The 288,358-nt window shown below is 39.8% G+C and overlaps 1 protein-coding gene across 5 annotated transcripts; it reads right to left on the reverse strand.

Annotated features, from left to right (window-relative positions):
* Positions 1-813: 813 nt before the first annotated feature.
* TMCC2 (transmembrane and coiled-coil domain family 2) lies at positions 814-237,039 on the reverse strand. Of its 5 annotated transcripts, XM_053706619.1 has the most exons (6): positions 236,476-237,039; positions 190,637-191,221; positions 60,944-61,207; positions 31,310-32,001; positions 8,154-8,289; positions 814-2,707 (listed from the first exon to the last, which is right to left on the reverse strand). In XM_053706619.1, the coding sequence occupies exons 1-6, from the start codon at positions 236,659-236,661 to the stop codon at positions 2,396-2,398; spliced, it is 2,175 nt and encodes a 724-aa protein (XP_053562594.1). In that variant the 5' UTR covers positions 236,662-237,039; the 3' UTR covers positions 814-2,395. The 5 variants fall into 5 exon arrangements, with proteins under 5 accessions (XP_053562594.1, XP_053562596.1, XP_053562595.1 ...); XM_053706621.1 differs by lacking the exons at positions 190,637-191,221; positions 236,476-237,039 and adding an exon at positions 65,097-65,287 and having other exon boundaries at positions 60,944-61,204; XM_053706620.1 differs by lacking the exons at positions 190,637-191,221; positions 236,476-237,039 and adding an exon at positions 65,097-65,287.
* Between the last annotated feature and the right edge of the window lie 51,319 nt (positions 237,040-288,358).

A 288,358-nucleotide genomic window follows, 5' to 3' on the forward strand; every position in this document is an offset into this window, starting at 1 on the left:
TAGTGGAGATGTTTGCATTTAATTCCTCTAATTCTCTTATCTATAAGGGTAGTCAGTTGAGCATTAGACAAGAATGTATGTAATAGTGATTTGATCCTTAGAGATGTCCTAGTTTCTTTTAACAGACCCTGAGTTTGGCCTAGCATGGTGATGTCTTACCATCAAACTTGACTTGCGAGAGACCACCCTACTCCTCCCCTCACTACTGCTAAGCAACCTAGTCTTTCCTTGAAAACCAAAAATGTTCAATATGGTTTTTAATCATCTTCACCCTTCCTTGCTAGCCATTTACTCATGCTGGTCTCAAAATCTTTCCCCTGTGTTACCATTCCTTAGTCAACCAACCATCATCTAAAATTAACATTCTTATGATTTTTTTTATTTTAGAACATTTCCTTGTTTAAAAAATGTGTTTTATTTGGCTATGTTAGCAGGTTTGTTGCAATGTGAAGTGAGCTTGTGTAAATCTTAAATAAAAAACTAAACTAACCATAACTATATGAAAAACAGATGCACTTTCAACAGGTAAGAAGTGTTGAGAAAAAAAAATCATAAGCTCCAAAAGCTTTTTTTTATATATTTATTTTAAGGATTTGTAAGGTGTCACAAAATTTTAAAATTCTAAAAATGTAATGTGAATGGTGTCAAAAGTGGCCAAAACTAAGATGTTTCCATTTCTGAAAACAGCTTACCAGGTAATTCTAGAGCAACAGTGGTTTGTCCTCACTGGTAATATACCTGCACTTTGCTACAACATTATGTTCTACTGTCTATAGGGTGTTTTCTTCCATGTCCCAACAACAGAAAGTAACATTTTATTGATTTTTTTGAAGTTGTAAAGTTTATTTCTGAACAGAAGCAAGAAAATCTGTAACATAAACTGTTTTGTGACACTAATCATAAACCGGCAACCCAGGAAGAGAGGGTAGGCTGTCCTTCCAAACAATATACCCACAACATATAGGTTAATTTGTCTCCCAGTATATTGTGCAAAATGTCCCGTCTAGAGACAATATCAAGTGATATGTATCCATCATGTATAGTGATAGTCCTCAATTTGTACATACCCAGGTAAAATGGTTAAAAATACAAACTAAAACTTAGTGGATAAAATGTGTTATACAGGCCAAAGATGTAAAATGATTTCATCTGTGTTCTTCACCGCTATTGCTATAGGAGTGTTAAAAAGAATTGTAGAAAATGGTACATAATACTTGTTATATTGTTGGTTGAGTGTTTTCACTTGTTTATGAAGCACAACGTGCTTTGAAGAGCATATTTGCCATTAATATAGCTAAACATCACAAACTGAAAAGTAAGGGTTCTTAAACTTTCAGAATTCATTAAAAACTTTTAAATGTCAACTCTTAAAAAAAAGAAAAATAAATAAAAATATATATTTTAGATAAACACAAATGTGTGCAAAGTTAAAACAAACAAAACAGATAAAACTGTCAGAGGCTTATGATAACTTGAATCATATTTGAAGCCCAATAACTTCTATTCACTGTATGACAACTTAGCATCATAAGCAGTTTCTCTACCCTACCTCGTCGACCAGTAAACTATGAAGGTCATGTTAGAGTGCAAGCTTACATCAGATCTTGCAGAACATATTATAATAATTATTGCATTTTTTTTAAATTACAATAAATTAACCTCTTTTAGCTAGCCCCTTCCTGTCCCTTCTTCACTGTGTGCATATAACCTTGACATGCATAGCCCCATGTTAGTAATAAATTAATGACTCTTTGAGAGTTGATAAAAAGTAAAATAGTTGACCCTATTTTAAAGCCCTACAGAGCTTAACAACAAGTCTAACAATGTTCTCTCGCCATGCAAGACTGTAGGGTTAGGTCATGGACATTATTTTTTTTAATGTCTGCATAGGGTCCATATAAAGGACAGAGGTGAGAATTTTGGAATGACTATCTCTGATATAACCCTCATTATAGCCTCACACTCTACATTAATTCATTTTCAATGATGTGGAGGTATGTAATCTATCGTGTACACACTTTCATAGATATTACTTCCCATAATGCAGAGCAGTGCAAATTATTCACACTGCAGAACATTTCAATCCCATGATACATCACTTCAACTCTGTTTTGTACAGTGGCTCTTCTATTCTCTCCATTAGCATATTCTCTTTAACAGATTTTCATATTCCTCTGTACGTCTCCTCTACCTCTTGAGCTGAAGACAAGAGGACAATTAGCTGCCCTGTTTAAATAAGAATAAGATCTATTTTTGTGTATCAATATATGCATAACAGATCCAGAAATATATATATAGAGAGGGAGCTAGATAGCAGCAGCAGCTCCCCCACGTCTTTCGTCCACACTGGTAGGGCAGAAATAAGTTGAAGGTCCGAAGGATAAGGGAGACAGGATCAACTGGGCAGGAGAACATGTTCGAGGCAGTAAGTAACATTGTCCCAATGCCTCCATAGCGTGAGGAGAGAAAGCAGGAATAAAATAGAGGAAAGTAGACGTAGCCGAGTCTTGACTAGAGGGGTGATGAAGCTAGCAGTCGTAGATACGAAAACCAGCAACACAGCCATTAGGGCCAGCAGCACATTGATGAACTTTCCCAAAAGAGCCCGCGCATTGGCATTTTCTACTCCCTCAAGTTGTACAACTTGCTGCTGCTGTTGCTGCAACTCGAGCTTAGTGATCCTGGTGAGGCAGGACTCCACCGCTTCCTGAGGGGCAACAGAAACAATAAGATATGGAGTTTAGAGGATAGGAAGGAGACAGAGAAATGAGTTTGTGAGTAGTAGCTAAAAAGTTATGGAAAAGTTTTGTTAAAGGGACATTAAACACTTTGAGATCTTAAAATTATAAATCGTATATATATATATATATAGAACCAAGAGAAGGTAAAATATAGAGGCGCTTAGTGTGAGGAGCTAGTTACAGTATCTATAATAAGACACATAAAGTACAAAGAGTTACAATAATTCCCTGCTGATTGATATTAGGGGCAAAAACCCAGATACATATATAAAGCTATCACAATGTTTGCAGTTATATTGTTTACAATTATGTTGCTAATATCAAATACCTGCAGCTATCTGTATAATATATAGAGATACTAGTCTAGCAAATAATGTTGATATTACTAGAACACCACAGATGACAAAAAGTTTCGCAGTACATACAGTTAGTACAGGCAATTTTCCAAAGAAAAACCACAAGAATGTGCATGCAGTTAGAGTCCATATGTGAAACTGTTGTGCAAAAAAAGGAAAAAAGGTGGAAATCCCAAGGTGGCAGATCACACTGTCCCCTCAAGGGGTTCTACTTACTCTCCTTTACCTCAATCTGTATGAGGTAAGTGTCGCGTGGGGTAAGTAGAAAGTCCTTCCTTGTAGTGGCAAGTGTCCGATGGCTTGTTTCCTGTCTTCCAACGCTTTCACTCACATAGATGAGATGGGAAAAAGCAGAAAAGTAGTAATAGTGCAACCCCGTTAATAAGGATATATATGCACAATTCTGTATAGAATAGCACTCACACTAGACAACCTCAAATGGATATGAGGTATTTTATTAGCATAATAGGATAAAACCAGGTATTGGCATGAACAGTAATCGTATTTTAAAAACAGTTCAGTGCAAGACAAATATAGCATATGAAAGTCCTAACGCGTTTCGAAGGTCTACACACATACACAACCTTCTTCTTCAGAGGAAAAGTGGTCGTGTATGTGTGTAGACCTTCGAAACGCGTTAGGACTTTCATATGCTATATTTGTCTTGCACTGAACTGTTTTTAAAATACGAATACTGTTCATGCCAATACCTGGTTTTATCCTATTATGCTAATAAAATACCTCATATCCATTTGAGATTGTCTAGTGTGAGTGCTATTCTATACAGAATTGTGCATATATATCCTTATTAACGGGGTTGCACTATTACTACTTTTCTGCTTTTTCCCATCTCATCTATGTGAGTGAAAGCGTTGGAAGACAGGAAACAAGCCATAGGACACTTGCCACTACAAGGAAGGACTTTCTACTTACCCCACGCGACACTTACCTCATACAGATTGAGGTAAAGGAGAGTAAGTAGAACCCCTTGAGGGGACAGTGTGATCTGCCACCTTGGGATTTCCACCTTTTTTCCTTTTTTTGCACAACAGTTTCACATATGGACTCTAACTGCATGCACATTCTTGTGGTTTTTCTTTGGAAAATTGCCTGTACTAACTGTATGTACTGCGAAACTTTTTGTCCTCTGTGGTGTTCTAGTAATATCAACATTATTTGCTAGACTAGTATCTCTATATATTATACAGATAGCTGCAGGTATTTGATATTAGCAACATAATTGTAAACAATATAACTGCAAACATTGTGATAGCTTTATATATGTATCTGGGTTTTTGCCCCTAATATCAATCAGCAGGGAATTATTGTAACTCTTTGTACTTTATGTGTCTTATTATAGATACTGTAACTAGCTCCTCACACTAAGCGCCTCTATATTTTACCTTCTCTTGGTTCTATATTTTTTGGGCTCTATTAGTCTTGTGGGGTTTGGGGATCCCACTTTTCTAATAAGTAATTTTGGGGCTGCATAGTGAGCTAACTACACTTCATTTATAATTATAATATTACAATATAATAATATTTATTTTCAGGAATTTTTACTAGCATTACCTATACTTGCGCCGGTGTCACAATCTTTCTCTTTGTCCACATATATATATATAAAAAAGAAAACTATGTGATACCCTTTCATTATTTATTTTCCCCTTTTTCCTGTAATTCAATTCTAAAATTGTGAGCTTTTCAGTTCCTGTTAGAAATGGAAGTGCAGAACTCTGTTATATTGCACACAGCCATTGGTTGCACACTCTAGTGACCTATTTATATCTGTCCCTAACTGGCCACAGCAGAGTAAATAACATACATAGTATTATTTTATAGACATTAAAACTTTTACACTTATTTTGTCAATATTCAAACAGCTAATGAAACTTTAAGAAAAACATCTACATGGTATTCTCAGACTAATCTTTTCTTTGAACGCAACATTCTATCTAGCATTTATTTAGTGTTTAATGTCCCTTTAAGGGCTTGAAAGAATTAAGAGTTTGTATGTTTGTAGAGTGAAAAATGGGACAAAAATTAAGACAGATAAATATTTATATACTGTAGGTATAGGTATTAAAGGGACAGTCTACACCAAAGTTGTTATGGTTTAAAAAGATAGATAACACCTATACTACCAATTCCCCAGCTTTGCACAAGTTACATTGTTATATTAATATACTTTATAACATTTAAATCCCTAAATTACTGCCTGTTTCTAAGCCACTACAGACAGCCTCTTATAAAAATGTGTTTTTTTTAGCTTTTCACAATAAGACACTGCTAATTCATCTGGGCCATATAGAGGACATTGTGCTCATTCCTGTGGAGCTGAGCAGGACACAGCACTAATTGGCTAAAATGTAAGTCAATAGATAAAGAAATAGCCCTGAGATAAGGGGCAGTCTGTGATTACCTTGTATCTAAGCCTCTGCAGAGGTACAAATTATATTAATATAAACGTGTTGGTTATGCAAAACAGTAGTGTGTGTGTGTGTTTTCTAACCGTTATAGTTATAGGGAATAAAGGGGTTACCCTCATACAAATAAGCTATAGTTATGTAACTTTGATCTGAGCATAGGGCTCCCATGAGCCTCTGCAAATAAATGGACATTTATTCACACCAGGTGATCACTATTACCACTGTGATAACCTGGCTATTAAAACTTATATAGGGGCTTTATTTTAAAGAGGCGCTTCTGGGCTTTAAAATAAGTGAAGATGGGTTGTCTATGGGCCTGTTATAACGTGATAATTTGCCTAAACATGTTTATTATTTTATATTTTACTTATACTTTATACCCCACAGACACACACTGTTTGAAACAGCAGGCAATTACCTTTCAAATGGTGGGTCTTGGGGGTCTCTAGGACTTAAGGGAGCTCAGATTAAGGGGTTTAAACACTTACCCCCATCCAGCTCCTTTTTTTACTCATTCCCCAGTTTTGCATAACCAACGCAGTTATATTAATACACTTTTTACCTATGTGATTACCTTGTATCTAAGCCTCTTCTGACAGTCCCCTGATCACATGGCTATTTATTTAGTATCTATTGACTAGCATTTTAGCCAATTAGTGCTGTGTCATGCACAACTCCACGGGAGTGAGCACAATGTTATCTATATGCCACACATGAATTAGCAGTCTCTTGTTGTGAAAAGCAAATAAAAAAGGATGTGATAAGAGGCTGGCTGTAGTAGCTTAGAAACAGGCAGAAATTTAGAGGTTTAAATGTTATAAAGTATATTAATAAAACAATGTTGGTTGTGCAGAGCTGGGGAATGGGTAGTAAAGGCGTTATCTATCTTTTTAAACAATAACAATTTCGGTGTAGACTGTCCCTTTAAGTCTTGCGCAGATACTGTGCACTTCTCGGTATCCAGGGCTTGGTGACCCCCAGTGATGCAGGGACACTTGTCTACTTCATAGTCCCGTAAGAGCGTGGGACGTTGAGTGACAACACGTGATTGTTATCTGTGCTGAAAGCATTACGTTGATGACGAACACGTGTTGTCACATGGCGTAAAGGGGTTAAACAACTTTACAAATTACATCTATTATCCTATTTGCTTCATTCTCTTGGTACCAATTGTTGAATGGGCAGCAATGCACTAGTGGAAGCTAGCTGAACACATCAGTGATCCAATAACAATACATTATATGTGTAGCCACCAATCAGCAGCTGGCTCCCAGCAGTGCATTGCTGCACCTGAGTCAATTTATGGAAAGCTTTTCAGCAAAGGATACAAAGAGTACAAAACACATTAAATAATAGAAGTGAATTTGGAAAGTTGTGTAAAATGACTTGCTCTATATGAATCATGAAAGTTTAATTTTGACTTTACTGTCCCTTTAAACCAGAAACATTTTTGCTTTTCTAGAAAATTGCAGTATTACAGGGATGCAAAATACATTTCAAACAAACAATGGTGGTAAAGTTTAAATACATAGGGCCAGATTACGAGTGGAGCATTATTTAGCACTTTCGCTAGAGCGGTAATTGTGCTAGAAGTAAACTGTTTGTGCGTCGGTTGAGCTAGTATTATGAGTTGAAATTAAAAAGAGCAATTAGAATATTATGCACGCAATAACCTATTCCCTCATAGAAGTCAATGGAGGAAAAAAAGTGGAAAAAACCCCTAACATCCTACTGTGCGCTAACCTGACATGAAAATATTAATATTTCACATTCCAATGTTCTGCACGTAGAAGAATATGTTCTATTTATTCATAAATACACATTTCTATATATCTGATGGTATTTTGGTACTATATATATATATATACAGTATATATATATATATATATATATATATATATATATACACACATGATTATATATAGGTATAGATAGATACAGATATATATATTTATTAATATATATTTAAAAATACTTAGAACATATTCCCCTATGTGAAGAACATTGGAATGTCAAATATTTGCAGTAAATACCCAGTATAACACTTTATTAAATATGATTATTGCATAAATATGCTTTTACAAGGGATCCAATGCACTTATATATATGTCTATATACAGTATGTGTACATATGTATTTATATGTGTATATATGTCTATAAATACATCTGTGTGTGTATGTATATATATATATATATATATATCCAATTAAGCAAAAGTGCACTCTCACCTTCCAAATCTCTGTGCCAGAGTGCCAGCAGTTAAATAAACAAAGAATAAAGAAGGCACTCACTGGTCTTTCAAACAAAATGTGGTTTAATTCCTTGTGAAGTTTCAGGGAAACACTCCCCTATATATATATATATATAGGGTTTGACTTTTATGGGAGAATAGTTAATCGTGCGTGCGATATTCTAAGGATGGCTTCTTGCGCTCCTCGGGTTAGCGCGTGAACGAAAACGGATTACTTTCAACTCATAATACGAGCGCAACCCAATGCGCCAAAAAAGCTTACTTCTAGCGCAGTTAACGCTCGAGCGGGAGTGTTAATTAGCGCTCCATTTGTAATCTGGCGCTAAGGAAGAATGTGCAATTAAACGAAAGAGGTGATCGGCACCACTAATATACCTGGATATCCCTGGCTCGCTCATATGATTGATAAGCCACCTTCTCTTCCATGCTGGCCAGCTCCTGCTTCAGGAGAGTCATCTCATTCTGGTGGAGCTCTGTCAAATCATTAAGCTGCTCTTCCAACCGCTCATACCTGCATATAAGGAGGGTAAAATGATCACATCCAGTCCCTACTTTGACAATAACATATTGCACAATACCATGAAACTTGATAATAGTCATAACAGTTTTTAAAAGTGACACTAGCTTTAATGTATATATTTGTTAAATCTATTGTTAAGACATGTCCCAATGTTTTAAAACCCCCAAAACATTTGTATCACAAGGTCAGTTGCAAACACATTTTTCATTATCACTGTTTATCACAATTTTGTTTTACAAAGCGTCAACATCATCCATCAAAGTCATTTGTGAAGATTCAGAGGCACTAGCTGGTATATCATATTCTAAAACATATTTTCTTCACTGTTTACAAAATGTTAGCATAAGCCCCCATCAAGTATTGGCCACCACCTTTCTTAGAAGACAAAGTGATTGATGATCTAAAGTTCTCTCGGCTGGCAAGATTATAAAAGAATGTTCGCCAGTCCTTCTATTTCACTGGTAGAATGATCTAAAGCCACTTTTTACTCTGAAAACAGGGTGTCTCGCTAAGGGGCGTACGCTGCATTTTCGTATGAAAAGTGCACAATAAAATTTGTATTTTAAACATCACACAAAACAAATAATTGAATTATTCACACAAAAATAAGGAGGAAAAAATTGTATTGTTAAGGTGCATCAAAAATCGTAACAAAATTCTTATTTTACCAAAAACATAAAATTTGTTTGTAAATTACATAGGAATAAATCAAATTAAATATGCACAGCATAAATCATAATTTATGCACACTGAATGTGCAAAAACACACAGAAATTCGAAGTTATAAGTACAAAATGTAAAGCACAATTGTTGTTTTTTCGGAGAATGGGTTGAACATAGGCTTTCCATGGGTGTATATGAAAATGTTTCTCTAATCCAAGTGTAATTCTGTAAAGATTTTCGCACTACAGATCTCACATTTTTTTCGCGCCAACTAAAAGGTGGCAAGCTTTTCTCAAAACACTACAAAAATATATAACCCTAATAGAAAAACTCATGCATGCATACGAAAATATAGGCGAATGTAAGATGCTATACGCAGAAAGAAGAGTAATGTAATTTATATTGGCTGTAGGATTTCATTTTGGAAGTGTACCCCCCTGCTCACTGTAACTTTGCTCTAAGGAGAGAAGTGTACCTCTCTAGCGAGCTCCATTACTTTAAATAGGAGCCATCTCGCCACTCGCAGGGACTGCCCCTCTTTTACGATCATTCCACCAGGGCAGCCCCCGCGAGAGTCGGCGAGAAAGATCTGGTGAGGTTTAGATAACCAAGCCTAAAATGTTACTATTATTTTAATAGCAAGGGCACTACAAAAAAGTTGTACTTGCCTTGAAAATCATCACCCATAACAATAGTAAAGTTAGCACAAATGAAACAGACATTCTTTGCATATCTAGGAGTGCCTCAGGTACAAAGGATGGGTGACTGCTTTTCATACCTCATCCTATCAGCTCTGTGATGATGTCAACACAGCTTAAGAAGTGGGTTCTGAGAGTTTAAGGCTCTGAAGTCCTGTCATTGTTACTGCCGGCAATATACTTTGCAGAGAAATTATGCAAAAGAAATTCAATAAAAAAAGTAATTCTTGTCATATTGTTTTCTTCTGGAGCAACTGTTCTTTCACCTCAGGGGACTATCTGCCAGACAACAGCTCAAGGATACAGACACTGACTGATAAGGAATGTGAATAACTTAAAAAGACCTACTTGTTATACCCATAAAACAGTATAGCGGGAGATTAATGGCTTCATGGATTTATGACTCATGTAGTTTACACAAAACATAAATAAATATGGATTTTGTTTTTCTATTTGTAGCTACAATATATAATTCATTTTTTTACAACATGTAAATGTGATTCTGGTGACTATAAGTGTAACTTATCTCCTAAAATGACATCTATCACCGAGTTCTACATACTCCTGATGTATTTGGATGCTAACATACTGTGATAGAAATAGTGACAATATATTTGTATCTATGTGTAAAAATATCTCTAGTGGAGGAACCAACTAAAATTGAGGGAGCTACACTGAAAGATTAAAAATGTAACGAGTAATGTTTCTTAAAGGTGCATTAAACACTAAGGGCCAGATTACAAGTGGGGCGCTAAATATCTCTTTCATGAAAGTGATATTTGCGCTCCACTGTGTAATACCAGCGCACGATAATGTGAGCTGGTATTACAAGTTGTTAGCAATGCGAACGCGACCTCGCATTCACATTGCTGGGAAGTATTGCGCTCATGACAGCGCGCTTCCATAGGCATCAGAACCTAAGTGCAACGAAGGGGGTATGTAGCGCAGTGATGGCAGCAAATTTAAATATATATGTGTATATGATTATATACATATATATGTATGTGTTAATATGTGTATATACACATATTCACAAATAAATACAGGTGGCCCTCGTTTTACAACGGTTCAATTTACACCGTTTCAGAATAACAACCTTTTTTTCCAGTCATGTGACTGCTATTGAAAAGCATTGAAAAGCAGTGCATTTATTAAAATAGCCAGTAGGTGGAGCTGTCCCGTTGTATTGCAGCAAAGCCAAGCAAGCTGAATTTAATCAGTTTAACCAGACCTGAGCTATTGAGCAGATTTCAAAGGAACAAGATCTTACTGTCTATAAATCAGTCCAGATTGGAATGCATAGAAAGAACTGTTTGCAGAATAATGCAAGTGAAGTTTGTGTTGTGTGATTATTTTATTAGGTTTATAATGCTGTTTAGCAAATGTTTTTGTTCATTTATTTTAGTTTAATTATATATTCTGTGTTGTGTGATTATTTTATTAGGTTTATAATGCTGTTTAGCATTTAAAGTCTTCATTTCAAAGCTTTAAAAATAATGTATTAGGTGTTACTTATGACAATTTTGAGAGGGGCCTGGAACCTATCTCCCTCACTTCCCATTGACTTACATTATAAACTGGGTTTCAATTTACAACGGTTTCGATTTACAACCATTCCTTCTGGAACCTAACCCTGGCGTAAACTGAGGGCTACCTGTATATATTTATATAACCATATACATTTACTGGGAACACACAGTTTCCATAGACCGCAATGTAAAGGCACTTTTCAGTGGCATTTTTTCTAACACCCCACTCCCACCAACTTTTGACCCAAAAACATAAATTATGCTTACCTGATAATTTAATTTCCATCTGTATGGGAAGAGTCCACAGCTGCATTCCTTACTTTTGGGAAATACTGAACCTGGCCACCAGGAGGAGGCAAAGACACCCAGCCAAAGGCTTAAATACCGCCCCCACTTCCTCATAACCCCAGTCATTCTGCCGAGGGAACAAGGAACAGTAGGAGAAATATCAGGGTGAAAAAGGTGCCAGAAGAAAAAAAAATTTTTTAGGACCGCCCACCGTAGAACACAGGCGGGAGCTGTGGACTCTTCCCATATAGATGGAAATTAAATTATCAGGTAAGCATAATTTATGTTTTCCATCTTAATATGGGAAGAGCCCACAGCTGCATTTCGTACTTTTGGGAAACATATACTCAAGCTCTAGAGTACACGGAATGCTAACGGGAGGGAAAAAAGAGAGGCGGACCCAATCTGAGGGCACCACAGCCTGCAAAACCTTTCTCCCGAAGGCTGCTTCAGCAGAAGAAAAAACATAAAACTTGTAAAATTTTGAAAAAGTATGTAAGGAAAACCAGGTAGCCGCCTTACAAATCAGATCCATAGAGGCCTCATCCTAGAAGGCCCAAAAGGAAACCGCTGCTCTCATAGAATGAGCCGTAATCCACAGAGGAGGCTTATGTCCCGCCGTCTCTATGCAAAACGGATGACACTCCTCAATCAAAAAGGTAAGGTAGTCGAAGAGGCCCTCTGACCTCTACGCTTCCCGGATAGAGAGCAAACAGAAGAATAGGTTTGTCCAAATTCCTTTGTGGCCTGAAGATAGAACTTCAAGGCACAAACCACATCCAAAAATACATTGTAAACGTTCCTTCGACGAAGGAGGATTAGGACATAAAAAAGAAACCACAATCTCTTGATTGATGTTGCGAACTGACACAACCTTAGGAAGAAACCTAACATGGTTCGTAAAACAGTCTTATCGGCATGAATAGCCAGATAAGGAGGGGCACATTGCAAAGCAGCAATTACAGATACTCTGCATGCATAAGCAATAGCCAGTAGAAAAGGAACCTTCCCAGACCACAATTTTGTGTCTACTTCATGCATAGGCTCCAACGGAGCCCAATGCAACACTTTAAGAGCAAGATTTAAACTCCAAGGAGGAGCCTAGATCTAAACACAGGTCTGATCCCAGCAGAGCCTTAACAAAAGGCTGCACATCTGGAAGCTCAACGAACCTCTTCTGCATTAACACAGACAGGGCCGAAAACTGTCCCATCAGGGGACTTGCAGAAAGGCCCTTCTCCAGGTCATCCTGGAGAACAGAATAAGTAGGTCCTCCACACCTATGATAGATGCGACCGCTGCTCTCATAGAATGAGCCGTAATGAACAGAGGAAGCTTATGTCCCGACGTCTCTATGCGAAACGGATGACACTCCTCAATCAAAAAGGTAAGAAAGTCGAAGAGGCCCTCTGACCTCTACGCTTCCCGGAGAGAGAGCAAACAGAAAAAGAGGTTTGGCCAAATTCCTTTGTGGCCGAAGATAGAACTTCAAGGCACAAACCACATCCAAAAATACATTGTAAATGTTCCTTCGATGAAGGAGGATTAAAAAAAGGAACCACAATCTCTTGATTGATGTTGCGAATTGACACAACCTTAGGAAGAAACCTAACATGGTTAATAAAACAGTCTTATCGGCAGGTCTGATCCCGGCAGAGCCTTAACAAATGGCTGCACATCTGGAAGCTCTGCGAACCTCTTGTGCAGTAACACAGACAGGGCCGAAAACTGTCCCATCAGGGGACTTGCAGAAAGGCCCTTCTCCAGTTCATCCTTGCGAACAGAATAAGTAGGTCCTCCACACCTTATGATAGATGTGATGAGCAACCAGCTTACAAGCTTGATAAGAATAAAAATAAGTCTCTCAGAAACCCCTCTCTTGGCTAGGACTAAGCGTTCAATATCCACGCAGTCAGCCTCAGATAATCTAGACAATGATGAACAAAGAAACCTTGGTCAGCAGATCCCTGCAACAAGGTAACTTCCATGGAGGAGATGATGACATCCCCACTATATCTGTGAACCATATCCTTTGCGGCCAAGACGGAGCAATCAGTATCACTGACGCCTTTTTGACTCGAGACACTACACTAGGAAGTAGTGGAAACGGCCAGAAAGGATAAATTGGATTGAACCTCCAAGGCACCGCTAATGCATCTGTTAGCTCCACCTGAGGATCCCTGTACCACGACCCATATCTGGGTAGCTTGGTATTGAGACGTCATAAGATCTTCCTCTAGCAAATCTCTGCTAACACTCGGAATGGAGAGACCATTCACCCAGATGAAAGGATTGTCTGCTGAGGAAATCCGCTTCCCAGTTGTCCACACCCGGAATTTGGATCTCTGACAGCGAACAAATGTGTATCTCCCCCACACTAGAATCCGAGATACTTCCCTCATAACTAGGGAGCTTCTCGTTCCCCCCTGATGGTTGATGTAAGCCACCGAGGATATATTGTCTGATTGGAAACTGAATAACTGGGACGAACCCAGCAGAGGCCAAGCCTTCAGAGCATTGTATATTGCCCGAAGATCCAAAATGAGGTCAGGAGGGAGCTTTACCTCCTGAGACCATAGGCCCTGTGCCTTCCTGGCAGCCCAAACAGCTCCCCATCCTGACAGACTCGCAACCGTAGTCACAATCACCCAGGATGGTCTTAAGACGGACGTCCCTCAGGACAAGTGATCCGGATAGAACCACCAAGAGAGCGATTCTCTCGATCGGTTGTCCAGAGATATCTGTTAAGACAGATCCGAATGATCATCGTTCCACTCCTTCAGCATTCACAGTTGCAACAGTCTGAGGTGAAACCTGGCAAGGGAAATTATGTCCATGCCGGACACCATGAGACCAAGCACCTCCATACACCGAGCCACAGATGGACTTAAGGAGATCTGGGGGGCAAGATGTGTTGAAGCTAGCTTGCAACGTCTCTGGTCTGATAGAAATATTCTCATGTCTATGGAGACTATTATAGTACCCGTGATTCGACCCTGGTAATTGACACAAGAGAACTCTCTCTAGATTATCTTCCATTCATGGGAACGAAGAAGACAGAGGAAAGATTCCGAATGGTCCACTCTTTGAAAAATTTCTTGAAGCTGTAGCTAGACCAAACGGAAGGGCAATAAACTGGACATGCTGGTCCAGGAATGCAACCTTAGGGGTTGGAAGTGGTCCTAGAGGATTGGTACGTGAAGGGAGCATCATTCAGATCTATCGTGGTCATGAACTGTCCCTCTCGAACTAGGGGAAGAATGGCCCTTATTGTCTCCATCTTGAACGAGGGTACATATAAAAACTTGCTTAAGCACTTTAGGTCCAGAATCGGACGGAAAGTTCCCTCCTTTTTAGGGACCATGAAAAGGTTTGAATAGTATCCCAAACCTCTCACTGTGATAGGCACTGGGACAATAACTCCTAAGAGGACAAATCCCGTGCATGCCCCAGAAAGGCTTCCCTCCTTACTGTGTCAGAAAGAAAGAAGGAATCTGCCCTTGGGTGGCTGAGACTTAATACCTATCTAAAAACCTTGAGCTATGACCTCTAGGACCAATGGATCCTGCATGTCCCTACACCAAGCGACTGAAAAGAGTGACATACTGCCCCCTAAACGATCCAAAAGAGGACAGGGGACAGCCCATTCGTGCCGACTTAGACTTGGCAGGCTTTTGCTCTGCTTGGATTTATCCAGGACTGAGCCAGTTTCCAAGACTTCTTGGATTGCTCTAGCTTAGCAGAGAACAGCTGACATGGGCTTTATCAGAACGAAAGGAACGACAATCGTCCCTTATACTAGTTCATATACTCTTGTGGTAGGAGGGCACCCTTGCCCCCTGTGACCGTGCGGATAATTGAGTCCAGGCCTGGACCAAACAAAATCATTCCCTTCAAGGGGAGGAAGAAGTCTAGACTTAGAAGTCCAATCCACAGACCATGACTTCAGCCAGAGCCCAACGGGCCTGAACAGAAAAAGCTGAAGCCATAGCATAGCGAATAATCTGACACAGATAAAAGAATTAGCAACCCTCAAGGTCGTAAATATTTCCTGAGGAACATGAAGGGACCCATCACCTCGATCAAATCCTATAAGGAGTCACACCAAAAGGTAGTTTCTCTAGCAACTGTGGCAACAGCCGCCACCGGTTGAAACAAATATCCTGTATGTTGAAACATCTTCCTTAACAGAGTTTCCAGCTCTTATCCATGGGCTCTTCAAACAAAGAACTATCCTCAAGTGGGATAGTAGTACGTTTTAGCAAAGGTGAAGATAACGCCACTCCATTTAGGGACGGAACCTTACAACTCCATTGAGAGACCAGGACCGGGAACAATTTGTTATAGGGAGAAGAGGGAAAAAAGGAATTCAATCCTGTCCCCTTCATTCCTAATAATGTTCGCCATCTAATAGGAGCAGAGAAGGAAAGGCACCACCTCTATTCAATTTAGGAATTAAAGGTTCATCAGGCAATATGACCTCTGGAACCTCTGAATTCGCCAAAAACTTCCTTTAGAAGAAAGCGCAAATTCCAAAAAAACTAAAGTCTGGTTCCTCCGCAGCTGGAGGTTTAGAGGCAGTAGACTCCAACCCAGAAAGTTCTTACTCTGAAGTCTCAGAAATAACTTCATCCTCGGATAACCCTATCAGTTAAATCCAAAAAAAGAAAATTTATGTTAAATTTGTTTCTTTTTAGACAAGATGAGTCCACGGATTTCATCCTTACTTGTGGGATTACGCCTCCTGGTCAGCAGGAGGAGGCAAAGAGCACCACAGCAGAGCTGTATATATAGCTCCTCCCTTCCCTCCCACTCCAGTCATTCGACTGAAGTTAGGAAGAGAAAGGAAAAGCCAAGGTGCAGAGGTGCCTGAAGTTTGCAAAATTAATAACCTGTCTCATAGAACAGGGAGGGCAGTGGACTCATCCAGTCTAAAAAGAAACAAATTTATCAGGTAAGCATAAATTTTCTTTTCTTTTTAAAGACACGATGAGTCCACGGATTTCATCCTTACTTGTGGGATACAATACCAAAGCTAGAGTACACAGATGATAAGGGAGGGACAAGACAGGGAACCTAAACAGAAGGCACCACTGCTTGAAGAACCTTTCTCCCAAAAACAGCCTTAGTCGAAGCAAAGGTATCAAATTTGTAAAATTTAGAAAAAGTGAGAAGAGAGGACCAAGTTGCAGCCTTGCAAATCTGTTCAACAGAAGCATCATTTTTGAATGCCCATAAGGAAGCAACAGTCCTGGTGGAATGAGCCGTAACTCTTTCAGGAGGCTGCTGTCCAGCAGTCTCATATGCAAAACGGATGATACTCTTCAGCCAAAAGGAAAGAGAAGTAGCCGTAGCTTTCTGACCCTTATGTTTTCTAGAAAAAATTACAAATAGAGAAGACGACTAACGAAAATCCTTAGTCGCTTGCAAATAAAATTTTAAAGCATGGACTACGTCCAAATTGTGTAGAAGACGTTCCTACTGAGAAGAAGGATTAGGACACAAGGAAGGAACAACAATCTCCTGATTAATGTTCTTGTCTGAAACAACCTTAGGAAGAAAACCAAGTTTAGTACGGAAAACCACCTTATCCGAATGAAAAATAAGGTAAGGTGAATTATATTGTAATCCTGGGAATCCTAACTCTAATCCATGAGTAGCCCTTGGATGCACACCACTAAAGATATTAAAGCCATATCATATGGTAAATCTTCCTAGTTACAGGTTTACGTGTCTGAATTAAGGTATCTATGACCGAATCAGAGAAACCCCGCTTGGGTAGAATTAAGCGTTCAATCTCCAAGCAGACAGTTGCAGAGAAAACTAGATTCGGGTGAAGGAAGGGTCCCTGAATGAGAAGGCCCTTCCTCAACGGAAGTTTCCAAGGCGGCAGGGATGACATGTCCACCAGATCGGCATACCAAAACCTGCGAGGCCACGCAGAATCGATGAGGATCACTGATCCCTTCTCCCGTTTGATTCGAGCAATAACCCGGGGAAGAAGTGCAAACGGGGGGAATAGATATGCTAGGCTGAAGGACCAAGGAACTGCCAAGGCATCTATCAGCTCGGCCTAAGGGTCCCTGGACCTGGACCCGGACCCGTATCTCGGAAGCTTGGCATTCTGACGAGATGCCATGAGATCCAACTCCGGCCGACCCCATTTGAGAATTAGGTTGGAGAATATTTCCGGATGAAGCCCGACTCTCACTAACGTAGGCAAAGAGAATGACTGGAGTGGGAGGGAAGGGAGGAGCTATATATACAGCTCTGCTGTGGTGCTCTTTGCCTCCTCCTGCTGACCAGGAGGCGTAATCCCACAAGGATGAAATCCGTGGACTCATCGTGTCTTTAAAAAGAAATTATTTGATGTACTCTGGGAATGAGTGCAATATGTAACAGCAGGGCGAATCAAAGCATTAAAGGTTGCAGACACCGGCGACTGAACTGCGCAGTAACGTCTGGTGAAAAAAAGCCCCCCTCCAGATGGAGGATCAGCAATGCTACGGGAAAACTGCATGTGTAAAGAGATAACAATGTAGGGTACGCACCTCACCGGACAACAGCTCCTCAGAGGTGGACGGCTCCATGATATCAAACATGTTTGATATTATCACATTATCAAGGCATATGGAACATAATTGAGAGGGGGAACTAGGGCCTCCTCACCATATAAACAGGAATTACTCTTTGGGAATAGAGGGAGTGGCCTCTAAAGTAACAGAATCCTCCATCGCTAGTGCAATAACCGGAGAACTAGAGAAATAAAACATCTTATTTTAATAGAAAAACGGCACCCTTATACCCCAATGGCTGGGGCACTCTCCACCTCCTATGACCCAGACAGTACAGAGATTTATGACTCCTCTCTGATAGAGGAAAAGTAAGCAAAAGTGAGAAACTTGGGGGTATACTATAAAAATATATATTTATTTTTATTTTCGCAGTCCACAATAAAAGATTGGATATGTAGATAACCTAGGTGAAGCAATTGACCCAGTTCATAAATATATAACTTCGTACCAGGACGGTATGTAAAGATATAGTAGTGGCGTCTGTGAGGTGTACTTGAGGCCCAAATTCTGCAGAAGTGGCTACACAGACAAATATAACATGTCATACACTGGCTATATGGCTCGGTAACATAAGACGTTTAACAAAGTACACTTGCAATAAAAGTTGATGCCACGGCGGGCCCACCTCACATACCTTCTCACAATGCGTGGATCCTTAGCGCTGCGGAATCTGTTGGTGCTCTACAAATAACCGATAATAATAATAATCCTTACTGGGCGGTTCCTCCCTTGCGGACAAGGGGAGCACCGTGGTTGTCATGGACAAATCGAGGTATGTAGAAGAGGCTTTAAGACAATTAACCAATACAGAGAATTATACAATACTTGCCAGATATCCCACTAATCAATTTGCAGAGGAATTCAGTCACCTATTGGATGATGGAGTGGAGCAGGGGTGTATTGATACAACCACAGCCCAATGTCTTTATGTAGAACACCCTAGAACACCCCTGTTCCACCACCTTCCAAAGGTGCATAAGTCTCTGGACCAAGTCCAGGGCCACCCCATTGTTAGTGGGATAGGTTCCATTTTTGAACGCCTGTCAGAATGGCTGGACTCGATACTCTACCCTTTTGTTAAGTCCTTGCCATCTTATATCAAAGATACCAAGTCGGTACTTAACCTAATGAAAGAAATTACCTGGCAGAAGGAGTTTTGTTGGGTCACTGTGGATGCAGTGGCCCTATACTCCTCTATACCGCACGAAGAAGGTATTAAGGCTATTGAGTATTATCTGAAATTCCATTCAGAATTCTCTATGTGTTTTCAGGAATATGTGATCAGGGTAACTAGGTTCCTATTAACCCATAATTTTTTCCAATTCCAAGATACTTTCTATCTCCAGAGGTGTGGAACCGCTATGGGGGCCAAATTTGCACACTCCTATGCCAACCTATTTTTAGGTTGGTGGGAGCAGCTCCACATCTTTGGAGATAGAAATGTCTACCAAAACGATATTTTCCTATATGGAAGATACATCGATGACCTTCTCTTCATTTGGAGGGGGAGGGTGGAAGACATCCTTGAATTTGTAAAACTTTTGAACAAGAATAAAGTGGGACTAAGTTTCACTTATGAAACAAATCCTGATACTATACATTTTTTGGATATCACCCTTAAAGGGATACTAGCCCCAATTTTTTCTTTCATGATTCAGATAGAGCATGCAATTTTAAGCAACTTTCTAATTTACTCCTATTATCAATTTTTCTTTGTTCTCATGTTACCCTGATTTGAAAAAGCAGTAATAAAAGGTTAGGGGCTGGCCCATTTTTAGTTCAGCACCTTGGTAGAGCTTGCTGATTGGTTTGCTACATTTAGCCACAAATCAGCAAGTGCTACCCATGTGCTGAACAAAAAATGGTCCGGCTCTAAAGCTTACAGTACTGCTTTTTCAAATCAAGATAGCATGATAACAAAAAAAATTGATAATAGGAGTAAATTATAAAGGTGCTTAAAATCTCATGCTCTATCTGAATCATGAAAGAAAAAAATTGGGTTTAGTATCCCTTTAAGGGTGACAGTGGTAGAACAGTGATTACCAAAATTTATAGGAAGCCAATATCGGGAAATTCATTGCTTCATGGGAGAAGTTGCCACCCCAAACATACAGTGGGAGCAGTTGCCAAAGGAGAATTTATACACCTTAAAAGGAACTGCACACTAGAAAGCGACTTCTCACATGAGGCAAGGGAATTGGAACATAGATTAAAAGAGAGAGGCTATACCAACAAAGTCATAAAGACAGCTAAAAGAAAGGTTGATGGTTTGCAGAGATCTTCTCTACTGATGGAAAAAAGTAAGAGCAATGAACAATATCAAGGGGTCAATTTCATCACCAATTATAGCAAGCAATTTCCAGAGAATGTGAAAATAATAAAAAAACATTTTCACATCTTAGAGGCGGATGATAAACTAGTAGACCTTGTGAATGCAGGGGTCAGATGTAGTTCCAAAAAATGTCCGACTTTGGGAGCGAAGCTGTCTCCCACTCTTTTGAAAACTGAACCAGACAGACCCTCATCATGGTTAACCAGCTTGGGTATGTACCCTTGTGGTCACCACAAATGCAAGCCGTGTGAATACTTAATGAAAACCAAGCAGTTTACTTCACACATAACAGGGGAAACGTTCAAAATACTATCCTGTTTAAATTGCATATCTACAGAGGACATTTAACTATTATATTGCCACGTATGTGGATTGCAATATATAGGTCTCACCTCTAGAGACATAAAGTCAAGAATCAGAGAACACTTATACACAATTACTAGGGGAAAATCTAACATCCCACTGGTGTGGCACTTTAAAAACAAACATAAAGGTGATATCAACACACTGCGATGGTGTGCCATTGAGAAGGTTAAAACACCAAAAAGAGGGGGTGATGTGGAAAAACTACTTGCCAAAAGGGAGGCCTTCTGGATGTTCAGATTAAGAACAAGACATCCAGAGGGCCTGAACTCAAGATATGACTTGATCAATTACTGGGAGTAGATACATGCCAGATGATCTCGTCATATCTGTCCTCCCTATTGCATAAGCACATATTACATGAAATGTCTTATCAGTTAGCCTTACAGGTCAAACATGGAGTTGGAGCTACATAGTAATCATAAATATCACACAACCTAATTTTTTATCACAGTTGAGGATATCAGTATTTATATATGGCAATTTTAGATTGAGGTCGAACTATATTGATTACATAAGACATATTGTGACTGCATTGGCTCAGTAAGATGCTTTACACATTAATTCATAAGTACTGGATTAAGCTATTGTCTTTATCCTAGATTTGTCAGAGGGATATATCCCGGCGAATAGGAAGAATTTAGTGTTGCACCGTAAGAATTTGGTTAGACTTTGTCTATAGATATGCTGATTATAATCCAAAAAGTTATTTCCCCAATATTCTGTGAATTTTTTTTTTTTTTTTTAGGATATGATATAACGTTAAAACTACCTGCAAATTGTATTTAGATTGTCTATACTAACTAAATGCATTCTATATATCTTTTCGCATACCAATTAGAATAATATTGCTGAGATTCTATAAAATTTGACATATCGAGGTATAAAGGTATTGTAAGGTGTCAATATATTCCCTCTATATTGGTCTTAAATGAATAATATTTACAATAGAAAGTAAAGGGTAAAGTATCCCTAATAAAATGTTCAGCAGTTTTATAAACTACACTAGTGTATCCATTATCACACAGTTTCTGGAATGTTAACAAAGAGTTAAAAGAGGAGTTACTCTGATAACCAATTAGCTTACAGAGTGTGCTTTTAAACTTGAGGGTGTCAGCAAAATGTTAAGCTATGACTACGGCTTCATGCTGAAATGCGTAAGCCCTATTTTGCTCTGCTCTTTTTAACCATTTTTTCACTGGATACTGCTGACCTTCACCATTTTAAAGTTGTCTGGAATAAATTGTTGTTTTATTACAGCTGTGGTGCTTGTCCTTCATTTTTTGCTATCCTCTCTGATAGACACCCGGTCAGGAAAGAGGGAATGAATAAGTGCACAATGCAGGACTGTCCCTGCTATGAGAGAAAGCGCGCCAAGCTTGTAAGCTGCATGGCTCTCAAAGTGAAAGTGAAACCTGTATATTCCATAACAGCCTATGAGTCCATAACATCTCACACACAAAGCAGCATAAAATCATTATTCCCCCCCCCTGTTCAATAATCCCCCTAAGGAGATAGTAACCCTTGATTCTATACAGATAAAAGGAGTCACACTGTGACCCTGTCTTCTTGTGTTATCATACATGTATAAAATATGAAACGATCTTACCAGAATCTACGCCGTGGAACAGGAACACGGCCCTTCAAGTGTGTCAGATAGTAGCATCGCTTCTGACATGGACTTGAGTGAAGAAAACAGGCAGCGAAACTCGTCAACGCTGATTGCCTATGGAGCTGTTAATATGAGACAGGATGGTTTCCCAGAAAGACTCTCCCTGCATCTCTGGACTCCTACTTTCATCCATGCTCTCACTGAGAGGCTGACAGGACTACTTAAAACTCCAGTGCTATCTCGAAGAGTACTACCCTCCATAACAGACTACTCTGAAATCTTCTAACACTTATCTGCCAACCTCCTGAGACAAAAGGCAAAGAATGACTGGGGTTATGAGGAAGTGTGGGCGGTATTTAAGCCTTTTGTTGTGTGTCTTTGCCTCCTCCTGGTGGCCAGGTTCAGTATTTCCCAAAAGTAAGGAATGCAGCTGTGGACTCTTCCTATATTAAGATGGAAACAGATGCTGCTATCTTTATTTTTTAATAAAATACACTACACTGAGATCTGTGGTTAATTTTACAAGCGCTAATTGCTAGTGCGAGCTTGCGGTAGCAATAACCAGCCACTTGTAATGGCTGATTAATTAACGCGCACCCGCAAATGGGCAAATTTGCCCATTTATGGGCGTGCGATAATTTGTGCTCCACTTTTAATCTAGCCCTAAATACATTTTATACGTAGAGTATTGAGGTCATTCCCTGCCTCCCTCTAGTAATGGGTGCTGGCTGCCATGTTGAAATCTAGCTTTTACTACATTCCAGTGATGATCTGTTTGTACATGTGCAGTAAGTCTCCTTCAGATACCTGCAGTGTAACTTAGGTTCCAAAATGGCAGCACCCATGATTGGAGGGAGGTGAATTAAGTATTTAGTGTTTAGTGTGCCTTTAAGATCTTATGTGGTCTATGCTGCAGTCTCTATAAGAATATAAAAGTTTGATTGTGTAACGTAACTTTTTCATTTGTCTGTTTCTTTAGTCATTAAAAAGAGACATAACAAAGGATAGACAAATCAAAATTAAATGTGCATGATTCAGATAGAGCATGTTATTTTAAGATACCTTTAAATTCACTTCTATTTTCAAATGTGCTTCATTCTCTTGGTATCCCTTGTAGAAAACACAATTTATGCTTACCTGATAAATTTATTTCTCTTGTGGTGTATCCAGTCCACGGATCATCCATTACTTGTGGGATATTCTCATTCCCAACAGGAAGTTGCAAGAGGACACCCACAGCAGAGCTGTAATATAGCTCCTCCCCTAACTGTCATAGCCAGTCATTCGACCGAAAACAAGCCGAGAAAGGAGGAACCATAGGGTGTAGTGGTTACTGTAGTTTAAATTTAAAAATTACCTGCCTTAAAATGACAGGGCGGGCCGTGGACTGGATACACCACAAGAGAAATAAATTTATCAGGTAAGCATAAATTGTGTTTTCTCTTGTAAGGTGTATCCAGTCCACGGATCATCCATTACTTGTGGGATACCAATACCAAAGCTAAAGTACACGGATGAAGGGAGGGACAAGGCAGGAACTTAAATGGAAGGAACCACTGCCTGTAAAACCTTTCTCCCAAATATAGCCTCCGAAGAAGCAAAAGTATAAAATTTGTAAAATTTTGAAAAAGTATGAAGCGAAGACCAAGTCGCCGCCTTGCAAATCTGTTCAACAGAAGCCTTATTTTTAAAGGCCCAAGTGGAAGCCACAGCTCTAGTGGAATGAGCTGTAATCCTTTCAGGAGGCTGCTGTCCAGCAGTCTCATAGGCTAAGCGGATTAAGCTTCTTAGCCAAAAAGAAAAAGAGGTTGCCAAAGCCTTTTGACCTCTCCTCTGTCCAGAGTAGACAATAAACAAAGCAAATGTTTGACGAAAATATTTAGTAGCTTGTAAGTAAAACTTTAAAGCACAGACCACGTCCAGATTGTGTAACACAAGGATGGAACCACAATCTCTTGATTGATATTCTTGTTAGATACCACCTTAGGTAAGAACCCAGGTTTGGTACGCAGGACTACCTTATCCGTATGAAAAATCAGATAAGGAGAATCACATTGTAAGGCAGATAGCTCAGAGACTCTACGAGCCGAGGAAATAGCTACCAAAAAAAAAAAAAAAAGAACTTTCCAAGATAAAAGTTTGATATCTATGGAATGAAGAGGTTCAAACGGAACTCCTTGAAGAACCTTAAGAACCAAGTTTAAGCTCCATGGTGGAGCAACAGGTTTAAACACAGGCTTGATTCAAACTAAAGCCTGACAAAATGCCTGAACGTCTGGAACATCTGCCAGACGCTAGTGCAAAAGAATAGACAGAGCAAAAATCTGTCCCTTTAAGAAACTAGCTGACAATCCTTTTTCCAAACCTTCTTGGAGAAAAGATAAAATCCTAGGAATCCTGACCTTACTCCATGAGTAACCCTTGGATTCACACCAATAAAGATATCTACGCCATACCTTATGGTAAATTTTCCTGGTGACAGGCTTTCGTGCCTGTATTAAGGTATCAATAACTGACTCGGAGAAGCCACGCTTTGATAAAGTCAAGCATTCAATCTCCAGGCAGTCAGCCTCAGAGAAATTAGATTTGGATGGTTGAAAGGACCCTGAAGTAAAAGGTCCTGTCTCAGAGGCAGAGACCATGGTGGAAAGGATGACATGTCCACTAGATCTGCATACCAGGTCCTGCGTGGCCACGCAGGTGCTATCAGAATCACTGATGCTCTCTCCTGCTTGATCTTGGCAATCAGTCGAGGGAGCAGAGGAAACGGTGGAAACACATAAGCCAGGTTGAAAGACCAGGGCGCTGCTAGAGTATCTATCAGTGTCGCCTTGGGATCCCTGGACCTGGATCCGTAACACGGTAGCTTGGCGTTCTGGCGAGACGCCATGAGATCCAGTTCTGGTTTGCCCCAACGGAGATTCAGTTGTGCAAATACCTCCGGATGGAGTTCCCACTCTCCCGGATGAAAAGTCTGACGACTTAGAAAATCCGCCTCCCAGTGCTCTACACCTGGGATATGGATAGCTGATAGGTGGCAAGAGTGAATCTCTGCCCAGTGAATTATTTTTGAAAACTTCTAACATCTCTAGGGAACTTCTTGTTCCCCCTCGATGGTTGATGTAAGCTACAGTCGTGATGTTGACCGACTGAAATCTGATGTACCTCAGAGTTGCTAACTGAGGCCAAACCTGAAGAGCCTTGAATATCGCTCTTAGTTCCAGAATATTTATTGGAAGGAGAGACTCCTCCTGAGTCCACGATCCCTGAGCCTTCAGGGAGTTCCAGACTGCACCCCAACCTAGAAGGCTGGCATTTGTTGTTACAATAGTCCAATCTGGCCTGCGAAGGTCATACCTTTGGACAGATGGACCCGAGATAGCCACCAGGGAAGAGGATCCCTGGTCTCTTGGTCCAGATTCAGTTGAGGGGCCAAATCTGTGTAATACCCGCTCCACTGACTGAGCCTGCATAGTTGCAGCGGTCTGAGATGTAAGCGTGCAAACGGCACTATGTCCATTGCCGCTACCATTAAGCCGATTACTTCCATACACTGAGCCACCAAAGGGCGCGGAATGGAATGAAGAACCCGACAGGAATTTAGAAGCTTGGATAACCTGGACTCCGTCAAGGTAAATTTTCATTTCTACAGAATCTATCAGAGTCCCTAGAAAGGAAACTCTTGTGAGTGGGGATAGAGAACACTTTTCCTCGTTCACTTTCCACCCATGTGACCTCAGAAATGCCAGTATTACGTCCGTATGAGACTTGGCAATTTGGAAGTTTGACGCCTGTATCAGGATGTCGTCTAAATAAGGGGCTACTGCTATGCCCCGCGGCCTTAGGACCACCAAAAGCGACCCTAGAACCTTTGTAAAGATTCTTGGGGCTGTAGCTAATCCAAAGGGAAGAGCTACAACTGGTAATACCTGAGAAACCGATGATGATCTTTGTGTATCGGATTGTGAAGATAAGCATCCTTTAGATCCACTGTAGTCATATATTGACCCTCCTGGATCAGTGGTAGGATGGTACGAATAGTTTCCATCTTGAACGACGGAACTTTGAGGAATTTGTTTAAGATCTTTAGATCCAAAATCGGTCTGAAGGTTCCCTCTTTTTTGGGAACCACAAACAGATTTGAGTAAAAACCCTGTTCCTGTTCCTCCTTTGGAACTGGATGGATCACTCCCATAACTAGGAGGTCTCGTACACAGTGTAAGAATGCCTCACTCTTTATCTGGTTTGCAGATAATTGTGAAAGGTGAAATCTCCCTTTTGGGGGGAAGCTTTGAAGTCCAGAAGATATCCCTGGGATATAATTTCCAACGCCCAGGGATCCTGAACATCTCTTGCCCACGCCTGGGCGAAGAGTGAAAGTCTGCCCCCTACTAGATCCGTTACCGGATAGGGGGTCATTCCTTCATGCTGTCTTAGAGGCAGCAGCAGGCTTTTTGACCTGCTTACCTTTTTTCCAGGTCTGGTTTGGTCTCCAGACCGTCTTGGATTGAGCAAAAGTTCCCTCTTGTTTATTATTAGAGGAAGTTGATGCCGGACCTGCCTTGAAGTTTCGAAAGGCACGAAAATTAGACTGTTTGGCCCTAGATTTGGACCTGTCCTGAGGAAGGGCACAACCTTTTCCTCCCGTGATATCAGCAATAATCTCCTTCAAACCAGGCCCGAATAGGGTCTGCCCCTTGAAGGGAATGTTAAGTAGCTTAGATTTTAAAGTCACGTCAGCTGACCATGATTTAAGCCATAGCGCTCTGCGCGCCTGTATAGCAAAACCAGAATTCTTAGCCGTTAGTTTATTCAAATGAACAATGGCATCAGAAATAAAATAATTGGCTATCTTAAGTGCTCTAAGTTTGCCAAGTATGTCATCCAATGGAGTCTCTACCTGTAAAGCCTCTTCCAGAGACTCAAACCAGTACGCCGCAGCAGCAGTGACAGGGGCAATGCATGCAATGGGCTGTAGGATAAAACCTTGTTGAATAAATATTTTCTTAAGGTAACCTTCTAATTTTTTTATCCATTGGCTCTAAAAAAGCACAACTGTCCTCGACAGGGATAGTAGTACGCTTTGCTAGAGTAGAAACTGCTCCCTCCACCTTAGGGACTGTCTGCCATAAGTCCCGTGTGGTGGCGTCTATTGGAAAACATTTTTCTAAAAATAGGAGGGGAAGAGAACGGCACACCTGGTCTATCCCATTCCTTATTAATAATTTCTGTAAACCTTTTAAGTATTGGAAAAACATCAGTACACACCGGCACTGCAAAGCATTTATCCAGTCTACAAAATTTCTCTGGCACTGCAATGGTATCACAGTCATTCAGAGCAGCTAAAACCTCCCTAAGTAACACGCGGAGGTGTTCAAGCTTAAATTTAAATGTAGAAATATTAGAATCAGGTATCTTTCCTGAGTCATTAACATCACCCACTGACTGAAGCTCTCCTTCCTCAGCTTCTGCATATTGTGAGGCAGTATCAGACATGGTTCTTAAAGCGTCAGTATGCTCTGCATTTTGTCTCACCCCAGAGCTATCTCGCTAACCTCTAAGTTCAGGTAGTCTGGCTAATACCGCTGACAGTGTATTATCCATGACTGCCGCCATGTCTTGTAAAGTAAACGCTATGGGCGCCCTAGATGTACTTGGCGCCATTTGAGCGTGAGTCCTTTGGGCGGGAGTCAAAGGGTCTGACACGTGGGGAGAGTTAGTCGGCATAACTTTCCCCTCGTCAGATTCCTCTGGTGATAATTTTTTTAAAAACAGAATATGATCTTTATTGCGTAAAATGAAATCAGTACATTTGGTACACATTCTAAGAGGGGGTTCCACCATGGCTTTTAAACATAATGAACAAGGAGTTTCTTCTATGTCAGACATGTTTATACAGACTAGCAATGAGACTAGCAAGCTTGGAAAACACTTTAAATCAAGTTAACAAGCAAATATAAAAAACGGTACTGTGCCTTTAAGAGAAACAAATTTTGTCAGAATTTGAAAAAACGGATCAAAAAAACGAAATAGACGTTTTTTTTTTTTTTTTTTTTTTTAACAGTCACAACCAACTGCCACAGCAAGCTGTGGTCCTACCTTCCCCAATAAACGACTTTGGAAAGCCTTTGAGCCCTTTAGACATGTCCTATAGCATACAGGGGACTCCTGAGGGAAGCTGGATGTCACAGTTTGTAATTTTAACTGCACCAACTGTAACTTTTATACTATAACAGTGGAAAGCCTCAGTAAAACTGTTTCTAGTCAAAATTTAAGCCAGCCATGTGGAAAAAACTAGGCCCCAATAAAGTTTTATCACCAATGCATATATAAAAACGATTAAACATGCCAGCAAACGTTTATATTGCAATATCATTACCCCTGGGAGTAAGCATGATACCAGTCGTTATTAAATCACTGTATTCAGGCTTAACTTACATTAATCCGGTATCAGCAGCATTTTCTAGTGTTTTCCATCTCTAGAAAAAATTATAACTGCACATACCTGATAGCAGAATAAACTGCACGCCATTCTCTCGCTGAAGTTACCTCATCTGTGTAATCCCCTCAGACATATGTGAGAATAGCAATGGATCTTAGTTACAACCTGCTAAGATCATAGAAACCTCAGGCAGATTCTTCTTCTATTTACTTCCTGAGATAAAATAGCACAACTCCGGTACTATTTAAAAATAACAAACTTTTGATTGAAGAAAATAAACTAACTATATTTAACCACTCTCTCCTACAACATCCTAGCTTGTTGAGGGTTGCAAGAGAATGACTGGCTATGACAGTTAGGGGAGGAGCTATATTACAGCTCTGCTGTGGGTGTCCTCTTGCAACTTCCTGTTGGGAATGAGAATATCCCACAAGTAATGGATGATCCGTGGACTGGATACACCTTACAAGAGAAAAATAATCTGCACATATTCTACACTAGTGGGAACTATCTACTGATCAGTGCCCGCACACATTTGTCTCTTGTGATTGGCTAACTAGATGGGGCCAGCTAGCTGCCAGTAGTGCAATGTTGTTCCTTCAGCAAAGGATAACAAGAGAATGAAGAAAGCTTTCATGATAGAAGTAAATTGAAAAGTTTGGTTAAAATTGTATTTTCTATCCAAATCTTGAAAGTTCCTGTCCCTTTAATTTACTAGCTACAAATACAGTATCATGGTTACTTCTAACTGTACTATTGTTTTTTCCTCCTATGTCTGCAGCTGTCTTCAAAGATATTCTCCCATTTTAAACCCTTACATGTGCTGGCTGGTGAAGTTTCCCATCTTCATACTGGGTGCCGCTATCTTGGAGCTTACATATTCTTACAGCCTGTGATAGAAGAGGTGCTCATTCACAGGTCAGTGTTATTCTTGGCTTTTTGACAACTATATTGTGTGTTTCAGTATAGAGGGTACAATAGAGAGCAAGAGCCTTATGATTTTGTAGAGTCTGGCGGCTGCATTGCTTTACATTATTCTGAATGGTACTTTAATACACATTTAATGTAACTTATAAACTCTGCAAAAAATGTGAAACTCTTGCTCTTTATGTATGCTAACCCAAAGCACATAGAATACAGATATCAAAAAGCCGCTAATGTCACCAATCTCTGAATGTGAGCAGCTTCTGTAACAGGGTGTGAAAACACCTAATTTCCAAGATGGTGGCACACTCTATCAAGATGTGGAGTTTAACCACTCAGCACCTGTAAGGGGTTAAAATGGAAGAACCGCATAGAAGAGCGCTGCAGACACAGAATGATAATGTGTCTGCAAAGCGTGCTATTTGGTTATGCAAAACTAGGGAATGGGTAAAAAAGGATTGTCTTTTTAAACAATAAAAATTCTGAAGTAGACTGTCCCTTTAAGTTTTAGGTTCTGTTATATTTTTCCCATTTTATTTTAAATACACTCTTGCTTTTGTATGTAATTGTGTTTAACTCCTTTTTTAATATAAATGCACTGTGACTCTTTTTTGTTCATAATAAATGTCCCTTAATTATGTTTTTGTCTTTGTCAAATATTTGAACTACGCTAGAGAAGAGACTGGTAATAATAGTATTGTGATTTTTAGACTGATTTTTGCTTAATTGTGTTTTGGGATTTTTAGTATGGATTTTTCCTTAGGATTTCCGATATAATAATCTGAAGGTGTTGGCAGCAGAGATAGTTTAGTGGAGGTGGCATTATTGGGGAGTTTGGGCATTTTTCTAGGTCTAGTACAGACTAGAGAGTGTTGTCAACCCTTGCACCCACTGAACTAAGTCACAGGCTTGCCAGGCGTGGCTAGACGGTGACAAACTGGTTAAGGTGGAAAGGGTCAGTTAACCCTTTCTGTGCCAAACTGGTGACTGTGGTAGGGTTAGTTAACCCTGTATGTCACAAAAGGATATAAATGAAACAGAACATACTGACCTTATCATAAGGAAGAATAAAAGATATCCCCTATGCATAAGGGGAGAGTTATTGTTAATTGTGTGATATTCTTAATCCTGAATCTACACGTTTGGGAATGGTATGTGGCCTAAGCATGACCCTTGCGGGCACAGATAGTGTTGAGCTTTCTACAAAACAAAGGAGACACAATAGGACCCTAACACTTTCTGGAATGTATCGCAGACAAGGAAGAAAAGTTGATTCAGTGGTCATAGAAATAGAGGAATTGAAAACTAAAAAAATGGAGGTAGAAGAAAATGGATGATAGAAGAAGAGGTCTACAATTTACATTTTTGTATAAATTACCTTTTTTAAAGTTATCACTTGATATTATCTCAGTGCTAATAAATCATGTCACTTTAGGTGCTGTCCATATGAATGTGATGAAACACATTTAAACAATCAAATTAAAAAATATTTTATATCTCTGCATCCTGCAAGGTGTACAATACAAAATGTTTAATTGTTCTGTATACCTTTTTTGAGAATCTGTGTTCACAATTTTGTACCCACCTGTAACGCTCCTCCTGGAGACATTGTGTCATATAACTGTAATCTCGCTGCAGTTGTGATTTCAAGTCTTCTATCGAGTCCTCCAAGTGGCTTTGCCCATCTTTGATCTCACAAAGCTCCTCAAGTATAGCTTCAAACCCCCCATGGTGTACATGGTGATGCCCATCCAAAGTGTTAGACCTGGGGCTTCCAGGTCCTCCCTGACCTGCTCCAGAATTACTCCCTGCACCAGCAGACCCAGAGGTGGCACTAGAGCACTCATCATCACTTCCATATTTAGGGCTGGGGGCCAAAGTGGCACTGCCACTCAGTGCCCGAGAACTACCTTGTCCTTCCCCATCTTCTTCCAGTTGATCCTTTAGGTGTGGAATGTTGTCAGCACTGCCAAATTTGTTACGGATGAGGCTGGCAAACTCACGAGGCTTTGATACCACTGCAGTGTGAGTAACCTGGGATAGGCCAGAGAGTCCCCCTTTAACACCCTCTACCACACCTCCGCCAAAGCCACTGATTCCAGCACGCACATTAGCTCCAACATCTTTCAGCCCTTGCTGCATGTCTCGCAGGACATCTTTAGGTTGCCGAGATATTCCATTCTGTTCGATCTCTTTCAGCTTCTTGTGATAATGCTCCAGTTTCTTGTGCAGCTGAGCAATGGTCTGGGCAGACTTCTGGTTCTTCTTTTCAAATACCTGAGGGAAAGGTTCACAGAGTCACGTTCAAAGCATACAAGACATTAAAATACATGTGTACATCAAACATATGCCAGAAGTCGCAATAGGGTCACATATTGCAGTATGGTTTAATTTATACTGCAGTCACTGTTAGTTACAGGTTAATTAGGAACATTCTGGCTAGTGCCCAACATGTAAACAACATCCCAAGATATAAGAGGGGTGGTTTAAGTCCCTTAAAAAAAGAAAATAACTAAGTGAAACCTATGGTGCAGAATACTATTTAATTTTGTAATTATATAAGCAGAGAAACCATAAGAATCTGTAAAACCATTAATTTACAGCTCCAAATAATAGCAATAATCAAATAAAAAGTTGCAGACTAGTCTGTTATATATTTAAAGGGATTTAGACACAGAATACAATTTAAAAAAAAGGGTCCAATTTACTTCTGTTATCAAATTGGCTAATTTTCTCATGATATTCTTTGTTGAAGAGATACATGGGTATGTGTCTGAACCACTACAATGCAAGAAATAGGGCTGTCATCTATAGATCTTGCAAATGCATAACATTCTTTCAAAACTGCTGCCATATAGTGCGCCAGACATGTGTATGCTCCTGAGCTTATTCCCTGCTTTTCAACAAAAGATGCTACGTGAAAAAAAATAAAATTTTATAATAGAAGTAAATTAGAAAGTTGTTTAAAATTGCATGCTCTATCCGAATCATCAAAGAAAAATTTGGGGTTTCATGTCCCTTTTAAATATCAGATTTTAAAATAGAATCTTGCATACAGACAAAAAAGGAAATTTATGCTTACCTGATAAATTTATTTCTTTTACGATATGACGAGTCCACGGATTTCATCCTTACTTATGGGATATCGCCTCCTGGTCAGCAGGAGGAGGCAAAGAGCTCCACAGCAGAGCTACATAAATAGCTCCTCCCTTCCCCCCCAACTCAGTCATTCGACCGAAGTTAGGAAGAGAAAGGAAAAGCCAAGGAGCAGAGGTGACTGAAGCTTAACAAAAATAAAAACCTGTCTCAGAAAAATGACAGGGTGGGCCGTGGACTCGTCATATCGTAAAAGAAATACATTTATCAGGTAAGCATAAATTTCCTTTTCTTTTACAAGATATGACGAGTCAACGGATTTCATCCTTACTTATGGGATACAATACCAAAGCTATAGGACACGGATGAAAGGGAGGGACAAGACAGGAACCTAAATGGAAGGCACCACTGCTTGAAGAACCTTTCTCCCAAAAACAGCCTCAGACGAGGCAAAAGTATCAAATTTGTAAAATTTGGAAAAAGTATGAAGAGACGACCAAGTTGCAGCCTTGCAAATCTGTTCAACAGAAGCATCATTTTTAAATGCCCATGAGGAAGCCAGAGCCCTAGTAGAATGAGCCATAATTCTTTCAGGAGGCTGCAGTCTCATATGCAACACGGATGATACTTCTCAGCCAAAGAGAAAGAGAGGTAGCCGTAGCTTTCTGACCACTACGTTTCCCAGCAAAAACAACAAATAATGAAGATGTTTGCCGAAAATCCTTAGTCGCCTGCAAGTAGAACTTCAAAGCACGGACTACGTCCAAATTATGTAACAGGCACTCCTTAGAAGAAGGGTTAGGACACAAGGAAGGAACAACAATTTCCTGATTAATATTTTTGCTAGAAACCACCATAGGAAGAAAACCAGGTTTGGTACGTAACACCACCTTATCAGCATGGAAAATAAGATAAGGAGAATCACATTGTAATGCCGAAAGTTCAGAAACTCTGCGAGCAGAAGAAATAGCAACCAAAAATAAAACTTTCCAAGATAATAACTTAATATCTATGGAATGCATAGGTTCAAACGGAACCCCTTGAATAACATTAAGAACTAAATTCAAACTCCAAGGAGGAGCAATTGGTCTAAACACAGGCCTGATTCTAGTCAGGGCCTGACAAAAAGATTGAACATCTGGAACATCTGCCAGACGCTTGTGTAGCAAAATAGATAAAGCAGAAATCTGTCCCTTTAAGGAACTTGCTGACAACCCCTTCTCCAATCCTTCTTGGAGAAAAGATAAGATCCTGGGAATCCTAACCCTACTCCATGAGTAGCCCTTGGATTCACACCAATAAAGATATTTTCGCCATATCTTATGGTAAATTTTTCTAGTAACAGGCTTGCGCGCCTGAATCAAGGTATCAATAACCGCATCAGAGAACCCTCGCTTAGATAAAATCAAGAGTTCAATCTCCAAGCAGTCAGCTGCAGAGAAATTAGATTCGGATGATGGAAGGGTCCCTGAATGAGAAGGTCCTGCCTCAATGGAAGCTTCCACGGCGGCAGAGAGGACATGTCCACCAGATCGGCATACCAAGTCCTGCGAGGCCATGCAGGAGCGATTAGAATTACTGAAGCCCTCTCCTATTTGATCCGTGCAATCACTCGGGGAAGGAGAGCAAACAGTGGAAACACATAAGCTAGGTTGAACGACCAAGGCACTGCCAAGGCATCTATCAGTTCAGCCTGAGGATCCCTGGACCTGGATCCGTATCTTGGGAGCTTGGCATTCTGACGAGACACCATCAGGTCCAATTCCGGTCTGCCCCATCTGAGAATCAAGGTGGCAAAGACCTCCGGATGGAGTTCCCATTCCCCCGGATGAAACGTCTGTCTGCTCAAAAAATCCGCCTCCAAGTTGTCCACTCCTGGGATGTAGATTGCCGACAGATAACAAGAATGAGCCTCCGCCCACCTAATTATCTTGGATACTTCTGTCATCGCTAAGGAACTCCTTGTTCCTCCCTGATGATTGATGTAAGCCACAGTCGTGATGTTGTCCGACTGAAAACGGATGAATTTGGCTGAAGCCAACTGAGGCCAAGCCTGAAGAGCATTGAATATTGCCCTCAATTCCAGAATATTGATTGGAAGTAGATACTCCGACCGAGTCCACACACCCTGAGCCTTCAGGGAATTCCAGACTGCACCCCATCCTAGTAGACTGGCGTCCGTTGTCACTATCACCCATGAGGGTCTGCGCAAGCACGTCCCTTGGGACAGATGATCCAGCGACAACCACCAAAGAAGAGAGCCTCTTGTCTCCTGATCCAGATCTATCTGAGGAGACAAATTTGCATAATCTCCATTCCACTGTCTGAGCATGCTCAGTTGTAGAGGTCTGAGATGAAAACGAGCAAACGGAATGATGTCCATTGCCGCCACCATCAATCCAATTACCTCCATGCACTGAGCCACTGATGGCAGAGGACTGGACTGAAAGGCTCGGCATGTATTCAGAATCTTTAACTTTCTGACCTCCGTCAAAAAGATTTTCATGGATACAGAGTCTATTAGAGTTCCCAGGAAAGGAACCCTTGTCTGAGGAATTAATGAACTCTTTTCTAGATTCACCTTCCACCTGTGAGTCCTTAGAAAGGATAGAACAATGTCGGTATGAGACTTTGTCAGCTGATAAGACGACGCCTGGATCAGAATATCGTCCAGATAAGGCGCCACTGCAATGCCCCACGGCCTGAGAACCGCCAGCAGAGACCCTAGAACCTTTGTGAAGATCCTGGGTGCCGTGGCCAACCCAAAAGGAAGGGCCACATACTGAAAATGTTTGTCAAGAAAGGCAAACCTCAGGAACTGGTGATGATCTCTGTGGATAGGAATATTTATTTATTTATTTATTTATTTATAAAATATTTTACCAGGAAGGATACATTGAGATTTCTCTCGTTTTCAAGTATGTCCTGGGATCACAAAACATTGCATTGATACAATAGGGTACAATAAAATACAAAAACAATAATAAAAATACACATTATATGCAAACATTTAACATAGAGCAGGTATGAAATATTTATCCATGACAGGAGCATTCTGTTTTGAGATATGTATAGAGGGATCTCTTAAAGGATTTTAGGCTTGGGGAAGTTTTTAAAGTGTGAGGGAGGTCATTCCATAATTGTGGCGCTCTGTAGGAAAAGGAGGATCGAGCTGCTTTTTTTTTGTATTGAGGCAAGCTAAATAATGTGCTGTTATTGGATCGGAGGTTATAGGAGGTGGGAATAGCAGGGGAGAGCATTCTGCTCAGGTAGGGTGGGAGCTTCCCAGAAAGGCTCTTAAAGACAAGGCAGGAAAGATGGAGGGTGCGTCTGGATTCTAGCGACAGCCAGTTTAGTTCTTTTAGCATGTCACAATGGTGGGTCCTGTAGTTACATTGTAGCACAAAGCGGCAGAGCGAGTTATATAACGTATTTAGTTTATTAAGGTGAGTTTGCGGAGCAGGTGCATATACTATGTCCCCATAATCCAAGATAGGCATCAGCATTTGCTGTACAATCTTTTCCTTTACTGTAGGGCTGAGGCAAGATTTGTTTCTGTACAGGGCACCTAGTTTTGGATAAAGTTTAGAGGCAATTTTTTCTATGTGGAGTCCAAAAGATAGATTGGGGTCTAACAACATACCTAAGTATTTAAAAGAGTGGACTGCGGTCAGCGTGCAATTGGATTTTGTTTTGATGCGAAGATGGGAATTTTGTAATTTATGTATTTTAGGTCCCATTCCAAAGATCATTGTGACCGTTTTGTCAGTGTTTAGGAAGAGTTTGTTTTTCGAGATCCACTTTTCTACCTCTGTGAACTGGTCTTGGAGCACTGTTTCAAGCTGCAGCAGATCAGATTTGTTTGCATAGATTACCGTGTCGTCTGCGTACATGTGTACAGTTGAGGATTTGCAGACATTAGGCAAATCATTTATAAATAATGTGAATAGTAGGGGGCCGAGAATGGAACCTTGGGGAACACCACACGTGACTGGGAGAGGGAGGGAGTCAATGTTAGAGACAGAGACATATTGTGATCGATCCGATACATATGATTTAAACCAGGTTAACGGGTGATCAGCAATACCAGAGTTTTTTAGTTTGAGAAGTAGTAGGTCATGGTCCACTGTGTCAAAAGCCTTTGCAAAATCAAGGAAAATAGCTCCAGTTAGGTCTCCTTGTTCCATGGCAGTTTGGATGTCGTTGCAAACTTTTAGGAGGGCAGTTGTAGTGGAGTGATTCGGTCTGAAACCTGATTGATCAGGGGTCAGATAGTTAGAAAGTTGGTAATACTCGCATAATTGCGTATGGACGCATTTTTCTAGGATTTTTGACAATACAGGGAGCAGTGATATAGGACGATAGTTAGAAACCAAGGTTAACTCCCCACTTTTATGAATAGGCACTACTCTTGCAGTTTTCCAGAGTTTGGGTATGTATCCAGACACCAAGGATTCGTTAATTAGGGTTGCAACAGGCTTAGCAATTGCCGGCGCACTGAGCTTCAACAGCATTGCTGGGATTTGATCAGGTCCTGACTGGTTTTTCATTTTTAGATTATCGAGGTGTTTCTTAATGACATTGAAGGGTACAGGTCTAAAATTGAACTTTTCTATATTGGGTCTTTGCTGTTTTAGTGGGGCCTGATCCACATTTGTAGCTTCAGGATGCGTGCCATTTATTAGTTTGTCAATCAGGGTGGTGGAGCATCCTACAAAATAATTGTTAAAGGCATTTGCTACTTCTAAGGGGAGTTGCAGGTTTTGGTTATCCACATTGACAGTAGAGGGTTGGGAGTGGATTGGTGGATTTTGTAAGTTATTTATGAGTTTCCAAAACTTTCTAGGGTTACATATATTATTGTTCAGATTTTCACAGAAATATTGCGCCTTAGCCAATTTTGTTTGTTTAGTACATATATTTCGCCATTTTCTATATACACAGTGATCATTCATAGAGCCAGTATGCTTGAACTTTGACCACAATGAATCCCGAAATTGGTACATTTGAATGAGGTCAGCTGTGATCCAATTCAAGTGTGCTCCTTTTACTCTCACCTTACGCAGCGGTGCATGTAAATTCCAAACTTGTAGGAGTTCAGACTGAAAGAATTCAACTGCAGAGTCTAGATCTGGGATTAGGTTTAATCTGTGCCAGGGGAGGTTCTTGATGTCATTTAGAAATGATTGAAGATTAAATTTTTTGAAGGACCTGGTGATTGTAACCTTGGGAGAGGATTTAGTTGCCTTTATTTTGCGCACGCAGTACACTAAGCAGTGGTCACTGAAATTGTTAGGGAGAACACCTGCCTCCTGGATTCGGTTGGGAGAAGTGGAGAGAATCCAGTCGAGCAGGGTATGATTATGGCTTTTGATGTTTATGCGAGTTGGGGAGGAGATTAATTGCGTTAGATGCAAAGATTTAAACAGCGAGCGACAACTGTTATTTTTTGGATTCAGCCAATTGATGTTAAAATCTCCAAAAACCAAAATTTCACTTTTTGGGTTTTGAGTTATGGATTCACTAAGGAGCTGTGCTATGTCCGAAATGGAATGCACAGGGGAGCTTGGTGGGCGGTAGATTCCTGCAACAATGATTGATTTACTGCACGGGATCTCATATGAAGATATGCATCCTTTAAGTCCACGGTAGTCATATATTGACCCTCCTGGATCAATGGAAGAATTGTTCGAATAGTCTCCATCTTGAAGGATGGGACTCTGAGAAACTTGTTTAGACTCTTGAGATCTAAAATGGGTCTGAACGTTCCTTCTTTTTTGGGAACCACAAAAAGATTTGAGTAAAACCCCCGCCCCTGTTCCTGTATTGGAACGGGACAAATTACTCCCATAGTGGAGAGGTCTTTTACACAACATAAGAACACCTCTCTTTTTATCTGGTCTACAGACAATCGTGAAAGAAGAAACCTTCCCCTTGGAAAGGAATTTTTGAACTCCACCTGATACCCTTGAGACATGATCTCCAGTGTCCAGGGATCCTGAATGTCTCTTATCAAAGCCTGGACAAAGAGAGAAAGTCTGCCCCCTAATAGATCCAGTCCCGGATCGGGGGCCGCCCCTTCATGCTGTCTTGGTAGCAGCGGCAGGCTTCTTGGGTTGTTTACCCTTGTTCCAACCCTGATTAGGTTTCCAGGTGGGTTTGGCTTGAGAGAAATTCCCTTCCTGTTTAACAGAAGAGGAAGAGGGAATTCCCTTGAAGTTTCGAAAGGAACGAAAATTATTTTGTCATCCCCTTTGTTTAGCTGTCTTATCCTGAGGAAGGAGGTGACCCTTACCTTCCGTAATGTCAGAAATGATCTCCTTCAAGTCAGGCCCCAACGGGGTCTTACCCTTGAAAGGAATCCCTAAGAGCTTTGACTTAGAGGATACGTCCGTAGACCAGGATTTTAACCATAAGGCTCTGCGCGCTAAAATGGAAAATCCTGAATTCTTAGCCACCAATTTAGCGATCTGAAAGGCGGGATCTGTAATAAAAGAATTAGCCAGCTTAAGGGCCTTAATTCTATCCATTATTTCTTCTAAAGGAGTCTCAGTCTTAAGGGACTCTTCTAGAGCGTCAAACCAAAAGGCAGCCGCAGTTGTGACTTTTACAATGCAGGCTGTCGGTTGTAAAAGAAACCCTTGATGAATATAAAGCTTCTTTAGAAGACCCTCCAACTTTTTATTCATAGGGTCCTTGAAAGCACAAGTGTCCTCAATAGGAATAGTCGTATGCTTAGCCAGGGTAGAGATAGCTCCCTCCACCTTAGGGCCCGTCTGCCAAGTGTCCCGAATGGTGTCAGCTATAGGGTACATTTTCCTAAACCTAGGGGAAGGGGAGAAGGGATACCCGGTCTCTCCCATTCCCTTGTAATAATTTCCGAAATTCTCTTAGGAACCGGAAACACATCGGAATAAGAAGGAACCTCTAAGTATTTGTCCATCTTACTCAATTTCTGTGGAGGGACCACAATAGAGTCACAGTCGTCCAGAGTCACCAAAACCTCTCGTAGCAAAAGGCGGAGGTGTTCAAGCTTAAACCTGAAGGACATGACGTCCGAGTCTGTCTGGGGTAATACACTTCCTGAGTCAGACAGTTCTCCCTCAGACAGGGCCTCCCTACCCCCCAAATCAGAGCCCTGGGAAGGTATATTGGAGATAGCTATTAAAGCATCAGAAGTTGCAGGAACCACGTGTAACACTGGCAACTTAGGTAAAACTTCTGTAAGAGTGGATGACATAACTGCAGCCATATCCTGCAGAGTAAATGAAGCAGACGCCGTTGAAGAACATGGCGTCACCTGTGCGGGCGTTAAAATCTGTGACGCTTGGGGAAAAAGATGCGGCATACCCTGATTTTCATAAGTCTGAGGACATTCATTAGATATATCTTTATTAAAGAAAATGTGTTCTTTACACTGTAAAGCCCTTTCAATACATGGGGGACAAAGTGTAACTGGGGGTTCCACAATGGCATCCAAACACATAGGGCATGTATTTTGTTCAAGGTCATCCATGATAACCTAAACAAAAGCAATCTTGGTCAAATCACTGCAATAAATTTGTTGTACTGTATCTTTAAGAAAATCAATCTGAAGCTTAATATCGTATTAAGGAAAGCGAACCAAAATAAAACTTAATAACTAAGGCAGAGGGCCAATTTCACATTCCCTGCATGATGGCCCTAAAAATATTGTACTGGTTTACTTTTGCAAAATCACACAGTCACCCCGCCGCAGCTCCGTAGCAAGCTTAACTCCGCAACACGGTGCACCTAAGTCGCTTGTAAATTCTCCCACAAGCGGACTTAGGGGCCGTGAGTAGATGCTACCACCGGAATAGAAAAGAGCTGCGCTGTCAAAGCGCACTAAACAGGAAGCCCCGCCCTTCGTGGGCGTAACAGTCAAACACCTCAGAATACCGCCAAGAACCAGAGCCTCATAAATAAATATATTCTCTCCATAAAACCGTCCCCAGCGTCAGCCAGCCCGTTTTAATGTACACACAAACATTTCCCAGCGCTTCTAGGTCCCACATACATGCTAGTGTCTGCTTATAGCGTATACCCATATAACAATATTCCAGCGCTTCTAAGTCAATTCCAGTCTGCCCCTTAGAATGTATGGATACTTACAATATGTCGGCTATATACACATACCCCAGCGCTTCTAGGCTATGAAAACTGCCCGAATGTCTGGGGAAAAAAATAAAGGGAAGCCCATCTACTCCCCAGTGAATTATTGCCAGTACAGTTAATCTGAGATATGCTGTGTCCCAGAATAAAAACTGCACTTACCTCCATGCTGAGGAACAGCATGACAACTTCACAGTGTCAAGAGGTCCACTCTTCCTCCTGAGGTCCTGTGAAATAGAAGGGTCTTGGTTACAACCTCAAAGACCATATACAGACAATGCAGCACAAATATGGGAGGCGCAGTGGATACAAAAATCCACCAGTTCCCATAGTTTAAAAAGCTATTCAGAAGCTGCACTGTAATAAAACAGCACACCTCGGTACCGTTTAAAAATAAAAAACTCTTGATTGAAGAATCTAAAACTAACACCTCACTTTACCTCTTCCTATCACTAACACAGGCAAAGAGAATGACTGGGTTGGGGGGGAAGGGAGGAGCTATTTATGCAGCTCTGCTGTGGAGCTCTTTGCCTCCTCCTGCTGACCAGGAGGCAATATCCCAAAAGTAAGGATGAAATCTGTGGACTCGTCATATCTTGTAAAATAAATATATGTTAGGAGCTGATTGATTCTGAGGCAAACTGAGAGCTTTCCAGAAACCTGCAACACCCCAACCTGACATCAGACCACACATGGGAAGTGTCGTAGTAACATTCAGATGTGGCTCTACCATTAGGCCAAATAGGCGATCGCCTAAGGCCTCATTAATGATGGGGCCTCGCACAGGGGCATAGGAAATAAGCCCCTTTTTCTTAGATCAAAGCCCATTGGCTTTCTCCAAGCACAGTCATATAGTCTAATATTGATAGACGCGAGTAGGGGGTGGAACAGAAGTGTCCAGGCAAATTATAATGTAGGGATTCCTGCTGCAATAAGCCCTGTGTTCAATTAAAGCCTGGTGCTCCGCCTCTGTGCCGTTGTGGTGTGTTATGAAGGAACTGCAGACAGCAGCAGAGCTATTTGGGCTCTCGCTTCAGCTTGTGTGCACAGATGATTGGTAGAAAAGCTCAGCACTTATTTTTGCCATACCTTTCTCTCCCTTGCAGCAAAATAGCACTGAACTAGAGGGCAGTGTGACAGTTACTCCTTCCTCAAATGTATTTCACTTTTAGGAGCCAGTAAGAATATTGAGATTGCCATATACTTCTTAGGACCCAGATAACTGTGTTTGTGTATAGATATAAGTAGAATTATGCAAAAAATTATTAGCCAGAAGTACAATTCCAGGCTTGGATTTGGTGACCCTAGCATAAAACATATTCAGTTTATACAAATTTATATATTGGATTAAGTTTTGCATTTTTTTCTTTTGTGTGTTAAAGAGATATGAAACGAAAAATGATCTAGTTTGCTTTGTTCTGTTGTTATCCTTTGTTGAAAGCATACCTAGGTCGCCTCAGGAGTAGCAATGCACTACTGAGAGCTAGCTGCTGATTTGCAGTTGTACATACATGAATCTTGTTATTGCCTCACCAGTTGTGTTCAGCTAACTCCCAGTTGTGCATTGCTGCTCCTTCAACTTAACATGCCAAGAGAATGAAGCAAATGTAATAATAGAAGTACATTTTCAAGTTGTTTAAAATTGTCTGCTCTATCTGAATCACGACAGGAAAATTTAAAGTTGCATGTCCCTTTAAAAGGGGGCTCATCATTTAGTTTTGCCTAAGGCCTTCCTTAGTCTACAGCCACCTACAAAAAAACTTCTATAATGCATATGAAAGAGCAAACAATAAAGCGACACTGAACTCCAATTTTTTCTTTCATGATTCAGATAGAGCATGACATTTTAATCAACTTTCTAATTTACTCCTATTATCAATTTTTCTTCATTCTCTAGCTATCTTTATTTTAAAAGCAGGAATGTAAATCTTGGCAGCCAGCACATTTTAGGTTCAGCACCATGGATAGCGCTTGCTTATTTCAGGCTTACAGTTACCCACCAATAAGCAAGCATAACCCAGGTTCTCAACCAAAAATGGGCCGGCTCCTATGCATCACATTCCTGCTTCTTAAATAAAGATAGCAAGAGAACGAAGAAAAATTGATAATAGGAGTAAATTAGAAAGTTGCTTAAAATTGCATGCTCTATCTGAATCATGAAAGAAAAAAAATTGGGTTTAGTGTCCCTTTAAACATGATATTTTTGCATTATTGGGGTGAAGCCGAGGGTTTTCATATATACATAGCAACAGGAAATGGATGTTTCTGCACAAATTCAGTAGGGAGATTGCTCTCTTACTGATAAAGACAACCCCACAGCTGTATGATCGTGGAAAAAGATATGCCTTAACCAACATGTAAAAAAGCAATGGTATGCAAGATAGGAACGTGTTTTAAATAAATAAATAAATAATATCGATGTCAGTTTAAGATTACAAATATTTTCATTTTTATTTTTAAATAGCATTGCGTTGTTTAAAGCTAGCAAAATGACTGTATACCCTGTGGAACTAGTTGGGGATAACACCTGCATACATTTCAAATATTCTTAGCAAACATAGGGTAACATCGAGACCAAAGCTGTAAGTGTTCTTGGGAAGTCAAGTCCCCTCCAAAAGAACTGCTAGAATGGAAAATGTAGAACAGGGGTGCCCAGACATATAGTGACACACAGTCTAGTTTTAGTGACGTTTATTAGTGTGATCAACGAGTTCTTGTGCCGTACATAAGGAAATCTAAGATACCAAGTATTGCATACAGAATATCTTAATATCCTTATGCTGAATTGCAATCTGCTCTTGCAAAATAACTTTTTGTTAGGTCACAGGAGTGGTGCAGAATATGTTTGTGCATTTACACTATTTTTTTTAATAATGATCACCTTATTATAACTGTTTAGATGAAATAAATAAATAAAAATAAATAAAAACGTTGGAAATTGAGAGCTGCAGATATATTGAAACTTCTTCAAATTAAGAAAACATATCTGCGCCTCAGAATAACATGTACAATTACTAGATTTTAGATGTCATACACAAAGCATGATAATGTGAGCTGTGCCTCCCAGTCTTTCCAGGTTAATGTGACAAATATATTAAAGGGACATTGTTTATTCATTTTTTATTTGTTCCGGCTACAAGTTGGTATTTTTTTACTACATTCAATGCACACTACTTTGCTAAATATATATATATATAGTAACATAGTAACATAGTAGATGAGGTTGAAAAAAGACCGAAGTCCATCGAGATCAACCTATACAAATCTAAAATACTTACAAAAAGCTCCAGTTAAGCTTAAATAATCCCACTAAAAGGTAACCCATTTAATACTAGCAATCATATCCATGAATTTTGTTTAAAGACAGAAATGTATCCAAATAATTTTTAAATGTATCTAGGGTATTGGCATTCACTACCTCCTTTGGTAATGAGTTCCAAAATTGTATTGCTCTTACAGTGAAAAAAACGTTTCCGTTGCAGGAGATTAAATCTCCTTCCCTCCAACCTTAAATTGTGACCTCTGGTCACAAACAATTTTCTTGGAATAAACAGCGCTTCTGCCATCTCTGTATATGGGCCTTGAATATATTTATATAAAGTAAAGTAATCATGTCACCTCTTAAGCGCCTTTTTTCTAAAGAAAACAGACCCAGTTTGGCTAGCTCATAGGTTAAATTCTCCAATCCCCTTATTAGCTTTGTGGCCCTTCTCTGAACTTTTTCTAGTTCTGCAATATCTTTTTTTGCGATCGGTCCCCAGAACTGCACTCCATACTCAAGGTGAGGTCTTACCAGCGCTTTATATAGTGACAGAATTATGCTTTCCTCCCTTGAGTCAATATATACACTAGTCCTACACTAGTCCTAAAGCCTGTGTACATGGGCCAAAATCCCCATCCCTCCCTCCTTCCCCTCCGCTCTCAATTTTTTTATGTAGTGCAGCGTTCCCACTTGCTCCCGCCCCCCACCAGCAATGGGCCGCCAACCTGCCTCCCTCCTAACCCTCCATCCGTAATTTCAGCGTTAAAACAGCACCGCAGCCATTAAAAGTCTAGTCGGTATAGCTATACCGTAAGCCTTTTAGCGTGTAATGCAACGTCAGTCCCGCACACATAAAAATTACGTTTTTTTCATGGGACTTCCATAGCGCAGCCATTACGAGTTTTGTAGTGAGGCTAAAAAGCTTGCGTTACACCCTTTAACCGCAAGTTCGGTACCACCATCTGAGAGCAGTAGTTATGAGTTTTACGCTACAAAACTGTTACATAAAACTCATAACTAAACTGTCACAAAGTACACTAAACACCCATAAACTACCTATTAACCCCTAAACCGAGGCCCTCCCACATCGCAAACACTATATTAAACCTATTAACCCCGAATCTGCCGCTCCCGACATCGCCGCCACTAATAAAATTTATTAACCCCTATTCCGCCGCTCCCCAACATCGTCACCACTATAATAGTTATTAACCCCTAAACCACCGCCCTCCCACATAGCAAACACTATTTAAATATTATTAACCCCTAATCTGCTGTACGCCCACTATACTAAAATTATTAAGCCCTACACTGCCACCACTATAATAAACCTATTAACCCCTAGACCGCAAGCCCCCCACAACAAAATATACTAAATTAAACTATTAACCCCTAAACCGAAAGCCCCCACATCACAATAAACTAATTTAAACTAGTAAACCCTATACCTAACGCCCCCCTAACTTTATATTAAAATTACAATTTCCCTATCTTAAATTAAAACTTACCTGTCAAATTAAAAAACTAAGTTTAAACTAACAATTAAACTAATATAACTATTAAACTAAAATTAAACTAAATACCAATTAAATTAAACTAAAATACACATTAAAAAAATCCTAACACTACTCTAAAAATTACAAACTATCTAATTACAAAAAATAAAAAATACTAAATTACAAAAAATAGCAAACACTAAATTACGAGAAATAACAAACAAAATTATCCAAAATAAAAAAGAATTACACCTAATCTAATAGCCCTAGGAAAAAAAAAACCCCGACCCCTAAATAAAAAAAACCCTAGCCTACAATAAACTACCAATAGCCCTTAAAAGGGCCTTTTGTAGGGCATTGCCCTAAGTTAAACAGCTCTTTTACTTGTAAAAAAAAATACAAAGACCCCCCCCAACAGTAAAACCCACCACCCAACCAACCAACCCTCCAAAATAAAAAACACTAACAAAAACCTAATCTACCCATTGCCCTGAAAAGGGCATTTGTATGGGCATTGCCCTTAAAAGGGCATTTAGTTCTTTTACGAAAAGCCCAAACCCTAAACTAAAAAAAAAAAAAACACCCAAAAAAACCCTTAAAAAAAAAAAACTATCACTAACCCCCGAAGATCCACTTACAGTTTGTGAAGTCCCGCTTGAACGATCTTCATCCAGGCGGCAAAGTCCTCATCCAGGCGGCGAGAAGTCTTCATTCAGGCGGCCTCTTTTATCTTCATCCAGACGGCGAAGTCCTCATCCAGGCGGCGAGAAGTCTTCATCCAGACGGCCTCTTCTATCTTCATCCAGGCTGCTTCTTCTATCTTCATCCAGGCGGCGCGGAACGGGTCCATCCTGAAGACATCCGGTGCGGAGCATTCCTATTAGCTGATTTGATTTTGGAAATTCAAATCAGCCAATAGGATGAGAGCTACTGAAATTCTACTGGCTGATTTAACCAGCCAATAGAATTTCAGAAGCTCTCATCCTATTGGCTGTTTTGAACAGCCAAAAGGATTTCAGTAGCTCTCATCCTATTGGCTGATTTGAATTTCCCAAATCAAATCAGCCAATAGGAATGCAAGGGACGCCATCTTGAATCACGTACCTTGCATTGAAGATTCAGTGTACGGCGGCGACCGTATGAAGAGGATGCTCCGCGCCGGGTTGAAGATAGAAGATGCCGCCTGTATGAAGATAGAAGAGGCCGTCTGGATGAAGACTTCTCGCCGCCTGGATGAAGATCGCTCAAGCGGGACTTCAAAAACTGTAAGTGGATCTTCGGGGGGGTTTTTTGGCTGTTTTTTTTTTTAGTTTAGGGTTTGGGCTTTTCGTAAAAGAGCTAAATGCCCTTTTAAGGGCAATGCCCATACAAATGCCTTTTCAGGGCAATGGATAGCTTAGTTTTTTTTAGATAGTTTTCTTTATTTTGTGGGTTTGGGGGGGTGGGAGTTTGTAATGTTAGTGGGTGTTTGTATGCAATGCCCTACAAAAGGCCCTTTTAAGGGCTATTGGTAGTTTATTCTAGATTAGGTTTTTTATTTTGGGGTGTTTTTTTTTTTTTAAAATGGATATTAGAATAGGAATAATGTTTATTATTTTTGATAATTTGTTTATTTTGTGTAATGTATTTTTTTTTTTCATTTTGGGGTGGGTTTTTATTTTTAGATTAGGGCTTGGGCTTCATAAAAAGAGCTGAATGCCCATTTAAGGGCATACAAATGCCCTTTTCAAGGCAATGGGTAGATTAGGTTTTACTTTATTTTTATTCTGTGGGTTTGGGGGGTTGGGGTTTGTATACTGTTAGGGGAAGTTTGTTTTGTAGCAAAAGAGCGGTTAATTTTAGGGCAATGCCGTACAAAAGGCCCTTTTAAGGGCCCACAAAAGGCCCTTTTAAGGAACCTTGGTAGTTTATTTTAGATTAGGGTTTTTTATTTTGGGTTGTTTTTTTATTTTTAAAGGGTATTAGAATAGGAATCATTTTTATTGTTTTAGATAATTTCGTTTGTTATTTTTTGTAATGGTAGTTTTTTTTATTTTTAGTAATTTTTTATTTTTTGTAATGTTAGGTTTTAGTGTAAGGCAGGTTAGGTTTTATTTCACATTTAAGTTTGTATTTATTTTAACTAGGTAGTTAGTAAATAGTTAATTAATATTTACTAACTAGTCTACCTAGTTAAAATAAATACAAATTTATCTGTGAAATAAAAATAAAACCTAAGCTAGCTACAATATAACTATTAGTTATTAGTATGTCTATTAGTTTTATTAGTATGTATTTAGTTTTAAATAGGTATTATTTAGTTAATAATTGTAACTTTAATTTAGCTCTAGTTTACGTTAGGGTTAGGTTTAGGGGTTAATATAGTTTAATTAAGGTTGTTGCGATGTGGGGGGCTGGCGGTTTAGGGGTTAATAGGTTTATTTAGTGTTAGTGACGTGGGAGGCCAGAGGTTTAGGGGTTAATAACTATTTAGTGGTGGCGATGTCGGTGAGCGGCGGAATAGGGGTTAAATATATTTATTATAGTGTGGATGATGTTGGGGTGCAGGGGAATAGGGGTTAATAACTTTAGTATAGAGGCGATATCGGGAGCGGCAGATTAGGGGTTAATAGCTTTATTTAGGTGGCGGCAATATCGGGAGCGGCAGATTAGTGGTGTTTAGATATGGGGTTTATGGTAGGGTGTTAGGTTTGAAAGTATCTCCCCCCCCTCCCCATAGACATCAATGGGGTTGCGTTACGGAGCTTTTCATTCCGCGCTTCAGATGTTACTTTTTTTTCTAACCCACTCTCCCAATTGATGTCTATGGGGGTAGCGTGCACGAGCACGTCAAAACAGCGCTTGTATTTTGTGTGGTATGGAGCTCAAGCAATAATATTGCACGCACCAGCCGGCTGTTTCAAAACTTGTAATGGCTGAGTTATAGGGGGTTAAATAATGTAACTTTTGTTGCAATCGTTAATTTCTCTATAGTGCACATAACTCGTAATCTAGGTGATTATAAAGTATGTGCATTGTTTCTTAATAGTTTATCTACTTTACACGATAAGTCTATCTATTTTGTCTTTCAATCTATTTATCTATCTATCTGTCTGTTCTGTCTATCTATCTATCTATATCTATCTACCTGTCCTATCTATCTATCTCTATCTATCTGTCTGTCTGTTCTATCTGTCTATCTATCTATCTATCTATCTATCTATCTATCTGTCTGTTCTATCAGTCTGGCTGTCTCTATCTATCTATCAATCTATCTATCTATCTACAGTATCTATCTATCAATCTATCTATCTATCTATCTATCTATCTATCTATCTATCTATCTATCTATCTATCTATCAACACTACGGAATTTTGCGGTGCTATATAAAGCAATAATAAAAATAATAGATTGAATTCATAACATATAATATAATTACAAGTCATCTTTAGATATCTTTTTTAGATGTCCCAGAAATATAAATCTTGGTGTCCTAAATAGGTATACAGACTTGTGTAGGATGATTTATCAAAGAGTATTAAAAAGTGTATAAGAAATAACTGGAACTTTTAAAGCTGTATGAAGAAACTTTAAAATCAACAGCGCCACCAACTGGTAAAGATGAGGAATTAATTTAAAAGTTTAATGCTGGATGATGTATATCAGGGATGGCCAATTGACGGCCCGAGGGCACTAGTTTTTGTGGCCCTTCAGGTGAAGCAGAACTAGCAATGGCCCAGATTACAAATGGAGTGCTAATTATAGCACCGGACGTGATATCAATTTTACTGGACCAGGCTAAAATGAGTGCGAAAATTGAGTCCATGGTAAAACAGATTTACCAGAGATGGTTTCACACGGCCGACACTTTCAATAGAGATGGCGACCATGCTAAATATCACTCATATTACAAGTTAAAAGTTATGGGTTACGCTCAAGCCAAAGTAGTACTAGAATTACCACTACCTGAGAACTAAATTAATGTGTTTGGGTTAAAAAAAAGTTACACAAATCACATGCAAAATTATTACACTCATAAAAAAACTAAATGTAATAAAAAATATCAATTTAATATTGAAATAAATGTTTTAAAAAGGTTAAAATGGATATGGTATACTGTATGTCAAGGTTTTTGACTGGGAAGGGCTCTAAAGTATATATATATACATGTCTAAATATTTGTATGTGTAATATTTTGTATGTGTGTATGTATATATGTGCATATGTGCATTTATATGTGTAAATATGTATAAACACATACATATATATATAACAAAATAAAAATAAAATTTTTATTAATTGAAGAGCATATGTATTTGAAGTATTCCTAGTGTACCTTTAGCTTTAGAGCAGTTGGTCTAGCACACTTTCAGATTAGTGCTCGAGCGGAAAAAAAAAGGAAAGGCTTTTTAGGGAGCCCCATAGAAGTCTAAGGGGAAAAGGGAGTTGCGATATCCGACCGCCAGATGTTGGCACACCTCAGTCTTTCACTTGCGCCTTAAATTTTTACTTTTAACTTGTAATACCAGCACTAACATGGAAGTGCTATTGATTTGCCTTGAGCACAGATTGGGGTCAATTTATCAAATCTCGGGCAAACATGATTCGCTGTAACGCATCATGTCCGACTGACATCGCTAAATGCCGACAGCATACGCTGTTGGCATTTATCACTGCACAAGCATTTCTTGTGAAATGTTTGTGAAATGCCACCCCGTGCACATTCGCGGCCAATCTGCAGCTAGCAGGGGGTGTCAATCATCCTGATCAGATCAGGATGATTGCTGTCTATGACCGCTGCTTCTTAACTTATGTTTCTGGCGGGCCAAAAACATCAGCCGGAGAAAGCAGCATCCGCTGCTTATTAAATCTTCCCCATAGTGTTTAAGATGGATAAAAATAAAATATCGATCCACTTGTAATCTAGGCCAACGTGTTCCATAGTTTTTGTGGCCCTCGGAAAAAAAACAGAAATAAAAATGAGTCACTTCCGGTTGGGCGGAGCTAGTGAAGGGCGCGCTAGCACTGGGCTCTGTGGAGAAGGGCAAGTTTCCACCACACCATAGCGTTTAGATTCCTTGGCCGCAACTGAATATTGGCTTGGAATCGTCAGGTGGATTTGGGGTTCGCTTGAAAGTCAGGTTTATGCCATTAGGCTCGGTCGGTTAGAGCCCAACACAAAGACAAGAAATGTTGGAACCTTAGACCTCCCCCCCCTGTCCTATCTATCTATCTCTATCTATCTGTCTGTCTGTTCTATCTGTCTATCTATCTATCTATCTATCTATCTATCTATCTATCTATCTATCTATCTATCTGTCTGTTCTATCAGTCTGGCTGTCTCTATCTATCTATCAATCTATCTATCTACAGTATCTATCTATCAATCTATCTATCTATCTATCTATCTATCAACACTACGGAATTTTGCGGTGCTATATAAAGCAATAATAAAAATAATAGATTGAATTCATAACATATAATATAATTACAAGTCATCTTTAGATATCTTTTTTAGATGTCCCAGAAATATAAATCTTGGTGTCCTAAATAGGTATACAGACTTGTGTAGGATGATTTATCAAAGAGTATTAAAAATTGTATGAGAAATAACTGGAACTTTTAAAGCTGTATGAAGAAACTTTAAAATCAACAGCGCCACCAACTGGTAAAGATGAGGAATTAATTTAAAAGTTTAATGCTGGATGATGTATATCAGGGATGGCCAATTGACGGCCCGAGGGCACTAGTTTTTGTGGCCCTTCAGGTGAAGCAGAACTAGCAATGGCCCAGATTACAAATGGAGTGCTAATTATAGCACCGGACGTGATATCAATTTTACTGGACCAGGCTAAAATGAGTGCGAAAATTGAGTCCATGGTAAAACAGATTTACCAGAGATGGTTTCACACGGCCGACACTTTCAATAGAGATGGCGACCATGCTAAATATCACTCATATTACAAGTTAAAAGTTATGGGTTACGCTCAAGCCAAAGTAGTACTAGAATTACCACTACCTGAGAACTAAATTAATGTGTTTGGGTTAAAAAAAAAGTTACACAAATCACATGCAAAATTATTACACTCATAAAAAAACTAAATGTAATAAAAAATATCAATTTAATATTGAAATAAATGTTTTAAAAAGGTTAAAATGGATATGGTATACTGTATGTCAAGGTTTTTGACTGGGAAGGGCTCTAAAGTGTATATATATATACATGTCTAAATATTTGTATGTGTAATATTTTGTATGTGTGTATGTATATATGTGCATATGTGCATTTATATGTGTAAATATGTATAAACACATACATATATATATAACAAAATAAAAATAAAATTTTTATTAATTGAAGAGCATATGTATTTGAAGTATTCCTAGTGTACCTTTAGCTTTAGAGCAGTTGGTCTAGCACACTTTCAGATTAGTGCTCGAGCGGAAAAAAAAGGAAAGGCTTTTTAGGGAGCCCCATAGAAGTCTAAGGGGAAAAGGTAGTTGCGATATCCGACCGCCAGATGTTGGCACACCTCAGTCTTTCACTTGCGCCTTAAATTTTTACTTTTAACTTGTAATACCAGCACTAACATGGAAGTGCTATTGATTTGCCTTGAGCACAGATTGGGGTCAATTTATCAAATCTCGGGCAAACATGATTCGCTGTAACGCATCATGTCCGACTGACATCGCTAAATGCCGACAGCATACGCTGTTGGCATTTATCACTGCACAAGCATTTCTTGTGAAATGTTTGTGAAATGCCACCCCGTGCACATTCGCGGCCAATCTGCAGCTAGCAGGGGGTGTCAATCATCCTGATCAGATCAGGATGATTGCTGTCTATGACCGCTGCTTCTTAACTTATGTTTCTGGCGGCCCAAAAACATCAGCCGGAGAAAGCAGCATCCGCTGCTTATTAAATCTTCCCCATAGTGTTTAAGATGGATAAAAATAAAATATCGATCCACTTGTAATCTAGGCCAACGTGTTCCATAGTTTTTGTGGCCCTCGGAAAAAAAACAGAAATAAAAATGAGTCACTTCCGGTTGGGCGGAGCTAGTGAAGGGCGCGCTAGCACTGGGCTCTGTGGAGAAGGGCAAGTTTCCACCACACCATAGCGTTTAGATTCCTTGGCCGCAACTGAATATTGGCTTGGAATCGTCAGGTGGATTTGGGGTTCGCTTGAAAGTCAGGTTTATGCCATTAGGCTCGGTCGGTTAGAGCCCAACACAAAGACAAGAAATGTTGGAACCTTAGACCCCCCCCCCCCCCGGACTAACGGAGGATTGGGGCTTAAGTAAGAAATAAGCAAGGATGCTGCCTGCTGAGTTACGGAGGTGTCTGGGAGGTGTAGCCCTGTGTAAAGAAGGTGAGCGGTAGAGCCTCTTAAACGATCTCCACGGCCCCTGGGTGGAAGCGGAGGACAAGGAAGCTGTCAGCAAAATTATTGAAGTATAAGTATTCCGGCGCTGAAGTAAAAGAGTGAGTTTTATCTGGGGCTACCCTCCTCTTTCTGCCTGCTATTGTCTGGGAACTGCTTTTCTGCTGGGTGCTTTGGCTGGGGACTGGCTGAGAGTTCTCAATGCAATACTGGACTGCTAATAACAGCTATGTCTGCTTATGCTATTAACCTAACCTTTAAAAGCTGACTGCAAAATGGGTTATATTAACGTGAGAAAATAGGTGAAGTTTTCCACTAACAAAGGTTTTAAGAAGCTGATGTGAAGTAAGCCTGCCTAAAAAAATCTGTCACACTTGCCAAAGAGATTAGCCCTACATTCCTTCTGACATAAAGGCTCAATTTTGCTACTCTGACACAGGTTAAGCCGGTATTTATAGTTATTTATAGTTAGTAACTACCCAGAAAGCCTGTAGGAGGAGTAAGGGAACTTTACCTACTTTATATACATTCTGTGGCTGGGTGTGTGCTTTGGAATCGGGACTTGATCCTGTTATATTAAGCAGCTGTCGGAAGCCCTGCTCTGCCAATAAATCTGTTGGTGGAGTCAATACGCCATCCAGCGTCTCTACCTATATCCAGGACTAAAGGTTAATTGGATGCTGGAGGGTTTTTTTTTTCTGCTCTCTGATGCCAGTAAGAAGTTGAGGTTGGAGGATCCTGAGGAGTTGGGCACATTGTTATCACTGCAGGAAGGTTGAAGGCTGTTGATACCGGAGGTGTCCGGCGCTGGCAATTTCCTCCCTCAGTCTAAGAAAGGATCTGCTGACTCCCTGGAAGGGATCTCCAAATTTTAGCAGAAGCAGCTCTCTCCAAGCGCAAGTTCACTTCTTTAAACACTAGTGGCCCTGTGCAGGTTGATCGCATACCTGACTGAGTACTTTAACGTAACTATAAATTTTCTTTGGGTCTCACGAACCAAGATTGACTGGAACTGTCCCCAGCCTGGGATGGCTCGTGCATAAGCGAACAGGGAAACCTTCACTCCAATCATCCCCAAAATATTGGAGGTGTTTTGCCAGGCCAAGGCAGCATCTCTATTTTGTTATAAACTTGGAGACTTGGCAACACAGCATTACGTTTCCTCCCTTAGGAGCCTCCTTGAATGCACTGTGAATTTTCAATCAGTACCCTAGGGGCTTTAAAATCTATCGGATTTGGGGCTCATAAATCCTATAGTTGTGGTTTGTGACTTTTTAACCCTATTTCCTTTCCTAGGACATAAGGAACATATAATAACTATTTGGATAATAGAGGTTTTCTCAATAGTCATTTTGAAATACATGGGTATTTTTTTTGTTTATTTTTTTTTGTTCATGCTCTTAATAATGGCTGTTTAGATACCTGGGATTGGCTAGGGCAGTTCTTATGTTTTGTTATAGGCACTATGATGTTACATTGTGATCTAACGCTTGTTTAAGGTCACAAAGCTTGCATAAGAATTCGCTACTATTCTTTAACAGTCCACTAAAGTCTCCCTCTTCTACAGCTAAATATAACAGCTAATTGTGTGTAGCATCAATCTCAAGTACCTTGGTAGTCCTGCTTAGCTAGGACTCCATTATAGAGCAGGTAATATAACACATATACACTTCCACTCACTGTCTGAATTAGTCTTGTTTCTTTTCACATAGTCACTCACATTTTGTTTCCCTTTTTTCTTTCCCTTCTTCTTCCTCTTTTTTTTGTTTCCTTTCTTTCCTGAACCCGGTGAGAAGTATACGTAAAGTTCAGCTCGTGTTAGATTATTTCTGGAACAAGACCTTTAGACAATCCCACTCTAAACCAAATTTAGCAATTCTCACGGTCGATGCCGAGAAGGCATTCAACTTGATCGGCTGGGACCATCTGTTCACCTCCCTGGAAGGATTTGGGATGATAGGGCCCTTTCAACAGTTTGTACGTATGCTTTATCAGAATCCACTATCAGCTATCACAGTGAATGGAGATATTTCAGACAGATTTCCTTTGAAGAGAGGTACGCGACCGGGTTGCCCGCTATCGCCACTACTATTTAACCTTTCTCTAGAACCCCTCGCAATTTATCTGAGACAGGAATTGAGGGGGATTAGATTAGAAGGACAAGAAGTGGTCTTATTTTTATTTGCAGATGACCTCTTATTATTCTTGAGTCACACATCACAGTCTATACCACAGGTTTTGCAAATGTTCAGGATGTTTAGTTCTTTCTCCGGATATAAGATTAACAATGAAAAATCTGAGTTACTATGGATATATAAACCGCTCCGCAGAGTGCCTCATCCTTTTCATGAAACCAACCATATCCGGTAATTGGGAATAACTTTAAGTAATGACTCGGGACAATGGTATGAGTTAAACTTTCCCAAATGTATTATGGACTTGCAGGATAAGTTGCAGATCTGGGCTAATCTTCCCTTGAGTATTTCAGCTCGAATAATGTTCATCAAGGCTATTCTCTTTCCTAAACTTCTATATTTTCTTCAAAATATCCTTTTTATATAACAATAATGGGACATTTCTCTACTCCACAGGATCTTTCATAATTTCATATGGCGAGGTAAGAAGCCACGTATATCATTACTTACCCTAACACTTTCGAAAGTTTTTGGGGGTTTAGCCTGTCCAAATATTAGATTTTATAATTACGCTGCCTTATGTAAATTTGCACTTGACTGGATCACTGAAAAAGAGCGGGTTACTTTGTACGAATTAGAGTTGAATCTGATAGCCCCTTTTGCCTTAAAAGCGATCTTACATTGCCCAGTTGCAAAATTGCCTTCCAGTATAATACAGCTTTCTACCTTCAAAGACATAGTAGGTGCTTGGCAGAAGATGTGTTTGGAAATTAAGAATGACTTCCGTAAATCCGAGTTTCTACCTATACTTGGCAACTCAAGTTTTCCGCCAGGACTGATTAAGTCTGTCTTCTCGACATGGGCACATAAAGGTCTCTACTCAATAGGACAGGTCTGTGAGAAGAAGAAACCTGTAATGAAAGCTTTTGACGATTTAAGAGATAAATATAATTTATGAAAAACATCTTTCTATGCCTATTTGCAAGTAAGACATTGGGTAGGGAACTTGAGGGCAGAAGCGGGCCCAGAGCTAGATATGGGGAATCTAGGTAAAATACACAAATTATATTATGAAGGGATTAATAACATCTCACAGATATACAAACTGCTGATCAATTTTCATGGGGAATCCCATATCAAAAAATGAATTAGGAAATGGAGCAAGGCGATGCTGCAAGTGGAAAGGTGATTGTTAATAGTGTTTCCCTAACAGCCAAGGCAACAGTCTCCATTAGTTGGAGAGAATCACATACTAAACTATTGAACATGGTCTATTTATCTCCGGCTAGACTAGCTATATGGGTCAGCGGCCAAGGAAATGCCCCAAATGTAGGCAGGATATGGCAGATCTAATAACAGGTAGCCCTCAGTTTACGCTGGGGTTAGGTTCCAGAAGGAATGGTTGTAAATCGAAACCGTTGTAAATTGAAACCCAGTTTATAATGTAAGTCAATGGGAAGTGAGGGAGTTAGGTTCCAGGCCCCTCTCAAAATAGTCATAAGTAACACTTACATTATACATTATTTTTAAAGCTTTGAAATGAAGACTTTAAATGCTAAACAGCATTATAAACCTAATACAATAATCACACAACACAGAATATATAATTAAACTAAGTTAAATGAACAAAAACATTTGCTAAACAGCATTATAAACCTAATAAAATAATCACACAACACAGACTTTACTTGCATTTTCTGCAAACAGTTCTTTCTATGCATTACAATCTGGACTGATTTATATACAGGAAGATCTAGTTCCTTTGAAATCTGCTCTATAGCTCAGGTCTGGTTAAACTGATTAATTTCAGCTTGCTTGGCTTTGCTGCAACACAAGCAGACAGCTCCACCTACTGGCTATTTTCATCAATGCACTGCTTCTCAATGCTTTTCAATAGCAGTCACATGACTAGGAAAAAAGGTTGTTATTCTGAAACGGTGTAAATTGAACCGTTGTAAACCGAGGGCCACCTGGTGTACATTGTTTCTGGGCATGCCCTAAAGTGATGCAATTTTGGCACAAAGTCAATTTCTGGTGCAGTAAGGTACTGGGAACCCAGATCAAACTTGCGCAAATTGAGTTATTTTTCCTCTCTAGATATACTGCTGACAAGCCCAATTTTAGATTTTTGAATACAATGGTACTTGTAGGTAGGAATGTGATATTAATGAATTGGAAAGGTAGGGTAGGTCCCAGTGCCCAGTATCAGATAATACTGGAACAGTATAATATTAGGATTTATAATAACAGACAAATACCTCGCTTTTTTGTTAAGTGGAAATTAATGATTATGTCCCTCCCCTTAGAGGCACAACTTCAAATAGAGTTCTGAATGGTTCAAACAGCAGGTAGAAAAGGCCCAGCTTCCAAGGCCCTGGTTAGCCGGAGATATTGGGCAGTGAGGGAGAGGCACCCCTTCTTCCTTGTCTCTCTCTTCCCCTTTTTCTCTCTTTTTCTCCCTCCTCTCCCCCCTTCCACCCCCCTTTTTTTATTATATGGTGAGAGTTTATCTTCATATGCCCTCGGATATGGAGGGTTGGTAATTTAATCTCAAAGAGATATTGCTTATAATCATTAGATGGAAGCTAGTGATAAATATAACTAGCTAACTGATGTATCTTTAGTATCTGTTTTATGACAGTTTATTTTCTGAGAATTAACACCCGAATAGTTAAGTTAAATTTTATTATGAAGGGAAAATTGAAAAAGGGAAGCAAGGGAAGAGAAAGGTATAAATAAGGTACACCTGGGACTTCACAATAGATTTCTGAAGTTATTTTTGGAGAAGGGATTCATTTCTTAATATTTTTTTTTTTAATTTCCTGTTCGGTTGTAATGTTAAAGGGATACTAAACCCAAATTCTTTTTCATGATTCAGATAGAGCATGCAATTTTAAGCAACTTTCTAATTTACTCCTGTTATCAATTTCTCTTCATTCTCTTGCTATCTTTATTTGAAAATGCAAGACTGTATGGTTAGGAGTCGACCCATTTTTGGTTCAGCACCTGGGTAGAGCTTGCTGATTGGTTTGCTACATTTAGCCACCAATCAGCAAGCGCGACCCAGAATCTGAACCAAAAATGGTACGGCTCCTAATCTTACATTACTGCTTTTTCAAATAAAGATAGCAAGAGAACAAAGAAGAATTGATAATAGGAGTAAATTGGAAGTTGCTTAAAATTGCATGCTCTATCTGAACCATGAAATAAAAAAGCTGTGTTTAGCATTCCTTTAATAGAATGTAAAGTCAGAATATTTTGATATCAATTTAAAAAATACCAACAGCATGTTTATAGGGAGTGTAGTGGCTGACCGTCTCTCCGATGAATCTTTTTGCTGTTTCTGTTCAACTATTTGTGATTTATTAAGCATAGATTTAATCTTCACGTCCTGAAGATTAAATTTTTCTGATATGCTTTATTCAATGATTGTTGGGTTTAATAAAAATGAGTGTGTTTTGGTGGCCACAAAGTGCAGACAGAGGATACCCTACAACCTTACCTAAATTTGGCACTGTGCCACTGAATATTTTTAGGAACTTTTTTCTTCCCATTTTTCTTCTATTATCTAATTTGCTTTGTTATCTTGGTCTCCTTTGTTAAAAAGTATAGCTAGGTAGGCTTAAAGGGACATTAAACACTTTGAGATGGTAATATAAAATGATAAATTGTATATAATAAAACAACTCTGCAATATACTTTCATTATTTATTTTGTCCTTTTTGCCTGTAATTCCATTCTGAAATTGTGAGCTGTTCAGTTCCTGTTAGAAATGGAAGTGCAGAACACTGTTAAATCCAGCACAACCATTGGCTGCACACTCTAGTGACCTATTTATAACTGACACTAATTGGCCACAGCAGAGAAGGTAACACAAGTTACAACATGGCAGCCCCCAGTGTTTTATAGACACTAAAACTTTACACTTATTTTGTCACTTTTTAAACAACTAATGAAACTTTAAAAAATACATCTACATGTTAGTCATGGACTAATCTTTTCTTTAAATGCATCATTCTATCTAGCATGTATTTAGTGTTTAATGTCCCTTTAAGAGCTTCATATTGGTGGCTGCATATATATCATTATAGTGGCTCACCAGATGTGTTCAGATAGCTCCCAGTAGTACATTGCTGCTCCTTCAACAAAGAATACTTAGAGAATGAAACAAATTAGATAATAGAAGTAAATTATTGTTTAAAATTGTATGCTCTACCTGAATCATAAAAGAAAAATGGTGGGTTTCATGTCCCTTTAAGGCTTCTAAAATATTGACCTGTTGCCCTTGAGACTTCGACAATATTGATACGTAGCCCCCATGTGCTAGGGAGTTGGCCATAACTGATGCGTAACAAAGCAGTGACTTCAGGGTGCCGTGACAAACCAGGATTTGAGGATATCCAAACTAGAGCGCAAGTGTTAACATCACTGTAACAGCTATGCTCAGCTGGGGATATCCACAAGTTAGAGTCTATTATAGTTCCTTTAAGACAAAACCACAACAACAAATATTATTTTTACTTATTAGCAAATTGTTTTTTTCTCCGGTGCTTTTAGCTCTCTTCAAAGCAGTTCTCCTATTTAAACGGCTTATCACTGATCTGTAAATGCATCAGTTCTGTCACACGGTTGTGACAATGGGGCATATTTATCAAGCTCTGTATGGAGTTTGATGCCCGTTTCCGTGTGAGCCTTCAGGCTCGCTGGAAACAGAACTTATGAAGCAGCCGCTGCTCCATAACTTGTCCCCCTGCTTGTAGGCGGCGGACAGAAATCAACCCGATCGAATATGATCGGGTTGATTGACACCCCCTGCTAGCGGCCTATTGGCCGTGAATCTGCAGGGGGCGGCATTGCACCAGCAGTTCACAAGAACTGCTGGTGCAATGATAAATGCCGACAGCGTATGATACATGATACGTTACTTCGCTCGCACATTGTTAAATATGGCCCAATATGTGTTGTCCAAAATGGCAGCCCCCAGTACAAAGAGGCCAAGCTTCAGCAGCTCTCACCTTTTTGGTGTTAAAATAGAAGAAATAACATGGTGAGTAGCCTTCTACTGTAGTTGTGTTAAATAGTTAATTAGCCCTTTAAAGGGACAGTTTACTCAAAAATGTTCTCCCCTTTAATTTGTTCCAAATTAACCACTTTACCTGCTGGAGTGTATTAAATTGTTTACAAGCATTTCCATAACCATTATATTGGCATTTGAAATAGTTTATTTAGCCTGAGGTATCCCCACCCATCCTGAAAGTTTTTGGCCTTAAGGCCAAGTTGTGTAAACACAGACAGCAGAATAAATTACACTCCCAGTGGGGTATAGAAGAGATAAGGTAATAAAATGTTAATTTTCCATTGATCTCTCCAAGTATTGGTGATTGTTTTATGGACAGATATAAAATAAAGAAGCAGGTATATGTACACAATGTGATAAAGTAATGAGATCTGATTATACTTACAAGCTCAACCTATTTTATTAGGTTGTGGCCTTAAAACACAAAATCAGCTAATTCATATACACAAATAAGCCTTATAAGCAAATCTCATACATTTTTTACTCTGCAGCTGGTAAAAAAAGCAAATGGAAACAATGTAAGGGAGAAACAATTTTATACTATACTGTACCTTTAAGATACTTTTTGATAAATACCAGCCACCCAGTTTTACAAAACATTCTGACTTTTCCAGACTTTTTTTGGTCTCAGTGTAACTGTGCTGTTCCCACGTTACCTGTTTAATGCGGAGGGCCTGTTGGCGGTCTGCATTATTTGCCAGTTTAAGGTATTCGGCCACGTTATCATCCCTTGCCTCTTGCTCGATCTTAATCTGTTCAGTAATTTTGAGGATTTTTTGGTGTAGATGATCCATAGCTGCCTTTGTGCGCTGAGGGTCTGGGGCCCCCTCTGGGACTTCCAGGCTGATGTTTCCCTCTGAGCCGCCATGTGCAGTACTAGGGGGGAGGCTCAAGGTGCTTAGATCTCCTTTATCGACCTGCTGAGAACAGAAAAGATGGCGTTTTAAGAGAAGTATACACATAATCTATACAGAGGTATATAATTACAGTGAAGCACACAGATTCTGTCAGCTTTATTTTGCAAAAAGTAGCAGTGCTTATCACTATAGCCAGATACATAGATCATGCAGTTTGTGACTGAAGATGAAGAATTTGTAACCAAGATTGTGATTCAGATAGGGAATACAGTTTTTAAAAAGTTTCCAATTTATCTATTAGCAAATTTGCTACATTCCCAAATAGAACTGCTATCTAGTGCTCTTGAAAATGGATCACACTCTTGCAAAACTGTTGCAAAAAGTGCTGCAGATACTTGCACGCTCCTGAACTTACAGCCTTGCTTTTCAACAAAAGATATCAAAAGAACAAGGAACATTTGATAATAGAAGGAAATTAGAAAGTTGTTTAAAATTGCATGCTCTACCTGAATTATGAAATAAAATGTTTGGGTTTTATGTCCCTTTAAGGCCCACAAGTTTGTATTACTATAGCCAGATGCAGAGCCTGCTTCTGTAACATTCCACAAAACCTGTCACTTTGTTACAACTGATAACAAAGAACCTGTCACTGCTAGTGTTAGGCAAAGATCCTGCAATCCCAAAAACAGAGTCATAGCATGTAATACATACAGCAGTCAAAAAACGTTCACCCCCTACATCTAAACATAGAAAAGCTACAATAAGAGGATGCATAATTAATTTAACAGGACAACTATACCAACCATAGAAATAGACACAGAATATTCCACTTCTAATACAAAAAACACCAAATGTGTCTTCTACAAATAAATAAAAACTGCCACCCCTATGTACATACACTGACCCAGCCAATCCTAGACTCAGAACAGGCTAATGAGAGGATTAGACAACAAATATGAAAAAAAAAAATCTAAACCAAGAAATTGCCATTGCGAACAAAAAACATAAAACCATTCCGTCAGTTTTATACCCAGACATTTTCATCTCTAGAGACTCATACAATTTTTTTTTCTTTCAAGATTCAGATAGAACATACAATTTTAAACAACTGTTCAATTTACTTCTATTATCATTTACATTTGCTTCATTCTCTTGGTATCCTTTGTTGAAGGAGCAGCAATGCCCTACTGGGAGCTAGCTGGTGAGCGAATGACAAGAGGCATATATGTGCGGCCAGCAATCAGCAGCTTTCTCCCAGTAGTGCCTTGCTGCTAAACCTACCTAGGTATGATTTTCAACAAAAAATACCAAGAGAATGAAGTAAATTCAATAATAGAAGTAATTTAACTCTCTTAAAAATTGAATGTGATATTCAACAACAAAAGTTATCTTTGAGTTTCATGTACAGACATGGTTGCCACCAAAATCTGCCACTTACCAAGAGACTGTCACTATGTAAACCAAACACACTATGCTAACGGGTGAGCTAGCTAAGAAGCCCATCACTCTTAAACCAAGATACAGAGCTTGCAACTCTAGGTACAGTCTGTCTCACCTACAGTATAATATAGAGTCTGTCCCCTAGTGCTAAACAAAAAAACTGCAACTCCTGGAGCTAAACTGAGCCTTTTATCTTTCAGTCCCTAGAGTCAGACACTGAGCCTGTCACCCCTAATATTAGCGAAAGACCTTACCCACACTAAAAGCATACAAAGTACTTCCCCTAGTGCCTAGAGGTATTGAACTTGCTATTGCTAGTCTTAGAGCCAGACCAACTCTACCCTCATAAAGTCCAGCACATAAAGTCCAGATGCTGTTAGAACCAGATTGATAGCCTGCTATAAGATACAGATACAGCAAAACTAACCAGACAATTATTTATAAACTAACCTTGTATCAGCTAATTGCTTTCCAAATTAAAAATTTACTATGTACAAATCAGATTTTATAGAGATAGATATACAGATAGCTAGACATACAGAAAGACAGAGTCAGACAGGTAGAAATGTAGATCGATCGATCGATAGACAGACAGACATACAGAAAGACAGACAGGCAGAAAGGTAGACAGATAGATAGATAGATAGATAGATAGATAGATAGATAGATAGATAGGCAGACATACAGAAAGACAGACAGACAGATAGAAAGCTAGACAGATAGATAGACATACAGAAAGACAGACAGATAGGCAGACATACAGACAGAGACTGACAGACAGACAGGTAGAAAGCTAGATAGACAGATAGATAGACATACAGAAAGAAAGACAGAGACAGACAGACAGGTAGAAAGCTAGACAGATAGATAGAGATACATAAAGACTGAGACAGATAGACAGGTAGACAGATATATAGATATATAGAAAATACAAGACAAAACACACAATGATCCAATGTTAAATTGAATCACTATCTGACCTTCATGTCCCAAGTATCCTATATTCCAGTAATGTAGTTTACATGGGGTCTGTGCTAAGGAAAACAGCAGGGACATGTCTGAAGTTTGTCATGAGAATACATATCTGATGCACAAATGGGGAATGGATGACGAGGAAGGAGGAAGAACTGAGGAAGTTACAGAAACACTAGCTGAGAGTCAGATGTACAGTAACTAAAGCTGAGGCTTATTTACTTCCCAATTTTGCAAAAAAGTCAAATTCAGGGCAAATTAGAAAGAAACACAACAGCAAATATATTACCAGTCAGAAATGAAACCTTTAACAAGTAGGCCAAACCTATTGCAACAGATCCTTTTGTAGTGGATATAATATACAGCTATGTGCATGTGTTTTTAAGACACATTAATTTACCTCCAGTGCACTGCATCCTGATGTCAAGCATGTAGCTAACTCCATAAGTGTCTCTCGAAAAAGGATTTCAAAGTCCCTTAAACCCATATCTAAAGTTTATCCTATTCTGAACACAATACTTCATAGTCTCTATTATAAGTGTCTCTAATTAATCCAAACACAATGTTGGAAGATCCCTACTTCCAGTTGTAATGTTTTCATCAACATGGCAAGCTGCTCCCCAGCTATAGAAGAGCAGTCACATCAGAATCTATTCACACACTCAGTTACCCTGCCCTGTTAGTTCAGCTACAGTCACCTCTCTCACATTTATATATTGTGACCACACACATCTATTAAACACGTCAATAAACAATGACACACACAAATCTATTTTCTATTGGTCATAAAAATATTCCATAAAAATAACATTTAAGAAATACCATTTTCAGCTATTTGCTTTTATTTATGCACTATTATATGTTTATTCCATTAAAAGGCACAGACTGAGGTTTTCAAATTTGACAAAATATAAAAATACTTTAAAAATATTTCTTTAGGGTGTAAAATAATGTTTAATCATTTATTACAATCTTACTTAATTTGTAAGTATTCTAAATTTAGTGCAGGAATATGTCAAACTTTTAAGTTCCATTTCTCAGCATTAGCACTTCAGTACAAGGAATTAGTGTTTTTTTCCCATGTTCTGAGCTTGCAGAATTCTCTTCCACATTTTAGTGAGACATTAAATTATTTCCTTGACCTTATTCTATACAAATAAAGCTTTATGTTGCAATAATAAAAAGTGACAAAAAAAAAACCCCATCAGCAAAACAACTCTCATAGGGGCACTCTGAAAGTGTAACCTCTGCATTTCCTAATATGTCTTCTCACCTTTGTGAACAGACTTTAGAGAATAACATTTTGTTTTGTTTCTGGACATAAAACTTGCTTTGTGTATCTAAATCATTGCTTTAAGCACACATTTTAAAACCAAATATTTAATAAAAGTGAGTTATGAAATAATTGCATTTTTTTAAATAACAACCAGCTCAAAAGAATAAACAAATGTGAATCTCTAAGGAAATTAAGTAAGTTTTAAGATCATTATTTCCCCAGAGAGCAATTTATCTTTGTGTCCCCACACGTTACTCTACTTACATTGGCTCCCAGCAGAGGGTTTACAAGCTGCATTCTTCCAGGCCCAGCTTCTGCAGGAAATATTTCAGGTAACAATAGACCCAAAGGGCTGGTGCACAAGGCTTGTCCGAGGACCCCTACAAAAGGCAGTTCCTCCTCCCCCTCCCTCATAATGGATACCAAGTTAAGGAATGACCACAGAATAGATAGGGGGGGGGGGAGGATAAAGAGGGTGTGAGAGACTGAGAAGATGAGGAGACAGAATTATGTGGGTAAAGAAATATACCAAAATGAGATGAGTCAAAAGGAGGAAAGAAAATAGGGAGAAAAGGAAAATCTAAAGGAGATCAGATAGTAGGAGGTAAGACAGGGACACGACATGTGACTAGTGAAGATAATGTAGATGTTACAATATGAAAAATAAACAGACAATCAGGAGGCAGATAATGTAGGTGAGAAAGGAAAAATGGGGAGGTCAGGGGAAATGGGTCAGAGAATGACAAGAACAACAATAGGGAAGAAATGGGAATAGGAATGGAATACAGAGAGCCCTGGTAATAGTGGAGGCAAATGAAATATGGCAAATTGAGATAGGACTAAGGGAGACCAGACATATATGGGAAAAGATGGAATGTAATGGAGGAGAGAAGGAAAATAAAATGAGACAGAAAAAAAGATAAAGGAGAGAGATTTTTAAGGAGGTGGAAGAGGAGAACGGGGAAAAAGAAGGTAACATGAAAATACAGAAAAGGCAATAGGGTCACAGGATATGAAGGTGATAGCTTCACGCTGCATCAACTGGAATAAATGCTGTGAAAATGCAAAATAGATTAAACAGAAACAGAAGAATGCACAGCACAGGTTTTCCAGTGAGACCAGACACCAGAATGCTTTCCCCATACACAGTGGCCAGGGGATGGTTCTGTCCCAGCATGCATTGCCAATCAATGCTGAGCACAGTGATCCATCAGCCCTCAGGGGGACAAAGGGACACTAGGACACAACTGTAAAGATTGATTTGGGGATGTTTACATCACATATTTAATAAGGAAGAGGCCAGGCTTGCAGCATGTAAAGCCAAGCACAAACACAGATGTGTCAGGGAACACAAGTTTATGGGATATGCTTCCAAATTGGAGGTGCACACACTGATGAACAATTTGTTTGCTTTGTACAGCACTTCATTGTATCTATAGCCATAAGTGGACAGCACTGCTAAGAAATACAGCTACATCTAGCTGACACAAAGTGGAAACTTGTTCTCCCCCTAATTACCATTTTTTTGAAAGAAACAAAACGGCTAACATATTCCAGTTATTGATCTAACCATACTTATTTAAAAAAGATATTTTTGGCATATAATGTATTATTTTTTTTGCTGTGTTCAAATTTTTTAACAGTTACCCAGTTAACAGGCACACAGATTATTTACTGACTTTAATAGCTGACGATATCCACTGCACATAAGCTGTACAATTATTGTTTATTGTATTACAATAATAATCATTTCAGGTACAGGATAATTTATCTATACATTTTACACTAACAATGTATTGAGGTAGATAGACTCTAGCAGGCAGGCCCTAAGCAAAATATAACTTAGCCCCCCCCCCCCCCCCATTAGTTCAATAAGCTAACTGCAATATGTTATAATGCTGCTGTATTACCACTGAGTAACACTACACTACATGCACACAATAACAAATACATAGGTGGCAGGAGCACATATTAGTGTCCTAGCTTGGAAATAATGTTAGCAGAGCAATAATGCAAATTGATTTTAAATTTCCATGTAAATGGACACTAAAGTCAAAATTAAGTTCTAATGATTCAGACTGAGCAAAAATAATTTCAAATTCACTTTGGTTATCAAATTGTGCACAGTCTTTTTATGCACACATTTTCAGAGGCAGCAGCTCCTACTGAGTGTATGCAAGAATTCCCAGTGTATATGTATCTGAATCTGTGATTGGTTGATGGCTGTCACATGATACAAGAGACAGGGTAATGGAAGAAAACTCTGAAATACATCAGAAAAAAATCTACTGCTCATTTGACACTCCGTGTTATTGGATTGTCTTTTTATTGTGCATTTTGGTAATTTAGCAATTCTGCCGTGTTTAATGTTCCATTAAAGGGATCTTTATTTTGATAAAATGTAGGCAGTTGCAACATTATGGCTTACAGAATGCTTATATCTATATCACACACATTTATGTGCAAATAATATTGTTTTACATATTACTCTACTGTGTTCCTGTGTTATACAATAAATGTAACATTTCTTGTGTAAGTAAGGGGTGCTTTGGGTCAGACCTTGTTTCTATTACAACTTTATTTACAAGTATACAAAAGGGGATGGGGAGGGTGCACAATGTATGTGTACTGGAATGGAAGTAAAGCTCTCCTGGGCAGCCTAAACAATGTGTAAGGAATAATGACTGTGACTCAGCTTGTTCTGGTGCTAAGGGGCTGACAAACTTTACACAGTATTTTTCATATAACCTTATTTTACTGTGAAAACTCACTGAATTTCAAAATATTACCTTCTGAATGGACTATGAACCCATTGTGTCATTTTATATTTTTAAGGCAGTTGTGAACGATGGAATAAAATATTTATGGTCATAATATGCATAAGTAACTAAATATATCAATAAATAAATAAAACAGTGTAAATGAAACTCTCAAATCTCAAACTCAGAGGAGGATAAGGTCATATAAAACTTTGTTTTCACATGTCTAGGAGTCACAATTATAATTTCAGAAACCTTGACTAACAAGCTTACTGGATTTCTAATCAAATGAATTAAAAAATATATTGTTATGGTAAAGTGACATAAATGTGTGTAGTGATGTTTTATAGCACCTCTTATAATGTTGTCATATTTGCAATCCAGCTATGTAATAGACTTAGCATAGAATATCTTCTCGCTGATACTGTTCAGCTATGCGCTTTTGCCACCCAGTGTAGCACAAGCTCCCTGTGATTGTCCATTCATGTCAGTATCTAAAGTGTAGAAATCTGCAAAGCTGAGACTGCATCAGTGGCAGAGGGTTAGCTAGTGGTCAGGCTGATCAGGCTATTAAATCTATAAACAATCAATGGCAACAAGGCGAGAAGGGCAATTATAAGGGTAAGCATCTGAATTTGTGTCTCTACAAATTTACCACCATCTCTAGAAATCTCTAGACAACCCCCTCAACAGTTCACAAACTGAGCAATGTATTCCCCTTTCCCTGTTCTAGTGCTGCTCAAAACAAATCAGTGGGTACTCCACACCTGGGCTACCACCATACTGATTGGTTTAATTTGCTGCAATGTTATTGCTTAATTATATTTTCTTGAATCCATTTTATATATCAGCAATTAATATTTATATAGTGAATTATAGTTTTAAAAATGCAATTGATGTTAAGGTTTCTTTAATGTCATGGGCAACTGAGATCATTTTTAGAAGACTATTGCAACCAGTTTGGGTCATCAATTAATTACTATATATCTGCCTTTACTTGCCTATATAATTAGTTTATGATGAAGAAATACTACATTGAACCAGGAAAAGTTCTCTCTTTATCCCATTAACTTATGACATCTTATTACCACTGCTTTGAGTATCCTATTCTTTGTTGTTGTCCCAAAACAGAACAAATTGATAAGATTTTTTTTTTCTTTTCAAACAAATAAATGAGAATGTTACTAACTGGTTATCAGTACTTCCTGGCAACTAGAACTGGGACCCTCTTGTACAGCTCCGCCCTAATCCATGTTTCTTCCGTCTTCTAAGCCCGACTCAAACAGTAATCTCTCTATTTTCACAATGTCAGATTGCTCAGACTCCGTCCTCTATGTTCTGTCCACTAGCCACCCCTCAATACACCAATATTCAACCATGGTTTAACCATATCCGCCCACCTTACAGAAATGCAAATGCATCTAACATTACTTATATATTCTCATCATTAGTCATTCCAACAACACTAACACTTTTTCTCTATTTATATACATATATAATGCAAAATAGACATATCTGTCTTGTCTATAATCACACACAGAAAAATTGTAGATTCGCTCTGCAGGCTCATTTATCCATTCAAATACAACTTAATATAATTACAGGATGAGTAACAAAAACAAACTGTCATGATGTCAAATTATGAATAAAAGTATTATGGTAAAGTCAAATACAGCATTATTTAGTAGAAAGAAGAACAATATCAACTATAAATCTATGAATCAACACAGTAACTACAATTTTCAAGTCGGTAAATGTGTTTTGTAATTGCTAAAGCTATTTGAGACTTGAGTGTTATACATCAGTTACCAGGAAGATCGGCATAAACTATGCTAATTAATTCCAGTAACAAACCTGGCAGATATCTTGCATTTGACGCTTTAGCATCTTGTGTAATGACAAACCACATATATTCAGTAGAAAGGCAAAATCTTAAATCAATCTTCCAGTTAAACTGCTTAAACTACCACTTTGAGGAGAACTGGACATATATTATAGAGACAGCAAAAAGCTTTGTTTGGTTGATTTGCTTTAGAATAACATATCAGCCAAGTCTAAACATCTTTAAAACAAATTAACATCTTGCTTGATGCAAGAGTTTTTCAATAGCCACCCACCACTTGCTTATTCAGAGGCAGCTGACAAGACTAACCACAGTCATTGTGTTAGCATAAAGTGAATTGTTTTGCAGTTGCCATTTGTTTAAGTCAATTAGAGAAATATGTGTAGCAGGGTTAGTCTTGAGAAATCTGCAGTGTGTATTTCTAGCTCTGAGAATTAAAATTGTTTTTGAGCTAAATTACATGAAAAGGGGCAAAATAAATGATGAAATTATATTGCGAAGTTGTTGTTTTTTTACGGTGCATAAGTAAACCATTTATATAAACATCTCAAGGTGTTTATTGCCCCTTTAAACCATCTTCATGGGACAACAACCCTCAAAGAAGCAAAAAGCTCTGAATTTACCACAGTCCTTTTTAAGTACTCTCTAAAACCCCAATACTAAGCATAATGCTGCTCAGGCCATGTGATAAAAAAAACAGGAGCAACCTGGAGTCTCAGAGCAATTTAGCGCAACTTTAAAACCAAAATTTTTCTTTCACGATTCAGATAGAGCATAAAATTGTAAATAACTTTCAAATGTACTTTTATTATTTAATTTGCTTTGTTCTCTTGAAAATGTATTGAAAATAGTACCTAGGTCGTCTAAGGAGCAGCAATGCACTACTGGGAGCTAGCTGCTGATTGGTGGCTGCACATATATGCCTCTTGTCATTGGCTCACACAATGTGTTAAAGCTAGCTCCTGTAGTGCAATGCTGCTCCTTTCACAAAGGATACCAAAGGAATGTAGCAAATTTGCTCATTGAAGTAAATTGGAAAGTTGTTTAAAATTGTATGCTCTATCTGAATTATGAAAGAAAAATTTGGGGTTTCATATCACTTTAGAGAGATGAAAAGGGTTAAACAATTTAACTGGTGTTAAGTTTTATCAGATTCTGTTTTTCACCTGTATTAAAAAGGGTGAGTGGAATAGTGCGCTAGTGTCAGGGGAGGAGATCAAACACCTTACTGGGTATGCTTAGATCCTTCAATCTAAGCAACAATGATGTACTTAAAAAAGTGTGGATAGTAAGGGCGCTATAAGCTAAAGATCTTAAGGGGTAGTGTTTTACGTTAATCTGCTATAATTGCATTAATATTAGTGGTGCATTGGGTGTAAGAAATTATTTTACATATACACTCTAAACATGCTGGATAAATGTTGAATATTTTTAATAAAGGTTAAAATTTCCCATTTATACATAGACACTTATATGAAATAATTATTAGAGACGTCTCTCTATTATATTGGGGATCCAACCAACAATATCACAAATTAGCAAAGTTATGCAATCTTAAAAAAACCGTATGATATAAGAAATGTATCAGTTTTATGACAATCTATACAATGTTAAAAAATAAAAATTAAAAAATTGTAGCAGCCTTGTATCTAAAAACAATATTGAATGAACGCTGTTGTGTTCTTATATAAGAAAGTTCCTCTCCATTTGGAGAGATATAATGGCTGGAGTTCTTTTACAGCGGTGCTATGAGAAACTTGATTAGTGCGTCTAAGTCCAGAGAGTATTTAGTTAAAAGTTTTTTTATATGTATAAGCGTCCCACATATATTTGTTATCTTCTAGTGGTAACGTACCTCTCTTTTCTGGTATCCTAAGGCCGTGCGGTGAGCTGCGTTTCTTCCACGGCTTGTCTTTGCCTTGTGAAACCGGCGTCTGACGTCACACCCGGTTATCCACAGGAGCAGCCCCACAGGTGTCAATCACTTTCCCGGAGATACTTTTAGGTAGTTACCACTTGTAGCAGTTAGTTCCAAATAGAGTGTATTTTGATGTCGCCAGTATTGGCGATCCTTAGGACAAGTCCCTTGTCTTGTGGTAGCCTTGCACCAGAGTTCTACTACAATTTGACAACCCGGGTTGACCCTTTAAAGTTGGAACTGTTCCTGGTAACAGAACACCTGTCTGAACAAAAATAACCTGCGTGCCCAAAGCACTAAGAGCAGGCTACCACAAGACAAGGGACTTGTCCTAAGGACCGCCAATACTGGCGACATCAAAATACACTCTATTTGGAACTAACTGCTACAAGTGGTAACTACCTAAGAGTATCTCCGGGAAAGTGATTGACACCTGTGGGGCTGCTCCTGTGGATAAACGGGTGTGACGTCAGACGCCGGTTTCACAAGGCAAAGACAAGCCGTGGAAGAAACACAGCTCACCGCACGGCCTTAGGATACCAGAAAAGAGAGGTACGTTACCACTAGAAGATAACAAATATATGTGGGACGCTTATACATATAAAAAAACTTTTAACTAAATACTCTCTGGACTTAGACGCACTAAACAAGTTTCTCATAGCACCGCTGTAAAAGAACTCCAGCCATTATATCTCTCCAAATGGAGAGGAACTTTCTTATATAAGAACACAACAGCGTTCATTCAATATTGTTTTTAGATACAAGGCTGCTACAATTTTTTAATTTTTATTTTTTAACATTGTATAGATTGTCATAAAACTGATACATTTCTTATATCATACGGTTTTTAAAGATTGCATAACTTTGCTAATTTGTGATATTGTTGGTTGGATCCCCAATATAATAGAGAGACGTCTCTAATAATTATTTCATATAAGTGTCTATGTATAAATGGGAAATTTTAACCTTTATTAAAATATTCAACATTTATCCAGCATGTTTAGAGTGTATATGTAAAATAATTTCTTACACCCAATGCACCACTAATATTAATGCAATTATAGCAGATTAACGTAAAACACTACCCCTTAAGATCTTTAGCTTATAGCGCCCTTACTATCCACACTTTTTCTGTTTTTCACCTGGTTGACATGCAGCAATTTAAAGTGTTAATTCTAACTTTTTTGTTAAATAAAGGTTTAGCCATGGGAGTCTAATAGCCCCCCAAAAATAAATTATATACAAAACTCACTTAAAGGGACAGTCTAGTCAAAATTAAACTTTCATGATTCAGATAGGGCATGGAATTTTAAACAACTTTCCAAATTAATTTTAAAATCAAATTTGCTTTGTTCTCTTGGTATTCTTTGTTGCAAGCTAAACCTAGGTAGACTCATATGATAATTTCTAAGCCCTTGAAGGCCGCCTCTTATCTCAGGCTATTTTGACAGTTTTCACAGCTAGAGAGCGTTAGTTCATGTGTGTCATATAGATAACATTGTGCTCACGCACGTGGAGTTACCTAGGAGTCAGCACTGATTGGCTAAAATGCATGTCTGTCAAAAGAACTAAAATAAAGGGGCAGTCTGCAGAGGCTTAGATACAAGGTTATCACAGAGGTAAAAAGTTTATTAATATAATCATATTGGTTATGCAAAACTGGGGAATGGGTAATAAAGAGATTATCTATCTTTTTAAACAATAACAATTCTGGAGTAGACTGTCCCTTTAAAAGAGTTTGGCTCCAGAGAGTCAAAACCACCAGCTTTTACATAAACAGGATATATAATTCTATTGGGTAAATACAAATTTACCGGTGTTGGAAATAAATACAGGTGGCCCTCGGTTTACAACGGTTCAATTTGCACCGTTTCAGAATAACAACCTTTTTTTCAGTCATGTGACTGCTATTGAAAAGCATTGAGAAGCAGTGCATTGATTAAAATAGCCAGTAGGTGGAGCTGTCTGCTTGTGTTGCAGCAAAGATATGCAAGCCAAGCACAGAAGCAGGCTGAAATTAATCAGTGTAGCTAGCTAGACCTAAGCTTTGGAGAAGCTTTCAAAGGAAAAAGATCTTCCTGTCTATAAATCAGTCCAGATTGGAATGCATAGAAAGAACTGTTTGCAAAAAAATGCAAGTAAAGTCTGTGTTGTGTGATTATTTTATTAGGTTTATAATGCTGTTTAGCAAATGTTTTTGTTCATTTAACTTAGTTTAATTATATATTCTGTGTTGTGTGATTATTTTATTAGGTTTATAATGTTGTTTAGCATTTAAAGTCTTCATTTCAAAGCTTTAAAAATAATGTATTAGGTGTTACTTATGACAATTTTGAGAGGGGCCTGGAACCTAACTCCCTGACTTCCCATTGACTTATATTATAAACTGGGTTTCAATTTACAACGGTTTCGATTTACAAACATTCATTCTGGAACCTAACCCCGGCGTAAACTGAGGGCTACCTGTATACAAATGCATGTATACAACAATGTAAGATGAAGCTGAACTTTCCTGCTAAAATCACTGTATATACACAGTGAAAGGGCAAATAATCCCCAAGCTTATAGACAGTGACCCCCATTTTAAGAGAAAATTAAAATTTATTTCAGGTGAACTCTCTAGGATCTAGATATTAATACAAATTTAAATTATTAAACAAATTTTCAGGGACACTTTGCAGCACAGCCACTCCCATTTATGGTTTGCTTAGCACTACCCACTCAGATTGACCCCCAAAACAAGTACATTAAATACTAGTAGTATAATTTAGCCATACTAATTGCTTAAAGTGATATGAGAGTCAAATTTAATAATGGTTCAGATAGAGAATGTAATATGTAAAGGGATAGGAGAGTCAAATTTAATAATGGTTCAGATAGAGAATGTAATATGTAAAGGGATAGGAGAGTCAAATTTAATAATGGTTCAGATAGAGAATGTAATATGTAAAGGGATAGGAGAGTCAAAGTTAATAATGGTTCAGATAGAGAATGTAATATGTAAAGGGATAGGAGAGTCAAATTTAATAATGGTTCAGATAGAGAATGTAATATGTAAAGGGATAGGAGAGTCAAATTTAATAATGGTTCAGATAGAGAATGTAATATGTAAAGGGATAGGAGAGTCAAAGTTAATAATGGTTCAGATAGAGAATGTAATATGTAAAGGGATAGGAAGTCAAAGTTAATAATGGTTCAGATAGAGAATGTAATATGTAAAGGGATAGGAGAGTCAAAGTTAATAATGGTTCAGATAGAGAATGTAATATGTAAAGGGATAGGAGAGTCAAATTTAATAATGGTTCAGATAGAGAATGTAATATGTAAAGGGATAGGAGAGTCAAATTTAATAATGGTTCAGATAGAGAATGTAATATGTAAAGGGATAGGAGAGTCAAATTTAATAATGGTTCAGATAGAGAATGTAATATGTAAAGGGATAGGAGAGTCAAAGTTAATAATGGTTCAGATAGAGAATGTAATATGTAAAGGGATAGGAGAGTCAAATTTAATAATGGTTCAGATAGAGAATGTAATATGTAAAGGGATAGGAGAGTCAAATTTAATAATGGTTCAGATAGAGAATGTAATATGTAAAGGGATAGGAGAGTCAAAGTTAATAATGGTTCAGATAGAGAATGTAATATGTAAAGGGATAGGAGAGTCAAATTTAATAATGGTTCAGATAGAGAATGTAATATGTAAAGGGATAGGAGAGTCAAAGTTAATAATGGTTCAGATAGAGAATGTAATATGTAAAGGGATAGGAAGTCAAAGTTAATAATGGTTCAGATAGAGAATGTAATATGTAAAGGGATAGGAGAGTCAAAGTTAATAATGGTTCAGATAGAGAATGTAATATGTAAAGGGATAGGAGAGTCAAAGTTAATAATGGTTCAGATAGAGAATGTAATATGTAAAGGGATAGGAGAGTCAAATTTAATAATGGCTCAGATAGAGAATGTAATATGTAAAGGGATAGGAGAGTCAAATTTAATAATGGCTCAGATAGAGAATGTAATATGTAAAGGGATAGGAGAGTCCAAGTTAAACTTGCAAGAATCAGATAGAGCATGCCATTTTAAGACACTTTTGAAGCATATGTGATAATAAAAGTAAATTGGAAAGTTATTTAAAAATATATGTTCTATCCAAATCATGAATTACATTTTTGGGTTTCCTGTCCCTTTAAATCCACTTCTGCTAAGAAATTTAGTTTGTTCTCTTGGGTACCTTTGTTGAAAATAATATGTACAGATCCTCAGCAGCAGCACCAATGCAAAATAGCGCTAGCGTGCAATGGTAAATTCCGGCAGTGATTTGCTGCCCGCCAGAGGTGAGCTGGGGCAGACAGGGGCGAATATGTACGCCCCTGTCTGCCCTCGCTTGATAAATCGAGCCCATTATGTAGATATACGGAGGATTTGTTTTTAGGTTTTACTTGTGCTAAAACACTATTGAAAGTTTCACAAGCAGGTGACATTTTGGGCCATAATATAAATTGAGTGCAAAATATTGCTTGTGCTCAACTTAGTAATACCAGCGCACACAAATGTACGCTGGTATTACAAGTGAGGTGCAATGCGAACGTGACCTCCTGTTTGCATTGCACGAAAGCATTGCGTTTACAAGAGTTTGCTTCCATGGGCTCCAATGGGAGTCTCATTCTCATGATGTAATACACAGCATGAGAACTAGCACACTGAAGGGGGTATATGTGGCGCAGCGATGGGCAGCAAATATAAATATATAAATATACATGTATATTTATGAAGGGAAGAAAAAAGGAGAGGAATCCAGGCATCTAAAGCATCGAGTGATTTATTCAAGCTTATGAGTGCACACACACACACACACACAGTGGAAGGGTATCTCTGATGAAGCGCATCTGAGCATGCGCGAAACACGTCAGGTCTTCAGCAGCTGCCCTTCCTCTCTGTGTGTGTACACTCATAAGCTTGAATAAATCACTAGATGCTTTAGATGCCTGGATTCCTCTCTTATTTTTTTCCCTTTGTATTTATGGCACAGATAGCCAACTGAGAACCGGCATCCCCACTCTGTACGTACAGATTTTCCCAGCATCATCTCATAGCGCAGCCTTACCTGCTCAACCTGCCATCCTTTCCATACCTCCTACGCCACCCAGAAGGAAGAGCTCCCTCACGGCGTACTTTCCTGTGGCTACACAGTGGGACTACCCAGTACAGCCTGACTTGAACAGTCAACCAGGAACCACAGTGACACAGACGACTATGGAGTACCACTATACTGGAACAGTCAACTAAAACTCACAGTGACACGGACGACCTGGAGATGTGAGACACTCACCAACACGTTACCGATTGGCACTCGACCATCCCTCAGCAGCTCTGGAGGTACGTTACACACTAAAGCATAACAGGCCGACAGGCATTATACTGGCAGCACTGAGCAAGTTACTGATATAGCCAGGTGAGCATATACGGACTATAAAAGGTTATAAACCCATTCGATTAAGCCTGATATGGCAGAAGGGCTTTTTGTAGGGCATGGCCCTAAAGAAATCAGCTCTTTTACATTACAAATAAACAAACTTCCCCCTAACAGTAAAACCCCCCACCCACAAAAACCCACAAAATAAAAAAAAAACTAACACTAATAAACCTAAACTACCCATTGCCCCTAAAGGGGCATTTGTATGGGCATTGCCCTTAAAAGGGCATTCAGCTCTTTTTCCACTGACCTTAAAAGGGCATTCAGCTCTTTTGCAATTTGCCCCCAAAAAAACCTAATCTAAAACAACAAACCACCCCCAAAAACCCCCCACTAAAGCCCCAAATAGGTACTCACGGTTTCAGAAGTCCGGCGCAGAAGGTCTTCTTCCAAGCGGGTCTATCATCTTCATCCATTAGGGTAGATTAGGACATTTTTATTTTTGTTTTTGTTTTTTATTTTCATAGGGATTAGGTTTAATTTTTTTATTTTGGATAGTGTTATTATTTTTTGTAATCTTGATAAAGGCTCCTAACCGAGCCGAAACGCGTAGATCTGACCCCTGCAAACCTGAAAAACCATTGGATTACAAATACTTTTACTATCTGGTAAAGCCTGCAAAGAAAAATACGACAAGCGGTTTTCGAATTCTAGTAGCCGGCTTTCAAATTTCAGCGCTCTCAGGAAGCTTGCGATCTGATAGGTTACTTTGGAGACCAATGGAGAACGTGAAAAAACGGAAGGCATGTGAGTTATGCATACAGCTAATGGACAATATCGTGCAGCTCCCTGAAGGTCGGTAACCCAGCATTCAGAAAGTAAGACCATTGCATTCTTAAGACATTATCATTTTGTGTGCACACTATTAAACAAGACATCCAATACTGTGTTCAAGATCTTTGGGATCAATATAACATTATATTGCAAACACCAACTTTTGAATATCAAGATTTTCACTATACAAACAAAAGAGGACAGTGAATTGATACATTTTTTAATGAACAGATACATTGTTCTACATATTCTCTTAGATACATTGCTCCTATTTGTTAATATTTACCCATTTGAGTTGTTTTTGAAAAAAGTGACATAACTTTAGGTTTCTATATATCAAAATAATAGATAATATCTACTGTGTTTTAGTTTTATAAAATTGTGATCACAATTAACTAATTTTATTTGTTTTGTTGCATTTTATTATATGTATTAAATGTACTTGTAAATCAGTTGATAGCGTTTTTTACTGGATATTTCTTTCTTAACCCCTGCTTATACCTTTAAGTGCCGCTCTCACCACCTTTTAGGCCACCACCTTTTAGGTAATACATTTATTATTTTTTGTAATGTTAGCGTTTTTTTATTTTCTGTAATTAGATTAATGTAATGTATTTTTTTTTCTATTGTAATTTAGTATTTTTTTTATTGTAATTAAGGGGTTAATTTAGGGGGTGTTAAGTTAGGGGGCTTAGTCATTAAATTAGTTTTTTTGCGTTGTGGGGGTTGGCGGTGTAGGAGTAAATAGTTAAATTAGGTTTAATGCATTGTGGGGGGTTGGAGGATTAGGTAGTTTGCGATGTTGGGGATTGCGGATTTAGGGGTTAATAATTTTATTAGGTAGTTGGTTTTTTTTTCTTAAAGGGACAGTCTACACCAGAATTTGTATTGTTTTAAAAGATAGATCATCCCTTTATTACCCATTCCCCAGTTTTGCATAACCAACACAGTTATAATAATATACTTTTAACCTCTATGATTATCTTGTATCTAAGCCTCTGCAAACTGCCCCTTTATTTCAGTTCTTTTGACAGACTTGCAGTTTAGCCAATCAGTGCCTGCTCCCAGATAACTTCACGTGCACGAGCACAATGTTATCTATATGAAATACGTGAACTAACACCCTCTAGTGGTGAAAAACTGTTAAAATGCATTCTGAAAAGAGGTGGCCTTGAAGGTCTAAGAAATTAGCATATGAACCTCCTAGGTTAAGCTTTCAACTAAGAATACCAAGAGAAGAAAGAAAAATTGGTGATAAAAGTAAATAGGAAAATTGTTTAAAATTACATGCTCTATCTGAATCATGAAAGTTTATTTTGGCCTACACTGTCCCTTTAATACTTTGTGCGGGTGGTTAGTTTATTTTTTTCTTAATACTTCGTGCGGGCGGTTATTTTTTTTTTTTTAAATACTTATTGCGAGTGTTTTTTTTGTTTTTTTTTAATACTTATTACGTGCAGTTAGTTTTTTTTTTAATACTAATTGCAGGCATTTTTTTTGTTTTTTTGTAATGCTCCGTTTGCCTTCGATGCATCCCAGTGGATTCCGAAAATGGCAGGGTGGTGAATGAATACACCTTTGGTGGATTATTTCACCACCCTCCCATTTTCGGAATCCACCGGGATGCAGCGCGGTGGATTCCGAAAATGGCAGGGTGATGAAAGAATCCACCTGCGTGGATTGTTTCACCACTCTGCCATTTTCGGAATCCACCTGGATGCAGCAATTATTTTGGATGCGCGTGCAGCCAACATTCTTTTGGCTGCCTCGCGCTGCCAACATACCTTTGAGGATGCATGCGCAACTGGCGACAACGACGGACGCGTTACAAACACGATTATAGTATAGATAGCTCACAGTTAACTGACACTGCAAAACTTCATCATTCATAACTAAAGATCACAGATAAAGTTTCCGGAAAAAAAACTAACATACAGTAAGCATTGAGTAATAACAGAGTAAAAGCAAAAGCCACAGCGACCTCTCTGGTGGGAGTGCTGCACTGCACACAACATTATAAAACAACACAAGCTGAACATTTAGCCACCAATCAGCAAGCGCTACCCAGGTGCTGGACCAAAAATGCTCCTAAGCTTACATTCCTGCTTTTCACATAAAGATACCAAGAGAACGAAGAAAAAATGATAATAGGAGAAAATTAGAAAGTTGTTTAAAATAGCATGCTTTATTTGATTCTTGAAAGAAAACAAATGGGTTTCATATCCATTTAATAGACAGGAACAGGAAGCTATAAAAAGGGATTGTGATGAGATAAAAGTAATTTATAAGTAAGTGAAAGAGTGCCTTTCATAAAGGAGCTATTGTGACACAGAGACCCAAAGGCTGTAAGGGGTCTGTAGATATTATTTTTATCTGCATGATTGCTGATAAAGTGTATTAGTTGTATCTAAACCAATAATGGAATAATCCATCATGGATATCTTGGAGGTCTATTTTGGGTTTTATTCTGCCATTCTGCAAAACACCATGAAAAGGAACGACTGATTGAATAGTGGGGGTAGATATGGGTCTTATGGTAAGTTCGGGTTGTTGAAGGGGTCAATGGTGAGGGGATTTTGGAAATGGTCAGTGTTTTTGAAAAGTGTTTATCCCATAGTCCTTATGTTTTAGCAATCAGCTTAGTGAGGTGGGAACCAAATTGTCTTTGCAAGGGGGAAGCCAGCGGTAGCCCCCCAGTTGTGCAGTGCCTGCCAAAGCATGTTCTAGGTCCACCTATTCCTTGTGTTTGGAATTTTTTAACCAGTCAGTAATTCTTACTAGAAAGACAGCCCATTTACAGTATAATATTGTAAGTTTGGAACTCCTTAATTTCCATTATCTTTTGTGCGTTTCAATGTGGCCTTCGCTATTCTTGGTCTTTTATTCTGCCATATCTATGTATGTATTTTGTTGGTTTTGTAACATATGTAGATACGTATCAGGGAGTGTAATCAGAAACCATTTAAAAAAAATAATTTTTTGGGGGGTAGAATAGACATTTTAACAGCATTTATCCTCCCCTTTCATGACAATGTTTTACTTTGCCAGAAGTGTAATTCCATATATAATATACTTTATAACATTTAAACCTCTAAATTTCTGCCTGTTTCTAATCCTCTACAGACCTCCTCTTATCTCATGCATTTTTATTACCTTTTCACAGCAAAACACTGCTATTTCATGTGTGCCATATAGATAACATTGTGCTCACTCTCGTGGAGTTGTGCAGGAACCAGCACAAATTGGCTAAAATGCAAGTCTGTAAATAGTCCTGAGATAAGGAGGCAGTCTGCAGAGGTTTAGATACAAGGTAATCACAGAGGTAAAAATGATATTAATAAAACCATGTTGGTTATGTAAAACTGGGGAATGGGTATTAAAGGGACTATCTATCTTTTTAAACAATAAAAAGTTTGGAGTAGACTGTCCCTTTAATGTATCTGTTCCTTCTTTATCTGTCTAAAGGGCTACTTTATGCATTTACAACACGTTCCACTTTTCCAACGTCAAAGCCTTTTGCTTTAGTAATTCAAATGTAAAAAAAAAGGTTTGCCCTGTAGATTTAAGATTTGAAAACACTGTGTGAGATTATGAGATATGACTACAATGGGCTGTGTAGGGGACATGTTTCAGAGCATGGAAACCCCCACAGCTCACTCATCAATGTACTAAAAAAAAAAGATTGAAAATATGCTCTAAAACGGAAAATAAAATAGAAAAAAAAGCAGAACATGAAACCATAACATAGCATTACATTCATATGCCCTGTGCACACCTGTTAAAGTGAATGTAAAGTTACCACTAGTGCTAAACGTAATATTATTAATCAAATCAAATTAGGGGGACTTTAATTCATGGTTTTTCCCAATGTTATAAATGAAGCATAAATTATACCTTTTCATGTTTGATTTCGTTCCGTGCTTCCTCCGCCCGCCGTATTGTCCCTCAATATGACAATGACTGACAGCTAGTCTTACGAATCCACTCAACCCCCCCCCCCCCGGAGCGTTCAACCCCTTTTTAGATACGTCATGTGCTTCTTCTGCGCATGCGTTGGAAAATGTTCTCCCCATTCTGAAGCAATGCACGTTCACGGGACGTGCATACTCAATGTCACCCAATTGTCAATTGAGCAATAAAACAGAATGCCGGGTTTAAACGCATGTGCATACTAATGCGAGGGTTTAAACGCATGCGCATACTAAGTGTGACTGATTTTAATGCATGCGCAGAAGAAAATAGCTCCACGGGTGCGCGCATCACACATACGTAAAGAGCGGGTGGGACCGCTCTATACGTCACAATGCGAATAAGACGGAAGTGCCGGAGGAACATCGAAATCGCCAACAAGTTAGTTAGTAAAATATATAATTAATGCTAAAAAATGTTTTTTTTTAAAAACATAGAGATTTTAAACCCTAAGTGTAAAAGAAGCATTAGGAGGAGGCAGCAAAGCTAACAAAATTGGCATTGACTTTAAGCTACAGTTTCAGAAACTGAGACACACTGTTTAAGATCTGTAAAACACAACCCACAAAATAAAAAAAATGTCAGAATCCATTTATAATGCCTAATATGGTTCAGTCACATTACAAACTCTAAACTGCAAAGGAAACCGTTAAATCATAAACTGTATTCAGTTTCTCTTTACAGAACTGCAACATTTTCTAAAATCAGATAGTTTGAATATGCAAAAGCTTCTGGATCAAATATATTGAGAGAAACATTAGAAAATGTGTTTAAGAAAAATATAAATGAAATATAAATGAAACAAAGGATTTTGTATAATACGGTAGATTTCTTTCTGTGACATTACCAGGGATACAAATTTTCTCACACTATCAAATATAAAGGTTGGCAGCTATGCTTGTGAGATGAATACATTAAATATATCCATTGCATAACTAAACGGTTGGCAAAAAAACATAATTTGTATCATAATCCTAAAAATATTTCTTTTCTGTCATAACAGTATCTACTATACAGTGATTTGTAGCCAACAATATTAATGTACAGTATGTCCTAAAGAGCTGACAACCTATGAAGTTTGAGTACAAAATTAAAGCTAAAAAGAAACTTGCTTAAAATTATATTGCTATCCTGTAAAGTAGGAATGAATTATTTGACTCATTTAATAAAAGTCCTTAAAGTGAATGACAACTTTCATGATAAAGTGCCCGGTTTTTAAAAAAACTATTAAAAACAGGGGCACTTTCATTCATGAAAGTTTACATTGCACCGGATTTTACAAATACTTACCTTCTTCTCCTGAAACGCCGGATCGCTGATTCCCGCCTGCAGGTCCTCTGAACTTCACCAGCAATGACGAAACCGGTTTCCTTTAATCACGGCTCCCCCCCCATCTGGTGAGGCCACGCCGTGATTGGAGGAAGCCGTTTTCGTCATTGCTGTGTAAGTACAGCAGGAAGAAACAAGCGGGGGGATCAGCGTTTCAGGAGAAGGTATTTGTAAAATCCGGTGGAATGTAAACTTCCATGAATGAAAGTGCCCGTTTTTAATAGGTTTTTTTTTTTTTTTTTTTAAACTGGGCAGTTTATCATGGAAGTTGACATTCACTTTAAAGGTACAGAAAGGTCAAAAATTAAATGTGCATAGATGCATTTCAGTTTGAAATATAAGCATTTTTGCAAGATACTTCCATTAAGAAAAATGTTTCTAATAAAAGTTATTAGTTCTTCTGCAGCATACGCACATATGCTGTGAGGGCCCGTGCACCAGTATTCAAACAGAACACCTTCCCAGACAGTCAGCAGTGGCTTGTATGACACAAATTACGTTTTCAAAAGCAATACACACCACTGCCAGCTCTCTGAGAAGGTGTTCTCTTTGAATACTGGTGCACGAACTTTCACAGCATATGTGCGTATGCTGCAGAAAGAACTGCAATAACTTTTGCTAGAAGCATTTTTTTGCTAATGGAAGTATATTACAAATTGAAATGCATCCATGCACATTTCATGATTTTTGACCTTCCTATCCCTTTAATAGCCACAAGATACGATAACGCTATAATGCCAGCAGATTGAGCCGAAGAGAAAAGTGAAACAGTAAATCTGAAACAACTTAACCCGAGTACCAAGGCTGTAAAATGAGCACAGAATTCCCCCGTATGTCTCTCCACAAGAAAGGATACTGATTGTTTCTTACTGCAGCCTCACAAACAAGCCGGGGAAAAACAGCCCGTGTAGCTAGTTTACCTGCAGCGTCTGCAGCACAAACCTCTGAGTCTCACCCTGACTGAGGAAACAAGGCACCAGCTGGTGAAATAGTGACAAATACTAGTAATATGATCCCGTGTCCCACATGCGTTCCCATGCTGCCTTCTCTCCCATTCATACTAGTCATACACTGTCACTGTCTGTAAAAATAAGGAGCCGGCGGGGGGGGGGGCTTATGCCCACCAATACATATGACCTATAACCTCAATCTATAGAAACCTCTGGTACAGCCCAGAGAAGACACATCCCAATAAAATAAATAAAACCCATTGCTAATAGTAATAAGTGTAAATCAAATTTATTACAAGAAAAAAAAAATGTAATATAGGTCCAAATAAGATTGAACAGTTTTGTGGCTAGTGGTATTTTGTTGTAATGAGCTCACATTAACAGTTGCTCTAGCAACAGAGATCAGCTGTCTGAAAAATGTAGCATAGATCTGTGAAAGCCTTATCTAACAACTTAGTGGCATTAAATGCTTGTACACATTTTGAATCAGCAAGTCACAAGTACAAAGCAATTTTCAGGTAGGTATCATAAAAAAACAAAACAGGAAGGTGCTATCACAAACATCAGTAATTCCCTCTCTATTGCTACTAAACAGCATTATGCATCTGTGAGTGTTTGTTACAGCCCCATGAGGTAGAATATGTGCGTCAGCATCTTAGTTTGTCAGTGTCCAGGGAGAAAATAAATAAATACATAAACCAGAAGAAACTGTTTTGCTGAAAATGAAGGCAGGGAGAGGGCACTTTTTTATAGACAGGACAAGTGTAGTGACTGTGATCGATTAAGTTTTTCAAGTTATTATGTTTAAATGTGTGTAGTATGTTATTATTGAGTGTAGCACTGTATCTGGATATAACACTATGCATGTGTATGACAGTGTGTGTGTCTAAAGATTCTCTAAAGCTCTCTGATCAGATGAAATGATCTTAAATAATTCTCCAGCACTGCACGATACCTCACACGATTCTAGAAAGGTACATTTTCCTCTGTCTTGACAAGCAGAATTCCCTCCGTTTATGAATGTAATTGAAAGGCAAGCAGAGAACAATATAGCAATGCATGAAAGTTTTGTTGCATTTACACTTTGTGCTTTGTATTTTAACCCTTTAAAGGGATAGAAAGATCACAATTTAAATATGCATGGGTGCAATTTAGTTTTAAATAGAAGCATTTTTGCACTATACTTTCATTGGCAAAACCTATGTCTTTAAGGGGTTAATTTACTTTTTTTCTTTGTCCATAAATATATATTATATTTAATCTTTGTACCTTCTATTTTGTATTTTAATGCATTTAGATTTTGTATACAGCAGTGTATTTAGGATTGTGATTTTGCAAATTCTGATTGAACTTTGAATGTTTCAAAGCGCTATGGAATTTGGCGGCGCTTTACAAATAAATGATAATAATAATAATATGTAACTTTAACAAGTTAGGATTAAACCTTGTATATTTCAGTGTATATTTTACACATTGCAAAGCACTCTGTATTCTTCCTATGTCAAATAAGCCTGACAGTTCCAGAAAGTGGGAAAGAAAGGGGAGTTCCCTGTGTGTGTTTCATTAATAAGGGTTACTGTCTCAAAGCCTAACTATAAAAGCTTTAAGAATGTAATTAAAACAATGGTCCCTTTGTAAAGAATGTAGAGATAAAAGAAATGAAAACTGGCACTATGACAAGTTAGTTACTGAGGAAATGGATCTATAAAGTCCGGTGCTAGCCCACTGTTTTAGTCACCACAACCCTCCCACAGACAGGAGAGAACAAAAGGTAGGGGCTTATAGCACTCACCCTCAACATAATAGAATATTATTCTAAAACATAACCTCTAATAAATTTCACACATTTAAAACCGCAGGTGTACCTGCTTATCACAGCCCACCACCATAAATTAAAGTCATCTAACACCCCCCCCCCCCGTTTCCTGGCCGATAACTGGATATATCAACTTTGAGAAAGGCCGGTGTTACGGCCGAAATGCGTTTCTTTCAAAGTAATTTATTATTGCGAAACCCCTGGCGCCTGAAGCCGACGTATCCAGTTATTGGACAGGAAACAGGGGGGTGTTAGACAACTTTCATTTATTGTGTTGGACTGTTGAGGGTGAGTGCTATAAGCCCCTACCTTTTGTTCTCTCTTGTCTGTGGGAGGGTTGTGGTGAAAGAATGTAGAGATCACAGCCACAAAGGAGCTATTTTAAAAAATCAATAAATAATTACAACACTCAAAAACATCATGAGTTTTTTGTGTAAATATTTTTCTCATTGCTGGGGGCATAATTCACTCCATAGATATCTGTCAGCGTTTGGGTGAGGGGCATATTTTGTTGATGATACAGTGAATATCACTCTATATAAATCCTACTGACCCTATGCTTGGCACATGGTACAGAGAGTGATGTGGCACGCTGACTCAGGATGGCATCATATTACCCCTTCCAACTCCCACTGTATGCACCTAACATAATTACAGTCAAATTCTCATGGTGAGGGTACCATAGTGCAATGCATTCTGTGACACGAGAAAGAGAGCACTGGCTATAGCGTTTTATGAAGTCATCACACTACACATATCTTGCTCTGTATTAGGGTAAAAAACACAACAGTCCTCATGCTACATAAAGCTTTGTACTCTGTATAAAGAGCTAATCTAGCAACAGGAGCCAAATTGTAATATGTTATTGCAGATCTAAATCATTCCAATGTGTGCTGTGGGTAAAGAAAGTTATTGATTTACATAGAACTACTTTGGATATTTAATACATCTCTTAAGTACAGCTGTAGCTGTCAGTTAAATATAGCACTGTCTTAAAGGCATACGCTTAAGGCATGAGCTTACAGCTAACCTAAATTATTTACTAACCATCCTAATAATTAATGTAAATGAATAAAATATTAGTGTGTTTCTTTTTTTTTTTAACAATTAGGGCCAATGAGAGGTATTTTGGCTAAATGATCAAAATAACTGTTAGCTTAGAATGTTGTTGGCATCTTAAAAAGTAGGCCAATGTTCCTTCCCCCTTTTACATAAAAACAGAATTTATGTTTACCTGATAAATTACTTTCTCCAACGGTGTGTCCGGTCCACGGCGTCATCCTTACTTGTGGGATATTCTCCTCCCCAACAGGAAATGGCAAAGAGCCCAGCAAAGCTGGTCACATGATCCCTCCTAGGCTCCGCCTACCCCAGTCATTCGACCGACGTTAAGGAGGAATATTTGCATAGGAGAAACCATATGGTACCGTGGTGACTGTAGTTAAAGAAAATAAATTATCAGACCTGATTAAAAAAAAACCAGGGCGGGCCGTGGACCGGACACACCGTTGGAGAAAGTAATTTATCAGGTAAACATAAATTCTGTTTTCTCCAACATAGGTGTGTCCGGTCCACGGCGTCATCCTTACTTGTGGGAACCAATACCAAAGCTTTAGGACACGGATGAAGGGAGGGAGCAAATCAGGTCACCTAAATGGAAGGCACCACGGCTTGCAAAACCTTTCTCCCAAAAATAGCCTCAGAAGAAGCAAAAGTATCAAACTTGTAAAATTTGGTAAAAGTGTGCAGTGAAGACCAAGTCGCTGCCCTACATATCTGATCAACAGAAGCCTCGTTCTTGAAGGCCCATGTGGAAGCCACAGCCCTAGTGGAATGAGTTGTGATTCTTTCGGGAGGCTGCCGTCCGGCAGTCTCGTAAGCCAATCTGATGATGCTTTTAATCCAAAAAGAGAGAGAGGTAGAAGTTGCTTTTTGACCTCTCCTTTTACCAGAATAAACAACAAACAAGGAAGATGTTTGTCTAAAATCCTTTGTAGCATCTAAATAGAATTTTAGAGCGCGAACAACATCCAAATTGTGCAACAAACGTTCCTTCTTTGAAACTGGTTTCGGACACAGAGAAGGTACGATAATCTCCTGGTTAATGTTTTTGTTAGAAACAACTTTTGGAAGAAAACCAGGTTTAGTACGTAAAACCACCTTATCTGCATGGAACACCAGATAAGGAGGAGAACACTGCAGAGCAGATAATTCTGAAACTCTTCTAGCAGAAGAAATTGCAACTAAAAACAAAACTTTCCAAGATAATAACTTAATATCAACGGAATGCAAGGGTTCAAACGGAACCCCCTGAAGAACTGAAAGAACTAAATTGAGACTCCAAGGAGGAGTCAAAGGTTTGTAAACAGGCTTAATTCTAACCAGAGCCTGAACAAAGGCTTGAACATCTGGCACAGCAGCCAGTTTTTTGTGAAGTAACACCGACAAGGCAGAAATCTGTCCCTTCAGGGAACTTGCAGATAATCCTTTTTCCAATCCTTCTTGAAGGAAGGATAGAATCCTAGGAATCTTAACCTTGTCCCAAGAGAATCCTTTAGATTCACACCAACAGATATATTTTTTCCAAATTTTGTGGTAAATCTTTCTAGTTACAGGCTTTCTGGCCTGAACAAGAGTATCAATAACAGAATCTGAGAACCCTCGCTTCGATAAAATCAAGCGTTCAATCTCCAAGCAGTCAGCTGGAGTGAAACCAGATTCGGATGTTCGAACGGACCCTGAACAAGAAGGTCTCGTCTCAAAGGTAGCTTCCAAGGTGGAGCCGATGACATATTCACCAGATCTGCATACCAAGTCCTGCGTGGCCACGCAGGAGCTATCAAGATCACCGACGCCCTCTCCTGATTGATCCTGGCTACCAGCCTGGGGATGAGAGGAAACGGCGGGAACACATAAGCTAGTTTGAAGGTCCAAGGTGCTACTAGTGCATCCACTAGAGCCGCCTTGGGATCCCTGGATCTGGACCCGTAGCAAGGAACTTTGAAGTTCTGACGAGAGGCCATCAGATCCATGTCTGGAATGCCCCACAGCTGAGTGACTTGGGCAAAGATTTCCGGATGGAGTTCCCACTCCCCCGGATGCAATGTCTGACGACTCAGAAAATCCGCTTCCCAATTTTCCACTCCTGGGATGTGGATAGCAGACAGGTGGCAGGAGTGAGACTCCGCCCATAGAATGATTTTGGTCACTTCTTCCATCGCTAGGGAACTCCTTGTTCCCCCCTGATGGTTGATGTACGCAACAGTTGTCATGTTGTCTGATTGAAACCGTATGAACTTGGCCCTCGCTAGCTGAGGCCAAGCCTTGAGAGCATTGAATATCGCTCTCAGTTCCAGAATATTTATCGGTAGAAGAGATTCTTCCCGAGACCAAAGACCCTGAGCTTTCAGGGATCCCCAGACCGCGCCCCAGCCCATCAGACTGGCGTCGGTCGTGACAATGACCCACTCTGGTCTGCGGAATGTCATCCCTTGTGACAGGTTGTCCAGGGACAGCCACCAACGGAGTGAGTCTCTGGTCCTCTGATTTACTTGTATCTTCGGAGACAAGTCTGTATAGTCCCCATTCCACTGACTGAGCATGCACAGTTGTAATGGTCTTAGATGAATGCGCGCAAAAGGAACTATGTCCATTGCCGCTACCATCAACCCGATCACTTCCATGCACTGAGCTATGGAAGGAAGAGGAACGGAATGAAGTATCCGACAAGAGTCTAGAAGCTTTGTTTTTCTGGCCTCTGTCAGAAAAATCCTCATTTCTAAGGAGTCTATTATTGTTCCCAAGAAGGGAACCCTTGTTGACGGGGATAGAGAACTCTTTTCCACGTTCACTTTCCATCCGTGAGATCTGAGAAAGGCCAGGACAATGTCCGTGTGAGCCTTTGCTTGAGGAAGGGACGACGCTTGAATCAGAATGTCGTCCAAGTAAGGTACTACAGCAATGCCCCTTGGTCTTAGCACAGCTAGAAGGGACCCTAGTACCTTTGTGAAAATCCTTGGAGCAGTGGCTAATCCGAAAGGAAGCGCCACGAACTGGTAATGTTTGTCCAGGAATGCGAACCTTAGGAACCGATGATGTTCCTTGTGGATAGGAATATGTAGATACGCATCCTTTAAATCCACCGTGGTCATGAATTGACCTTCCTGGATGGAAGGAAGAATAGTTCGAATGGTTTCCATCTTGAACGATGGAACCTTGAGAAACTTGTTTAAGATCTTGAGATCTAAGATTGGTCTGAACGTTCCCTCTTTTTTGGGAACTATGAACAGATTGGAGTAGAACCCCATCCCTTGTTCTCTTAATGGAACAGGATGAATCACTCCCATTTTTAACAGGTCTTCTACACAATGTAAGAATGCCTGTCTTTTTATGTGGTCTGAAGACAACTGAGACCTGTGGAACCTCCCCCTTGGGGGAAGTCCCTTGAATTCCAGAAGATAACCTTGGGAGACTATTTCTAGCGCCCAAGGATCCAGAACATCTCTTGCCCGAGCCTGAGCGAAGAGAGAGAGTCTGCCCCCCACCAGATCCGGTCCCGGATCGGGGGCCAACATTTCATGCTGTCTTGGTAGCAGTGGCAGGTTTCTTGGCCTGCTTTCCCTTGTTCCAGCCTTGCATTGGTCTCCAAGCTGGCTTGGCTTGAGAAGTATTACCCTCTTGCTTAGAGGACGTAGCACCTTGGGCTGGTCCGTTTCTACGAAAGGGACGAAAATTAGGTTTATTTTTTGCCTTGAAAGGCCGATCCTGAGGAAGGGCGTGGCCCTTACCCCCAGTGATATCAGAGATAATCTCTTTCAAGTCAGGGCCAAACAGCGTTTTCCCCTTGAAAGGAATGTTAAGTAGCTTGTTCTTGGAAGACGCATCAGCTGACCAAGATTTCAACCAAAGCGCTCTGCGCGCCACAATAGCAAACCCAGAATTCTTAGCCGCTAACCTAGCCAATTGCAAAGTGGCGTCTAGGGTGAAAGAATTAGCCAATTTGAGAGCATTGATTCTGTCCATAATCTCCTCCAAAGGAGGAGAATCACTATCGACCGCTCTTATCAGATCATCGAACCAGAAACATGCGGCTGTAGCGACAGGGACAATGCATGAAATTGGTTGTAGAAGGTAACCTTGCTGAACAAACATTTTTTTAAGCAAACCTTCTAATTTTTTATCCATAGGATCTTTGAAAGCACAACTATCCTCTATGGGTATAGTGGTGCGTTTGTTTAAAGTGGAAACCGCTCCCTCGACCTTGGGGACTGTCTGCCATAAGTCCTTTCTGGGGTCGACCATAGGAAACAATTTTTTAAATATGGGGGGAGGGACGAAAGGAATACCGGGCCTTTCCCATTCTTTATTAACAATGTCCGCCACCCGCTTGGGTATAGGAAAAGCTTCTGGGAGCCCCGGCACCTCTAGGAACTTGTCCATTTTACAAAGTTTCTCTGGGATGACCAACTTGTCACAATCATCCAGAGTGGATAATACCTCCTTAAGCAGAATGCGGAGATGTTCCAACTTAAATTTAAATGCAATCACATCAGGTTCAGCCTGTTGAGAAATGTTCCCTGAATCAGTAATTTCTCCCTCAGACAAAACCTCCCTGGCCCCATCAGACTGGGTTAGGGGCCCTTCAGAAATATTATTATCAGCGTCGTCATGCTCTTCAGTATCTAAAACAGAGCAGCCGCGCTTACGCTGATAAGTGTTCATTTTGGCTAAAATGTTTTTGACAGAATTATCCATTACAGCCGTTAATTGTTGCATAGTAAGGAGTATTGGCGGCCGATATTATTATATCAAAATACCCAGATAAAATGATTCCTCAAGGCTAAATATGTGTTAATAATGAATCGATTTAGCCCAGAAAAAGTCTACAGTTTTAATAAGCCCTTGTGAAGCCCTTATTTACGATCGTAATAAACATGGCTTACCGGATCCCATAGGGAAAATGACAGCTTCCAGCATTACATCGTCTTGTTAGAATGTGTCATACCTCAAGCAGCAAGAGACTGCACACTGTTCCCCCAACTGAAGTTAATTGCTCTCAACAGTCCTGTGTGGAACAGCCATGGATTTTAGTGACGGTTGCTAAAATCATTTTCCTCATACAAACAGAAATCTTCATCTCTTTTCTGTTTCTGAGTAAATAGTACATACCAGCACTATTTCAAAATAACAAACTCTTGATTGAATAATAAAAACTACAGTTAAACACTAAAAAACTCTAAGCCATCTCCGTGGAGATGTTGCCTGTACAACGGCAAAGAGAATGACTGGGGTAGGCGGAGCCTAGGAGGGATCATGTGACCAGCTTTGCTGGGCTCTTTGCCATTTCCTGTTGGGGAGGAGAATATCCCACAAGTAAGGATGACGCCGTGGACCGGACACACCTATGTTGGAGAAATAATGTTAATTATTAACTGAACAATGTTGGAACAACTTTGTAATTTTTAATAATTTTTTTTTAATGATCAGATGTTAAAGGGACATTAAACACAGAATGTAAACCAGCATGATAATGTACCTATTTGATAAGAATTTTGCAATTAATAATTCAGATTTAAGGGACATAAAACCCAACATTTTTCTTTCACGATTCAGACACAACATACAAATTTAAACAACTTTCCAATTTACTTCTATTATCAAATTTTCTTTGTTTTTTTGTTATCTTTTATTGAAAAGCAGAAAGGTAAATTCAGGAGTGTGCACGTGTCTGCAACACTATATGGCAGCTGTTTTGCAACAATGTTAGACCTCAGCAAGATCACGAGATGGCAGCGCTATTTCCTGTCATGTAGTGCTCCAGACATGTGCACGATACCTACCTAGATACCTAGAACGATGCAAATATGACCGCTGCTCATTAACTCGTCTGAGGCGGCGGACAGCAGTCATCACGATCAGATGATTGACACCCCCTGCTAGAGGCATGTACGCTGTCGGCATTTAGCGATGTCGGGTGGACATGAGCCGCTACAGATCATGTCCGTCTGCATCATAATAAATCGGCCCTATTCGGTGAACCAATAAAAAGACACATATATGCGCAGCTATCAATTAGGAAGTAAAATGCTGCAGTTGAGGATATGTGTATATGCTTTTTCAACAAAGGATAACAAAAGAATGAAACACATCAGATAACTGAAGAACATTGCAAAGCTGTTTAAAATGACTCTATCTGAATCATGAATGTTTCATTTTGACTTTACTGTCATTTAAACAAACACATATATTTCCTTATACATTCCATCTAATAGCTAAATATAAATATACACGCTAGTATTCACACCTAAACTACTTAATATACCCACTGCAATTGCAAAGAATTATATTCCATCTTAAAGGGACACTTGTAATCTAGCCCAATAATCCACCTTATGAAAGTAAATGACACGAGCAAAAACGTGAAGGAGAGGGGGGACTACTGTTCACAGAAAAGTATTATCCCAAGCCTACCCAGGAGAAAGCGAAACAAGCACTATGTTTAAATGAATTTACAGCAAAAGGAAGCAAAATAAATAATGAATGTATGTTGCAATAATGTTAGAGTTTCAATAAAGTCAAACATAACATTTAGGGGCCTATTTAAGAAGGCGCGAGCAGACATGATCCGATATTGCGGATCATGTCGGCTGCACATCGATAAATGCCGACAGCATACGCTCTCAGCATTTATCATTGCACCAGGAGTTCTGGTGAACTGCTGGTGCAATATCGCCCACTGCAGATTCGCGGCCAATCGGCTGCTAGCAGGGGGTGTCAATCAACCCGATCGTATTTGATCAGGTTGATTTCTGGCGATGTCTGTCCGCCTCCACAGAGCAGGCGGACAGGTTATGGAGCAGCGGTCTTTAGACTGCTGCTTCATAACTTGTGTTTCCGGCGAACCTGAAGGCTCGCAAGAAACACGGGACATCAAGCTCCGTTAGTAGCTTGATAATTCGGCCCCTTAGACTTTATTCATTTTCAGTTTTATGTCCTTTTAATAGAGTAGAGTTGTGCATTATGCTTTTATAGCTTATTAATGAACGTGGTATAGCCTTATGCATATTTCAAGGACTATGCAGTTTGATTGGCTTCATTTATTATGCAATTCCAAACTGGTAGAATAGCCACCTTCACTGAATTAAATAATAACCAGCCAGTGGGAAATTACTGCATCATCAAAAAAATGATACTCTATGTAACCACATACTAATAAAATGACATTTAGCTGTTAAATTTCACTACACCAAGATGTAGAAGAAAAAAATACTTTTAAAAATATATTTCTTTTAAACTCACACAGACGCACAACTAGCATACATAAAATACTATGACAAAAGGGTAAGAGAGAGGAGTAAATCAAGTCACAAGTCAAGGATTTATCACAAGCTCCCTTACAAGAACAGGGGCTCTAGATTTAATCATTATGAAAATGTACGCCTAGTAGAAAGTGTTATAAAACACTGTAAAATGTGATTTGCTAATTAGAAAACAGAATTTATGCTTACCTGATAAATTACTTTCTCCAACGGTGTGTCCGGTCCACGGCGTCATCCTTACTTGTGGGATATCTCTTCCCCAACAGGAAATGGCAAAGAGTCCCAGCAAAGCTGGCCATATAGTCCCTCCTAGGCTCCGCCCACCCCAGTCATTCGACCGACGGACAGGAGGAAATATATAGGAGAAACCATATGGTACCGTGGTGACTGTAGTTAGAGAAAATAATTCATCAGACCTGATTAAAAAACCAGGGCGGGCCGTGGACCGGACACACCGTTGGAGAAAGTAATTTATCAGGTAAGCATAAATTCTGTTTTCTCCAACATTGGTGTGTCCAGTCCACGGCGTCATCCTTACTTGTGGGAACCAATACCAAAGCTTTAGGACACGGATGAAGGGAGGGAGCAAATCAGGTTACCTAAACGGAAGGCACCACGGCTTGCAAAACCTTTCTCCCAAAAATAGCCTCCGAAGAAGCAAAAGTATCAAATTTGTAAAATTTGGCAAAAGTGTGCAGTGAAGACCAAGTCGCTGCCTTACATATCTGGTCAACAGAAGCCTCTTTCTTGAAGGCCCATGTGGAAGCCACAGCCCTAGTGGAGTGAGCTGTGATTCTTTCAGGGGGCTGCCGTCCGGCAGTCTCATAAGCCAATCGGATGATGCTTTTAAGCCAAAAGGAAAGAGAGGTAGAAGTCGCTTTTTGACCTCTCCTTTTACCAGAATAAACAACAAACAAAGAAGATGTTTGTCTGAAATCTTTTGTAGCCTCTAAATAGAATTTTAGAGCACGGACTACGTCCAAATTGTGTAACAAACGTTCCTTCTTTGAAACTGGATTCGGACATAAAGAAGGTACAACTATCTCCTGGTTAATATTTTTGTTAGAAACAACCTTTAGAAGAAAACCAGGCTTAGTACGCAAAACCACCTTATCTGCATGGAACACCAGATAGGGCGGAGAACACTGCAGAGCAGATAACTCTGAAACTCTTCTAGCAGAAGAAATTGCAACCAAAAACAAAACTTTCCAAGATAGTAACTTAATATCTATGGAATGTAAAGGTTCAAACGGAACCCCTTGAAGAACTGAAAGAACTAGATTTAGACTCCAGGGAGGAGTCAAAGGTCTGTAAACAGGCTTGATCCTAACCAGAGCCTGAACAAATGCTTGAACATCTGGCACAGCTGCCAGTCTTTTGTGTAGTAAGACAGATAAAGCAGAGATCTGTCCCTTTAGAGAACTTGCAGATAATCCTTTCTCCAAACCTTCTTGTAGAAAGGAGAGAATCTTAGGAATTTTTATCTTATTCCATGGGAATCCTTTGGATTCACACCAACAGATATATCTTTTCCATATTTTATGGCAAATCTTTCTAGTTACCGGTTTTCTGGCCTGAACCAGAGTATCTATCACAGAATCTGAAAACCCACGCTTCGATAGAATCAAGCGTTCAATCTCCAAACCGTCAGCTGGAGGGAGACCAGATTTGGATGTTCGAATGGACCCTGAACAAGAAGGTCCTGTCTCAAAGGTAGCTTCCATGGTGGAACCGATGACATATTCACCAGGTCTGCATACCAAGTCCTGCGTGGCCACGCAGGAGCTATCAAGATCACTGAGGCCCTCTCCTGATTGATCCTGGCTACCAGCCTGGGAATGAGAGGAAACAGTGGAAATACATAAGCTAAGTTGAAGGTCCAAGGTGCTACTAGTGCATCTACTAGAGTCGCCTTGGGATCCCTGGATCTGGAACCGTAGCAAGGAACCTTGAAGTTCTGACGAGACGCCATCAGATCCATGTCTGGAATGCCCCATAATTGAGTTATTTGGGCAAAGATCTCCGGATGGATTTCCCACTCCCCCGGATGGAATGTCTGACGACTCAAAAAATCCGCCTCCCAGTTTTCCACACCTGGGATGTGGATCGCAGACAGGTGGCAGGAGTGATCCTCTGCCCATTGAATTATTTTGGTCACTTCTTTCATCGCCAGGGAACTCCTTGTTCCCCCCTGATGATTGATATACGCAACGGTCGTCATGTTGTCTGATTGGAACCTTATGAATCTGGCCTTTGCTAGTTGAGGCCAAGCCCTGAGAGCATTGAATATCGCTCTCAGTTCCAGAATGTTTATGGGGAGAAGAGACTCTTCCCGAGACCATAGACCCTGAGCTTTCAGGGATTCCCAGACCGCGCCCCAGCCCACTAGACTGGCATCGGTCGTGACAATGACCCACTCTGGTCTGCGGAAGCTCATTCCCTGGGACAGATGGTCCAGGGTCAGCCACCAACGGAGTTAATCTCTGGTCTTCTGATCTACTTGAATCATTGGAGACAAGTCTGTATAGTCCCCATTCCACTGTTTGAGCATGCACAGTTGTAATGGTCTTAGATTAATTCGTGCAAAAGGAACTATGTCCATTGCTGCAACCATCAACCCTACTACTTCCATGCACTGCGCTATGGAAGGACGTGGAACAGAATGAAGAACTTGACAAGTGCTTAGAAGTTTTGACTTTCTGACCTCTGTCAGAAAAATCCTCATTTCTAAGGAATCTATTATTGTTCCCAAGAAGGGAACTCTTGTTGACGGAGACAGAGAACTCTTTTCTATGTTCACCTTCCATCCGTGTGATCTGAGAAAGGCCAGAACGATGTCTGTATGAGCCTTTGCCTTTGATAGGGCCGACGCTTGTATTAGAATGTCGTCCAAGTAAGGTACTACTGCAATTCCCCTCGGTCTTAGAACCGCTAGAAGGGAACCTAGTACCTTTGTGAAAATCCTTGGAGCAGTGGCTAACCCGAATGGGAGGGCCACAAACTGGTAATGTTTGTCCAGAAAGGCGAACCTTAGGAACTGATGATGTTCTTTGTGGATAGGAATATGTAGGTACGCATCCTTTAGATCCACGGTAGTCATAAATTGACCTTCCTGGATAGTGGGTAGAATCGTTCGAATGGTTTCCATCTTGAACGATGGTACCATGAGAAATTTGTTTAGGATCTTCAAATCCAAAATTGGTCTGAAAGTTCCCTCTTTTTTGGGAACTACGAACAGATTGGAATAAAATCCCATTCCCTGTTCCTTTATTGGAACTGGGTGTATCACTCCCATCTTTAACAGGTCTTCTACACAATGTAAGAACGCCTGTCTCTTTATTTGGTTTGAGGATAAGTGAGATATGTGGAACCCTCCCCTTGTGGGTAGTTCCCTGAATTCCAGGAGATAACCCTGAGAAACTATTTCTAGCGCCCAGGGATCCTGAACATCTCTTGCCCAAGCCTGAGCAAAGAGCGAGAGTCTGCCCCCTACTAGATCCGGTCCCGGATCGGGGGCTACTCCTTCATGCTGTTTTGTTAGCAGCAGCAGGCTTCTTGGCCTGCTTACCCTTGTTCCAGCCTTGCATCGGTTTCCAGGCTGGTTTGGGTTGTGAGGCATTACCCTCTTGCTTAGAGGATGCAGAATTAGAGGCCGGTCCGTTCCTGAAATTGCGAAAGGAACGAAAAACAGAATTTATGTTTACCTGATAAATTACTTTCTCCAACGGTGTGTCCGGTCCACGGCGTCATCCTTACTTGTGGGATATTCTCTTCCCCAACAGGAAATGGCAAAGAGCCCAGCAAAGCTGGTCACATGATCCCTCCTAGGCTCCGCCTACCCCAGTCATTCGACCGACGTTAAGGAGGAATATTTGCATAGGAGAAACCATATGTTACCGTGGTGACTGTAGTTAAAGAAAATAAATTATCAGACCTGATTAAAAAAACCAGGGCGGGCCGTGGACCGGACACACCGTTGGAGAAAGTAATTTATCAGGTAAACATAAATTCTGTTTTCTCCAACATAGGTGTGTCCGGTCCACGGCGTCATCCTTACTTGTGGGAACCAATACCAAAGCTTTAGGACACGGATGAAGGGAGGGAGCAAATCAGGTCACCTAAATGGAAGGCACCACGGCTTGCAAAACCTTTCTCCCAAAAAATAGCCTCAGAAGAAGCAAAAGTATCAAATTTGTAAAATTTAGAAAAAGTGTGCAGTGAAGACCAAGTCGCTGCCTTACATATCTGATCAACAGAAGCCTCGTTCTTGAAGGCCCATGTGGAAGCCACAGCCCTAGTGGAGTGAGCTGTGATTCTTTCAGGAGGCTGCCGTCCGGCAGTCTCATAAGCCAATCGGATAATGCTTTTAATCCAGAAGGAGAGAGAGGTAGAAGTTGCTTTTTTGACCTCTCCGTTTACCAGAATAAACAACAAACAAAGACGAAGTTTGTCTGAAATCCTTAGTAGCTGCTAAGTAAAATTTGAGAGCACGAACTACATCCAAGTTGTGCAACAAACGTTCCTTCTTTGAAACTGGATTAGGACACAAAGAAGGCACAACTATCTCCTGGTTAATGTTTTTGTTAGAAACAACTTTTGGAAGAAAACCAGGTTTAGTACGCAAAACCACCTTATCTGCATGGAACACCAGATAAGGAGAAGAACACTGCAGAGCAGATAATTCTGAAACTCTTCTAGCAGAAGAAATTGCAACCCAAAACAAAACTTTCCAAGATAATAACTTAATATCAACGGAATGTAAGGGTTCAAACGGAACCCCCTGAAGAACTGAAAGAACTAGGTTGAGACTCCAAGGAGGAGTCAAAATTTTGTAAACAGGCTTGATTCTAACCAGAGCCTGAACAAAGGCTAGAACATCTGGCACAGCTGCCAGCTTTTTGTGAAGTAACACAGACAAGGCAGAAATCTGTCCCATCAAGGAACTTGCAGATAATCCTTTTTCCAATCCTTCTCGAAGGAAGGATAGACTCTTAGGAATCTTAACCTTGTCCCAAGGGAATCCTGCAGATTCACACCAACAGATATACCAAATTATGTGGTAATTTTTCTGGTTACAGGCTTTCAGGCCTGAACAAGAGTATTAATAACAGAATCTGAGAACCCTCGCTTTGATAAGATCAAGCGTTCAATCTCCAAGCAGTCAGCTGGAGTGGGTCGAACGGACCTAGAACAAGAAGGTCTCGTCTCAAAGGTAGCTTCCATGGTGGAGCCGATGACATATTCACCAGATCTGCATACCAACTCCTGCGTGGCCACGCAGGAGCTATCAAAATCACCGACGCCCTCTCCTGATTGATCCTGGCTACCAGCCTGGGGATGAGAGGAAACGGCGGGAACACATAAGCTAGTTTGAAGGTCCAAGGTGCTACTAGTGCATCCACTAGAGCCGCCTTGGGATCCCTGGATCTGTACCCGTAGTAAGGAACTCTGAAGTTCTGACGAGAGGCCATCAGATCCATGTCTGGAATGCCCCACGGTTGAGTGACTTGGGCAAAGATTTCCGGATGGAGTTCCCACTCCCCCGGATGCAATGTCTGACGACTCAGAAAATCCGCTTCCCAATTTTCCACTCCTGGGATGTGGATAGCAGACAGGTGGCAGGAGTGAGACTCCGCCCATAGAATGATTTTGGTCACTTCTTCCATCGCTAGGGAACTCCTTGTTCCCCCCTGATGGTTGATGTATGAACTTGGCCCTCGCTAGCTGAGGCCAAGCTTTGAGAGCATTGAATATCGCTCTCAGTTCCAGAATATTTATCGGTAGAAGAGATTCTACCCGAGACCAAAGACCCTGAGCTTTCAGGGATCCCCAGACCGCGCCCCAGCCCATCAGACTGGCGTCGGTCGTGACAATGACCCACTCTGGTCTGCGGAAGGTCATCCCTTGTGACAGGTTGTCCAGGGACAGCCACCAACGGAATGAGTCTCTGGTCCTCTGATTTACTTGTATCTTCGGAGACAAGTCTGAATAGTCCCCATTCCACTGACTGAGCATGAACAGTTGTAATGGTCTTAGATGAATGCGCACAAAAGGAACTATGTCCATTGCCGTTACCATCAAACCTATCACTTCCATGCACTGCGCTATGGAAGGAAGAGGAACGGAATGAAGTATCCGACAAGAGTCTAGAAGTTTTGTTTTTCTGGCTTCTGTCAGAAAAATCCTCATTTCTAAGGAGTCTATTATAGTTCCCAAGAAGGGAACCCTCGTTGACGGAGATAGAGAACTCTTTTCCACGTTCACTTTCCATCCGTGAGATCGGAGAAAGGCCAGGACAATGTCCGTGTGAGCCTTTACTTGAGGAAGGGACGACGCTCGAATCAGAATGTCGTCCAAGTAAGGTACTACAGCAATGCCCCTTGGTCTTAGCACCGCCAGAAGGGACCCTAGTACCTATGAGAAAATCCTAGGAGCAGTGGCTAATCCGAAAGAAAACGCCACGAACTGGAAATGCTTGTCCAGGAATGCAAACCTTAGGAACCGATGATGTTCCTTGTGGATAGGAATATGTAGATACGCATCCTTGAAATCCACCTTGGTCATGAATTGACCTTCCTGGATGGAAGGAAGAAGTGTTCGAATGGTTTCCATCTTGAACGATGGAACCTAGAGAAACTTGTTCAAGATCTTGAGATCTAAGATTGGTCTGAACGTTCCCTCTTTTTTGGGAACTATGAACAGATTGGAGTAGAACCCCATCCCTTGTTCTCCTAATGGAACAGGATGAATCACTCCAATTTTTAGCAGGTCTTCTACCCAATGTAAGAATGCCTGTCTTCTTATGTGGTCTGAAGACAACTGAGACCTGTGGAACCTCCCCCTTGGAGGAAGCCCCTTGAACTCCAGAGAATAACCTTGGGAGACTATTTCTAGCGCCCAAGGATCCAGAACATCTCTTGCCCAAGCCTGAGCGAAGAGAGAGAGTCTGCCCCCCACCAGATCCGGTCCCGGATCGGGGGCCCGCATTTCATGCTGTCTTGGTAGCAGTGGCAGGTTTCCTGGCCTGCTTTCCTTTGTTCCAGCCTTGCATAGGTCTCCAGGCTGGATTGGCTTGAGAAGTATTACCTTCCTGCTTAGAGGACGTAGCCCTTGGGGCTGATCCGTTTCTGCGAAAGGGACGAAACTTAGGTTTATTTTTGGTCTTGAAAAGACCTATCCTGAGGAAGGGCGTGGCCCTTGCCCCCAGTGATATCAGAGATAATCTCTTTCAAGTCAGGGCCAAAGAGTGTTTTCCCCTTGAAAGGAATGTCAAGCAATTTGTTCTTGGAAGACGCATCCGCTGCCCAAGATTTTAACCAAAGCGCTCTGCGCCACAATAGCAAACCCAGAATTTTTTCGCCGCTAACCTAGCCAATTGCAAGGTGGCGTCTAGGGTGAAAGAATTAGCCAATTTAAGAGCACGAATTCTGTCCATAATCTCCTCATAAGAAGAAGAATTACTAATAATCGCCTTTCCTAGCTCATCAAACTAGAAACACGCGGCTGCAGTGACAGGGACAATGCATGCAATTGGTTGTAGAAGGGAACCTTGCTGAACAAACATCTTTTTTTAGCAGACCTTCTCATTTTTTATCCATAGGATCTTGGAAAGCACAACTATCTTCTATGGGTATAGTGGCGCGCTTGTGTAGAGTAGAAACCGCCCCCTCGACCTTGGGGACTGTCTGCCATCAGTCCTTTCTGGGGTCGACTATAGGAAAACAATTTTTTAAATATGGGGGGAGGTAATAAAGGTATACCGGGCCTGTCCCATTCTTTACTAACAATGTACGCCACCCGCTTGGATATAGGAAAAGCTTCGGGGGGCCCCGGGGCCTCTAAGAACTTTTCCATTTTACATAGTGGTTCTGGAATGACCAGATAATCACAATCATCCAAATTGGATAACACCTCCTTAAGCAGAGCGCGGAGATGTTCCAACTTAAATTTAAAAGTAATCACATCAGGTTCAGCTTGTTGAGAAATGTTTCCTGAATCTGAAATTTCTCCCTCAGACAAAACCTCCCTGGCCCCCTCAGACTGGTGTAGGGGCCCTTCAGAAACCATATCATCAGCGTTCTCATGCTCTACAGAATTTACTAAAACAGAGCAGTCGCGCTTTCGCTGATAAGTGGGCATATTGGCTAAAATGTTTTTGATAGAATTATCCATTACAGCCGTTAAATGTTGCATAGTAAGGAGTATTGGCGCACTAGATGTACTAGGGGCCTCCTGTATGGGCAAGACTGGTGTAGACGAAGGAGGGGATGATGCAGTACCATGCTTACTCCCCTCACTTGAGGAATCATCTTGGGCATCATTTTTACTAAATTTTTTTATGACATAAAATACATATAGTTAAATGAGAAGGAACCTTGGTTTCCCCACAGTCAGAACACAATCTATCTGGTAGTTCAGACATGTTAAACAGGCATAAACTTGATAACAAAGCACAAAAAACGTTTTAAAATAAAACCGTTACTGTCACTTTAAATTTTAAACTAAACACACTTTATTACTGCAATTGCGAAAAAGTATGAAGGAATTGTTCAAAATTCACCAAAATTTCACCACAGTGTCTTAAAGCCTTAAAAGTATTGCACACCAAATTTGGAAGCTTTAACCCTTAAAATAACGGAACCGGAGCCGTTTTTATATTTAACCCCTTTACAGTCCCTGGAATCTGCTTTGCTGAGACCCAACCAAGCCCAAAGGGGAATACGATACCAAATGATGCCTTCAGAAAGACTTTTCTATGTATCAGAGCTCCACACACATGCAGCTGCATGCCATGCTGTCCTCAAAAACAAGTGCGCCATACCGGCGCGAAAATGAGGCTCTGACTATGATTAGGGAAAGCCCCTAAAGAATAAGGTGTCTAAAACAGTGCCTGCCGATATAATCATATCAAAATACCCAGAATAAATGATTCCTCAAGGCTAAATATGTGTTAATAATGAATCGATTTAGCCCAGAAAAAGTCTACAGTCTTAATAAGCCCTTGTGAAGCCCTTATTTACTATCTTAATAAACATGGCTTACCGGATCCCATAGGGAAAATGACAGCTTCCAGCATTACATCGTCTTGTTAGAATGTGTCATACCTCAAGCAGTAAGAGACTGCACACTGTTCCCCCAACTGAAGTTAATTGCTCTCAACAGTCCTGTGTGGAACAGCCATGGATTTTAGTTACGGTGCTAAAATCATTTTCCTCATACAAACAGAAATCTTCATCTCTTTTCTGTTTCTGAGTAAATAGTACATACCAGCACTATTTTAAAATAACAAACTCTTGATTGAATAATAAAAACTACAGTTAAACACTAAAAAACTCTAAGCCATCTCCGTGGAGATGTTGCCTGTACAACGGCAAAGAGAATGACTGGGGTAGGCGGAGCCTAGGAGGGATCATGTGACCAGCTTTGCTGGGCTCTTTGCCATTTCCTGTTGGGGAAGAGAATATCCCACAAGTAAGGATGACGCCGTGGACCGGACACACCTATGTTGGAGAAATTAGACTTATTCTTGGCCTTGAAAGGCCTATCTTGTGGAAGGGCGTGGTTACCAAAATTTCACCACAGTGTCTTAAAGCATTAAGAGTATTGCACACCAAATTTCAGAGCTTTAACCCTTAAAATAACGGAACCGGAGCCGTTTACAAATTTAACCCCTATACAGTCCCAGCTATAGCCTTTGCTGAGACCCAACCAAGCCCAGAGGGGAATACGATACCAAGTGACGCCTTCTAGAAACTTTTCCAGCAACTTTCAGATCCTCACACATGCATCTGCATGTCCTGCTCTCAAAAAACAACTGCGCAGTAATGGCGTGAAAATGAGGCTCTGCCTACAACTAGGAAGGCCCCCTGACTGGAAAAGGTGTCTAACATAGTGCCTGCCGTTTAATAAACGTTCCCCAAGTTTATAAATGTGAAATATCAGCCTAAACATGAATAAAATGCCCAAATAAAGCAATCGATTTAGCCCATAAAAGTGTCTACCAGTTTTATAGCCCATATTAAGCCCTTTATTCTGTTTGTTTGACTAAGAAAATGGCTTACCGGTCCCCATGAGGGGAAATGACAGCCTTCCAGCATTACATGGTCTTGTTAGAAATATGGCTAGTCATACCTTAAGCAGAAAAGTCTGCTAACTGTTTCCCCCAACTGAAGTTACTTCATCTCAACAGTCCTATGTGGAAACAGCAATCGATTTTAGTTACTGTCTGCTAAAATCATCTTCCTCTCACAAACAGAAATCTCTTAACCATCTCCGTGGAGATGTTGCCTGTGCAACGGCAAAGAGAATGACTGGGGTGGGCGGAGCCTAGGAGGGACTATATGGCCAGCTTTGCTGGGACTCTTTGCCATTTCCTGTTGGGGAAGAGATATCCCACAAGTAAGGATGACGCCGTGGACCGGACACACCAATGTTGGAGAAATGAAAGTTATAATCATCAAGAGAAAAAAACATTATATGATAAATATGACAACGCGTATGTGTTATCAGCTCATAAAAGGTCCATAGTCCAAGTCAAACATTGGGGCCTATTTAACAAAGGTCTGTCGGACCTGATCTGACAGTGTGGATCAGGTCCGACAGACCTCGCTGAATGCGGAGAGCAATACGCTCTCCATATTCAGCATTGCACCAGCAGCTCTTGGGAGCTGCTGGTGGAACGCCGCCCCCTGCAGATTCGCGGCCAATCGCCGCTAGCAGGGGGTGTCAATTAACCCGATCGTACTTGATCAGGTTGAATTTGCGGTGATGTCTGTACACCTGCTGTACACCTGCTCAGAGCAGGCGGACAGGTTATGGTTATGGAGCAGCAATCTTGCAGGCTCGCCAGAAACACGGGCCCTCATGCTCCATCCGGCGCTTGATAAATAGGCCCTATAGGCTTGAAGCTCTTGTTGAAAACAAAATTGGCCTTGAAGCCAAATTAGTAAAATAAAGTGGGCGGTGGTTCTCCTCTAGAATTTTTCAATGAGTGAAATGTTAAAAAATTCAGCTATGAAAGATAGCTATTGCAAGACTTCCAGGAGGTGTGGATAAAGAGGTTGTATCATCAGGAAGACTGGTGAGTGAAGCTCAGAAATAAAATAAGTATACAATATTGCCTTTTGTTTAAACCTTCCTTTCTCAACTACAAACTACAGATATTGAAATGTTACTTAACTTATGTCCTTACACATTGCAGATAAAGTACATCCAATCCAAGTAGTCTGTAAGTAGGAAACAGCAGAGCTCTGTAAGTACATCATAAAAAAAGTCCTATACCAGAATCATTACAGGTGAAATGAATTTTTGTTTGTGTTTACAGATTCTGCAGCTGTTAGACAGCTGCTGCTATATACATAAATAAATCAGCGCTCTATGAATTGACGGAATTATTATAAACCATGGAACGAGGAATTAACCATACATCGTTGCATCTCAGTCTATGCAGTCAGTAAAACCCTACACAAAACAATTCATTTTTATTGCTAGGAAATGGCACATGAGCTAAAGATAGTAACACAAAAAAAAAAAGACTGTAACTTATTTAACAACCATCCTTTGGGAAATTCACCAAGAATTCACCAAGAAAGCACCTCTATCCATGGTTCCCTGGTCATTGCTTCCTGTGCATAAAAGCCCATTTTCACAAGGTGCCATCCATTAGAGGTTGAAGGAAAGGGGAATGAAGGACCACTAAACACAAAAAATAGCATAATCAATAAGTGCATAAAAAAACCCAAAAGCACTTAGTTTGAATTCCATATGAGTAGTACATTTTTTTTTCCTGACCAATTTTCAGAGTTAGTTTCTTCTCAAACATCCACAGCCATGTTCAACACACATGCAGTTCCTGGGGATCCGGTCCGGTAAGCTTTTTAAGAATAAATCTGCAGCAATAGAAATGTATTAGGATGCTACATAGTGGGATATCTTAATGTCAAAACATAAATCAAAAGGTAAGTGAAAGAAACAGTTACACACAAACAGCACCTCCACTTATGAAGTGGACTAGGATTTCACAGAGGCCTAGCTTGACTGTTACCTCCGGTTATGCTGCTCCCTCTGGGGAAAAACCTCCCATGATTCATCAGTGAACCCCTCATAGCCTCTCCAGCCATCCACTCCAGGTACAAGGTCCTTCACAGGGGCCTCTCGAGCTGTCCAGCACAGGTGCTAAATCTGTCTTAACTGAATATAGATTTCCGCAGGGGTACAAGTAGGTTTCTCAGTAGAAAAAACTTTATTAAATCCACATAAAGTCATTTACAAAAAAGCTACACATATCAGGCTGTTTTATCAGCCTTATACTAAAACATATGAACGCCTACTCAATATATATAACCCTTCTGGAATCAAATTAAAATATGCCTAAACATCTGTGTGGCATTCACAATACTTGTTTAAGCAATTGTTGTGTCTATGTGGACCAATGCAAAGGAAGGGGAATGCCCTTTACACAATGTGTAACACTCTCCAAAACCAAACCACCCCACCAATGTCAGAAAGCGTTCCCAGAAAACCATAAAAATAAAAGCAATCCAAATACTCAAAATAGAGGAGGATGCAACTGGAACAGCAAACATACTACACTCCACACTAGAAACCACCAGAACACCAGAACTGTCCCACCTCGAAGTAGCCAACCCATTGTGGAGACATCAATACATACGTCACACTAGTATAAACACCTCTGGCACATAAATGCTGGTGTATATCCCAAAAATCTAACACAGTAAATATGAAAGTAACTGTAGCTCCCTATGCAATACTTACACGTAAAATGGTTACTATGGTGGGCCACATGCCTGTTCAATGTATATCTTCCGTAATAAAGGTGCACATAAAAAATGTGTATATAATAGAACCTAAATGAAACCATAACTGTGTTTACTACCTCCATATAAGATACCCAACATCTAGAATAGAACAAAAAAACGCTATACAGAGAAAAGTGCAAATAATAGAAATGACAAGTATAGGCAAAAGCTACACTAATCATTATGTGCTACCTAATTAGATATAGGTGAAAACTATAAGTCTATGGGGTCAATTTATTATAGTGCGAGCGGACATAAATACAATGTAGCGTATCATGTCCGCTTCTTGTGAACTGCTGGTGCAATACCGCCCCATGCATATTCGCGGCCAATCGGCCGCTAGTAGGGGGTGTCAATCAACCCGATCGTATTCGATCAGGTTGATTTCTGTCCGCCGCCTCAGAGCAGGCGGACAAGTTATGGAGCAGCGGTCTTTAGACCACTGAAGGCTCGCCAGAAACATGGGGCATCAAACTCCGTACAGAGCTTGATAAATTGACCCCTATAACAGGTATGTGATATAGAAAATGGCCTCTAAAAGTATAAATACAAGTAATGGTAATTAAACATATGATAGTTATAATAGACCACCAATAAAATTCTAATGAGGTGCAGATGATTTAGAGGTGGAGCAACCTATTGCTTGTTGCTATGATAAACACTGTTATTTTTGCCAGCTGATTTGATTGAAAGAAGGATGCAAATTTCCATATCAAGTTTTTTTTTATGCTCCTCTAAATGCAATTAGGAATTAATATGCTCAGTCACATAGTTTATAGCATTCTCCACTACTTTAAATGGAGATTATACTGAAACATAATTCTAAATTAATTAATCAAGTAATTAAAATGAAATAACACTGCAACAGAGAATTTATTTGTTTATTTTGCTTGTTTTGCTGTTAAATACCTTGACTTTATGTAGAAATTGTGCTGCCCCCCCTCTAGAAAGGCTTGACGTAAAATTCTGTAACTGCTATATGCTGCAAAGAGGCAAATCCAGCTATATACTACATAGTGATTGTTTACAGCAGTGCAAAGCTAATTTACAGCTATCATCAATTTGCCATACTCAAGGGAGATAAAATAAACACAACGCATGATTAATATGATTGTTATACAAGGTAGGGATGGGCGAATGTTTTGCAACATTCGAAAAATTTAATAAATGTTAACACGTTCATTCATTCGAATTTCGAATGTTTGTACAACATTCTAACATTCGTTTAATGCAGGGATGGGGAACCTTGGCCCCCCTGATGTTTCAGAACTACATTTCCCATGATGCTCAACTGGACTTCAGAGTGCCTAAGCATCATGGGTAATGTAGTTCTGAAACATCAGGAGTGCCAAGGTTCCCACTCCCTGGTTTAATGTAATAGTTTGTCTAATGCTTTCTTTAAATGTAATAGTTAATTTGATTTTTTCTAATAATTAAATTCGAATTATACAATATTCAAAAATTGAATCTATATATTTGTAATAGTATTTCTAATGCTTTTTTTAAATGTAATATTCAAATTATGCCCTATTCGAAACAGAAAAATGTATGTATCTTTATGTATTCATTTACTAAATTCGCTACCACATGGACTATTCCGAATAGTATTTGTTAAATTGAATGTTACATTCAAAATTTCGAATGTGGATATTTGATCTAATTATGAACATTCGAAAATGAAAGTAACATTTGATTACCGAATTGAAATGTTTTTTCATTCATTCCACAGGACTATTCGTTCTACCAAGCGAATTGCACTTTCACCACATTCGCTCATCCATAAAGGGACATAGTACTTTACATTAGAACAGCTTTTATTGAAGAAATAATGCACTCAAAAATGTTATTATGTAAATGTAGAGGAGCATGATTAGTTTTGTACTGGCTACTAATCCTCAATGTCTGATAAGAACAACTGTCTCTGCTTTAATAGTGAATAGGGACACACATTTGCAAGTATGACAAGGAAACACTGATTTGTTTAGGATAGTAAGAAATAGTAAAATAAATTCTGAATCACCTTCTTTAAGATACAAGAAAAAATAGCTAGATTACAATGTCTCTTTAACCCGTTGAGTACTGAGCCATAACACAACCCTGTGTTGTATGACTCTAATTGCATTTATACATATTTTTTTAACTTTTTTTTTTCCTGCAAGGCACCATCACAAATGGTCAATAACAATTAATAATTAAAAATCAGGGAAAAAAAATTACTCCATTGCAGTTTGCTATTTATGCAGAACAAATAAATAGGTTTAAAAAAAATCTAACCATAAATTATTAGAAACATTTTAAAATAACACAAAATCCGTTTATGTGATCAGTACATTTAATAGGGTTTATATTTATTTTATTATAATTTAGCTTCTTGCAATGACAGTTAACAGAGATTTCTAACCCTTAAAAAAAAGTAGTGTACAATAACATCATTGCACATTGTGTCATTAAAATGCTGAAAATGTAATATTTAGCATTGGAACATCTCAGTAGCAAAGTAAAAATTATACATATACACACACACACACACACATATATATATATATATATATATATATATATATATATATATATATATCAAAATAACAAGAGTATTGCATTGAGCAATGATACTTTTTATTGGACTAACTATACATTTATAAGATAACAAGCTTTCGGAAGAATGTCCTCCTTTTTAAAGCCTGAAGCAATACTGACCAATTTGATGGAATTTACAGATTACGAGGCCGAAGTATCAAGCTCCGAATGGAGCTTGATGCCCCTGTTTCTGCACGAGCCTTCAGGCTCGCGGGAAACAGTAGTTATGAAGCAGCGGTCTAAAGACCACTGCTCCATAACTGGTCCGCTGCCTCTGAGGCTGCGGTCTTCAATCAGCCCGATCCTATATGATCGGGCTGATTGACACCCCCTGCTAGCGGCCAGGGGGCGGCATTGTTAACCAGAACTGCTTGTGCAATGATAAATTTAGCGATGTGCAGCGGACATGATACGCTACATTGTATCATGTCCGCTCACACTTTGGTAAATTGGCCCCTATATCTTAAAACATAGGCTATAAAAAGACAGAAAGTGTTACAGAGGTCTGAGTGCAGGGGGAGTAGGAGGTGTCGTAAAAACACACATTTATACACACACATACACATTCTTCTACAAAAAAAGCTTCATAATACATGGATATTATTTTGCAAAAATAAGGAATCTATTTAAACCACATTTCTCTTGTTAAGTGTAGTCAGTCCACGGGTCATCCATTACTTATGGGATTATATCTCTTCCCCAACAGGAAGTTGCAAGAGGATCACCCAAGCAGAGCTGCTATATAGCTCCTCCCCTCACATGTCATATCCAGTCATTCTCTTGCAACCTAACTAAAGATAGGTCGTTGTGAGAGGTCTGTGGTGTTTTTAAACTTAGTTTATTTCTTCAATCAAAAGTTTGTTATTTTAAATGGCACCGGAGTTTGCTGTTTGTTTCTCAGGCAGCATTAGAAGAAGAATCTGCCTGCGTTTTCTATGATCTTAGCAGACGTAAGATCCACTGGCTGTTCTCGCACATTCTGAGGAGTGAGGTAACTTCAGAAAAGGGGAATAGCATGCAGGGCCCCCCTGCAAAGAGGTATGTGCAGTAAATTATTTTTCTAAGCAATGGAATTGACTGAGAAATTACTGCTGATACCAATGTAATGTAAGTTCAGCCTTAAATGCAGTGGTAGCGACTGGTATTAGGCTGAGGAGTGTGTGTACACTGAAGTATTTTTCTAGGGAATGGAATTTGACTCAGAAAATACTGTTAATACTGAAGTAATGTGTGAGCCTTAACTGCAGTAAAAGCGACTGGTAGCAGGCTTATTAATAACACTTCATAACTTTTAAAATGTATGTTCAAAACGTTTACTGGCATGTTAATCGTTTTTTGTGAGGTACTTGGTGATAAAACTTATTGGGGCATGATTTTTACCACATGGCTAACTTTTGTTTCTGCATAGAAACAGTTAACTGAGCTTCCCCACTGTTGTAATATTAGTGGGAGGGGCCTATTTTAGCGCTTTTTTGCGCAGTAAAAATTCAGTCACAATCTTCCTACTTCATCCTCCATGATCCAGGACGTCTCTAGAGAGCTCAGGGGTCTTGAAAATTCATTTTGAGGGAGGTAATCAGTCACAGCAGACCTGTGACAGTGTGTTTGACTGTGATAAAAACGTTAATTTAAATTGTTATCCGTTTTTGGGTATTAAGGGGTTAATCAATCCGTTTGCTGGTGGGTGCAATCCTTTGCTAACTTAATACATTTACTGTGAAAATTTGGTTGCTATAACTAATTTGGTTCATTGTTATTTCAACTGTGACAGCTTTTTTGTGCTTCTTAAAGGCACAGTAGCGTTTTTTATATTGCTTGTAAATTTATTTGAAAAGTATTTTCCAAGCTTGCTAGTCTCATTGCTAGTCTGTTTAAACATGTCTGACACAGAGGAATCTGTTTGTTCACTATGTATGAAGGCCAATGTGGAGCCCCATAGAAGGCTGTGTACTAAATGCATTGATGTAACTTTAAATAAAAGTCAGTCTTTACATGCAAAGAAATTATCACCAGACAACGAGGGGGAAGTTATGCCGACTAACTCTCCTCACGTGTCAGTACCTTCGCCTCCCGCTCAGGAGGTGCGTGATTTTGTGGCGCCAAGTACATCAAGGAGGCCCTTACAAATCACTTTGCAAGACATGGCTACTGTTATGACAGAAGTATTATCTAAATTGCCAGAATTAAGAGGCAAGCGTGATAGCTCTGGGTTAAGGACAGAGCGCGCTGATGATGTGAGAGCCATGTCCGATACTGCGTCAAAATTTGCAGAACATGAAGACGGAGAGCTTCATTCTGTGGGTGACGGATCTGATCCAGGGAGACTGGATTCAGAGATTTCTAATTTTAAATTTAAGCTTGAGAACCTCCGCATATTGCTAGGGGAGGTATTAGCGGCTCTGAATGATTGTAACACGGTTGCAATTCCAGAAAAATTATGTAGGTTGGATAGATACTATGCGGTACCGGTGTGTACTGACGTGTTTCCTATACCTAAAAGGCTTGCAGAGATTATTAGCAAGGAGTGGGATAGACCCGGTGTGCCTTTTTCCCCTCCTCCCATATTTAGGAAAATGTTTCCTATAGACCCCACCACACGAGACTTATGGCAGACGGTCCCTAAGGTGGAGGGAGCGGTTTCTACTTTAGCTAAGCGTACCACTATCCCGGTGGAGGATAGTTGTGCCTTTTCAGATCCAATGGATAAAAAATTAGAAGGTTACCTTAAGAAAATGTTTGTTCAACAAGGTTTTATCTTACAGCCCCTTGCATGCATTGCGCCTGTCACTGCTGCGGCGGCATTCTGGTTTGAGTCTCTGGAAGAGGCCATTCGCACAGATCCATTGGATGAAATTATGAACAAGCTTAAAGCACTTAAGCTAGCTAACGCATTTGTTTCTGATGCCGTCGTACATTTAACCAAACTTACGGCTAAGAACTCCGGATTCGCCATCCAAGCGCGCAGAGCGCTTTGGCTTAAATCCTGGTCAGCTGATGTGACTTCTAAATCTAAATTGCTTAATATTCCATTCAAAGGGCAGACCTTATTCGGGCCCGGCTTGAAAGAAATTATCGCTGACATTACGGGAGGTAAGGGCCATGCTCTACCTCAGGACAGGGCCAAATCAAAGGCCAAACAGTCTAATTTTCGTGCCTTTCGTAACCTCAAGGCAGGAGCAGCATCAACTTCCTCCGCTCCAAAACAGGAAGGAGCTGTTGCTCGTTACAGACAGGGCTGGAAAACTAACCAGTCCTGGAACAAGGGCAAGCAGGCCAGAAAACCTGCTGCTGCCCCTAAGACAGCATGAAGAGAGGGCCCCCTATCCGGAAACGGATCTAGTGGGGGGCAGACTTTCTCTCTTCGCCCAGGCTTGGGCAAGAGATGTCCAGGATCCCTGGGCGTTGGAGATCATATCTCAGGGATATCTTCTGGACTTCAAAGCTTCTCCTCCACAAGGGAGATTTCATCTTTCAAGGTTATCAGCAAACCAAATAAAGAAAGAGGCGTTTCTACGCTGTGTACAAGACCTCTTACTAATGGGGGTGATCCACCCAGTTCCGCGGACGGAACACGGGCAGGGATTCTATTCAAATCTGTTTGTGGTTCCCAAGAAAGAGGGAACCTTCAGACCAATCTTGGACTTAAAAATCCTAAACAAATTCCTAAGAGTTGCATCATTCAAAATGGAAACTATTCGAACCATCCTACCCATGATCCAAGAGGGTCAGTACATGACCACTGTGGACTTAAAGGATGCCTACCTTCACATACCGATTCACATGGATCATTATCGGTACCTAAGATTTGCCTTCCTAGACAGGCATTACCAGTTTATAGCTCTTCCCTTCGGGTTAGCTACGGCTCCAAGAATCTTTACAAAAGTTCTGGGCTCACTTCTGGCGGTACTAAGACCGCGAGGCATAGCGGTGGCTCCGTACCTAGACGACATTCTGATACAAGCGTCAAGTTTTCAAACTGCCAAGTCTCATACAGAGATAGTTCTGGCATTTCTGAGGTCGCATGGGTGGAAGGTGAACGTGGAAAAGAGTTCTCTATTACCACTCACAAGGGTTCCCTTCCTAGGGACTCTTATAGATTCTGTAGAGATGAAAATTTACCTGACGGAGGCCAGGTTATCAAAACTTCTAAATGCTTGCCGTGCCCTTCATTCCATTCCACACCCGTCAGTAGCTCAGTGCATGGAAGTAATCGGCTTAATGGTAGCGGCAATGGACATAGTACCATTTGCGCGACTGCATCTCAGACCGCTGCAATTGTGCATGCTAAGTCAGTGGAATGGGGATTATTCAGATTTGTCCCCTCTACTAAATCTGGACCAAGAGACCAGAGATTCTCTTCTATGGTGGCTTTCTCGGCCCCACCTGTCCAAGGGGATGACCTTTCGCAGGCCAGATTGGACAATTGTAACAACAGACGCCAGCCTTTTAGGTTGGGGCGCAGTCTGGAATTCCCTGAAGGCTCAGGGATCATGGACTCAGGAGGAGAAACTCCTCCCAATAAATATTCTGGAGTTAAGAGCAATATTCAATACTCTTCTAGCTTGGCCTCAGTTAGCAACTCTGAGGTTCATCAGATTTCAGTCGGACAACATCACGACTGTGGCTTACATCAATCATCAAGGGGGAACCAGGAGTTCCCTAGCGATGCTGGATGTCTCAAAGATAATTCGCTGGGCAGAGTCTCACTCTTGCCACCTGTCAGCAATCTACATCCCAGGCGTGGAGAACTGGGAGGCGGATTTTCTAAGACGCCAGACTTTTCATCCGGGGGAGTGGGAACTTCATCCGGAGGTCTTCGCTCAACTGATTCATCGTTGGGGCAAACCAGATCTGGATCTCATGGCGTCTCGCCAGAACGCCAAGCTTCCTTGCTACGGATCCAGGTCCAGGGACCCGGGAGCGGTGCTGATAGATGCTCTGACAGCCCCTTGGGTCTTCAACATGGCTTATGTGTTTCCACCATTTCCGATGCTTCCTCGACTGATTGCCAAGATCAAACAGGAGAGAGCATCGGTGATTCTGATAGCGCCTGCATGGCCACGCAGGACCTGGTATGCAGACCTAGTGGACATGTCGTCCTGTCCACCATGGTCTCTGCCTCTGAGGCAGGACCTTCTAATTCAGGGTCCTTTCAACCATCCAAATCTAATTTCTCTGAGGCTGACTGCATGGAGATTGAACGCTTGATTCTATCAAAGCGTGGCTTCTCGGAGTCGGTTATTGATACCTTAATACAGGCTAGGAAACCTGTTACCAGAAGAATTTACCATAAGATATGGCGTAAATATTTGTATTGGTGCGAATCCAAGAGTTACTCATGGAGTAAGGCTAGGATTCCTAGGATATTGTCTTTTCTACAAGAGGGTTTAGAAAAGGGCTTATCCGCTAGTTCGTTAAAGGGACAGATTTCTGCTCTGTCTATTCTTCTACACAAGCGTCTGGCAGAAATTCCAGACGTTCAGGCTTTTTGTCAGGCTTTGGCTAGGATTAAGCCAGTGTTTAAGACTGTTGCTCCGCCGTGGAGCTTAAACTTAGTTCTTAACGTCCTGCAAGGCGTTCCATTTGAACCCCTTCATTCCATTGATATTAAGCTGTTATCTTGGAAAGTTCTGTTTTTGATGGCTATTTCCTCGGCTCGAAGAGTCTCTGAGTTATCTGCCTTACATTGTGATTCTCCTTATCTGATTTTTCATTCAGACAAGGTAGTTCTGCGTACTAAACCTGGGTTCTTACCTAAGGTAGTTTCTAACAGGAATATCAATCAAGAGATTGTTGTTCCATCATTGTGTCCTAACCCTTCTTCAAAGAAGGAACGACTTTTGCATAATCTGGACGTAGTCCGTGCCCTGAAGTTCTATTTGCAGGCAACTAAAGATTTTCGTCAAACTTCTTCCCTGTTTGTCGTTTACTCTGGAAAGAGGAGAGGTCAAAAGGCTTCAGCTACCTCTCTCTCTTTTTGGCTTCGTAGCATAATACGTTTAGCCTATGAGACTGCTGGACAGCAGCCTCCTGAAAGAATTACAGCTCATTCTACTAGAGCTGTGGCTTCCACCTGGGCCTTTAAAAATGAGGCTTCTGTTGAACAGATTTGCAAGGCTGCGACTTGGTCTTCACTTCACACTTTTTCAAAGTTTTACAAATTTGACACTTTTGCTTCTTCGGAGGCTATTTTTGGGAGAAAGGTACTTCAGGCAGTGGTTCCCTCCGTTTAAAGTTCCTGCCTTGTCCCTCCCTTCATCCGTGTACTTTAGCTTTGGTATTAGTATCCCATAAGTAATGGATGACCCGTGGACTGACTACACTTAACAAGAGAAAACATAATTTATGCTTACCTGATAAATTTATTTCTCTTGTAGTGTAGTCAGTCCACGGCCCGCCCTGTCTTTTAAGGCAGATCTAAAATTTTAATTAAACTCCAGTCACCACTGCACCCTATGGTTTCTCCTTTCTCGTCTTGTTTCGGTCGAATGACTGGATATGACATGTGAGGGGAGGAGCTATATAGCAGCTCTGCTTGGGTGATCCTCTTGCAACTTCCTGTTGGGGAAGAGATATAATCCCATAAGTAATGGATGACCCGTGGACTGACTACACTACAAGAGAAATACATTTATCAGGTAAGCATAAATTATGTTATTCATTTGTAAAAATGCATATGTAATAAATGTTTTAACAATAACCAAACCACACTTTATAAGACATTTAAAGTAGACTAAGTGCTTTCAGGTACTTACAGGAACTGCAGAGAGTACTGTATCTATGTGATCTCCAGAGTACTCACAGTGAGCAAAAACCGCCTCCCTCCAAGTTTTAATGGCAATCAGAGGTGCAACCTTGAGGAATAAACTTTGAAGCTGACTTACATCATTATTTAAGTCTTCCACTCTGCCAGGTTCACTGACAGCACAGTGAGAAACCACTGAAGGGCTCAGCTGTGTAAGGATTCCCTGCACACTCTTTCTGCATTGCAACTGATGCTGGAATGTAAAACCTCCGGTGAGCTGATCATATAAAAGTAAAATCTCTGGAGGGGTAGAGTTGCCACCTTTTCTTAGTAAGTTGTTTAAAACGGTAACTAAATCACAAAAGTTTAATTTTGATTTTTATGTCCTTTAAAGGGACAGTCTACTTGATTTTTGGTATTGTTTACAAAGATAGATAATGCCTTTACTACCCATTCCCCAGCTTTGCACAACCAACATTGTTATATTAATATACTTTATAGCCTCTAAGATAAAATTAGACTTAGCTTTTTAGCTCTCAATCAATGTTTAATTTCTACGACTTGGAAGGAGTCTCTGAAAATGATTAATAATTATTATATCTCTTCTTATAGATTGAATAGAATGTTTCCAGCTACAACTCCAGAATGCTCACGGTGCAGAATGCCACTAGCAGATTTTTGCCATATCATATGGTATTGTCCAAAGATATCTCAACTCTGGCAAAAAGTAGGATATTGGTTTTCTCCGTTATATTATTTTCCGATCAGATTGACTTTGGAAATTATCTTTTTTATATATATTCAAAATGATAGCCCAAGTCTATACAATAATATTGTTAATACTATTATTTTGATAGTCAGACATTTGATAATAAAGAATTGGAAAGCCTATTCTGCACCTACTTTTTCTTCTGTTCTCAAAGAGATTATTTTTTAATCTTTTCAATTACAAGATATTTCGGGGAGAAAAATATATATTTTTTAAATAGCTGGCTACCAATAATCAAGTCCTACCCACTCAATATTCAAAAGTGTATCCTGTTGCCATTTTTTAGTTCGGACTCTTTTGCAGATCTAGTATTGTTAGATTTTTTTCCCTCCAGACTGGATATCTCTATATAGAGAGACATAAAGCATATTTAATTGTTTGTGATTTAAGATTATACAGGAGGAGGCCCCCTCCCTATTTTTCCCTCTCTTTTTATTTTCTTCGTTTTGGTTTGTTTATTGTTTTATATTGTAATGTAAATTTTTTTTAATTATTATTTCGTTTTTGTTTAAGGTATGGTTTTATTTTTCATTACAAAATTAATCCATTCTCGATTTATCTATAATGGTTGGGGTTAATTTTCAAACAAATCTTATCTTGATAAGATTTTCCATTGTATATTTTATACATTATAATTTTCACTGCCTTTATTATGCTACATGTTGAGCTGAAAATCTAGAAATGTCATTTGTTTTTCTTTTTGTTGATATCTACACTATTGGTTGATAAATAAAATATATATAAAAAAATAAAACCTCTAAGATTGCCCGTTTCTAACCCCTGCTGCCCGTGCTTTTTTTTAGCTTTTTACAATCTTGCACTACACCCAGACAGTGCTAGTTCATGTATGCCATATAGATAACATTGTGCTCACTCCCATAGAGACTGATAATGAGTTCACAAGAACCAGCACCAATTGGATAAAATGCAAGGTTGTAAAAAGCTAAATAAATAAATAAAAGTGTTAGTTATGCAAAACTGGGGAATGAGTAATAAAATAATTTTCTATTTTTTTAAGCAATAACAGTTTTCAAGTAGACTGTCCCTTTAACTTGTATACTGGACTCCAATCTCTACACTTGTATCTGTGTGACTGTATTTTCAAAATGTCAGGTAACTACTGTACTTTTTGTTATAGGGAATATTGGTTAAGAATGATAAATTAATGACCATAATAAATTCACTGTATATTAAAGAAGTAAATTGATTAAATGTAGATCGTATAGGAAATCTATTTCCGATTGATTGGTAAAGTCACAATGCGTTCAGCTTCTCTTTTGTGCATAATCAAACGCTGATCAGACGAAACTACCTGTATATTACAAGACTGTAATGTTTTTGTCCCTATACAGCTTTAGCACTTAAATAGTTCATCAACAGTAACAAGGAGAAAAACAAGAGAGAAATATATATATTATTTATTTTGTTTTTAAGTTGGATTTGTTGATGGCTGGTTGTGAACTTGCCCTCTGTTCGTATTAATTGTCTTTGCACAGAGAGCCATGCAAGGAAGACCATTATGGGTAATGGGAGTCTTCTGATGTGGACAATATGGGTGCTGGGGTCTCTTTCTATTATGGTGGTGAGGTCTACTGTGGTGATGTTGCAATAATGAAATGATCTTTTGCAGGAAGTGTTTTTGTGTTGAAGCACTACCCAAGGGTGCCGTTATTAGGGCATTGAGTGTGGTTTGGTTATGAAGAATTTATTCTGGTGGGAGGGTCATGACTTTGCTCTGGGTGTGGTTAATGGAGTGTGTTTGGGTGTCAGTTAGGAATTTATTGCAGTCTGGACACCCAGGGGTATACTAGATATGGATTAACATATGCATGGCTAACTGATATAATGATTTACATGCAATCAGAGGTCTGAGGTCTAGGGTTAATAATAGGTTTACGGTAGGGCAGGGGGATATTCAATTGGATGGGTCATTGCTAGAACTTTACTGCAGTGGGGGCCACAGGGTTCACTTCAAGCTGATGAGGTTTGGGGTAGGAAAGGGCTAATGCATAGGAGGGTCACAGTGTTGCAGCAGGTGGTCTGTTAGGATCAAGTCACTCTTTTAGAAAGATAAAACTGCCATGTTTGTCAATGTGCCAGATTATTTAAATTTCATCTGTCCATGCAGCTAGTGTTAAAAGCTTTACACCAGGTCAATAGTTTACTGGCTACTTATCAACTGGTCACAACACAATATGCAAAATGTGTGACCCTATAGCTCTGTCAGTCACAATGAATTGTGTCCTGTTCGTTAGCAGCTGCTAGTAATTATTTGTAGCACCAGGAGCCACCGTAATTACATATAGAAGTACCAGTATTTACCTACTCAGCCTGTAATAACTTAATAGGATTGTGATCTTGCCCGAAGTGCTAATATTGAAATTAAATAATACAAATTATAATAATTATTAATAATAATGATAATAATAAGGAAATCAAGATGCACTCTGACACATTTTACATTGTATATTAGCTACTATATTTTATGCTTTATAGTTCTCTGCTTTATGAGATGGCTCTTAAAACCTTATCTGCCAATGAGAGCAGCAAACATAACTATGCAATGCATTGCTGTACTCGTTGGCAGAGAAAGGTTTAATGAGGTATGATTGACACAAGCTTTACACTTACTAGGATGTGCACCGGTTCCTCCTGGGTCACTTTTAGGCCAATAACTGCTGTGTCCCTGAGAATCATCTGCAAAAGAAATCCAGCACTTCTCTTGCAAGGAAAATCCTGTGTGCCCACTAGCACTGTCATACAAAGAATAGTCTGTCTGTGCCACCTCCCAGTCTAGTGTCACACCACAACTTGTTCCCTTCTCATGGGCTGTCACCCGGCTTGGGAACCTTTAATCCCTCCTGAGGGATCATGGGAATTGGCTGGCAGGCCACCAAATCAGGATTAAAACAAAGAACAGCATCCTCGCTAAATAACTGTAGTCTGCTTCTTACTAGTTTGTTATATGACCACCAGAGGGCGCCCACACATCAGGTAATAAATGAACAAAACCATAATAACTACTTATATATTCTATTTAGACTTTTACTGAAGATCATGCTCCCATCGTTAAGAGAAAAGGCTCCATAAATTTGCACAGCGACTGGTGAAACTGATTAGACTCAATAATAGTGAATCCAGGGGACTGACAAGTGGTACTTCTGCAGAGAATTACATCTATCTTACTGCAGCAGTTCAAAAAACTAGCTATCCAATCAACAAAATCTTATTTTAGCCAAATGCAATTCTTTTTTTTTTTCTTAAAAAATGTGTCACTCAAACTATACAGAATATTTATTTTGCATACAGGCTTTCCAGGCTGCGGATGTACAGTATCCGCTGCCCGTTCGCAGCAAAGGCGAACAGCTTCCCAAGTCGTATTTTTTAAAAAAAGTGTACCATTTTAGCGTCCATTAAGCAATGGGCATTACCCTGTCATTCCCGACATTTTTGTCTCTGTTGAAGCCAATTAGGGACACTATGGATTTAAAAAGTGTGCAGCCAATGACTGTGTTAGGCGCTTCCAATTCTAACAGGAATTAGAAAGCCCACAGTGTTCAGAATTAAATTATAGGAAAAGTGGACAAAATAAATAATGAAAGTATAATGCCAGGTTTCTCACAACATATAATTAGACATGTAATATTACGATTTCAAAGTGTTTAATATGCCCTTTACATCATACACATAGCATTTAACAGGTTTTAGCCATTTAACATAACAGGTTCTCTCACTCAGAAGAGGCACCTCCTTACATACAGTAGATTTGCATAATCAACAAATACCTGATAAAAAGAACATTTTTCAAAGTTATGCATATTTCCACTCCCCCTGTATCATGTGACAGACATCAGCCAATCACAAAGTCAGTGCATATATGTATACCCTGTGAAATCTTGCACATGCTCAGTAGGAGCTGGTGACTTAAAAGTGTAAATATAAAAAGACTGTGCACATTTTGTTAATGGGAGTAAACTACAAAGTTGTTTAAAATCTAAATCATGAAAGTTTAATTTTGACTTGAGTGTCCCTGTTTAAAGCTTACATACAGTATCTACATAATAGTATGTCAAATAGCTGTATTTTTTAAATTAAAAGGAAACCCTTTTAACTTTAAAAAAAACCATTTTTTTTTCTTTCATGATTCATATAGAATATGTGATTTTAAACAATTTTCTAATTTACTTCTATTATTAAATTAGCTTTGTTCTTTTGCTATCCTTTGTTGAAAAGTATGCCTAGGTAGGCTTGGGAGCAGCAATGTACTACTAAGAGCTAGCTGCTAATTAACGTCTTGTTATTAGCTCACCTCATGTGTTTAGCTAGTTCCCAGTAGGGCTCTGCTCCTTTAACAAAGGATACCAAAGGAACAAAGCAAAATTGATAATAGAAGTAAATTGGAAATTTGTTTAAAATGGTATGCTCTGCCTGAATCATGAAAGAAAAAATGCAGTTTTCATGTCCCCTTAAATTGATAAGTCAAAATTAAACTTTCATGATTCGGATAAACCAGGCAATTCTAAGAGATATTTTAATGTAGTTTGTAATCAAATTTACTTTGTTCTCTGGGAATACTTTATTGAAAAGCATACCTAGGTAGCCAGGCACAGCTATAGATTACTAGGAGCTAAGCTGCTGATTGGTAGCTACACACATATGGATCTTGTCATTGCTGCTCTGGAGATTACTTTAAATGTTTAATCCTTGTGTAGGGGTTAAAACATTATTGTAATAGTACAATATTAAAATGCTGTAACACATTAGAGCATTACCTTTTTTTGTACCTTTAACTCTTAACCTGCAATCTAGGAATGAGAAATGAGAGGACTCTTTATGTCCTTTATGCATCAGACACGCGGGATACTGCACACTCACCAGTAGTCAAGAGGAGAGAGGGGGTTACACATGGTCTATCTATGATCCCCTTAAAGTAAATTTACAGGTTACTAGTAAATACCCTAGTGTTCAAAAGGAGGAACTGCACATAAGTTGTTATTTATCTCCTCCTGTCCGGAGAATCACTTACTGGCAGGGGAGAAAGAAGGCACTAAACAGGAAGTGCATGGTTCCTCCCACTCGACACTAGGCATCAGAAAGTTTACTACAATGGGCACATAGGAGGACCACTCCCCTACTAGTCTACCAGGGAGAGTGTGTGTTTTTTTTTTTTTTTTTTTTTTTAAGGGATCATTAGACCTTCTAGAACCCCTCTAAAAATCAAGTAACTAGGATTTCCACCAAGCCAGTATTGGTTGGTATTTTTAAAGTTCGGGTCACAGAAGATTATAAAGAATAAATATGGAAACAAACATCATGTTTATTTAATTTGAAACATATGATTGATCTGATTTTAGTGTTTTAATTACACTGTATAATGATTTATGCAAGTCTATGCTAATTAGCACAACCAATAATTTCTTCCAAAAAAAGCACTGTAATGTAGTGCAAACTGGGCAAGCCAGAACCTCGGAGTTGCCCGGTAAACTCTCCTCAAGATGCAAGAAGCACAGGCCTATAAGATGTTTCTCAGCTCACTCATAGAGCTTAGGCGTGAAAATACCATCCAGGCGTGCAAGATAAATGTTAGATAATAATATAAGGTAGCAAGTAACTTAAAAGCAAGTGTTTATTTAAACACATAAAAAGTACAGCAACGCATTTCTCAGTATTGATATTGTTTCTCAGGCTGATCCTGCATCTTGAGGAGAGTTTACTGGACAACTCTGAGGTTCCCGCTTGCCCAGTTTGCACTACATTACAGTGCTATACTACGAGTGTATACGATCCATTATTTGTCATATCTCACACTTTGCAGTATTACGCTATGTGGCGGTTGTGTATTCTCTTATAGAGCTCATGTTGAGTGAAGAGACACCTTCAAGTCCTTTGTCGCATACACCAGAGGAGAGTTACACCGGACAACTCTGAGAATCCGGTCTGTCTAGTCTGCACTATGTTATAGTGCTTTATCCTATGTGAGTGTATACTATCTATGATCTGTTCTACAATATATTTTTGCTGAATTACGCTATGTGGCGCCTTCTCCTTCCTTTATAGAATTGTTTTGAAGTGGATGGCCTTCTACCCTGAGGAGAGCAGTACTTTGGACTTTAGATCTATAGTATCAGTTCTATGTTGCAATTTTGTTGTATATTTATATGATTTGTTGTGTCAAGTATCTTCACACTTAAGATTACTATATATTGCACTTCATCTCATTTTAAGGTGATAGCGCCCATATCTACACCTGGAAGTGGAAGAAGCCTTCTGCCCCCTGCGCTTCCCTGAATACACAACAAATAAAGACAAAGTCTGTCTAAATTCCTTTGTGGCCTGGAGATAAAACTACCGAACCACGTTTAAATTATGAAGCAACCTTTCCTTTGACGAAGAAAGGTTAGGACACAAGAAAGAACTACTATTTCCTGATTGATGATTCGATTCAACACAACCACGAGAAGAAAACCTAATCCAGTGCGAAGAACAACCTTATCAGTGTGAAAAAACAGGTAAGGAGGCTCACATTGCAAGGCAGCTAACTCAGAGACTCTGCCAACCGATGCAATAGCCAGTAGCAATAGGACTTTCCAGGAAAGAAGCTTAATGTCAAGCGCATGCAAAGGCTCAAACGGAGCCCTCTGCAAAATCTTAAGAACCAAATTTAAGTTTCAAGGAGGAGCAGAATTTCGATAGACAGGTCTGATCCTAGACAGAGCATGAACAAAGGGCTGAATATCAGGAAGCTCCGCTAGCTTCTTGTGCAACAGTACAGATAAGGCTGAAATCTGACCCTTTAAGGAACTGGCAGCAAGACCATTATCCAGTACATCTTGGAGAAAGGCCAGAATCCTGTATACCCTAACCTTGTGCTAGGGGTATCCACGTTCCTCACACCAGGACAAGTAGGTCCTCCACACCTTATGATAGATGCGCGAGTGATCGGCTTCCTGGCCTGAATGAGAGTATCAATCACTCTCTGAAAATCCTCTCTTGGCTAAGACTAGGCATTCAATCTCCACGCAGTCAGTCTCAGAGAATCAAGATTTTGGTGTAGCTCCAGAACCTTCGTAAAGACTCTTGGGGCAATCGCCAGATCGAACGGTAAGGCCACAAGATGGTAGTGTTGGTCCAAAAATGCGAATCTTAGGAACTTGAAGTGGTCCTTGTGGATTGGTACATAAAGGTAAGCATTCTTCAAATCTATTGTCGTCATAAACTGTCCCTCTTGAACTAGGGACAGAATCGATCTGATCGTCTCCATTTTGAACGATGGGACTGACAGAAACTTGTTTAGGCACTTTAGGTCCAGAATTGGGCGAAACGTGCCCTCCTTCTTTGGAACCACAAAAAGGATTGAATAATACCCCAGAACTCTTTCTGCTAGAGGGACTGGGGCGATAACTCAGAGAGAAGAGAGATCACACACACAACTTAGGAAGGCATCTCTCTTCTCTGGTCTTGAAGATAGATTTGACAGGAGGAATCTGCCTCTGGGTGGATGAGTCTTGAATCTTATTCTGTAGCCCTGGGCTATGACCTCCAGAACCCAAGGGTCCTGAACGTCTCTTATACAGGCCTCCACAAAAAGAGATAGTCTGCCCCCTACGTGATCCAGAGACGGATGGGGGGTCACCCCTTCATCCCGATTTTGTCTCGGCGTGCGTCTTACTTTGCTTGGTCTTCTTCCAAGAGTGAGCTGGCTTTCAAGATCCCTTTGACTGCTCAGTTTTCACGGCAGGCTGCTGGCGTTGAGACTTGTCCGAACAAAAGGGACGAAAAGTAGAACCCTTAGGCTTATTCTTCTTATCCTGCGATAGGAAAGCACCCTTGCCCCCCGTGACGTGGATATAATAGAGTCCAAACCTGAACCAAAGAGAACCTTTCCCTGGACCGGAAGGGAAAGTAATCTAGACTTGAAAGTCATGTCCGCAGACCACGACTTTAACCACAGAGCACTACGGGCCAGAACAGAAAAACCTGAAGTCTTGGCATTCAGGCGAATAATCTGCATATTTGCATCACAGATGAACGAATGAGTTACCCTTAAGGCCTTAATTCGTTCCTGTATCTCCTTGAGGGGAGTCTCCACTTCGACCATAGCTGACAGAGTGTCACACCAATAGGTAGCAACTCCAGCCACCACTGCGACTGCTGGCTGATCCTGCATCTACATTACAGTGCTATACTACAAGTGAGTGTATACTATCCATTATTTGTCATATCTCACACTTTGCAGTTTTATGCTATGTGGCGGTTGTATATTCTCTTATAGAGCTCATGTTGAGTGAAGAGACACCTTGAAGTCCTTTGTCGCATACACCAGAGGAGAGTTACACCGGACAACGCTGAGGATCTGGTCTGTCTAGTCTGCACTTTGTTATAGTGCTTTATCATATGTGAGTGTATACTATCTATGATCTGTTCTACAATATATTTTTGCTGAATTACCCGTGGCGTATTTAGGTTTTGTGCTGCCCTAGGCACAAAAAATTCTGCTGCTCCCCCAACCCTCCAGTTTTAGGCCTATTTTAGCCATAATATTTTTTTCTCAGAATTTAACATGATTTTCTTTTGTTTGTTTCATTTCATTTCCAAATTAAATGTTCACCAGGGCTTTACCTTGCTACCAGCGCACGCTCCAAAAACAGGCTGACACATAGTGTTTTATATATATATATATATATATACTGTATATATATATATATATATATATATATATATAATACATATATATATATTTGTGTGTGTATTGCAGTATAATATATATATATACATAAATAATAATCCTGCTACCATATGTAATGCAGAGCATCTATACATTTAAATACCATGCTACAAACAAATCTAATACTTTGGAGAAAGTACATTTTGTTGAATGTGGTCTTTCATGCACTGCAGTATAAATATAACCTATAAGGCTCCTTTCTTTGGGTATAATCAAGTGATCTTTAAACAGGGTGCAAGGTAATATGTAGATCTATATTTATATTTAGACATTAAACACACTGATAGCCCACACACAGTGTCACACATACAACCCCCTGAAAAGAGCAATGGCCATACATTTATTGAATGCAGACTTGCTGTTGCCGATGAAGCTGTGTTTCAGCTTGCATATTTGGTTGTCATTATAGCAGGGCATGGTGCTGTGCTTGGTGCTGCTAACCAGCATTCAGAGGACAGGCATTCCCTCAAGGCTCACATTCATTAAGAGCCTGCACTGTTCTTAGATTTAAGAGCTGAGCCTGTCAGTGTGCGGTTTGTAAGAGGTGGGAGCTGCTGCCGGAGTAACAAGAAGAAAAAATCAAGACCCCAACACAACTCAGTCACGCTGCAAAATAAACAAGATCACAGGCAGTTTTGAAAGGCTGATTTATTGTTGATTGCTCTCGGTCCTGCAATCAAAAATAAATCAGCCTTTCAAAACTGCCTGTGATCTTGATTATTCTACAGCGTGACTGAGTTGTAACTAAACGGCTCACGCTATTTTACTTCCATGTTTCTCCTCACCCCCTCCTCCTCCTCTGACTGTTCTGAGTAGTAAAAACAAAAATATGCCGCTCTAGGCACGGGCCTTGTTGGCCTATGCCTTAATTCGCCCCTGTGAATTACGCTATGTGGCGCCTTCTCCTTCCTTTATAGAATTGTATTGAAGTGGACGGCCTTATACCCTGAGGAAAGCAGCCTTTTTGTGTGATCCCAAACACATATGTACTTTGGACTTTAGATCTATAGTATCAGTTATATGTTGCAATTTTGTTGTATATTTATATGATTTGTTGTGTCAAGTATCTTCACACTTAAGATCACTATATATTGCACTTTTTCTCATTTTAAGGTGATAGCGCCCCTATCTACATCTGGAAGTGGAAGAGGCCTTCTGATCCCTGCACTTCCCTGAATACACAACAAATAAAGACGAAGTCTGTCTAAATTCCTTTGTGTCCTGGAGATAAAACTTCAAGCCCCGAACCACGTCCAAATTATGAAGCAACCTTTGCTTTGACGAAGAAAGGTTAGAACACAAGGAAGGAACTACTATTTCCTGATTGATGTTACGATTCGACACGACCTTGGGAAGAAAATCCAATCCAGTGCGAAGAACAGCCTTATCAGTGTGAAAAAACAGGTAAAGAGGCTCACATTGCAAGGCCGCTAACTCAGAGACTCTGCGAGCCGATACAATAGCCAGTAGGAATAGGACTTTCCAGGAAAGAAGCTTAATGTCAAGTGCATGCATAGGCTCAAACGGAGTCCTTTGCAAAATCCTGAACCAAGGACTGAATATCAGGAAGCTCCGCTAGCTTCTTGTGCAACAGTACAGATAATGCCGAAATCTGACCCTTTATGGAACTGGCAGCAAGACCCTTATCCAGTCCATCCTGGAGAAAGGCCAGAATCCTGTATACCCTAACCTTGTGCTAGGGGTATCCACGTTTCTCACACTAGCACAAGTAGGTCCTCCACACCTTATGATAGATGCGCGAGTGATCGGCTTCCTGGCCTGAATGAGAGTATAAATCACTCTCCGAAAATCCTCTCTTGGCTTAGACTAGGTGTTCAATCTCCACGCAGTAAGCCTCAGAGAAGTGAGATTTTGGTGTAGAAATGGACCCTGAATCAGCAGATCTCTGTGACAGGGTAATCTCCATGGAGGAGATGATGACATCCCCACTAGATACGCAAACCAGGTCTATCTCAGGCGTCCCCCATCTGATGCAGATCTCTGCGAACACCTCGGGATGGAGAGACCATTCCCAGGATGAAATGATTGTCTGCTGAGAAAATCCATTTCCCAGTTGTCCACACCCGGAATGTGGATCGCTGAGAGCGAACAATTGTGGTTCTCTGCCCATTCCAGAATCCAAGATACTTCCCTCATGGCTAGGGAGCTTCTCGTTCCCCCTGATGGTTTATGTAAGCCACCGAGGTAATGTTGTCCAACTGGAACCAAGCCCTCAGAGCGTTGAATATCACCTGGAGTTCCAGAATATTTATCAGTAGACTCGACTCCACCTGCCCTGTGTCTTACTGGGACCCCAAACAGCTCCTCATCCTGATAGACTTGCGTCCGTGGTCACAATCTCCCAGGATGGTCTCAGAAAGGATGTCCCCTGGGACAGTTGTCCCAGACAGATTCTCCAACAGAGGGATTCCCTCATTCAGATGTCCAGAGATATCTGTTGGGATAGATAGAGTGATCGCCGTTCCACTGTCTCAACATGCATGACTGAAGAGGTCTGAGATGGAACCTGGCGAATGGAATGACATCTATGCTGGATACCATGAGCCCAATCTCCTCCATACACCTGGCCACAGATGTCCTTGAGGAGGTCTGAAGGGCAAGACAGTTGGATGCAATCTTGGAAGATCTCTGATCTGTCAAGAATATCTTCATGGAAATAGAATCTATTATCGTACCCAGAAATTCCACCCTGTTGCTGGGGACCAGAGAACTCTTTCCTTCATTTATCTTCTATCCATGGGATCGAAGGAGAAGAGCCCTTGAGTGATCCTCCACAAGACTTCAGGGCGGAGCCTAGACCAGGATATCGTCCAAATAAGGGACCACTGCAATACCTCTGGCTCTCGCAACCACGAGCAGCGCTCCCAGAACCTTCGTAAAGACTCTTGGGGCAGTCGCCACACCGAACGGTAAGGCCACAAACTGGTAGTGTTGGTCCAAAAATGTGAATCTTAGGAATTTGAAGTGGTCCTTGTGGATTGGTACATAAAGGTAAGCATTCTTCAAATCTATTGTCGTCATAAACTGTCCCTCCTGAACTAGGGGCAGAATCGATCTGATCGTCTCCATTTTGAACGATGGGACTGACAGAAACTTGTTTAGGCACTTTAGGTCCAGAATTAGGCGAAACGTGCCCTCCTTCTTTGGAACCACGAAAAGGTTTGAATAATCCCCCAGACCTCTTTCTGCTAGAGGGCCATAACTCAAAGAGAGGAGAGATCCCTCAAACAACTTAGGAAGGCATCTCTCTTCTCTGGTCTTGAAGATAGATTTGACAGGAGGAATCTGCCTCTGGGAGTCTTGAATCCAATCCTGTAGCCCTGGGCTATGACCTCCAGAACCCAAGGGTCATGAATGTCTCTTATCCAGGCCTCTGCAAAAAGAGATAGTCTGCCCCCTACGCAATCCAGATAGGGATCAGGGTCACCCCTTCATGCCGATGTTGTCTCGGCGGGCTTCTTACTTTGCTTGGTCTTCTTCCAAGAGTGAGCTTCCAAGATTAATTCGACTGCTCAGTTTTCACGGCAGGCTGCTGGCGTTGAGACTTGTCCGAACAAAAGGGACGAAAAGTAGAACCCTTAGGCTTATTCTTCTTATCCTGCGGTAGGAAAGCACCCTTGCCAAACCTGGACCAAAGAGAACCTTTCCCTGGAACGGAAGGGAAAGTAATCTAGACTTGGAAGTCATGTCCGCAGACCACGACTTTAACCACAGAGCCCTACGGGCCAGAACAGAAAAACCTGAAGTCTTGGCACTCAGGCGAATAATCTGCATATTTGCATCACAGATGAACAAATGAGTTACCCTTAAGGCCTTAATTCGTTCCTGTATCTCCTTGAGGGGAGTCTCCACCTCGACCATAGCTGACAGAGCGTCACACCAATAGGTAGTAGCTCCAGTCACCGCTGTGACTGCCGGCTGATCCTGCATCTTGAGGAGAGTTTACCGGACAACTCCGAGGTTCCGGCTTACCCAGTTTGCACTACATTACAGTGCTATACTAAAAGTGAGTGTATACTATCCATTATTTGTCATATCTCACACTTTGCAGTATTATGCTATGTGGCGGTTGTGTATTCTCTTATAGAGCTCATGTTGAGTGAAGAGACACCTTCAAGTCCTTTGTTGCATACACCAGAGGAGAGTTACACTGGACAACTCTGAAGATCCGGTCTGTCTAGTCTGCACTTTGTTATAGTGCTTTATCATATGTGAGTGTATACTATCTATGATCTATTCTACAATATATTTTTGCTGAATTACGCTATGTGGCGCCTTCTCCTTCCTTTATAGAATTGTTTTAAAGTGGATGGCCTTATACCCTGAGGAGAGCAACCTTTTTGTGTGATCCCAATCACATATGTACTTTGGACTTTAGATCTATAGTATCAGTTCTATGTTGCAATTTTGTTGTATATTTATATGATTTGTTGTGTCAAGTATCTTCACACTTAAGATCACTATATATTGCACTTTATCTCATTTTAAGGTGATAGCGCCCCTATCTACACCTGGAAGTGGAAGAGGCCTTCTGCCCCCTGCGCTTCCCTGAATACACAACAAATAAAGACAAAGTCTGTCTAAATTCCTTTGTGGCCTGGAGATAAAACTTTAAGGCCCGAACCACGTCCAAATTATGAAGCAACCTTTCCTTTGACGAAGAAAGGTTAGGACACAAGGAAGGAACTACTATTTCCTGATTGATGTTATTATTCGACACAACCTTGGGAAAAAAAACCAATCCAGTGCGAAGAACAGCCTTATCAATGTGAAAAACCAGGTAAGGAGGCTCACATTGCAAGGCCGCTAACTCAGAGACTCTGTGAGCCGATGCAATAGCCAGTAGGAATAGGACTTTCCAGGAAAGAAGCTTAATGTCAAGCGCATGCATAGGCTCAAATGGAGTCCTCTGCAAAATCTTAAGAACCAAGTTTAAGCTCCAAGGAGGAGCAGAATTTTGAAAGACAGGTCTGATCCTAGACAGAGCCTGAACAAAGGACTGAATATAATGAAGCTCCGCTAGCTTCTTGTGCAACAGTACAGATAAGGCCGAAATCTGACCCTTTAAGGAACTGGCAGCAAGACCCTCATCCAGTCCATCCTGGAGAAAGGCCAGAATCCTGTATACCCTAAACCTTGTGCTAAGGGTATCCACGTTCTTCACACCAGGATAAGTAAGTCCTCCACACCTTATGATAGATGCGCGAGTGATCGGCTTCCTGGCCTGAATGAGAGTATCAATCACTCACCGAAAATCCACTTTTGGCTAAGACTAGGCGTTCAATCCCCACGCAGTCAGCCTCAGATAATCAAGATTTTGGCGTAGAAATGGACCCTGAACCAGCAGATCTCTGCGACAGGGTAATCTCCATGGAGGAGATGATGACATCCCCACCAGATACGCAAACCAGGTCTATCTCAGGCGTCCTCCATCTGATGCAGATCTCTGTGAACACCTCGGGATGGAGAGACCATTCCCTGGATGAAATGATTGTCTGCTGAGAAAATCTACTTCCCAGTTGTCCAAACGCGGAATGTGGATCGCTGAGAGCAAAAAATTGTGGTTCTCTGCCCATTCCAGAATCCAAAATACTTCCCTCATTGCTAGGGAGCTTCTCGTTTCCCCTGATGGTTTATGTAAGCCACCGAGGTAATGTTGTTCGACTGGAACCTGATGAATCGAGACAACCCCAGAGGGGGCCAAGCCCTCAGAGCATTGAATATCTCCCGGAGTTCCAGAATATTTATTGTAGACTCGACTCCTCTCGACTCCACCTGCCCTGTGTCTTTCTGGCCCCCCAAACAGCTCCCCATCCTGATAGACTTGCTTCCGTGGTCACAATCTCCCAGGATGGTCTCAGGAAGGATGTTCCCTGGGACAGTTGTCCCGGATGGATCCACCAAGAGAGGGATTCCCTCGTCCAGAGATATCTGTTGGGATAGATCTGAGTGATCGCTGTTCCACTGTCTCAACATGCATAACTGAAGAGGTCTGAGATGGAACCTGGCGAATGGAATGACATCTATGCTGGATACCATGAGCCCAATCATCTCCATACACCTGGCCACAGATGTCCTTGAGGAGGTCTGAAGGGAAAGACAGTTGGATGCAATATTGGAAGATCTCTGATCTGTCAAGAATATCGTCATGGAAATAGAATCTATTATAGTACCCAGAAATTCCACCCTGTTGCTGGGGACCAGAGAACTCTTTCCTTCATTTATCTTCTATCCATGGGATCGAAGGAGAAGAAGAGGAACCCTCGAGTGATCCTCCACAAGACTGCAGGATATCGTCCAAATAAGGGGCCATTGCAATACCTCTGGCTCTCGCAACCGCGAGCAGCGCTCCCAGAACCTTCGTAAAGACTCTTGGGGCAGTCGCCAGACCGAACAGTAAGGCCACAAACTAGTAGTGTTGGTCAAAAAATGTGAATATTAGGAACTTGAAGTGGTCCTTGTGGATTGGCACATAAAGGTAAGCATTCTTCAAATCTATTGTCGTCATAAACTGTCCCTCCTGAACTAGGGGCAGAATCGATCTGATCGTCTCCATTTTGAACGATGGGACTGACAGAAACTTGTTTAGGCACTTTAGGTCCAGAATTGGGCAAAACGTGCCCTCCTTCTTTGGAACCACGAAAAGGTTTGAATAATACCCCAGACCTCTTTCTGCTAGAGGGACTGGGGCGATAACTCAGAGAGAGGAGAGATCCCTCACACAACTTAGGAAGGCATCTCTCTTCTCTGGTCTTAAAGATAGATTAGACAGGAGAAATCTGCCTCTGGGTGGATGAGTCTTGAATCCTATCCTGTAGCCCTGGGCTATGACCTCCAGAACCCAAGGGTCCTGAATGTCTCTTATCCAGGTCTCCGCAAAAAGAGATAGTCTGCCCCCTACGCGATCCAGAGACGCATGGGGAGTCACCCCTTCATGCCGATTTGTCTCAGCGGGCTTCTTACTTTGCTTAGTCTTCTTCCAAGAGTGAGCTGGCTTGCAAGATCCCTTTGACTGCTCAGTTTTCACGGCAGGCTGCTGGCGTTGAGACTTGTCCGAACAAAAGGGACAAAAAGTAGAACTCTTAGGCTTATTATTCTTATCCTGCGGTAGGAAAGCACCCTTGCCCCTGTGACGTGAATATAATAGAGTCCAAACCTGGACCAAAGAGAACCTTTCCTTGGAACGGAAGGGAAAGTAATCTGGACTTGGAAGTCATGTCCGCAGACCACAACTTTAACCACAGAGCACTACGGGCCAGAACAGAAAAACCTGAAGTCTTGGCATTCAGACGAATAATCTGCATATTTGCATCACAGATGAACGAATGAGCTACCCTTAAGGCCTTAATTCGTTCCTGTATCTCCTTGAGGGGAGTCTCCACCTCGACCATAGTTGACAGAGCGTCACACCAATAGGTAGCAGCTCCAGCCACCGCAGCGACTGCCGCTGCTGGTTGAAAAACGAACCCCGTGAGTTGGAACATCTTCCTTAACATGGACTCAAATTTTTTATCCATGGGCTCCTTGAACGAAGAGCTATCTTCGAGTGGGATAGTCATTCGCTTAGCGAGAGTGGAAATAGCACCATCCACCTTAGGAATGGCCCCTCCACAGCTCGAGCTGCGAATCCGGAACGGGGAACAGCTTTTTAAAAGAAGAAGAGGGAGAAAACGACGAGCCAAGTTTCTCCCATTCATTCTTAATAATATTAGCCATTTTAATGGGAACCGGGAAGGTCTGTGGTACCACCCTGTCCTCCTATCTAGCTTAGGGATCGAAGGTTCCTCTTTTAGCAGGAAACGCAAATGCTCCATCTTAAACTTAAAATCTGGCTCCTTCGAAGAAAGAGGCCTCAATGTTGCCGATTCCGACCCCGAAGGAACGTCCTCCGAAGAGTTGGAGTCGCCTTATCAACCAATAGTCTGTCAGAGACATCCAGCGGAGTCGATGACCCCTGGGACGGATAGCTATGATTCACCTTTTGCTTGTGCTTAGCAGGGAGTGGTAAGGCATTGAAGGCCGCAGACACCACTGTCTGTAACTGCTCAGCAAAATCTGGCAGCCAAAAGGCCCCTCCTGCGGTAGGATTAGGATCGGCCTGGGGATCTGCATGTGCAATCGGAGATGAATGTAGGGAGCGCACCTCGCAGGACGTAGAACCCTCAGGGGTGGACGGCTCAGTTGTACTAAATACCTTATTCTTTTTAGATATTGCAATCTTATCAAAGCATGTGGAATAGAAATGAGCAGGCGGATCAACCAGAACCTCCTCACAATAGGCACAGAGGTTTAATTAAAGAGGGAGTGCCCTCTAACATAACAGAGTCCTCCATAGCTCGTGCCTTTATTACGGACTAGATATAAACTAAATGGCACCTTTATATCCCAATGGCCAAGGAACACACTACCTCCTATGACCTGGACAACAGAGAAAATGCTTTGTCTCCTGAAACCACCGGTCAAGAAGAGGAAGTTAAAGAGGCCACACCCGGTCACATGGAGTGCCATGCAGGAAGCACCCCTGCACTAAAGAGAAAACGCGCCAAAAAAATGCCACGCTGATATCTCAAAAACCTAACTGTTCCACTTGATAGAGACTCATCTTACACATGTCACAGCATAAACACAATAAACAATAGACAACCTTGTGTACAAATCCCCCCTGTTCAATAACCTCCATTCCTGGGGTATTAACCCTTGATTCTATACAGATAAAAGGAGACACACTGTGACCCTGTCTTCTTACATTATCATATGTACATAATGAAACGATCTTACCAGAATCTACACTGTGGCAAAGGAACACGGCCTTTCAAGTGTGACAGGTTAGTAACGTTGCTCCTGACATGGACTTGAGAGCAGAAAGCAGGCAGCGAAACTCGTCAATGCTGATTGCTTATGGAGCTGTTAATCTGAGTCGGGATGGTTTCGCAGAAAGACTCTCCCTGCTTTTCCGGACTCTAACTTTCACCCATGCTCTCACTGAGAGGCTCACAGGACTACTTAAAACTCCATTACCATTGCGAAGAGTACTACCCTCTATAAGAGACTACTCCAAATCTTCTGACACTTCTCTGCCAACCTCCTGTGACGAAAGGCAAAGAATGACTGGGGGATGAGGGGAGTGGGGGAGGTATTTAAGCCTTTGGCTGGGGTGTCTTTGTCTCCACCTGGTGGCCAGGTTCTTAATTCCCACAAGTAATGAATGAAGCAGTGGACTCTCCTCCCATTTAGATGGAAACCTAGTTATCATGCAGTTTCCTAGAGGCTTTGCACTAAGTAAATTCCATTAATACTTTACTTTGAGAATTTGACAAAGTTGGTAAGGACAAACTCTTGGGGATTCAAGAAAGCCCGGGATAATCATAAGGCTATCCTAAGAACTCGATAAGCTTACACTTTAAGGAAAGTTTGGGCAGACTTGTTGGGCCTAAGGTTCTTATCTGTTGTCAAAATCTATGTTCTATGTGTGATTAGGTTAGGGTGTGTGGAACACAGAATGCAGGAACAGATACATAGAACAATGAAAGTCTTTTTGAAAGCAATACTGATAGATGAGCAAAAGAATAGTTGGTAGTTCAGATTGAAAATCACAGAAACAGCAAGTTTGAACATAGGCCCAATGCAGAACACTAGAGTCCAATACAAGGTTCAGAATACTTTAAGTAGTATGCAGTGTAAAGTCCAATTAACACTGGTGCTTTAATTGAGCTGTTAAGGGTGAGGTTTTTACAGAATACCAGATAGGTACAGCTGGTTTGAGGAAGGCTGTCACTGGTAGGTAGACACAGGTTTTTCAGCAGGCACAGGACTGTCACAAGATAACAGGTAGGTACAGCAAGCACAGCTGGCTTGAGGAAGGCTGTCACTGGTATGGTAGACACTGGTTTCTCTGACAGCCGGAGACTCTATTCTTAACACCTCACCCCAGGTCGGCTGTCTTGGGGTCACACTTGACTCAGAACTCACATTCAACCCACATATACAAGCACTTACCAAATTGTGCCGTGCACACCTAAGCAACATTTCCAGAATTCATCCCTTCCTTACTCAAAAAACTAAAAAAACATAATTTATGCTTACCTGATAAATGTATTTCTCTTGTAGTGTGTTCAGTCCACGGGTCATCCATTACTTATGGGATATATTCTCCTTCCCAACAGGAAGTTGCAAGAGGATCACCCAAGCAGAGCTGCTATATAGCTCCTCCCCTCACATGTCATATCCAGTCATTCGACCGAAACAAGACGAGAAAGGAGAAACTATAAGGTGCAGTGGTGACTGGAGTTATAATTTTAAAATTTAGAACCTGCCTTAAAAAAGACAGGGCGGGTCGTGGACTGAACACACTACAAGAGAAATAAATTTATCAGGTAAGCATAAATTATGTTTTCTCTTGTTAAGTGTATCCAGTCCACGGGTCATCCATTACTTATGGGATACCCATACCAAAGCTAAGTACACGGATGATGGGAGGGACAAGGCAGGAACATTAAACAGAAGGAACCACTGCCTGTAGAACCTTTCTCCCAAAACCAGCCTCCGAAGAAGCGAAAGTGTCAAATTTGTAAAATTTGGAAAAAGTATGAAGTGAAGACCAAGTTGCAGCCTTGCAAATCTGTTCAACAGAGGCCTCATTCTTAAAGGCCCAGGTGGAAGCCACAGCTCTAGTGGAATGAGCTGTAATTCTTTCAGGAGGCTGCTGTCCAGCAGTCTCATAGGCTAAACGTATTATGCTACGAAGCCAAGAAGAGAGAGAGGTAGCCGAAGCCTTTTGACCTCTCCTCTGTCCAGAGTAAACGACAAACAGAAGAAGTTTGTCTAAAATCCTTAGTTGCCTGTAAGTAGAACTTCAGAGCACGGACCACGTCTAGATTATGCAAAAGACGTTCCTTCTTTGAAGAAGGATTAGGACATAATGATGGAACAACAATCTCTTGATTGATATTCCTGTTAGAAACAACCTTAGGCAAAAACCCAGGTTTAGTACGCAGTACTACCTTGTCTGAATGAAAGATCAGATAAGGAGAATCACAATGTAAGGCAGATAACTCAGAGACTCTTCGAGCCGAGGAAATAGCCATCAAAAACAAAACTTTCCAAGATAAAAGCTTAATATCAATGGAATGAAGGGGTTCAAACGGAACACCCTGAAGAACTTTAAGAACCAAGTTTAAGCTCCACGGAGGAGCAACAGCTTTAAACACAGGCTTAATTCTAGCCAAAGCCTGACAAAAGGCCTGGACGTCTGGATTCTCTGCCAGACGTTTGTGTAAAAGAATAGACAGAGCTGAAATCTGTCCCTTTAGCGAACTAGCGGATAAACCCTTTTCTAAACCCTCTTGTAGAAAAGCCAATATCCTAGGAATCCTAACCTTACTCCATGAGTAACTCTTGGATTTGCACCAATATAAATATTTACGCCATATCTTATGGTAAATTTTTCTGGTCACAGGTTTCCGAGCCTGTATTAATGTATCAATAACCGAATCCAAAAACCCACGCTTTGATAGAATCAAGCGTTCAATTTCCAGGCAGTCAGCCTCAGAGAAATTAGGTTTGGATGGTTGAAAGGACCCTGAATTAGAAGGTTCTGCCTCAGAGGAAGAGACCATGGTGGACAGGACGACATGTCCACTAGGTCTGCATACCAGGTCCTGCGTGGCCACGCAGGCGCTATCAGAATTACCGATGCCCTCTCCTGTTTGATCCTGGCAATCAGTCGAGGTAGCAACGGAAATGGTGGAAACACATAAGCTATGTTGAAAACCCAAGGGGCTGCTAATGCATCTACCAGCACCGCTCCCGGGTCCCTGGACCTGGATCCGTAACAAGGAAGCTTCGCGTTCTGGGGAGATGCCATGAGATCCAGATCCGGTTTGCCCCAACGACGAATCAGTTGAGCAAATACCTCCGGGTGAAGTTCCCACTCTCCCGGATGAAAAGTCTGGCGACTTAGGAAATCCGCCTTCCAGTTCTCTACGCCTGGGATGTAAATCGCTGACAGGTGGCAAGAGTGAAACTCTGCCCAGCGAATTATCTTCGAGACTTCCAACATCGCTAGGGAACTCCTGGTTCCCCCTTGATGATTGATGTAAGCCACAGTCGTGATATTGTCCGACTGAAATCTGATGAACCTCAGTCTTGCTAACTGAGGCCAAGCTAGAAGAGCATTGAATATTGCTCTTAATTCTAGAATGTTTATTGGAAGGAGTTTCTCCTCCTGAGTCCACGAACCCTGAGCCTTCAGGGAATTCCAGACTGCTCCCCAGCCTAGAAGGCTGGCATCCGTTGTTACAATCGTCCAATCTGGTCTGCGAAAGGTCATTCCTTTGGACAGATGAACCGGTGACAACCACCAGAGAAGAGAATCTCTGGTCTCCTGGTCCAGATTTAGCAAAGGGGACAGATCTGAGTAATCCCCGTTCCATTGACTGACCATGCATAGTTGCAGCGGTCTGAGATGCAGGCGCGCAAATGGCACTATGTCCATTGCCGCGACCATTAAGCCGATTACCTCCATGCACTGAGCTACTGATGGGCTTGGAATGGAATGAAGGACACGGCAAGCATTGAGAATCTTTGATAACCTGGACTCCGTCAGGTAAATCTTCATCTCTGCAAAATCTATAAGAGTCCCTAGAAAAGGAACCCTTGTGAGTGGTAACAGAGAACTCTTTTCCACGTTCACTTTCCACCCATGCGACCTCAGAAATGCAAGAACTATCTCTGTATGAGACTTTGCATTCTGAAAACTTGACGCTTGTATCAGAATGTCGTCTAGGTACGGAGCCACCGCTATGCCTCGTGGTCTTAGTACCGCCAGAAGTGAGCCCAGAACCTTCGTAAAAATTCTCGGGGCCGTGGCTAACCCGAAGGGAAGAGCCACAAACTGGTAATGCCTGTCTAGAAAGGCAAACCTTAGGTACCGATAATGATCTTTGTGAATCGGTATGTGAAGGTAAGCATCCTTTAAGTCCACCGTGGTCATATATTGACCCTCTTGGATCATGGGTAGGATGGTTCGAATGGTTTCCATCTTGAACGATGGTACCCTTAGGAATTTGTTTAAGATCTTTAAGTCCAAGATTGGCCTGAAGGTTCCCTCTTTTTTGGGAACCACAAATAGATTTGAGTAAAATCCTTGTCCCTGTTCCGATCGCGGAACTGAGTGGATCACTCCCATGATTAAGAGGTCTTGTACACATTGTAGAAATGCCTCTCTCTTTACTAGGTTTGCTGATAACCTCGAAAGATGGAACCTCCCTTGTGGAGGAGAGGTTTTGAAATCCAGAAGGTATCCCTGAGATATAATCTTCAACGTCCAGGGATCCTGCACATCTCTTGCCCAAGCCTGGGCGAAGAGAGAAGTCTGCCCCCCACTAAATCCGTCTCCGGATAGGGGGCCCTGTCTTCATGCTGTCTTAGGGGCGGAAGTAGGCTTTCTGGCCTGCTTGCCCTTGTTCCATGACTGGTTGCCTTTCCAACCCTGTCTGTAACGAGCAGTAGTTCCTTCCTGTTTTGAAGCGGAGGAAGTTGATGCTGTTCCTGCCTTGAAGTTACGAAAGGCACGAAAATTAGACTGTTTGGCCTTTGGTTTGGCCCTGTCCTGAGGAAGGGCGTGGCCCTTACCTCCCGTAATGTCAGCAATAATTTCCTTCAAGCCAGGCCCGAATAAGGTCTGCCCTTTGAAAGGAATGTTAAGTAGCTTAGACTTGGAAGTTACATCCGCTGACCAGGATTTAAGCCAGAGCGCTCTGCGCGCCTGTATGGCGAATCCGGAATTTTTAGCCGTAAGTTTGGTTAGATGTACTACGGCATCTGAAACAAACGCATTAGCTTGCTTAAGGGTTCTAACTTTGCGCAAAGCCTCATCCAATGGCTCTGTGCGAATCGCCTCTTCCAGAGACTCAAACCAGAATGCCGCTGCAGCCGTGACAGGCGCAATGCATGCAAGAGGCTGCAAAATAAAACCCTGTTGAACAAACATTTTCTTAAGATAACCCTCTAACTTTTTATCCATTGGATCTGGGAAAGCACAGCTATCCTCCACCGGGATAGTGGTACGCTTGGCTAAAGTAGAAACTGCTCCCTCCACCTTAGGGACCGTCTGCCATAAGTCTCGTGTGGTGGCGTCTATAGGAAACATTTTTCTGAATATCGGGGGAGGGGAAAAAGGCACACCGGGTCTATCCCACTCCTTACTAATAATTTCTGTAAGTCTTTTTGGTATAGGAAAGACGTCAGTACACACCGGTACCGCATAGTATCTATCCAACCTACATAATTTCTCTGGGATTGCCACCGTGTCGCAATCATTCAGAGCCGCTAATACCTCCCCTAGTAACACACGGAGGTTCTCAAGCTTAAATTTAAAATTTGAAATTTCTGAATCCGGTCTCCCCGGATCAGAACCGTCACCGACAGAATGAAGCTCACCGTCCTCATGTTCTGCAAATTGTGACGCAGTATCAGACATGGCTCTCGTGTCATCAGCGCGCTCTGTCCTTAACCCAGAGCTATCGTGCTTGCCCCTCAATTCGGGCATATTATATAATACTTCTTTCATAACATTAGCCATATCATGTAAAGTGATTTGTAAGGGCCTAGATGTACTAGGCGTCTCAATTCTACGCATCTCCCGAGCGGGAGACGCAGGTACTGACACGTGAGGAGAGTTAGGCGGCATAACTTCCCCCTCGTTGTCTGGTGATAGTTTCTCTATCGGTACAGATTGACTTTTATTCAAAGCAATATCAATACAATTGTTACACATCGTTCTATTGGGCTCCACATTGGCTTTTGAACAAGATGAACAAACAGTTTCCTCTGAATCAGACATGTTTAAACAGACTTAGCAATGAAACTAGCAAGCTTGGAAATCACTTTCAATAAGTTTACAAGCAATATAAAAAACGCTGCAGCGCTTTAAAAATACAGATATAATGAAACAATTCTTAACAAGAAGTGTAATTTTAGCAGAGGATTGCACCCATTAGCAAAAGGATGATTAACCCCTCAATACCCAAAACGGATAAAACGGATATCAATTAAGATTTAACGCTCTTAAGCACAGTCAAGCACACTGTCACAGATCTGCTGTGACTGATTACCTCCCTCAAAAATGAATTTGCAGACCCCTGAGCTCTCTAGAGACGTCCTGGATCAAGGAGGAAGAAGCAGGAAGACTGTGCTAGAATTATAACTGCGCAACAAGGCGCTAAAACAAGGTCCCTCCCACTCCTATCACAACAGTGGGAGCCCTGATATAACGGTTTCCATGCAGAAAATATATGTCAGCCATGTGGAAAAAAATCATGCCCAAAGAGATTTATCACCAAAGTACCTCATAAAAACGAATAACATGCCAGTAAACGTTTTAACAAAAAATAACATTTTCCAATGTCATGCAAAGTTATCACTAAGCCTGCTACCAGTCGCTACCACTGCAGATAAGGCTTAAGTATTATTTCAGTTTTAACAGTATTTTCTCAGTCAAATTCTAGTCCCTAGAAAATAACTTGACTGCGCATACATTTATCAGCCTGATACCAGTTGCCACTACTGCATTTAAGGCTGTACTTACATCATACGGTAACAGCAGTATTTTCTTAGTCAATTCCATTCCCAGAAAATAATGTACTGCACATACCTCATTTGCGGAGGACCCCGCATGCTATTCCCAGTTTCTGAAGTTACCCCACTCCTCAGAATGTCGAGAACAGCCAGTGGATCTTAGTTACGCCTGCTAAGATCATAGAAAAAAAACGCAGGCAGTTTCTTCTTCCAAATACTGCCTGAGATAGAAAAACAGCACACTCCGGTGCCATTTAAAATAACAAACTTTTGATTGAAGAATAGTTAAGTAAAAACTCCAGCTCCTCTCGCGACCTCCTTCTTTGTTGAGGGTTGCAAGAGAATGACTGGATATGACATGTGAGGGGAGGAGCTATATAGCAGCTCTGCTTGGGTGATCCTCTTGCAACTTCCTGTTGGGAAGGAGAATATATCCCATAAGTAATGGATGACCCGTGGACTGAACACACTTAACAAGAGAAATATTAATTAATTCCCTCATTTTGTCATGCATTGACTATTGCAATCTACTTCTAAATGGCCTTCCAAAACACTGCCTCTCCTCCCTCCAATCTATTATAAATGCTTCAGCTAAACTCATCCACCTAAGTCGCCGATATACATCAGCTACTCCGCTCTGCCAGTCTCTACACTGGCTCCCCATACACTCCAGAATACAATTTAAAGTATTAACCCTAACTTACAAAGCACTCAACAGTCTCACTCCCAACTATATTTCCTCTGTCATCTCCAAATATTCCCCATCCCGTCCTCTTCGATCAACCTCTGACCTACGTCTCTCCACTTATGATATCTCTATGTCTTACTCCTGTCTCCAAGACTTCTCACGTGCTGCTCCTGTCCTCTTGAACTCTCTACCCAGCTTCAGACGCTCCTTGAAAACATACCTATTCAGAAAGGCTTACCATCTCTCCTCCATCTCTCATCCTAACCAAAATAATTATTGAACTGCCTGACTCACTGCTGCAACTACAACCCATGGGACAAGCTACCCGAAACCTTATGTCTCTGCACCCTCAGCCTGTAGACTGTGAGCTCTCTGGAGCAGGGCCCTCTTCCTCCTGTACTAGATTTGTTTAGTTTGTTATGTTTTGTATTTTATCACAAATTCTTGTCATTGTTTACCCCTATCTTTGCACCCAGCGCTACGGAATTTTGTGGCGCTTTACAAATAAATGATAACAATAATAGTAATAATTATACTATGAAATACAATTATACCATTATATACTCTCAGTTATGGGATACTTAATACAATTATATTCTTATATACTCTCAGTTATGCAATACTTAATACAATTATACCATTATATACTCTCAGTTATGGGATACTTTATACAATTATATCATTATATACTCTCAGTTATGCAATACTTAATACAATTATACCATTACATACTTTCAGTTTTGTGATACTTAATACAATTATACCATTATATACTCTCAGTTATGGGATACTTAATACAATTATATTCTTATATACTCTCAGTTATGCAATACTTAATACAATTATACCATTATATACTCTCAGTTATGGGATACTTTATACAATTATATCATTATATACTCTCAGTTATGCAATACTTAATACAATTATACCATTACATACTTTCAGTTTTGTGATACTTAATACAATTATACCATTATATACTCTGTTATGTGATAATACAATTATACCATTATATACTCTCAGTTATGGGATACTTAATACAATTATACCATTAAATACTCTCAGTTATGCAATACTTAATACAATTAAACCATTGTATACTCTCAGTCCCAGAGTCAGGACATTTTTTTATTTTCTGCGATGAGATTTTTTTTAGTGAAAAAATTTCTGCAGTGTCTTTAAGAAACTGGTGTTGCCGTGTTTGTTGCCCTTACTCGGTGTGCATGAGGACAGGTTCATGTACAGCCTGTGTATATACACCCACACCATACACACACACCATATACCAACACACACCATATACAAACACACACACACCATATACACACACACACCATATATATATATATATACACACACACACCATATATATATATATATACACACACACACACCATATATACACACATACCATACATATACACACACACACACACCATATATACACACACATACCATACACACACACACACCATATATACACACACACACACACCATATATACACACACACACCATATATACACACACACACCATATATACACACACACCATATATATACACACACACCATACACACACACACACACACACCATATACAAACACACACCATATACAAACACATACACACACTCCATATACACACACACCATACACACACTCCATATATAAACACACACACACACACCCCATATACACACACACACACACACCCCATATACACACACACACCATATATATATATATATATATATATATATACACACACACACACACACACCATATATACACACACACACACCATATAAACACACACACACCATATATACACACCATATAAACACACACACCATATATATACACACACACACACCATATACATACACACGATATACATACACACACACACCATATACACACGATATACACACACACCATATATACACAAACACACACCATATACACACACACACCATATACACACACACACACACCATACACACACACACACACACACACACACACCATATATATATACACACACCATACACACACGCACACTATATACACACACACCATACACACACTCCATATATAAACACACACACACACCATATACACACACACACCATATACACACGCACACCATACACACACACACACACACACACACACCATATATACACACCATATATACACACACACCATATATATATACACACACACACCATATACATACACACACACACCATATACACACACACACCATATACACACACACACACACCATATACACACCATACACACACACACCATACACACACACACCATATATATACACACACACACACCATATATACACACACACCATATATATACACACACCATATATACACACACACCATACACACACACACACACTATATACACACACACACACACACACCATATACACACACACACACACACACACCATATACACACACACACACCATATATACACACACACACACCCTATATACACACACACACCATATACACACACACACCATATACACACACACACACCATATACACACACACACCATATACACACACGCACACCATACACACACACGCACACCATACACACACACACAACATATACACACACCATTTACACACACACACACCATACACACACAACATATACACACACCATTTACACACACCATATACATACAAACACCATATACACACACAACATACACACACACAACATATGCACATACACACACAACATAAACACACACACAATTATTAAAGAACAAAAAAAATCTAACGGCTAGATTTGGAGTTTTGTCGGTAACGACCCGAAAAACTAACGCCGGCTTTTTTCTGGCTGCACCATAAAAATAACTCTGGTATTGAGAGTCCACAGAATGGCTGCGTTAGGCTCCAAAAAAGGAGCGTAGAGCATTTTTAACGCAGCTTCAACTCTCGATACCAGAGTTGCTTACGCAAGCGGCCAGCCTCAAAAACGTGCTTGTGCATGATTCCCCCATAGGAAACAATGGAGCTGTTTGAGCTGAAAAAAAAACCAAACAACTGCAAAAAAGCCGCGTTCAGCTCCTAACGCAGCCCCATTGTTTGCTATGCGGTAACCCTTCCTACGTCTGCACTTAACACTCTAACATGTACCCCGAGTCTAAACACCCCTAACCTTACACTTATTAACCCCTAATCTGCCGCCCCCGCTATCGCTGACCCCTGCATATTATTATTAACCCCTAATCTGCCACTCCGTAAACCGCCGCTACTTACATTATCCCTATGTACCCCTAATCTGCTTCCCTAACATCGCCAACCCCTATATTATATTTATTAACCCCTAATCTGCCCCCCACAACGTCGCCTCCACCTGCCTACACTTATTAACCCCTAATCTGCCGAGCGGACCTGAGCGCTACTATAATAAAGTTATTAACCCCTAATCCGCCTCACTAACCCTATAATAAATAGTATTAACCCCTAATCTGCCCTCCCTAACATCGCCGACACCTAACTTCAATTATTAACCCCTAATCTGCCGAATGGAGCTCACCGCTACTCTAATAAATGTATTGACCCCTAAAGCTAAGTCTAACCCTAACACCCCCCTAAGTTAAATATAATTTACATCTAACGAAATTAATTAACTCTTATTAAATAAATTATTCCTATTTAAAGATAAATACTTACCTGTAAAATAAATCCTAATATAGCTACAATATAAATTATAATTATATTATAGCTATTTTAGGATACTAAAGTTCAAAGCTCTTTAACCTTACTAGCCCTGAACAGGGCCCTTTGCGGGGCATGCCCCAAGAAGTTCAGCTCTTTTGCCTGTAAAAAAAAACATACAATACCCCCCCCAACATTACAACCCACCACCCACATACCCCTAATCTAACCCAAACCCCCCTTAAATAAACCTAACACTAAGCCCCTGAAGATCTTCCTACCTTATCTTCACCCTGCCAGGTTCACCGATCCGTCCTGAAGAGCTCCTCCGATGTCCTGATCCAAGCCCAAGCGGGGGGCTGAAGAGGTCCATGATCCGGATGAAGTCTTCATCCAAGCGGGAGCTGAAGAGGTCCATGATCCGGATGAAGTCTTCTATCAACTGCATCTTCAATCTTCTTACTTCCAATCAGCCAATCAGATTGAGCTCGCATTCTATTGGCTGTTCCATCAGCCAATCAGAATATTCCTACCTTAATTCCGATTGGCTGATAGAATCCTATCAGCCAATCGGAATTCGAGGGACGCCATCTTGGATGACGTCCCTTAAAGGAACCGTCAATCGGCTAGTAGGCGTCGGGAGAAGAGGATGTTCCGTGTCGGAGGTCTGCAAGATGGATCCGGAAGAAAGAAGATTGAAGATGCAGTTGATAGAAGACTTCATCCGGATCATGAACCTCTTCAGCTCCCGCTTGGATGAAGACTTCATCCGGATCATGGACCTCTTCAGCTCCCGCTTGGATGAAGACTTCATCCGGATCATGGACCTCTTCAGCTCCCGCTTAGATGAAGACTTCAGCCGGATCATGGACCTCTTCAGCCCCCCGCTTGGGCTTGGATCAGGACATCGGAGGAGCTCTTCAGGACGGATCGGTGAACCTGGCAGGGCGAAGATAAGGTAGGAAGATCTTCAGGGGCTTAGTGTTAGGTTTATTTAAGGGGGGTTTGGGTTAGATTAGGGGTATGTGGGTGGTGGGTTGTAATGTTGGGGGGGTATTGTATGTTTTTTTTACAGGCAAAAGAGCTGAACTTCTTGGGGCATGCCCCGCAAAGGGCCCTGTTCAGGGCTGGTAAGGTTAAAGAGCTTTGAACTTTAGTAATTTAGAATAGGGTAGGGCATTTTTTTATTTTGGGGGGCTTTGTTATTTTATTAGGGGGCTTAGAGTAGGTGTAATTAGTTTAAAATTGTTGTAATATTTTTCTTATGTTTGTAAATATTTTTTTATTTTTTGTAACTTAGTTCTTTTTTATTTTTTGTACTTTAGCTAGTTTATTTCATTGTATTTATTTGTAGGAATTGTATTTAATTAATTTATTGATAGTGTAGTGTTAGGTTAATTGTAGGTAATTGTAGGTAGTTTATTTAATTAATTTATTGATAGTGTAGTGTTAGGTTTAATTGTAACTTAGGTTAGTATTTATTTTACAGGTAATTTTGTAATTATTTTAACTATTTTAGCTATTAAATAGTTCTTAACTATTTAATAGCTATTGTACCTGGTTAAAATAAATACAAAGTTACCTGTAAAATAAATATAAATCCTAAAATAGCTATAATATAATTATAATTTATATTGTAGCTATATTAGGATTTATTTTACAGGTAAGTATTTATCTTTAAATAGGAATAATTTATTTAATAAGAGTTAATTAATTTCGTTAGATGTAAATTATATTTAATTTAGGGAGGTGTTAGTGTTAGGGTTAGACAGCTTTAGGGGTTAATACATTTATTAGAGTAGCGGTGAGCTCCAGTCGGCAGATTAGGGGTTAATAATTGAAGTTAGGTGTCGGCGATGTTAGGGAGGGCAGATTAGGGGTTAATACTATTTATTATAGGGTTAGTGAGGTGGATTAGGGGTTAATAACTTTATTATAGTAGCGCCCAGGTCTGGTCGGCAGATTAGGGGTTAATAAGTGTAGGCAGGTGGAGGCGACGTTGAGGGGGGCAGATTAGGGGTTAATAAATATAATATAGGGGTCGGCGGTGTTAGGGGCAGCAGATTAGGGGTACATAAGGATAACGTAGGTGGCGGCGCTTTGCAGTCGGCAGATTAGGGGTTAATAAGTGTAGGCAGATGGAGGCGACGTTGAGGGGGGCAGATTAGGGGTTAATAAATATAATATAGGGGTCGGCGGTGTTAGGGGGAGCAGATTAGGGGTACATAAGGATAACGTAGGTGGCGGTCGGCAGACTAGGGGTTAAAAAAAAATATTCGAGTGTCGGCGATGTGGGGGGACCTCGGTTTAGGGGTACATAGGTAGTTTATGGGTGTTAGTGTACTTTAGAGCACAGTAGTTAAGAGCTTTAGAAACCGGCGTTAGCCCAGAAAGCTCTTAACTACTGACTTTTTTCCTGCGGCTGGAGTTTTGTCGTTAGATGTCTAACGCTCACTTCAGAAACGACTCTAAATACCGGAGTTAGAAAAATCCCATTGAAAAGATAGGATACGCAATTGACGTAAGGGGATCTGCGGTATGGAAAAGTTGCGGCTGAAAAGTGAGTGTTAGACCCTATTTTGAGTGACTCCAAATACCGGCGGTAGCCTAAAACCAGCGTTAGGAGCCTCTAACGCTGGTTTTCACGGCTAACGCCAAACTCCAAATCTAGGTCTAAGTATTTTGGTTGGCTCCTACACTCCTAGAATACATTTGTTAAGCCCTGACTTACCTTTTCTGCAATGTGCCGTTTCCTATACCGCACTGGAGATCAGGAAGTGAGAGGAAATTGAAAAGAGAGGAACGTAGCAAATATTTCCATTGAGATAGAACGGAACAGTGACACCGGCAGGCAAAAAACATTTTTTTTAACTGACACTGACGTTCTTTCTGCAGAGATCCTTCATTTTCTGCGATAAGAACGCAGATCGCACAGTGTTCTGCCTTGGGGCTCTCAGTTATGTGATACTTAATACAATTATACCATTATATACACTGTTATGTGATAATACAATTATACCATTATTTACTCTGTTATGTGATAATACACTTATACCATTATATACTCTGTTATGTGATAATACAATTATACCATTATTTACTCTGTTATGTGATAATACACTTATACCATTATATACTCTGTTATGCAATACTTAATACAATTATACCATTACTAGCTGTTGCCCGTGGCTTCGCTCGTATGGATTTTGTGATTTATAAATAATAGCAAAAAACCCGACCACTCACAACGACATGTGCCCTCACGTGTGTGCCTGTTCGGGTTGCACACTCGCTGACATGAACTTCTTGAGTTTTCGTTAATTCTCGTATTCTAAATAGGTATCCTCATATATCACCCCCTCTTTTGACTCACTTAAGTAGATGTTTGGGAAATGGAAAACACATGTTTCTTTATTTTTAAGGGAGAATATAAATACTAATTTTCACGTTTGTAACATCTTTGGTTTTTGAGATATAGGTATCCTCATAAATCAGCCCCCCCCCCCCCTTTGACCCCCCTTAAGTGGATTTTTTGGAAATGTTAAAACATGTATTTTTTTATTTTTAAAGAAGAATCTAAATACCAATTTTCACATCTGTTAACATCTTTGTTTTTTTGAGATATAGGTATCCTCATAAAGCAGCCCCCCCCCTCCCTTTTGACCCCCCTTAAGTGGATTTTTTGGAAATGTTAAAACATGTATTTCTTTATTTTTAAAGAAGAATCTAAATACCAATTTTCACATCTGTTAACATCTTTGTTTTTTTGAGATATAGGAATCCTCATAAATCAGCCCCCCCCCTTTTGACCCCCCGTAAGGGGATTTTTGGGAAATGGTAAAACACGTGTTTCTTTATTTTTCAAGGAGACTCTAAATACCAATTTTCACTCCTGGAAGATTGTCAGTTTTTGAGATACAAGTATGCTCATAAATCAGTTCCCCCTCTTTTGACCCCCCTTAAGTGGATTTTGGGGAAATGGTAAAACACGTGTTTCTTTAATTTTCAAAGAGAATCTAAATACAGTTGTGCTCATAAGTTTACATACCCTGGCATAATTTATGATTTCTTGGCCATTTTTCAGAGAATATGAATGATAAAACAAAAACTTTTCTTTCACTCATGGTTAGTGTTTGGCTGAAGCCATTTATTATCAATCAACTCTGTTTACTCTTTTTAAATCATAATGACAACAGAAACTACCCAAATGACCCTGATCAAAAGTTTACATACCCTGGTGATTTTGGCCTGATAACATGCACACAAGTTGACACAAAGGGGTTTGAATGCCTATTAAAGGTAACTATCCTCACCTGTGATCTGTTTTCTTGTAATTAGTGTGTGTATATAAAAGGTCAATGAGTTTCTGGACTCCTGACAGACCCTTGCATTTTTCATCCAGTGCTGCACTGACGTTTCTGGATTCTGAGTCATAGGGAAAGAAAAATAATTGTCAAAGGATCTGTGGGAAAAAGGTAGTAGCCACAGAGGGCCTTAAGGAGGTCCGGAGGGCAAGACATGCCGATGCTAGCTTGCGACGTCTCTGGTCTGTTAGAAGTATTCTCATGAATATGGAGTCTATTACAGTACCCAGGAATTCCACCCTGGTGCTTGGTATAAGAGAACTCTTTTCTAGATTTATCTTCCATCCATGAGATCGAAGAAGAGAGAGAAGAGATTCTGAATGGTTCTCCGCCAGATGAAAAGATGGTGCTTGTACCAGAATATTGTGCAAGTAGGGAGCTACTGCTATACCCCGGGTTCTGGCAACGGCTAGAAGAGCCCCTAGAACCTTCGTAAAAGTTCTTGGAGCAGTAGCTAGACCAAACGGAAGTGCAATGAACTGGAAGTGCTGGTCCAGGAACGCAAACCTTAGGAACTGGAAGTGGTCCTTATGGACTGGAACGTGAAGGTAAGCATACTTCAGATCGATAGTGGTCATAAACTGTCCTTCCTGAACTAAGGGAAGAATGGACCTTATCGTCTCCATCTTGAACGAGGGGACATTTAGAAATTTGTTTAAGCACTTTAGGTCCAAAATCGTGTGGAAAGTTCCCTCCTTCTTTGGGACCACAAAAAGGTTTAAATAGTATCCCAAACCTCTTTCTGCGATAGGCACCGGGACAATGACTCCTAAGGAGGACAGATTCCGCATGCACTGCAGAAAGGCTTCGCTCTTTTCTAGTCTAGAAGACAGGATTGAGAGGAGAAATCTGCCCTTGGGTGGACGAGACTTGAAACCTATCTTGTATCCCTGAGCTATGACCTCCAGGACCCGAGGATCCTGCACATCCCTGAACCAAGCATCTGAAAAGAGCAACAGTATGCCCCCTACAAAATCTAGAGCTGGATCGGGGGCCACCCCTTCATGCCGATTTAGTCTCGGCGGGCATCTTGCTCTGCTTGGACTTATTCCAGGACTGAGCCGAATTCCAAGTACTCTTGGTTTGCTAGGGCTTAGCGGAGGACTGCTGTCGTTGGGATTTATCAGAATAATTAGAAACTTGTCCCTTAGATTTGTTCTTTTTACCTTGTGGTACAAAGGCACCCTTGCCCCCTGTAACCGTGGAGATAATGGAGTCCAGGCCTGGACCAAATAAAATCTTTCCCTTAAAGGAGAGAGAAAGAAGTCTGGACTTTGAAGTCATATCCGCAGACCAGGACTTCAGCCAGAGCGCCCGACGGACCTGAATCTCTAAGCCAGAAGCCTTAGCATTTAGGCGAATAATCTGCATGCATGAATAATCTGTTTGCATCAGGCCTTAATTCTTTCCTGGATAACGTCGAGGGGACCCTCCACCTCGATTAAATCCGATAATTAGTCGCACCAGTAAGTAGCTGCTCCAGCAACCGTGGCAAAAAGCGTTGCCGGTTGAAACAAAAATCCTGCATGTTGAAACATTTTTCTTAGAAGAGTTTCCATCTTTTTATCCATCGGCTCTCTGAACGACGAGCTATCCTCAAGCAGGATAGTAGTGCGTTTGGCAAGCGTGGAGATAGTGCCATCCACCTTAGGGACGGAACCCCACAACTCCAATTGAGAGTCCGGGACCGGGATTAATTTGTTAAAGGAAGCCGAAGGGGAAAAGATCCAATTCTGTCCCATTCGTTCTTAATAATTTTCACCATCTTTACAGGCACAGAAAAAGTTAAAGGCACTACCCTGCCCTTATAAACTCTAATTTAGGAATCAAAGGTTCATCAGGCAGCTTGGCCTCTGGAACCTCTAATGTAGACAGGACTTCCTTAAGAAGAAAACGTAAGTGTTCAATCTTAAAACTAAAGGCTGGTTACTCCGCAGCAGGAGGCTTAGAGGCAGCAGACTTCACCCCAGAAGGTTCATCCTCTAAAGCCTCAGAGTGTAACTCATCCTCGGATAACTGAGACTGAACAGTAAAATCCAATAAATAACTTGATGACCCCGGGCAGGAGAGCTATGTTTAACCTTTCTCTTGCGTTTAGCAGGGCGAGGTAAAGCACTGAGGGCCGCAGACACCGCTGTTTGTAACTGCACAATAAAATCTGGCGGTAAAGGACCCACCCAATGTAGGGTATGCACTTCACGGGACAGCAAGTCCTCAGAAGTGGACGACTCAGTGGTACTAAAAGGGTTAAACTTCTTTGACCGAATAACGTTGTCAAGGAATGTGGAACATAACTGAGAGGGCAGGCATACCAAAGCCTCCTCACAACAACAGAGGGAGTACCCTCTAATACATCAGAATACTCCATAGCTTAAGCTAATAACAGCAGGACACAGAAAATAAACATTCTTTATTTCTCAAAAACGGCACCTTTATACTCCCAATGGCTGGGGCACTCACCACCTCCTAGACCCAGGCAATACAGAGAAACAGCGTCTTCTCCGACAACCAGCTTGGTCAGGAAATAGGAAATGAAAGCGAGACCATTCCCAGTCACATGGTGCGGAAGGCAGGACCGCCCCTGCTATGAGAAAAAGGGTGCCAAGCTACAAGCTTCGCAGCACTCAAAGTGAAAGTAAAAACCTGTGCGTTCCAGCCACATAACAAACAGTCTATGAGCGCAATAAAATCTTGCACATAAAGCAGCATAAAATCAAAGCATCACACTTGATAATCCCCACTGTTCAATAATCCCCCTCAGGAGATATTAACCCATGATTCTATTAAGATAAAAGGAGCCACACTGTGACCCTGTCTTCTAGCGTTTTCAACGTATGAAAAAATTGAAACGATCTTACCAGAATCCATGCTGTGGAACAGAAACACAGCCTCTCAAGTGTGTCAGTCTTGTAGCATCGCTCCTGACATGAAGTTGAGTGAGAAAACAAGCAGGCAGTAAAACTCGTCAACACTGATTGCTTAGGAGTTGTTAGCAGGCAGTCTGGATGTGTTCGCAGAAAGACTCTCCCTGCATCTCCAGACTCTAACTTTCGTCAATGCTCTCACTGAGAGGCTGACAAGGCTACTTAAAACTCTGGTCCCACATCGAAGGGCAGATACCCTTCCTAAGGAACTACTCTGAATCTTCTGACACTTCTCTGCCATCCTCCTGTGACGAAAGGCAAAGAATGACTGGGGGATGGGGGAAGTGAAAGATCTTTGCCTCCTCCTGGTGGCCAGGTTCAGTATTTCCCAACAGCAAGGAATTATGCTGTGGACTCTCCTTATATTAAGAAAGAAAATTATAGTTAATTAATTTTAAATTGTTTTTTAATACACTTTTTACCTCTGTGATTACCTGTTTTTAAGCCTCTGCAGACTGCCCTTTATCTCAGTTCTTTTGACAGACATGCATTTTAGCCAATCAGTGTTGAAATTTCAAACAAAATTGTATACTAGGCTGAATAATCTCAAAGTATAGGACTCCTTTCCTCATTAATCACAAAATAATTAAAGGGACATGAAATCCCAAATGTTTCTTTCATTATTCAGACAGAGCATACAATTAAAAAAAGTTATATTATCAAATATTCTTTGTTCTCATGTTATTCTTTGTTGAAGAGACAGATAGGTAGGTGGTAGCCTACATGACAGGAACATGTGCTGCCATCTAGTGCTCTTGCTAATGTATAGCATTCTTGCATAACTGCTGCCTTACAGTGCTACAGACACGTGCACACTCCTGAACTTACTTTCCTGTTTTTCAGAAAAAGGATAACGAGAAAACAAAGAAAATTTGATAATAGAAGTAAATTGGAAAGTTGTTTAAAATGTGTTGCTCTATCAGAATCATGAAAGAAAAACCTTGGGTTTCATGTCTCTTTAGAACCATTAATTTTTTTTAAATTAGGGAACTAAAGGAAACATTTTAAGATACTTTTTTCATTTAATTCTATTATTAAATTTACTTTGTTCTCTTGGTGCCCTTTGTTAAAAGGCATACCTAGGTAGGCTCAAGGGCAGCAGTGCACTACTGGATGCTAGCTGGTGATTGTTGGCTACACAAATATGCCTGCTGTCATTGGCTCACCAGAGTTGTTTAACTAGGTCTCAGTAGAGTATTGCCGATCAGGAGCATACTCTGTACAAGGAACAGTTTAACCATAACATGCTCTTTGCTTGCACTTTATGTCCCTTTAACAGAGTTACAGAATTACAGAAATACTGATTGCCCAATTTGAAATGATCAAATGTCAATTTCAGTTTACCATTTTGAGATGTTAGTGTTTAAAAATTGCAATTTCAATAGGAACTCAAGTGCAACATCAACAATTTCTAAAAAAAACAAAACAAACGGAAAAAAACCCCACAATACATAATCTAACAAAACAAGTATTTAAAAACACAAATATATATTTGTTAATGTGTCTTGCTTTCTATCATTACAACTTTCATTATTTTGTCTTTCTAATTCTTCCTACAGCTTCTACCTAACCTGCTTGAGACTCAGTATTTAGGGGAGTTAAAATAAAAAAAATAAAAAAACAGAATTTATGTTTACCTGATAAATTACTTTCTCCAACGGTGTGTCCGGTCCACGGCGTCATCCTTACTTGTGGGATATTCTCTTCCCCAACAGGAAATGGCAAAGAGCCCAGCAAAGCTGGTCACATGATCCCTCCTAGGCTCCGCCTTCCCCAGTCATTCGACCGACGTAAAGGAGGAATATTTGCATAGGAGAAACCATATGATACCGTGGTGACTGTAGTTAAAGAAAATAAATTATCAGACCTGATTAAAAAACCAGGGCGGGCCGTGGACCGGACACACCGTTGGAGAAAGTAATTTATCAGGTAAACATAAATTCTGTTTTCTCCAACATAGGTGTGTCCGGTCCACGGTGTCATCCTTACTTGTGGGAACCAATACCAAAGCTTTAGGACACGGATGAAGGGAGGGAGCAAATCAGGTCACCTAGATGGAAGGCACCACGGCTTGCAAAACCTTTCTCCCAAAAATAGCCTCAGAAGAAGCAAAAGTATCAAACTTGTAAAATTAAGTAAAAGTGTGCAGTGAAGACCAAGTCGCTGCCTTACATATCTGATCAACAGAAGCCTCGTTCTTGAAGGCCCATGTGGAAGCCACAGCCCTAGTGGAATGAGCTGTGATTCTTTCAGGAGGCTGCCGTCCGGCAGTCTCATAAGCCAATCTGATGATGCTTTTAATCCAAAAAGAGAGAGAGGTAGAAGTTGCTTTTTGACCTCTCTTTTTACCAGAATAAACAACAAACAAGGAAGATGTTTGTCTAAAATCCTTTGTAGCATCTAAATAGAATTTTAGAGCACGAACAACATCCAAATTGTGCAACAAACGTTCCTTCTTTGAAACTGGATTTGGACACAAAGAAGGCACGACTATCTCCTGGTTAATGTTTTTGTTAGAAACAACTTTCGGAAGAAAACCAGGTTTAGTACGTAAAACCACCTTATCTGCATGGAACACCAGATAAGGAGGAGAACACTGCAGAGCAGATAATTCTGAAACTCTTCTAGCAGAAGAAATTGCAACCAAAAACAAAACTTTCCAAGATAATAACTTAATATCAACGGAATGTAAGGGTTCAAACGGAACCCCCTGAAGAACTGAGAGAACTAAATTGAGACTCCAAGGAGGAGTCAAAGGTTTGTAAACAGGCTTGATTCTAACCAAAGCCTGAACAAAGGCTTGAACATCTGGCACAGCTGCCAGCTTTTTGTGAAGTAACACAGACAAGGCAGAAATCTGTCCCTTCAAGGAACTAGCAGATAATCCTTTCTCCAAACCTTCTTGAAGAAAGGATAGAATCTTAGGAATTTTTACCTTGTCCCAAGGGAAACCTTTAGATTCACACCAACAGATATATTTTTTCCATATTTTGTGGTAAATTTTTCTAGTTACAGGCTTTCTGGCCTGAACAAGAGTATCAATGACAGAATCTGAGAACCCTCGCTTTGATAAGATCAAGCGTTCAATCTCCAAGCAGTCAGTTGGAGTGAGACCAGATTCGGATGTTCGAACGGACCTTGAACAAGAAGGTCTCGTCTCAAAGGTAGCTTCCATGGTGGAGCCGATGACATATTCACCAGGTCTGCATACCAAGTCCTGCGTGGCCACGCAGGAGCTATCAAGATCACCGATGCTCTCTCCTGATTGATCCTGGCTACCAGCCTGGGGATGAGAGGAAACGGCGGGAATACATAAGCTAGTTTGAAGGTCCAAGGTGCTACTAGTGCATCTACTAGAGCCGCCTTGGGATCCCTGGATCTGGACCCGTAGCAAGGAACCTTGAAGTTCTGACGAGAGGCCATCAGATCCATGTCTGGAATGCCCCACAATTGAGTAATTTGGGCAAAGATTTCCGGATGGAGTTCCCACTCCCCCGGATGAAATGTCTGACAACTCAGAAAATCGGCTTCCCAATTTTCCACTCCTGGGATGTGGATTGCAGACAAGTGGCAGGAGTGAGTCTCCGCCCATTGAATGATTTTGGTCACTTCTTCCATCGCCAGGGAACTCCTTGTTCCCCCCTGATGGTTGATGTACGCAACAGTCGTCATGTTGTCTGATTGAAACCGTATGAACTTGGCCTTTGCTAGCTGAGGCCAAGCCTTGAGAGCATTGAGTATCGCTCTCAGTTCCAGAATATTTATCGGTAGAAGAGATTCTTCCCGAGACCAAAGACCCTGAGCTTTCAGGGGTCCCCAGACCGCGCCCCAGCCCACCAGACTGGCGTCGGTCGTGACAATGACCCACTCTGGTCTGCGGAAGCTCATCCCCTGTGACAGGTTGTCCAGGGACAGCCACCAACGGAGTGAATCTCTGGTCCTCTGATTTACTTGTATCGTCGGAGACAAGTCTGTATAGTCCCCATTCCACTGACTGAGCATGCACAGTTGTAATGGTCTTAGATGAATGCGCGCAAAAGGAACTATGTCCATTGCCGCTACCATCAAACCTATTACTTCCATGCACTGCGCTATGGAAGGAAGAGGAACAGAATGAAGTATTTGACAAGAGTTTAGAAGTTTTGATTTTCTGGCCTCTGTCAGAAAAATCCTCATTTCTAAGGAGTCTATTATTGTTCCCAAGAAGGGAACCCTTGTTGACGGAGATAGAGAACTTTTTTCTACGTTCACTTTCCACCCGTGAGATCTGAGAAAGGCCAGGACAATGTCCGTGTGAGCCTTTGCTTGAGGAAGGGACGACGCTTGAATCAGAATGTCGTCCAAGTAAGGTACTACTGCAATGCCCCTTGGTCTTAGCACCGCTAGAAGGGACCCTAATACCTTTGTGAAAATCCTTGGAGCAGTGGCTAATCCGAACGGAAGTGCCACAAACTGGTAATGCTTGTCCAGGAATGCGAACCTTAGGAACCGATGATGTTCCTTGTGGATAGGAATATGTAGATACGCATCCTTTAAATCCACCGTGGTCATGAATTGACCTTCCTGGATGGAAGGAAGAATTGTTCGAATGGTTTCCATTTTGAACGATGGAACCTTGAGAAACTTGTTTAGGATCTTGAGATCCAAGATTGGTCTGAATGTTCCCTCTTTTTTGGGAACTACGAACAGATTGGAGTAGAACCCCATCCCTTATTCTCCTAATGGAACAGGATGAATCACTCCCATTTTTAACAGGTCTTCTACACAATGTAAGAATGCCTGTTTTTTTATGTGGTCTGAAGACAATTGAGACCTGTGGAACCTCCCCCTTGGGGGAAGCCCCTTGAATTCCAGAAGATAACCTTGGGAGACTATTTCTAGTGCCCAAGGATCCAGAACATCTCTTGCCCAAGCCTGAGCGAAGAGAGAGAGTCTGCCCCCCACCAGATCCGGTCCCGGATCGGGGGCCAACATCTCATGCTGTCTTGGTAGCAGTGGCAGGTTTCTTGGCCTGCTTTCCTTTGTTCCAGCCTTGCATTGGTCTCCAGGCTGGTTTGGCTTGAGAAGTATTACCCTCTTGCTTAGAGGACGTAGCACTTGGGGCTGGTCCGTTTCTGCGAAAGGGACGAAAATTAGGTTTATTTTTGGCCTTGAAAGACCTATCCTGAGGAAGGGCGTGGCCCTTGCCCCCAGTGATATCAGAGATAATCTCTTTCAAGTCAGGGCCAAACAGCGTTTTCCCCTTGAAAGGAATGTTAAGCAATTTGTTCTTGGAAGACGCATCCGCTGACCAAGATTTTAACCAAAGCGCTCTGCGCGCCACAATAGCAAAACCAGAATTTTTCGCCGCTAACCTAGCCAATTGCAAAGTGGCGTCTAGGGTGAAAGAATTAGCCAATTTGAGAGCACGAATTCTGTCCATAATCTCCTCATAAGAAGAAGAATTATTATTGAGCGCCTTTTCTAGCTCATCGAACCAGAAACACGCGGCTGTAGAGACAGGAACAATGCATGAAATTGGTTGTAGAAGGTAACCTTGCTGAACAAACATCTTTTTAAGCAAACCTTCTAATTTTTTATCCATAGGATCTTTGAAAGCACAACTATCTTCTATGGGTATAGTGGTGCGTTTGTTTAGAGTAGAAACCGCCCCCTCGACCTTGGGGACTGTCTGCCATAATTCCTTTCTGGGGTCGACCATAGGAAACAATTTTTTAAATATGGGGGGAGGGACGAAAGGTATACCGGGCCTTTCCCATTCTTTATTTACAATGTCCGCCACCCGCTTGGGTATAGGAAAAGCTTCGGGGGGCCCCGGGACCTCTAGGAACTTGTCCATTTTACATAGTTTCTCTGGAATGACCAAATTCTCACAATCATCCAGAGTGGATAACACCTCCTTAAGCAGAGCGCGGAGATGTTCCAATTTAAATTTAAATGTAATCACATCAGGTTCAGCTTGTTGAGAAATTTTCCCTGAATCTGAAATTTCTCCCTCAGACAAAACCTCCCTGGCCCCCTCAGACTGGTGTAGGGGCCCTTCAGAACCAATATCATCAGCGTCCTCATGCTCTTCAGTATTTTCTAAAACAGAGCAGTCGCGCTTTCGCTGATAAGTGGGCATTTTGGCTAAAATGTTTTTGATAGAATTATCCATTACAGCCGTTAATTGTTGCATAGTAAGGAGTATTGGCGCGCTAGATGTACTAGGGGCCTCCTGTGTGGGCAAGACTGGTGTATACGAAGGAGGGGATGATGCAGTACCATGCTTACTCCCCTCACTTGAGGAATCATCTTGGGCATCATTTTCTCTAAATTTTGTGTCACATAAATCACATCTATTTAAATGAGAAGGAACCTTGGCTTCCCCACATTCAGAACACAGTCTATCTGGTAGTTCAGACATGTTAAACAGGCAAAAACTTGATAACAAAGTACAAAAAATGTTTTAAAATAAACCGTTACTGTCACTTTAAATTTTAAACTGAACACACTTTATTACTGCAATTGCGAAAAAGTATGAAGGAATTGTTCAAAATTCACCAAAATTTCACCACAGTGTCTTAAAGCCTTAAAAGTATTGCACACCAAATTTGGAAGCTTTAATCCTTAAAATAACGGAACCGGAGCCGTTTTTATATTTAACCCCTTTACAGTCCCTGGTATCTGCTTTGCTGAGACCCAACCAAGCCCAAAGGGGAATACGATACCAAATGACGCCTTCAGAAAGTCTTTTCTATGTATCAGAGCTCCTCACACATGCATCTGCATGTCATGCTTCCCAAAAACAAGTGCGCAATACAGGCGCGAAAATGAGACTCTGCCTATGATTAGGGAAAGCCCCTAGAGAATAAGGTGTCCAATACAGTGCCTGCCGGTTATTTTACAAAATTCCCAAGATTAAAATAATTCCTCAAGGCTATGGAGTATAAAATATGTTTATATATAAATCGATTTAGCCCAGAAAATGTCTACAGTCTTAAAAAGCCCTTGTGAAGCCCTTTTTTTCTTTCTGTAATAAAAATGGCTTACCGGATCCCATAGGGAAAATGACAGCTTCCAGCATTACATCGTCTTGTTAGAATGTGTCATACCTCAAGCAGCAAAATTCTGCTCACTGTTCCCCCAACTGAAGTTAATTCCTCTCAACAGTCCTGTGTGGAAACAGCCATTGATTTTAGTAACGGTTGCTAAAATCATTTTCCTCTTACAAACAGAAATCTTCATCTCTTTTCTGTTTCAGAGTAAATAGTACATACCAGCACTATTTTAAAATAACAAACTCTTGATTGAATAATAAAAACTACAGTTAAACACTAAAAAACTCTAAGCCATCTCCGTGGAGATGTTGCCTGTACAACGGCAAAGAGAATGACTGGGGAAGGCGGAGCCTAGGAGGGATCATGTGACCAGCTTTGCTGGGCTCTTTGCCATTTCCTGTTGGGGAAGAGAATATCCCACAAGTAAGGATGACGCCGTGGACCGGACACACCTATGTTGGAGAAATGTTATCTTCTGAAAAATATTTCTTCACATTCAGAGTGACAGTACATGACAGTTAGTCATTACTGCTGTATTATTAGTTTCAATAAAACTAGCCTATGGAAAATGCCACAGTGTTTTGTCAAACTGAACTCAATATCTCTCCCAAAAATAAAAATAGAAATTTATTTCAGTCACATAAATTACATTAAAGGACAACAAATATTGAAAAGCAATATGATATGTCAGATAAATCAAAATCTGACTAAAAGTGTTTTGTCCACCTGTGTCTTAAAGGGATACTAAACCCAATTTTTTTTCTTTCATGATTCAGATAGAGCATGCAATTTTAAGAAACTTTCTAATTTACTGCTATTATCAATTTTTCTTCGTTCTCTTGCTATCTTTATTGAAAAAGAAGGAATGTGATGCATAGGAGCCGGTCCATTTTTGGTTGAGAACCTGGGTTATGCTTGCTTATTGGTGGGTAAATGTAAGCCTCCAATAAGCAAGCGCTATCCATGGTGCTGAACCTAAAATGGGCTGGCTGCTAAGATTTACATTCCTGCTTTTAAAATAAAGATAGCAAGAGAACAAAGAAAAATTTATAATAGGAATAAAATAGAAAGTTGCCTAAAATGTCATGCTCTATCTGAATCATGAAAGAAAAAATGTGGGCCCTTATAAATTAGTATAAAGCACCCATTGTATGTAGGGGCTTTCCCATCCAATCAGAAATAAGGCACTGGCTCAACGCCTCACATATTTAACTATCCAATCAGAATAGATTAAAATGATATTATCACCTTCATTCACATTAGTATCTGAATCTAAAGTAAAATTTGATTGCTAAGTTCAAGTTAACATGCAATCAGGAGGCAAATAAACATATTATAAACAGGGCTTCTACCCCAGTTAAAGGAAGAGAAAGGTCAAATTTAGTTTCATGATTCCGATAGAACATGCAATTTTAAACAACTTTCCAATGTATTTCTATTATCAAATCTGCTTTATTCTGTTGGTATCCTTTGTTAAAGAGTAAACCTAGGAAGGCTTAGGATATCCAATGCACTACTAGAATCTAGCTGCTGATTAGTGACTTCACAGATTTGCCTCTTTTCATTGCATAGTTGCTAACTGTCCCATTTTTACCGGGACATAACCGTTTTTTGTCTTCCTGTCCCTGCCTTTTAAGTCTATCCCATGTTCAATTTAGTCTGTATTTAGTTTAACAATATTGTGTGCAGTGCAGTATTTCCATCACATAAGTCAATGTGTATTTTTATTTTATTCTATTGTCATTACTAGTATCTTTGCTTACATTATGTTTTTCCTGTAGTCTTCTTTATCTGTGGTCATCTTTTACACTGACGTTTAGCAGTGTGTAGACAGGTGTCAGCTAAGGGGGAGACATGAGATGTAATATACCATAACAGGGAGGGTAGGAGGCAAGAGTTGAGGAAGTAAGGCATCTCAATATTGTTGCACAATTTGGAATATGTTAAATTGCTTCCATTTATAAACTTAGGCTAAGCTTAGCATCAGGCTCTTCACGTGCTCGGACTGGAATTTATTGAACATGCAAAATAGTCCAGATATACTAGGGCATTTCCGGGTCTGTTAACCTACTTCCCACAATCACTGCATCAGCAAAGATCAACAATGAATCTTTACCTTATAAAATGCCACCAAACTTTCAATAGTGCTTTAGCACAAATAAAACATAAAACATAAAAAAACAAATCATCAGCATATCTACATATATTGTTCTCCATTCCAAAAACCCCAAAACAGCAACAGGTTACATTCATACTGAGGTAATATCACTGTCTAATTTCAGGGTGTGTAACATCTATATATTCATGGGAAACTTTGAAGAAAAGTTTGTATATGAACATGAATTGTTCTTACAATATGAAGCCACATGGTGGCGTTTTATAGATGATGTGCTTGGCGTATGGGGGGGCAACATAGATACCCTGCAGCAGTTTGTATCAGATTTAAATCAGGCAGTGAATGGCATTACATTTACTTTAAATTGGCATGATGTTGCAGTAGTCTTTTTAGATACCAGGGTTGTCAATAATACTGCAAAGAAATGTTTGGAATGTGATATCCATATTAAATCCACTGATAAAAACATCTTCTACAGTACAGTAGTTTTCATCTTCCTAAACTCCTTACCACGGAGTCAGTTAATAAGGGTTAAAAGGATTGTATATATGGAAGAGAACAGACTGCATGGCATGGGCAAAATGTTTCTGGAGAGAGGATACCCTGGTGATTTGATAAATCAAGAAATTATTAAAGTTGATAAGATTGCAAGATCTGAGCTGCTTACGCGGGCAAAAGTCCAAAATAAAGATGGCCATTTGTTTTTTGTCTCTAAGTATGGTAACCATAGCGAGAAATTAAGTAAAATAATACAGACATTGGCACATACTTAGAGATTGTAATAAAGATTTGCCCTGCTTTAGAGATCCCCCTATGATGGCATATAAAAGAAATCGAAATATTAAAGATATTGTTATAAAAACTGATATAGGTAGCCAGAACTGAAACAGGCTATATAACGAAGAAAAATTTGGGTTGCCATCCCTGTCTGCGGTGTTCTAATTGCAATTGTAAGTGGATCTTCAGGGGGTTAGTGTTATGATTTTTTAAGGGTTTATTGGGTGGGTTTTTATTTTTAGGTTAGGGCTTTGGGCAGCTATAGAGCTAAATGCCCTTTTCAGGGCAATGGGGAGGGGAGCTTAGGTTTTTTTAGTTAAGGTTTCATTTGGGAGGTTGGTTGTGTGAGTTTTGGGTTTTACTGTTGGGGGGGTTGTTTGTATTTTTTTTTCAGGTAAAAGAGCTGATTTCTTTGGAGCAATGCCCCGCAAAAGGCCCTTTTAAGGGCTATTGATAGTTTAGTTTAGGCTAGGGTTTTTTTTTATTTTGGGGGGGCTTTTTTATTTTGATAGGGCTATTAGATTAGGTGTAATTAGTTTAAATATCTTGTAATTTGTTTTTTATTTTCTATAATTTAGTGTTTTTTTTTTTTTTTAATTTAGCTAATTGTATTTGATTTATTTAATTGTATTTCATTTAGGTAATTTATTTAATTCTAGTGTAGTGTTAGGTGTTATTGTAACTTAGGTTAGGTTTTATTTTACAGGTAAATTTGTATTTATTTTAGCTAGGTAATTAGTAAATAGTTAATAACTACTTAGTAACTATTCTATCTAGTTAAAATAAATACAAACTTGCCTGTAAAATAAAAATAAACCCTAAGCTAGCTACAATGTAACTATTAGTTATATTGTAGCTATCTTATGGTTTATTTTATAGGTAAGTATTTCGTTTTAAATAGCAATAATTTAGGTAATGATAGGAATTTTATTTAGATTTATTTAAATTATATTTAAGTTAGTGGGTGTTAGGGTTAGGGTTAGACTTCGGTTTAGGGGTTAATAAATTTAGTATAGTGGCGGCGACGTTGGGGGCGGCAGATTAGGGGTTAATAAATGTAGGTAGGTGGTGGCGATGTTAGGGGAGGGAGATTAGGGGTTAATAATATTTACCTAGTGTTTGCAAGGCGGGCGGCGGCAGTTTAGGGGTTAATATGTTTATTATAGTGGCGGTGATGTCCAGAGTGGCAGATTAGGGGTTAATAAGTATAATGAAGGTGTCGGCGATGTCAGGGCGGCAGATTAGGGGTTAATAAGTGTAAGATTAGGGGTGTTTAGACTCGGGTTTATGTTAGGTTGTTAGGTGTAAACATAAATGTTGTTTCCCCATAGAAATCAATGGGGCTGCGTTACTGAGCTAAACGCTGCTTTTTTGCAGGTGTTAGACTTTTTCTCAGCCGGCTCTCCCCATTGATGTCTATGGGGAAATCGTGCACGAGCACGTATAACCAGCTCACCGCTGACTTAAGCAGCACTGGTATTGGAGTGCGGTATGGAGCTCAATTTTGCTCTATGCTCACTTCTTGCCTTTTAACGCTGGGTTTATAAAAACCTGTAATACAAGCGCTGTATGTAAGTGAGTGAGAGAATAAAGTGCAAGTTAGTAACGCACCTCTCTTACCACAAAACTCGTAATCTAGCCGATAGATAATTATTAAATTATTAGGTTAACTATCGCCAGTTTAAAAGGTTAATCATTCCTATTTGATCAACTTTTCAGCTGTACTTTATTATGAGGAGAAAAATAATCATTAGAGTAATAAAACCATTTAAATAGTTTTATTTAACTAAACAATAACATTATGGGTTTCCCTTTAAATGTTTGCTGATTTCCCCTCCCACCTCACACTTAGGTCCTTGTGCAGATCTATTCCAGTCGGAAAAATCTTCTATTTATTGAGCTTCTTAACATTTTAGTAAGGGGTCGATTCTGTGCACATATAATGGCACAATGGCATTAAAGGGACAGTAAAGTTAAAATTAAACTTTCATGATTTAGATAGAACTTGAAATTTTACACAACCTTCCAATTTACTAATTTACTTTATTGAAAAGTATACCTAGGTAGGCTCAGAAAAAGCAGTAACGCACTACTAGGAGCTAGCTGCTGACTGGTGGTTGCATAGATATGCCTCTTGTCATTGTCTTACCACTATGTTTATCTAGCTCCCAGTAATGCATTGTTGCTCAGCTCCTTCAACAAAGAATACCAAGAGAATAAAGCAAAATTTGATAATAGAAATAAATCTGAAAGTTGTTCAAAATAGAATGTTCTATAATAAAAGAAAAATTTGGGGTTTATGTCCCGTTAACCCCTTCACTACTAAAGTACTGGAGAATTTGTAGCATTTTGGTATCACTCCATTTAAGCAGAAATAGAGCCTTTGAAAAATATATATATTTCTTTTTTTCTGTAGTGTAGGGATCCCTCCTCACCCTCCCAGCTCCCTGATCCCCCCCCCCACCCCACCAGTTCTCTCATCCTCCCTCTACCACTTTCCACCACCATATTTGTTACTGGCAGCCAGTCTGTCAGTACAAAAAACAGAATTTATGTTTACCTGATAAATTTCTTTCTCCAACGGTGTGTCCGGTCCACGGCGTCATCCTTACTTGTGGGATATTCTCTTCCCCAACAGGAAATGGCAAAGAGCCCAGCAAAGCTGGTCACATGATCCCTCCTAGGCTCCGCCTACCCCAGTCATTCGACCGACGTTAAGGAGGAATATTTGCATAGGAGAAACCATATGGTACCGTGGTGACTGTAGTTAAAGAAAATAAAATATCAGACCTGATTAAAAAAACCAGGGCGGGCCGTGGGCCGGACACACCGTTGGAGAAAGAAATTTATCAGGTAAACATAAATTCTGTTTTCTCCAACATAGGTGTGTCCGGTCCACGGCGTCATCCTTACTTGTGGGAACCAATACCAAAGCTTTAGGACACGGATGAAGGGAGGGAGCAAATCAGGTCACCTAACTGGAAGGCACCACGGCTTGCAAAACCTTTCTCCCAAAAATAGCCTCAGAAGAAGCAAAAGTATCAAACTTGTAAAATTTGGTAAAAGTGTGCAGTGAAGACCAAGTCGCTGCCCTACATATCTGATCAACAGAAGCCTCGTTCTTGAAGGCCCATGTGGAAGCCACAGCCCTAGTGGAATGAGCTGTGATTCTTTCGGGAGGCTGCCGTCCGGCAGTCTCGTAAGCCAATCTGATGATGCTTTTAATCCAAAAAGAGAGAGAGGTAGAAGTTGCTTTTTGACCTCTCCTTTTACCTGAATAAACAACAAACAAGGAAGATGTTTGTCTAAAATCCTTTGTAGCATCTAAATAGAATTTTAGAGCGCGAACAACATCCAAATTGTGCAACAAACGTTCCTTCTTTGAAACTGGTTTTGGACACAGAGAAGGTACGATAATCTCCTGGTTAATGTTTTTGTTAGAAACAACTTTTGGAAGAAAACCAGGTTTAGTACGTAAAACCACCTTATCTGCATGGAACACCAGATAAGGAGGAGAACACTGCAGAGCAGATAATTCTGAGACTCTTCTAGCAGAAGAAATCGCAACTAAAAACAAAACTTTCCAAGATAATAACTTAATATCAACGGAATGTAAGGGTTCAAACGGAACCCCCTGAAGAACTGAAAGAACTAAATTGAGACTCCAAGGAGGAGTCAAAGGTTTGTAAACAGGCTTGATTCTAACCAGAGCCTGAACAAAGGCTTGAACATCTGGCACAGCTGCCAGCTTTTTGTGAAGTAATACCGACAAGGCAGAAATCTGTCCCTTCAGGGAACTAGCAGATAATCCTTTGTCCAATCCTTCTTGAAGGAAGGATAGAATCCTAGGAATCTTAACCTTGTCCCAAGGGAATCCTTTAGATTCACACCAACAGATATATTTTTTCCAAATTTTGTGGTAAATCTTTCTAGTCACAGGCTTTCTGGCCTGAACCAGAGTATCGATAACAGAATCTGAGAATCCTCGCTTCGATAAAATCAAGCGTTCAATCTCCAAGCAGTCAGCTGGAGTGAAACCAGATTCGGATGTTCGAACGGACCCTGAACAAGAAGGTCTCGTCTCAAAGGTAGCTTCCAAGGTGGAGCCGATGACATATTCACCAGATCTGCATACCAAGTCCTGCGTGGCCACGCAGGAGCTATCAAGATCACCGACGCCCTCTCCTGCTTGATCCTGGCTATCAGCCTGGGGATGAGAGGAAATGGCGGGAACACATAAGCTAGTTTGAAGGTCCAAGGTGCTACTAGTGCATCCACTAGAGCCGCCTTGGGGTCCCTGGATCTGGCCCCGTAGCAAGGAACTTTGAAGTTCTGACGAGAGGCCATCAGATCCATGTCTGGAATGCCCCACAGGTGAGTGACTTGGGCAAAGATTTCCGGATGGAGTTCCCACTCCCCCGGATGCAATGTCTGCCGACTCAGAAAATCCGCTTCCCAATTTTCCACTCCTGGGATGTGGATAGCAGACAGGTGGCAGGAGTGAGACTCCGCCCAAAGAATAATTTTGGTTACTTCTTCCATCGCTAGGGAACTTCTTGTTCCCCCCTGATGGTTGATGTACGCAACAGTCGTCATGTTGTCTGATTGAAACCGTATGAACCTGGTCCTCGCAAGCTGGGGCCAGGCCTGGAGAGCATTGAATATCGCTCTCAGTTCCAGAATATTTATCGGTAGAAGAGATTCTTCCCGAGACCAAAGACCCTGAGCTTTCAGGGATCCCCAGACCGCGCCCCAGCCTATCAGACTGGCGTCGGTCGTGACAATGACCCACTCTGGTCTGTGGAACATCATTCCTTGAGACAGATTGTCCAGGGACAGCCACCAACGGAGTGAGTCTCTGGTCCTCTGATTTACTTGTATCTTCGGAGACAAGTCTGTATAGTCCCCATTCCACTGACTGAGCATGCACAGTTGTAATGGTCTTAGATGAATGCGCGCAAAAGGAACTATGTCCATCGCCGCCACCATCAAACCGATCACTTCCATGCACTGAGCTATGGAAGGAAGAGGAACGGAATGAAGTATCCGACAAGAGTCCAGAAGCTTTGTTTTTCTGGCCTCTGTTAGAAAGATCCTCATTTCTAAGGAGTCTATAATTGTTCCCAAGAAGGGAACCCTTGTTGACGGGGATAGAGAACTCTTTTCCACGTTCACTTTCCAGCCGTGAGATCTGAGAAAGGCCAGGACAATGTCCGTGTGAGCCTTTGCTTGAGGAAGGGACGACGCTTGAATCAGAATGTCGTCCAGGTAAGGTACTACTGCAATGCCCCTTGGTCGTAGCACCGCTAGAAGGGACCCTAGTACCTTTGTGAAAATCCTTGGAGCAGTGGCTAATCCGAAAGGAAGCGCCACGAACTGGTAATGTTTGTCCAGGAATGCAAACCTTAGGAACCGATGATGTTCCTTGTGGATAGGAATATGTAGATACGCATCCTTTAAATCCACCGTGGTCATGAATTGACCTTCCTGGATGGAAGGAAGGATAGTTCGAATGGTTTCCATCTTGAACGATGGGACCTTGAGAAATTTGTTTAAGATCTTGAGATCTAGGATTGGTCTGAACGTTCCCTCTTTTTTGGGAACTATGAACAGATTGGAGTAGAACCCCATCCCTTGTTCTCTTAATGGAACAGGATGAATCACTCCCATTTTTAACAGGTCTTCTACACAATGTAAGAACGCCTGTCTTTTTATGTGGTCTGAAGACAACTGCGACCTGTGGAACCTCCCCCTTGGGGGAAGTCCCTTGAATTCCAGAAGATAACCCTGGGAGACTATTTCTAGCGCCCAAGGATCCAGAACATCTCTTGCCCAAGCCTGAGCGAAGAGAGAGAGTCTGCCCCCCACCAGATCCGGTCCCGGATCGGGGGCCAATATTTCATGCTGTCTTGGTAGCAGTGGCAGGTTTCTTGGCCTGCTTTCCCTTGTTCCAGCCTTGCATTGGTCTCCAAGCTGGCTTGGCTTGAGAAGTATTACCCTCTTGCTTAGAGGACGTAGCACCTTGGGCTGGTCCGTTTTTACGAAAGGGACGAAAATTAGGGTGAAAGAATTAGCCAATTTGAGAGCATTGATTCTGTCCATAATCTCCTCATAAGGAGGAGAGTCACTATCGAGCACCTTAAGCAGTTCATCAAACCAGAAATATGCGGCAGTAGTGACAGGGACAATGCATGAAATGGGTTGTAGAAGGTAACCCTGCTGAACAAACATCTTTTTAAGCAAACCTTCTAATTTTTTATCCATAGGATCTTTGAAAGCACAACTATCCTCTATTGGAATAGTGGTGCGTTTGTTTAAAGTAGAAACCGCTCCCTCGACCTTGGGGACTGACTGCCATAAGTCCTTTCTGGGGTCGACCATAGGAAACAATTTTTTAAATATGGGGGGAGGGACGAAAGGAATACCGGGCCTTTCCCATTCTTTATTAACAATGTCCGCCACCCGCTTGGGTATAGGAAAAGCTTCTGGGAGCCCCGGTACCTCTAGGAACTTGTCCATTTTACATAGTTTCTCTGGGATGACTAAATTTTCACAATCATCCAGAGTGGATAATACCTCCTTTAGCAAAATGCGGAGATGTTCCAATTTAAATTTAAATGTAATCACATCAGATTCAGCCTGCTGAGAAATGTTCCCTAAATCAGTAATTTCTCCCTCAGACAAAACCTCCCTGGCCCCCTCAGATTGGGTTAGGGGCCCTTCAGAGATATTAATATCAGCGTCGTCATGCTCTTCAGTAACTAAAACAGAGCAGCCACGCTTACGCTGACAAGGGTTCATTTTGGCTAAAATGTTTTTGACAGAATTATCCATTACAGCCGTTAATTGTTGCATAGTAAGGAGTATTGGCGCGCTAGATGTACTAGGGGCCTCCTGAGTGGGCAAGACTCGTGTAGACGAAGGAGGGAATGATGCAGTACCATGCTTACTCCCCTCACTTGAGGAATCATCTTGGGCATCATTGTCATTATCACATAAATCACATTTATTTAAATGAATAGGAATTCTGGCTTCCCCACATTCAGAACACAGTCTATCTGGTAGTTCAGACATGTTAAACAGGCATAAACTTGATCAGAAAGTACAAAAAACGTTTTAAAATAAAACCGTTACTGTCACTTTAAATTTTAAACTGAACACACTTTATTACTGCAATTGCGAAAAAACATGAAGGAATTGTTCAAAATTCACCAAATTTTCACCACAGCGTCTTAAAGCCTTGAAAATATTGCACACCAATTTTGGAAGCTTTAACCCTTAAAATAACGGAACCGGAGCCGTTTTAAGCTTTAAACCCCTTTACAGTCCCTGGTATCTGCTTTGCTGAGACCCAACCAAACCCAAAGGGGAATACGATACCAAATGACGCCTTCAGAAGTCTTTTATAATTATCAGAGCTCCTCTCACATGCGACTGCATGCCATGCCTCTCAAAAACAAGTGCGCAACACCGGCGCGAAAATGAGACTCTGCCTATGCTTGGGGAAAGCCCCTAAAGAATAAGGAGTCTAAAACAGTGCCTGCCGATATTATTATATCAAAATACCCAGATAAAATGATTCCTCAGGGCTAAATATGTGTTAATAATCAATCGATTTAGCCCAGAAAAAGTCTACAGTTTAAATAAGCCCTTGTGAAGCCCTTATTTACAATCGTAATAAACATGGCTTACCGGATCCCATAGGGAAAATGACAGCTTCCAGCATTACATCGTCTTGTTAGAATGTGTCATACCTCAAGCAGCAAGAGACTGCAAACTGTTCCCCCAACTGAAGTTAATTGCTCTCAACAGTCCTGTGTGGAACAGCCATGGATTTTAGTTACGGTTGCTAAAATCATTTTCCTCATACAAACAGAATTCTTCATCTCTTTTCTGTTTCTGAGTAAATAGTACGTACCAGCACTATTTGAAAATAACAAACTCTTGATTGAATAATGAAAAACTACAGTTAAACACTAAAAAACTCTAAGCCATCTCCGTGGAGATGTTGCCTGTACAACGGCAAAGAGAATGACTGGGGTAGGCGGAGCCTAGGAGGGATCATGTGACCAGCTTTGCTGGGCTCTTTGCCATTTCCTGTTGGGGAAGAGAATATCCCACAAGTAAGGATGACGCCGTGGACCGGACACACCTATGTTGGAGAAATAACTTTTTTTTTGTTCATTTAATTTTTTAAAATATTTTTTTCTGTAGTATAGAAGACCCCTCCAAGTTCCTTTTTTCTGTAGCGTAGGGTCCCCCTTCCAGATGATTTTGTTCCATAGTGTAAGGCCCCATCCCTCTCTCTCTCTAGTCTCATATTTTTTTGTAGTGTTGGGAACGTGAGATATATGCTTGTTGCAACAGTTCTGAATTTGAATCTGAATTTTTTTATAAAAAAACAACAACATTAGTGTGCAACATAATAATTACAATGGCATAGAATTATCAAAACATGTCTTTGTTATATATACACACACACACACAAAGGGTAAAAAAAATTGCACTCTCTGGATTTAAATCACAGCAACCTTTTAATGTGTGACGTTTCGGGGCATTCACCCCTTCCTCAGAGTGCAATTTTTTGGACCATTTGTATGTAGCAGTTTTGCACCCTGGTACTTTATTTTGAAGCGAGTGGGAGTGCGCTATTTCTCCAGTTTTTGTGTATATATATATATATATATATATATATATATATTGAAAAAAGCACAAAAAAGAAAGAACTTTACACAGTTCCCATATGTGTTACAAGAGACAGACTGGTGACAGTCAATTTACATCAGTATTTGGGTTAACACATAGGTACCAACGCACGTTTCACCCCTACATCAAGTATGTGTCTCAGGGGCTTCATCAGGGCAAGTGTCCAGTATACAAAAATTCTGGACACTTAATTGTTCAGTTTTTAAGTCCCTTTACTGGAAGCTGAATTTTAATTTTAAAGACATTATATACATCTAGACATATCAAATATGGCCCAGAAAAAAGTTATACTGTGTATGTACTGCTCTTTGAGTTACTGTCAGCCAAAGATGGTGTTAAACATTGCCATGTATGCTACTGAAAGTCATAAGGAGGTCAAATCACTGCTGTGTATATGTTACTAGCCGAAGAGGTATAATCATTCATCTGTGTGTAACTGGCATCCAAAGGGATAAATTAACTGCTCACTTGTAAAAATAAAAAATATGGGGTTAAGGATGGAGACTAAGGAACAGCATTATGATGAGTCCTTTGTGCAACCCCACTTATGCCAAGTTAGTTACCTGCAGGTCGTCCAATATTTTTACAGAGAACAGCTGGCAATCTTACATATAACCAATCAGAGCTGATTTTATCCTTGTGCTGCCAGTATGAAGCAACTTCAATTTGACTTTAAAATCAAATTTGCTATATCTAACTGTTATACAATTTAAAATAGAATAAAACTTACATTAAATTTGCTATCTAAAATTGTTTTATTTTAGATTATCATAACATTTAATTAGATTTTATCCAAAAGTGCATTAAAGTTATGATGATATACTAGAAAAGTTTGGGCACGTACATTTTACAAGAAAATCGTCAGGTTACATTCTAGCCCACATCAGCAAGCAACATCATATCTTTATAACACATTTCTTAAGGTTTATATATTTGGATCTACTCATTCTGCTTTTCAAATAAAGATACCAAAAGAACAAAGAAAACAGGAGTAAATTAGAAAGTTGCTTAATGGACTATTAAACTTTACATTTCAAAAATGGATAAAATGTATCATTATTGCAAGTGAAACATTATTGTAATATATATTCATTATTTATTTTGCTGCCTTTGCTGTAAAATACATCTAAAATTGTGCTTGATTCACTTTCTCCCAGGGAGGTTTGGGTTAATACTTTTAGGTAATTTATGTAAGCTTTTGATTACTTCACCCTACTCTTCAGATTATCAGCAGTCCTATGTTTGTAAAAGGTGAATTATCAGTTTTGCATCAACAATTATGATAGGAGAACCATTCTTTACAATAATAACTAAGTTGAATCAGTGCTAAACAATCTTAAAGGGACAGTTTACCCAAAATCTCTCTCTCCTTTAATTTGTTCCCAATGATCCATTTTGCATGCTGGGTGTATTAGATTGTTTACAACTAACTCCTTAGCCTTTATATTGGCATTTTAAATAGCCGATTTAGCCTGTAAGTATCCATACCTATATTGATTGTTTCTATACCTAGGTATAGGCTATTAAGAAACTATGTCAACACAACCAGCAGAAGAAAGTACACTCACAGTGGGAGGTGGAACAGATAAAGCTCTAAAATGTTCAATTGTTCTAAGTATTGTACAGAGACAGAGATAAGAAAGGGGAGCATTTGAGTAATAAGATAATGAGATCTGATCCGTCAGCAAGCCAAGCCTATTTTGATGGGCTGTGGTTTCAAAGAGCAAATACAGCTATTTATTTTGCACACAAAAAAGTATAAATGAGCAATTTCTCATACATTTTATACACTACAGTTGGTATAATTCATGGGGAACACATTCAGGGAAAAACAATTTTACAGTGAACTGTCCCTTTAAGGAAAGAGATAAAGGGAGGCTTCCCCAGTCTCTCTCAACTGAATATTAGTTTGTGATTAGTTAGCAAGGATTCTTTTGTTCTGGGGACAGGGAAATCAGTGGAATTAATAAAAATAAAGCTGCAGTTTTCATTGCAAAATTATTCTCAGATATGCAGGTTCAAAATCATGTAGTTTACAATTTGTGTTTTGTGATCCTTTAAAATTGCATGCTCTCTCTGAATCATGAAAGAAAAAAATTGGGTTTCATATCATATCCCTTTTTTTGAACACACACAATATATATATATGCATGTCCATCTAATTTGTGGTTTGTGGACTACAAGGCCAAGGTAAATTGCCTAATAATACCTTTCTTGCTTTCCTAGTTGGAAAGGTTGTGCACAAACATTTATTTCCAATATTAACTTATACAGCCTTGAGCTGATTTTTTAACACACACAAAAATAAATTAAAAGGAAATGCATTCTAAATTGAATTTGTTGTATATGTTTACTTACAAATAATAGACAAAAATGTATTGTACTTTCAAAATATATTTTGCCTCAATTTAACTCTGTAATTTGTAGTTTTTCAGCTGGAGTGTATCCTGCAGGCTTCAGAACAATGACCCAGCAACATGCTATAGAATGACTGATCAGTGTGGAAACCTATTTATATTTGTTCCTAACAGCAAAGGAAATAAGGTACACAACACTCATGTTATATATCCCTGGACTGCAAAATATAATGCAGATTTTGCTAACAAAATTGCTTCATTGCGTATATACAATATGCCTATTAAAACATAGTGTCAATGTCCCTTTAATTTATTTATAAGCTCAAAGTTATTTTGTAAATATTAATAAAAGTTTCATTTATTTTTTTTAGATAAAAGTTCCTTTTTTTTTTTCTACATAAATTACAGTTTGTTTCCGACCCTTTAAATTGTGTTGCTTTGGAGCCAGGGGAAGGTAGGAAGCAGCTGCTACTCCGGTAAACTTATGAACCATAAAAAATGCTGAATATAGTATTTGTTTATTGGAAAAAACAGTTAGAATGAAAGAATCTCACACAATTGAGAGAGCAGCTTGGCGGACATAAAGCACTAAATTATTCATCATTAATTAGTCTGCTAGTAGCAACTCCCCCTCCTTATGTAACCTTAGACACTGTGTAACTAAAGCTCAGAGTAATATCCCCCTTATCACTCGCACAGTCTGCCCCCTCACTGTCTGCTATCTTCTCACATGTCTTTTATTCCTTCCTGATTTGGATTATGGTTCCAAAATATTTAGTTATTCTTAAAGAGACACGGCCAGATTACGAGTTGTGCGTTATGAGCTGTGCGGTGTTAACGTGCAGTTTTTTTCTCAACACTCACGTAGCTACAGCGCTGGTATTACGGGGTTTTACAAACCCGGCGTTAAAAGGCAAGAAGTGAGCATAGAGCAAAATTGTACTCCATACCGCACCCCAATACCAGTGCTGCTTAAGTCAGCGGTGAGCTGGTTGTACGTGCTCGTGCACGATTTCCCCATAGACATCAATGGGGAGAGCCGGCTAAGAAAAAAAGTCTAACACCTGCAAAAAAGCAGCGTAAAGCTCAGTAACGCAGCCCCATTGATTCTAACATGAACCCCGAGTCTAAACACCCCTAATCTTACTCTTATTAACCCCTAATCTGCTGCCCCCGACATCGCCGACACCTACATTATACTTAATAACCCCTAATCTGCCTCTCCGGATATCGCTGACACCTACATTATATTTATTAACCCCTAATCTGCCACTCCGGACATCGCCGACACCTACAATATTTTTATTAACCCCTAATCTGTCGCCCCCAATGTCGCCGACACCTACATTATATTTATTAACCCATAATCTCCCGCCCCCAATGTCGCCGCAACATACCTACACTTATTAACCCTGCCGCCAAAATAATAGTTACATTGTAGCTATCTTAGGGTTTATTTTTATTTTACAGGTATGTTTTTATTTATTTTAACTAGGTAAAATAGTTACTAGTTATTAACTATTTAATAACTACCTAGCTAAAATAAATACAAATTGACCTGTAAAATAAAACCTAACCTGTCTTACACTAACACCTAACCTGTTCCAATCAGCCAATAGAATGCGAGCTCAATCCTATTGGCTGATTGGATCAGCCAATAGGATTGAAGCTCAATCCTATTGGCTGATTGCAACAGCCAATAGGATTTTTTCAACCTTAATTCCGATTGGCTGAATTCTATCAGCCAATCGGAATCCTAGGGACGCCATCTTGGATGATGTCACTTAAAGAAACATTCATTCCAGAAGAAGCCGTCGATTGAAGAGGATGCTCAACGCCGGATGTCTTGAAGATGGAGCTGCTCCGCGTCAGAAGGATGACGATAGAAGATGCCATCTGGGTGAAGACTTCTGCCCATCGGGAGGACCACTTCTGCCCGTCTAGAGGACCACTTCTGCACGTCTGGAGTAAAAACTTCTGCCGGCTTCGTTGAGGACATCTTGCCGCTTGGATGAAGACTTCTCCCGGTAAGTGGATCTTCGGGGGTTAGTGTTAGGATTTTTAAGGGTTTATTGGGTAGGTTTTATTTTTAGGTTAGGGCTTTGGGCCGCAATAGAGCTAAATGCCCTTTTAAGGGCAATGCCCATCCAAATGCCCTTTTCAGGGCAATGGGAAGCTTAGGTTTTTTTAGTTAGGGTTTTATTTGGGGGGTTGGTTGTGTGGGTGGTGGGTTTTACTGTTGGAGGGGTTGTTTGTATTTTTTTTTTTTACAGGTAAAAGAGCTGATTACTTTGGGGCAATGCCCCACAAAAGACCCTTTTAAGGGCTATTGGTAGTTTAGTTTAGGCTAGGGTTCTTTTTATTTTGTGTGGGCTTTTTTTATTTTGATAGGGCTATTAGATTAGGTGCAATTAGTTTAAAGATCTTGTAATTTGTTTTTTATTTTCTGTAATTTAGTGTTTGTTTGTTTTTTTGTAATTTAGCTAATTGTTTTGAATTTAGTTAATTGTATTTAATTTAGGGAATTTATTTAATTGTGGGGTTAGGTTAGGTGTTAGTGTAAGGCAGGTTAGCTTTTATTTTACAGGTCAATTTGTATTTATTTTAGCTAGGTAGTTATTAAATAGTTAATAACTATTTAATAACTATTGTACCTAGTTAAAATAAATACAAACTTGCCTGTAAAATAAAAATAAACCCTAAGCTAGATACAATGTAACTATTAGTTATATTGTAGCTAGCTTAGGGTTTATTTTATAGGTAAGTACTTAGTTTTAAATAGGAATCATTTAGGTAATGATAGTAATTTTTTTTTATATTTATTTTAATTATATTTAAGTTAGGGGGTGTTAGGGTTAGACTTAGATTTAGGGGTTAATAAATTTAATATAGTGGCGGCAACGTTGGGGGAGGCAGATTAGGGGTTAATAAATGTAGGTAGGTGGCGGCAATGTTAGGGACAGCAGATTATGGGCAGGGCCGGCTTATCAATGGGACCAACAGGGTCCCACGGCCCAGGCGGCACTTGAAAGGGGGCGGCAGTTCAGTCAGTGACTATAATTATTATAGTCTGCAGACTGCCGCTCCTGCCTGCCTTCCCCCTCTGTTAGACTCAGAGGCATAAATGTGACACACTGTCTGTGCACTGTGTATATTCCCCTCTGTCGGGCGGCATAGATGTTAAACTGTGTGTGAATGTCACCAGGCCCGGACCATGAAAGAATGAGGGCGGCTGCTGCATCTCACAGTAAAGAGTTCTTTTTTTATTGGCCCCTTACTGCAGTTGTGCCTGTTTGCAGTCTGCACTGTGTTTGTGTCGGACCCTGGGACGGAAGGGAGAGCAATGAGGACAGGCTGGGGGAAGTTGTTAAAGTAAGCAGCATGTGCACGCAGTGCTCGTTACTTCCCTTAATTTTAAACACTAGCTGCAATTACTTTCAAAAGCTGTCCGCTCCTTCTCTCCCCCTTCTTCCTGCCCAAGCGCGGTTCTGACATTCCTCCCTTCCATTGAGGCAGCTACAGGAGAAGAGACTCTGAGAGCAATGATATAGACGTAAGAGAGGCAGAGGTCAGCAGTAAATAAGGATTTTATTGTTAATGGAACAGTTTGTGTGTATGCTGCAGCTCCTTCACAGCAGGACACAGCCTTTTAACTCCTTTGCTCCTAGAGCAGATGGGCTGCTTAATGTTTATATTCTCTGTTTAGGAGACTGTTTAAATGTGACACAACAGGGGGAAAATCTTTCTATTATTTTGCTCTACTCTCCCTCTTATTTCTTCTTTCCTCATCACTCATCTCTCATTCACTATCTCACCCTCTCCACTCTTATCTCTCCCCCTATCTCTTGTCTCTCTGTCTCCCACTTTCCCCTTTCACTTTTTTTTTATCATATTTTTCCTCTTCCTCCATTATTTCAATATTTCTGTTTTTTTAATGTGGAAGATAACTGTCACCGGGGGAAGGCGTCATTTTGATCTCGTACCCAGGCAGCACAATATCTTGAGCCAGCCCTGATTAGGGGTTAATAATATTTAACTAATGTTTGCGAGGCGGGAGTGCGGCGGTTTAGGGGTTAATATGTTTATTATAGTGGCGGCGATGTCCGGAGCGGAGGATTAGGGGTTAATAATTTAATTTTAGTGTTCGCGATGCGGGAGGGCCTCGGTTTAAGGGTTAATAGGTAGTTTATGGGTGTTAGTGTACTTTTTAGCATTTTAGTTATGAGTTTTATGCTACTCATAACTACTGACTTTAAAATGCGGTACGAATCTTCACTGGATAGGGTGTAGCGCTCACTTTTTGGCCTCCCATCACAAGCTCGTAATACAGGCACTATGGAAGTACCATAGAAAAAAAGACTATACTCAATTTGCGAAAGTTGATTTGCGGTAAGGCCAAAAAAGTGTGCGGTGCCCCTAAATCTGCAAGACTCGTAATACCAGCGGTAGTAAAAAAGCAGCGTTATGAGGCTTAACGCTGCTTTTTTACTCATAAGGCAAGACTCGTAATCTAGCCGACAGTTTGCTGTAAAATTCTTTTTTTCCAATGACTTCCCAATTGCAGAGTATAAAATGATAAATTGTGCCTTTAGATTTATATTTGTATATGCAATAGCTAGTTTTGTTCTTTGACACCAAAACCCATTAAAATGGGTTGAAATTGCAGGGAAATCAGAGAGATCACCTTATTTTATCACTTTCTCTACACACACGCTTCTTTATATTATCTCTTATCAGTATACCAAAGCCCAATACTTAGAGAAAACAACTGAAAATTAACATTGTATTACTTATATCTCCTAACTCCTACTGGGTGTGTTATTCTTTTGCTGGCTATGTTTACACAGTTTTTCTATAGCTAATATTTAAGTATAGAAACTTTCAGTATAGGCAGGGATACCACAGACAAAGTCAACTGGTTCAAATGTTGATATAAAGGTAAATTAGCTATTTGTAAACAGTTTAATACACTCCAGCAGGTGAAAGGGACATTAAACACTGAATAAATGCTAGATAGAATGTAGCATTCAAAGAAAGGATTAGTCTGAGAATACCATGTAGATGTATGTTTTTAAAAGTTTCATTAGTTGTTTAAATAGTGACAAAATAAGAGTAAAGTTGTAGTGTGTATAAAACAATGGGAGCTGCCATGTTGTAACTTAGGTTACTTTGTCTGCGGTGGCCAGTTAGGGACAGATATAAATAGGTCACTAGAGTGTGCAGCCAATGGCTGTGTGGAATATAACAGAGTTCTGCACTTCCATTGCTAACAGAAATTGAAATGCTTACAATTTCAGAATGGAATTAGAGGAAAATGGGACAAAATAAATAATGGCAGTATATTTTATATATATATATATATATATATATATATATATATATATATATATATATATATATATATATATATATATATATATATATATATATAATTTATCATTTTCTATTACCACCTCAAAATATTTTATGTCCCTATAAGTGGAATAGCCTTAATAAGCCTTTAATAAGCCTTTAATAAAACCAAGTTTATTCATCTGGTGATTTAAATATACACGCTACTCTATGAGTATTATGTTTAAACAAAATTCGTTAGAAGGGTGCTCTAACACCGCTCTGCTCTTAACCACCAGTAACAAATAAATAATTTTACCTCTTTGTCCGAAAGTAGTCTGAAAAATACTTCTATTATCAAATTTGCTTTGTTCTTTGTTCATATTATTGTTTGCTGAAGAGATACCTAGATAGGTAACGTGCACATGTCTGGAGCACTACATGACAGGAAATAGTGCTGGCATCTAGTGCTCCTGCTAATGTATAACATTCTTGCAGAACTGCTGCTATATAGTGCTGCAGACACGTGCACACTGCTGAACTTACCTTCCTGCTTTTCAACAAAAATAACAATAAGAATTTGGTAATAGAAGTAAATTGGAAAGTTGTTTAAAATTGTATGTTCTATCTGAATCATGAAAGAAAAATGTTGGGTTTTATGTCCTTTTAAATCTTAATATAACTTAAACATTTACGGCCAGATTACGAGTTTTGAGTTATGAGCTGTGCGGTGCTAATGAGCAGTTTCTTTCTCACCGCTCACTTACATACAGCGCTGGTATTACAGGTTTTTACAAACCCGGCGTTAAAAGGCAAGAAGTAAGCGTAGAGCAAACTTGTGCTCCTTACCGCACTCCAATACCAGCGCTGCTTAAGTCAGCGGTGAGATGGTCGCACGTGCTCGTGCACGATTTCCCCATAGGAATCAATGGGGAGAGGCGGCTGAGAAAAAGTCTAACACCTGCCAAAAAGCAGCGTAAAACTTAGTAACGCAGCCCCATTGATTCCTATGGGGAAATAAAAGTTATGTTTACACCTAACACCCTAACGTGAACCCCGAGTCTAAACACCCCTAATCTTACACTTATTAACCCCTAATCTGCCGCCCCCGACATCGCCGACACCTACATTATAATTATTAACCCCTAATCTGCCGCTCCGGACACCGCCGCCACTATAATAAACATATTAACCCCTAAACCGCCGCACTCCCGCCTCGCAAACATTAGTTAAATATTATGAACCCCTAATCTGCCGCCCCCAACGTCACCGCCACTATACTATATTTATTAACCCCTAAATCTAAGTCTAACCCTAACACCCCCTAACTTAAATATAATTTAAATAAATCTAAAGAAAATTACTATAAATAACTAAATTATTCCTATTTAAAACTAAATATTTACCTATAAAATAAACCCTAAGCTAGCTACAATATAACTAATAGTTACATTGTATCTAGCTTAGGGTTTATTTTTATTTTACATTCAAGTTTGCATTTATTTTAACTAGGTACAATAGTTATTAAATAGTTATTAACTATTTAATAACTACCTAGCTAAAATAAATACAAATTGACCTGTAAAATAAAACCTAACCTATGTTACACTAACACCTAACACTACACTACAGTTAAATAAATTAATTAAATTAAAAACAATTAAATAAATTAAATTAAATTAGCTAAATCACAAAAAAAAAAACACTAAATTACAGAAAATAAAAAACAAATTACAGCTAATCTAATAGCCCCCCAAAATAAAAAAAACCCTAGCCTAAACTAAACTATCAATAGCCCTTAAAAGGGCCTCAGCCCTTTTACTTGTAAAAAAAAATATACAAACAACCCCCCCAGCAGTAAAAATAGAAGTAAATTGGAAAGTTGTTTAAAATTGTATGTTCTATCTGAATCATGAAAGAAAAATGTTGGGTTTTATGTCCTTTTAAATCTTAATATAACTTAAACATTTACGGCCAGATTACGAGTTTTGAGTTATGAGCTGTGCGGTGCTAATGAGCAGTTTCTTTCTCACCGCTCACTTACATACAGCGCTGGTATTACAGGTTTTTACAAACCCGGCGTTAAAAGGCAAGAAGTAAGCGTAGAGCAAACTTGTGCTCCTTACCGCACTCCAATACCAGCGCTGCTTAAGTCAGCGGTGAGATGGTCGCACGTGCTCGTGCACGATTTCCCCATAGGAATCAATGGGGAGAGGCGGCTGAGAAAAAGTCTAACACCTGCCAAAAAGCAGCGTAAAACTTAGTAACGCAGCCCCATTGATTCATATGGGGAAATAAAAGTTATGTTTACACCTAACACCCTAACGTGAACCCCGAGTCTAAACACCCCTAATCTTACACTTATTAACCCCTAATCTGCCGCCCCCGACATCGCCGACACCTACATTATAATTATTAACCCCTAATCTGCCGCTCCGGACACCGCCGCCACTATAATAAACATATTAACCCCTAAACCGCTGCACTCCCGCCTCGCAAACATTAGTTAAATATTATGAACCCCTAATCTGCCGCCCCCAACGTCGCCGCCACTATACTATATTTATTAACCCCTAAATCTAAGTCTAACCCTAACACCCCCTAATTTAAATATAATTTAAATAAATCTAAAGAAAATTACTATAAATAACTAAATTATTCCTATTTAAAACTAAATATTTACCTATAAAATAAACCCTAAGCTAGCTACAATATAACTAATAGTTACATTGTATCTAGCTTAGGGTTTATTTTTATTTTACATTCAAGTTTGCATTTATTTTAACTAGGTACAATAGTTATTAAATAGTTATTAACTATTTAATAACTACCTAGCTAAAATAAATACAAATTGACCTGTAAAATAAAACCTAACCTATGTTACACTAACACCTAACACTACACTACAGTTAAATAAATTAATTAAATTAAAAACAATTAAATAAATTAAATTAAATTAGCTAAATCACAAAAAAAAAAAACACTAAATTACAGAAAATAAAAAACAAATTACAGCTAATCTAATAGCCCCCCAAAATAAAAAAAACCCTAGCCTAAACTAAACTATCAATAGCCCTTAAAAGGGCCTCAGCCCTTTTACTTGTAAAAAAATATATACAAACAACCCCCCCAGCAGTAAAACCCACCACCCACACAACCAACCCCCCAAATAAAATACTAACTAAAAAAACCTAAGCTCCCCATTGCCCTGAAAAGGGCATTTGGATGGGCATTGCCCTTAAAAGGGCAGTTAGCTCTATTGCAGGCCTAAACCCTAATCTAAAAATAAAACCCACCCAATACACCCTTATAAAAACCTAACACTAACCCCCTGAAGATTGACTTACTGTTCTGAAGACCGGACATCCATCCTCAAGGAAGCGGCAGAAGTCTTTATCCAACCGGGCCGAAGTCCTCAACGAAGTCGGGAGAAGTCTTCATCCAAGCCGGGCGAAGTGGTTCTCCAGACGGGCAGAAGTCTTCACCCAGACGGCATCTTCTATCTTCATCCATCCGACGCGGAGCGGGTCCATCTTCAAGACATCCGACATGGAGCATCCTCTTCATCCGAGTCTTCTTACTGAATGAAGGTACCTTTAAGTGACGTCATCCAAGATGGCGTCCTTTAGATTCCGATTAGCTGATAGAATTCTATCAGCCAATCGGAATTAAGGTAGAAAAAATCCTATTGGCTGATGCAATCAGCCAATAGGATTGAAGTTCAATCCTACTGGCTGATGCAATCAGCCAATAGGATTGAGCTTGCATTCTATTGGCTCTTCCAATCAGCCAATAGAATGCAAGCTCAATCCTATTGGCTGATTCTATCTTCATCCATCCGACGCGGAGCGGGTCCATCTTCAAGACATCCGACGCGGAGCATCCTCTTCATCCGGAGTCTTCTTACTGAATGAAGGTACCTTTAAGTGACGTCATCCAAGATGGCGTCCCTTAGATTCTGATTGGCTGATAGAATTCTATCAGTCAATCGGAATTAAGGTAGAAAAAATCCTATTGGCTGATGCAATCAGCCAATAGGATTGAGCTTGCATTCTATTGGCTGTTCCAATCAGTCAGAAAAATTTTCATGTCTACCGAGTCTATCAGAGTTCCTAGGAATGGGACTCTTGTCAGTGGAACTAGTGAACTCCTTTGTATATTCACTTTCCACCCGTGAGTCCTTAGAAAAGCCAACACGATGTCCGTGTGTGATATTCTGTGTATACTCTGTTACAATTATGAATATAGTTTTGGATCTCAATTGCAGTGTTGCATAAAATGAGTTTGTTCCACCTGAGTTTCTGTATTCAATGTGGATGAATACAGATTAACTTTCAGTGAAAAGTTATTAAAGGTTAAAGTTAAACTGGGCACAATGTAACAACACAAAGGCTCTGGTGTTATAGTAAACAAAGTCTCTGTTAGTTAGTTCAGGCAAGGTGTTACCTTGTATCAGATAGTGTAGAGATGGAAACAATCCTTTTCAGACTTGCTGACAGGCTGCTGACACACTGAATCAGAGTAGGCTGCACTGAAGCTGAATGAACAGAGAGTGATGTCACAAAAGGGGGTGTGGCTAAGTTCCGGTTTTACAATCCAGTTTTCCTCTTTGTAATTGCTTTGGTTTTCTTCTGGTTAGTTGACTTGTACTCAGGAAACAACCACTAAGTGCCAGTGGAGTTGTGGCAAGAAGGGAGCACAAGATTTTGTAATAGGAAGGTGTGCTGTGAAATATGTTGCGGTCCAATGTAGCTTCAGAAACTGCAGGGGCAATAAATACTGCAGTAGTAGAGAGGAGTTTTAATCCTTAGTTCAGATGTCCAAGTGGCTTAGAGAAAGGAGATTATGTTAGGTTTGTATCCTAAGAAACAACTGCACATACACCTGCTAGGAAGCAGTTTCAATACTAAGCACCTGTTTACAGGAAACAGGATACTCTTAAAGACAAAGTGGGAAGGGCTATGAAATGACTGACAGGAGACCTGACACCGTGTGAGATTTGGCTAGCTGGTAAGTTGACTCCTGAATCAAAATATCGTCCAGATAGGGCGCCACTGCTATGCCCCGCGGCCTTAGAACCGCCAGAAGGGACCCTAGCACTTTTGTGAAAATTCTGGGAGCTGTTGCCAACCCGAAAAGGAGGGCCACAAACTGGTAATGTTTGTCCAGGAAGGCGAACATGAGAAACTGATCTTTGTGGATAGGAATGTGAAGATACGCATCCTTCAAGTCCACGGTGGTCATATATTGACCCTCCTGGATCATTGGTAAAATTATTCGTATGGTCTCCATCTTGAACGATGGGACACTGAGAAATTTGTTTAGACAGTTGAGATCTAAAATCGGTCTGAAGGTTCCCTCTTTTTTGGGAACCACAAACAGATTTGAGTAAAACCCCTGCCCCTGTTCTAGTTTTGGAACTGGAAAGATTACACCCATGGTATAGAGGTCTTCTACCCAGCGTAAGAACGCCTCTCTTTTTGTCTGGTCTACAGACAAACGTGAAAGATGAAATCTTCCTCTTGGGAGAAAATCCTTGAATTCTAGTCGATACCCCTGGGTCACGATTTCTAATGCCCAGGGATCCTGAACGTCCCTTGCCCAAGCCTGAGCGAAGAGAGAAAGTCTGCCCCCTACTAGATCCGGTCCCGGATCTGGGGCTGCCCCTTCATGCTGTCTTGGTAGCAGCAGCGGGCTTCTTGGCCTGTTTACCTTTATTCCAGGTCTGGTTAGGTCTCCAGACTGACTTGGATTGTGCTAAATTCCCCTCCTGCTTTGTGGCGGAGGAGGAAGGGGAGGGTCCGACTTTAAAGTTTCGAAAGGAACGAAAATTATTTTGTTTAACCCTTATTTTAACGGTCTTGTCCTGAGGAAGGGCATGACCTTTACCTCCAGTAATGTCGGAAATGAATTCCTTTAGTTCAGGCCTGAATAGGGTCTTACCTTTAAAAGGAATAGCTAAAAGTTTAGATTTTGATGACACATCAGCAGACCAAGACTTAAGCCATAACGCTCTACGCGCTAGAATGACAAAGCCTGCATTTTTAGCCGCTAATTTAGCCATTTGAAAATTGGCATCAGTAATAAAAGAATTAGCTAGCTTGAGAGCCTTAATTCTATCCAAAATATCATCTAATGGGGTCTCAACCTTAAGAGACTCCTCTAGAGCCTCAAACCAAAAAGCTGCTGCAGTAGTCAATGGAACAATGCACGCTATAGGTTGTAGAAGAAAACCCTGATGAATAAACAACTTCTTTAACAGACCCTCTAATTTTTTATCCATAGGATCTTTGAAAGCACAACTGTCCTCAATAGGTATAGTTGTACGCTTAGCCAGGGTAGAAATAGCACCCTCCACCTTAGGGACCGTCTGCCAGGAATCCCGAATGGTGTCAGATATGGGAAACATTTTCTTAAAAGTAGGAGGGGGAGAGAACGGAATGCCTGGTCTATCCCATTCCTTAGTAACAATGTCTGAACAATGTCTGACCCCTACAACTTCTCTGGTGGGATTACAATAGGGTCACAATCATCCAGAGTCGCTAAAACCTCCCGGAGTAACAGGCGGAGGTGTTCCAGCTTAAATTTAAAGGCCGTCACGTCCGAGTCTGTTTGAGGGAACACATTTCCTGAGTCTGAAAGTTCTCCCTCAGACAGCAATTCCCCTACCCACAACTCGAAACACTGTGAAGGTACATCGGAGATGGCCAATAATGCATCAGAGTGCTCAGCATTTACTCTAGTACCGGACCTTACCCTGGTAGTTTAGATAATACCTCTGTAAGGGTAGTAGACATAACTGCAGCCATATCTTGCAGGGTAAAAGAATTAGACACACTAGATGTACTTGGCGTCGCTTGAGTGGGCGTTAAAGGTTGTGACACTTGGGGAGAATTGGATGGCATAACCTGATTCTCTTCAGACTGAGAATCATCCCTAGACATACTTTTATCACTTAAAATATGTTCTTTGCAATGTAAGGCCCTTTCAGTACATGAGGGACACATCTTAAGTGGGGGTTCCACAATGGCTTCTAAACGCATAGAACATTGACTTTCCTCAATGTCAGACATGTTGAACAGGCTAGTAATAACCACAAAAAGTCTTGAAAACACTTTATTTAGTGAAAAAAACATCAATCTGAAAAAACGGTACTGCGCCTTTAAGAGTAAAAAAGCATACAAGTTTTCCAAAACTATCTTAAAATGTAGTAAATATCACAATTTTAGCATATATGTATTTAATCTTGTCAGCTAAGATTGCACCACAAGTAAGGAAAAGTTAACCCTTTATAGAAAAAAACGTTACTCAAAAACATTTATGAACAGTAATAAATCAACCCGCCTACCTGCCCTCAGGGGTCTGTAAGACACACTATCTCCTTCGTTTAGTCTAAATCTGCAGCCTAGGCCCACCGGAGCTGGAGCTTGCTGTATTCATAATCATTTCAACTGCGCATCTGAGGCGCAAAAATAGGCCCCGCCCATCAATATCGATGTCTCTCTGCCTAATGGGAACCGCTGTAAAGAGGTCTAGCAAACTAGCCATGTGGGTTTTTATATAACCCCTCCATTAATGAAAGCCATGTGAACCCTTACAGTGAAATCAGCCACAAAAACGTTTGTATATAGAAACGTTAAGTATCCCCAAAACATGAAAAATGTTTTGCCAACAAAACATTATGATAACAGTGTCAACCAAATTGTTCCATAATAAACAGGTTCCAGTAATACCCCCTTCTTTACATGTAGGATTACTGCTTACCCCTTCCCTTAAGGGAACTATGTCAGCCAGTTCTGAAATACCACAGTCTCTCCAGAAAAAAATCACTGAACATACCTCAATGCTTGTAGCATGAAAAACGTTCCTCACACTGAAGCTTCTCAAGTACTCCTCAGCCATTCTGTGGGAACTACTCTGGATCTTAGTGACAACTGCTAAGATCATCAGTCTCCAATCAGAAATCTTCATCCATCTGCTGCCTGAGAAAAAATAGCACTCACCGGTACCATTTAAAATAAAAAAGTCTTGCTTGAAGAAAATAAAAACTATCATTTTATCACCCCTTTCACTTTACCTATTCCTATTACTTAGTATAGGCAAAGAGAATGACTGGGGGTGGAGAGAAGGGAGGAGCTATATATACAGCTCTGCTGTGGTGCTCTTTGCCACTTCCTGTTAGCAGGAGGATAATATCCCACAAGTAAGGATGAATCCGTGGACTCGTCGTATCTAGTAGAAGAAATTAAAAATTTCCAGCAATGCTAGAAAAACTAATAATCCAAATAAAGAAATATAAGCTCAGAGGCATAAACTTTGTCTCAAAGTTATCGGGAGAACCATCAACCCGAGCAGAGACTTAGAAGCTTCCATCGGAAGTCTCCAACAATCGCGACCATCAAAGTCGTACCAACAAAAAAAAACATGTGACGAAACGTCCTCCTAAGAAGAGTTTCTACAACAACCCAGAGCTCTAAAAAACAAAAAAACTATCGAAAAACGGAATATCAAAAGAAATAGGCAAGCGCACAAAAGAGAAAGCCAAAGGAGTGTGCAAACGAAAACAGATCCAGCCTGTCCTACGACACAACCCCCCCATAGAGCTCGGAACTAGGATTCTAAATAAAAAAATAAAATAAATTATATATATCTAGACGATAAGGAATAGGATCTTCATCCCTCTCCACTCGTCTAGTCAAGATCACTATCTGATTTAGAGAACTGAGATTCAACTGACGGATCAGCACTGGGAACCTCTAACATCGCCAAAACCTCTCTCAGAAGTAAACGCAGGCATGCCATTCTAAATCTAAATGCTAAATCCTCCTCAGTCGGAGGAATCAAGTCAGCAGACTCTGACCCTGGAGATTCTACCTCTGAAGCCTCAGAGGGAACCGCATCTCCAGATGACTGATCGGATATAATCGTCATTTTACACAACGGTCCCTGGGCAGGAGTGCATGGATTAACCCTTCACTTGCATGTAACAGGAAGAGGCAAGATCACTAAGGCCGTAGAGATGGCCATGTGGAACCGCGCAGTAACCTCTGGTGGAAAAAGCCCCCTTCAGGCAAAGGTACTTGGGGAAACTGCATGTGTAGGAACAGAAGATTTTAGGGAACACACCTCATGGGACAAGGAATCCTCAGAGGCGAACGGCTCAGTGGTCTCTAACATCTCAACATTGGTAGATGAGAAGACCCTATAGCGGCATACGGAACATAATTGAGAAGGCTGGGCTACCCGGGCCTCCTAACAATACACACAGGTATCAAAATCAAAATCAGAGGGATCCCCCTCTAAAAAATCAGAATCCTCCATAACTCGTCTAAATTAAATTATAGAAAGAACAACTGGCACCTTATACCCCCAATGGCTGGGGCACTCACCACCTCCTATGACCCATACAAGTAGAGAAGTTGGCTCCTCTCCGCAGAAACTCGGTCAGGAATCGGAAATGGAAAAAAGCGTGACCACTCCCGGTCACATGGTGCCTCATGCAGGAACACCCCTGCTAAGGAAAAGCACGCCAACTTAATAAAATTGGGCAGTTCTCAAAATGAAAAATAACCTGTACGTTCCATATCAGCCTATGAGCCCAAACGTCTCTTAAACATAAGCAGCCAAAATCACATAACAAATATGATTTAAAAAAAACACTATTCAATAATCCCCCTCAGGAGATATTAACCCTTAATTCCATAAAGATAAAGGACCCTGTCTTCTATCATTAACATGTGTGTAAAAATGAAACAATCTTACCGGAATCTATACCGTGGAACAGTAACACGGTCCTTCAAGTTTGACAGATTGTAGCAGTGCTTCTGACATGGACTTGAGAGAAGAAAGCAGGCAGCGAACCTCGTCAACGCTGATTGCTTAAGGAGCTGTTAATATGAGTCTGGATGGTTTCTCAGAAAGACTCTCCCTGCATCGCCAGACTCTAACTTTCATCAATGCTCTCACTGAGAGGCTAACAAGACTACTTAAAACTCCAGTGCCATCTCAAGGGGCAGATAGCCTTCCTAAGGAACTACTCCGAAATCTTCTGACACTTCTCTGCCAACCTCCTGTGACGAAAGGCAAAGAATGACTGGGGGATGAGGGAAGTGGGGGAGGTATTTAAGCCTTTGGATGGGGTGTCTTTGCCTCCTCCTGGTGGCCAGGTTCTGTATTTCCCACAAGTAATGAATGCAGCTGTGGACTCTCCCTGTATTAAGAAGGAAAATGTTTCACAACGCACTATCTTGACGGGGAAAAGCGCAGTCAATTTTTATGTGAAATATTAATATCTCATACTATTACTATTGTTTCTAAACCAAACACACCAAAATAAAAAAGAAATCTTTATAATAAATGAACTTAGAAAAATGTACAGTATAATGAACATTATTAGTTTAATGCATATAAATTACACATCATAGACACACATATAACATATACCTGTTATGACCCAGATCAAATAAATTGAATAATAATGTTTTTGTTTATTTTATTTTTTTATTTTAAAACAAATACCATTGATTTAACAACCTCTAAATATATGTCACCACATTACAACACAAAAATAAACATTTAAATGTTCAGTGACTCTCTTTGTAATCCATTAGTGTGGGGGAAGAGTACCTAGGGCAAAAATGCCCAAGGTGGCACTCAAAACAAATCTGCTGGCACTCTACAACTAGGCTACCACCTTACTGCTTGTTTTCATTTGCTGCAATAGAAGTGCTTAATAATATTCCTTTAAATTTGAAAAAAAAATTAGGAACAAACTCTAAAAAAAGTTCTGTAGAGTTTGCAACGTAAAAATTGTATTTATCTCACGTGGTACTGGCTACCATTTATATGGCATTATAATCTATTAGAAGCACCATCATTTTATCCACTGTAAATTAAAGCTGTCCAAATTCCAAACAAAATATAACATTACAATCTGATTTTCTTAGACTGAGAATGAATCCAAAATACTATAAAAAAACAGACTATTAATAAATGTGTCAAAACATAGGATGATGGTATTATGTTTTGGGATAGTAAGGTTAACAGGTATATTTGAGAGAGATAGAGAGGTATAGAGGAAAGAAAAGGTTCTAGAGGCAAAGAGGTAAATAATAGAGAAGGAGTTCTCAACCTAAAAGTATGTTTTTCTAAACCAAAAGTATTCATGTGAGGCCCTACCCCATATACAGTGCTAATTCCACTAATGTATCCCACACCCTACAGTATCCTTACTTAGTCCTGTACTGTATATTGTGTTACTGCCTCCACCTTGACTTGATGTTACCTCTATGATTGCTGTATTATACATTACGCATTATAACACAACTTTTCATACATCCTGACTGAATTGTTTACATCTATCCTTTGCATACACAAGTTTGAAATCATCTACCATTAGCCCCATTTCTCACCTTCTCTGCTGTTCTTTCTGGATCCTCATGTGCCAGTCCCCCGGTTGCACCGGTATCACCAGCTGCCAACAATGCCGCATCAGTGGTAGAGGAGGAACGTGGTCTGCCCTGGTGATGGTGTAATACTGCTGCAAGCCCACCGTCCAAAGGAGGAACTCGTCGTGGAAGGTGGGGGCTTCCTCCCCGAAGTGATTGGTGATGATGATGAGCAGTGTCCCCAGGCCCACTTTTGCTCCTTCGACCCCCCACCTGATGGCCAGACCCTCTCTTAACAGAGGGGCGAGAGCGGATTTGTTGAAGTACACGGTTGAAGGCAGTGGGACGAGCAGGGAGGTCATGCAGGGAGACGGCATAAGAAACACGGTGCATTTCTGGAGAACGCTCCTTTTCATCTGCAGAGTCGTGGTCTGAGGAAGAGAGGGTTGCACCACTGGAAACCTGTGCAGTTGTAGGGCCAGGAGTAGAAGGTAGGACAGTTGAATCTTGTGCTGGTTGATGATCTCGCTCTCTAGAACGCCGGCGGCTGTGAAATAGATGTTTTAATCCATGGCCAAACATGGAACCTTCAGAGAGCTGCTGGATCTTCTATATGAAAGAAAGAAAGGGGAATAAAATATACAGTCTCTGATATACAGCTATACATTGCCCCATTGTGACATGTATACACAGTCCATATATGCACTACTACAAATTCTGAACAAGAACAACTTACAATAAAAACAGATACAGAGTGGGCTTTAGTAGCTCCAAGATCTTACACTAATACACCAGCATAATTTACGTACAGTGCATATAACACAAAAGTTTGTCTCTTCTTAAGCAAATACTGCTATACAGGATAGTTTGTAACTTCCCCTCCTTCACAAGTACAACAGCTGTATAACAAGTACACACAAAATTACACACCACAAGTACACAATCACTTTCCTAATACAAAAGTACTAACCCTATATGTTTAACCCTTTCACAATTAATTTTTAGATCATGAGAACAGACCTGCAGAGCATCATTGGAAGAAACCAGGCGTATTTTAACCATGTACTCGCCATGAGCTCAGAAATCCAAGAGCTTTGAAATGCTGTGATGTGAGCATTAGTGAGGGCTTAAAGCTAGCAGGAGCCAGCGGAAGGAGGTCACATTAGTTCCATGAAAAATTTACAGCCCTACACATCAGCTATCAGATTTCCAGACTGGTTTCTAAGCTAAGAGCAGACCTGTGATATTGACACACAAAGGAAGACGGAGAGAGATGGAGAGAATTAAAGAATGGCAGGGAAAGAAGAAAAAAAAAGACAGAAACTGTGAATAAAGTGTTTGGTGTGTGTGGGTATGACAGGGAGAAAATTAATATCAGAATAAAGGGGGAAAATGAGAGGCAAAAAGGAAAATAAATAAAAAGGGGTGTCCTAGATTTAGAGAGCCAGATCTGGGTAGTTCTTGTCATTTTGTTGCAGGAGAGAGGGATAGCCAGAATTACATTTTCATGATACAGAGCATGCAATTTTAAGAAAGTTTTCAGTTTATTTATATTATCAAATTTACTTTGTTCACTTGGTATCCCTTGTTAAAAAGCGTATCCAGACAGAAGCAGCAATGCACTACTGAGAGCTAATTGGGGATTGATGGCTACACATATATGCCTCTTGCCATTGGTCAACAGATGTGTTCAGTTGGCACTGTTGCTCTGGAACTGTGCTTTACTATGTACTTAACGCCTTTGCAGGAGTTAAAGGGATATGAAACCCACAATTTTAAGCAACTTTCTAATTTACTCCTATTATCGATTTTCTTTTGGTATCTTTATTTTAAAAAGCATAAATGTAAGCTTAGGAGCCGGACCATTTTATGTTCAGCGCTCTGGGTAGCGATTGCTGATTGGTGGCTACATTTAGGTGCGGAACCAAAAATGGCCCAGATCTAAAGCTTACATTCCTGTTTTTAAAATAAAGATACCAAGAGAACGAAGAAAAATGAATAATAGGAGTAAATTAAAAAGTTGCTATAATTGCATGCTCTATCTGAATCATGAAATAAAATAATTGGGTTTCATATCCCTTTTAACTTATATATGTAAGAAAATTATCTAGTACATTCAAGCAATTTGTTTTTGCCCTTTTATGTCACTTTCATTAAAGTAAAATAGTTCTGCAAATTCCAGAACAAAGAAGCTATGTTTTCACTTCTATGTTGTAATTTTACTTTTTAGATTATTCTACATCTATTTATATCTACAAATTCCTGTGTCTATCTTGTAACACATTAGATTAGGTTTTAGTTTCCTCTAGATAAGGAAATCAAGAGAAGACATGTTAAAGCAAGGATTGGAGTAATGTATTATTTTTATTGAGTTGCTAAATGTGTTACTGGGTTTCAGTTGCTCTGTCTATATTATTGAGTTGCTATAAATGTTAGAGTTAGAATATTGATTCAGAATTGCTAAATCTGCTTTATTAAAGTGAAGGTTAAGTTTCAGCATATGAAATACAGGAATGCATTTGTTAATATTACCCTAACCTAATCGCTACGTTTTTTAAAAAATTTTTTTTTTCAATTTTCTTATTTTTAAATCATTATCTCCCTACCGTTGTGATGTCTAACTCGTCCCACATACCAGTTTCGGCTTTTCTTGTGCGTGACGTAGAGAGTGGTCCCACCCGCTTTCTACGTCTTCCTAAAGCGCATTCACAAGGCTCCGTGAAGAAGCGCATGCGCCAATTGGCGATTTCACAGTCTTTTACCTCAAAAGTTCCTCAGTAGCCACATTCCATTGTAAAGGACTTCTAAGCAGCAAATCAGTATGTTTGTCCCGGGACAGCTAAGGGAGTGAGCTTACGTGCACTCTCATGTTATTTCCCTATTCAGTTTAAGGAAGTTTACTATGAAATCTTATGAGAGTTAAGTGAAATCTCATGAGATCACAGTAAAAGAGTTCATGACCTCAGCACTGCTGATGCTGATTGGCTGCTGTTCATTTCTTCATTTTTTTAACCTGCAGCTAGGCAGTAACTGAAGTATAACTTTTTTACACAGAACTTACTCTGCTGAGCTGAGGAAGTTGTGAGGTAAAATATCTTCCTTTTTTATATAGAGATGGTCAGGTGATATTTTCCTGTCAGCTTTTTACAGTTATACTGCATCAGTTTCAAGTGATTTAGCATATGAGTATTATGTCCCTTTAAATAAAATTTACGGGTATAATAATGACGATAAGTTGGTTTAGAATTAGATTTATAACGAATCATGAATGAAAGTCATATTGATTTTGTGAAACAAATGAAATCCTGGATAGTCATAAAGGTAAGTTTACCTTCACTTTAGTATGCCTGTCTTAGCGTTGCAAAGTCTGCCTTATTACGTTGGAATTGCTAAATCTGTCTTACTGAGTTGGAGTTACTAAATCTACCTTATTTAGTTTAGTGTTGCCATTTCCAACTTATTGGGTCAAAAGCTGCTAGCAATCCTTTGCTGAGAGTTGCTAAGTCTGCCTTATTGATTAGGAGTTAGTAACTCTGTCTTATTGAAGTGGAATTACTAAGCCTGTATAATTGAGTTGAAGGTGCTAAGTCTATATTTAAAGTTGCTAGGTCTGCCTTATGAAGTAGAAGTTACAATGCAATGTTTATGTTTGATAAAGCACATTGTTTGTTGCGCGAAACGCATCAGAGGTCTCTTTCTATGGTCTCCTTTTTGGAATATTCACTTTTAGTAATGTAAACAATAAAGTATTAACTTTTTTATTTTTCGCTCTTTGGCATAATTTTTTACTCTGTGACGGAGGTTTGTAATCTGCCTCTACAAAAGGTAACTACATTTTTATTCACTAAAAGATCATTATCTATCAATTTGAATCCTATTTGGGAAAAGGCTTGAAGAACCGAGTATCCCTGGTAGGGATTACCCCCTTGGATTGGATGAGTGAATCAACTTTTACATGTATCTGTTATGCCTATATTATTATGGAGGAGTTGCTAAGTCTGACTAAGGGACTGATAACCTAAAGCTCTCCGCTCTGACGAGATTATCTAAGAAGTCTTGTCAGTGCTGCAAACTCTCTCAAATCATTTTAGAAAGGCGAATTAAGAGCTGTGTCTTTCACTATGCAGGGCTCTGGATGTGAAGGACAGACACAAGCTTTGCAATATAACGCTAAAAAACATAATTTATGCTTACCTGATAAATTTATTTCTCTTGTAGTGTATTCAGTCCACGGGTCATCCATTACTTATGGGATTATATCTCCTTCCCAACAGGAAGTTGCAAGAGGATCACCCAAGCAGAGCTGCTATATAGCTCCTCCCCTCACATGTCATATCCAGTCATTCGACCGAAACAAGACAAGAAAGGAGAAACCATAGGGTGCAGTGGTGACTGTAGTTTGAATTAAAAATTTAGATCTGCCTTAAAAGACAGGGCGGGCCGTGGACTGAATACACTACAAGAGAAATAAATTTATCAGGTAAGCATAAATTATGTTTTCTCTTGTTAAGTGTATTCAGTCCACGGGTCATCCATTACTTATGGGATACCAATACCAAAGCTAAAGTACACGGATGATGGGAGGGACAAGGCAGGAACTTTAAACGGAAGGAACCACTGCCTGTAGAACCTTTCTCCCAAAAACAGCCTCCGAAGAAGCAAAAGTGTCAAATTTGTAAAATTTTGAAAAAGTGTGAAGTGAAGACCAAGTTGCAGCCTTGCAAATCTGTTCAACAGAGGCCTCATTCTTAAAGGCCCAGGTGGAAGCCACAGCTCTAGTGGAATTAGCTGTAACTCTTTCAGGAGGCTGCTGTCCAGCAGTCTCATAGGCTAAGTGTATTATGCTACGAAGCCAAAAGGAGAGAGAGGTAGCCGAAGCTTTTTGACCTCTCCTCTGTCCAGAGTAAACGACAAACAGGGAACAAGTTTGACGAAAATCTTTAGTTGCCTGCAAATAGAACTTCAGGGCACGGACTACGTCCAGATTATGCAAAAGTCGTTCCTTCTTTGAAGAAGGGTTAGGACACAGTGATGGAACAACAATCTCTTGATTGATATTCCTGTTAGAAACTACCTTAGGTAAGAACCCAGGTTTAGTACGCAGAACTACCTTGTCTGAATGGAAAATCAGATAAGGAGAATCACAATGTAAGGCAGATAACTCAGAGACTCTTCGAGCCGAGGAAATAGCCATCAAAAACAGAACTTTCCAAGATAACAGCTTAATATCAATGGAATGAAGGGGTTCAAACGGAACACCTTGAAGAACTTTAAGAACTAAGTTTAAACTCCACGGCGGAGCAACAGTCTTAAACACAGGCCTAATCCTAGCCAAAGCCTGACAAAAGGCCTGAACGTCTGGAACTTCTGCCAGACGTTTGTGTAGAAGAATAGACAGAGCAGAAATCTGTCCCTTTAACGAACTAGCAGATAAGCCCTTTTCTAAACCCTCTTGTAGAAAAGACAATATCCTAGGAATCCTAACCTTACTCCATGAGTAACTCTTGGATTTGCACCAGTATAAATATTTACGCCATATCTTATGGTAAATTTTTCTGGTAACAGGTTTCCGAGCCTGTATTAAGGTATCAATAACCGACTCCGAGAAGCCACGCTTTGATAGAATCAAGCGTTCAATCTCCATGCAGTCAGTCTCAGAGAAATTAGATTTGGATGATTGAAAGGATCCTGAATTAGAAGGTCCTGCCTCAGAGGCAGAGACCATGGTGGACAGGACGACATGTCCACTAGGTCTGCATACCAGGTCCTGCGTGGCCACGCAGGCGCTATCAGAATCACCAATGCTCTTTCCTGTTTGATCCTGGCAATCAGTCGAGGAAGCATCGGGAATGGTGGAAACACATAAGCCATGTTGAAGACCCAAGGGGCTGTCAGAGCATCTATCAGCACAGCTCCCGGGTCCCTGGACCTGGATCCGTAACAAGGAAGCTTGGCGTTCTGGCGAGACGCCATGAGATCCAGTTCTGGTTTGCCCCAACGATGGACCAGTTGAGTAAACACCTCAGGATGGAGTTCCCACTCCCCCGGATGAAAAGTCTGACGACTTAAAAAATCCGCCTCCCAGTTCTCTACGCCTGGGATGTGGATCGCTGACAGGTGGCAAGAGTGAGACTCTGCCCAGCGAATTATCTTTGAGACTTCTAACATAGCTAGGGAACTCCTGGTTCCCCCTTGATGGTTGATGTAAGCCACAGTCGTGATGTTGTCCGACTGGAATCTGATGAACCTCAGTGTTGCTAACTGAGGCCAAGCTAGAAGAGCATTGAATATTGCTCTTAACTCTAGAATATTTATTGGGAGGAGTTTCTCCTCCTGAGTCCACGATCCCTGAGCCTTCAGGGAGTTCCAGACTGCGCCCCAACCTAGAAGGCTGGCATCTGTTGTTACAATCGTCCAATCTGGCCTGCGAAAGGTCATACCCTTGGACAGATGGACACGAGAAAGCCACCAGAGAAGAGAATCTCTGGTCTCTTGATCCAGATTTAGTAGAGGGGACAAATCTGAGTAATCCTCATTCCACTGACTTAGCATGCATAATTGCAGCGGTCTGAGATGCAGGCGCGCAAATGGCACTATGTCCATTGCCGCTACCATTAAGCCGATTACTTCCATGCACTGAGCCACTGACGGGCGTGGAATGGAATGAAGGACACTGCAAGCATTTAGAAGTTTTGATAACCTGGACTCCGTCAGGTAAATTTTCATCTCTACAGAATCTATAAGAGTCCCTAGGAAGGAGACTCTTGTGAGTGGTGATAGAGAACTCTTTTCCACGTTCACCTTCCACCCATGCGACCTCAGAAATGCCAGAACTATCTCTGTATGAGACTTGGCCCTTTGAAAGCTTGACGCCTGTATCAGGATGTCGTCTAGATACGGAGCCACCGTTATGCCTCGCGGTCTTAGAACCGCCAGAAGTGAGCCCAGAACCTTTGTAAAGATTCTCGGGGCCGTAGCCAACCCGAAGGGAAGAGCTACAAACTGGTAATGCCTGTCTAGAAAGGCAAATCTTAGGTACCGATAATGATCTTTGTGAATCGGTATATGAAGGTAGGCATCCTTTAAGTCTACCGTGGTCATGTATTGACCCTCTTGGATCATGGGTAGGATGGTTTGAATAGTTTCCATTTTGAATGATGGAACTCTTAGGAATTTGTTTAAGATTTTTAGGTCCAAGATTGGTCTGAAGGTTCCCTCTTTCTTGGGAACCACAAACAGATTCGAGTAAAACCCTTGCCCTTGTTCCGTCCGCGGAACTGGGTGGATCACCCCCAATACTAAGAGGTCTTGCACACAACGTAGAAATGCCTCTTTCTTTATTTGGTTTGCTGATAACCTTGAAAGATGAAATCTCCCTTGTGGAGGAGATGCTTTGAAGTCCAGAAGATATCCCTGAGATATGATCTCCAACGCCCAGGGATCCTGGACATCTCTTGCCCAAGCCTGGGCGAAGAGAGATAGTCTGCCCCCCACTAGATCCGTTTCCGGATAGGGGGCCCTCTCTTCATGCTGTCTTAGGGGCAGAAGAAGGCTTTCTGGCCTGCTTGCCCTTGTTCCAGGACTGGTTAGTTTTCCAGCCCTGTCTGTAACGAGCAACAGGTCCTTCCTGTTTTGGAGCGGAGGAAGTTGATGCTGCTCCTGCCTTGAAATTACGAAAGGCACGAAAATTAGACTGTTTGGCCTTTGACTTGGCCCTGTCCTGAGGAAGAGTATGACCCTTACCCCCAGTAATGTCAGCAATAATTTCTTTCAAGCCGGGCCCGAATAAGGTCTGCCCTTTGAAAGGAATATTAAGCAATTTAGATTTAGAAGTGACGTCAGCTGACCAGGATTTAAGCCATAGCGCTCTGCACGCCTGGATGGCGAATCCGGAGTTCTTAGCCGTTAGTTTGGTTAAATGTACAACGGCATCAGAAACAAATGAATTAGCTAGCTTAAGTGCTTTAAGCTTGGCCATAATCTCATCCAATGGAGCTGTGCGAATGGCCTCTTCCAGAGACTCAAACCAGAATGCCGCAGCCGCAGTGACAGGCGCAATGCATGCAAGGGGCTGTAAGATAAAACCTTGTTGAACAAACATTTTCTTAAGGTAACCTTCTAATTTTTTATCCATTGGATCCGAAAAAGCACAACTATCCTCCACCGGGATAGTGGTACGCTTAGCTAAAGTAGAAACTGCTCCCTCCACCTTAGGGACCGTCTGCCATAAGTCTCGTGTGGTGGCGTCTATCGGGAACATTTTTCTAAACATCGGAGGTGGGGAAAAAGGCACACCGGGTCTATCCCACTTCTTGCTAATAATTTCTGTAAGCCTTTTAGGTATAGGAAAAACGTCAGTACACACCGGTACCGCAAAGTATCTATCCAACCTACATACTTTCTCTGGAATTGCAACCGTGTTACAATCATTCAGAGCCGCTAATACCTCCCCTAGCAATACACGGAGGTTCTCAAGCTTAAATTTAAAATTAGAAATCTCTGAATCCGGTCTCCCTGGATCAGATCCGTCACCCACAGAATGAAGCTCTCCGTCCTCATGTTCTGCAAATTGTGACGCAGTATCAGACATGGCTCTCACATCATCAGCGCGCTCTGTCCTTAACCCAGAGCTATCGCGCTTGCCTCTTAATTCAGGCAATTTAGATAAAAGTGATTTGTATGGGCCTCTCTGATCCACTTGGCGCCACAATATCACGCGCCCCCTGAGCGGGAGGCGAAGGTACTGACACGTGAGGAGAGTTAGTCGGCATAACTTCCCCCTCGTTGTCTGGTGATAATTTCTTTACAGATATAGATTGACTTTTATTCAAAGTGACATCAATACATTTAGTACACATATTTCTGTGGGGCTCCACATTGGCCTTCAAACATAGTGAACAAGCAGATTCATCTGTGTCAGACATGTTTAAACAGACTCGCAATGAGACTAGCAAGCTTGGAAAAACCTTTCAAGTAAATTTACAAGCAATATAAAAAAACGCTACTGCGCCTTTAAGAAGCACAAAAAAAAGTCACAGTTGAAATAACAAAGAACCAAATCAGTTATAGCAACCAAATCTTCACAGTAAATGTATTAAGTTAGAAGAGTATTGCACCCACTAGCAAATGGATGATTAACCCCTTAATACCCAAAAACGGATAATCAAATTATTAACAATTAATGTTTTTTTATCACAGTCAAACACACTGTCACAGGTCTGCTGTGACTGATTACCTCCCTCAAAATGACTTTTGAAGACCCCTGAGCTCTCAAGAGACGTCCTGGATCAAGGAGGAAGAAGCAGGAAGACTGAAACTGAATTTTTACTACGCAAAAAATCGCTAAAATAGGCTCCTCCCACTCCTATTACAACAGTGGGAAACCTCAGTTAATCGTTTCTATATAGAAACAAACAACAGCCATGTGGAAAATTTCATGCCCCAAAAAATTTATCACCAAAGTACCTCACAAAAAACGAATAACATGCCAGTAAACGTTTTAAACATACACTTTAAAAGTTAGATAGTGTTATTAATAAGCCTGCTACCAGTCGCTTCTACTGCAGTTAAGGCTTATACAATACTTCGGTATTAACAGTATTTTCTTAGTCAAATTCCATTCCTTAGAAAATTTCTTATTGTACATACATTCATCAGCCTGATACCAGTCGCCGCTGCATTTAAGGCTGTACTTACATTACATCGGTATCAGCAGTATTTTCTTAGTCAATTCCATTCCTTAGAAAAATAATTTACTGCACATACCTCGTTTGCAGGATTCCCCGCATGCTATTCCCTTTCTGAAAGTTACCCCACTCCTCAGAATGTGCGAGAACAGCCAGTGGATCTTAGTTACTTCTGCTAAGATCATAGAAAACGCAGGCAGATTCTTCTTCTAAATACTGCCTGAGAACCAACAGCACACTCCGGTGCCATTTAAAATAACAAACTTTTGATTGAAGAAATAAACTAAGTATAAAAACACCACAGACCTCTCACAACGACCTATCTAGTTGAGTTGCAGGAGAATGACTGGATATGACATGTGAGGGGAGGAGCTATATAGCAGCTCTGCTTGGGTGATCCTCTTGCAACTTCCTGTTGGGAAGGAGATATAATACCATAAGTAATGGATGACCCGTGGACTGAATACACTTAACAAGAGAAAGACTTGTGAGATTATTGAGCCCATGTTGCCAAACTTGACTTATTGAACGGCAGTTACAGTAATTTATGGATTCTTAATGGCCCCCCATTCCGATAGATCAGAATTCCAGTGTACAACAACAACATGATAACTTGGGGGATTTTCAGACTCCTTTCCAAAGCCATCTCCAATTCATTACAATAGCCACAGGTTTCAATTAGTAATTAAATAAGTAAAGACTATGGGCCAAATTATGAGTGTAGCGCTAACGTTTGGCGCAAGCAATATCGGGTTTAAGCATTTGTGTGCAAGTTAAATTGCACTCGTATTACAAGTTGAAAGTAAATGCAAATACGTGAGCAGAGCAGAGCTCTGGTTAACCGTTTCGCAAATCAAAGAGTGTCACAAAACACATCATAAATACATTATAAAGTACAGTTACACTCATAATAACACTATCTATTGAAATTTATTTTAAAAAAAGATATGAGATCTCAGGTGATAGAAATGAAAAGGCCGGCAAAGGGCTTTAACATAGAGCTACATACATATACATCTCTAAAAATGTGTACATATATATGTCTTTATATATTTATATGTGTATATATGTATTTACAGACATATATACACATATAAATACATATGTACACTTAAATAGACATATATAGAAGTGCATTGGAGCCCTTTGCAGTCATATAAAAATATATTTATGCAATATTCATTTTTAATAAATGTTTTAACCATGTATTTACTGTACTGTTCTGCACATAGGGAAATATGTTCTACGTATTTATAAATAGATATTCCTATATATATCTGTATATATCTATACCTATATATAATCATGTATGTATATACTGTATATATATATATATATATATATATATATGCGTGTGTATATTGTACCAAAATACCATCAGATATATGTAGAAATATGTATTTATGAATAAATGTAACATATTCTGCTATGTGAAGAACATTGGAATGTGAAATATTCAAGTTTTTATGTCGGATTAGCACACTTGAGAATATTCGTTCGTTTTTTTCTCCATTGTCTTCTATGGGGGCATAGGTTACTAACTTTGGCTTTTTGCGCACATCGGGATAGCGTGCAAGCAATACATTTTTAGTTTCAACTTTACTTCTAACGCACTTAGCGCAAGAGTGAAAGCGCTATATAGCGCTCCACTCGTAATCTGGCCCTATAACAGCAAAATTGAGTTAAACACATTAAAAAAATTAAAAACATTAGCAGTTGACTAGCAGAAAGTTGTTCATGTATTCAATATGGACTGACAGAAATCAATATTTAATGGCTCCTTTTGACTTTGATGAGAGCAGAAATTGACATTCAGCTACTGCATCTAGTGCAACATCTTACTAAAAAGCCACAAGTGGTAATCTTTTTTCACCAGCCATTTTAACGACTATTAACCAGTCAAAAAAAGATTAACACCAGCGATGTATGCTTGACCTAAGTCTCCTTATTGTCTAGCATTCTATACCTGTTTTGAGAAGCAATGCTCGCAATAACAAATTAAAGTTGCTAAATCTGTCACTGTGAAAAATTGCACAAGAGTCACTCTAAGGGCCCAATTATCTAAAGATCTCTGGGCTTGTTGATTCTTTAAGAAATCTCACCAGTACTATAAAGCCCCTGTTGGATTTCTAAAAAGGCAGCTTTCACCTTGAGAACAGTGGGTCTCGTAAAGGGGTTGTTCCTTGCTTTTAAGTAAGTGAAGAAGATGCATGCATTACGATATGGCTCACACAAAAAATCGTAATTTAAAAATCGTATAAAACGAATGAATGAAAAGTTAAAAGACCCAATAAGAAATGATATAGCAAAAATGGCGGTGCTGTGTCACCTCCAGGGGATGAAGCTCCTCTCGTCTTCAGAGTTCCTCAATTGCTTTCACCTCCAAAAGGCTCACAATAGTGTAGCAGGTTTCAAAAAGTTTGTAGGCGCAATAATTAGAATATACTGACGAGATTGTAGCTTAAAATCAGCCTTTATTGCAAACATCAAACAGGCGAATTTCAGGTGCAGCTTCAAAGATTTATTAAATGTACAGCTCAATGCGTTTCGGCTAAAAATAGCCTTTATCAAGAGCATAAGTTCTGACATTGCTTTTAACTTATGCTCTTGTTAAAGGCTATTTTTAGCCAAAACGCGTTGAGCTGTACTTTTAATAAATCTTTGAAGCTGCATCTGAAGTTTGCCTGTTTGATGTTTGCAATAAAGGATGATTTTAAACTGCAATCTTGTGAGTATACTCTAATTATTGCGCCTACAAACTTTTTGTAACCTGCTACACTATTGTGAGCCTTTTATCTTGGATATATACGGTCTGGGAGAACCGGGACTGGCAGCGAGCACCTAAAGGGAAGTTCCTACATATTTCATACATTACCTTTGTACTTATAGTTCCAATAATAAATTAAAATGTTAAATCACATAAAAACGTAACGAGATTGTCCTGGGAAAATCATATTTTATAGAAAAGTTCTATGGTGTATTAACAATACGCTGTTGGCATTTATCATTGCTCAAGCAGTTCTGGTCAATCAGTCGCTAGCAGGGGGTGTCAATCATCCCGATTGTATCGGATCAGGATGATTGCAGTCCGCTGCTTCTTAAAGGACCAGTGAATACATTAGATTTGAGTAATTTACAAATGCAGGATAACAAGACAATGCAATAGCACTTAGGGGCCGATTTACTAAAGTGTGGACAGACATGATACAATGTAGCGTATCATGTCCGCCGCACATTGATAAATGCCGACAGCATACGCTGTTGACATTTATCATTGCTCAAGCAGTTCTGGTCAATCGGCCGCTAGCAGGGGGCGTCAATCCGCCCGATCGTATAGGATCGGGCGGATTGAAGACCGCAGCCTCAGAGGCAGCGGACAAGTTATGGAGCAACGGTCTTTAGACCGCTGCTTCATAACTACTGTTTCCGGCGAACCTGAAGGCTTACGCAGAAACAGGGGCATCAAGCTCCATTCGGAGCTTAATAATTTGGCTCCTTAGTCTGAACTTCAAATGATTAGTAGATTTTTTTCTATTTGTGTCTATTTCCACTCCTCTTGTATCATGTGACAGCCATCAGCCAATCACAAATGTATATACGTATATTCTGTGAATTCGTGCACATGCTCAGTAGGAGCTGGGGACTCAAAAACTGTAAATATAAAAAGACTGCACATTTTGCTAATGGAAGTAAATTGGAAAGTTGTTTAAAATTGCATGCTCTTTCTGTATTATAAAAATGTAATTTTGACTTGAGTGTCCCTTTAACTTAAATGTCAGGTGGACCTGAAACTTCGGGGGTAGAAAGCAGCATCCTCTGTTTGTTAAATCTACCCCATAAACTTAACATCAGTTTGTAAAACTACAGCTCATTGTCACATTCACTGAGTAGGAGTGACTAGATCTGTCCTACAGGAACAGAAGTAGCAATATTTAAAGTGGCAGTAAAGTCAAAATCAAACTTTCATGATTCAGATAGAACACACAGTTTTAAACAACTTTACGATTTACTTCTATTATCAAATTTTCTTTGTTCTCCTGGTATCCTTTGTTGAAGACTAAACCTAGGTAGGCTGATGGGAGCTTAGGAGTGTGCACGTGTATAGCAGTCTATGGCAGCAGTCTTTGTAACTATGTATAACAGTGCTATAAACAATGTTGCAAACGCTGCTGCCAGATGGCTAGACACTTCCACACTCCCAAGCTCACCTAGGATTACGCTTTACAAAGAATACCAAGAGAACTAAGCAAAATTGATAATAGAAGTAAATTAGAAAGTTTAAATTTTCACATGCTACATAATCAATTTAAGTTTAATTTTGTCTTTACTGCCCCTTTAATATATTATCTTTGCATTAGCTGCTACTTAAAGAAATGTTAAACAAAAAATAATCTATCTATCTAGCTGTGCCATGCATATGAAGGTGAATCTATTAAAGTGATAGTAAATCCTAGCGTTTGTGAAACACTAGGATTTACCCATGCAACAAATATATATATATATATATATATATATATATATATATATATATATATATATATATATATATATATATATATATAAATGTATATATATATATATATATATATATATATACACACTGTATATAAAACTTCATGTTGAAAGTTCCTTGTCCGCCATGCTGAGCACCTCAGTTCTCCCACGGCAGAACGCTATTTTGCACTGAGGTACTCTTAGCCAATAGCGTGCTAGCTATCCATGCATAATGCCAGCTGGCCCGCATGGCTATTGGCTAAGAGTACCTCAGTGCAAAATAGCGTTCTGCCGTGGGAGGTCTGAGGTGCTCAGCATGGCAAACAACGAACTTTCAACATGAAGTATTTTATATATTATTATATTATATATATATGTATACATATTATATATATGTATATATTTGTAGCACTGGTAAATCATATCATTTTACAAACGCTAGGATTTAAATTTAATTTTAATTTGTGCATAACTCATCGCTAAGGAAAGATTATTTGTATTTTAAAATGACCTAAGTTAGATCTAACAAAGAAAACAGCCGACTTTAAGGAAAACATTAAACACACCTTTGACATTGACAAAAAAAAAACATATATAGCTAATGATAATTTACTTACAAATCAAGCTGGTAAATATGCCAGTCAGAAGAATTTGTCCTTCTCTGAGGATGAGCAAACAACAGCAGGAACTGGACAGGCAAAGTTTAAGCACTTTCAAATCCTATTTTGTTATTGTTTCATATAAGAATAACATATGCAAGTGATATGCAAAGTTTTGCAGCCCAGGAGCATACTATTTGGAAAAAAATATTTTGATTGTTTTATATAAATTATCTCCTTTGCTCTAGCCAGTTAGGGAAATATATAAATTAAATCTTGCACTGGTTATGCAATCACTGTGTAGAATGCTTCAATATCAGAGTTCAGTATCCTGCAGGATTCACTCCAGCCTCCCCAAGGAAATTACAGGCAAAGCAAACAAAATAAATAATTACATGTGAAAGTAATGCAGTGTATTTGTAAAAACCTTACTATAAAAACATAATTTATGCTTACCTGATAAATTCCTTTCTTCTGTAGTGTGATCAGTCCACGGGTCATCATTACTTGTGGGATATTATCTGCTCCCCTACAGGAAGTGCAAGAGGATTCACCCAGCAGAGTTGCTATATAGCTCCTCCCCTCTACGTCACCTCCAGTCATTCGACCAAGGACCAACGAGAAAGGAGAAGCCAAGGGTGTAGTGGTGACTGGAGTATAATTTAAAAAATATTTACCTGCCTTAAAAAACAGGGCGGGCCGTGGACTGATCACACTACAGAAGAAAGGAATTTATCAGGTAAGCATAAATTATGTTTTCTTCTGTTAAGTGTGATCAGTCCACGGGTCATCATTACTTGTGGGATACCAATACCAAAGCAAAAGTACACGGATGACGGGAGGGATAGGCAGGCTCTTTATACAGAAGGAACCACTGCCTGAAGAACCTTTCTCCCAAAAATAGCCTCCGAGGAAGCAAAAGTGTCAAATTTGTAAAATTTGGAAAAAGTATGAAGCGAAGACCAAGTTGCAGCCTTGCAAATCTGTTCAACAGAGGCCTCATTCTTAAAGGCCCAAGTGGAAGCCACAGCTCTAGTAGAATGAGCTGTAATTCTTTCAGGAGGCTGCTGTCCAGCAGTCTCATAAGCTAAACGAATTATGCTACGAAGCCAAAAAGAGAGAGAGGTAGCAGAAGCTTTTTGACCTCTCCTCTGACCAGAGTAAACGACAAACAGGGAAGACGTTTGTCGAAAATCTTTAGTTGCCTGTAAATAAAATTTAAGGGCACGAACTACATCCAGATTGTGCAAAAGACGTTCCTTCCTCGAAGAAGGATTTGGGCACAAGGATGGAACAACAATCTCCTGATTGATATTCCTGTTAGTGACTACCTTAGGTAAGAACCCAGGTTTAGTACGCAGAACTACCTTATCCGAGTGAAAAATCAAATAAGGAGAATCACAATGTAAGGCTGATAACTCAGAGACTCTTCGAGCCGAGGAAATAGCCATTAAAAATAGAACTTTCCAAGATAACAACTTTATAACAATGGAATGAAGGGGTTCAAACGGAACACCCTGTAAAACGTTAAGAACAAGGTTTAAACTCCATGGTGGAGCCACAGCTTTAAACACAGGTTTAATCCTGGCCAAAGCCTGACAAAAAGCCTGAACGTCTGGAACTTCTGACAGACGCTTGTGTAACAGAATGGACAGAGCTGAGATCTGTCCCTTTAAGGAACTAGCGGATAACCCCCTTTTCTAAACCTTCTTGTAGAAAAGACAATATCCTAGGAATCCTAACCTTACTCCAAGAGTAACCTTTGGATTCGCACCAATATAGGTATTTACGCCATATTTTATGGTAAATCTTTCTGGTAACAGGCTTCCTAGCCTGTATTAAGGTATCAATAACTGACTCAGAAAAACCACGCTTTGATAAGATCAAGCGTTCAATTTCCAAGTAGTCAGCTTCAGAGAAGTTAGATTTTGATGTTTGAAAGGACCCTGAATCAGAAGGTCCTGTTTCAGAGGTAACGACCAAGGTGGACAGAATTACATGTCCACCAGATCTGTATACCAAGTCCTGCGTGGCCATGCAGGCGCTATTAGAATCACTGATGCTTTCTCCTGTTTGATTCTGGCAATCAATCGAGGAAGCATCGGGAAAGGTGGAAACACATAAGCCATCCTGAAGGTCCATGGTGCTGTCAAGGCATCTATCAGGACCGCTCCCGGATCCCTGGATCTGGACCCGTAGCGCGGAAGCTTGGCGTTCTGTCGAGACGCCATGAGATCTATCTCTGGTTTGCCCCAACGTCGAAGTATTTGGGCAAAGACCTCTGGATGAAGTTCCCACTCCCCCGGATGAAAAGTCTGACGACTTAAGAAATCCGCCTCCCAGTTCTCCACTCCCGGGATGTGGATTGCAGACAGGTGGCAAGAGTGAGACTCTGCCCAGCGAATTATCTTCGATACTTCCATCATTGCTAGGGAGCTTCTTGTCCCTCCCTGATGGTTGATATAGGGCTACAGTCGTGATGTTGTCCGACTGGAACCTGATGAACCCCCGAGTTGTTAACTGGGGTCTAGCCAGAAGAGCATTGAGGACTGCTCTCAATCCAGAATGTTTATTGGAAGAAGACTCTCCTCCTGATTCCATAGTCCCTGAGCCTTCAGAGAATTCCAGACAGCGCCCCAACCTAGTAGGCTGGCGTCTGTTGTTACAATTGACCAGTCTGGCCTGCTGAATGGCATTCCCCTGGCCAGATGTGGCCGATAAAGCCACCATAGAAGAGAATTTCTGGTCTCTTGATTCAGATTTAGAGTGGGGGACAAATCTGAGTAATCCCCATTCCACTGACTTATCATGCACAGTTGCAGTGGTCTGAGATGTAGGCGTGCAAAAGGAACTATGTCCATTGCTGCTACCATTAGTCCGATTACCTCCATGCATTGAGCTACTGACGGGTGTTGAATAGAATGAAGGACACGGCATGCACTTTGAAGTTTTGTTAACCTGTCCTCTGTCAGGTAAATCTTCATTTCTACAGAATCTATCAGAGTCCCCAGGAAGGGAACTCTTGTGAGTGGAAAGAGAGAACTTTTCTTTCGTTCACTTTCCATCCATGCGACCTTAGAAATGCCAGTACTATCTCTGTATGAGATTTGGCAGTTTGAAGGCTTGAAGCTTGTATCAGTATGTCGTCTAAGTACGGAGCTACTGAAATTCCTCGCGGTCTTAGTACCGCCAGAAGAGTGCCCAGAACCTTTGTGAAGATTCTTGGAGCCGTAGCCAGTCCGAATGGAAGAGCTACAAACTGGTAATGTCTGTCTAAAAAGGCAAACCTTAGATACCGGGTAATGGCTTTTGTGAATCGGTATGTGAAGGTAAGCATCCTTTAAATCCACTGTGGTCATGTACTGACCCTCTTGGATCATGGGCAAAAATGTTCGAATAGTTTCCATCTTGAACGATGGAACTCTTAGGAATTTGTTTAGGATCTTTAAATCCAAGATTGGCCTGAAGGTTCCCTCTTTTTTGGGAACTACAAACAGATTTGAGTAAAACCCTTGTCCTAGTTCCAACCGCGGAACTGGATGGATCACTCCCATTAATAAAAGATCTTGTACGCAGCGTAGAAACGCTTCCTTCTTTGTTAGGTTTGTTGACAACCTTGACAGATGAAATCTCCCTCTTGGGGGAGAGGATTTGAAGTCCAGAAGGTATCCCTGAGATATGATCTCTAACGCCCAGGGATCCTGAACATCTCTTGCCCAAGCCTGGGCGAAGAGGGAAAGTCTGCCCCCCACTAGATCCGGTCCCGGATCGGGGGCCCTCAATTCATGCTGTCTTAGGGGCAGCAGCAGGTTTTCTGGCCTGTTTGCCCCTGTTCCAGGACTGGTTAGGTTTCCAGCCTTGTCTGTAGCGAGCAACAGCTCCTTCCTGTTTTGGTGCAGAGGAAGTTGATGCTGCTCCTGCTTTAAAATTACGAAAGGAACGAAAATTGGACTGTCTAGCCTTGGCTTTGGCCTTGTCCTGAGGCAGGGGCATGACCTTTACCTCCTGTAATGTCAGCAATAATCTCTTTCAAGCCGGGCCCGAATAAGGTCTGCCCTTTGAAAGGAATATTAAGCAATTTAGATTTAGACGTAACATCAGCTGACCAGGATTTCAGCCACAGAGCTCTGCGTGCCTGAATGGCGAATCCTGAATTTTTAGCCGCAAGTTTAGTTAAATGTACTACGGCATCTGAAATAAATGAATTAGCTAACTTAAGGAATTTAAGTTTGTGTGTGATGTCATCTAGTGTGGATGATTGAAGTGTCTCTTCCAGAGACTCAAACCAAAATGCTGCTGCAGCCGTGACAGGCGCAATACATGCAAGAGGTTGCAATATAAACCCTTGTTGAACAAACATTTTCTTAAGGTAACCCTCTAATTTTTTATCCATTGGATCTGAAAAAGCACAGCTATCCTCCACTGGGATAGTGGTACGCTTAGCTAAAGTAGAAACTGCTCCCTCCACCTTAGGGACCATTTGCCATAAGTCCCGTGTGGCGGCGTCTATTGGAAACATCTTTCTGAATATAGGAGGGGGTGAGAAAGGCACACCGGGTCTATCCCACTCCTTAGTAACAATGTCAGTAAGTCTCTTAGGTATAGGAAAAACGTCAGTACTCGTCGGTACCGGCAAAATATTTATCCAACCTACACATTTTCTCTGGGATTGCAACTGTGTTACAATCATTCAGAGCCGCTAATACCTCCCTAGTAACACACGGAGGTTCTCAAGCTTAAATTTAAAATTTGAAATGTCTGAGTCCAGTTTATTTGGATCAGAACCGTCACCCACAGAATGAAGCTCTCCGTCTTCACGTTCTGCAAACTGTGACGCAGTATCAGACATGGCCCTTGCATTATCAGCGCACTCTGTTCTCACCCCCAGAGTGATCACGTTTACCTCTTAGTTCTGGTAATTTAGCCAAAACTTCAGTCATAACAGTAGCCATATCTTGTAATGTGATTTGTAATGGCCGCCCAGATGTACTCGGCGCTACAATATCACGCACCTCCTGAGCGGGAGATGCAGGTACTGACACGTGAGGCGAGTTAGTCGGCATAACTCTCCCCTCGTTGTTTGGTGAAATATGTTCAATTTGTACAGATTGACTGTTTTTTAAAGTAGCATCAATACATTTAGTACATAAATTTCTATTGGGCTCCACTTTGGCATTAACACATATAGCACAGAGATATTCCTCTGAATCAGACATGTTTAACACACTAGCAAATAAACAGCAACTTGAAAATACTTTTCAAAGTAATTTACAAATAATATGAAAACGAACTGTGCCTTTAAGAAGCACAGAAAAAAATTATAACAGTTAAAATAATTAAGTTATAGCATCAATCTTTGTCAGAATATACAGTTTTAGCAAAGGATTGTTCCCCTCAGCAATTAAACAACACAACTTTAGCAAAGGTTTAATCCCATTAGCAAAGATAACAATTTCTGAAAGCAGGAAACAAATTACAGAATAAACGTTTTTATCTCAGTCAAACTATAATTCTCACAGCTCTGCTGACTGAAATATTTGATGCATAGTAAAAGCGCCCCTCCCCCACACACACAGCAGTGAGGGAGAACAGAAACTGACAGAAAAAACAGATTTAAGCAACTGCCAAGTGGAAAAATAGTGCCCAAACATTTATTCACTCAGTCCCTCAGTAAATGAAAACGATTTTACATTCCAGCAAAAACATTAAACATAATCTCTAGTTATTAAACAGCTTATGTCTTTCTTACAGTGTAATTCTAGTGAAGTACCATTCTCCCAGAATACTGAAGTGTAAAGTATACATACATGACATTATATCGGTATGGCAGGATTTTCTCATCAATTCCATTGTCAGAAAATAAAAACTGCTACATACCTCTATGCAGATTCATCTGCCCGCTGTCCCCTGATCTGAAGTTTACCTCACTCCTCAGATGGCCGAGAAACAGCAATATGATCTTAACTACTCCGGCTAAAATCATAGCAAAACTCTGGTAGATTCTTCCTCAAACTCTGCCAGAGAGGTAATAACACACTCCGGTGTTATTTTAAAATAACAAACTTTTGATTGAAGATATAAAACTAAGTATAATCACCATAGTCCTCTCACACGACCTATCTAGTTGCTGGGTGCAAGAGAATGACTGGGGGTGACGTAGAGGGGAGGAGCTATATAGCAACTCTGCTGGGTGAATCCTCTTGCACTTCCTGTAGGGGAGCAGATAATATCCCACAAGTAATGATGACCCGTGGACTGATCACACTTAACAGAAGAAATATCCCATAAATATCTATGTAAAAAATTAAGATATTTGACCCCCCGGTAGCCACATCCCACTGTATAGGAAGTGTAAACATCCAATCAGGATACTTGCCCTGAGAGTTAGAAGGAACCATGTATCTGCAGCACTGATTAGATGTTTGTTTTTTTCCACAATGAAGATGAAAGAAAAACTATTAGATGAATGGTAGCTGCTAACGGAGATCTTAGTTTTAAATAAACAAAAATAGAGGTATATAAAACATTGGACGCGAATGTGCAGGGGGCGGCATTGCACACGCATTTCACTAAAAATGCTTGTGCAATGTTAAAGGTAAGGTAAAGTTTAGCGGTATTGAAAGCCTATAAGCATTCTATTATTTAACAACAACGTAGTTGCTAACTTTATTTTTATTTTTATTCTATACTTTTGATGCAATCAAATCTTTATTTTTCCTACCGTTTATTTGTATACTCCTCCCCCATGCCACTTCCGTGTTTCTCTGCATAATGTCAGAGAGCGGTCTCACCCTCTCTTTACATCAGGTGAAAGCGCGTTCACAAAGTAGATTTCGTCTGCGCATGCGCCACTTGCCGATACAAAGTATTCATTGTTAAAATGTATTCATTGAGTTTTATAGTCCCGGCGATTGCAGAAGCATAATACAGTTTGTGGAATCCTTTATCACAGTCGTTTCCTTCAATTTAATTAGTAAGTATTCACAAATTGTAATCCATACATGCGCGTCTCACAAACGAGCACGGGTGGAACTACGATGATTGTAGTCAAACGCATGCGCTCAGGAATCTACTGACGTAGGAATGGATGGGCTGACCCCCTAATGGGGAAAAAGCTAATTGGATAGTTATATAGATCAAAACTGTCAATCAAAGTTTTAAAAATGGCGGGCGGACGAAAGATTGGTGTCGGGAGAGTACTTGTAAGGTAGAAATATAAGCAATTACGATAATTATTATAATATTGATGAATGAAACTTATGCTTATTTTTTAATCTATGTAAGATATCGTTAAGTAGTGTGATCAACTTTACCTTACCTTTAAATGCCAACAGCGTAAGCTGTCAGCATTTATCGATGTTCGCCCGCACATTGATAAATCTATCCCTATATCAAATTTTAGCTCATAAGATTTTTTAAATAGGCTCATTTCCTGTCTCAGTTGTGGAACTATTGCAAGAACTTGGTTATCCAGAGTTTTACGTATTTATATGAATCACAATATCAATTGTTCCTGGAAAAAAAAATTCCCTTATAAAGTCTTACTGAAACATTTGTTTGTGGGGGGTTTTTGTCTGTGTCTTTGAAATATGCATTTATTGTTTGTTAATTAAAACTTGTTATATTGACACATTTGCTATTTTCTTCAAGGCATAAGCACTAATATAATAACACTCTACATTCCAATATGACTAAGGTGCAATTTCTATTTTTCTTATATAGCAGTTTAATTTCCCAGATACCAATTGGAACCATCTCAAATACTAAACAAAAATATGTTAAACAATGAAAATACTAAGAATTCTTAATTAAAGGACCATTCTAGTTCTTAAAATAATGTTCTAATTTGTTAGAGCAGTGTTTCTCAGCCTTTTTGTAGCAAGTGCCCCTGTAGGCTTACACTTGTTTTCTATGTACCCCAACTGTAGCAGAAATATTATTGATATTTTACATGAGCAAAAATGGAAAGCATGTGTATCACTTGATTTCACAAGCTTATATCAGATATCTTAATGAAGTAAATAAATAGGAATCAGATATTGCTTTTATGTTTTTCGGAATCTAATATTTGGCAATATTATAATATTAAAACACAGATATATAGTCAATTGATATAAATATTTATATCCAATTAATGTGGTTCTTACATTAAAAAAGGAAAATAAACTATTTTCTGCATGATGAGAAAATTTATATTTATGGTACCGTCTTTTTATTTTTAATAACCATTTCATATACAGTTTTACTGAGGCACACGTCTGTATGATCCACTTTACCTATTTCACAGTGGCAGATTTATCTGCCACTTGGTCACACTAATACACTTTCTTTGTTCATATCAATAAAGCTCAACTCCAGCTCTCATATGTCAGTGATTGAGCAGTGGTCCAACCTAGGCAGGGAAATACTCACATTCTGCCCTGTTAGCAGTGCTCAAGGGTAGAAATGAGAAACAGCTTTCTTTAATATGTCACGTTTACAATAGCTACATCAGGAAAAATAATGAAGACCAATCTCTGGAGTACCCCTTGCCAATGCCCCAAGTACCCCCAGGGGAACACGTACTACAGGTTGAGCAACTAGGTGTTAGAGCATGTCATTTTATCACAAGCAACACTAAAACTCCATGGGCGAGATTACAAATACGGCGTAGGTTTCAGGGCAACTGCTGAAACCCATGCCACCCGTAAGTTCACCTCACACATCCGGTGAATCACATATACGGCGTCGGCAGATTATATACTGCCGTAAGTCGGATAAACTGGCAAGATTCAGAAATGTGCGGAAATACACATTTCTGCAGTCGCCAGTGACTTACGGCAGTTTATGAACTGCTGGTGCCTAAGTAAACAACAACAAAAAATGTAATCGCACAGAAAAATCTAACCCGCCTCCAAAAAATTAACCTGAAGCGTCAAAACCCCTATATCCGCCATCCCCCACATTGCAACTAATAATAAAATGTATTAACCTCTAAACCGTCATCCCCACAACACAATCTACCTATTTAAACTATTAACCCCTAATCCGCCAACCCCCACATCGCAAAGTACCTAATAAATCTATTAACCCCTAATCCGCCATCCCAACCCACAGCGCAAAGTACCTAATTAACCTATTAACCCCTAAACCGCCAAACCCCACAACGCAATCTACCTTATAACACTAATAACCCCTAAACCACCAACCCCCCACAAGGCAAAGTACCTAATTAACCTATTAACCCCTAAACCGCCCCCACAATGCAAAGTATCAATCTAATCACTAAGCCCCCTAACCTAACACGCCCTAAATTAACCCCAATTAACTACAATTACATAAAATAAAAAAGACTACCTTTAAAATTAATAAAAAATTACCAAAAATAAAAAAATCCTATCTTTACATTTTAAAAAAAAACAACCTAAGTTCACATAAAAAAATCAATCTAAGATTAAATTAAAATAAAAAATCGAATATTACAAAAAATAAAAAAATATTTTCCCAACTGCTGTTTTGAGATCTCTTCATAGGTGCTCTATGGGATTGAGATCTTGACTCATTGCTGGCCAGTTCAGTACTCTCCAGCTCTTTGTCTTAAACAATTTCTGGGTGCTTTTTGACGGAGACCCAACTTTCTGACACTGGGCCCTGCATTGCACCACAGAATTCTTTGGTAGTCTTCAGATTTCCTAATGCCATGTACACAATCAAGACATCCAGTGCCTGAAGCAGCAAAGCAACCCCAAAACATCAGTGAACCTCCACCATGTTTGACTGTACGGACTGTATTCTTTTCTTTAAAAGCCTCATTGCTTTTTCTGAAAGCAGTAGAATGATGGGCTTTACCAAAAAGCTGTAATTTTGATCTGTCTGTCCACAGCACATTCTCCCAAAAGGATTTTGGTTCCTCAGGTAAGTTTTGGCAAACTCCAATCTAGCTTTTTTATGTTTCGGTGTCAGCAGTGGGGTCCTCCTGGGTCTCCTACCATAGCGTCCCTTTTCATTCAGATGACAACGAATAGTGCAAGCTGACACATTTGTACCCTGTGCCTGAAGGTCAGCTTGAATTTGTCTGGAAGTTGATCGAGGTTCTTTATTCACCATTCGTACAATCCTTCGTTGCAATCTTTGATTAAGTTTTTTCTTTCTTCCACATCCAGGGAGATTAGCTACAATGCCATGGGCTGTAAACTTCTTGACAATGTCGCGCACAGTGGACACAGGAACATTATGATCTCTGGAGATGGACTTGTAACCTTGAGATTGTCCATGCTTTCCCACAATTTTTGTTCTCAAATCCTCAGACAATTATTTGCTGCTCTTTCTCTTCTCCATGCTCAGTGTGGCACACATAGATACACTCAACAGAATGGTTGAGCCAATTTTTTCACATTTTTAAATGGTTGCCGGTGTGATTTCTATATTGTCAGCACCTGTTAATTAATACAGGTGAGTTTCATTACAAATTACAGAAGCATCACGAACTTTGAATGCAATTATTTGTTACAATTTTGAGAAGGTGTCAATAATTTTGTCCAGTCGATTTTTGGAGTTTTGCATTGAATGTGTCTGATTTGGCTTTTTGTTCTCCAAAAACAGCCATATTCCGCTGAGAAAATAATCCACAACCCAAAAATAAGTTTATTTTCACTTTTGAAAGAAAAAAACTTAAATCAAAAAGCAGAAAAATCAAACTGAAACAGCTGCCTGAAGAACTTTTCTACCAAAAACTGCTTCCGAAGAAGCAAATACATCAAAATGGTAGAATTTAGTAAATGTATGCAAAGAGGACCAAGTGGCTGCTTTGCAAATCTGATCAACTGAAGCTTCATTCTTAAAAGCCCATGAAGTGGAGACTGATCTAGTAGAATGAGCTGTAATTCTCTGAGGCAGGGTTTGACCCGACTCCAAATAAGCTTAATGAATTAAAAGTTTCAACCAAGAAGCCAAGGAAATAGCAGAAGCTTTCTGACCTTTCCTAGGACTAGAAAATAAAACAAATAGACTAGAAGTCTTCCTGAAATCTTTAGTAGCTTCCACATAATATTTCAAAGCTCTTACCACATCCAAAGAATGTAAGGATCTCTCCAAAGAATTCTTAGGATTAGGACATAAAGAAGGGACAACAATTTCTCTACTAATGTTGTTAGAATTCACAACCTTAGGTAAAAATTGAAAAGAAGTCCGCAAGACTGCCTTATCCTGATGAAAAATCAGAAAAGGAGACTCACAAGAAAGAGCAGATAGCTCAGAAACTCTTCTAGCAGAAGAGATAGCCAAAAGGAACAACACTTTCCAAGAAAGTAGTTTAATGTCCAAAGAATGCATAGGTTCAAATGGAGGGGCCTGTAAAGCCCTCAGAACCAAATTAACACACCAAGGAGGAGAAATTGACTTAATGACAGGCTTAATATGAACTAAAGCCTGTACAAAACAGTGTATATCAGGAAGTATAGCAATCTTTCTGTGAAATAAAACAGAAAGAGCGGAGATTTGTCCTTTCAAGGAACATGCAGACAAACCCTTATCCAAACCATCCTGAAGAAACTGCAAAATTCTAGGAATTCTAAAAGAATGCCAGGAGAATTTATGAGAAGAACACCATGAAATGTAAGTCTTCCAAACTATATAATAAATCTTTCTAGAAATCTTAGCACAAACTTACTTCACCACCTCCATAGGAGGCAAAGTTTGTAAAACTGAATTGTGGGTGTGGTGAGGGGTGTATTTATAGGCATTTTGAGGTTTGGGAAACTTTGCCCGTCCTGGTAGGATTGTATATCCCATATGTCACTAGCTCATGGACTCTTGCCAATTACATGAAAGAAAGCTTACTTGTAGCTCAATTAACACTTGAGCTGGAGCGTTTATTAGCAAAAAAAGGATGGAGAGAGTAAGCAAAAGAGAGGGGGAGAGAGCAAAAGAGAGGGAGGAGAGGGCAAAAGAGAGGGGAGAGAGAGAGCACAAAAGAGAGGGGGAAGAGAGGGGGAAAGAGCAAAATAGAGGGGAGAGAGAGAGCAAAAGAGAGGGGGGAGAGAGAGAGCACAAAAGAGAGGGGGAAGAGAGAGAGCAAAAGAGAAGGGGAGAGAGTGAGCACAAAAGAGAGGGGGGAGAGAGAGCCCAAAAGAGAGGGGGTAGAGAGAGAGCACAAAATAGAGGGGGAAGAGAGAGACCACATACACACACATAATATATACTGTACACACATACACACATTACGCACAAAGACACTCATATAATATGTAAATACACACACATACGTGCACACACATATATAATATAGTATATGTATATACCTATACTTACAAGCACAGACCTACACACACACACACACACACACATATATATATATATCTTATAATATAAAAGGCCAAGTGTGTTTGTCCGAAGCTGTTATGCGCAGTAGAGACAGTGCAAGGACAAACACACCTGGCCTTAGAGTCTACCTGATCTTCTCTTTTGTCCGCGCCAGAAAGGTGGATGGGACCGGGCGTGGTGGGGGCGGGACCGGGCGTGTCAGGGTGCAAGGCCGTGCAGGAGTGGTTGCGGTCGTGGTCGCATGCGCAACAGAGATATCAATAGAAAAGTGGGAGAGAGAGAGCAACAGAGAGGTGAGAGAGAGGAAAAGAGAGGGGGGAGAGAGAGAGCAAAAGAGAGGGGGAGAGAGAGCAAAAGAGAGGGGAGAAGGAGCAAAAGAAAGGTAAGAGAAAGAGCAAAAGAGAGGGGGAGAGAGGGAGAGCAAAAGAGAAGGGGGAGATAGAGAGCGCAAAAGAGAGGGGGAGACAGCGCAAAAGAGAGGGGGAGACAGAGCGCAAAAGAGAGGAGGGAGAGAGAGCAAAAGAGAGGGGGGTTATAGAAAGCAAAAGAGAGGGGGAGACAAAGAGCGAAAGAGAGGGAGGAGAGAGAGCAAAAGAAAGGGGGCAGAAAGTAAAATAGAGGGGAGAGAGAGAGCAAAAGAGAGGGGGGGAGAGAGAGAGAAAAATAGAAGGGGGAGAGAGAGCAAAAGAGAGAGGGAGAGAGAGAGAGAGCAAAAGAGAGAGGGAGAGAGAGCAAAAAAAGGGAGGAGAGAGAGAGCAAAAGAGAGGGGGAGAGAGAGAGCAAAAGAGAGTGGGAGAGAGAGAGGGGGGAAGATAGAGCACAAAAGAGAGGGGGAGAGAGAGAGGGGAAGAGAGAGCACAAAAGAGAGGGGGGAGAGAGAGAGAGCACAAAAGAGAGGGGGAAGATAGAGAGCACAAAAGAGAGGGGGAAGAGAAAGAGAGAGCAAAAGAGTGGGGGGAGAGAGTGAGCACAAAAGAGAGGGGTCAGAGAGAGAGCACAAAAGATAGGGGGAAGAGAGAGAGCACAAAAGATAGGGGGAAGAGAGAGCAAGAGAGGGGGGAGAGAGAGCAAAAGAGAGGGGGGAGAGAGAGAGCAAAAGAGAGGGTGGGAAAGAGAGCAAAAGAGAGGGTGGAGAGAGAAAAGCAAAAGAGAGGGGGGAGAGAGAAAGCAAAAGAGAGGGGGAGAGAGAAAGCAAAAGAGAGGGGGAGAGAGAGCAAAAGAGAGGGGGAGAGAGAGAGAGCAAAAGAGAGGGGAGAGAGAGAGAGCAAAAGAGAGGGGGCAGAGAGAGAGCAAAAGAGAGGGAGGAGAGAGAGAGAGCAAAAGAGAGGGGGAGAGAGAGCAAAAGAAAGGGGGAGAGAGAGCAAAAGAAAGGGGGAGAGAGAGAGCAAAAGAGAGGGGGGAGAGAGAGTAAAAGAGAGGGGGAGAGAGAGAGAGCAATAGAGAGGGGGAGAGAGAGAGCAAAAGAGAGGGGGGGAGAGAGAGAGAGCAAAAGAGAGGGGAGAGAGAGAGCAAAAGAGAGGGGGAGAGAGAGAACAAAAGAGAGGGGAGAGAGAGAGAGAGAGAGCAAAAGAGAGGGATGAGAGAGCAAAAGAGAGGGGGAGAGAGAGAGCAAAAGAGGGGGACAGAGAGCAAAAAAGGATGGAGAGAGTAAGCAAAAGAGAGGGAGAGAGATCAAAAGAGAGGGAGGAGAGGGCAAAAGAGAGGGGAGAGAGAGAGCACAAAAGAGAGGGGGAAGAGAGAGAGAGCAAAAGAGAGGGGGAGAGAGAAACAGAGAGAGGAGAGAGAGAGCAAAAGAGAGGGGGAAGAGAGAGAGCACAAAAGAGAGGGGGAAGAGAGAGAGAGAGAGCAAAAGAGAGGGGGGAGAGAGTGAGCACAAAAGAGAGGGGAGAGAGAGAGAGAGCCCAAAAAAGAGGGGGTAGAGAGAGAGCACAAAATAGAGGGGGAAGAGAGAGAGCAAGAGAGGGGGAGAGAGAGCAAAAAAGAGAGGGGGAGAGAGAGAGAGCAAAAGAGAGGGGGGAGAGAGAGAGCATAAAAGAGAGGGTGGGAGAGAGAGCAAAAGAGAGGGTGGAGAGAGAAAGCAAAAGAGAGGGGGAGAGAGAAGGCGAAAGAGAGGGGGAGAGAGAAAGCAAAAGAGAGGGGGGAGAGAGAAAGCAAAAGAGAGGGGGGAGAGAGAGCAAAAAAGAGGGGGAGAGAGCAAAAAAGAGGGGAGAGAGCAAAAGAGAGGGGGAGAGAGAGAGCAAAAGAGACGGGAGAGAGAGAGTAAAAGAGAGGGAGGAGAGAGAGAGAGCAAAAAAGAGGAGGAGAGAGAGAGCAAAATAGAGGGGGAGAGAGAGGGCAAAAGAGAGGGGAGAGAGAACAAAAGAGAGGGGGAGAGAGTGAGCACAAAAGAGAGGGGGGAGAGAGAGAGACCAAAAAAGAGGGGGTAGAGAGAGAGCACAAAATAGAGGGGGAAGAGAGAGAGCGCAAGAGAGGGGGAGAGAGAGCAAAAAAGAGAGGGGGAGAGAGAGCAAAAGAGAGGGGGAAGAGAGAGAGCACAAAAGAGAGGGTGGGAGAGAGAGCAAAAGAGAGGGTGGAGAGAGAAAGCAAAAGAGAGGGAAAGCGAGAAAGCGAAAGAGAGGGGGAGAGTGAAAGCAAAAGAGAGGGGGAGAGAGAAAGCAAAAGAGAGGGGGGAGAGAGAGCAAAAAAGAGGGGAGAGAGCAAAAGAGAGGGGGGAAAGAGAGAGCAAAAGAGAGGGGGGGAAAGAGAGAGCAAAAGAGAGGGAGGAGAGAGAGCAAAAGAGAGGGAGGAGAAAGAGAGCAAAAGAGAGGGAGAGAGAGAGCAAAAGAGAGGGAGAGAGAGAGAGAGCAAAAGAGAGGGGAGAGAGAGCAAAAGAGAGGGGTGAGAGAGAGCAAAAGAGAGGGGGGGAGAGAGAGAGCACAAAAGAGAGGGGGAAGATAGAGAGCACAAAAGAGAGGGGGAGAGAGAGAGAGAGAGAGAGAGAGAGAGAGAGAGAGCAAAAGAGAGGGGGAGAGAGTGAGCACAAAAGAGATAATATACTATATGCATACACACACTTAGGAGCACAGACCTACACACACACATATAATTTAGAGAGAGAGAGCGCAAAAGAAAGGGTGGGAGAGAGAGCAAAAGAGAGGGTGGAGAGAGAAAGCAAAAGAGAGGGTGGAGAGAGAAAGCAAAAGAGAGGGTTGAGAGAGAAAGCAAAAGAGAGGGGGAGAGAGCGCAAAGGAGAGGGGGAGAGAGCGCAAAGGAGAGGGGGAGAGAGCGCAAAAGAGAGGGGGGAGAGAGAGCAAAAGAGAGGGGGAGAGAGAGCAAAAGAGAGGGGGAGATGAGAAAGCAAAAGAGAGGGGGTAAAGAAAGAGCAAAAGAGAGGCGGGAGAGAGAGCGTGCAAAAGAGAGGGGGAGAGAGAGCAAAAGAGAGGGGAGAGAGAGAAAGCAAAAGAGAGGGGGAGAGAGCGCAAAGGAGAGGGGGAGAGAGCGCAAAGGAGAGGGGAGAGAGAGCGCAAAAAAGAGGGGGAGAGAGCGCAAAAGAGAGGGGGGAGAGAGAGCAAAAGAGAGGGGGGAGAGAGAGCAAAAGAGAGGGGGAGAGAGAAAGCAAAAGAGAGGGGGTAAAGAAAGAGCAAAAGAGAGGCGGGAGAGAGAGCGTGCAAAAGAGAGGGGGAGAGAGAGCAAAAGAGAGGGGAGAGAGAGAAAGCAAAAGAGAGGGGAGAGAGAGCGCAAAGGAGAGGGGGAGAGAGCGCAAAGGAGAGGGGGAGAGAGCGCAAAAGAGAGGGGGGGGAGAGAGCAAAAGAGAGGGGGAGAGAGAGCAAAAGAGAGGGGGAGAGAGAAAGCAAAAGAGAGGGGGTAAAGAAAGAGCAAAAGAGAGGGGGAGAGAGAGAGTGCAAAAGAGAGGGGGAGAGAGAGCAAAAGAGAGGGGAGAGAGAAAGATCAAGGGGTGGGACCGCTGTACTGCAAAAAATGGCCCATGTAAACAGGCTTTAGGACTAGTATATATATATATATATATACTGTATATATATATATATATATATATATATATATATTAATAGTAGTAAAAGTAGGGAGAAAAAGGTTGTGTCAGACACCTTTAATAAATACTTCAAGGTGAAATGTCTAAAAATGTATTGACCTGGACCGCGCCAGCTAAGCCAGGTCCTGGTGCAGACCCCCAAAATTTTATAAAACATTCAGATATATTTATATAAAGAAATATATTTCACACATAGCAGTGCTATACGAGATGCTATGTTTAAAGTAGGGGATTTCAGCACTCAGAATATATTTCTCTTTGATCTAATATGTAGAAACAGGCTGAAACAATGGCAGAGGCGAAAGAAAGTTTGTCTACCCAGGAGTAAATCTTCAAGTTCCACCTGTAAAGTCACAGTGTTGAGGAACCAGACGTGAAGTATCGGTTGAGACTGGATGCCGGATGTTAAGCTCTGGCCCACCTATCTGAATGCCTCAAGTTTGTGTCTAAAGAAACCCGGTCTTTGCTGTCTGATACCATCTTTACCTATATGAGGTTGTATTTGTTTTTCCTTAACCTACTTGCCGATTATGGAATTTGCTAGTCATTTCAAAAGTGCACTCATGATCTAAGCGAGCTGACATTGGAGGACGCTCTCACCTCGAACTTGTCAGCCGCTTTTTTCATATAACGGTACTTTCAATCAAAGAGCTTAATTTTGCAACTGCATGAAAAAAGATGCTTATATCATAACAGATAACATTCATGGAACTTTGTTACTTTGGGACTTTTAAGTTTCCGTCACATATTCCTATGCTGTTGTTTATTTGTTGCTACTAAGCCTTATCGAAACTATCATTGTTTATGTACTATGTTTACATGAGTTTAGCCTTTACACCAGTGCAGTAACTGGAGTTTAATTGTCTAGGCCTTCCACTGCAGTGGCATATTTAGGTGTGGAATCACATGCAATATCTCTTTAGTATTGGTTGTTTTCATTTTAAATAAATGTGTTACTTATCAATTGGGCCATTTGTGTTTGAGCCTCTTTGTTGGATACAATGTTTCAGCCTGTTTCTACATATTAGATCAAAGAGAAATATATTCTGAGTGCTGGAATCCCCTACTTTAAACATAGCATCTCGTATAGCACTGCTATGTGTGAAATATATTTCTTTATATAAATATATCTGAATTTTTTATATATTTATATATATATATATATATATATATATATATATATATATATATATATATATATATATATATAATATATATATATATATATATATATATATATATATATATATATATATATATATATATATTATATATATATATATATATATATATGCATACACGCACACACACTTACAAGCACAGACCTACACTCACACATAAAATATAATATTTGCATACACCCATATTTACGAGCACAGATCTACACACGCACACATATATATATTATATGCATACATACACACTTACAAGCACAGACCTAATATATATATAATATAGTATATGCAAACACAGACGCACTTACAAGCACAGACCACCTACACTACACACACACGCACACATATGCATACACAAATACTTACGAGCGCAAACCTACGCGCACATATAATATAGTATATGCATACACACACACACGAGCACAGACCTACACACACACATATAGTTTAGTATATGCATACACACACTTACAAGCACAGACCTACAAACACACACACACACACAATATAATATTTGCATACACCTATATTTACAAGCACAGACCTACACACGCACACATATATATATATATATATTATATGAATACATACACACTTACAAGCACAGACCTAATATATATATAATATAGTATATGCAAACACAGACGCACTTACAAGCACAGACCACCTACACTACACACACACGCACACATATGCATACACAAATACTTACGAGCGCAAACCTACGCGCACATATAATATAGTATATGCATACACACACACACGAGCACAGACCTACACACACACATATAGTTTAGTATATGCATACACACACTTACAAGCACAGACCTACAAACACACACACACACATATAATATAGTATATGCATACACACACACTTACGAGCACAGACCTACACACACACATATAGTTTAGTATATGCATACACACACTTACAAGCACAGACCTACAAACACACACACATATAATATAGAGTCTGCATACACACACACTTACGAGCACAAACCTACACACACACACACACACACAATATAATATTTGCATACACCTATATTTACAAGCACAGACCTACACACGCACACATATATATATATATTATATGAATACATACACACTTACAAGCACAGACCTAATATATATATAATATAGTATATGCAAACACAGACGCACTTACAAGCACAGACCACCTACACTACACACACACGCACACATATGCATACACAAACACTTACGAGCGCAAACCTACGCGCACATATAATATAGTATATGCATACACACACACTTACGAGCACAGACCTACACACACACATATAGTTTAGTATATGCATACACACACTTACAAGCACAGACCTACAAACACACACACACACATATAATATAGAGTCTGCATACACACACACTTACGAGCACAAACCTACAAACACACACACACACACACACAATATAATATTTGCATACACCTATATTTACAAGCACAGACCTACACACGCACACATATATATATATATATTATATGAATACATACACACTTACAAGCACATACCTAATATATATATAATATAGTATATGCATACACAGACGCACTTACAAGCACAGACCACCTACACACACACGCACACATATGCATACACAAACACTTACGAGCACAAACCTACGCACACATATAATATAGTATATGCATACACACACACTTACGAGCACAGACCTACACACACACACATATAATTTAGTATATGCATACACACACACTTACGAGCACAAACCTACACACACACACATACAATATATTTGCATACACCCATATTTACAAGCACAGACCTACACACGCACACATATATATATTATATGAATACATACACACTTACAAGCACAGACCTATACACGCAAACATATATATATTATATGAATACATACACACTTACAAGCACAGACCTACACACGCACACATATAATATAGTATATGCATACACAGACGCACTTACAAGCACAGACCACCTACACACACATGCCCACATATGCATACACAAACACTTACGAGCACAAACCTACGCACACATATAATATAGTATATGCATACACACACACACGAGCACAGACCTACACACACACATTTAATATAGTATATGCATATACATACTTACAAGCACAGACCTACACACACCCAAACATATAATATAGTATATGCAATGCATACACACATACTTACAAGCACATACCTACACACACACACATATAATATAGTATATGCATACACACACATGCACACACACAAGCACGCACACATATAATATAGTATAGACATAAACACATATTTATGAACACAGACCTACACACACACATTTAATATAGTATATGCATATACATACTTACAAGCACAGACCTACACACACCCAAACATATAATATAGTATATGCAATGCATACACACACTTACATGCACATACCTACACACACACACATATAATATAGTATATGCATACACACACATGCACAAACACGCACACATATAATATAGTATAGACATAAACACATATTTATGAACACAGACCTACACACACACATATATATAATATAGTATATGCACACACTTACGAGCACAGACCTACACACACACACACACATATATTATAGTACATACACACACTTACGAGCACAGACACACACACACACTAGTTCTCTAATACCAAAAATGAATAGGCTACATTGCCCTAGTTTAAAAACCCCTTTACTGCCGCAATACACTAAATTAGAGTGGTGAATCAGACTATTCGTATTCTTCCCTTTACAGCACTCAGATTTCAATTAACACATATCTCTCCAACAGCCCATCCCACCACTCTCACACAACATACACAGCCAGCAAAAGTTTATTATCTTTCCAGCATCCCTATGGCAACAGCTACAGAGACACATAAGTTCAAAACACAGCACATTGGAAAGCTGTGCAGCACAATGTACCCGAATATGGTTCTTGTAAATATCTACCAGATAAAAGATATGTCCAACTTTAGTCCCAGGGGCCAACATGTGCACCAGTGCTTTTAATCTGACTCCCCATTTTCCCATTAAACAATACTTACTTACCTCATCCTATTTCCAATATTCTGCATCTCTGCAACGGATTAATTACTGTTATACATGGAACAAATATATTTTATGTTGTTGTGTGTATATATGTAATTTTGTGACAAATATCTTACTAAATAACTGTGTATATGAAGATGGATGAAATTGAAATCTTTATATTTTCTATTTATAATATAATTTTAAAATATGTATTCATTTGGCCTTTCAGGGAACATTTCAGCCAAAATTGGAATCCACATGGGTGCATTTCAGTTTTTGAAGTTTTTGCAGTGGCATTTGTTAGCAGCTCAAATCGCCGATCGGTTGAGACAAATAAAGGAGATTTCTACATGAAGTATCTTATACTTCATGAATGAAAGTCCCCTTTATTTGTTTCAATAGTCAATCCTAGCCTTTGTGAAACGCTAGGATTAACTTTCACTTTAAGTGAAAGATGTTGAAAATTGGAAGCTTATTTAAACAGGTTTGATACCCCTAAGATAACTGGGCTTTTTCTTTTATGTGTGTGTATAGAGAGGATGTAGGAGATCTTGGTCATAATGAAGGTTTATTATAAAGAGGAGAATGGTGTGTGTTCTAGGGTATCTTTTTACGGAGAAACTGAGAGCTATAGGCTCCTTTTAATGGTACAAGCTCGCTCATGGAAGTCTGCTAACCGCAAGTCATGGAACAATGGCTATACGACCATTGCTTCTTGACCTCTCCATCCACCTCAGAGGTGGTAGAGATAAATCCCTCCCAAACTAATTAATTCATTGTGATTGACAGGCCCTGCTCTCATGTGATTGTTTAAAAGAGATCAGAGGGAGTCTCTGCCCAAGAAATTTCATGTGCAATAATAAATGTGCGCAGGATCCCTAGCTGCGATTCTTGTCCGCCCATCTAATAATATATTGAGCCTATCTCCTGACTAAATTCTCTAACGTTTTCTATCATGGAGTAAAATCATCACAGTGACCTGTGCACAGTTAGACCTCACTCAATATTCCACACACAAAAAAAAAGGGAAATGAGAGGCATTCCATATTTGCTAAAACCCGCAAGTCAGCACATTCTGCTAAATTATTAGAAACTAATTGCAAACTCTTGACCCAATGTTCCCTGGAGCCTCAGGTCATTGCTGGCGCCTATGTCAAGAGGGGTCTTTATAACATATCTGGTGGTCATGCCCTAAAATCCAAACATTCTGGTCATCTCTTCTGAATTACATACAAACTGCTCTTGCATGCACCATTCCCTTGGACCCTTACATATTCCTATTTCGACTTACACCTAAACTCCAATCTAACTTACATCTGACACTATTTAATTTGATGGTGAATGGCACACATCAACTAATACCCCGATTCTGGAAGAAACGTGATATATCGTTTATACCAGCGGTCCCCAACCAGTGGCCCACGAGAAGATGTTGGTGGTCCTTGACACCATCAAGCAGGAATTAATCTCCTCCGAGGGTTTAACCCCAGTTGCGCCGCAACTCCCTACAGTGCCTGGCTGGACATCAGTGAAAACTGACAGAGGAGGAGTTAAATTACAATCTCCCTACGCACGTTGCGTAGTACTGCGCAATTTGCGTAGCTAGATTGTATTTTTAACTCCTCCCAACCGGCGCGCTGCTCAGAGGAAGATGCTTCCATTCTAAAGCCAGCAGAGGTTGGTATAGTCTTGGCTTGAAATAGTGGAATTAAAGTATATAAAAAAAGAAAATCTTTAAAAAAAAATTCTCTCATATTTGATTTATTTTCTTCCCTTTACCTGTCTCTTTGTTGTAGTTTTCCAAATTCCTTCACATGGACTTCACTGTTTGTCTTCCTCCCCTCCATCTTCTTTTTTTTATATTAAATATTAATTATTTGTTATTCTAATAATTTCCCCACGCACAAAGCCACCTGAATTCCAGTAATTGCCATCCAGCAGATCAGCCATATCCCACCAGTATTATAGTAATTGCCAGTAACATCAGTCGTGGTTAGCTCACATCCATATTGAGAACTTTCTTATATCACCTTAATTTATGACTCCAATGTCTGTCCATGATGATAAGTAGTTTTGAATAATTCCTAACTGGGGAGGTAACTTGGTAGACTTGTGATCCTTTTAAACATATTTTACCACCCCACTTTCTGCCTCTCTGTTTCCAGCTCAAAAGTTGGCACTCACCCTTCATCTGTCATTTGGAAGTATTCTCTCAGTTCTGTCATTCAGTTAGTTAATTCCAAAAAATAATTCTTAAAAATGTGTAAATATATACATAATGTAAACTTAGCTATGGTTATACTAGTTATGTACAGTATGTGTGTATATATATATATATATATATATATATATATATATATATATATAAATTAGAAGCGGATTGCACTCCAAGCTAACAAATACTCCAATGCCCTGGGTGCTGCAAAACAGGCATACAAAACATAGAAACAAAGCGCACTCCTAGGGATCCTTGTTCAAATGCTTTTAATGGTGAACGTTTTCGGACGTATAACGTCCGTCCTCAGACCAAAAACATTTTTTTTGGTCCTGAGGACGGACGTTATACTGTCCGAAAACGTTCACATTAAAAGCATTTGAACAAGGATCCCTAGGAGTGCGCTTTGTTTCTATGTTTTATATATATATATATATATATATATACACACACACACAAAGTATATATATACTGTATATATATATATATATATATATATATATATATATATATATATATATATACATACATACATACATACATATTATAGAGGTTTGTACCTTTTAAACAAAATTCATGTCAGTGGTCCACGGGATTAAAAATTGTGAGTTTAGTGGTCCCTGAGGTCCATACCAATATGGTTGCAGGAGTTCCAAAAAATCTTTAACTCGAAAGGTACCACTATTTATTTTCCAACACCCTAGACACTTATCATAATATGTTGTTTATCTGGGATTCTCAACCTAACCGTCAGGACCCCACACTAAACTCATAATTTACATTTGATACACATACCATTTATAATTTAATTACAACCACGCCCCAAAAATATTTCTCCACCACGATGTCAATGTACAACCCCACGCAAATGACACTATGATTCTTAAGGCTTTTCACTTATGTCTGTTTTGCCTATTATTATGTTTTCATCACCACCACTACACAATGGTGGCTTTTGACTTATAAATATAACATATGTAGAGCTCTCTTACTACTCTGTGATAACGAGCACTTTGTCTTTGAACTTTGAGACTGTACCTTTTGCGGATACTGGAGAGATGGCTTACACATTACTAGCATCAACAAAAACATATGAACTTGATTACATGCATGTTGCAGTTCAGTCGACCCTTTAATTGTATACGTTTTTGTACACATTTTCTTTTTGAATGTATTGATACCACTCTCTGTAATAGCAATTTTTGTATTTGATGAAAATTGTAATAAAAAGAATAAAAAAAAAAAAAAGGCTAAACCTGGAAGTTTCAGCGAGTGGCGAGCTGCCTTCCACAAACAATAATGACGCTCCTTGTAATACAGAATCTTGCAGAGGATAGCAGATGCATCAGGGAGCACCCAGCACTGATAGCAACACGTTTTCATAGCACATGCAAATGTAATGTGCTATTTTCAGTGGACTTTACCGTGCATTCATCTCTAGTTGTGTGTGTGAGGCTGTAGGACATGCACTTTAGCTCTCTGAAAGTCCTGTGTGAGTGCACGTTAGGAGGAGAGGAGTGGGCATATGCTGAGTGTAGCCTAACCATCCACTGTAGGTATGAACGGAGAGAGTGAGTTGGGGCGGAGGATGGATACGGACAAGAAAAGACTTTAGAACGTTTTTTTTTTTTTAAATTTTATAAGCACACAAGATATATAGAATACCTTCAAATATATATAAAAATAAATATATATTTTATTATCTTCTTAAAAAAAATATTGTTAACTGTCCCTTTAATGTATGCTTCGGGTTGTAATGCAAAGTAATACACTGCTCCCACCCGGCTACTTCATAATGACACCCAGCTGGCAACATTTTCTGTGAAGCACACTTATTATGCATTGAATTTTGTTATTTGTGGTGGAATTTAAACTTAATATTTTGAAATAAATTGTACATAAAATAAGTTTACTATGAACATTAAAGGGATATAAAAATACAAAAAGAAAATGCTTTAACACAGTAGAGCATTTTATTATTGCACCATTGCTTGTATATAACAGTGTGTTTAACCTCTGCAAATGGATTAAATACATAGCTAAAATCAGCTCCAGAGCAGCAATGCACTACTGGATGCTAGCTTAAAACATTTGGTCTATGACAAGAGACAAATGTGTGAAGCTACCAATTATAAGCTAGCTCCCAGTAGTGTAGAATATGTACACATTCTTTTCAACAATGGATACCAAGAGAACAAAGTAAATGTAAAACAGAAGTGTATGTACGTGTCTTAAAATGACATGCTCAATCTGAACTATACAAGTTTAATTTGGACTTTCCTATCCCTTTAAATACATTTGTGTTGATGCATAGCTTAAAGGGATACTAAACCTAAATTTTTTCTTTCATGATTCTGATAGAGCCTGCGATTTTAAGCAACTTTCTTATTTACTCCTATTATCAATTTTTCTTCATTCTCTTGCTATCTTTATTTAAAAAGTAGGAAAGTAATGCTTACGAGCCGGAATACTCTATCTGAATCATGAAAGAAAAAAAATTGGGTTTAGTATCCCTTTAACTAAAAAATGTTGGTGATATTTAAAGTGATAGTAAATTCATATAAAGTATATTTTAAAATATAAAAGCTTTAATAACTAAATATACACTGAGACTATAATTTTCAATATGTATATTTCTTACACTAAGAAATTACTCATTTATATTGCCCCGTTACCTGTGGCCACCATGTCAGATGCTTTTTATTCACAGTTTGACAGGCGCCTGGTTCATCCAATAGGGGATGCACCAAACGCCCTATGTATTTTATTCGCCACACACTCCCACGCTGTTGTTTTGAAGTCACCATTGGATTAAAAAAATCCCACCGTACTGTGTAAACAGTGAATCGGCTATTGCATAGCGATTCATTGTTTACTGCACTTGCACAGTTTGAATAGTGGCCAATGGTGACTAATAACCTACATAAGGTCTATGGTTCATCCCCTTGTGGATGAATCAGATGCCTGACAAGCTGTGAAAAAAAAACCAAATTTGATCCATATTTTTAATATGAAATGTAATGCACATTATTAATACAATTTGTAATGCATATATATCTTTTTAACTGCTAATTTTATTGAGCACTATAGTGTAAGTATGCGTCTCTCCCTTACATACAGAAGTATAGGTCAAGACCTTGAGGCCGAATTATTAAAGGTCTTGCGGACCTGATCCGCACTGTCGGATCAGGTCCGCAAGACCTCGCTGAATGAGGAGAGCAATACGCTCTCCGTATTCAGCATTGCACCAGCAGCTCACAAGAGCTGCTGGTGAAACGCCGCCCCCTGCAGACTCGCGGCCGCCAGCAGGGGGTGTCAATCAACCGATCGTACTTGATCGGGTTGAATTCCGGAGATCTCTGTCCGCCTGCTCAGAGCAGGCGGACAGGGTTATGGAGCAGCGGTCTTTAGACCGCTGCTTCATAACTACTGTTTCCGGCGAGTCTGAAGACTCGCCAGAAACACGGGCCCACAAGCTCCATACGGAGCGTGATAAATGGGCCTCCATGTCTAGATTCACAGCTTTCAAGGTAAAATTTGCTTTTAGAGAATGCTGTGAAGGACCTCTTAGTACTGACAGATCTTTTTAGAGAATCTCATCTGCATGGAGAAATTTACAAAATTTGGCACTGAGCTCCTGATTCTCTAAAGGTCTCTCTGGTATGGCAAGATTATCTAACAAGTCTCATCAGTGCTGTAAAGTCCCTCAATTAATTTTATAAAAGCAAATTTCAGCTTGATTTGTGCAGGTTCTGAATGTGAAGGAGAGACACATACATTATATAATGCTAACAAAAAAAACAATAGTTATCATGTGATTTCTCTCCATGCCAGTTTTTGACCCTAAATGAGGTTATGTTGGTGAATAAAGGTAGGTTTGTTGATTTCAGTGATTTTCAGGGACGTCATGTTCAAAACCTTTCAATCATGCAAATGAAAGAACAATAAGTTGTTGCTTTTTTTAACCAGAAAACATGTGGTGTAAAAACTGTTTAAACTGAAATGAATACAGCAATATCAGTTGTACTAAAGCTTATTGGTTGATACCTACTGCCTACTAATGCTTATTGGCTGATACCTACTGCCTACTAATACTTATTGTCTGATGGGTACTTCCTGCTAGTGCTCACATTTAATTTCAGCTCTTTCATATAAATCAAGAAGCAGTGTTAATTTTGACGGCAAATTTCAATTTAGTCATAGTTTTAGTCTTTTGACTAAAATGCCATTTTAGTTTTAGTCGTATTTTAGTCATCTGAATTGTTTTAGTTTTAGTCTAGTTTTAGTCGACTGAATCTCCAGTAGATTTTAGTCGACTGAATCTCTAGTAGATTTTAGTCGACTAAAATCTAAGGGGTTTAGTTAAAGTGTAATGCATTATTTAAGCATTTTTCTATAATTTGCAAACTGATTATATACTCCAGGAGTAAACATAACACCTGTTAATATTTATGGTATTAAGGTTTAAACATGCAATACAGACATAAATTTAGCCGTTGTGATATGTAACATCTTTAGTAAACTTAAAATTAAATAAAACCAAGTTTCATAAACAAACAGACGTGCAACTTTAAAATATAAAAAAACAAAACTGTAAACTGTATTGGCTGTATTGAACATATTACCCAGTAAAAAACTTTAACAGTTCTCTGTTAATAATTAAAACAAGAATCAAGTAACTCAACACAGCAAAAGGTTTCTGCAGCTAGCACAGGCACAGCATAACTTAAACCATTATTTGTGGGTTATGCTTATTTCTATAGGAAGAATCAATTGATTGTTCACAGATTTGAAAGATTTTCGGCAACGATATTAGCACTGCTCTAGAACTTCCAAACTCATTATATACTCCTGGAGTAAAGGTTTATTAACCTGTTTCTATTTATGGTATTAAGGTTTGAACATGCAATACAAATTTAACAGATTTAACTGTTGTGGTATATAACATGTCTTTATATATCTTAAAATTTAATAAAATTAAGTTTCGTAAATTTTACAAAAGAGCAGTAATTGGATATGGATTGATTATAACACCTTGCATAAAATGTTTTTGTCAGCAAATTTTGATTTAGTTTTAGTCATAGTCTTTTGACTAAAATGTCATTGTTATTTAGTTTTAGTCATAGTCTTTTGACTAAAATGTCATTTTAGTTTTAGTCGTATTTTAGTCATCAGAATTTCTTTAGTTTTATAGTCATTTTAGTCTAGTTTTAGTCGACGAAATTAACACTGTCAAGAAGGGCCAACTAGCAGCCCTCTGCACCAGTCTTTGGGGGCCCCCTGTGAAAATAGGCAGATTAAAGGGACACTGAACCCATATTTTTTTCTTTAATGATTCTGATACAGCATGCAATTTTAAGCAACTTTCTAATTTTCTCCCATTATCAATTTTTCATCGTTCTCTTGCTATCTTTATTTAAAAAGCAGGAATGTGATGCATAGGAGCCGTTCAATAACTCCAATTCATCGAGAACTCCAATATGTCATCACTTCCGGCTGCAGATTACACTAATTGCCTCCATTGCGCATGCGAGCGCGCACCTGAGATTATTCATCTGAAAAGAGGTGTACCCTTGGGGAAAACTCATCGAATTGTCCAATAAAAGCCATTGCGCGTGCGTATTTTTTTATGAGGCAAAAAAAACAGACCCTTGAGAAGAACTTATTGAGTGCTACAAGAACTGCTATTGTGCATGCGCACATTACAGGTAAGCACCGTGCCCGTCTGTTGCTCAATAGCTTTACCCTCAGGCTGAGATAAGTTTTCACTTGTCACGATATTCAGCTTTGAAACCGCTGAGCACACATAACATTTATTATCATTTATTGTTTATTTCTTAAAACTTATCTCGGGCTGAGGGTAAAGCTGAACACTGACGGGCCCGGTGTTTACACGTAATGCGCGCATGCGCAATAGCAGTTCTTGTAGCACTCGATAAATTCTTCTCAAGGGTCTGTTTTTTTGCCTCATAAAAAAATATGCATGTGCAATGGCTTTTATTGGAGAATTCGATTAGTTATCCCCAAGGGTACGCCTCTTTTCAGATGAATATTCTTGGGTGCGCACTCGCATGCGCAATGGAGGCAATTAGTGTAATCTGCAGCCGGAAGTGATGACATATTGGAGTTCTCGATGAATTGGAGTTATCGACAGAACACCGGCCCATTTTTGGTTGAGACCCTAGGTTATGCTTGCTTATTGGTGGATAAATGTAAGCCTCCAATAAGCAAGCACTATTCATGGTGCTGAACCTAAAATGGGCTGGCTGCTAAGATTTATATTCATGATTTTCAAATAAAGATAGCAAGAGAATGAAGAAAAATTGATAATAGGAGTAAATTAGAAAGTTGCTTAAAATTGCATGCTGTATCTGAATCATGAACGAAAAGATTTGGGTTCAGTGTCCCATTAAGAAAGTGTGCAATAGTTTTTGTGAAAAAAGCAGAACTACAATTTTTGGGGGACTTCTAGTGGGTGAGCAAATAACTCAAAAGAGCCCTCTGGAGTGGAAAATAGCAGACAGAAGGTACCCTGAAACCTTACATAAATGTGTCCATGTCTGTGCCACTGGAAATCTTTAGGAAATATATTATTAAAGCCATAAAAGTATATTTGGCCTTTTAAGGGCTCTAAAATATTAATCTGCAGCCTTGGTGTGTTAGGACATTGGCCATTTCACCATCACTGATACAAATAAATTAGGAGCAGGTGAGCCATATTGTACTTTTTGTGTGTGCATTTTGAGTATGGAAGAGATATGTGCCTTTATGTATGTGTATTTTATATAATGTATCAGGTGAATGTCTTGATTTATGTGTATTACAAAAAGTAATAATTCTATGTTTCTTTCCATAGCCTAGGAGTGGGTGGAGCCTGCTGAAATAGAGTTAGCTTTATTTAAACTAAGCAAAACTAAAGCAGGCATACAGACAGTACAAATGTTAGGGAATTCAGCACTCCAAGTCCCCTGTCTGTTGTCCCCAGGGTCTTAATGCACCTTCCATACAACTTCCTGTGCACATTGGAAATAATTCCCCTCCAGGATACTCTGATGCCAGTGAAAATAAGCTCCACAATTGCTCAAAATAGTTCAGCATAACACAATAACCTTACATACAGAATCTAAAAACATAGGACAGAATATTTTATGTACCAGACACATTTAATATATATACATTTATATTTTCTCAATGAAGAGCAATGAGAATTTATATTTGTATATAAAAAAAATACACCAAAAGCATTACTTATGATTGCCCTAGGTTTTTAAGATGTTTTAATAAACTTTAATTTTTGTGAAGGTGTCAAAATATTTTCTTCCTATATGAACTGTGTGTAACATTATGATGTATGATGCTACATACTACAATACCCTTCTATAAGGGACTAGGTGTAATGTATTAATTCCTATCCCATTAAAAGGAAGGATTTTTTTTTTATGTGGGAGATTTGCCCTGTATCTTGACTCTACAGCTAACATCTGTCATGTATCTGAGCATCCTATTATATGTAACATACACAAGGAAATTGTAAAGTCAAATTTAAAATAATTTCTCTTTTGTGCTCTGGCAAACAACCTATATTATTCATGAAACACAAGCTGATAGCACATTGCTTTTTTTTTCCATATTGGTTGAAGCAGAGATCCCCTTAAAATGTTCTGTTACTACAATTTAAAGGATAAAGATGAAAAATGCTGTTGTAGGTCACATGCTTTGGAAAAGCCAGGAGACTGGAATCAGCATACTGTGCAGGAAGTTGAGGCACAGGAAGCAGTCTGTGTATGTATATAATGGATTACTACTCTAATTTGTCTGCAATGGCATTTTCAATATGATTGAACATACTCAATGACACCAGCACATGTGTACAAGTAAATAAGTCAGCCCACACCACACTGTCCTATATGTTATATATGTTATACTGTACTATTTCATTTAATATTGCAATTATCTTATTAGCCTGATTATATATAGTTAATTAGATAGTTAGTCTGTGAAAAACACACTCTCAATCTTCCTATGGAAAAAAAATATTAACATATCATTATAACTGTTGAGATAATCCTAAACATTTCTAAAACAACAAAATAAAACAATAAAAAATAGAAAGGCTTTTCAGTATATATTCTTCCATAAACATACATATTGGTAAATTACCAGATCTCATTTAGTTTTTGCTTGTAATATTTAGTGAAGTAGTAGTTCTTCTTGTATAGCTATAAAAGATCAAGCAATATAAGTTGTTTTACTATTTTTAGAAGAACAAAAATGGGTCATTATAAAATTATGATTTTACCTTGAGGTCTGGTGGCTTGTTCCGAGTGATGGTTGGTGGTCCATGGCTAACAAATGCCCCTGCAGGTCCCACATCCCCTGGTATAGGGTAGTCTGAGCTTCGCATATCCATAGCAGAGTGTGGTGGAGAAGCATCTTGTGCACCCACCTCTTCAGGGTCAAATTCATCTGACTTACAACGCTTCATGTATACAAGGTGTGGGCAGGAGAAGCAGAATTAAAGGAGCAGAGCAAAGAGGTAGGAAAACCGTAGGGAAGAGGGGTAGGAATGGTGGGGGCAGAAAATACGACCTCTCCCAGGAAAACATCCAACACACAACGTGTCACATGAGCAAATGCTCTCTGCAAATACACCAACACATCCTTGAATCTGCAGATTGCTCTCAACCACAACTCATAGAATACAGGACAATACACCACATCAAACGTACACAATGATGAGCTACAGCCATACACACGGGCAATGCTCACAAAAATCAGGAAAGTTGGATATGCATTACTGATACAATAGCAACACAAGGTCAAAACATAATCCAATCAGTTCATTTAGATTTGCATGGGTGACACAAAGCACACAGAAAGTCAAGGCATCTATAATCAGGGGATTCAGCTCTGTATGACTTATAGAATGGACCCACCAAGTAAATGTGCATAGGAGGATTTACATTATTACATACTGATATAATGCATACAACTCAAGTCACAAAATATGTCATTACTAACAGAATATATCAGTAAAATGCACACACGTGTATACACGGTGCTGTGTAACTAGACTGCACTCAGTTGCTATCAGTGACATGCGTTATACTCTATTACAGAGCTTGCACCCAGATACATACATTAGACAGGTAGCATGTACCGTGACAGGGCACACTCATACAATTCACACGCAGACTTGCACTCACAGATGGTACAGACATACACACAATAGGGAAGGTCATTCATGGCAGTGGTTACAGGAATGGAGAATCGTCCATCCTTTAATCCATCTTTCTCTCTTATAGCTCCAGATCTCGGGGGCCCCGGCTCCTCAGTCCGCACTTCTACCTGCAGAGCCTGGGGTGACCAGGGCTCAACCTAACCTTGGATAGAACGACACGCATTGCAAGCAATTGGAATAGAGGACGCGGTGCCCATCAGCCAATCAGAAGAAAGGGATTTTTTTACATCCCACTTCAAGATGCGTTGAGCGGTGGGGAGCTGTCACAGAAGGTGGTGCTGCAGGGGATTTAACGGTGCAACATAGAAAGGGTGAACAAGGGTCACTTCAGGAGTGAATCTAAAGCTTTTAATCAGGAGCCACTCCTTAATGTCAACTTTTTATCGTTAGCATCAAGCTTGGTTTGGTATCTCTGCAGGCTGCACAAAATATTTTTATTATGATCTCTATAATTTCATTACAGTCAAGAAAGCATAGATTTAAGATTTTTTTATTATTATTATTTGAGTACTTTATCTCAGCAATAAAGTATTGAATAGAAAACATCTATATACAAAATAAATGTTTTAAATATTAGTAAAACTACTTGAAAACTTTGGGGTGTATATTTATTTTATCTATCTTGTAGGGTGAACTAGTTGTAAATGAGTTTGCCCAGTGCTCTAAGCAATTACACAGCTGATGTAGAAAATGTGCAGCTTGAAGAAAACATAGGTTACATTACTTACTTCCTCTCTAAAGACAGTAAGACAAGCACATTGTTTTGCACAAAATCAAGGTGTTTTACAGCAACAGAAAGCAAAATAAAGAATGGATATATATTGAGACTTTTTCTTACAAATGTGTTATATTACAATCTCAGTTTCATGGCCCTTTAGGAAAAGACAGTGTTGCAAAAATCAAAAAAAGGATATGAAACCAAAACATTTTCTTTTGTGATTCAGACAGAACGTACAATTAAAAAAAAAGTTTCCAATTTACTTCTGTCGTTTAATTTGCTTAGTTCCTATTAGGGCTGAACAATTAACCGCATATTGGGTTTTAAACCGCGATTAACCGCCGCAATTTAAAAACCGCGAGAGTCCGTGGTTTTTATGGGGGGGCGGGGCCAATGGAAGAAGCCGGTCCCGGACCACCGGTAACTGTGCCGCAGCAGCAAGGAGCTGGTAGAGACACCTCCTTCCCAGGCTGCTGGTTTATTGGGACTGACTCGCACTGTCACTAAGCGACCTACGGATTGTTTTACAAGGATCTTTATGAGATATTTTTACCGGCGACTAACGAGTCCGATATGACTAGAGCAGTCTCACATGAAACATACTGCCCACTGTACCGGACTAATACTCGCGGCCATATTGGAACTTCACACGACCCTATATGAACTGTAAACTGTCACTATACTTCTAGAAAATAGAGCGCCAATAAGGAACATAGGATTGTCCCTCACATTAGGCAGACTAATAAAAAATGATATGCCCCATGGCTAATAAAAGAAGTGCGGCATGTGGATTTCTAATTTCTATGGAAGATAAGGTCTTGGTTGGGCTCGGCACTCATTTACTTTAAGCAGCTTATTCCCTTTTTAAAAATATGTGGGATTTATATAGGACTCCCCGGGGTATCCCTCTCAGCACCGGAGCTCCTTTTTCATGTGTATGGGTAGTGTTGAATGCACTGTGACACGCCCGCACTGTCGCGCTTCTCTTATTAGCCATGGGGCATATCATTTTTTATTAGTCTGCCTAATGTGAGGGACAATCCTATGTTCCTTATTGGCGCTCTATTAATATCTCATAAAGATCTTTGTAAAACAATCCGTAGGTCGCTTTTTAAGAAAATTAAATCGCAATTGTGTTTTTTTTTTTTGTACAAAATTGCGATTTTTATTTTTGCCCATATCGCCCAGCCCTAGTTCCTATGATATTCTTTGTTGAATAGATACCTAGGTATGTGTCTGAAACACTACACAACAGGAAATAGTGCTGCCATTTAGTGCTCTTGCAAATGGAAAACATGCTTGCAAAACTGCTGGCATGTTATCTATTGACGTGCACGCTCCTGGGCTTACATCCCTGCTTATCAACAAAAGATTTTAAGAGAGCAAACAAAATGTGATAATAGAAGTAAACTAGAAAGTTGTTTGAATGTGCATGCTCTGATTCATGACACCGGTTGGTGAGCTGATCAGTGATGTTGCCAGCTTTTTCACAGCTGTATAGTGCTTTAGTTTATTACGCACAATACAGAGCTGAAGGTTTACATTTGTGCAGTTTTTATACACAGCTTACAAGTTACATAATGCATATAAAAAGGGCCATATGCGCACGTGTGGTGGACTTGTCCCAAGCTGGTAAAGATATGGGAGATGATTATAAAAGAGACCACGAACATGCTGGAAATGAAATTGCTACCACACCCGATTGTTTGGTTATTTAAAGGACCAGTCAACACATTAGATTTGCATAATCAACAAATGCAAGATAACAAGACAATGCAATAGCACTTAGTCTGAAATTCAAATGAGTAGTAGATTTTTTTATAACAAATTTCAAAGATATGTCTATTTCCACTCCCCTTGTACCATGTGATAGCAATCAGCCAATCACAAATGCATATACGTATAGTCTGTGAATTCTTGCACATGCTCAGTAGGATCTGGTGTCTCAAAAAGTGTAAATATAAAAGACTCTGCACATTTTTTTTTTTAATGGAAGTAAATTGGAAAGTTGTTTAAAATTGCATGCTGTATCTGAATCATGAAAATTTAATTTAACCTGAGTGTCCCTTTAATATCACTCCTTGAAAATTACCAGGGTACAAGAGGAATTTATTATTCATAGCCAGTAATAGCCTAAAAATCCTGATTGCAAAAAACTGGGAGAACAAAGAAGTCCCCACTTTGGTACAATGGAAGGCCACATTTTGCCAATTGCATAGTATGCATACATTAAAAACAAGAGGGGGGACGTACATCCAGATGAAGGTTTTGTGGGATTTGTGCATAAACACAATCATTTAGTATTTGGTTTGTCTTTTGGAGTGAATGCCATTCCTTAATGGGAGATCTGGTGGGCTGAAGAAGTTATTGCTGCTCATTTACACAGTAACTGAAAGGAAACACAATAATATAATTCTGACAACTTTATATATACCTTTTGTTATCTGTTATGAGTTATGATTTCATTTTTGTTTCATGTTCTTATATGTATAAAATATGACAGCAGAATCTAGTGTGTACAACTTGCCTAGGTCATGCAACGGAATTTCTTATATTTTGTATACATGCTGTAACTGTTTTTTTTTTTTTGGGGGGGGGAAAGGGCCATATGAATAATATAGAGCAAAGCAGTCACTACAAAAGTGTAAAGTTCCCACTCTGTATTATGCATACTAACCAGGAGTGCACAATACAAAATCCCAGCAACAGTACTGACCTGTAAATGTGCACTGCCGCTCTCACAGGGTGCAAGAATACCTACACTCCAGTATGAAGACGTGGAGCTATTCAACCAGCACCAGTAAGAGAACAGCTTTGAAGATAGCTGTAGCTACAGGAGGGAAACAAAAACATGGTGAAGATTAATCCTTCTATTGTACTTGTGCCCAGCAGATTAAAGGGATATGAAACCCCTAAAAAATATTTTGTGATTCAGACAGAACACACCATTTTAAAAACCATTTCCAATTCACTTCTATTATCAAATTTGCTTAGTTCTCTAATATTCTATGTTGAAGAGATACCTAAATAGGCATTTGAGCACTACATGGCAGGAAATAGTGCTACCATCTAGTGTTCTTGCAAATGGATAACATTCTTGCAAAACTGCTGCCATATAGTGCTCCAGAAATAGGCCGGCCTCTAAGCTTTTGTCCCTGCTTTTCAACAAAAGATACCAAGAGAATGAAGATAAATTGAAAATAGAAGTAAATTAGAAAGTTGTTTAAAATTGCATGTTTTATCTGAATCATGAAAGAAACATTGTGATTTTCATTTGCCTTTAATGCCCTTTTAATACTGTCAATGACACATAGGCTTCTGGTGGGCAACCAGCACCTCAAGTGCACTTGCTACCCTCACTGGTTTTATCCGTGACCCCCAGCACCTACTTTGGGGCAAAAAATAATTTTTCATTGTCACTATAGAAAATCTAGATCATCTCTTTTACTCCACAAAACAACTGCATCCATTCAACACCCCAGATCACTTTATTACACATACAACCAGTAGGTTTTAACATTGTTGTAGTACTATCAAAATAAATTGCATTCATTAATCATTTTATTTTTAAAATTCTCTGCTGAGAGGTCAAAAGCATAGTCAAAGTCACACAACCAGCGGTCTCCCATGCCATCCCAAAATAGGATATGTTGTGGTAATGCACTAAGCTGAGTGTGCAACTTTGCCTTTAAAACATATTGAAGAAAAAGTTTTTTTGTTATTTTTTTTAAAAATAAAACTCTTGAATAAAAAAAGTGTATTTTAATTTTTGTTGTAGAACAAGGATGGGCAACCTACTGTATACAAGCCATATCTGGCACTGGGGGAAAGTTTTATTGCCACTCATGCACAGATGTATGCTACAACATCTGAATTCTCAATTGGATACATATCTAGTACTTCTTACTAAGTCTTCTTGACCTGTCCATTGCTTTTGACACAGTTGACCATCCTCTCCTCCTAAAAATACTACATTCATTTGGCATCCGAGTCACAGCGCTCTCCTGGTTTTCCTCATAACTTTCAAACCGCTTGTTTTCAGTTTCCTTTAACAACATATCTTCTGATCCTATGCCTCTCTCAGTTTGAATACCGCAAGGCTCTTTCTTGGGTCCCTTGCTTTTCTCTCTATACATCCTCCCTTGGAAAATTTATAGCCTCCTTTGGATTCCAGTACCACTTATATGCAGATGATACCAAATCTATCTTTCCTCTCCTGATATCTCTCCCTCTTTACTCAACCAGATTTACAACTTCCTCTCTGCAATTTCCTCTTGGATGTCTACACACTACCTCCAACTCAATCAGTCCAAAACTGAGCTGCTTCTTATTCCCCCCTCTTCGAGACATCTGACACCTGAAATTTCTCTGATGGTCGGAGACTCTATTCTCAACACCTCACCTTAGGTCTGCTGTCTTGGGGTCATACTTTACTCAGAACTCACATTCCACCCACATATGCAAGCGCTTACCAAATCCTGACATTCACACCTACGCATCATTTCCAGAATTCATATCCCTTCCTTACTCAAAAAAACTATGAAAATACAAATTCATTCCCTCATTTTGTCACGCATTGATTATTGCAATCTACTTCTAAAAGGCCTTCCAAAAACACTGCCTCTCCTCCCTCCAATCTATTATGAATGCTTCTGCTAGACTCATTCACCTAAGTCCACGATCTACATCAGCTGATCCGCTCTGCCAGTCTCTATACTGGCTTCCCAAACACTCCAGAATACAAGTATTAACCCTAACTTACACAGCACTCAACAGTCTAACTCCCAACTATATTTCCTCTCTCATCTCCAAATATTCCCCATCCTGTCCTCTTCGATCAACCTCTGACCTACGTCTCTCCACTCCTGTTATCTCTATGTCTCACTTCCGTCTCCAAGACTTCTCACGTGCTGCTCCTGTCCTCTTGAACTCTCTACCCCGCTCCATAAGACTGTTTCCAACCTTGTATAGCTTCAGACACTCCTTGAAAACACACCTGTTCTGAGAGGCTTACCATCTCTCATCCTAACCAAAATAATTCTTGAACTGCCTGACTCACTGCTGCAACTACAATCCATGTATCAAGCAACCCAAACCTTATGTCTCTGCAAAGAAAAAGTGGGGGGGGGAAACCTAATACCCTATGCAAACACGATTGCATTTTCTCAAGTGCGCTATCCTGACATGAAAATATGAATATTTCACATTCCAATGTTCTTCACGTAGCAGAATATGTTCTATTTATTCATAAATACATATTTCTACATATATATGATTTTTTTTGCACAAATATATATTTATAACTATATATGGATTATTATATCAATGTAAATATTTGCATAGTAAATTAGTACATCTAAGCAAGTATCCCCGCTTGCCCCCAGAAATTCTTAATATGCAATGTTTCCAATGCACAAGAGAATTGTGGGTAAGATATGCAAATTAGGTATGCAAATTCTCAGTTTTTTTGCTTCAAAATACTGTTTTAACACAGCGATCCTTTAAAACAGGAATATGACAGCAAACCAGAAATCACTCACTATACAAGCCTGTTTCATTCTTTTTAGAACTCATCAGTAGGAGATACATTTCTGATTGCTGCATTGGAAAAGCTATTTTCATGGTTAAACCAAAATTCATTAAAATTATGGGGGGGGAGATAAAAAACTGAAATTAAAATCCTCCATGTCTCAAAATTAAATCAATGTAAATATTTGCATAGTAAATTAGTACATCTAAGCAAGTATCCCCGCTTGCCCCCAGAAATTCTTAATATGCAATGTTTCCAATGCACAAGAGAATTGTGGGTAAGATATGCAAATTAGGTATGCAAATTCTCAGTTTTTCAATGCAGCAATCAGAAATCTATCTCCTACTGATGAGTTCTAAAAAGAACGAAACAGGCTTGTATAGTGAGTGATTTCTGGTTTGCTGTCATATTCCTGTTTTAAAGGATCGCTGTGTTAAAACAGTATTTTGAAGCAAAAAAACTGAGAATTTGCATACCTAATTTGCATATATTACCCACAATTCTCTTGTGCATTGGAAACATTGCATATTAAGAATTTCTGGGGGCAAGCGGGGATACTTGCTTAGATGTACTAATTTACTATGCAAATATTTACATTGATTTAATTTTGAGACATGGAGGATTTTAATTTCAGTTTTTTATCTCCCCCCCCATAATTTTAATGAATTTTGGTTTAACCATGAAAATAGCTTTTCCAATGCAGCAATCAGAAATCTATCTCCTACTGATGAGTTCTAAAAAGAACGAAACAGGCTTGTATAGTGAGTGATTTCTGGTTTGCTGTCATATTCCTGTTTTAAAGGATCGCTGTGTTAAAACAGTATTTTGAAGCAAAAAAAACTGAGAATTTGCATATCTTACCCACAATTCTCTTGTGCATTGGAAACATTGCATATTAAGAATTTCTGGGGGCAAGCGGGGATACTTGCTTAGATGTACTAATTTACTATGCAAATATTTACATTGATTTAATTTTGAGACATGGAGGATTTTAATTTCAGTTTTTTATCTCCCCCCCCCATAATTTTAATGAATTTTGGATTATTATATAAAGATATAGATATATACAGATATATATATATAGGGATAGCTATTTATAAATACATATAACATATTCTGCTATGTGCAGAACATTGGGATGTGAAATATTTACAGTAAATACACAGTATAACACTAAAAAATTGCATAAAAATGTTTTCCATATTTTCATCTACTTAACTGCAAAGGGCTCCAATGCACCTCTACATGTCTATATGTGTAAGATAGAGGAAATACAACAGAAAAAAGTAGATTGCGCTATATGAACTGACTCAGTATCCAAAAAGGTTACAATTATATGTATATCTGGACAATGATAAATAAATCAAACACTAGTGGTAATAAATATATATAAATAAATATAAAAAAAAATAGAAAAATATATATAAAAATAAATATAGAAAAATATATATAAAAAAATCACAGGTCTATCTTCTAAAATAGATATTTAAAATTCTAAATAATTGCATAAAACAAGTTGATTGAATGCAAAATCCACAAAAGCACCTTTAAAATAGATATATGGAGCAGCAAGTATATATAGCAGCACCTTAACTTAGCAGCTTAATATTACCAATTTATGTGCGAGTTGATTACAAGGAATTTAACGTTAATTAAAAAAGGATTACTTGACCGTTGATTAAAGAAGAAAAGAAAAAAACACTCATGTGTAAAAAAAATTTAAAAAATAAATTTGTCAGCAAACCACCTGTAAAACAAAATATTGCTCACTGTTTGTATTTGTATTCAACAGTACCTCTTGTATTTTTCCATGAAAGTTCTCATAACTTTCCCATATAGAAAGTAATCCAAAAAGTGCAAGGTGATATGTCCCTTTAAGATGAGTAACACCACGAATCCTATCTTGTGCAGCTCCAATCAGACAGGGTAAATCCAAACCTCAGTCATAGGGATAGTAGTACATGCAACAAAAAGAAGAGAGAGAGCGCACAAAGGATTCAAGTGTAGATTTTTATTCACAAAATTTGCACAAGTAAATAAGATGCACTTACTAGAAGTGAGATCACAAGAAAAAGATCATTAGAAAGAGAAGAAGAGGAAATAGAGAGGAAAAAAAAAACAGGCTAACAGGACGCTCAAGAATAGAATAAATAAAACCAAAAGTGATATTTTTAATCTAGCAGAGGTGAATTTAGACTCTAATGACATCAGTCTCCTACAAAAAGGTTTAAAGTTTGCACCTAAAGCGGGGCCAAATAAATTTGAGATGTATGTAGATATCCACAAATATGTGAGAAAGTTAACTCTGAAGAGGTACTATCTTAAGAATCCCGTAAACAAAAATGTTGCTAACAATACATATATGGAGGCCACAGATCTAGGTATCTTAAATATACTGAAGGGTTTGGAAACTGAAAATGTAACATAGTAAATTTTCGGGAGCACATAATTCAAATGATTCATCAGTTGATTGTACAGAAAATCATATCAATAAGCTCATCGATACATTAGATATATCTATACATGAAACAGAACCAGAAATTCAGCACTCGCACTTTAAAGGTAAATCAACTTTTAACCCAGTAGGGGCACAGGGAGATCATTTGAAATCTTTTTCTAAACTAGTTTTAAATGAAATAGAAGAATTATTTAAAAAGGAAAATGCCAATCAATTTTTAAATAAATATAATGATAACTTGACTATTATGGAAAGGAAATCTCTTAAAAAACTTATGACTAACGACGAGATAATAATACGCCCCGCCGATAAGTGCGGGGGTATTGTAATTCAAAAAAGGGAACAATATATGCAGGAAGCTTTTAAGTTGTTAGGGGATAAGGACACCTACCAAATTTTAGATAAAGACCCCACTGAAATATATAATAAAGAGCTCTATAAAATTTTAAATAAAGCAAAAATAGAGGGTAGTATAAACGAAAATGAGTTCAAATTTATATTCAATACCCAGCCAAACATAGCAATTATATATCACCTTCCAAAAATCCATAAGGACAGTAAAAATCCACCTGGCAGGCCAATAGTGTCCGGGATAGGATCAATCAGTGATAATCTATCTAAATATGTTGATTTTTACCTTCAACCAATAGTGAAAAATATGAAAGCATATATCAAAGATACAACAGAGGTAATTAGAAGGTTTGAGGGTAAACAATGGGAAGAAGATATGTATTGCTAACCTGCGATGTTGCTTCCCTTTATACGTGTATACCTCACATTAATGGCACAAATAAGATAAAAGAGGAACTTTTAAAATGGTCAATCCCAATGAAACATATATCTTTTTTAATTGATAGTATAAATTTTATTTTACAACATAACTATTTTATGTTTGAAGATAAATATTATCTACAGACCCAAGGCACAGCGATGGGGACAACATTTGCCCCATCCTATGCCAATCTCTATGTGAATGCGTTTGAGAATGAATATATTTGGCATAACAATCCATTTTTAAGTAACATAGTATCATATGGTAGATATATAGATGACGTCATTATCCTGTGGAAAGGGGATTTGACCGAAATAGATAATTTTATGAAACATATTAATAGTAATAATTTTAATTTAACTTTTACAAATTCATGTTCGAAAGATAAAATAGAATTTTTAGATTTGGTACTGTTCACAGATAATACAGGAAAAATAGCAGTAAAAATTTTTCGCAAAAGTACAGATCGAAATAGTTATATACAAGCCAAAAGCGCACATAGAAAATCATGGTTGGATAATGTTCCATATAGTCAATTTCTAAGAATAAAAAGAAATTGCACACATGAAATTGACTTTGAAATAGAAGCAAAAATTCTAGAAGAAAAATTTCTAGAAAAAGGTTATGAACCAAAATTAATACAAGCTGCAAAAAATAGGGCCATTGTGAAAGAGAGAAATATAAATATTAAAATAGATAAACCAAATGTAATAGGGTCTCATATACATAATAAATTAACGGAACCAGCGAAACCAGATCCACCGAGATTTATAACAACCTTTAATGAAGGTTCAAACAGTTTAGAAAAAAAAATTAAAAAACACTGGCCATTACTTCAATTAGATCCCGTTTTAGGGCCATCATTAGGGGACAAACCGACTATCAATTATAGGAAAGGTAAAAGCCTTAAGAATATTCTTGCTCCAAGTAAAATAAAACCCACTATTAAAAATAAGGCTAGTTAAACAGGGACCGAAAAAATAGGAACAACCTGGTTGAGTGAATGGAAGGGAACCATGAGATGCGGGAAATCCCGTTGCAACATGTGTAAACATGTCAATAGAGCTCTTACATTTTCTAATAGTTCATTAACTGAAACTTTTAACATTTCATTTAGAAGTAATTGTGAATCTATATATGTCGTCTATTTATTACAATGTGGGTGCGGCCTACTTTATGTGGGCCGTACGAAACGCCAAATAAGACAGCGAGTTAATGAACACATATATAACATAGAAAAAAAGATGACAAATCATAGCGTTCCTAAGCATTTTTTGGAATGCCATAGACATAACCCTAGCTCTCTCAAAGTTCAAGTTATTGATAGAGTTCCTATAACTAAACCTAATCGCCTTTTAGAATTGAGAAAGTTGGAAACTAAATGGATTTATAAACTAAACACATTACAACCATATGGTCTCAATATAGACATAGACGTAGCAGCATTTGTATAAAAACGTATAAAAACATTCAAATAAAAACAATAAATAAAAAATATTTAATTCAAACTGTCTTTTAACTAATTTTTTAACTTTCTAATTTTTTAATAAATATAATATAATAATAATATGTTTTTAATATAGAAAATTAGATTTAAATAATTTATAATCAGTTATGTAAGTCATTGTGTGATTCATTATGTATGTATGTTTAACAACATTAGTTTAATATGTGCTTTTAAATAATCTTATTACGATCCAAACATCAATTTTATAGGAATGTGCAATTTTAATATTAGAACACATAATATGGTACATATCAGGTAGTTGTAATATACATTAAATAAGGGACAACATGGGTTAAAAAACGTTTATGTGCAGGAGTATATAATAGACTGCCAGCGTCCAATATGACATAAACTGTAAATATCAATAATATCAATAATATCACAGCTTATATTTTTAGGGCAATCATGGGCACTCGAAAATAAAAGATGTCATCTCTAATTAGGAATAGAATATGTGCTCTGAGAGTCATTAGGAAATATAACACAATCCTTACATAACTTGATCCAGAGCTACTATTAGCAACTTAGTAAGAACACCACAATATATCAGATCGATAATATGTTATATTCCTGGTATATATGTGAGTTATATATTGGGCTTTTCAAAAATGTATGTTTGTTTATAACATGAACGCTTGTTTTTTTATAATACACGCTGTTGAGAAATGACAGCGCTTCTGCTGTGTGGCTAACAAATAAATATACATATGGAGTATGGTGATTAGTTCAAAAAATCACGCCCTTCATTATCCGATTGGCCATCGGTGTACAATAACACATAGGACTATATGGACGTTATGATTGGCCAAATAAACACACCCATGAATTCAATTGGACACTTGCCCTTTAAAAGAAGAGGGCGGCAAGAAAAACCATATCCGAACTTTATCCTTTGAAAAAGCCCAGCCGCTGACTGGGGGAAACGCGTCAGGAACCGGCAGACAGGTCCGACGCTCAGACTTCTATTTGATCCGCTCCCTCCTATTGGCAGACGGGCAGTTAGCAAGGGCATCCGGAAAGCCCTGCTACAGAAGCCGGTTTTGTGCATATTGACATCCGGGGACACTGACTTTCCTAGGTAGCAGTGTGGAGCGGTTATTCAAGTGGAGGAAAGAGAGTTGAACTCTGATTGCCTTTTTAATCTCACTTCTAGTAAGTGCATCTTATTTACTTGTGCAAATTTTGTGAATAAAAATCTACACTTGAATCCTTTATGCGCTCTCTCTCTTCTTTTCGTTGCATGTCTATATGTGTGTACATTTGTATTTGTGTGTTTATATTATTATTATTATTATTCATTTATTAAGCGCCAACAGATTCTGCAGCGCTGCCTATGGGTACAAGGATAAAAGTACAACGGAGAAACAATACAATAAGAGACAACATTTTACAGACAAATACAGGGGGAATTGAGAGCCCTATTCCCGTGGGAACTTACATGTATATATGTATGTAAATACATATATGCAAATATAAATTCATAAATAGATATGTACACACACACATATATACAATATATATATATATATATATACATACATATATATATTTAGACATGTATATGTATGTATCTCAATGTTAAAGCCCTTTGCAGACTTTTTTTTCTAACACCTGAAACCTCATAGCTTTGAGCCCTTATAACTTTTTTTGTGCAATTTTTGTTTTAAATAATTCTTATTAGATGGTGTTATAGAGTGTAACTGTACTTTGTAATGTATTTTTTATGTGTTTTATGACACTTCTTTGTTTCGCAAAATAGTTAAGCAGAGCTTTGAGGATGCATTATCCTGACCAGAGTTAACTTTAACTTGCAATACGGGGGGGAACTGACGTGAACAAACACCTATTATAAACCCCTTTTCGCTCACGCATAACTGTTAGTGCTCCACCTGTAATCTGGCCCGCAGTGTTCTCAGACCTTGAATAATGCAATAAAAACAAGTTCATAGTCATTTTTAAACACATTACTAATGTTTTAACTTAGCAGAAGTTCAGAAATCATGATTTGGTGGAATAACCCTGATTTTCAATCACAGCTTTCATATGTCTTAGCTTACTCTCCACCAGTCTTTCACATTGCTGTTGGGTGACTTTATGCAACTCCTGCCAAGCAACCGGCTTTGTCTGATTGCTTGTGACCATCCATCTTCCTCTTGATCACATTCCAGAGGTTTTCAATGGGGTTCAGGTCTGGAGATTGGGCTGGCCAAGAAAGGGTCTTGATCTGGTGGTCCTCCATCCTCACCTTGATTGACCTGGCTGTGTGGCATGGAGCATTCTCCTGCTGGAAACAATAATCCTTAGAGTTGGGGAACATAGTCAGAGCAGAAGGACGCACGTTTATTTCCAGGATAACCTTCTACATGGCTTCTTTGTTCTTTGTGTTCTTCACAAAGATAAAACTGCCCGATTCCAGGTCATCTTCACTGATGAGTCCAATATTCAGCTTTACCCAACGCCTGATCATCTAATAGTTAGACAAAGACCTGGAGAGGCCTACAAGCCACAGTATCTGTGACATTTAGTGGAGGATCAGTGATGATCTGAGGGTGCTTCAGCAAGGCTGGAATTGGGCAGATTCATGTGCAGCAATGCACTACTGAGAGCTAGTTGGTAATTGATGGCTACACACATATGCCTATTGTCATTGTCTTACCAAGGGTTGCCAGGTGCCAGTAATCAACCTGACAGTTTAGCTGACAGTATTTCACTTTTTAAAAGTCCCCTGACTATCCGCTAAATGTAAAAAGACTCCTATACATTTATGCATTGTAACTATGGCCTAGAAAGAATTGACACTGTGCATGCTCTATTCTCTGTGTTACTGGAAGCAATAAAGAGTATAAAAACTGTCACTGGCAGTCATGGGGTATTATTTCACTGCTCTGTGTGTGCTACTTGCGCACAAGGAGGTTAAATCACTACTGTGAAATTGAGGAAGACCAATGGCACTACTTAAAGTAATATATAGCCCCAATGTTCCCTATGAATCCCCTAAATAAGGTTTGCAATAAGAAGTCTTTCCTAGGGATATAGGTGCTCTGTAGTAAATTCAACTTACAAGAATATAAAGAGAGGTGGAGAGATCAACTCTTTAGAGAGACTACATACTGTATATAGCACTCAAGGGGTTAAATGGGGTATGTCAGTTCATGGACCGAGTAAAGAAATTATACACAACTTGCAGCCGTAAGGTTGAATAGACAAAGGGGCAAAAAGTGGTAACATATGTTGAGGGGTTCAACTAAATTAAAAACACACAATTAAAATAGGAGAAGTGAATGTTAAAAACACTCTTTGGTACCTGTAGTAAAGTAGGCAGGATTAATAAGAGGGGAAAATGACCAAGTAATACTGAAGTATGCACATACAGTGTTAATTAAAGAGCAGATATAGTTATGTCTAGCCAAATACTGTGAGACTCCTAATGGATAAAGTACTAACACCGGCTAGAATACAACTGCCTGCCACCTTAGTCTGTATATACGTTAATTACCCTATAGTTTAACTAATATCATCTTACAGTTAAACAATCGCTGTATATCTAGATTCGGGATGAGTGAGTGAATTAAGACAGTAATTTGTAAAGTACCCACAACACATCTACTAAATCATTTTAATACCCCCAGGGTACTGGTGAGGAGTCTTAGGAGCTCCTGTGGTTTAGTTTTCCTTAGGTTACCTTTATTTAACAAATAGATCACTGCATTAAATAAAGGTAACCTAAGGAAAACTAAAACACAGGAGCTCCTAAGACTCCTCACCAGTACCCTGGGGGTATTAAAATGTTTTAGTAGATCTATGTGTTGCGGGTACTTATCAGGGCATTCAGCTCTTTTTTAATTGCCCAAAATCCCAAATCTAAGAAATAATGGGGGTTTTTTAAAAAAAAAAAACCTAACTCTAACCCCCAGACCGGCGACCATGGAACTGAAGACCAGCGACCACGGAACCATGGAGCATGGTGAAGCCTCTTTGTTTGATCGCCGCCGTACACTGAATAGTGAATTTAAGGTACGCGATTAAATATGGCATCCCTTGCATTCCTATTGGCTGATTTAATTCTTCAAATTCAAATCAGCCAATAGGATGAGAGCTACTGAAATCCTATTGGCTGTTCAAATAAAAAAAAAAAAAAGCTGAATGACCTTTTAAGGGCAGTAAAAGAGCTGAATGCCCTTACAATGCTCTTTAGGGGCAATGGGTAGTTTAGGATTTTTTAGTGTTAGGTTTTTTTATTCTGGGGGGTTTGGTTGGGGGGGTTACTGTTAGAGGGGGGACAGTATTTTTTTAAGGAAAATAGCCATTTAACTTAGGGCAATACCCTACAAAAGGCCCTTTTAAGGGATATTGGTAGTTTAGTATTAGATTAGGGTTTTTTTATTTTGGGGGGGCTTTTTTATTTTCATAGGCCTAGATTTAGAGTTGGGCGGTAGCCGTCAAAACCAGCGTTAGAGGCTCCTAACGCTGGTTTTTACCGCCCTCTGGTATTTGGAGCCAGTCATTAAAGGGTCTAACGCTCACTTTCCAGCCGCGACTTTTCCATACTGCAGATCCCCTTACGTCAATTGCGTATCCTATCTTTTTAATGGGATCTTTCTAACGCTGGTATTTAGAGTCGTGGCTGAAGTGAGCGTTAGAAATCTAACGACAAAACTCCAGCCGCAGAAAAAAGTCAGTAGTTAAGAGCTTTCTGGGCTAACGCCGGTTTATAAAGCTCTTAACTACTGTGCTCTAAAGTACACTAACACCCATAAACTACCTATGTACCCCTAAACCGAGGTCCCCCCACATCGCCGCCACTCTATTAAAATTTTTTAACCCCTAATCTGCCGACCGCACGCCGCTGCCACCTACGTTATCCCTATGAACCCCTAATCTGCTGCCCCTAACACCGCCGACCCCTATATTATATTTATTAACCCCTAATCTGCCGAGCGGACCGCACCGCTACTATAATAAAGTTATTAACCCCTAATCCGCCTCACTCCCGCCTCAATAACCCTATAATAAATAGTATTAACCCCTAATCCGCCTCACTCCCACCTCAATAACCCTATAATAAATAGTATTAACCCCTAATCTGCCCTCCCTAACATCGCCGACACCTAACTTCAAGTATTAACCCCTAATCTGCCGATCGGAGCTCACCGCTACTCTAATAAATTTTTAACCCCTAAAGCTAATTCTAACCCTAACCCTAACACCCCCCTAAATTAAATATAATTTTATTCTAACGAAATAAATTAACTCTTATTAAATAAATTATTCCTATTTAAAGCTAAATACTTACCTGTAAAATAAACCCTAATATAGCTACAATATAAATTATAATTATATTGTAGCTATTTTAGGATTTATATTTATTTTACAGGCAACTTTGTATTTATTTTAACCAGGTACAATAGCTATTAAATAGTTAATAACTATTTAATAGTTACCGAGTTAAAATAATTACAAAATTACCTGTAAAATAAATCCTAACCTAAGTTACAATTAAACCTAACACTACACTATCAATAAATAAATTAAATAAACTACCTACAATTATCTACAATTAAACCTAACACTACACTATCAATAAATAAATTAAATACAATTCCTACAAATAAATACAATTAAATAAACTAACTAAAGTACAAAAAATAAAAAAGAACTGTTACAAAAAATAAAAAAATATTTACAAACATTAGAAAAAAATTACAACAATTTTAAACTAATTACACCTACTCTAAGCCCCCTAATAAAATAACAAAGACCCCCAAAATAAAAAAATGCCCTACGCTATTCTAAATTACAAAAGTTCAAAGCTCTTTTACCTTACCAGCCCTTAAAAGGGCCCTTTGCGGGGCATGCCCCAAAGAATTCAGCTCTTTTGCCTGTAAAAAAAAACCATACAATACCCCCCCCAACATTACAACCCACCACCCACATACCCCTAATCTAACCCAAACCTCCCTTAAATAAACCTAACACTAAGCCCCTGAAGATCTTCCTACCTTGTCTTCACCATGCCAGGTATCACCGATCGTTCCAGGCTCCGAAATCTTCATCCAAGCCCAAGCGGGGGCTAGACATCCATCATCCGGCTGAAGTCTTCTATCAAGCGACGGCTGAAGAAGTCCCGAAGAGGCTCCAAAGTCTTCATCCTATCCGGGAAGAAGAGTATATCCGGACCGGCAACCATCTTCTTCCAAGCGGCATCTTCTATCTTCATCCGATGAGGACCGGCTCCATCTTGAAGACCTCCACCGCGGACCCATCTTCTTCTTCCAACGACTTCCCGACGAATGACGGTTCCTTTAAGGGACGTCATCCAAGATGGCGTCCCTCGAATTCCGATTGGCTGATAGTGATAGAATCCTATCAGAATTAAGGTAGGAAAATTCTGATTGGCTGATGGAATCAGCCAATCAGAATCAAGTTCAATCCGATTGGCTGATCCGATCAGCCAATCAGATTGAGCTCGCATTCTATTGGCTGATCGGAACAGCCAATAGAATGCGAGCTCAATCTGATTGGCTGATTGAATCAGCCATTCGGATTGAACTTGATTCTGATTGGCTGATTCCATCAGCCAATCAGAATTTTCCTACCTTAATTCCGATTGGCTGATAGAATCCTATCAGCCAATCGGAATTCGAGGGACGCCATCTTGGATGACGTCCCTTAAAGGAACCGTCATTCGTCGGGAAGTCGTCGGAAGAAGAAGATGGGTCCGCGGTGGAGGTCTTCAAGATGGAGCCGGTCGTCATCGGATGAAGATAGAAGATGCCGCTTGGATCAAGATGGTTGCCGGTCCGGATCGCCTCTTCTTCCCGGATAGGATGAAGACTTTGGAGCCTCTTCTGGACCTCTTCAGCCACCGGATTATGGATCGCCAGCCCCCGCTTGGGCTTGGATGAAGATTTCGGAGCCTGGAACGATCGGTGATACCTGGCATGGTGAAGACAAGGTAGGAAGATCTTCAGGGGCTTAGTGTTAGGTTTATTTAAGGGGGGTTTGGGTTAGATTAGGGGTATGTGGGTGGTGGGTTGTAATGTTGGGTGGGGTATTGTATGTTTATTTTTACAGGCAAAAGAGCTGAATTCTTTGGGGCATGCCCCGCAAAGGGTCCTTTTAAGGGCTGGTAAGGTAAAAGAGCTTTGAACTTTTGTAATTTAGAATAGGGTAGGGCATTTTTTTATTTTGGGGGTCTTTGTTATTTTATTAGGGGGCTTAGAGTAGGTGTAATTAGTTTAAAATTGTTGTAATTTTTTTTCTAATGTTTGTAAATATTTTTTTATTTTTTGTAACTTAGTTCTTTTTTATTTTTTGTACTTTAGTTAGTTTATTTAATTGTATTTATTTGTAGGAATTGTATTTAATTTATTTATTGATAGTGTAGTGTTAGGTTTAATTGTAGATAATTGTAGGTATTTTATTTAATTAATTTATTGATAGTGTAGTGTTAGGTTTAATTGTAGATAATTGTAGGTAGTTTATTTAATTTATTTATTGATAGTGTAGTGTTAGGTTTAATTGTAACTTAGGTTAGGATTTATTTTACAGGTAATTTTGTAATTATTTTAACTAGGTAGCTATTAAATAGTTCTTAACTATTTAATAGCTATTGTACCTGGTTAAAATAAATACAAAGTTGCCTGTAAAATAAATATTAATCCTAAAATAGCTACAATATAATTATAATTTATATTGTAGCTATATTAGGGTTTATTTTACAGGTAAGTATTTCGATTTAAATAGGAATAATTTATTTAATAAGAGTTAATTTATTTCGTTAGATAAAAATTATATTTAACTTAGGGGGGGTGTTAGTGTTAGGGTTAGACTTAGCTTTAGGGGTTAATACATTTATTATAGTAGCGGTGAGCTCCGATCGGCAGATTAGGGGTTAATTATTGTAGGTAGCTGGCGGCGACATTGTGGGGGGCAGATTAGGGGTTAATAAATATAATATAGGGGTCGGCGGTGTTAGGGGCAGCAGATTAGGGGTACATAGGGATAATGTAGGTAGCGGCGGTATACGGAGCGGCAGATTAGGGGTTAAAAAAAATATGCAGGTGTCAGCGATAGCGGGGACGGCAGATTAGGGGTTAATAAGTATAAGGTTAGGGGTGTTTAGACTCGGGGTACATGTTAGAGTGTTAGGTGCAGACGTAGGAAGTGTTTCCCCATAGAAAACAATGGGGCTGCGTTAAGAGCTGAACGCTGCTTTTTTGCAGGTGTTAGGTTTTTTTTCAGCTCAAACTGCCCCATTGTTTTCTATGGGGATATTGTGCACGAGCACGTTTTTGAAGCTGGCCGCGTCCGTAAGCACCGCTGGTATCTAGAGTTGCAGTGGCGTTAAATTATGCTCTACGCTCCCTTTTTGGAGCCTAACGCACTGAAAACCCAGCCATTCTGTGAACTCTAAATACCAGCGGTATTTAAAAGGTGCGGGAGAAAAAAAGCACACGTAGCTAACGCACCCCTTTGGCCGCCAAACTCTAAATCTAGCCGATAGTGATTAGGTTTAATTTTTTTATTTTTAAAAATTGTGTTTATTATTTTATGTAATGTTAGCCTTTTTTATTTTTTGTAATTTTTGCTTAATTTAAACTTAGTTTTTTTATTTTTCAAGTAATGTTAGCTTTTTTATTTTAATTGTAATTTAGGATTGTTTTTATTTATGTAATGGGGTTAATTTATGGGGTGTTAGGTTAGGGGGCTTAGTGATTAGTTATTTGCGATGTGGGGTTTGGCGATTTAGGGATTAATAGATTTATTAGGTTAATTGCGATGTGGGTTAATGGTGGATTAGGGGTTGATAGTTTAAATAGATAGTTTGCGTTGTGGGGGCATGGCAGATTAGGGGTTAATAGATTTAATAGATAGTTTGCGTTGTGGGGGCATGGCGGATTAGGGGGTTAATAGATTTAATAGATAGTTTGCGTTGTGGGGCATGGCGGTTTAGAGGTTAATACATTTATTATAAATTGCGATGTGGGGGGGTGGATTAGGGGTTAATAGTTTAAAAAGGTACTTTGCGATGCGGGGGCATGGCGGTAGTGGTTAATACATTTATTATAAGTTGCAATGTGGAAGGGATGGCTGATAGATGGGTTTTGACATGTCAGGTTAGATTTCAAAGGAAAAAAAGGTCTCAAAGAGCACCTTTTTCCTATTTTACACCTAGTTGAGCTGGGTATAATTTTTGTTAGTTTATCGACAGCCTCCGACAGTGTATTTACGGTTTGCGTGGGCATTGTAAACCGGGTATAATTTAAAGATTAGCAGCTTCCTATACTTTGTATGGGACACGATAATGTTTTCGGCAGCCAGGTTGCCAAAATTGAGTTATAACGGGCCGTTGGAATCAGCTGATAAACGATATTGCTTCCGACAGCATATTTATCGGTTTGCGAGTGCACGCAAACGGAATTACGGCTCAATGGAAGCGAGCTCTAAGGTGGCAGTTGTATTCTAGTCGGTGTTAGTACTTTATTCATTAGGGCCTCGATCCGATATAAATCGTCGCCCGCAAAAGCCGGCAACGCCAAATTTTGCGCTGGTTTGGTATCCTATATACGGCGTAACTTAGAAGTTACGCGCGTATATTTCTGCCTTCGCCCGTTGTTTTTTGGCCCATAGACTGACATACAAAACACGCGCAGTTTGGTATCCAATATACGGCGTAAGGACTTACGCGCGCAGATTTCAGAAAATCTACTCCATTCTCATCTCGCCACAAATTGCAGGCGCAGTAACCCTTGCACTGACTTAGAAACCAACAAAACTCTCTGAAGGCCTTACAAATGCATGCTTAACAACATACATATCAGCAGCTTGATCACAAATAGTTAACCTCTTAAAAGCATTTATTATTCCTGCCCCTGCAAGTGTGTCAAACCAATCACAAACAGCACAACCTCTCACCTGCAGCCTTAAAACACCTGCCAATGCACACCCTCATTAGCCACCATGTTTCCCTTGCAGTATATTGTTTTCAGAGAGAGACAGCGTTGTGGGGCACAAGGGGTGCTCGAACCCCTACAAGCCCCTGTTTTGGATGTTATTCCTGCTGCTGAGGTCCCTGGTCATGGTGCTGTAGCTGCCCCTGCTCCTGCTGCTGCTGCTGCTGCTGCTGCTCTCCCTGCTCCTCCTGCTGTTGTCCCTGTTCCTGGTGCTCCCCATGCTGCTGTTGCTGCAGCTGGCCATAGGCCAGCAGGGCCTATAAGACAAAGGCATCAGCAGAGGGGAAGAAAAATATCGCTTGACATCTGCAAGCCTCATTGACCTATATGAGGTCTTGAAGGATGATATTGACCCTCAAGCGTATAGGAACCGAGCTCTGACTGGTATGCAGAAGCTGTTGTGTGTTGTACACTTCCTGGCAACCGGCTGATACCAGTCAACAGAGGGGCTTGTGTCTGGCCTAGCGCAGTCTACCTTCTCCAGGATTCTAGGGGAGGTTTTGACTGCTCTAGATAACCAGACACAACGATACATTAATTTCCCCCGTACCCCCCAGGAATGGAACCGTCTTAAACAAGGCTTCTATCGACTGGGGGGTATTCCTAATGTCATGGGAGCAATTGATTGCACACATGTGCGTATTGTGGCCCCACATGAGGAGCCACTCCTCTATATTAACAGGAAAGGGTTTCACTCATTGAATTGCCAGATGGTCTGCGATACCACTCTGAAATTCATACATGTGTATGCAGGCTTTCCGGGGAGTGCACAGGATTCCTACATCCTGCGCCAGACCTCCTTATTTCAGATGTTTGAAAATGGAACACTCTCAGGAGGATGGCTGCTTGGTGAGTACCTTCATTCTGTCTGTATATTTCTACTAAAGGGACACTAAACACAAATTAATTATCTCATGTTTCAGATAGAGAATACAATGTTAAACAACATTACAATTCACTTCTACTATCTCATTTGATTTATTCTTTAGATATCCTTTGTTGAAAAATTAGCAATGCACATAGATGAGCCAATCATATGAGGCATCTATGTGCAGCCACCAATCAGCAGCTAATGAGCAAATCTAATATGCTTGTCAGCAAATGATATCAAGAGAATGGAGCAAATGACATAATAGAAGTAAATTATAAAGTTGCTGAAAATTGCAGGTTCTTTTTAAAGGGACAGTCTAGTATAAATTACACTTTCATTATTCAGATAGGACTTTTAATTTTATTCAACTTTCCAATTTACTTTTATCATCAACTGGAATGAAGTGTGGTAGGTGGTTTTGTGGCAGAAAAAAGGCATATATATGCGTGTGTGATATATATATATATATATATATATCAATATATATATATATATATACAAATATTTAGATAGCCATTAGATAGATACAAATATATATATATACACAAACACACTATATAAATGTATGTGTGTATATATATATATTCATACATACAGTATATCACACAATATATCACATTTTTGGGCTAGTAATTTTTATTTATAATTTACATACAGCTGCATAGTGTGTGTGTGTGTGTATATATATATATATATATATAAACACACACACACACATATATAATATATGTACACACCTATATATTGCATTATGTGTGTGTATGTATTAAAATATAAATAAATATATATATATATATATATATATATATATATATATATATAAATTGTGTGTAGGGCACTGCACTCACTTCTCATAAGACAAAATGCCCGTGGTGCAATCAAAAAATTAATCCGAGCAAAAGTAGGAGCGCACTCCCCGGGTCTTAAGCAAAGTATTTTAATACATCAGTGTGTGTGTGTGTGTGTGTGTATATATATATATATATATATATATATCACATATTTGGGGGCTGGTAACTTTTTTTTAAGATTTTTAAATACAGCTGCACTGTTATATATATTACAGTGCAACTATATAATACCTCATCTCACTGGCTGCTCCTGCTAGCCTGCAGCATAGACTGAATCTGAGAGTGGGTCTTCTCTTCTTGCTATCGTATAATGTAACTGACATGACGTCACGCTCACGTGACCCACGTGATCACGTGCCGACGATGTCCGACGCGACACAGCCAGTCAGTAACTCAAGACACCGGCAGTGCAGAGGGGACAGAGAGGGTCCCACCTCAACTCCGGCTCAGCACACTGTCAGGATCAGAAAGATGATGATCCAATCAGCTGACCTGAGCAGAGCCTGAGTTGACACGGACTAGCCTACAGGGGGCGGGGCTGGGCTTGGGTAAATCAAAAGCAGCTAGTAAAAAATATTGTAAGAAAACTAGCTAAGGCTATGTCCGTTTTTTTTTAAATAAAATTACCGGGCAGTAGCCTGAAATACCGGACAGTCCGGTCTAATAACGGACACCTGGCAACCCTACTAGGCTCATATGCTGATTTCTAAGCCTTTGAAGGCTGCCTCTTATCACATGCTTTTTAAATCTCTTTTCAACACAAAGAGACAGAAAGTACATGTGGGCCATATAGATAACACTGTGTTCAGGCACAGGGGGTTATGCAAGATTAAGCACAAAACAATGCTAAATTTAAGAAAAAAGATAATAAATAGTCACAGTCATGTGATCAGGGGGCTGGAAGAAGGTTCTTAGATACAAGGTAATCACAGAGGTAAAAAGTATATTAATATAACTTTGTTGGTTATGCAAAACTGGGGAATGGGTAATAAAGGGATTATCTATCTTTTAAAACAATAACAATTCTATGGTAGACTGTCCCTTTAACTCATGAAACAAGAAATGTGTGTTTCATGTCCCTTTAAAGGGACACTATACTATAAATAGGTTTTCACTTAAAAGTACATTTTCTTAAAATGGCATGTTCTATCTGAATCATTAAAGGGACACTCAATCAAAATTAAACTTTCATTATTCAGATAGAGCATGCCATTTTAAACAACTCTCCAATTTACTTCCATTAACAAAATGTGCACAGTCTTTTTATATTTAAACTTTTTGAGTCACCAGCTCTTACTGAGCATGTGCAAGAATAAGTGTGTATGCATTTGTGAATGGCTGATTGCTGTCACATGGTACAGGGGGAGTGGAAAAATACATAACTTTTAAAATCGTCAGAAAAAATAATAATACTCATTTGAATTTTAGACTAAGTGCCATTGCATTGTATTGTTATCTTGCATTTGTTGATTATGCAAATCTACTGTGTTGACTGGTCCTTTAAAATAGAATTTTGGTCTAGACTAATCCTGGCATAAAAGTAGATTGCTTACAATGCACCAATTTAATGTTTTGGTTAAATGTATCTTTTAAATGAAATCCATGTTATGTCCCTTTAAGCACATGATGTACCTGTAGTAATCAGAATACATATGTTACATGACAGGTGATGCAGGGTATGGCTGCAGACCATGGCTATTAACCCCCTTGGTGCACCCCCTTACAAAGCCACAACTCAGGTACCAGGAGGCCCACATAAGAACAAGGAATGTCATCGAAAGGAGCTTTGGCCTATTAAAAACCAGATTCCGGTGTCTGGATGTTACAGGCGGAGCTCTACAGTATAACCCCAACAAAGTGTGTTCCATTGTCAATGCTTGTTGTATTCTACACAACATTGCTGTGGACACACGTTTATTGGGGGACATTGACCAAGAGCAGCAGCAGCAGCTGGTTCCTGTACCTGAGGATGTGGACAGGGGGACACTGAGGGGGAATGAAGTGAGGGATTATGTCATCCAGGAATACTTCACCTGTAAGTTACTTGTTCATAAGTACAGTAAACCGTAACATTCACATGTATTATGATGTTTGACAGTACATCACCAACCATTGCATGTGTATATATCATATCTTGCAGAATTACATACTTCGGATTAAAACTGCATGTAAGTGAAACTACTACATCCCAACCCCCTTCCCTTAACCACCCTAATTACTGTATATTTCTCATTTGTTGAATTCATGTTTAGGTCACTATGATTTATTTATTTCTTAGTTCAGCACTCTGGGCAGCACTTTTTTATTGGTGGATGAATTTATCCACCAATCAGCAAGGACAACCCAGGTTGTTCACCCAAAATGGGCCCAAAATCTAAACTTACATTCTTGATTTTCAAATAAAGATACCAAGAGAATAAAGAAAATTTGATAATAGGAGTAACTTACATCTTATAAGTGAATATTACTATATGTACCCTTCATACACAACTATGTGATGTGGTTTATAGAACAGGAATATGTCATAAACATGATAATAATACCTTTTTGGGCCATTTCCACACAGGTATTATTAAAAGTTTTAACAATATTACTGTACTAAAACGCACCTCACATGGATTTGGATAACAATTGTGTGTTAAATAATAGAGGACAAGATTTATGGTCAACTATAAGAATATTTATTTTTTTGTTTGCTTCTTGGATGAAGGTTCTGAGGTAACTGGAGTGGATCTCCTGGTTCTTCAGGGTTGTGCGGATTCAGATGATTCAGCTGGAGTGCTGGCCACAGATGAGAGGCTGGAGGCAGTGTCCTGCTGGTGTGTGAAATGCTCCACCAATATACCCAACAATTGGTTTTGTTCCTGCCTTCTGTTGTCAGTCTGCATCTGCATATCCGAAATAACTCTCATCATCTGAGATTGGTTCTGGACTATACCATTTAAAGATGCTGCCATGTCCCGTTGCAGCTCAATGGAATGCTGGAGTAAAGTCTGTTGGCTCCTGTAAAACCTGCGTTGGTCTCTCTGCATTCTCTCGCAGCTTGCTGTGAGCCTCCTCTGGAGGGCAATGTATTCGTCGCCCAGGGCAGAAGTCAGAGGATCTACAGGCTGTTCACCAGCAGGGATTATAGGCGCAGGTTCACCTCTAGCTGCTGTTGCATCTGGAACTACGACAGCTGGTGCTTCAGGAGGAACTACGACAGCTGGTGCTTCAGGAGGAACTACGACAGCTGGTGCTTCAGGAGGAACTACGACAGCTGGTGCTTCAGGAGGAACTACAACAGCTGGTGCTGCAGGAGGAACTACAACAGCTGGTGCTGCAGGAGGAACTATGACAGCTGGTGCTGCAGGAGGAACTACAACAGCTGGTGCTGCAGGAGGAACTATGACAGCTGGTACTGCAGGAGGAACTATGACAGCTATATGCTCCTCTTCATATGCTGGAGCTCTTCCAAGGGAAGCGGATGGTGGAGCTCTCCGGGTGGACTGGTAGTCCCATTGCCAACTGGTGTACGACCACTCAGCCTGTCCAGTTTGTATGTCCTGTTGGTAAAAGTCCTGACTGGCCTGATATTGGGGGGGGGGGGTAAAGACTTCTACCCTTTGGGGATGACTTGGCCGCCCCTCAAAACAAAAAGAATAGTCCTCCGGCCAGGGCTCCTCTTCCAATGTTGGTGGCATGACGTCTGTGTCCTCAATAGAGGCAATCCAACCCAGCTCATGCCTGGCAGCATACTGTTGATGCATTCTCTGGCCTGGTGGTTGCGGTGGAGGCATTCTCTGGCCTGGTGGTTGCGGTGGAGGCATGCCCGTTTGCACCCTGGTGACAGGAGGTTCTGTGGAGGAGTCAAATGATGAGAGGTATTAGTACAATCATATATATATATCCATGTGGGCATACAATGTACATTGATACATGCTAGGGCCTATACTCATTCTCATGTCAAACTCTATAACATGCATGTGCACATTGTGATTTGTGATATGAGGGATTTTAATAGGCAAAGTATACATGCATGTGTTTCATACAATAGTTCTTTGTACATGTCAGTGATGGAGAAAATGTGTTCTTTAAGTCACACAAATTTCCTTTAGCCTGATGTAGGCACATAACGTGCTTTCTTGAGCTAAAAGTATTGTGATGGCGAAAGTGTCCATTTACTGAAAACTCTACATGTGGCTTGTGGCCTGTGTTACTCTGAGACATGTTAGTATTTCACTATTCCACCTCATATCCTGAATTTCAATGTGTTAAGTAGCATTAAATGGACATTAAACCCATTTTTATTCTTTCATGATTCATCTAGAGCATGCAATTTTAAACAACTTTATAATTTACTTCCATTACCTAATTTGCTTCATTCTCTTGATATTCTTAGCTGAAAAGCATATCTAGATAGGCTCAGAAGCTGCTGATTGGTGGCTGCACATCAATGCCTCATGTGATTGGCTCACCCATGTGCATTGATATTTAATAAACAAAGAATAACAAAATAATGAAGCAAATTAGATAATAGAAGTAAATTGGGATGTTGTTTAAAACTGTTTTCTCTATCTGAATAATGACATAAAAAGATTTGGTTTAATGTCCCTTTAATGTGAAATATAATTGTAGATGTTTTTGTTAGTAGGCCAAATACCATGCTCCTCATTGTGTACATGAATGTGTGACATTAAAGGATGTTATATCTCAAATACATATAATACTGGTGTGTGGGATGTTACTCACCAGCATGCTGTGCTGATGTTGCAGCCCCTGAGTCACGAGCCCCTGGAAGTCCACGGACTGCTGTGACGCTCAGGGACCTGCAAATGATCTCCTGCCACTCATTATATTCCGCCTCCTGGGGAGGACCACCGCCTGTTCCCCTCTGGTACATGGCTTCTTGGCCCATTTTCTCCTTCACCCGCCTCTTGCAGTCATTCCACCTTTTCTTGAGCCCATCCACATTCCTCCTATGCTGGGCCACGCTGTTGACTGCCTCCTCGACCTTCAGCCATGCATCTCTACGCCTTCGGGCAACTCCTTTGCCCTTCTCTTGGCCAAAGAGGGCAGTGTGGTTCTCCATGACGGCCTGGACTAGCGCAAGGTTTTTGGCAAAAGAGAAGTTGGGGCACCTCATGCGCTCCTCGTCCTGGGCCGCCTGGCTCCCTCCCTGGGATGTCCCTGGTGTGGGTTCCTCCATATCCTCTCCCTCCTCCCCCCTTCTATCCCCCTGTGCACCCTCTATCCCTCTTCTGAGTGTGCCTGGCCTTGGGGCAACCCCACTCCCATCCTCCCTTCTAACTCTCCCTCTCCCCACTCCACTCACTCCCTGACGGGGACCCTGCTGCTCCTCCTGTCCATAATCCTCTCCCTGCAACTCCCCTTCCCTCCTCCCCCCGCCCTAGCTCTCCCTGTCATCCTCAAACTACACACACTCACACTCACTCCCACTTCAATCACACACAATCACAACCAAACACTCAGCCTATCACACTGTAAAAGATAAATAAAATGTGCTAGGTGTTATAAAAAAAAAGTGTTGTGTATTTTGGATATGTGTGTATGCAAAATGTGTGCAATATGTAAAAAAAAGTGTTAGTAAATGTACAGGCTTAACAATCCAAAAATCCGAACTAACTAACTGAATGAAATGCTCCTCTCTCACTACTCTTACCACTAATCTCTACTCACTGTAGTGTGCTGTAGCTCCAAGAACCAACCAAACACACTAAAGAAAATGGCTGCTGCGCATGGGTTTATGTATGAATTTTGAATGACGTAATTACGTGTCGCATCTTTTAGAACTGGCCGTTATTTTTTACGATTCGTACCCTAATTTGCATAAAACTACACTTTATTGAGACTTTACGTGAACAAAATTCTGGCGTAAGTACTTGCGACGACTAAAATGTGTATTTGCGCACATTTTAGTTGATCGCTGGTTTTTCCTACTTACGCCAGTTTAGCGTCTGATGGCGCAGTATATTGGATAGCTCGAGTTGCGAGGTGAAATTACGGGTGGCGCGGGTTCCCTTGCTTGCGCCGAAACCTGCGCCGTATATCGGATTGCGCCCTAAGAGTCTCACAGTATTTGGCTAGACATAACTAGCTTCTCTTTAATTAACACTGTGGCCTCTAGTTGTCAAGCCGTCAACCTCAAATACGCTGGAATTCCGCAGCGTATTTGTGGCGAGGCTGATTCGCCTAAGTTAGCAAGCCCTACACACCGGCAAAAGTAGAATATAGTGACGTAAGCTTCGATCCGCCAGACTCAGTCCGACACAGATCGATTCTTACGTCACTCCAGATGTTCCGAACGCAAGTTCGGCACAATCTGACTACTTTTAGGAGTTATCAAAAAACTAGCAGGTATGCTCGCCACTATTCAGGGCCAGCATACCTGGTTTTCAATCCGCCGCCCTGGAGGTGGCGGATCCCCTAGGAATCAATGGGAGTCTGACCATAGCGAAAGTTCATGTTCGCTGCTGCCCGACATCCCATTGATTCCTATGGGAAGTGTGTACACCTAACACCCTAACATGAACCCCGAGTCTAAACACCCCTAATCTGCCCCCCTACACCGCCGCCACCTATATTAAACATGCTAACCCCTAAACCGCCGCTCCTAGACCCCGCCGCAACTATAATAAATGTATTAACCCCTAAACCACCGCTCCCGGACCCCGCTGCCACCTACATAATACCTATTAACCCCTATCCTGCCCCCCTTATACCGCCGCCACCTATAATAAATTTATTAACCCCTATCCTGCGGATCCCGGACCCCGCCTCAACTAAATAAATTGTTTAACCCTTAAACCGCCGCTCCCGGACCCCGCCGCCACCTATATTAAACTTATTAACCCCTAATCTGCCCCCCCTACACCGTCGCCACCTATAATAAATTTATCAACCCCTATCCGGCCCCCCCTATACCGCCGCAACCTATAATAAAATTATTAACCCCTAAACATAAGTCTAACACTAACCCTGACATCCCCCTATCTTAAATATTAATTAAATAAATCTAAATAAATATAACGCTTACTAAATTAATTATTCCTATTTAAACTAAATACTTACCTATAAAATAAACCCTAATATAGCTACAATATTACTAATAATTATATTGTAGCTATTTTAGGATTTATTTTTATTTTACAGGCAAATTTAAATTTATTTTAACTAGGTACAATAGCTATTAAATAGTTATTAACTATTTAATAGCTACCTAGATAAAATAAAGTCAAATTTACCTGTAAAATAAAAACTAACCTAAGTTTCAATTACACCTAACACTACACTATCATTAAATAAATTATTCCTATTTAAAACGAAATACTTACCTGTAAAATAAACCCTAAGATAGCTACAATGTAATTAATAATTACATTGTAGCTATTTTAGGAATTATATTTATTTTACAGGTAACTTTGTATTTATTTTAACTAGGTACAATAGCTATTAAATAGTTATTAACTATATAATAACTACCTAGCTAAAAGAAATACAAAATTACCTGTAAAATAAATCCTAACCTAAGTTACAATTAAACCTAACACTACACTATCATTAAATATATTAAATTACAAAGTACAAAAAATAAAAAAAAATAAGTTACAAAAAATAAAAAAATTACAAGATTTTTAAGCTAATTACACCTAATCTAAGCCCCCTAATAAAATAACAAAGCCCCCCAAAATAAAAAAATGCCCTACCCTATTCTAAATTACAAAAGTTAACAGCTCTATTAACTTACCAACCCTTAAAAGGGCCTTTTGCGGGGCATGCCCCACAAGTATTCAGCTCTTTTGCATGTTAAAAAAAATACAACCCCCCCAACATTAAAACCCACCACCAACATACCCCTACTCTAACCCACCCAAACCCCCCTTAAAAAAACCTAACACTAACCCCCTGAAGATCTCCCTACCTTGAGTCGTCTTTAGCCAGCTGACCACCGATGGAACAGAAGAGGACATCCGCAGCGGCCAAAGTCATCATCCAAGGGGCGCTGAAGAGGTCTTCCATCCGATAGAAGTCTTCATCCATGCAGCATCTTCAATCTTCATCCATCCGGAGCTGAGCGGAGCCTTCTTCAAACGAGCTGACACGGAGCCATCCTCTTCCAACAACGCCTACCCGACGAATGGATATTCCTTTAAGTGACGTCATCCAAGATGGCGTCCCTTGAATTCCGATTGGCTGATAGGATTCTATCAGCCAATCAGAATTAAGGTAGGGAAAATCTGATTGGCTACAGCCAATCAGATTAAAGTTCAATCCGATTGGCTGATCCAATCAGCCAATCAGATTGAGCTTGCATTCTATTGGCTGTTCCGATCAGCCAATAGAATGCGAGCTCAATCTGATTGGCTGATTGCATCAGCCAATCAGATTTTTCCTACCTTAATTCCGATTGGCTGATAGAATCCTATCAGCCAATCATCAGCCAATCGGAATTCGAGGGATGCCATCTTGGATGACGTCACTTAAAGGAATATCCATTCGTCGGGTAGGCGTCGTTGGAAGAGGATGGCTCCGCGTTGGCTTGTTTGAAGAAGGCTCCGCTACTCTCCGGATGGATGAAGATTGAAGACGCCACATGGATGAAGACTTCTATCGGATGGAAGACCTCTTCAGCGCCCCTTGGATGATGACTTCGGCCGCTGCGGATGTCCTCTTCTGTTCCATCGGTGGTCGGCTGGCTGAAGACGACTCAAGGTAGGGAGATCTTCAGGGGGTTAGTGTTAGGTTTTTTTAAGGGGGTTTGGGTGGGTTAGAGTAGGGGTATGTGGGTGGTGGGTTTTAATGTTGGGGGGGTTGTATTTTTTTTAACATGCAAAAGAGCTGAATACTTTGGGGCATGCCCCGCAAAAGGCCCTTTTAAGGGCTGGTAAGGTAATAGAGCTGTTAACTTTTGTAATTTAGAATAGGGTAGGGCATTTTTTTATTTTGGGGGGCTTTGTTATTTTATTAGGGGCTTAGATTAGGTGTAATTATCTTAAAAATCTTGTAATATTTTTTTATTTTTTGTAACTTAGTTTTTTTTATTTTTTGTACTTTAGTTAGTTTATTTAATTGTATTTAATTGTAGCTACTTGTAGTTAATTAATTTAATTTATTTAATGATAGTGTAGTGTTAGGTTTAATTGTAACTTAGGCTAGGATTTATTTTACAGGTAATTTTGTATTTCTTTTAGCTAGGTAGTTATTATATAGTTAATAACTATTTAATAGCTATTGTACCTAGTTAAAATAAATACAAAGTTACCTGTAAAATAAATATAAATCCTAAGATAGCTACAATGTAATTATTAATTACATTGTAGCTATTTTAGGATTTATTTTACAGGTAAGTATTTAGTTTTAAATAGGAATAATTTATTTAATGATAGTGTAGGTGTAATTGAAACTTAGGTTAGTTTTTATTTTACAGGTAAATTTGACTTTATTTTATCTAGGTAGCTATTAAATAGTTAATAACTATTTAATAGCTATTGTACCTAGTTAAAATAAATTAAAATTTGCCTGTAAAATAAAAATAAATCCTAAAATAGCTACAATATAATTATTAGTAATATTGTAGCTATATTAGGGTTTATTTTATAGGTAAGTATTTAGTTTTAAATAGGAATAATTCATTTAATAAGAGTTATATTTATTTAGATTTATTTAATTAATATTTAGGATAGGGGGATGTTAGGGTTAGTGTTAGACTTAGGTTTAGGGGTTAATAATTTTATTATAGGTCGCGGCGGTGTAGGGGGGGCAGGATAGGGGTTGATAAATTTATTATAGGTGGCGACGGTGTAGGGGGGGCAGATTAGGGGTTAATAAGTTTAATATAGGTGGCGGCGGGGTCCGGGAGCGGCAATTTAGGGGTTAAACAATTTATTTAGTTGCGGCGGGGTCCGGGATCCGCAGGATAGGGGTTAATAAATTTATTATAGGTGGTGACGGTGTAGGGGGGGCAGATTAGGGGTTAATAAGTTTAATATAGGTGGCGGCGGGGTCCGGGAGCGGCGGTTTAGGGGTTAAACAATTTATTTAGTTGCGGTGGGGTCCGGGATCCGCAGGATAGGGGTTAATAAATTTATTATAGCTGGCGGCGGTATAGGGGGGCAGGATAGAGGTTAATAGGTATTATGTAGGTGGCGGTGTGGTCCGGGAGCGGCGGTTTAGGGGATAATACATTTATTATAGTTGCGGCGGGGTCTAGGAGCGGCGGTTTAGGGGTTAATAACTTTATTTAGTTGCGGGAGGAACTATGACAGCTGGTGCTGCAGGAGGAACTACAACAGCTGGTGCTGCAGGAGGAACTATGACAGCTGGTACTACAGGAGGAACTATGACAGCTATATGCTCCTCTTCATATGCTGGAGCTCTTCCAAGGGAAGCGGATGGTGGAGCTCTCCGGGTGGACTGGTAGTCCCATTGCCAACTGGTGTGCGACCACTCAGCCTGTCCAGTTTGTATGTCCTGTTGGTAAAAGTCCTGACTGGCCTGATATTGGGGGGGGGGGGTAAAGACTTCTACCCTTTGGGGATGACTTGGCCGCCCCTCAAAACAAAAAGAATAGTCCTCCGGCCAGGGCTCCTCTTCCAATGTTGGTGGCATGACGTCTGTGTCCTCAATAGAGGCAATCCAACCCAGCTCATGCCTGGCAGCATACTGTTGATGCATTCTCTGGCCTGGTGGTTGCGGTGGAGGCATTCTCTGGCCTGGTGGTTGCGGTGGAGGCATGCCCGTTTGCACCCTGGTGACAGGAGGTTCTGTGGAGGAGTCAAATGATGAGAGGTATTAGTACAATCATATATATATATCCATGTGGGCATACAATGTACATTGATACATGATAGGGCCTATACTCATTCTCATGTCAAACTCTATAACATGCATGTGCACATTGTGATTTGTGATATGAGGGATTTTAATAGGCAAAGTATACATGCATGTGTTTCATACAATAGTTCTTTGTACATGTCAGTGATGGAGAAAATGTGTTCTTTAAGTCACACAAATTTCCTTTAGCCTGATGTAGGCACATAACGTGCTTTCTTGAGCTAAAAGTATTGTGATGGCGAAAGTGTCCATTTACTGAAAACTCTACATGTGGCTTGTGGCCTGTGTTACTCTGAGACATGTTAGTATTTCACTATTCCACCTCATATCCTGAATTTCAATGTGTTAAGTAGCATTAAATGGACATTAAACCCATTTTTATTCTTTCATGATTCATCTAGAGCATGCAATTTTAAACAACTTTATAATTTACTTCCATTACCTAATTTGCTTCATTCTCTTGATATTCTTAGCTGAAAAGCATATCTAGATAGGCTCAGAAGCTGCTGATTGGTGGCTGCACATCAATGCCTCATGTGATTGGCTCACCCATGTGCATTGATATTTAATAAACAAAGAATAACAAAATAATGAAGCAAATTAGATAATAGAAGTAAATTGGGATGTTGTTTAAAACTGTTTTCTCTATCTGAATAATGACATAAAAAGATTTGGTTTAATGTCCCTTTAATGTGAAATATAATTGTAGATGTTTTTGTTAGTAGGCCAAATACCATGCTCCTCATTGTGTACATGAATGTGTGACATTAAAGGATGTTATATCTCAAATACATATAATACTGGTGTGTGGGATGTTACTCACCAGCATGCTGTGCTGATGTTGCAGCCCCTGAGTCACGAGCCCCTGGAAGTCCACGGACTGCTGTGACGCTCAGGGACCTGCAAATGATCTCCTGCCACTCATTATATTCCGCCTCCTGGGGAGGACCACCGCCTGTTCCCCTCTGGTACATGGCTTCTTGGCCCATTTTCTCCTTCACCCGCCTCTTGCAGTCATTCCACCTTTTCTTGAGCCCATCCACATTCCTCCTATGCTGGGCCACGCTGTTGACTGCCTCCTCGACCTTCAGCCATGCATCTCTACGCCTTCGGGCAACTCCTTTGCCCTTCTCTTGGCCAAAGAGGGCAGTGTGGTTCTCCATGACGGCCTGGACTAGCGCAAGGTTTTTGGCAAAAGAGAAGTTGGGGCACCTCATGCGCTCCTCGTCCTGGGCCGCCTGGCTCCCTCCCTGGGATGTCCCTGGTGTGGGTTCCTCCATATCCTCTCCCTCCTCCCCCCTTCTATCCCCCTGTGCACCCTCTATCCCTCTTCTGAGTGTGCCTGGCCTTGGGGCAACCCCACTCCCATCCTCCCTTCTAACTCTCCCTCTCCCCACTCCACTCACTCCCTGACGGGGACCCTGCTGCTCCTCCTGTCCATAATCCTCTCCCTGCAACTCCCCTTCCCTCCTCCCCCCGCCCTAGCTCTCCCTGTCATCCTCAAACTACACACACTCACACTCACTCCCACTTCAATCACACACAATCACAACCAAACACTCAGCCTATCACACTGTAAAAGATAAATAAAATGTGCTAGGTGTTATAAAAAAAAAGTGTTGTGTATTTTGGATATGTGTGTATGCAAAATGTGTGCAATATGTAAAAAAAAGTGTTAGTAAATGTACAGGCTTAACAATCCAAAAATCCGAACTAACTAACTGAATGAAATGCTCCTCTCTCACTACTCTTACCACTAATCTCTACTCACTGTAGTGTGCTGTAGCTCCAAGAACCAACCAAACACACTAAAGAAAATGGCTGCTGCGCATGGGTTTATGTATGAATTTTGAATGACGTAATTACGTGTCGCATCTTTTAGAACTGGCCGTTATTTTTTACGATTCGTACCCTAATTTGCATAAAACTACACTTTATTGAGACTTTACGTGAACAAAATTCTGGCGTAAGTACTTGCGACGACTAAAATGTGTATTTGCGCACATTTTAGTTGATCGCTGGTTTTTCCTACTTACGCCAGTTTAGCGTCTGATGGCGCAGTATATTGGATAGCTCGAGTTGCGAGGTGAAATTACGGGTGGCGCGGGTTCCCTTGCTTGCGCCGAAACCTGCGCCGTATATCGGATTGCGCCCTAAGAGTCTCACAGTATTTGGCTAGACATAACTAGCTTCTCTTTAATTAACACTGTGGCCTCTAGTTGTCAAGCCGTCAACCTCAAATACGCTGGAATTCCGCAGCGTATTTGTGGCGAGGCTGATTCGCCTAAGTTAGCAAGCCCTACACACCGGCAAAAGTAGAATATAGTGACGTAAGCTTCGATCCGCCAGACTCAGTCCGACACAGATCGATTCTTACGTCACTCCAGATGTTCCGAACGCAAGTTCGGCACAATCTGACTACTTTTAGGAGTTATCAAAAAACTAGCAGGTATGCTCGCCACTATTCAGGGCCAGCATACCTGGTTTTCAATCCGCCGCCCTGGAGGTGGCGGATCCCCTAGGAATCAATGGGAGTCTGACCATAGCGAAAGTTCATGTTCGCTGCTGCCCGACATCCCATTGATTCCTATGGGAAGTGTGTACACCTAACACCCTAACATGAACCCCGAGTCTAAACACCCCTAATCTGCCCCCCTACACCGCCGCCACCTATATTAAACATGCTAACCCCTAAACCGCCGCTCCTAGACCCCGCCGCAACTATAATAAATGTATTAACCCCTAAACCACCGCTCCCGGACCCCGCTGCCACCTACATAATACCTATTAACCCCTATCCTGCCCCCCTTATACCGCCGCCACCTATAATAAATTTATTAACCCCTATCCTGCGGATCCCGGACCCCGCCTCAACTAAATAAATTGTTTAACCCTTAAACCGCCGCTCCCGGACCCCGCCGCCACCTATATTAAACTTATTAACCCCTAATCTGCCCCCCCTACACCGTCGCCACCTATAATAAATTTATCAACCCCTATCCGGCCCCCCCTATACCGCCGCAACCTATAATAAAATTATTAACCCCTAAACATAAGTCTAACACTAACCCTGACATCCCCCTATCTTAAATATTAATTAAATAAATCTAAATAAATATAACGCTTACTAAATTAATTATTCCTATTTAAACTAAATACTTACCTATAAAATAAACCCTAATATAGCTACAATATTACTAATAATTATATTGTAGCTATTTTAGGATTTATTTTTATTTTACAGGCAAATTTTAATTTATTTTAACTAGGTACAATAGCTATTAAATAGTTATTAACTATTTAATAGCTACCTAGATAAAATAAAGTCAAATTTACCTGTAAAATAAAAACTAACCTAAGTTTCAATTACACCTAACACTACACTATCATTAAATAAATTATTCCTATTTAAAACGAAATACTTACCTGTAAAATAAACCCTAAGATAGCTACAATGTAATTAATAATTACATTGTAGCTATTTTAGGATTTATATTTATTTTACAGGTAACTTTGTATTTATTTTAACTAGGTACAATAGCTATTAAATAGTTATTAACTATATAATAACTACCTAGCTAAAAGAAATACAAAATTACCTGTAAAATAAATCCTAACCTAAGTTACAATTAAACCTAACACTACACTATCATTAAATATATTAAATTACAAAGTACAAAAAATAAAAAAAAATAAGTTACAAAAAATAAAAAAATTACAAGATTTTTAAGCTAATTACACCTAATCTAAGCCCCCTAATAAAATAACAAAGCCCCCCAAAATAAAAAAAATGCCCTACCCTATTCTAAATTACAAAAGTTAACAGCTCTATTAACTTACCAACCCTTAAAAGGGCCTTTTGCGGGGCATGCCCCACAAGTATTCAGCTCTTTTGCATGTTAAAAAAAATACAACCCCCCCAACATTAAAACCCACCACCAACATACCCCTACTCTAACCAACCCAAACCCCCCTTAAAAAAACCTAACACTAACCCCCTGAAGATCTCCCTACCTTGAGTCGTCTTCAGCCAGCTGACCACCGATGGAACAGAAGAGGACATCCGCAGCGGCCAAAGTCATCATCCAAGGGGCGCTGAAGAGGTCTTCCATCCGATAGAAGTCTTCATCCATGCAGCATCTTCAATCTTCATCCATCCGGAGCTGAGCGGAGCCTTCTTCAAACGAGCTGACACGGAGCCATCCTCTTCCAACAACGCCTACCCGACGAATGGATATTCCTTTAAGTGACGTCATCCAAGATGGCGTCCCTTGAATTCCGATTGGCTGATAGGATTCTATCAGCCAATCAGAATTAAGGTAGGAAAAATCTGATTGGCTTCAGCCAATCAGATTCAAGTTCAATCCGATTGGCTGATCCAATCAGCCAATCAGATTGAGCTTGCATTCTATTGGCTGTTCCGATCAGCCAATAGAATGCAAGCTCAATCTGATTGGCTGATTGCATCAGCCAATCAGATTTTTCCTACCTTAATTCCGATTGGCTGATAGAATCCTATCAGCCAATCATCAGCCAATCGGAATTCGAGGGATGCCATCTTGGATGACGTCACTTAAAGGAATATCCATTCGTTGGGTAGGCGTCGTTGGAAGAGGATGGCTCCGTGTTGGCTTGTTTGAAGAAGGCTCCGCTACTCTCCGGATGGATGAAGATTGAAGACGCCACATGGATGAAGACTTCTATCGGATGGAAGACCTCTTCAGCGCCCCTTGGATGATGACTTCGGCCGCTGCGGATGTCCTCTTCTGTTCCATCGGTGGTCGGCTGGCTGAAGACGACTCAAGGTAGGGAGATCTTCAGGGGGTTAGTGTTAGGTTTTTTTAAGGGGGTTTGGGTGGGTTAGAGTAGGGGTATGTGGGTGGTGGGTTTTAATGTTGGGGGGGTTGTATTTTTTTTAACATGCAAAAGAGCTGAATACTTTGGGGCATGCCCCGCAAAAGGCCCTTTTAAGGGCTGGTAAGGTAATAGAGCTGTTAACTTTTGTAATTTAGAATAGGGTAGGGCATTTTTTTATTTTGGGGGGCTTTGTTATTTTATTAGGGGGCTTAGATTAGGTGTAATTATCTTAAAAATCTTGTAATATTTTTTTATTTTTTGTAACTTAGTTTTTTTTATTTTTTGTACTTTAGTTAGTTTATTTAATTGTATTTAATTGTAGCTACTTGTAGTTAATTAATTTAATTTATTTAATGATAGTGTAGTGTTAGGTTTAATTGTAACTTAGGTTAGGATTTATTTTACAGGTAATTTTGTATTTCTTTTAGCTAGGTAGTTATTATATAGTTAATAACTATTTAATAGCTATTGTACCTAGTTAAAATAAATACAAAGTTACCTGTAAAATAAATATAAATCCTAAGATAGCTACAATGTAATTATTAATTACATTGTAGCTATTTTAGGATTTATTTTACAGGTAAGTATTTAGTTTTAAATAGGAATAATTTATTTAATGATAGTGTAGGTGTAATTGAAACTTAGGTTAGTTTTTATTTTACAGGTAAATTTGACTTTATTTTATCTAGGTAGCTATTAAATAGTTAATAACTATTTAATAGCTATTGTACCTAGTTAAAATAAATTAAAATTTGCCTGTAAAATAAAAATAAATCCTAAAATAGCTACAATATAATTATTAGTAATATTGTAGCTATATTAGGGTTTATTTTATAGGTAAGTATTTAGTTTTAAATAGGAATAATTCATTTAATAAGAGTTATATTTATTTAGATTTATTTAATTAATATTTAGGATAGGGGGATGTTAGGGTTAGTGTTAGACTTAGGTTTAGGGGTTAATAATTTTATTATAGGTTGCGGCGGTGTAGGGGGGGCAGGATAGGGGTTGATAAATTTATTATAGGTGGCGACGGTGTAGGGGGGGCAGATTAGGGGTTAATAAGTTTAATATAGGTGGCGGCGGGGTCCGGGAGCGGCAATTTAGGGGTTAAACAATTTATTTAGTTGCGGCGGGGTCCGGGATCCGCAGGATAGGGGTTAATAAATTTATTATAGGTGGTGACGGTGTAGGGGGGGCAGATTAGGGGTTAATACGTTTAATATAGGTGGCGGCGGGGTCCGGGAGCGGCGGTTTAGGGGTTAAACAATTTATTTAGTTGCTGTGGGGTCCGGGATCCGCAGGATAGGGGTTAATAAATTTATTATAGCTGGCGGCGGTATAGGGGGGCAGGATAGAGGTTAATAGGTATTATGTAGGTGGCGGTGTGGTCCGGGAGCGGCGGTTTAGGGGATAATACATTTATTATAGTTGCGGCGGGGTCTAGGAGCGGCGGTTTAGGGGTTAATAACTTTATTTAGTTGCGGGGGGGTCCGGGGCGCCGGTATAGGGGGTAGAACAGTGTAGTTGTGTGTGGGTGCTTAGTGACAGCTTATCAATAAAGCTGGGAAAAAGCAGAAGAGCAGCGAGATCGGATGAAGGATAACTATCACAGTCCGCTGCTCATCGCCCCGTACTTGGTGCGCGGCTTTTTGACAGCTTTTTTGGCGAGCGTATTCAGGTCCGCGGCGGCGATGTGAGGCGAGCTTAGGCGGGCGTATTGGGGCCGGCGAAGGCAGGTAAGTAGACGGCTTAATAACTAGAGGCCTGTATGTGCATACTTCAGTATTACTTGGTCATTTACCCCTCTTACTAATCCTGCCTACTTTACTAGTAAGAGTGTTTTTAACATTCACTTCTCCTATTTTAATTGTGTTTTTTTATTTAATAAAGGTTATATTTTAATTTAGTTGAACCCCTCAACATATGTTACCATTTTTTCCTCTTTGTCTATTCAGCCTAACGGCTGCAAGTTGTGTATTATTTCTTTACTCAGTCCATGAACTGACATACCCCATTTAACCTCTTGAGTGCTATATATATAGTCTCTCTAAAGAGTTGGTCTCTCCACCTCTCTTTATATTCTTGTATATTACTATTGGGTATGTTTATTAATGGTATTCAAAGAGGAAAAATAATTGATGTGTATGTATGTTGCTGGTATCCAAAGGGATAAAATTACTATTCAGTTGTGAGTCAAGGACAGGACATGAAGTAGTGATTTGGGGGAACTAGTTGTGACCACCATCTACCAAACGTACCCTGTTCTGTTATAGATCACTGCTGTTAACTTTACTTACCATATGTGCTCAGCTAGCTCCCAGTAGTACCATTGCTGCAGAGAGCTAACTTTAACCATGTGTTTAACCCCTTTGTAGTTGCTGCTTCACACATGGTTATAAGTAAGCAAGAGCATAATAATAATAAAAAAATAACAGAATAAAACGTAAAACATTTTAAAAATACCTTTTTAGAGACAAAAATACTTCATGACCCTGCAACAAGGATTTCCATCCTTTTATACAATTCCTACACTGCCTGGTAGATAGGATACATATGTTGCCTTCCTGTCTGACAGAAAAATGTTTAAATTATAAAGTGCAGTAATCTTTGAAGCAATTGATTCTTCCATAGCCTCAGCCTCTCACCAAAACAAATACTTCCCATGTCTTACTGACCTTTTTATCCTTGAGAAATGTCAGAGCACCACAGTGTGATATGAGTATAAGAACAAAAAGGAATAATTCATTACCCTTTGGCTGCGTCCAGACCACCTATTTTCTACACAAGCTTATAAAACAACAATGTATAAAGCATTCTCCCTTCATTAAATGATTTATTAGGGGAAAAAATGCTTGAATTGAATTTGAGACTTAGATCAATGATTGTTCAATTAAAGGAACAGTAAACACATTGAGATTTGTATATAAAATGTTTAGTTATGCATCATAAAACATCTTTGCAACACATTTTTGTTATTTTGTCCCATTTTCATGTAATTTAGCTCTAAAAATTGAGCAATATCTTATTCTCAGAACTTCAAATGCCCCCGTGGACTTCTCAAGGCCAACCCTGCTACATAAATGTCCCTAATTGCCTTTATTAGATAACTGCAAAACAGTTTGCTGTATACTAACTTTATGGCCATGGCTTGTCTTGATGTCTGTGGACTAAAGCCCAGATTAGCTCCTCCAAATAAGGAAAATGGTGGATGGAGTTTGGCTAATGAAAAATAATTGCAGTAAAAAGGATGTTAATCTGTTTTTAAAAAAATTAAAGGGACATAAAATCCAATTTTTTTCTTTAATGATTCAGATAGAGAATCCAATTTTAAATAGCTTTCCAATTTACTTCTATTATCTTATCTGCTTCGTTCTCTTGGTATCATTTGTTAAAGAATCAGCAATTATTTACTGGGAACTAACTGAATGCATTGGGTTAGCCAATCACATGTGAGGCATATATGTACAGACACCAATCAGCAGCTCCCGAGCCTACCTAGGTATCCTTTTCAACAAAGCATACAATGAGAACAGAACAAATTAGATAATAGAAGTACATTGGAAAGTTGTTTCATATCATATTCTCTATCTGAAACACAAAATAAATGTTTTAGTTTTAATGTCCGTTTAAGACTTGGCTGATATATTATTTTATAGCAATACAACAGAAAGGTCTTTTAATTACACGATGTTCACTCTCCCTTTAACAAAGCCTCTACTTAGACAGAGTGCAAGTAAAAAGGAATTTCTCAGGTAAAAATAAAAACGTATACTTTGTTAGACCAAATACTTCTTTACTATCGGCTAGATTACGAGTTTGGCATTAGCTTTAAAAAGCAGCGTTAAGGGGCCCTAACGCTGCTTTTTAACGCCCGCTGGTATTACGAGTCAGGCAGGTACAGGTGTACCGCTCACTTTTCTTCCGCGACTTTTCCATACCGCAAATCCCCTTGCGTATCCTATCTTTTTAATGGGATTTTCCTAACGCTGGTATTACAAATCTTGGAAGAAGTGAGCGGTACAGCCTCTACCTCCAAGACTCCTACCGCATATAAAAGTCAGTAGTTAAGAGTTTTATGGGCTAACGCCGGAACATAAAGCTCTTAACTAAAGTGCTAAAAAGTACACTAACACCCATAAACTACCTATAAACCCCTAAACTGAGCCCCCCCCCCACATCACAAACACTATAATAAAATTATTTAACCCCTAATCTGCCGACTGGACATCGCCGTCACCTACATTATACCTATGAACCCCTAATCTGCTGCCCCTAACATCGCCGACACCTACATTATATTTATTAACCCCCCAATGTCGCTGACACCTACCTACAATTATTAACCCCTAATCTGCCACCCCCAACGTCGCCGCCACTATATTAAATGTATTAACCCCTAAACCTAAGTCTAACCCTAACCCTAACACCCCCTAACTTAAATCTATTTTTAATAAATCTAAATAAAATTACTATAATTAAATAAATTATTCCTATTTAAAAATAAATACTTACCTATAAAATAAACCATAAGATAGCTACAATATAACTAATAATTACATTGTAGCTATTTTAGGATTTATATTTATCTGCTGCCCCTAACATTGCCGACACCTACATTATATTTATTAACCCCTAATCTGCCGTCCCCAATGTTGCCGCCACTTAACTACAATTATTAACCCATAATTTGCCGACTGGACATCACCGCCACTATAATAAATGTATTAACCCCTAAACCGCCGCACTCCCGCCTCGCAAACTCTAGTTACATTTTATTAACCCCTAATCTGCCCCCCCCAATGTCGCCGACAACTACCTACAATTATTAACCCCTAATCTGCCACCCCCAACGTCGCCACCACTATATTAAATGTATTAACCCCTAAACCTAAGTCTAACCCTAACCCTAACACCCCCCTAACTTAAATCTATTTTTAATAAATCTAAATAAAATTACTATAATTAAATAAATTATTCCTATTTAAAAATAAATACTTACCTATAAAATAAACCATAAGATAGCTACAATATAACTAATAATTACATTGTAGCTATTTTAGGATTTATATTTATTTTACAGGAAACTTTGTATTTATATTAACTAGGTAACTACCTAGTTAAAATAATTACAAAATTACCTGTAAAATAAATCCTAACCTAAGTTACAAATACACCTAACACTACACTATCAATAAATGAATTAAATAAATTAACTACAATTATCTAAAATAACATACAATTAAATAAACTAAACTATAGTACAAAAACAAACAAACACTAAATTACAAAAAAATTTACAAGAAGTTTAATCTAATTACACCTAATCTAATCCCCCTAATAAAATAAAAAGCCCCCCAAAATAATAAAATTCCCTATCCTAAACTAAATTACAAATAGCCCTTAAAAGGGCCTTTTGTGGGGCATTGCCCCAAAGTAATCAGCTCTTTTACCAGCCCTTAAAAGGGCTTTTTGCATGGCATTGCCCCAAAGTAATCAGCTCTTTTACCTGTAAAAATAAGAAATACAATACCCCCCACAACATTACAACCCACCACCCACACACCCCTACTCTAAAACCCACCCGATCCCTCCTTAAATAAACCTAACACTACCCCATTGAAGATCACCCTACCTTGAACCGTCTTCACCCAGCCGGGCCGAACTCTTCATCCGATCCGGGCACAAGTGGTCCTCCAGCCGGGCAGAAGTCTTCATCCGATCGGGGCAGAAGAGGTCCTCCATCCAGCAGAAGTCTTCATCCAAGCGGCATCTTCTATCTTCATCCTTCCGGCAATGAGCGGCTCCATCTTGAAGACCTCCGGCGCGGAACATCCTTCTCGGCCGACGACTACCCGACGAATGGCTGGTCCTTTAAATGACATCATCCAAGATGGCGTCCCTCAAATTCTGATTGGCTGATAGAATTCTATCAGCCAATCGGAATTAAGGTAGGAAAAATCTGATTGGTTGATTTAATCAGCCATTCGGATTGAAGTTCAATCCGATTGGCTGATTGGATCAGCCAATAGAATTGACCTCGCATTCTATTGGCTGATCCAATCAGCCAATCGGATTTTTCCTACCTTAATTCCAATTGGCTGATAGACTCCTTGGATGACGTCATTTAAAGGACCAGCCATTCGTCGGGTAGTCGTCGGCCAAGAAGGATGTTCCGCGCCGGAGGTCTTCAAGATGGAGCCGCTCATCGCCGGAAGGATGAAGATAGAAGATGCCGCTTGGATGAAGACTTCTGCTGGATGGAGAACCTCTTCTGCCCCGATCGGATGAAGACTTCTGCCCGGCTGGAGGACCACTTGTGCCCGGATCGGATGAAGAGTTCGGCCCGGCTGGGTGAAGACGGCTCAAGGTAGGGTAATCTTCAATTTAAGGGGGGATCGGGTGGGTTTTAGAGTAGGGGTGTGTGGGTGGTGGGTTGTAATGTTGGGGGGGGTATTTTATTTCTTTTTTTTACAGTTAAAAGAGCTGATTACTTTGGGGCAATGCCCCGCAAAAGGCCCTTTTAAGGGCTGGTAAAAGAGCTGATTACTTTGGGGCAATGCCCCGCAAAAGGCCCTTTTAAGGGCTATTTGTAATTTAGTTTAGGATAGGCCATTTTATTATTTTGGGGGGCGTTTTTTTATTTATTAGGGGGATTAGATTAGGTGTAATTAGATTAAACTTCTTGTAATATTTTTTTATTTTTTGTAATTTAGTGTTTGTTTGTTTTTGTACTATAGTTTAGTTTATTTAATTGTATTTTATTTTAGATAATTGTAGTTAATTTATTTAATTAATTTATTGACAGTGTAGTGTTATGTGTATATGTAACTTAGGTTAGGATTTATTTTACAGGTAATTTTGTAATTATTTTAACTAGGTAGTTATTAAATAGTTATTAACTATATTTAATAGCTATTGTACCTAGTTAAAATAAATACAAAGTTGCCTGTAAAATAAATATAAATCCTAAAATAGCTACAATGTAATTATTAGTTATATTGTAGCTATCTTATGGTTTATTTTATAGGTAAGTATTTATTTTAAATAGGAATAATTTATTTAATTATAGTACTTTTATTTAGATTTATTAAAAATAGATTTAAGTTAGGGGGGTGTTAGGGTTAGACTTAGGTTTAGGGGTTAATACATTTAATATAGTAGCGGCAACGTTGGGGGCAGCAGATTAGGGGTTAATAATTGTAGGTAGGTGTCGGCGACGTTGAGGGGGCAGATTAGGGGTTAATAAAATGTAACTAGTGTTTGCGAGGCGGGAGTGCGGCTGTTTAGGGGTTAATACATTTCTTATAGTGGCAGCGATGTTCGGTCGGCAGATTAGGGGTTAATAATTGTAGTTAGGTGGCGGCGACATTGGGGGGGGCAGATTAGGGGTTAATAACTATAATGTAGGTGTCGGCGATGTTAGGGGCAGCAGATTAGGGGTTCATAGGTATAATGTAGGTGGCGGCGGTGTCCGGAGAGGCAGATTAGGGGTTAATAATATAATGCAGGTGGCGAGGATGTTGGGGGCGGCAGATTAGGGGTTAATAAGTGTAAGATTAGGGGTGTTTAGACTCGGGGTTCATGTTAGGGTGTTAGGTGTAGACTTAGAAAGTGTTTTCCCATAGGAAACAATGGGGCTGCGTTAGGAGCTGAACGCTGCTTTTTTGCAGGTGTTAGGTTTTTTTCAGACAGCTCAGTCCCATTGTTTCCTACTGGGAGATCATGCACGAGCACGTTTTGCCAGCTTACCGCTACCGTAAGCAACGCTGGTATTACAGGGAGAAGTGGCGCTAAATTTGCTCAACGCTCACTTTTCTGAGGCTAACGCAGCCATTCAGAAAACTTGGAATACCAGCGTTGTTTAAAGTGTGCGCTGGAAAAAAAAGTCTCGTTAGCACCGCAAGTTTTTGCAAAACTTGTAATCTAGCCGTATGTGTTTAACAGACATGAAACTCAACTTTTCATTTTATGATTCAGATAGAGCATACAGATTAAACATTGAGGTGGTGGACAAAAATCAACCCGATCGAATACTGGGCGGCATTGCACCAGCAGTTCACAAGAACTGCTGGTGCAATGATAAATGCCGACAGCGTATGTTGTCAGCATTTATCGATGTGCAGCGGACATGATACGCTACATTGTATCATGTCCACTCGCACTTACATAAATATACCCCTTTATGTCTCTCCTCTTCAAGTTGTCGCAATATTGATTTGCTGTTTTACAGCTGTTTTAGAGCTAACTTTATGTTTTAACCACTGTGCATGAGTTATACACATAAATATACACAACCAATAGTGCAATGCAAAATGTTCTAAAACTTTAGACCATTTTCATGTTGCAATTTTAAACCCAATTTTTTTCTTCAATAATACAGATAGAGCATGCAATTTTAAGCAACTTTCTAATTTATTCCTATTATTAATTTGTCTTTGTTCTCTTGGTATCTTTATTTGAAATGTAGGAATGTAAGCTTAGGAGCCTGTCCATTTTTGGTTCAGGACTCAGGGTAGCGCTTACTGATTGGTGGCTAAATGTAGGAGGAAGCTGAAAATATTTTTCACAATATGAGCAACACTAGAACAAAGGGCCAAGATATCTGATCTGTTGAAGGGGGGCAGGATCAGAAGTGATGTGCAGAAACACTTCTTTACAGAAAGAGTGTTAAAGGGACACTGAACCCAATTTTTTTCTTTTGGGATTCAGATAGAGCATGACATTTTAAGCAACTTTCTAATTTACTCCTATTATCAAATTTTCTTTATTCTCTTTGTATCTTTATTTGAAATGCAAGAATGTAAGTTTAGATGCAGGCCCATTTTTGGTGAACAACCTAGGTTGTCCTTGCTGATTGGTGGATAAATTCATCCACCAATAAAAATGTGCTTTCCGGGGATGCTTCTGGGTGGCGGCCATGATAGTCGCTTATTTTAGAGGCTGAAGAGTCAGACTAATATATCTACTGCATATCACCTGACTGAGGCACCATCCAGGGTCTAAAGTGCTATATATCTAAACTACAGATCCTACTGAATAATTCAACCTAAAAAGTGGAGGCCACTTCAGCCCTGAAGTACTGGAATGGTGAGGTTCACAGTGGCGGCCTACAACAGGGCCGGACCGTCACCTAACCCCCAGGGACGTGCACTCATAGGAGGCAGGGGAGGCAGTGCCTACCCTGCCATATGTGGCCAAAGCTTAATTAAATTTTAATTAAAACAAAAAAAAAAGTCCCAAAAAAATATTTTTCCCCATGTAATGCTATCGAGAGGCAGGTACATGAAAAGCTGTGCTGCAGCGCCACCTGTGTTCTGTCAATATATTAGCAGCACAAATTGGGACCAATAGGAGGCACTCCTCTTGATGTCTCCTAGCAAGTGAAGGATATATAGATTAATCAGAAGGAGGATGCAGTGAGTAGGGTCATGTGACACAACTGGAAGCTGAGGTAACCTAAGAACAGATGACACCAAGCAGAAGAGTCAAGTAGTATTCTACATCTCTTGTGATTCCCAAATTGTGTTCAGATACAGCTCATTAACAGGGGGGGGGGGGGCAGTAAGTGAGCATAACCCAATACTGACAGAAAGTCAAAGGGTCAATTCAAATTTAAATCCATAATTTAAAACCCAGAGTTTGAAGTTCAGTGTGCAGTGTCCACATTATTTAAACTAAAGTTTTTGACATTGAATATTGCTAAGCCTCCCTTTTTCATGGTTATTTGATTTAATTAGGTACAAACTCCGTATATGTTATGTCTGTTCAGTCAGAGGATGCAGTATCTATTTTTATTTTGCTCTGTGTCTCCATTTATTTAAAGACTGCTGTTAACTTGTAATTCACAAATCAATTGAAAGCTGTTGCATTGTGTTTTTAATATGTGCTGCTTTTATACAAGTTTATATTAAAAAAAAAGGAGATGAGTCATTTAAAAAATATATGTAATTATTGCAGTTAAATGTTTTTAGAAATAATGCCACTGTAAAGTAACTGGTTAAACACATAGTCAAAGGGAGAAATTTAAAATTAAACTTTCATGATTGAGGTAGAGCATGCTATTTTAATAGACTTTTCTAGTTGTTTATATTTTGAGAATTAGCATCAACTGTTACTGGCCCCATGTCGGCAAATCAAATTAGTTTTTGAAAGGAACATGAAAGTCATAATTACATTTCCATCATTCAGATAGAAATTGCACAAAATAAATAAATAAACTTTCTGTTTTACTTTTATTATGTACTTCATTCTTTTGGTGTCATTTGTTGAAGAGCATACCTAAGTGAGATGTGCACGTGCGTTTCTTGTTGGCAGTATTGATAACTTGTCCTTTGTGTAAAAGTTGTATGGTAAATTATTTCTATTTTTACAATACTGTAGTGAGTAGAGAAAAGATTGTGCATCATTCTAATTGCTTAGTAACTGATAGTGTGCCACAGAATTGTGTGAGTGTGTATGTGAGCAGAGTGTGTGTGGGTGTCAGTGAGCAGAGTATATGTGCTTTATGCTCCAGGTAATCAATACATATCCGATGAGCTGGTGCTTTAGTGCAGTGTTTCTCAACAATGGTCCTCAAGTACCCCCAACAGGTCAGGTTTTCATTATAGCTGAATCAGTGCACAGGTGAAGTAATCAGCTAATCAGCAACTCAGTGGTTACTAACTTGCTCTCACCCATCACCTGATTATGTCACCTGTGCACTGGTTCAGCTATCATTTAAACCTGCTCTGTTGGGGGTACTTGCGGCCCTCTGTTCATGTGTTTCTCCGGCGTATCATATCTAGTGCCTCACCAGCCTCTGACCTCACTGCACGTCACTGCTGACCTCACTGCACGTCCCCCCCCCCCCCCCCCCCCGGTGATCCGAGTATAACAGCTTCTAAAGCTGTCTTCCTAATTTATCTTTAGAGCGGGGGCATTCAACATGCAATCATTTGAAGCTGCTGTATGGTCTCTACTGGAGGAGCATTACCAGAGACTGTCCTCTATAATCGCTAGTGGGTTCAGCATAAGACCGCGGCCCGGTATACTAGAAGATGAGGACCAACTCCTTATAGTACCTCCAGATGCCCCATAGAATGCTGTGAAGCCCTCACTAAACTCTAACACCGCAAATAACTTGCTAGCTGATAACGAGGCTACAGATAAGGAATGAAATATACCTCCTATGGTATTACGGCCCAGGGACAGATCGACATCCCAGATGATCAAATACAGCAGAGAGCTGTCAAGACTATCGACCTTGTTCTCCCCTACACTTATCACAGATACCGGCCAATTCAATGGGCTACCAACATGGTGATCTGCCACACCAAGGGAAGCAGCAACTGAAGAGGCATCTCCTTCTTCTAACAACTCGCGCAGTATGCGTGGGCCGGAACAGTGGATCAAACAAAGGTGTCTCTCCAGCCCTGCAGGAGCAGGCTATGCTGCCAAGATTACCTGCTCTCGATCCGTCTGTCAGAGGAAAAGTGAATACCGGAGACTCAGGAGAGTACCATACGCTCTAGCAGGCCCTGAGATGGGGCTTTGGCTGAGAACTGGAGTGCCCTGCATGTCGCCCAACGATCTAAGTAAGTAACCGCCGCAAGTCTTCTCTCGAAGTTCAAAAACGGGAGCAGGTTAGTGACAGCGTACACCAGATGAATATGGGCCAACTTGTTATTTTTATTTCCCATCCTAGCTCTTAGTGGTTCAAGTTTAACAGGGCCCCCTAATATTCTGAATATCTGTAGCACATCTCCTTTTGTTGATGAGATCCTACTTTGAGGCTACAGCGTATGGCTAATTGTTTTTTCTCCTACTCGATCCTCAAATGGGACATCTCCTAAGTTGTCATTTTGACTTTTATGTGACTACATAAAATGGAGCTGTTAACAACTGTATATACCGAGATGCTAATGTGCAAACTATCTTATTCTGCTGTTGGAGATAGCTGGACTCTTGTTATATCAAGGATTCCATAAAGAGACTGTATTGGAGTGTTAGATTTTGTATACCTTACTGTCTAAAGCCAGTGTATTTAATTGTAACGATTCATGTCATGGGGATGATTAATATGTTGGGGGGCTATGGTGCAATCACTATGACATACTAAGCTGTTAGGGTATCAAAGTTAAATACATATTTCAATTTCAACAGGGTATGTTTATATCAGGTTCATATACGGAATGATCAGACATGAGTAGCTCCTTTTGTAGCTGATTTTAAGATAGCATCCTATAAGAGCCTATGAGGTATATCTGCCTGTGGCCGGGGCAGTAACCTCTATTTTCAATATAAGGAGCAGCCCAGAGCTTTTATGATCCTTAATAGTTATAGGTATCTCATTACTCATACCTCCCTAACATTTAGGCATGTACTGGACCATATATCCAAGATATTAAGTACTACTGAATTTTCATTAAGCGTGTAAGGTGAAGAAATACCATGTATATGCTCTTTACCGATATAGAGTACACTAATACCTATTCTTACAGTTACCTTTTGGGCCACAGTGCTTAAAATTATAAGTCTTGTTTAAAGGGGCCCACAGCCATCCAATATTTCTTTTTAAGCCCTATACTCTATACTGTTTTGGTTCCA

This window comes from Bombina bombina, chromosome 3, assembly GCF_027579735.1.
Source record: "Bombina bombina isolate aBomBom1 chromosome 3, aBomBom1.pri, whole genome shotgun sequence".
Lineage (NCBI taxonomy): Eukaryota > Metazoa > Chordata > Amphibia > Anura > Bombinatoridae > Bombina > Bombina bombina.

What these genes read in the sequence shown, in the direction of transcription:
- TMCC2 (XM_053706619.1), bottom strand. Translation starts at nt 236,661, where the DNA reads ATGAAGCGTTGTAAGTCAGATGAATTTGACCCTGAAGAGGTGGGTGCA. An exon ending in ACAAGCCACCAGACCTCAAG is followed by an intron (nt 191,222 to 236,475) that starts GTAAAATCATAA and finishes TCTTTCATATAG; the next exon opens with AAGATCCAGCAGCTCTCTGA. An exon ending in CAGAAAGAACAGCAGAGAAG is followed by an intron (nt 61,208 to 190,636) that starts GTGAGAAATGGG and finishes TTCTGTTCTCAG; the next exon opens with CAGGTCGATAAAGGAGATCT.